This window comes from Oncorhynchus mykiss, chromosome 9, assembly GCF_013265735.2.
Source record: "Oncorhynchus mykiss isolate Arlee chromosome 9, USDA_OmykA_1.1, whole genome shotgun sequence".
NCBI classification, from domain to species: Eukaryota; Metazoa; Chordata; class Actinopteri; order Salmoniformes; family Salmonidae; genus Oncorhynchus; species Oncorhynchus mykiss.
This window is the reverse complement of record NC_048573.1, coordinates 23795536-24061482: the sequence shown is the minus strand read 5'-3', so window position 1 is coordinate 24061482 and position 265947 is coordinate 23795536. Positions and strand designations below refer to the sequence as shown.

The 265947-nt window shown below is 43.1% G+C and overlaps 11 protein-coding genes and 1 long non-coding RNA gene across 26 annotated transcripts; 5 read left to right on the top strand and 7 right to left on the bottom strand.

Moving 5' to 3' along the window:
• The first annotated feature begins 11741 nt into the window (after positions 1-11741).
• Positions 11742-22857, top strand: c9h4orf54 (chromosome 9 C4orf54 homolog). 2 transcript variants are annotated; one of them, XM_021615171.2, is made up of 2 exons: positions 11742-16920; positions 19994-22857. In XM_021615171.2, the coding sequence occupies exon 1, from the start codon at positions 12079-12081 to the stop codon at positions 16894-16896; it is 4818 nt and encodes a 1605-aa protein (XP_021470846.2). In that variant the 5' UTR covers positions 11742-12078; the 3' UTR covers positions 16897-16920; positions 19994-22857. The 2 variants fall into 2 exon arrangements, with proteins under 2 accessions (XP_021470846.2, XP_021470847.2); XM_021615172.2 differs by having other exon boundaries at positions 11743-16920; positions 20038-22857.
• A 14935-nt stretch (positions 22858-37792) lies between these two features.
• Positions 37793-41473, top strand: trmt10a (tRNA methyltransferase 10A). Its single transcript, XM_021615170.2, has 7 exons — positions 37793-38246; positions 38802-38970; positions 39198-39269; positions 39408-39482; positions 40225-40374; positions 40601-40706; positions 40900-41473. The coding sequence occupies exons 1-7, from the start codon at positions 38077-38079 to the stop codon at positions 41169-41171; spliced, it is 1014 nt and encodes a 337-aa protein (XP_021470845.2). The 5' UTR covers positions 37793-38076; the 3' UTR covers positions 41172-41473.
• A 6172-nt stretch (positions 41474-47645) lies between these two features.
• On the bottom strand, positions 47646-66257 carry LOC110531767 (excitatory amino acid transporter 3). Its single transcript, XM_021615169.2, has 12 exons — positions 65847-66257; positions 61025-61165; positions 60622-60714; positions 60297-60411; positions 60096-60138; positions 59759-59869; positions 58714-58898; positions 58194-58301; positions 57502-57624; positions 53564-53758; positions 53105-53239; positions 47646-52727 (listed from the first exon to the last, which is right to left on the bottom strand). Exons 1-12 carry the CDS (start codon positions 65944-65946, stop codon positions 52487-52489), a joined length of 1590 nt encoding a protein of 529 aa, XP_021470844.1. The 5' UTR covers positions 65947-66257; the 3' UTR covers positions 47646-52486.
• A 7884-nt stretch (positions 66258-74141) lies between these two features.
• On the bottom strand, positions 74142-84953 carry LOC110531768. The gene is made up of 3 exons (XR_005053208.1): positions 84795-84953; positions 74581-74625; positions 74142-74196 (listed from the first exon to the last, which is right to left on the bottom strand). It is a non-coding gene; the product is annotated as an uncharacterized LOC110531768 (long non-coding RNA).
• Positions 84954-85928: 975 nt separating this feature from the next.
• On the top strand, positions 85929-144875 carry LOC110532975 (rap1 GTPase-GDP dissociation stimulator 1). 6 transcript variants are annotated; one of them, XM_036987625.1, is made up of 16 exons: positions 85931-86215; positions 86343-86407; positions 90129-90236; positions 92935-93057; positions 109609-109734; positions 113356-113502; positions 120401-120529; positions 120970-121095; positions 129057-129200; positions 137202-137333; positions 138171-138305; positions 138737-138862; positions 139676-139815; positions 142193-142319; positions 142822-142950; positions 143143-144875. In XM_036987625.1, the coding sequence occupies exons 2-16, from the start codon at positions 86404-86406 to the stop codon at positions 143268-143270; spliced, it is 1824 nt and encodes a 607-aa protein (XP_036843520.1). In that variant the 5' UTR covers positions 85931-86215; positions 86343-86403; the 3' UTR covers positions 143271-144875. The 6 variants fall into 6 exon arrangements, with proteins under 6 accessions (XP_036843515.1, XP_036843521.1, XP_036843520.1 ...); XM_036987623.1 differs by having other exon boundaries at positions 90126-90236; XM_036987620.1 differs by having other exon boundaries at positions 85929-86407; positions 90126-90236.
• Positions 144876-146858: 1983 nt separating this feature from the next.
• On the bottom strand, positions 146859-174706 carry tspan5a (tetraspanin 5a). 2 transcript variants are annotated; one of them, XM_036987618.1, is made up of 11 exons: positions 174311-174706; positions 164911-164961; positions 163651-163797; positions 162708-162878; positions 154322-154447; positions 153061-153108; positions 152324-152440; positions 151939-152000; positions 150883-150995; positions 150098-150147; positions 146859-149999 (listed from the first exon to the last, which is right to left on the bottom strand). In XM_036987618.1, the coding sequence occupies exons 1-9, from the start codon at positions 174389-174391 to the stop codon at positions 150920-150922; spliced, it is 879 nt and encodes a 292-aa protein (XP_036843513.1). In that variant the 5' UTR covers positions 174392-174706; the 3' UTR covers positions 146859-149999; positions 150098-150147; positions 150883-150919. The 2 variants fall into 2 exon arrangements, with proteins under 2 accessions (XP_036843513.1, XP_036843514.1); XM_036987619.1 differs by lacking the exon at positions 150883-150995.
• Positions 174707-175222: 516 nt separating this feature from the next.
• Positions 175223-184442, bottom strand: LOC110531766 (bone morphogenetic protein 2-B). Of its 2 annotated transcripts, none has more exons than XM_036987616.1 (6): positions 184238-184442; positions 183759-183820; positions 178497-178700; positions 177533-178190; positions 176686-176772; positions 175223-175563 (listed from the first exon to the last, which is right to left on the bottom strand). In XM_036987616.1, exons 2-6 carry the CDS (start codon positions 183775-183777, stop codon positions 175431-175433), a joined length of 1101 nt encoding a protein of 366 aa, XP_036843511.1. In that variant the 5' UTR covers positions 183778-183820; positions 184238-184442; the 3' UTR covers positions 175223-175430. The 2 variants fall into 2 exon arrangements, with proteins under 2 accessions (XP_036843511.1, XP_036843512.1); XM_036987617.1 differs by having other exon boundaries at positions 177533-178187.
• A 100-nt stretch (positions 184443-184542) lies between these two features.
• frem1a (Fras1 related extracellular matrix 1a) lies at positions 184543-216241 on the top strand. Of its 5 annotated transcripts, none has more exons than XM_036987611.1 (37): positions 184543-184669; positions 195163-195578; positions 197950-198044; positions 198328-198638; positions 198884-199080; positions 199490-199813; positions 200027-200135; positions 200399-200530; positions 200628-200972; positions 201938-202080; positions 202195-202391; positions 202559-202649; positions 202739-202906; positions 203249-203457; positions 203750-203843; positions 203951-204203; positions 204439-204642; positions 204914-205099; positions 205391-205587; positions 206340-206565; positions 206782-206926; positions 207333-207474; positions 209443-209635; positions 209917-210181; positions 210432-210849; positions 211031-211232; positions 211457-211601; positions 211873-212002; positions 212212-212284; positions 212372-212521; positions 212756-212982; positions 213126-213173; positions 213269-213475; positions 213766-213897; positions 214158-214273; positions 214369-214454; positions 214550-216241. In XM_036987611.1, the coding sequence occupies exons 2-37, from the start codon at positions 195339-195341 to the stop codon at positions 214750-214752; spliced, it is 6603 nt and encodes a 2200-aa protein (XP_036843506.1). In that variant the 5' UTR covers positions 184543-184669; positions 195163-195338; the 3' UTR covers positions 214753-216241. The 5 variants fall into 5 exon arrangements, 4 of the variants coding, with proteins under 4 accessions (XP_036843506.1, XP_036843509.1, XP_036843510.1 ...); XM_036987613.1 differs by lacking the exon at positions 184543-184669 and adding an exon at positions 184834-184849; XM_036987614.1 differs by lacking the exons at positions 214369-214454; positions 214550-216241 and having other exon boundaries at positions 214107-214232.
• Positions 216242-216371: 130 nt separating this feature from the next.
• Positions 216372-219005, bottom strand: LOC110532973 (cytoplasmic aconitate hydratase). The gene is made up of 3 exons (XM_021617117.2): positions 218987-219005; positions 217916-218136; positions 216372-217676 (listed from the first exon to the last, which is right to left on the bottom strand). Exons 1-3 carry the CDS (start codon positions 219003-219005, stop codon positions 217566-217568), a joined length of 351 nt encoding a protein of 116 aa, XP_021472792.1. The 3' UTR covers positions 216372-217565.
• Positions 219006-222225: 3220 nt separating this feature from the next.
• On the bottom strand, positions 222226-227412 carry LOC110531763 (U2 small nuclear ribonucleoprotein A'-like). Its single transcript, XM_021615163.2, has 4 exons — positions 227276-227412; positions 225537-225728; positions 223307-223384; positions 222226-222897 (listed from the first exon to the last, which is right to left on the bottom strand). Exons 1-4 carry the CDS (start codon positions 227332-227334, stop codon positions 222753-222755), a joined length of 474 nt encoding a protein of 157 aa, XP_021470838.2. The 5' UTR covers positions 227335-227412; the 3' UTR covers positions 222226-222752.
• Positions 227413-236229: 8817 nt separating this feature from the next.
• On the top strand, positions 236230-244663 carry LOC110533007 (5-hydroxytryptamine receptor 3A-like). 2 transcript variants are annotated; one of them, XM_021617141.2, is made up of 8 exons: positions 236230-236416; positions 237425-237469; positions 239128-239237; positions 240263-240435; positions 240584-240741; positions 240852-241062; positions 243775-243933; positions 244092-244663. In XM_021617141.2, exons 1-8 carry the CDS (start codon positions 236270-236272, stop codon positions 244367-244369), a joined length of 1281 nt encoding a protein of 426 aa, XP_021472816.1. In that variant the 5' UTR covers positions 236230-236269; the 3' UTR covers positions 244370-244663. The 2 variants fall into 2 exon arrangements, with proteins under 2 accessions (XP_021472816.1, XP_036845174.1); XM_036989279.1 differs by having other exon boundaries at positions 244059-244663.
• A 12008-nt stretch (positions 244664-256671) lies between these two features.
• Positions 256672-259332, bottom strand: LOC110531761 (zinc finger protein 239). Of its 2 annotated transcripts, XM_036987610.1 has the most exons (3): positions 258590-259332; positions 258197-258237; positions 257512-257649 (listed from the first exon to the last, which is right to left on the bottom strand). In XM_036987610.1, the coding sequence occupies exons 1-3, from the start codon at positions 258894-258896 to the stop codon at positions 257527-257529; spliced, it is 471 nt and encodes a 156-aa protein (XP_036843505.1). In that variant the 5' UTR covers positions 258897-259332; the 3' UTR covers positions 257512-257526. The 2 variants fall into 2 exon arrangements, with proteins under 2 accessions (XP_021470835.1, XP_036843505.1); XM_021615160.2 differs by lacking the exon at positions 258197-258237 and having other exon boundaries at positions 256672-257649; positions 258590-259308.
• Between the last annotated feature and the right edge of the window lie 6615 nt (positions 259333-265947).

Here is a 265947-nt window from a genome sequence, read left to right as displayed (position 1 = left end):
TTCCAAACGCCTGAAGGTACCACGTTCATCTGTACAAACAATAGTACGCAAGTATAAACACCATGGGACCACGCAGCCGTCATACCGCTAAGGAAGGAGACACGTTCTGTCTCCTAAACATGAACGTACTTTGGTGCAAAAAGTGCAAATCAATCCCAGAACAACAGCAAAGGACCTTGTGAAGATGCTGAAGGAAACAGGTACAAAAGTATCTATATCCACAGTAAAACTAGTGATATATCGACATAACCTGAAAGGCCACTGTTTCAAAACCACCATAAAAAAATCCAGACTGCGGTTTGCAATTGCACATGGGGACAAAGATCATACTTTTTGGAGAAATGTCCTCTGGTCTGATGAAACAAAAACAGAACCTTTTGGCCATAATGGCCATCGTTATGTTTGGAGGAAAAAGGGAGACGCTTGCAGGACAAAGAACACCATCCCAACCGTGAAGCACGGGGGTGGCAGCATCATGTTGTGGGCGTGCTTTGCTGCAGGAGGGATTGGTGCACTTCACAAAATAGATGGCATCATCGGGGAGGAACATTATGTGGATATATTGAAGCAACATCTCAAGACATCAGCCAGGAAAAAGCTTGGTCGCAAATTGTTCTTCCAAATGGACAATGACCCCGAGCATACTTCCAAAGTTGTGGCAAAATGGCTTAAGGACAACAAAGTCAAGGTATTGGAGTGGCCATCACAAAGCCCTGACCTCAATCCTATAGAACATTTGTGGGCAGAACTGGAAAAGCGTGTGCGAGCAAGGAGGCCTACAAACCTGACTCAGTTACACCAGTTCTGCCAGGAGGAATGTGCCAATATTCACCCAACTTATTGTGGGAAGCTTGTGGAAGGCTACCTGAAAAGTTTGACCCAAGTTAAAACATTTAAAGGCAATGCTACCAAATACTAATTAAGTGTGTATGAACTTATGACCCACTGGGAATGTGATGAAAGAAATAAAAGCTTAAATAAATAATTCTCTCTACTATTATTCTGAGATTTCACATTCTTAAAATACAGTGGTGATCCTAACTGACCTAAGACAGAGACTTTTTACTTGGATTAAATGTCAGGAATTGTGAAAAACTGAGTTTAAATGTATTTGGCTAAGGTGTATGTAAACTTCCGACTTCAACTGTATACATACAAAAGTATCTGGACACCCCTTCAAATTAGTGGATTCAGCTATTTCAGCCACAATCTTTGCTGACAGTTGTATCAAATCGAGCACACAGCCATGCAATCTCCATAGAGAAACATTGCCAGTAGAATGGCCTTACTAAAGATCGCAGTGACATTCAACGTGGCACCATCATCGGACGGACCTTTCCAACAAGTCGGTTAATCAGATTTCTGCCCTGCTCGAGCTGCCTCGGTCAACTATAAGTGCTGTTATTGTCAAGTGGAAACATCTAGGAGCAACAATGGCTCAGCCACGAAGTGGTAGGCCACACAAGCTCACAGAACGGGATCGGCGAGTGCTGAAGCACGTAAAGGGTAAAAATCGTCTGTCCTCGGTTGCAACACTCTCCGCCATTGGACTCTGGAGAAGTGGAAACGTGTTCTCTGGTGTGATCAATCACGCTTCATCGTCTGATGAATCTGGGTTTGACGGATGCCAGGAGGAGAACGCTACCTGCCTGAATGTATTGTGCCAACTGTAAAGTTTGGTGGAGGAGGAATAACGGTCTGGGGCTGTTTTTCATGGTTTGGGCCCCTTAGTTCCAGGGGAGGGAAATCTTTATGCTACAGCATACAATGACATTCTAGACAATTCTGTGCTTCCAACTTTGTGGCAACAGTTTGGGGAAGGCCCTTTCCTGTTTCAGTATGACAATGCCCCTGTGCACTAAGCGAGGTCCTTACAGAAATGGCCTTTGTCGAGATCAGTGTGGCAGAACCTGACTAGCCTGCACAGAGCCCTGACCTCAACCCCATCAAACACTTTTGGGATGAATTGGAACGCTGACTGTGAGCCAGGCATAATCGCCCAACATCATTGCCCAACCTTAGTGCCCGAGTTCTCTTGTGGCTGAATGGAAGCAAGTCCCCTCTGCCATTTTCCAACATCTAGTGGAAAGCCTTCACAGAAGTGGAGGCTGTTATAGCAGCAAAGGGGGGACCAACACCATATTAATTCCTGTGATATTGGAATGATATGTTTGATGAGCAGGTGTTCACATACTCCCATTGTTAAGGGCGGGGACAGGAGCATCTATTCATTATGTACAGATCTGGTTTCAGCCTCTTGCGAATTGGAAAGGAAAGTTGGCAGACGCACAGTGCACCGTTAGGATGCTGGATTGCTCTAAAGTAAATAGATTTTTCAACATAATTATATAATTACTCCTGTCTAAAGGTAATAATTCAAAATATTTTACCAGGGAGCATGACTTAGGCAAAGAGGATCATTAGCTTATTTATTTTTTTAAATAGCTGTGGATTGTTTCAAATCAAAAGTGTGTAGACCTATGCTATGCCTATTTGGGAAGCCCGTGGGTAGTGAGCGTGGCAATAGGTTGAGCTGATTGAGTTGCGGCTGTCAGTGAAAAGCGTCTAACATTGTTGAAGATAATGTGACTCGAGTATAACTTAAAACGCTGCTTCAAGAAGAATGCGAGGCGTGTGTGGCAAAGAGATGGCGCGTCTCTTTCCAGAATACATGCCTATGTAGAAAAGTGCCCATTTTGCAATGTCTGATTTTTGATTGTCTTAATTCATCACGTACACCACTCATCAGCTGAGCTTCTCAGTCATTTTTCGTTAACCTCACGCAAGTCAACGAAGTCTGTCTTTTGAACATCCATTGCGATTGATAGTTCCTCAGTATTTGTTAAATCTTTCCTACATGTTTCCTACACTCCCGGGCTAGATAATCACCGAGTCTCAGTGTGATAGAGCCAAATATCACGATCTGATTATCCCATATATCCAGTGGAAAAGTCTTTAAAAAAAACAGCTGTCTGTCCCGAGCTTACTGGCACAGGAAACTCTGAGGGCACGGAATAGGCTAGTTGATACAATGTTGCAAGTTCGCAAGTGTCAGCTTCTGGCCAGACACAGTGATGATTTGATACCAGCAATAGCCAAGTCAAGACAGATGGAAAGGGAGTTTAATGTTTAATGTTAATTGAATGTTAATTAATGTTATTGAAAGGACCATAATTTTCATTAGGATATTTTATACTGTTTTTATTTTGTCGGGTTTAGGCCTATGTATTTTGGCCTATAGGCTATCTCTGAGTTATATGCTCTAATTTCTTTAGCCTCCAATGGATCATAGTCTATCAATGTGTCCGTATGGCAGAGGCTGATGCTCTCACCATAGTTAAATTTGAACTTTTAGATTGTATCATCTTACTTCAGATTTTTATGATTACCCACGTGACAATGATTTTGAGGAACGAAAATGTAAAAAAAGGACATGCCTGTGCATGTGTCTTTCCCCACAGTCCTGTTAGCGGGATTTCTACCCTTCTCAGCGGTCTATCACAGCCTCCTGGTTTCCACCAATCAGAATGCCCGAATGCACATTTTAACTGTGGCCCCTCCAACTATCTCAGAGTTGCTATCGTTGTCGGCAGATGACACACACATAGAAGATCCTTGATGTCCTTCGTCTGCGTTATGGATTGACCTCATTCATTAAAAAAACACAAGTCCACTCCTATGTATCACAAAGATCACTTCTATGTGTATGTGTGTCCTAATGTGTGGTGGTGACCAAGAGACAATACAACTCTGGATATGGACAAGTCTGCCTTGTTCTTATCGGACAGGCTTTAGCAAGTCAGAATGTTAACAATCAGCAATAAGTACAGTCAGGCAAAAAAGTATTTAGTCAGCCACCAATTGTGCAAGTTCTCCCACTTAAAAAGATGAGAGAGGCCTGTAATTTTCATCATAGGTACACTTCAACTATGACAGACAAAATGAGGGGGGAAAATCCAGAAAATCACATTGTAGGATTTTTAATGAATTTATTTGCAAATTATGGTGGAAAATAAGTATTTGGTCACCTACAAACAAGCAAGATTTCTGTCTCTCACAGACCTGTAACTTCTTCTTTAAGAGGCTCCTCTGTACTCCACTCATTACCTGTATTAATGGCACCTGTTTGAACTTGTTATCAGTATAAAAGACACCTGTCTACAACCTCAAACAGTCACACTCCAAACTCCACTATGACCAAGACCAAAGAGCTGTCAAAAGACACCAGAAACAAAATTGTAGACCTGCACCAGGCTGGGAAGACTGAATCTGCAATAGGTAAGCAGCTTGGTTTGAAGAAATCAACTGTGGGAGCAATTATTAGGAAATGGAATACATACAAGACCACTGATAATCTCCCTCGATCTGGGGCTCCACGCAAGATCTCACCCCGTGGGGTCAAAATGATCACAAGAACGGTGAGCAAAAATCCCAGAACCACACGGAGGGACCTAGTGAATGACCTGCAGAGAGCTGGGACCAAAGTAACAAAGCCTACCATCAGTCACACACTACGCCGCCAGGGACTCAAATCCTGCAGTGCCAGACGTGTCCCCCTGCTTAAGCCAGTACATGTCCAGGCCCGTCTGAAGTTTGCTAGAGAGCATTTGGATGATCCAGAAGAAGATTGGGAGAATGTCATATGGTCAGATGAAACCAAAATATAACTTTTTGGTAAAAACTCAACTCGTCGTGTTTGGAGGACAAAGAATGATGAGTTGGCTCCAAAGAACACCATACCTACTGTGAAGCATGGGGGTGGAAACATCATGCTTTGGGGCTGTTTTTCTGCAAAGGGACCAGGACGACTGATCCGTGTAACGGAAAGAATGAATGGGGCCATGTATCGTGAGATTTTGAGTGAAAACCTCCTTCCATCAGCAAGGGCATTGAAGATGAAACGTGGCTGGGTCTTTCAGCATGACAATGATCCCAAACACACCGCCCGAGCAAACGAAGGAGTGGCTTCATAAGAAGCATTTCAAGTTCCTGGAGTGGCTTAGCCAGTCTCCAGATCTCAACCCCATAGAAAATCTTTGGAGGGAGTTGAAAGTCCGTGTTGCCCAGCAACAGCCCCAAAACATCACTGCTCTAGAGGAGATCTGCTTGGAGGAATGGACCAAAATACCAGCAACAGTGTGTGAAAACCCTCTGACTTCCCTCTCTGTTTTGTGCGTTATTGTTTGTCATGGGGGTTTGTGTTGTTAGTGCTCTGGATTATTGTGTTTTTCCGTGTTGGAACTTTACTTATATTTTGAGTACATTTTGGCCTTTTACTCATATCTGTGTCCTGCGCCTGACTCTGCATTTTCCCATTCACCAACACCTTCACAACCCAAGCCAGCTGGTCGTTCATTTTATCGGTTCGGTTGCCAGAGACGCAACAAAGTCTTTCAGTCTTTTTTTTCTGCATCTATGGACTCGACCCAGTTGTTTGTTCTAAACGTAAATATCCCTTGCTTTGCTAGCTAGCCAACTATGGCTAACTTACAGCCATGTCAAAAAGTGAAGCCAGAAAAACAGCAAAGTAGCCGCATTTGCATTTCTTTTAGCTGTTTTCTAGTTACATTTGTTTGGATACATCCATAACAATGAGCTAATGAGGCGCGATTTTGCATGGCATAGAAAATGTGGTTACTGTTGTTCAGAGGAGCTAGCCAACAACACAGCTAAAACAATCACTTCAAACTGAAGCTGAAAAGACTGCAAATTAGCTAAACTTCATTTCGTTTGACCTTTTTTCAATTAACAATTATTTGTATATATTCATAAAAATTATGCCAGTGTGAGGATCGACGCTGGAGACGAGAAGCAAGTACAAGGAGTGAACATTTAATAAACTATGAAAACAGGAACCGTGTCTGGACAGGGGAAAAATAACGACATCAATGCTGATACAGGGAACAAACTGAGGAGCAGACAGATATAGAGGGGGTAGTCATCAAAGTAATGGAGTCCAGGTGAGTCCAATATTGCGCAACTGCGCGTAATGATGGTGGCAGGTGTGCGTAATGAAGGGCAGCCTGGTGCCCTCGAGCGCCATAGAGTGGGAGCGAGAGCAGACGTGACAGCCAGCTGGTTCAGACTTTTTTATAGTGAAGATCAAGTTTATAAGTTGACGAGCTAGGCTGATGAGGTGGCAGGTAGCCAAGTGGTTAGAGTGTTGGGCTAGTAACCGAAAGGTTGCTAGATCGAATCACCGAGCCGACAAGGTAAAAATCAGTTGTTCTGCCCCTGAACCTAGGCTGTCATTGTAAATAAGAATTTGTTCTTAACTGACTTGCCTAGTTCAATAAAGGATAACATTTTTTAAAATTAGATAGTGGATTTCACAGTTAAGATGGAACAGAGTAAACTGGCATTTTATTGTCATAGATTTAGCTGGTGGTTACATCTGTTTTACAACGAGATGTTATAAAGTTCTTAATGGCTAGTCTATACCATGGCCTGTGTGTACAGCCAGGAGCCCTGTCCGTATTTGCCCTGTGAACAGCTGCTCAGCGACTGCCTATAGTTCATGCCTAGAGCCCTATAGACCAAGTGGGGGCAAAGTACGGCGGGCACTTCAATCCGGCCCGCGAGACATAAAAAAAATACATAGATTTAAAAAATCAAATACATTTTTTTTTTTGTAACCTTTTATCTCCCCAATTTCGTGGTATCCAATTGGAAGTTACAGTCTTGTCTCATCACTGCGACTCCCGTATGGACTCGGGAGAGGCAAAGGTCGAGAGCCGTGCGTCCTCCGAAACACGACCCTGCCAAGCCGCACTGCTTCTTGACACACTGTTCACTTAACCTGGAAGCCAGCCGCACTAATGTGTCGGAGGAAACACTGTACACCTGGCGACCGTGTCAGGGTGCATGCGCCTGGCCCGCCACAGGAGTCGCAAGAGCGCGATGGGAAAAGGAAATCTCGGCCTAACCCGGACGACACTGGGCCAATTATGTGCCGCCTCATGGGTCTCCCAGTCACGGCCAGCTGTGACACAGCCTGGGATCGAACCCGGGTCTGTAGTGACGCATCAAGCACTGCGATGCAGTGCCTTAGACCACTGCGCCCCTTGGGAGGCCGCTGTAAATTGATTTTAACAAACAATTGGTCCCCCAAAAAATGTGGCTGTCTGTTCAATTTCAAAATCCTGATGTGGCCCTCGAGCCAAAAAGTTTGCCCACCCCTGTTATAGACCATCACGTTGTAGATATCACCATTACCAATCACGTTATCACCCAGAGAAATGGCATCTTTAGGGATATAGAAGTATCATTGATAACACTTGAGTTAATCCTTAAGAATGCCTGCATAATACTGTCATAACCTATGTCATAAACAGCTGATGTCAACTTATGGTGACTTGCATATGACTGTCAGACATAAATAACAATGTTCAGTGCCTTCGGAAAGTTTTCAGACGCCATGACTTTTTCAACATTTTGTTACGTTACAGCCTTATTCTAAAATTGATTAAATAAATAAAAAAATAATCATCAGTCTACACACAATACCCCATAATGTCAAAGTGAAAACAGGTTTTTAGATATTTTTGCAAAAACAGAAATACCATATTTACATAAGTATCCAGACCCTTTTCTATGGGACTCGATAATTGAGCTCAGGTGTATCCTGTTTCCATTGATTATTCTTGAGATGTTTCTACAACTTGATTGGAGTCCACCTGTGGTAAATTCAATTGATTAGACATGTTTTGGAAAGACACACACCTGTTTATATAAGGTCCCAATAGTGGACAGTACGTCAGAGCAAAAACCAAGCCATGATGTTGAAGGAATTGGCCATAGAGCTCCGAGACAGGATTATACAGTGCCTTGCGAAAGTATTCGGCCCCCTTGAACTTTGCGACCTTTTGCCACATTTCAGGCTTCAAACATAAAGATATAAAACTGTATTTTTTTGTGAAGAATCAACAACAAGTGGGACACAATCATGAAGTGGAACGACATTTATTGGATATTTCAAACTTTTTTAACAAATCAAAAACTGAAAAATTGGGCGTGCAAAATTATTCAGCCCCCTTAAGTTTATACTTTGTAGCGCCACCTTTTGCTGCGATTACAGCTGTAAGTCGCTTGGGGTAAGTCTCTATCAGTTTTGCACATCGAGAGACTGAAATTTTTTCCCATTCCTCCTTGCAAAACAGCTCGAGCTCAGTGAGGTTGGATGGAGAGCATTTGTGAACAGCAGTTTTCAGTTCTTTCCACAGATTCTCGATTGGATTCAGGTCTGGACTTTGACTTGGCCATTCTAACACCTGGATATGTTTATTTTTGAACCATTCCATTGTAGATTTTGCTTTATGTTTTGGATCATTGTCTTGTTGGAAGACAAATCTCCGTCCCAGTCTCAGGTCTTTTGCAGACTCCATCAGGTTTTCTTCCAGAATGGTCCTGTATTTGGCTCCATCCATCTTCCCATCAATTTTAACCATCTTCCCTGTCCCTGCTGAAGAAAAGCAGGCCCAAACCATGATGCTGCCACCACCATGTTTGACAGTGGGGATGGTGTGTTCAGCTGTGTTGCTTTTACGCCAAACATAACGTTTTGTATTGTTGCCAAAAAGTTCAATTTTGGTTTCATCTGACCAGAGCACCTTCTTCCACATGTTTGGTGTGTCTCCCAGGTGGCTTGTGGCAAACTTTAAACAACACTTTTTATGGATATCTTTAAGAAATGGCTTTCTTCTTGCCACTCTTCCATAAAGGCCAGATTTGTGCAATATACAACTGATTGTTGTCCTATGGACAGAGTCTCCCACCTCAGCTGTAGATCTCTGCAGTTCATCCAGAGTGATCATGGGCCTCTTGGCTGCATCTCTGATCAGTCTTCTCCTTGTATGAGCTGAAAGTTTAGAGGGACGGCCAGGTCTTGGTAGATTTGCAGTGGTCTGATACTCCTTCCATTTCAATATTATCGCTTGCACAGTGCTCCTTGGGATGTTTAAAGCTTGGGAAATCTTTTTGTATCCAAATCCGGCTTTAAACTTCTTCACAACAGTATCTCGGACCTGCCTGGTGTGTTCCTTGTTCTTCATGATGCTCTCTGCGCTTGTAACGGACCTCTGAGACTATCACAGTGCAGGTGCATTTATACGGAGACTTGATTACACACAGGTGGATTGTATTTATCATCATTAGTCATTTAGGTCAACATTGGATCATTCAGAGATCCTCACTGAACTTCTGGAGAGAGTTTGCTGCACTGAAAGTAAAGGGGCTGAATAATTTTGCACGCCCAATTTTTCAGTTTTTGATTTGTTAAAGAAGTTTGAAATATCCAATAAATGTCGTTCCACTTCATGATTGTGTCCCACTTGTTGTTGATTCTTCACAAAAAAATACAGTTTTATATCTTTATGTTTGAAGCCTGAAATGTGGCAAAAGGTCGCAAAGTTCAAGGGGGCCGAATACTTTCGCAAGGCACTGTATGTCGGTAGTCGAACAGTAAAGTCTTTGTCATCAAAACAGTTGCTACTATCTTTATTTCACTTGCTGAAAAAAACTCTTGCAAACCAGGAACATTCCCAGGACATTGGCTAACATTCGCAATAAGTTATAGTTGTGGTTTTATCTAACATAAGGATGATAACATCCCAAACATTCAAAGAATGTTTTTGACAACAAAATGTGTTTATTTTTTGGGAAAATATTTGAAATATCCTTGGAATGTTCTCCTAATGTTCAATTAAATGTGTTCACAGCATCAGTAACAATCACCCCAGAACATTCCCCAAATGCTCTCTTTATGTTTCCAGGTAATGTAATAACACAATGTACTAGTAATGTTTTTAAATCTCATTGCTGCAATAAAATGTGACAGCAATTATATATGATACTACAAAAAATATATTATAATAATATAAATTATATGAGAGCAAAATAGTCCCATAACATCAAAGATCCACCATGGGCCTACAGAGTGGCGCAGTGGTCTAAGGCACTGCATCGCAGCTAGAGATTCCAGGCTCTGTCGCAGCCGGCCGCGAGCGGGAGACCCCACGGGGCTCGCACACAATTGGCCCAGCGTCGTCCGGGCCAGGGGAGGGTTTGGCCGGCAGCGATGTCCTTGTCCCATCATGCACTAGGGACTCCTGTGGTGGGGCGGGCGCAGTGCACGCTGACATGGTCGCCAGGTGTACGGTGTTTCCTCTGACACATTGGTGCGGCTGGCTTCTGGGTTAAGTGGGCATTGCGTCAAGAAGCAGTGTGGCTTGGTTGGGTTGTGTTTTGGAGGACGGACGGCTCTCGACCTTCGCCACTCCCGAATGGATACCACAAAATTGGGGAGAAAATAGGGTAAAAAAATAAAAAATAAACAGATCCACCATATTTTACAGTAGGTATATGGTACTTTTCTGCATATTCCTCACTTTTTGACACCAAACCCACCACTGGTGTGCGTGGCCAGAGAACTGTATTTTCATGTCATCTGATCATAGCACCAGTTCAAATCCAAGTGCCAATGCTGTTTAGCAAACTCCAGGCAGTGCTATAGTCAGATGACATGGAAATAGAGCTCTTTGTCTATTTTGCTTCCACTGGTCCTGGGGCCCTTGTTAAGGTCAACGGCATCATGAAATGTACCAAGTACCAGGTTGCTAGACTTTTGAAAACAGAGCTGCCAATAATATTGACACCTATATTTGTTGTATTTATTTGTATTACTTGTTAAACTAAATCAATTTCTCTGAGCAATTGTGCTAGTATAAAATAAAATAATTTCCCTTTTTTTGCATACAATATAGCTCAGTATTTGAATTATTTATTTTATACAGTCTTTTTTGCTCATCTTTATGAAGGGTGCCAATATGTTTGCAGGTGACTGTATGCTTAGCAAATTGAATTTACGGAGGCGGTCCTCAGGAGCTGTCCGGCGCTGAAATGGTTCTGAATCGGCCACTTTTGAGCAGAACACAGCAAAAAAAATGTGTTATACTGAAAATCACTATCTTAAAATCTAGTCTTAGTTTGATACATATTACATGTCAAGAGACATTTGTGTACAAAATAAAAAAAAATACGATATTGAGTGTTAATTTCATGATTTAATATATGGTCTGTAATGACTGTCATTAGCCTAAGCAATGTAATTATTTTTCAACACAAATAACTATTCATTGATACTGGAAGTAGAGAATAAAACAATTGAGTAGGTTCATTGAGATGCAACCGTGCATATTCACCATTGCCTGTGCGTATCAGCAAAACATTACTGTCCTATTGGCACATGCCTTCAAGCAACGCTTACAACGTGACTATCCTATTCCCACCCAGTGACACGCATCTCCCTTTTAGTCTTAAAATAATTATCATGTGGCTTAAAATGCCGTGCATAAAAGTGTGATAATACACTTAGGCGTTTACAAGCATTTACATTAAGTTCTAAATCCCTCCCAGTCATTCCCACTGGGCACACACTGGTTGAATCAACGTTGTTTCCACGTAATTTCAATTACGTTGAACCAAGATGGAATAGACGTTGAATTGACGCCTGTGCCCAGTGGGTTGTTTGCACTTGGGTGGTATGTCTGTGAGACAGCCTTGTCTCCGGTGTGAAACAAAACACGCTGCACATAACCGAGGTTAAAAATAGCCGTTTTAACATCTCGTCAATATTTCTATATTTGTGTATTGTTACGACTATTTGCAACGGGTCCGTCCCATCACACAATGCCTATTCTGTTCATCTCCAAGTTCAGACTTGGAGTTGGAGCAACTAAAAATATCCATTATACAGTAGGCCTATAGCTTAATGTGTTAATTTTGTTCACGCCTGTGGAAGCGCGCACCGGTTCAGAAATAGCTAATCATTTTAGATGCTTTATGCTTCCAGTATGGAATGTCTGTAGTGCCGGCGTGTCCAATGGCATCCGAAGTGACAGTCCGGAGTGCCACTGTTGGCCAGAGGCGCCGCGCACAGCAATACCTCCACTAGGATCCTGTGGTTGATTCTCTGGATATCAGGGAGTGAAGTAGGGAATCCTGGGGACCTCTACCTCTATTGTTTCTTTTCTATCTTATGCCAAATGTAAAATAGACAGCATAAAAGGCGTGCATAATGCAATGGAAACAATGGACGCGTCCGACAAAAATCGAACTTACCCAAAGTCCACCGTCGTGTTAAAAAAGTGCATGCCAGATATCACGGATACCACTGGGACGCAAGACGAATCGAAGTGCGTCGAATTGAATGATTTACTTGACATAGATACAGACGACACCAACACTGTCACCGGTGAGGGGAGCCAAATGGCGATTGACGAGGGCAACGGTGGCTCGAGAGCAGAAGAGAAAACTTCTGGAGACGGAGACCTGATGAGTAATGTGACTGGTCATATCAACGGCGACAAATTAAAGGAGGATATTAACACAAAGGAGTGTGCCAAGGGCTATCTATCAGGGTTTCTTGGAACTGTCTGCTTCTCCGAGGTTCCTAACCTGAATGAAATCATGATGGACTCTCCCGAATCCCCTAGATACGTTGGTAATAGGGAGGTCACCGCGGAGTGGACACCGGAAAAGGACGCGTTTGAGGATGCAGAAAATATGCCAATTGACAATGAAGATTTACAATACACTGACATGTTAAGCGGGCAAAGTGAATCGGATGATGATGTGAGCTTGGTGCTGACCGGTGATTGTGAAGATTGCGTGCCTTGCAGTACCGTGGAGGATGAGCCTCATTACATAACCACGCACGAGATCCAGCTCTCCGAGCTTTCAGATCACGATGTCGATAATGATATCGGACAGGAGTGGGATGATAACCAGATCTACTCTTTCGTAGATTATGCTGCTTTTGACGGCGATGGAACGATGGCAGGAAGAGAGAAGAGGGTGAAAAGCAATCAGGGTCAGGCTAATAGCGGTGCGGCAGTCAGCACTAAGCTGGAAAGTGATCTCGGGGACAGGGACAAGTGCGCCATCTCAGATGAAAGTCTGTCAAAGAACCAAAATAATGTTATAGGACAGATCCACCTGTCAATCAAAACGACTTCTCGAGCTATAAATGAGCCTAGCAACGTCCAAGAAAATGAAAATATTACTTATCATGCCAAGCACGCCGGAGACATGAGTCGCTACGTTTTTAGAGGAGCTGGTGATGCAAATACGGAGAATGTCTGTGATAGCGCTAAGTGTTTCATAGCCGCCCCCGGACGCTTGCACTTTGGCAAGAATTTAAAAGGCAAAGATGTTAACGACTATTCCAGCGGTGCGTCCAGCGCCGTCAGTGAACTTGACGATGCGGATAAGGAAGTGCGCAATTTGACTGCCAGAGCGTTCAAGAGTTTAGCATACCCATATTTTGATGCCATCAATTTCAGTACCTCCAGCGAGTCCTCCGCCTCCGAGCTGGGGTTGAACAGGTGGTCAACTTTTGTTGACCTTAAATATGGCAACATGAACATGTCTCAGGGACGCGAACCAAACACAGGGTCTCATAAAAGTTCCACGTCATCCTCTGAAATTGCTAAGAATAAAGACAATAAAGGATATAAGGGTTTGGCATTGGCTAGTACAAAACCGCCCCCGAACAAGCTCTTTGCATTGAATGGTGCTCTTTCTGGTCCCTATAACGCATCTTCTGCAGCAAAGAAACTTGAGCTTATGGGAAAATTTGGGACGGGGCACGGTGGAGTTATCACGCTCACAGAAACATTAAATATTCGTTGTAATGTCAAATCAGGACTGCCTGGGAGTGAAAGGCGCTCGAAATTTGCACAAAACGTAACAGGATCACGTTCCACAGATGAAGTTACCAGCACCTTGCCAAGCGGCCAGGGGAATGAGGCCAGCAAGCAACCCTGTAATGCAGGGGAAACCATGGAAGGCACACACAAGAAAGCAATATTCGCCTCGAGCCTTCTTAAAAATGTAATTTCTAAGAAAATGCAGTTTGAGCAGGAGCGCAAAATGGAGAGGGGGGAGATACGCGAGTCCTATCACGCTCCATCTCACTGCCTTCTCCAACAAGAGCCTGAAATTGCGCACATGGAGAGGGAGAGGGCTACACCGAAAGAGTCCAAGGATTTCCAAAGGCAAAGCCCGAAATACTCAGAGGCGAGTTCTGACTTAACTATTGTTTGTGTCGATGAACTAGGGGACTTAGTGGACACTAGCTCGTGCGATGCCAAGGACGAATGTCGGAGACAAGACACTTTAACTCTTGCACCAGAAACGAATTTAGCGTCGACAAATGAAGTAGGATTCGATACTAAAAAAGGAGCATTCGAAGTGGCCAACAACACACTGCTACGCAGCCAAAATAGCGCATTCAGATCCTGGAGGGACGGTGAGCTAGAGTTTCAAAAGGAACATATAAACGATAAAACTCCGGAGGGGAAACCGTCTTCGTCCAACGACAACCAGGGGGAAACGGACTTGTACACCGATTCAGGCAACAGTGAGCTAACCAAAATGTTACATTTGTTTGTGCCAAGTATCCAACAACTGTCCAATGAGAGAGAAGTTTCAAAGCAGCTGCCGACTATGAATTATTCGACCCGCGCTGCCGCGGATCAAGGAGAGGGAGGAGGTATGAAATTACGCGCCAACAACACCCAATACGTCGCTGGTCCGAGGAGTGTGGTAACATCCAAATCACCCGAAATTAAAATCAGTTTACGGAGTGTAAAAGAAAACAAAAGCGACCCGTTCAACGTTGCAAAGCTGGTGCCTTCCAATATAGGCTGCAACTCAGTCAACCTGAAAAAGGCAGGCGACGAGACCAGATGTCAGGCGCTCGCCGCAGCGTTGAAGGGTGAGTCCTCCGAAAAAGTACCACACTTCACGGTCAGAGACATACGAGACCACAGGGGCAAGCTGCAAACACCTATACACCAAGTTAGAGACGTGCGTAAATTGGTTAAAAGTTCTTATCACTTTGTGTCGTTGGATAATAACGCCACCGCCGGCGACCTTAACTCAGATCAAAAGCTTTTCAAACAGGGGTCTTATCGAAACCCTGCGTCGCTTTCCCCCATAGTAATAAAGTGTCAGTCTGTGAATACCAATACCAATGGGAATGGGAAGCAATCTGGAAATCTAATTGGGTATTCTAAACCTAGACTCAACGAGGATTTATTTGAAGTTGACAGGTCATCACCCCAGCAAGAGGGCACCAAAAGCGACTTCCACCAACCGACATGGAGAGCGCCATTATACAATACAAAACAACTGAAAGGTGATTCTTCTGAAGGCCCCATTGGACTTGTAATTGAAACCAGATCAGCTTCTAGAAGACAGGATAAAACACCTGACATCGGTGACAAGACAAAACCCGAGTGTAAAATGTCCAACGTGGGTGCCTTCGAGAAATTACAGGCTGCAGTCAAAACCATGGAGCAGTTGTATGTTTTTGATAGAAATGAGTGGAAGAGGAAATCAGAGCCACACTCCATATTATCAGACAGTCATCTGCTCTCTCTCATATCCAGCGAGGAGCATGGGCCAGAGGAGGAGGGAGTGAATGTGGCCAATGCCATGACCGTGCCAACATTTAACATGGACAAGCTCATCCGGAGAGACTCATACCTTAACTCTGACAAATCCCTGCCTGCTATGACCGCTTTGCCCGTTTGCGAAAAGACACCACCCAAACGAGAGGAGAAAGAACCCCTGAAGACTTTTTACATTCCCATCAGCCAGGATGTGCCCAAATCCCTGGCTCAGCTAGGTGGAACACCAATGGGTACCAATAATGTGTTTAATGTCAGCTCCATGGCTTCAGGAAAACCCCCCACAAATAACAATAACAAGGCATCATCACAGCCACATGCTGTATCACAATCACCTTACTGCAAAGGCTTCAGCCCAGTGTCTCCTAAACTTCCGGTGTCAGTGAAAATCTCCCAGCAGCTCAGAAAGGCAGAGGAGAGACAGAGAGAGAGACAGAGGGAGACGGCCAACAGTATGAAGGCAGACATGCCCTTCCAGTTCAGCAGAGCTTCAGTCGAGCAAGAAAACTATCTCACCATCCCCGGCAAGTCTCATGCCACCAGCGCCAAGCAAACCGCTGTTTCCGCTGGCGGTGGATGCGAGAAGACAGCAATTTACACCTTCCCCGCCACTGGCGCCAAGACCCAGATGGCCAGCCCACCCGGTTATTGCGGCACCAGGAGGCAGGAAGAGACCCGACTTTCCCCACAGAAACGCTCCACCATCGTCATGGAGACGAGAGCCCAGGACACGCCAACTGCCACCATCTACCACATGCCCATGGCTCAGAGCATGGCGTCCACCCAACCACAGATGTACTGCTTTTCCCCAACCATGTCCCCACAAGCCATCCCCCAGATCGACCACTACCAGCGCACCCAGAGAAAGATGCTCTTTGACCCCAGTACAGGGAACTACTACCTGGTGGACACCCCCGTCCAGCAGGCCACCCGCCGCCTCTTCGACCCCGAGACGGGCCAGTATGTGGACGTGCCCATGTCCCAGCAGCCCATGTCTCCCATGTCCATGTCCATGCCCCAAATGCCGCCCATGCCCATGCCCATGCCCATCTCACCTTTAGCCCTGAGTCCCGGCTCCTATGGCCCCACCTACATGATCTACCCAGGCTTCATACCCGCCATGCCCAGCACGCCTACCCTGATCCCCACTAGAATGCAGTCGCAGCTCTCCATGCCGTTGGAGCAGGAAGACTCCGGAAACAAAGGCAGTTCCTCCCAGCCAGACTACATGGACATGGAGAGTCCTTACTACATGGCCACAGGGTCTGGGAAGTCTCCCTTGGCTGGAGGCTCCAGTATGGGCCACGTCCAGCAGCAGGGCAGGCCGGGGGTCCAGGGCTTCACCTCCCAGCAGGGACCACGCATCATCGCCCCGCCCTCTTTCGATGGGACCACCATGAGCTTTGTGGTGGAGCACAGGTAAACGGCAGGACCTGTCACATGATACGTAAGTGATTTTTTTGAGTTCTCTATCATATAGTATGGTTGCATTAAGACAGGCAGCCCTTGTTATATTTCTTTATTCTCACTAATCAGCGTAATTTACATCCTAATTATGACAGTATAATTGACAATCTTAATCACTTGCACACCAATGTATCTTTCCCTACACTATAATGGAGTAAAACATCTATGGATATTGTTCCAGGTGATTGTTGGTGTCAAGTCTTAGGCTATTTTAAGGGAGGATTGATGGGTGACATTTCAGTCCCAAAAAACATAATAATGCTGTTTCAAATGAATAAGTCAGGATCATAGAATAGAAGAACATCTTAACTACAAAAATACTCCATCTTCTTAACTACAAAAATACTCCATCTTCTTAACTACAAAAATACTCCATCTTCTTAACTACAAAAATACTCCATCTTCTTAACTACAAAAATATGTGTCTAGGCCGAGACGTCTTGTACGAACCATGGCATTCTGCAACAGTTATTTATTCCAGTAAAGGGAATAAAAAGGTGGTAACCCACACCTGAGTAACGCAACTCTAACATGCACAACCTTCTGAACTTTAACCTCTTTCCAGACCTGGTATCAAAACAGCTCAGTTTAAAACAAGTGACATTAACCACCTGCTATTTTGAAGCATGCTGTTTGGGATGAAGGATACAGTTCTATTCGGCTAAGGCAAGCCCATTTCACCTGCAGACATGCCTCTTGCAGTGTTTCTCAACTCCAGTCCTAGGTTGCACACTTGTATGCTAGCCCTGCTCAAGCATGCCTGATTCAACCGCTGAACTCAACACCAGGCCCTTTATATGTTGAATCAGGTGTGCTTGAACTTGGCTGGAACATGTGCAACCTTGGGAGTGGGATGTTCAAGGGACGGAGTTAAGAAACACTGTTTACCCACATCTCAAAGTATACTAGCTGCTTCCAGTAACATAATTATGTGTCATATTAAAGCTATCGAGGATAATATCAGGGATAGGAGACCTGGGCTGGCCCAGAGGGGCATTGGTTGTTGTTTGCTGGGGAAGGGGAAGAGGCGTGGCCAGGCCAGCATAGCTAGGGGGCCGGGGGAGGGAGGGAAAGGTCAGTGCGATGCAAGGCACTTGTTGTGCTGATACAGGGGTAGGCCAGCTGCTGCTGGAAATCAAGGCTCTTGGCTGTGGCAACGCAGGGCTGCAACGGCGTCAACCTTTTTATAGGACACAGTCACGCAGAAGGGAAAAAGTGAGAAGTGGACCATCATCTCCGGCACTCAGCCATTACATAAACAAATCATGGGCACATACAGTACCAGCAGGGACGCAAGCACAGCAGACAATTAGATTGGGACTTCCCCTACCCAACTAAAAAGTTTTATACCAAGTACACTACATGGCCAAAGGTGTGTGGACACCCTTTCATATTAGGGGATTCGGCTATTTCAGCCACACCCATTGCTGACAGGTGTATAAAATCGAGCACACCGCCATGCAATCTCCATAGACAAACATTGGCAGTAGACTGGCCGTACTGAAAAGCTCAGTGATTTTTAACGTGGCACCGTCATAGGATGCCACCGTTCCAACAAGTCAGTTCATCAAATTTCTGCCCTGCTAGAGCTGGCCCAATCAACTGTAAGTGCTGTTTGTAAAGTGAAGTGGAAACTTATTGGAGCAACAACGGCACAGACGCGAAGTGGTAGGCCACACAAGCTCACAGAATGGGACTGCCGAATGCTGAAGCAGGTAAAAATCGTCTGTCCTTGGTTGCAACACTCACTACCGAGTTTCAAACTGCCTCTGGAAGCAACGCCAGCACAATAACTGTTCTTCGGGAGCTTCATGAAATGGGTTTCCATGGCCGAGCAGCCGCACACAAGCCTAAGATCACCATGCGCAATGACAAGTGTCGACGGACGTGGTGTACAGCTCGCCGCCATTGGACTCTGGAGAAGTGGAAAAGCCTTCTCTGGAGTGATGAACCACTCTTCATCATCTGGCAGTCCGACTGACGAATCTGGGTTTGGCGGATGCCAGGAAAACGCTACCTGTCCCAATGCATAGTGCTAAATGTAAAGTTTTGTGGAGGAGGAAAAATGGTCTGGGGCTGTTTTTCATGGTTCGGGCCCCTTAGTTCCAATGAAGGGAAATCTTAACGCTACAGCATACAATGACATTCTAGGCGATTCTGTGATTCCAACTTTGTGGCAACAGTTTGTGGAAGGCCCTTTCCTGTTTTAGCATGAAATGCCCCCGTGCACAAAGTGAGGTCCATACAGAAATTGTCGAGATCGGTGTGGAACAACTTGACTGGCCTGCACAGAGCCATGACCTCAACACCACCGAACACCTTTGCGATGAATTGGAAAGCTGACTGCGAGCCAGGTCTAATCACCCAACATCAGTGCCCGACCTCACTAATTATCTTGTAACTGAATGGAAGCAAGTTCCCACAGCAATGTTCCAACATCTAGTGGAAAGCCTTCCCAGCAGAGAGGAGGCTGTTATAGCAGCGAAGGAGGGACCATCTCCATATTAATGCCCATGATTTTGGAATTAGATGTTCGACGAGCAGGTGTCCACATACCCCTTGGTTATGGTTATAATACAAGGACTATTAATGTTAATTGCAGAAAAATGTTATGTTGTAATTCCTGCAGTTCATTGTTTTTTGGGGGGAGAATACTTTATTTGAAGGATATTTATTTCCATACATGCCACATTAATTTGTAGCAGTAAATAAGCATGATTCTTTAGGTACACTCTTAAAAAAGGGTTCCAAAAGGGTTCTTCGACTGTCCCCATAGGAGAACTCTTTTTAGTTCCAGGTAAAACCCTTTTGGGTTCCATGTAGAACCCACTGTGGAAAGAGTTTTACATGGAACCCAAAATGATTCTACCTGGAACCAAAAAGGGTTCTTCAAAGGGTTATCCTATGGGGACAGCTGAAGAACCCTTTTATAGGTTCTAGATAGTAGCTTTTTTTCTTCAACTAAAGTGTTAACATTTTATGTAGGAACCATGACAAGTTTCCAGTTTCCTAATCCTAATCTCCAATTATCTTGTGTTCTGTTTCCCACACAGGAGTGCATTTTGACATGCCCTGACGTGTTCTGTTTCCCACATAGGAGTGACTTTTGACGTGTCCTGATGTGTTCTGGGCCCCCAGTGCCCCTAACCCTACTGTCTGGACTATTTGGTTCATGGTCATCAATGCCGGTCGTCATGGTCATCACGGTTCTTGGTCATCTCAACCGACAGGATTGTTATTGCCTCACCTTTCTGAAGTAGGCTACCACTCTATCCCCCTTTCTTTTCTTAACTCTGTGTTACATTTGGGAGTTTGGCAGAAATGTTTACTAGTTAATGTAGTTTTTTACCATGTGCTGTATATTTTATTTACATGTTTGATTTTGGGTCATTTTGATTTGGTATTGCAATACTCATGCAATGCAATATAACCTCATGCAATCGTTCTCACAGGCATTGTCATGATAATCATTTTAATCTGTACATTGAATTAATAATAGTAATCATGATTGTCAAACCCACCCTCCATTGGTTATTAATAAGATTAGGCTCCAAATCCATTCATGTGGGACCCCCAGCACTGCCCCTTTGTTCTAGCCCAGCATTAACACACCTGTGCCAACAAATCAAGGGTTGAGGAGTTAAATTAGGTGTGCAAGTGCTGGGCTAAAAATAAGTGCTCACTGAGAGGTTCCTAGGAATGGATTGGGAAGCATGTTGTACACATTTTCTTTGTCACATTCTCCACGCTAGAGGTCTATGTTCTAAAATGCACAACTTCCGGAAGGGTGCAGGTTGTCCCATTTATTTCTTTAGCAAGTACATGAGGCTTGACAGCACACTTGAACTAAGTCCTCAGGAGAATGGAAGAGGGCTTATATCTCTCTTTGTATCTTTATTGACCTTGATCTGAACCTGTACTTGGCTTCCTCCCTTCTCTCTGTTACGGTGCCACCTGCTGTTTGCTTTCTCCCTGTTGGTGAGTTCAGTTCAGTACAGTATAATCTTGAATTGTTTTAATTGGTTAAAAAAAACGATATGTTGCCAACAATATTAGCACTAAAAACAATTATGGTGGACATTCTATTTCCTTTCTGAACCTTGTTATTATTTTACTATTGAAAATGAATGAGCGCTTGTCTTGAATACACATTATGCAATATGTGGTTTGGTTTGATATACTTCTGCTGAAATTGGTATGTTGTTGCCTGTTTATCTTGGGTATTGTTATTACTGCAATGTCATTAAGTGTTGACAATTTTGCCCTGTCACATTTAGGTGCTCTTAATGCAGGTAGCAAGCACTGTGAGTAAGAGGTGGATGTTTAGACATTTCATAAGGTTTCATAAAAACACAACTGAAGATTTGCGGTGTGGAAAGTATTCTTGATGTTTTTATAGTAACATGGATACAGTAATCTCACATTTATGAGTTGAAGTCTGTTTTGGACAAGTTGATGGGGCTTTCGCTGTATTTAAAAAATATGTTTTCTTTCCAGACCCCCTATACAATATGTGCAAACATATTTGTTTTATATTGATGTGTACAGCAAACCACATGCTTTCGGAACTGCTGGCCAGTCCATCCATCTCCCTTCATAAGTATGTTTTGGGATTGCTGTTTGATATTTTTAAAGGTCCAAAAATAAACAAAAATAGCTGCTTAGCAAAGAGCAATTTCTTAATAAATAATTTTGCTAGGACTGTCTGGGAGTGGTCTGAGTGGGGAGGGGAAAATTGAAAACGAGCTGTTATTGGCAGAGAGGTTTGGAACTCTCTTTTTTATTTGTCTATTATTAACAGATTTACAGCCTGGTGACATCACCAGGCAGGCCAAAACTCCATCCCACCAAAACAGGCTGACATTTCAGCCGGTCTTTTCAAACATCTCTTACACTAAAAGAGCACGATCATCATTTTCACAATTTCACAGTATTATTCAAAACCTAGTGTGGAAATATAGAAAATCACAGGCCTTTAAAGGAACTGTCTAGTGAAAATCAAATTGAATGACTATGTTTTGTTGTTGACTTATCCAATACTCGTATTTGTGGCCAAAGCTGCAATTGGAGAAAAAAACACTATAAACTTGTATCTCAAACAGACCTTTTAAAGAGGAGGATGATGTCACCTTCCTGGGGAGGATGAGCTGGCCAATCTGCCGTCTACTCGCATTAATATTTTTAATGAGCGGTATATGACCACACCATTCTGTTGTTGGGGTACGCCCACACCAACACAGAAAACATACTTAATTACCATTTATTTTATGGAAAACTATTTAACTCGTATTGTAATTAATTATTGGTCATATTTCATCAAAATCTGGAAACACTGGACAGTTACTTTAATGCAGGATAATACACTTACACTATTTACTTCCATAATTTCACCTGTTTTCATCAATCATACAGATCTTCATGAAAAAAAATATATTTGCAGCAGTGGATTGTTTCAGGGTTGGCTAGGGATGGAATTTTTGTAATCCACTACATTTGATGAGTATTGCTGCAGAAAAAAAGGTTTAATCTTTGAGGCGTCATTGTGAAAGGTGTATACTAAATATTGGACAGAAGGACTAAAGAATGTTGTGAGGGTATGAGCAAGTCTAAAAATAATGGTTGAAGGGAGGAAGAGAAAGCGAGTGAAAAAAAAAAATCACGTGTCTTTTAGATATTGAGGTCTCTCCTTACCTCTGACAATATGGATGAACCTAACGGAAAAGAAAATCTAGATTTTTTGTGAAACAGAAAAGAAATTGAATATGCCTCTACTGGCCACAGGAAGTGTAGAAAACTAGCAGTTGAAGGAAACAGACTTCTTTATGGTGTAAAAAATATTGCTACTGCGAATGAATGTGTTTTTGCAAACAAATGTACATTGAGACTTGTTTAATAAATTTGAAATACTTTTCCAGAACTTGGTCTCCTTTTCTTATTTATTCCAGTGGTGGAAAAGGTACCCAATTCTCAGAATTGATGTCACGCTGATATAAAGGATTTAGAGACAGGCGCAGGAATACATCATCTGGGTTTTTAATACACCCAAAAAACAAACATGTATACAAAACACTGGGATGTACCCAAACAAAAGAGCGAGGGTAAACCTCCTAGAATGACACCGGAGGAGACCCGTAATACACAACGCACCAAACACGTAGCACCGGCTGAGACGACTCATAGGTACTCACACGACCAACGGACATGGGAACAATAATGGACACCCGAATGGGGCATCAAAGGGCACATAAATACAATTACTAATCAAGGAAATGGGCAACAGGTGTGCGCAATGACACAGTTTCGGAGGGATCCGTGACACTTGATTAAAAGTTAAGATACCTTAATAGAAAATGACTCACGTGAGTCAAGAAAGTCTCCCCAAGTATTTGGTTTTAAATATGCTTAAGTATCAAAAGTAAAGTAAAAATCTTTTCAAATTCCTTATATTAAGCAAACCAATTTTCTTGTTTTTGTAATTTACGGATAGCCAGGGCACACTCCAACATTCAGACATCATATACAAACTACGCATTTGTGTTTAGTGAGTCCGCCAAATGAGAGGCAGTAGGGATGACCAGGGATGTTCTCTTGATACGTATGTGAATTGGACCATTTGTCAGGGAAAATGTATGGCCGTAAAAGTACATTATTTTCTTTCTTTCTTTAAGAATGTAGTGAAGAAAAAGTAAAAGTTGTCAAAAATAGTTTAAGTAAAGTACAGATGCCCAACAAAAACAGCTTAAATAGAACTTTGAAGTATTTTTTTACTTACTTTACACCATTGGTTGATACTGTATGTTATTTAACATTTCTTCTTCGTATGAAGTGAACAGAACACAGGTGTGGTAGTGAGTTAAAAAAAAAAGTGAATATTGATTACAATTTTAAATTGAAGAAATGGTATTCTCTTTATCACCCAAACAAACGAAGCTGCTGCTTCCATAGATGCACCCTTTGAAGTTTTAAGAGAAGGTGAAGTTTTATACTTAGACCTCAGTAAATGGTATGTGTTCCTGTTATTCAGTATGTGTTTATGTGTTCTGGAAAGCCATTCACGAGAGAGTGAGTCAAGATCCAATAATGGGTGACTGATGAGGTGGACCTTGAACTTTAAGTGAAAGAGCTATGCCATCATCATGTTAATCTGTGTATCTAGGTGTTAATTTAGAAAGATGATACTCTTTCTGGATTCATTTCAAAAGGCCACTAAAGCTAACAAGTTCACACTAGTGGTCCTATGTGGCTCATTTGGTACGAATGTGGCACTAGCAATGCTAGGGTTGAGGGTTTGATTCCCGTATTCCCGGGCCCATATGAAAATCTGCTTGTTGCATGGGTTGTGAGGTTGAGGGGGCCCAATAAAACCTCACTTGGCACCCCCGAACAGATAGAGCCAGACTAAAATGTATGCACTCAAGTCCCAAAACATCTGCTATATGACATATATTATTGGGACTGGAAAACCCCCCCACAGAGTTTTGCACTTATTCAAAGTGCACTTATCAGGAGTCGACTGTATATCATTACTTCACACAAAATTAAAACATGAATGAGCAGTGCTCAAACACAATGAATGAGAAATACTTTTGGACAAATGGAAGGAGAGTATTTTCTGGAAGGTATATTTTTAAAGTATCAACAACATAAGTCAGACCCTTCTCTCATTACCCTGAGAGACGTTACAAAACAAACCAGGACTTCCTGTGTCTAAAACTGTGAACACAACATACTTTGAACAGCAGACCTGTGAGTTTCCGACAATAATCTGCACCGTTTAATCATTACATCATCATTAAATCAAATCAAACTTTATTGACATAGAATGTTTTACAAACGGAAATGCATTACACATATTCATCTAAAATCCACTGCAAGAATGATTCAGAGTTGCCTTGCTTTCCTAACAGTGTTGTCTACATCCCATCCCTCCTTTTAATTCCCAATCCTCTGACAGAAGATCACCGTGGCTCCATTTTCTTAATTTTTTCCCTTTGTGGACGTTTATCCACATGCTTCAGCAGAAGTGCCTTCTGTTTGAATCCGGTACCACAGACCGATCAGCCATACTCTCCTGTGTAGGTCCCAATATGTTCAGCTAGGTGTCCCTTCTCATAGATGCTATTCCCGCAGTCATCACAGCTCAACGGTTTCTCTCTTGTGTGAGTCAGTTCGTGCGTGGTTAGGTTCGACTTCACGTTGAAGCTTTTCCCGCAGTCCCCCACACCTAATTGGTTCTCTCCAGTGTGATCCTTCATGTGCTTGGTCAGATGTCTTTTGAGTTTAAAAGTCTTGCCGGAAGAGTTTCTCCACACGAGAGAGTCTGACATGGGTCTTCAGTTGACAGGTTGGAGTTGTAGCGTTTTTTTTGCAGAAGAGGCATATGCTGGGTCTGTTCTTGACTAGAGTCAAATGCTTTTGTAGGTCAGTTTTCAGAGCAAATGTTCCTCCACAGACACAGCAGTAGTGAGTTTAAAAAAAATGTGTTGCTGGTGTTTCTCCATTGGTGGGTTGGGATCCAATGGTAGGCTGCTGGTAAGTCCTACTTGGTCATTGCTTACAGCTGAGCTGTGGCTGGAAGCATTATTTTGATTACCTGGAGGGTTACATGACAAGTACATTAGAGTGTCTAGGTTGAGAAACAGACACCTCACAAGTCTGGCAGCAATAGTACCCACAAAACACATCTCAACGTCAACAGTGAAGAGGTGACTCCGGGACGCTGGCCTTCTAGGCAGAGTTGCAGAGAAAAAGCCATATCTCAGACTGGCCAATAAAAAGAAAAGATTAAGATGGGCAAAAGAACACAGACACTGGACAGAGGAACTCTGCCTAGAAGGCCAGCATCTTCACTGTTGACGTTGTGACTGGTGATTTGCGGGAACTATTTAATGAAGCTGACAGTTGAGGACTTATCCATTGTTGCTAAACTGTGTTCAGTCAAATTTAGAGTCCAACTCTGTTACCAGAAACTATTATAAAAAAGTAACTATTCTGCTATTAGAATTACAATAAAAAAATATTGCTCTTCAGTGAAGTGCTGCCAATTGTATTGTTGGAAACCATTATCCAGGAAACTTAGTTCAAAACTTTATGTAAATTGTAACATGTTTCTTGAACACCAGTGATTCTAATGACAAGAATAACTGCGTTACCTGGACATGACAAATCAATGAACTAATTCAACACTGTTATTGGCTAATATGCCTCTCAATTTCCAGTCGACCATGGCAAGGAAAAAGTTCATATGCAGTGTAGATCTACCGACGGCTAGCAACTTTGACAATATTGAGTCAGGAAACAGCTTTACTGTTTCAGAAAAGATGGTGTCACAGTGCTGGAGGGTCAGAGTAGGCAGGTGGGCTTCCTATCACACACACACACACACACACACACACACACACACACACACACACACACACACACACACACACACACACACACACACACACACACACACAGTCACATAAAATATTTGAATGTGTTCGACCGGAATGATTGCAGTAGGTTATGTCCATCTACTCATCCCTTAAAATGTTGACAAATACAACTTGACACTTGCCATATATGCATAGCCATTGATGTGTTCAGAGAAGGTTGTAAATGGCTTCGGTTCTCTTTCGCTTTTGTAACGGGTTGCCAAACGTCCTATGGGAACTCCTTCACGCAATGTGATTGAGATGCTTAATATGAAAGATGTTTACAGTCATGCCACACCCATACTGTACCCACGTGACCTGTCCCTATAAAAGGCAGTGTGGTGTGACATACTGTCTTTTCTTCAAGCTCACATGTATGTGTTTTACATTACGAGATTGCTATTAATCCCCCATGTCAGCAGTGTGAAAAACAACTCCTAGCCTCAGATGAGCACACACTTTGCGTTTTTTGCTCGGGAGCTGAACATGCTCAAGCAGCTGCACAGGGTAGCAGCTCTTGCACTCACAAACCAAGAGCATTGAAATCTCGACATGCGTGCTTTGGGAGCTGAGCCTCTGGATTCTCATCAGATGAGTTTATCACGCAGATCAATGATCAATAAACTGCATCACTCTTCCTTGCCTGGGCACAAATCTCAACACTGAGATGTGCAAAGAGATTAAGTCACTCGAGCACATCCTGGCCAGGTTTCCCTTGCAGGTACCAAATCCAACCCCTACAGTTCACGGTTCAGTTGAGATGGTTTTGGCCCATATGGACAAATCATTTGCTTCTGCCTGCTTCTCTCTGTCACAGTTCAGACCAAGACCTGCCTAACAAACGATGCAGGCATCTGATCGCTTCCTATTTTTTATTAATTTAAAATATACAGTGGGGAGAACAAGTATTTGATACACTTCCGATTTTGCAGGTTTTCCTACTTACAAAGTATGTAGAGGTCTGTAATTTTTATCATAGGTAAACTTCAACTGTGAGAGACAGAATCTAAAACAAAAATCCAGAAAATCACATTGCATGATTTAACTTAGAACTTAATATTTGGTACAGAAATAGCAGCAGGGATTTTGGCCCACTCCACCATACAGACCTTCTCCAGATCCTTCAGGTTTCGGGGCTGTTGCTGGGCAATACGGACTTTCAGCTCCCTCCAAAGATTTTCTATTGGGTTCAGGTCTGGAGACTGGCTAGGCCACTCCAGGACCTTGAGATGCTTCTTACGGAGCCACTCCTTAGTTGCCCTGGCTGTGTGTTTCGGGTCGTTGTCATGCTGGAAGACCCAGCCACAACCCATCTTCAATGCTCTTACTGAGGGAAGGAGGTTGTTGTCCAAGATCTCGCGATACATGGCCCCATCCATCCTCCCCTCAATACGGTGCAGTCGTCCTGTCCCCTTTGCAGAAAAGCATCCCCAAAGAATGATGTTTCCACCTCCATGCTTCACGGTTGGCATGGTGTTCTTGGTGTTGTACTCATCCTTCTTCTTCCTCCAAACACGGCGAGTGGAGTTTAGAACAAAAGGCTCTATTTTTGTCTCATCAGACCACATGACCTTCTCCCATTCCTCCTCTGGATCATCCAGATGGTCATTGGCAAACTTCAGACGGGCCTGGACATGCGCTGGCTTGAGCAGGGGGACCTTGCATACGCTGCAGGATTTTAATCCATGACGGTGTAGTGTGCAACTAATGGTTTTCTTTGAGACTGTGGTCCCAGCTCTCTTCAGGTCATTGACCAGGTCCTGCAGTGTAGTTCTGGGCTGATCCATCACCTTCCTCATGATCATTGATGCCACACGATGTGAGATCTTGCATGGAGCCCCAGACCGAGGGTGATTGACCGTCATCTTGAACTTCTTCCATTTTCCAATAATTGCGCCAACAGTTGTTGCCTTCTCACCAAGCTGCTTGCCTATTGTCCTGTAGCCCATCTCAGCCTTGTGCAGGTCTACAATTTTTATCCCTGTAGTCCTTACACAGCTCTCTGGTCTTGGCCATTGTGGAGAGGTTGGAGTCTGTTTGATTGAGTGTGTGGACAGGTGTCTTTTGTAAAGGTAATGAGTTCAAACAGTTGCCGTTAATACAGGTAATGAGTGGAGAACAGGAAGGCTTCTTAAAGAAAAACTAACAGGTCTGTGAGAGCCAGAATTCTTACTGGTTTGTAGGTGACCAAATACTTATGTCATGCAATAAAATGCAAATTATTTCTTAAAAATCATACAATGTGATTTTCTGGATTTTTGTTTTAGATTCCGTCTCTCACAGTTGAAGTGTACCTATGATAAAAATTACAGACCTACTTGTTCTCCCCACTGTATATATTTCACCTTTATTTAACCAGGTAGGCCAGTTGAGTTGAGAAGTTCTCATTTACAACTGCAACCATGCAGCACACATGACAGCACTGCTTCAGCCAATAGGCTTTGTTAGCAATTCAATCATAAGGAGCTGCAGGAATACCTCTCTGCAAACTATGATGCTGAGCCCATGAAATAATTGTCTACAGTTACAGACCTGCTCATCCAATGCCTTCATGGTTAGCTGATGGTTAGCGCAGTCCAACCTCCCTGACGAAGAGAAGGAACCACTACTAGGTGTGCCCATATCACCTGACCAGTAATCTTGATGGTTGTACAGTCATCTCAAATAAAACTGTGAAGGACCTTGGCGTTACTCTGGACCCTGATCTCTCTTGTGATGAACATATCAAGACTGTTTCAAGGACAGCTTTTTTCCATCTATGTAACATTGCAAAAATCAGAAACTTTCTGTCCAAAAATGATGCAGAAAAATGTATCCATGCTTTTGTCACTTCTAGGTTAGACTACTGCAATGCTCTACTTTCTGGCTACTCAGATAAAGCACTAAATACACTTCAGTTGGTGGTAAACACGGCTGCTAGAATCTAGACTAGAACCAAATTTTTTTATCATATTACTCCAGTGCTAGCCTCTCTACACTGGCTTCCTGTTAAGGCAAGGGCTGATTTCAACGTCCCTTACTGTCCCCATAATTTCCAAGCAAACAGCTGGAGGCAGGACTTTCTCCTATAGAACTCAATTTTTATGGAATGGTCTGCCTATCCATTTCATAAAAAGACGCAGACTCGGTCTCAACCTTTAAGTCTTTATTGAAGACTCATCTCTTCAGTAAGTCCTATGACTGAGTGTAGTCTGGCCCAGGAGTGTGAAGGTGAATTGAAAAGCACTGGAGCAACGAACTGCCCTTGCTGTCTCTGCCTGGCCGGTTCCCCTCTCTCCACTGGGATTCTCTGCCTCAAACCCTATTACGGGGGCTGAGTCACTGGCTTACTGGTGCTCTTCCATGCTGTCCCTAGGAGGGGTGCATCACTTGAGTGGGTTGAGTCACTGATGTGATCTTCCTGTCCGGGTTGGCACAGCCCCTTTGGTTCGTGCCGTCGGGGAGATATTCGTAGGCTATACTCGGCCTTGTCTCAGGATAGTAAGTTGGTGGTTGAAGATATCCCTCTAGTGGTGTGGGGGCTGTGCTTTGGCACAGTGGTTGGGGTTATATTCTACCTGTTTGGCCCTGTCCGGGGGTATCGTCGGACAGGACCACTGTGTCTCCCGACCCCTCCTGTCTCAGCCTCCAGTATTTATGCTGCAATAGTATATGTGTCAGGGGGCTAGGGTCAGTCTGTGTGAATTTAAGTATGCAGGGGGCTAGGGTCAGTCTGTGTGAATTTAAGTATGCTCTCTCTCTCTCTCTCTCTCTCATCTGTCTCTCTTTCTCTCAGAGGACCGGAGCCCTAGGACCATGCCTCAGGACTACCTGGCCTGATGACTCCTTGCTGTCCACAGTCCACCTGGTTGTGCTGCTGCTCCAGTTTCAACTGTTCTGCCCGCGGCTATAGAATGCTGACCTGTTCACGTGCTACCTTGTTCCAGACCTGCTGTTTTAAACTCTCTAGAGACAGCAGGTGCCAACTGACATTTACTCCTGAGGTGCTGACCTGTTGCAGCCTCTATAACCACTGTGATTATTATTGTCTGACCCTGCTGGTCATCTATGAACATTTGAACATCTTGGCCATGTACTGTTATAATCTCCACCCAGCACAGATGAGGACTGGCCACCCCTCATAGCCTGGTTCCTCTCTAGGTTTAGGTTCCGGCCTTTCTAGGGAGTTTTTCCTAGCCACCGTGCTTCTACACCTGCATTGCTTGCTGTTTGGGGTTTTAGGCTGGGTGTCTGTACGGCACTTTGTGACATCAGCTGATGTAAGAAGGGCTTTATAAATACATCTGATTGATTGATCCGCCTGGATAATCTCCTGCATGCCTGTCATCGCCCATCCCGGGGGTTCGGGTCTCTCCCAGGAACCTCCAGCAAGACTGATTCCATGGAGGTGGGCACGACGCACCTTCCCCCAGAGGAACATCAACGCAGCTGTCAACAGGGTCTCTGCTCCTACTGCTGGGAGTCGGACAACCCCTGGAACACCTGTCCCAGAAGGAGAACCAGGCGAGGAAGCGACAGGCCCGAGGAGCGCCCCTGTACCTTCCCAGGTAGGAGTGGACGTGCCTTGCTCCTCTCTGTCCACCCAGCCCGTTCTTCTGCCGGTCACCTTCCCGGACTATCCTGGCCCCCCACTGAGTCCTGCCCTAGTGGACTCAGGTTCTGCAGGCAATTTTCTAAACCGGTCAGTGGCCTTATCATTACGCATTCCTCTAGGCCCTTTACAACCCCCTATCCCAGTCCATGCCCCAGACAACCGTTCCCTAGGAACAGGACTAGTGTGCCAGACCATGATTCCCATTTCCCTCACAGTTGCTCACAACCACCATGAACGCACTCTCCTCATCTTAGACTCTCCTGCACACCCCGTAGTTTTAGGTTCCCCCTGGTTACAGTTGCACAACCCCAGGATATCGTGGCCAGAGAGGTGGATGTTGGGTTGGTTGCAAGCATAGCAGGGGAGGTGTCTCTCTGTGTCTATCTGTGCCACCTCCGTGGAAAGTCCGGATCAGGCCACCAACGTCCCTATTCCGGTGGAATACCGGGACCTACAGGTGGCTTTTTTGAAGACTTGTGCCCTCATCGCCCATGGGACTTTACTATCGACATACTGCCTGGTTCTACCCTCCTGCGGGGGGACATCTACGCTCTCTCACAGCCAAAGCCATGGAGGTCTACGTCCAGGAGGCGCTGGCCCAAGGATTCCTCCGTTTGTCCACCTCTCCTGCTGCCTCCAGCTTCTTTTTCATGAATAAGAAAGACGGAGGTCCCCAGCCCTGTATCGATTACCGGACACTGAATAAGGCAACTGTTAAATTAATTTATCCCCTGCCTCTCATACTCACTGTGATCGAACAGATGCACGGTGCTCAGTACTTTACCAAATTGGATTTACACAGTGCCTACAACCTGGTGCGCATCAGAAAGGGGGATGAATGGAAGACCGCCTTCAGCACCAGCACCGGGCACTACGAATACAGGGTAATGCCCTACGGCCTGATAAATGCATCCTCTGTGTTTCAATCCCTCATTAACGAGGTATTTCAAGACATGTTGGGTCGCTGTGTAGTGGTGTAAATAGACGACATCTTGGTGTACTCCACTACATGCGAGCAGCATGACTCATGTCAGGTCTATGTTGAAGTGAAGGTGGAAGCCTCCGAGGTTGGAGTAGGGGCTGTTCTCTCCCAACACACTGGATCGCCGCCTAAACTCCATCCATGCGCCTTTTACTCACGGAAGCTGTCTCTCGAGGAGTGGAATTATGACGTGGGGGATCATGAGTTGCTGGCCGTCAAGAAGGCGCTGAAAACATGGCGGCACTGGCTGAAGGGTGCTCAACACCCATTCCTTATTTGGACGGCCCACCTGAACCTAGAGTACATTCGAGCAGCGAAGAGGCTGAACACGTCAGTCCAGGTGGGCCCTATTTTTCACCAGGTTTGACTTTACCCTCTCCTACCGACTGGGATCTAACAACGTCAAGGCCGATGCGTTGTTTCGGGTGCATGACACAAGGATTGGAGGGAGAAAGTGACACCCATTATTCCCCTGTCCTGCATTGTGGCTCTTGTTGTGTGGAATGTGGACATGGACATCTGTTGAGCCCTGTGACAGGAGCTCTCACCTGCCCACTGTCTCAAGGGGCGTACCTCTTATGTTCGGGACCATCTCCTCGCCTGGACACACACAGCACCTGCGTCGGGGCACCCGGTATAGCCCTTTCTATCGACTGTCTCTCCGTCAAGTAGTGGTGGCCCACCTTGGCCCAGGACGTCCGGGTTTACGTCTCTTCCTGCTCCACCTGCGCATAGAGCAAGACACTGAGACACCTCCCCTATGGAAAACTCCACCTGCTGCCGGTTCCACAATGACCCTGGTCCCACCCCCCTGTGGACTTTGTCACAGACCTTCCCCCCTCGGAGGGGCACACCCCCATCCTGGTCATTGTGGACCAGTTTTCCAAAGCCTGTTGTTTGATTCCTCTGTCTGGTCTCCCTAAGGCCATGCAGACCGCAGAGGCATTACGGATCCCGGAGGGCATCGTGTCTGACCGTGGTCCTCAGTTCACCTCCCGTGTCTGTAAGGCCTTCATGGAACGACTGGAGGTCACATTCAGCCTCACCTCCTGGTACCATCCCCAATCAAAAAGGCAGGTGGAAAGGGTAAATCAGGAACTGGGTAGGTACCTTCGTAGTTACTGTCAGGACCTGCCGGGGGAGTGCCTTGGGCAGAATACGGACAAAACTCCCTCCGCCACTCCTTCACTAACCTCAAACCCTTTCAGTGTGTTCTAAGCTCTCAGCCGGCCCTGGCACCAGAGTCAGATCGAGGCTCCTGTGGTGGACGATTGGTTCTGGCACCCCGAGGAGGTATGGAACATAGTGCACACCTGTCTCCAGCGTGTCGTCCTCCGGCAGAAGGTGCAGGCTGATCGTCACTGCAGTGTGGCCCCTGTCTTTCACCCCGGTGGCAGGGTCTGGCTTTCTACGAAGGACCTGTCCCTCCATCTGCCCTGCCGGAAGCTGAGCCCACGGTTTGTGGGGCCATTCAAAGTCCTGCGAAGAGTCAATGAGGTGACGTACAGATTACAGCTGCTGGACCCCACGATGCACCTCCACCTCCCTTGGATGTCAAGGGGGCCCCGGCCTACTCTGTCCACAGCCTGTTGGACTCACGGCATCGTGGGGGGTCTCTCCAGGGCCTTGTCGACTGGGAGGTGTACGGTCCCGAAGAGCGGTGCTGGGTTCCGGCGCGGGACGTCCTGGACCGTTCTCTCAGTCGGGACTTCCCCTGGCGTTTTCCCGACTGACCCGCACTGTGTCTCCGGGTGTCACGATCGTCGTCAAGGAAATGACCGGACCAAGGTGCAGCGTGGTAAGCGTACATTCTTTTATTTTACATGTCGCCAACAAAACAATAAACAACAAAACAAACGTGAAGCTCTGTAAGGCTATACATGCCACTAACAAAGACAACAACCCAGAAATGAGAAAAGGAAAAAGGCTGCCTAAGTATGATTCCCAATCAGAGACAACGATAGACAGCTATCCCTGATTGAGAATCATACCCGGCCAAAAACAAAGAACCAGAAAGCATAGACTTTCCCACCCGAGTCACACCCTGACCAAACAAACATAGAGAATAAAAGGATCTCTATGGTCAGGGAATGACACCGGGGTTGTGCCCAAGGTTGACGGCACCCCGCTGCTGAAGCAAACGCCCACTCATCAACCCCGGACTTGTCTCGTCATCATTACACACACCTGGTTCCAATACCCACTCTATCACTGCATATATACTCCCTCTGTCATTTGTCTTTGTCGGTCATTGTAAATGTTGCTTGTTTTCCTGAGAGGAATCTCTCCTACTATTTCCTGAGTACTTTATTATTTTGCACTTTGGGTTTCGTCCCGCTTTTATATAGTGCTTTAAAAACTCAGTAGTTCTATACCTCCGACTGCCTCCTGCCTACTCCTCTCTCCACTTGTGACAGCATTCAAACCAGATCTAACTTTATTTACATAGAATGTTTCAATTATTTATTTTTCTGCTTCATCACACATCCATTCCATTCTGAAACCCACAGCTTGAATGATCCAGAGTTGCTTTGCTTTCCTAAGAGCATTGTACATCTAGAGTTGAAGCATTGCCTTCACCAGGCATGCATCCAGGCAAAAATGACACAAATACTGCACCACCTGTTGTGGTCCTGACTCCTGTAATTTATCTACTGTCCTTTTATTGATGGAGCTTTAACATCAAACGTTTACAGTCCACCTGTCCACACTGGTCAAAATGCAGTCAACAGTGGGCACAAGCCCAGCACAGAATGCCACATACTATATAAGCCCTATAAAGAAAATAAATAAACAAGGTATGACAGCCACTCTGGATATGGAATGCCTGTCATCTAACGACAATGACTGTTTATGAAGCGGAACATTCCAGCTTTCACTAAGGAAGTAAGATTGTAAGATCAAAGAAACAGGTGATACCAAACCGGCCTCTTTTATGACTATTTCTAGACAGACATATTCAGAGAGAGTATAACACACTGTAATGGTCAAGACAAGTCGTGTAAGGGTATTGAGACTTGTCTATGAAATAATTGTCTATGAAAGCTATAGATGGCCGTTGAAGTGTGTTCAATTAGACCATGTTATGGTAGGTTAATAGCAGTGACTTTTGTCATCTCATTTTATGCCCGACAGACCTGATCCAGCAGCATTTGTGTATCGTGGCTAATCCCAGGCGGAGGAAGGTCACAGACAGGGTTGTGGCCAGACTTCGGAAGGATCAAATTGATGTGGAAGAGACCCTTTAATCCCAGTTGGCCAGCAACACATTCCAGACATACTGACAGAGGACATTTCCCTTTCTCCCGAGGTCCCTCCCTCCAGTCTCCCTGTTTGGAAATGATAATATGACTTTATGGATTTTACTTATATTGCTACAATCTATAGTCTACATCAGACTATATAGGCTATACATGTATGTCTTCCAGATTAACAAAGACAGAAGCAAGTATAGCATAACCGTTTAAACAATGCACAATCCAGAAGCACTACAGACATTTTAAATAAAAGCAATTATTTATTAAAAAAATAAAAAACATAGTACCACACACATTGTTTCCTCTGGAGAAATGTCTGGCCTTTCCGCCCCAAAGCTTTCCCTGGTTGCCACTACTCAACTAAAAATGTCATCACAATTTTTTAAGTCACTCCCAAAAAACGTATTTTGAGGTAGGGTTACGTTTTACCCCAAGTTACCCTACAATTGATCCGTGTTGGATATAGCTCCAATCTTCCCTATGCACTAACAGCAAATTGCAGAGCAGTAACATGCTTAACCATGAAGCTGCTAAAAACTCTGGGTTTAAAATGGTACAGGCCACACATATGTAGGAGTTATAATAATGCTCTTGTGGATGTACAGACCTGGCAAGGAGACACTCTACAGGAATACATTGCGCACTCTGACTCCTCGGGGGAGGGCCGCAGCCTGACAAAGGCTGACAGAGAGTAGGTACCATCGTTGTTTTTATGGTGACTGTAGTAAGTGATATTCTCCAGCTACTCAGGCCGTTGACCACTACTGGTCTCCTTGAATAGGTGGTCAAGAATACACGGGGAGGCTCTGAGGGTGAAACACGAAAGACGGGCAATATTATGAAGAGGTTAGTGAGGTATCATTTAATAGTGTCTGTCGTGTGATTATGTGAAGTTGTGAACCTTTACGTATACTTCCGCAAGTAAAGTATTGTACTCTTCCTGATTTGACTGAGTTGAAAACTGAATTCACCCCAACACGGTGAGCTACACCCCTCACACCCCCAGAGGTCCCACCCATGACAAGTAGGGCAATGTCCAGGCTACCACTGAGTAGGGGTACACGGATGGAACACACCTACGTCCCCTCACTGCTCACACTGGTAACGGGCACAGTCAGGGAGGCGTCACCCCTGGCAATGCCCTTTACTGCCACCCCGCTGCCCTCTGTCTGCCCTGAGCTGCTGGAGTAGCTGAACAGATTGGTTCGGTACGCGCCGTGCCGCTGTAGATGCCACTCCACTGTGAGGTGAGAGGCCTTGTGGTCCACGTCAAACTGACAGTGCAGGATCGGCTCCTTCTGCAGGCCCAGCAACACAGACGGAGAGCGGTTCATAAGCACCATAACAGCTACACAGAGACAGGGGCTACAGGGAGAGTGTGGGGAAGGTATTAGGCAAATTATTAGAATTTTAGCAACCAGGAAATGCCAGAGCGATTTCTGCATATTGCACCTTTAACTTGTGGATATTTTTTGTTTGAAAACCCAGAGCCATATAAATCATACTAACGGCTATGGGTAAATTCATGAAAAGAAAACTGGGTAAACTGAGTTTACCCTCCATTACTAAACTATGACTCCTGAGTTGCCAAACTGCACCACAGCATCTCTGTAGATGCCTTTAGTTTCAATGTGTCCCTCAGCATTTGTCCATACATTCTCATCCATCAGTTGACAGGGCAGCCATTGCACCTGTAGGGATCCCAGCACGTCTGGGCATAAGGGTGTGAAAACAGACAGGGATGAAAGTTAGCATTAATGGCGAAAAAAATAAATAATAATAACAATAACAGAAAATACTTAAATAATTTACCTGCACCTGGAGTTAAACAGAGGAGAACAGGGAAGAGTTTCATGTTTCAGAAATGTCAGATATTACTTATATCTCATTTCAACTGAAACAAGTTCAACTTGTTTTATAAGTTGAAGAAGAACTTTCACTTTAATTTCTATGATCCCAATTTTGTGATTGTGTAGATTGGCTGTAAAAAGTTGTGTGTGTCAACTGTAGGGGTGCCCATGTTGCTGGGGATCGGAAGTGTCTGGTGCGAGAGAGGCAGGTTAGGTGACCAGAGTCAGAGTCAAGCAGAAGGTGTCATATGCTGAGGTAGTGAGGAAAGTAGAGGAGGATGGGTCAAGGGTGAGGGATCCTGAGAGGATCCCTGTGAGAAGTAGATCTGTTACAGCACAGAGGGATAGGCCAATGAGTGATATATGCATCAGTAAGGTTGGCTTCTTAGCGTTCCAAGAAATGGAACTGCAGAAATGGAACTCAAATCACAGAAAATAGATGTTGTGGTGGCAGCTGCAGAGAAGTACTTGGGTGTATGAGATTTGACTTCAAAAGAGTTCCTGGCTGTGTTGAGTGGTGGTGTCTCATCTCCCCAGGTGGTTGGCATGGTGCAGGAGCAGATATTGTCAAAGTAGTGGAACGAGGTAGTGTGTTTCTGATGAGTGTAGGGTTAGCTGGAAGGGTGTTTTTATTTATTTCCACTTTTCCGATTTTGTATCACAAAGTATAATGGCTTTATACTATAGTCCAGTTGGGGGCGGTAATGCAACAAATCGGATGCCAACCTCCATTAAACCCCACCTAAGAAGAATAAGGTGTTTGCTGATGACGACACACTGTGCGACAACGAAAAAGCTACATGTGGAATGGCCAGACTGACAGGGAATATTTTTCCAATTTGTTCGGTTCTTAGATGGTACTTTTCGATTAAAAAGTGAATGTGTGTGTGAATTATTAAATGCATGAGGTTGGTAAGCTTTACTTTTCCGTAGTACGTGCGTATATTTGAACACAAGCTAGCTAGTAGTTACAACCAGGCAGCTTGGTCGAAGACACTCAGCATTCAGTTTACAACAGAATAAAAAATACTCGTCAAATGTCCAGCGACACTGTCAAAGATTTGACGCCGTCCCGGGAGAACAATGTTGCCACTGAGAATAAGGATGCACATATCGGTAATAACGGGGGAACAGAGATTCTCTCAAAAAACCAGAGGAAGAAGCTTTTGAGGCATCAGAAATGGGAGGAGGAAAGGAACCTTCGCAAGTCAGTAACGTTATATCCTGTGGATATATTGTCTCACATTCCTACGGTCAAAAGGACCAATAGTTGTAACAATTGATATAGTATGCTTTAAATTTCATTTAATTCAACATACTGGCTTGTAGAGGTTGAGAGTGGCAACTTTATTGATCCTAACACTCATTTGTGCCAACGTAGAATTAAATGCAATTCAACATGGGGTTTCCAGGCAAGTAGCTAGATAACTAGCTAGGTATACTGTGTTTCACAGAAGTGATGTTTTACATTTAAACTGCCCCCTGTATTCACTTAGGCTACCTCTTAGTGATTATGGGCATACTGGGCAATAATTAACTCAACAGTATGACATCATCATACTGCTTACAAACAACAACAACATCATTCAAATCTACCAAGATTGCCACTATTGATTTATGGCAAGTTGTACCTTGAAGAATGCCCACATGACAAATTGTAATGTTGTTGATATCCGAAAGCAGAAAGCACCATTTTGTGTATGATCATCATGTCGTGTATTGTCTTAACTTTTAAAGTTCTGTTTGACTGTGTGCTTCACAGGCAGAAGCGGAAGGAGAAGAGGCAGAAGAGGAGCCTTGAGAGGAAGACCCAGGGGGAGGAGGGAGGGGAGTTTGTGGCTGGCCGGAAGCGTTTGAGGAAAGAGGTGAAGCCCAGCAGCCCCCTGAGACTGGTGATAGACTGCAGCTTCGACAACCTCATGATGCTTAAGGTAGCAAGACTGTCAGGGCCCCCGTGGTCAGTAGGGCACAACGTTGTGGAATGTTCAGATATAAATATACTGTGTAGAACAAACATTAATCTCAGACATGTAGAGTAACGAATCACGGCAGTTCTATTCATGGCATTCCTATCTGACTGCAACGTTTCGTGTACATAGAAGATGGCACAGTATTGAGCCCTGTGTTCGGTGCTTTATGTATTGTTTCCCCTGTGAAGGATGTTAGGAAGCTCCATAAGCAAATCCAGAGATGCTATGCGGTGAACAGACGAGTGGTGCACCCTGTTCAGGTGAGTCTACCTGCCCCACAGGACCCCCTGCATCATCATCATCATCGGTTGCAGAATCATCCATCAACCACCACTGAACTCACGTGATTCAAGACTCATTCATCTTAGTGCTGTATTTTCTCTCTCTTCATCTCCCAGTTTTATCTAACCAGCCTTGGTGGACAGCTGAAGCAAAACATGGATAAGACCGATGAAGGATGGGTTAACTGGAAGGTGAGTGTACCCTGTTTGTTAGTTTGGATACGCACTGCCAATGCATGTTGAAATGACTAATGGAAATAGTTAGGGGGGGGGTGTTTTTCAGAGAGGCACTGCGGGTGTTACACTTTGTTTGAGAAGATAGGAAATGACTTGAGGGGTATGCATACATATGGGGAGTAATGTCTCGTGGGGGTTTCCATATTTAAAGCTCTGGTGAAAGGTAGGCAAGACTCTTGTCTGGTGGAACAAGAGTGATGCAACGGTCTACGCTACTGCATCTCAGTGCTAGATGCGTCACTACAGACCCTGGTTCGATTCCAGGTTGTATCACAACTGGCCATGATTGGGAGTCCCATAGGGTGGCACACAATTGGCCCAGCGTCGTTAGGGTTTGGCCCGGGTTAGGCCGTCATTGTAAATAAGAATTTGTTCTTAACTGACTTGCCAGGTTAAATAAAGGATAAATAAAATAAAAAATAGATGTTTTGAGCTGGGTGCAAATAGATACATTAACAAGTCAACACCTCTCCCAAACACTTGCCAACACTTTCCATCAGATGCCAACCATATTACCCATTAAATATCCCACTACTTAGGGATGCAATCTGAGTGGTTCAAGACGGCAGCAAGTGAAGAAGGAAGAGTAATATGTCATTAGGCTGTGGGTGTTGTGTAGGTTAGGAGGTGGCAACTTACATTAACACCTGGTACCTTTTTGTTTGTATGTATGTGTGTGTGTCCCCGTCCTGGGCAGGATATAACGGTGAAAGCAGAGGCGTACCACGAGGTGGTGGCCAAAGAGCAGCTGGTTTACCTGACCTCTGACTCTCCCAACGTTCTGACGGAGCTGGACGATACCAAGGCCTACGTCATCGGAGGCCTGGTGGATCACAACCACCACAAGGTCAGGACTACAGAATGACCTAGAATATTAATTTATGGTCTATTGAGTATTGTTCTCAACATGTTGGGTATGTTAAGCAGCAAGTCAAGACAACCAATTCCAAATCGACCCCCTACCCCTAGACACTTCACCTCGATCTGAGCCATTGAAATAAGAGCCCTCGTCAGGTCCCATTTATGTCAGCCGTTGGTGAGCATTATGTTTGACCTTTTACCTTGTCCTGTAGGGTATCACCTTTGAGCGGGCTCAGGAGCTGGGGATCGACCACGCACAGCTCCCGCTGAACAGCTTCGTCAAGATGAACAGCCGCAAAGTGCTGGCGGTCAACCACGGTGAGGAACTATCCTAATGATTTACACCTCAAGATAGGAAACCACCTCCATTTACCGTAGCCTGTTCATGTAGTGTGTAGCATTGACAGACTTATGAAATTTAAATAAAAACATGAGTGGCATGTGATAAGGGTTTTTAATATTCAATTCTTAATGTATAACTGTATTTGTGTGTGCATTTTCCCTGCCACAGTGTTTGAGATCATGCTGGTGTACTTGGAGAAGAGGGATTGGCAGGAGGCCTTCTTCACCGTCCTGCCTCTAAGGAAAGGGGCCATTCCCCTGGGCCAAGAGGGAACAGCGACGGAAGAGAAGGAGGAAGAGGAGGATTCTGACAGAGACTCAGACACAGCAGAGACAGTCATACAGAACACCCCGAACACACTGGACCAACAGGAGAAAGGACAGGGAGGACAGGACACACTGCAGTTGAAAGAGGCTCCCAAAGAGCAGACTGCAGCATAGCCCCAAATGCTACCATGTTCTTCTGGGTCTTAATATAAATTGTTATCTGTTGCAAAATGGTTGATTTAGTGAATTGCGAGTTTGAGTTATTTTTGATTGCAGAATTATAGTAATTTTTAGTCCGTGTTTTGTTATCAGATTTCTGTTGATTTATGCTTTTTTAATGGAAGATATTTGACATGGAGTGCCTATATTAAGTGAACAAGTCACACACTTGCAGATATGTTATACCTTTTGACCTGTTATTGGTGCTCTGTAGCAAGTCTAATGCTTTTCATTAAATTAAAACAGTTTGACTTACACAGACTGATATTACCGGTATAACATTGGGTCTCTGTAGGAAAAATAACCTACATACACCTATGTGCAATTAAAGTTGCCTGGTAATTCATCCAAGCACTGGAGCACTGTAAATGTAATGGGTAATTCTGCAGGAGAATCACTGCAATCACTGCCCTCTTGTGGCCAAGGAAAGATCATACACCTAAAATTATCTGGTTGAAAGTTTCAGACGCCATGGAAACACATGACGCTGACCTGTGCTTGCTTCTGTTTGCTAAATATACATGGCCTGATAAACTACATTAGCAGCTAGCTAACATCAAATGAATAGAAAAGCAATGAAAGTGGTAGTTTAATTACAGCTCAGGGCGGTAAGAACGTTTTGTTAATTCAACTAGCTAGCTAACGTACCTGCTTCACAGTAGTTTACTTTTGTGAGGAGCGTCGTTTACAGTGTTGTATTTAACGTTATCTATCTGGAAACTAGCCCATTCAACTAACACGTCCATGTAGCACTAATGCCTTGGGTTCTCTCGAGCAACCAGGAAAATAAACTCAACTGTCTCTGTTCCAACACATGCATATCTAGCAATTTTGTACGTTTTCATGCAGGATATGCATAACAATAATGACATTGGTTATCTTGTGGGATCCATCCACAGTGTTTGATTTTACCGGACTTCATCATTTTTATTTGCAGTAATTGTGTATCCTTGAGTGTACTGTACTGGCACTACTGCCGCTGCCATGAGGCCGGGGCTTTTATGGCACAGATGGTCATCATCATTGGAGAGTTGTGGTATAAGCCCCAATTTGGTTGGATCTTCCTTTTCAATTGCTACATTATCAACGGGGAACTTACATCCTAACTGTTTGCAAACCCGATGTCATGACACCATAACCAGTTGTTAAATATAATGATGCATTTCAGGCATCATGCCCTAGTGGGCATTTGCCAGCCAAGGATGACATCTACCTCAGTGGGTGCTTCATGGGCCAATACCACAAGTTGGAGTGTCTCCCCCATCTTCCCACTCCTGTTTCAAGAGAAGATGAGATTTGAGAAGGTGGATCAATGTGACACATCTCCTGATTATTCTAAACCAAGGGTGGCCAACCAACTCTTCTGGAGAGCTGTCAGGTGTGCATGCTTTTGTTCCAGCCCAGCTCTTGCACAGTAGATACCAACTACACAGCTGTTCATCAGCAGGCTTGATTTGCTGACTCCGGTGGATTTGAGCAGGGCTGGAACAAAAGCCTGTACACCTTATAGCTCTCTTGGATGCCAGGAGGTATGGCACCATGCAGTTGTCCCATACACTGGTAACAGAGAAATCGTAGAATGTGTATGAACAAGATTTTCTAATGAGATTTGTTCCGTTTCTCTTCCTATTCAGGTGTTCCACTATGCTGTTGGCCCAGGAGATGTTGCATAGAGGCTGGAGAGTAAAGTTCTATTTTATATACCTGTGCCTGTAGACAAGCCTATTTGATACATTTTAATACTACAATGTTAAATATTGTATGCTCATATTCAACTACTATTTGTTTACTTATTTTTCTCTAGGTGAAACCGTCAAAGTTGAATTGGTACAGTTGATTCCTCCAGGTGCTGTAATTTGTCTTCTAAATGTTAAGAAGGGACTTTGGTCCAACAATTGGCTAAGTGTTTAACACGACAGCCTAATAGACAATAAGCAAGTTGATCATGTGCCATTTACAAGCAACTTACTGTGAGTGCATACATTTTAGTATACTGAATTGAACCCATGGCCCTTTCATTGTGAGCACCAAGTTCCTACTGACTGAGCCACACAGGAGCACAATGATTGACCACTGGATGCTTTGCTGCAGTGGGGAAGGCCTTGGCCTGCTTTGAGGAGGACACCAGAAGCTTCCTATTCTCAGAACCCAAACTGCTTCCTTCTCTAGATTGGTCAGAAATGTTCTCATGACACGATCCATTAGCTTCCCTGTAATTAGGAGCTTTTTACATCACAGAGCTTACACCATCACTGTGGAGATGAAGGCTATAGTCCTGCTACAGTGAGATGTGTGAGACAAAGATGTTTCACTGGACACTAATTGATAGGTCACAGTAGGAAAATACAGAGACAGCGTACATGTACTGAGAGGACACAGTTTATGTTGACGCATTAAGCTGCTCTTCCAACTAGTGGATCAGGCCACTCAAGTCGTCCACTCTGTCATCTTCCCTAGGGCATTGCTCCAAGGTTAGAGTTCTCCACCAGAACAACATCAGTGAGTGCTCTGCGAACGCCACGGTCAACAACACCCATCTCAGTTCTCCAATGGTAATGTTTTCACTACATCATCAGCACTTCTATCGCTCTCCGTAGACTTTATTGTCCCCTACCTTAGCACGAGGTGTCTCTGGTCCAAGGTAGGAGCTGTATGCCTATGGGCAGAATATAATTTCAACCACTTATTCCCATTGGACCAAGGACCAAGATTGGTGGGATGAGCTGTAGGAGGACAGGGTCATTGTAATGGCTGGAATAAATGGAATGCAGTCAAACATGTTGCTTCCATAATAGTTTGCTCTTTTCTTGTCTTCGTTCATTTGTTCACAGAGGACGGTGGTGCCAAAGGAACACACTACAAGGTCCCGTAATGGGTTTTGAGGAGGAGATTGGGACAGTGCCCGATGGGCACCAGCAATGCCCAGGTTGTGCTCCCTCTCCCCCGTACAAAGCCGGCCAGATGGACGGTTGTCATGGAAACGTGGGTTGACTGGCACAGCTCAGTTTGGGTTCAAGCTGGGATATGGATGAGGAGTTTTGACCTTGCCATGTTAGTATATTTAACTTCTAGTGGTATGAGTTGTCATGGTGACAAATGAAAGTATGACTTTATACCAGCGAGCCAGCGACAAGTCAGTGGGCTCATGTGATATTTGTATTGATGTGTGTTCATGTTATTTTATCTGGTTTGTGTGTGCTTGTGGGTGGGTGTGCGCACATGCATTTATGTGTTTGTGTGTGCGTGTGGCATTACAGCCAGCAGATGGCAGAGAATAGCTCACTGTTATTTGTAGTGATGAGGAATATTCCCAGATGTGTTTTTATCCACGGCCCTGGTCTGTCATGTAGCAATGATTTCCTGTACTGGGCATAACACGCTTTTATTGAGATTATGACATTGTTGATAAAGGAAATAGGACATTGAACTCAACTAATAAGGTAAGATTAGATAGTACTTTATCCATCCCCTAAAGATGATTTTTTTGATTGCACAAGCTAATACATACTACAACAACAATAATTAGACAATAACAACAAAGGATATGGAGACAGCAAAAGCAGCACATCATTAATTCATGTAAAAGACGAGTGTCTACCTTTGGACACCAGTTCCAAATCAAACAAAACTCTTCATTCCGTTTGGCAAATGATAGGGTTATTTCAGGCTTTGGACTCCCAACTCAATCACTTGGGTTCGTGCCTGTCATTTTATGTATACCCCTTCAAATGACGTGTTACCTCACTTTATTGTATTCGACTATATTGTGTTTTTGCTGTGTTCTCCTCCTGTCCCTAGAAGAGGGACCCTTGGCGTGGTACTGGCAACTCCCTCACCTCATCTCTTCCCTGTCATGGCCAGACACACCCTCTCCTTGTCTCCCACGGTCCCCGGCCTCTGACACAGACAATCTCCTGGACTACTCCCAGGTCCAAGCCAGCAATGTTTCCTGGCTAACAAAGGGGGGTCTCCCACCCCTACACCCACACCCATCCCTTCCATGCTTTGGCACGCCTACATGGAAAGCTTGAGCCATATAGGTATGTCTAGCCTATTTGACTTAACTTGACGTAAACCCTTGACTCCGATAAGGAGCGTATGCCATTGACAAAGGTCCTCCATGTCACTTGGTGCGGGGCAAGTTTTTACCAGAAGGCCCCAGTTGAGGCCTGGCCTGACCCTGTCCTGATTCTTATTTCAATTTCTATGGACAGGTTACGCCCAAGTTCCCAGGGCAGGTGGGAGGAGGTCCATCACCGCGTCCGAGGACTCCCTATCACCCCAAGAGCAGTGCACAGACTCTCCCATGTGAGTAACACACACACCACTATCATCTGCAGTGGGTGGATAGGAATCCATAACAGTAATCACAACAGCAATTGACCCCAAATGTACCTTGAAAAGATTGTAACTTCAATTGACCCAGTTACATTCTCAACAGCTGAAACCTTTCGAGGCTACTTTTTTTTCTGTCAGCTTCATTGAGCTTGCCTGGCGCAATGGAACCAATAGCATAGTTGTAAACCGGCAAACCCCGCCCATCTGGCACGCCGGGCAGGCTAGAACAAACGCTAAACGTATAGCCTAGTATTTGAACCCAGGTCTGCAGTCATTCATGCCTGATCCCTACACTTTGTTTGAAAGCCAATGTTTTGACAATGTCATAATGTCTGATCACATCACACTCATTTTATTAAAAGTATTAGCAATTAGCCACCGTGGAGTTTGGTATGGACAGGAGGATACACCAGATAGAAATGCAGAATTGATGATGGGTGGACCTTGAACTCCAGCAGAAAGACAGAAATCCCCCCTCACCCTTTCCTCTTCTCTCCTCTTTCCCTTTATCTGTCTCTGTCTCTTCTTTCTCTCTGGCTGCTGTGTGATGTCATAGAGCAGATCTGTTTTTGTACAAAGATTGACAATGACATAGGTGTTGGCAAGATTGACAATGACATAGGTGTTGGCAAGATTGACAATGACATAGGTGTTGGCAAGATTGACAATGACATAGGTGTTGGCAAGATTGACAATGACAAAGGTGTTAGCAAGATTGACAATGACATAGGTGTTGGCAAGATTGACAATGACAAAGGTGTTAGCAAGATTGACAATGACATAGGTGTTGGCAAGATTGACAATGACAAAGGTGTTAGCAAGATTGACAATGACATAGGTGTTGGCAAGATTGACAATGACATAGGTGTTGGCAAGATTGACAATGACATAGGTGTTGGCATGATTGATAATGACAAGTGTTGGCAAGATTGACAATGACAAGTGTTGGCAAGATAGCACAAACAGATATGGGATTGAGCTAGCGATGTGAACTCAGTGCTGATGTGTTGGTGACCACTGCCGATCGACCGGGTTGGTGACCAATGCGTTATGATATATGTAATGTATTGTCATAAACAGTAACATTTTAATGATACCATTCTCCTACAGCAGGAACTCACTTGGTGAAGTCCACAGGACTGAGCATGAACAAATTCAGCAACCATGTCTCTGTCACTAACAAATACAGTCATGGGTGGAACTCTGCTTCCAATTCTGAAGTCTTTATAAACGCTTACATAAGTGCATGTGGCAATAAAGACTTATTGTAATGTCCTTAACCCAACACTGAGTGACCTTGTCAAGAGATGCGGATGTCTTGGTGTAATGGTTAAATAAATGAGGCGCTATTGCGTAACACCATTGGTGCAAACTACATACACTTCCTAGTGTTAGAAATACTATATGAGGTGTTATTGCATAACACTGAAAGTGTTCATTCCCTAACACTTACAAAGTGTAACAGCGTCTGCACTAAGCACCATGTTAATTTAACACTCAAAAGTGTGGACCTGTATAGACACTGGCCCAGTGTCAAATTGAACACTGTCAGTGTTGATTTAACACTGGATAATTTGCTGTGTAGGGTAGGCTTTTATGATAATTGAATGATTTTGAGTGCCCAAATTATGGCACATGTAAGATTGTTGCTGGCCCTGCCATCAACTGATTTCTGCCTACGCAACTGCAGCTAAGGTCACTTTTTGTGAATGTTGAAGCATTTTGTAGAATAAAACAAAAAAAGCACATACAAAGCTTCATAATTCATAAAGGTCATGTTAACTGACTGATATTATCGCATAGAACAAAACGTATGAGATCTCCTAAGCCTGTGTTAACTTATGTTCTGCATTCATCCCAAAACCTTACTCTTACATTGGGATCTAGCTCTATTCCATCACCGTACCTTTGTAGTGGGGTATTATTACTTGATATATGTATGTTATATTTACATCACATGCGACTCTGAATAAGACGAAGCAATTAGCCCATTAAATGAATTGTCTGACTCCAGAAGATAAATAGCAATATGTGAGAACACTATAGCTGAGTTACGGTAATAGGCAATCAAGAAATGTCTCAGAAATGGAATTCTAAATACAAGTGTATTTAATTTCTTTGTTAAATTAATGGATTCACATACAAGGCATAAAGATGAAGTTATAAAGCATTAACAAGCATTACAAGGCATTATTCCAAGCATATAGATCCGAAGGTTAACTTACAAGGCATGAACAAAGAAATGCCTACTAGGCATACAACCTTCCTCCATGGACGGGATACAGGATAAGAGAGAGAACAAAGGCATTTCATTCCATTTATAACATTTGAAGGTGTAACCTAGCCTATAATCTTTGAGAATTTACAATCAACTAAAGAAAAGCTAGATTAGGCTCCCGTTCATTTTGCTATAACGTCTGAGCATAAGAACCTGGGTTGGGGAGTAACTGATTACAAAAAACATTTACTGTTGTCAGTTACGTTACAGCAATAATATTGTAATCAGATTAGAGATACTTTTGAAAAACTACATGATTACTTTTAAATTCAGAAAGGATGTTTGCCAAACAGCCATTATGACATCTTTCTACTTTCTCAATGACATTCAATTCAGCATTGAAAAAAGGTGCAAGTTTAAGTTTGTTCCACCTGAGCGAGTCTGAACACAAGCCAAAGACCACTTTGATGGCACCCCAAATGTGTTTGATGGATGTTTGTCTTCTAATGCCTCTTAAGGAGAATGTAATCTAAAAGTACTTGAAAGTAATCCGATTATGTTACTGAGTTTGGGTAATCCAAAAGTTACGTTACTAATTACAATTTTGGACAGGCAACTATTAACTTTCACGGATTACATTTAGAAAGTAACATTCTCAACCCTGAACACATAATTAGCCATGTCAAAATGCGTAGAATAGCTTAAAAACTGCTAAATGTACTCTCAGTTCCATAACAAAATGTATAGAATTGCAGGATATTGGTTTTAAAGGTAGACTCAGCGATATGACGTAGATGCTGAAAGTTAACAGCATAGTGGGTCAATTTCTGCAACAACTAATAGTGTTCAAGCGCAAGGCTCAACTTCTCTGCTGTTTTGGTCCCCTGGCTGCCACGCTATGAACAGCGTGAAGCGAACCCGTGCACATGCGCATACTGTGTGTGAGTGACTGTTTGAGAGCGAAGTCTTGCATCTCACTCATCTCAATATCTGTGGTGCTGCTCGTGGCGAAGTCATTCGCCGTCGACCTTGAAAACTGCTAAATGTTCTGTCTCCTGCCAAGATGATATTTTTAAATTATTCTTTGGTCTGTGTATGTTCGGATACGAAGCAAGAAAGTTTGGTAAATCCTGGCATTCTCATAGACGGTGCTTGACTTGGACTGAAATAGGTGCCGGTACTGTTTATATTTGGGTGCAGGAGTTTCACAATACTTTTGAGATAATATTCTATAAGAGGAACAGGAGCTCAAGCTGTTGAAAATGTGAGGTGATCTCCTGCCCAAGCCAAGCACTGCTCATAGATCATTTAAAAAAACGGTGTACAGTAACCCTTCTCAGTAGAAAAAGGAAAAATATGCACATTCAATAATCAGATGCCGGACACAAAAAAAACAAGTAAATGAAAGAAGTAATGTCCACAACTCTGGAATAATACATTCTCAGCCATTTTTGAAACCCCTCCAAAAGAGAAACGCCCAAGTTATATTTGTCTTTATTAGCTTGCAGTTAGATACATCTAGCACATGTGGATTCATATACTGAGGTGATTTGTGAATGGTACACAATATAGCCATTTATTGATTTGTTGTTAATATCATCATGTGCTTTTGAAATGTACAGAAGAACCTGATTCACAAGCTTTTTTTTAGTCACATCTGATTAACCAAATGTTACAAATTGCCCTCAATTTGCTTTCCAGTACCCAATATCTTGCCAGCTTCAGAAATGTTATATATTAAAGTTGTCTACTATCTCAAATTAGGCCCTTATGCCACTGTGGTAGAACAAAAACAAGTCACAGAGGGTGGATTGCAATGAGCTGTAACATTGAGTGGCAATTTCAATAATCCCATGCCTCAAGGGATGAAAAATGGAAATAAATTGGAGATTATTATATAAAAAAAAAAAAATGTAAACATCTTGATTGCAACTGACGTGAAGGCTCAGAATGGGTCATATCGCTAAAGTAAGGCTACATAAAATAATTCATTTGTCGGACCACACAAAGTGATTACGTACATAATGCCTTTTTATGAGCTGTTTGGAGCTCATAATTCTGAGGTTTTCTAAAATCTCATTTAACTAAGGTTCCATGGTTAAAGTTGGAATTGCACCAACTGCATTCCTGGATTCTACTGCCGGGTCTTCTGAAACATTGCTTCAGAGGCCCCACCATTTTCTATTGCTTCTCTGACAAACTATCATGAAGCTTTTATAGTTAGCGTTCGCTATCAGAAAGCCTTTGTCGCTAAGACCATCCTTAAGTCATCCATATAGCCCCCCTTAACGAGGGTTAAGCGTTAACTCTTTAGCAATTCATTATGAAAATATTTCCAAATATTTAACAGTATTCAATTAAGTCTTACCTCCAAAACCTCGTTATTGTGCCATCAACTCTATTGTCTTACTAAAGGCCATTTGTCACTTTAAAAATACATACTGTATAGCAAGTCTATGTTCATTACAAGTTTCACTGTATTTCTTTGCCATATTGCTTCATGCAATGAAAAAATTTACATGGAATGATACAAAGTGAATGAATGAATGAATATGATGTTTGGCACATATTGTACAGTTGGACACAGGAAGCTTAATAACATTAACAATACACACACAATTGTCAAGAATTTTGACAAAAATGAAAAGACATTTGTAAAGAGTAGTTATCTTCTGGAGGGCAAACAAAGCGGAACACTGTAGTTTATGAAAGTCTGTTTGAATCTTTGCAATACACAGTATATTGAACGTCTGGAATATAGTTGTATTTCTTCTTCCATGCTCTTTTTTGCAATACATTTACACAGCTCAGCCCGGCGATATATTATTTACGTTTTCTCAGACACAAATACAAACAGACAAACGACCACCAGAACACATACCTGCACACCCACGGTGGAGGTATGAATTTCAACAGCTCTTGACTCCTCTTGTAGTCCCCATATCCTAGTTCCCTTTATGTAAAAACAATAACAAAAGTATTGATTTGTTCAAAAGTGACTGTGTTCATTATGTCAACATAACGATGGAAGCGCTTTTAGTAAAGGAGAGCATGGGACTGTCTGAAAGGGCACATTATTCCCTACATAGTGCACTACTTTTGACCAGGGCTTATTTAGGGAATAGGGTGCCATATTCAGACACTTTCCAGCTCATTTGAAGGATTTCCGCTCGTGGTTAAAAAGCAGGATGACAGCTCTTAGAGAAAACACATGGTGGCTAATGTTGCAAACGTTCGAGCTTGAAAGTGTCTCATGTCATGTTTTTTTCCTCCCTTTTACAAGCGCTGGTTTTATGAATAGCTTCGAACCCCCCTCACATTTCTACCAAGTCTGGTCGTATACTGTATGTGCTATAGCCAGGGATGAAAGCAAGACGGTACGGTCCAGTATGGCGTCCCAGCAAAATAAATAGTGGGGTTATGCCGTACTGGTAAAACATGAGCCTGTCACAATATTTCAAGAAAAAAATGTCAAGAACCATTTCACCATTATTTATCAATAGGCTACCTACCGCATGTCAGAGGCATGAAAAATGAGCAAATGGACTTGAACGGGTGGGATAGCCTACGCTCCAAAAATGCGATGTGGCTCGACAAGAACACTGACATTTTCCCAAGGCAGAGATGAATGGCCGACACCAAGACGCTAACGAACAGCAGTGGGCGCATAAATTCTGGCCTAATGACATTTGTCAAAATGTCATTACACTTTGTGGTGTTTTGTGTCTCTTTCCATTCACCACTGTTTGGAGGCTGGAAATATATTTTGAGTGGATGATTGTGCACGAGTAAACTAATAGGCTAAAGGAGCCCTTTTGAAGTGATTGTTGGACAATCAGATTAAAACATAATGATTAGTTGTGTTTATGCCACAATAAAAGGTAATACATTTAAAATTTTTAATGACAAATCTTTTTCTGGTGATATCCAATTGGTAGTTACAGTCCCGTACAGACTTGGGAGAGGCGAAGGTCGAGAGCCGCGCGTCTTCCGAAACATGACCCCGCACTGCTTCTTGACACACTGTTCGCGTAACCCTGAAGCCAGCCGCACCAATGTGTCGGAGGAAACACCGTCCAACTGGCGACCGTGTCAGCGTGCATGCGCCCGGCCCGCCACAGGAGTCGCTAGAGTGTGACGGGCTAACCGTCCCCTAGCCTGGACGACACTGGGCCAATTGTGCGTCGCCTCACGGGTCTCCCGGCCGCAGCCGGCTGGGACACAGCCTGGGATTGAACCCAGATCTGTAGTGACATCTCAAGCACCGCAGTGCCTTAGACCGCTGCGCCACACGGGAGGCCTTAATTATAAATCTTTACGACTAAGCCCACAGAGATCATTATGAATGAATAGGGATTCTATATGCAATTCTATGATGAAGTGCGTACACACATAGGCGGTCCCGTACTGGGAAGAAATTAAATTGACTTTCACCCCTGGCTATAGCCAACTCTTCTATCCTTGTCAAGCCGTACTACACTGTATACATGGCAATGAACGAACATAGACAGGAGTTGGCTAAATCACAAACAGACTAGCCTGGTACCAGGTATGTTTGTGTTGTCTCGCCAATACCAATAGTCGTTGTCACGCCAATGACCATAGGAGTTGGCAAGACAGCACAAACAGATCTAGAAACATGCTTACAAACAGGATGGGACCACCAGGCTAACATCTAGCAGCAATGGCACTTCTTGGCTCCCCGCCCTCCTTCCTAAAACTGTGAAGTCTCGGTGAAGGAGATGGCATCGGTCTTGTCGATGGTGAAGCCACCGTTGACATAAGACTTTTTCTCACACTCTTCATCGTCCAGCGTGGTCTCCAGGACGAAGGGGTTGGTCACGTCCACGTCCGAGGTGATGTCCATCCTCTCCAGCTCCCGCCTGGACAGCTTCTGGACAATGCCAGCTCCGTAGGCATCCCCCAGCACGTTGATCATGGTGCGGAAGCGGTCTCTAAAACAGCCGGAGGGGGTATGGTGAGTGACTATTGTCTGTTGATTACGAGTTAGTTAAAGATACTGTTGACTTTGCAATATCACATCAGCATACGTTGCTGGGCAACTCCCTGCTTACAGACATCAACAACAACAACAAAATGTATTCTGCCAAGACTGGCCCTCTTGGGCATTGCTCAAGGGATGGCACAAATCGGGAAGAGAAAGTAGTGGCAGTCTTAACAAATTGAAAGTCTGTTTTCTCTTAAGAAGTCGCACCACTGCGTATGGTGATGTTATATTGCTGAGTCTACCTTTAACACCTCGCACTGTTGTATTCATCACTAAAATAATAATTTATCTTGACAATATTATGCTCAACAAGGTATTACTCACAGTAGCCAATCCACAGCAACAATTAAAGTGACATCATTTGCAGGTAGTCCAACGGCAGTCAGCACAATCACCATGGTGACAAGTCCAGCGTTAGGTACACCGGCAGCTCCGATGCTGGCTACTGTTGCTGTTATACTGAAATTGGAGTAAGTTAACATCTTTACAAATCCTTTACCCTGACATATTATTAGGTCAGATGCTTGATACCAACATAATGACACGACAGATGGTATAAATGGATGTGACAGCCGATTTCACCGGAGTTTTTTCAGTTTTGTCAAGCTCAAATATGGTTTTTTTCATACATCACTGAGTGGCATACTCATTCAGAGCAGCTAAAGTCCAATGCCACCAAAGGCTATGGGTTCTGATCACAAGTATACGAAGACACTTTAACTTGCTCAAATGATGTACAAAGAATATCAAATCTAATTTCGACGTAGGCTGTTGGTGATTTACCTGATGGTGACAATCTGACCCACATCCAGAGAGTAGTCGTTGAGCTGGGCAATGAAGATGGCAGCAACCGCCTCGTAGAGAGCCGTGCCATCCATGTTGATAGTGGCGCCCACAGGCAACACGAAGCGGGTGATCCTCTTGTCGATCCGGAGGTTCTCTTCGGCACAGCGGAAGGTGACCGGCAGGGTGGCAGAGCTAGAGGTCGTATTTAAGTTGAATGCAGGATGGATGCACGGATAGATGGATGGGTGGATTGTATAGATAGATGGATGGATACATAGATAAGTCAGCCATTACATCTATGCTTTGCTATAGACAACAGATTGTACAGTCGTGGCCAAAAGTTTTGAGAATGACACAAATATACATTTTCACAAAGTTTGCTGCTTCAGTGTCTTTAGATATTACTATGGAATACTGAAGTATACAGTGCCTTGCGAAAGTATTCGGCCCCCTTGAACTTTGCAACCTTTTGCCACATTTCAGGCTTCAAACATAAAGATATAAAACTGTATTTTTTTGTGAAGAATCAACAACAAGTGGGACACAATCATGAAGTGGAACGACATTTATTGGATATTTCAAACCTTTTTAACAAATCAAAAACTGAAAAATTGGGCGTGCAAAATTATTCAGCCCCCTTAAGTTAATACTTTGTAGCGCCACCTTTTGCTGTGATTACAGCTGTAAGTCGCTTGGGGTATGTCTCTATCAGTTTTGCACATTGAGAGACTGAAAATTTTTCCCATTCCTCCTTGCAAAATAGCTCGAGCTCAGTGAGGTTGGATGGAGAGCATTTGTGAACAGCAGTTTTCAGTTCTTTCCACAGATTCTCGATTGGATTCAGGTCTGGACTTTGACTTGGCCATTCTAAAACCTGGATATGTTTATTTTTGAACCATTCCATTGTAGATTTTGCTTTATGTTTTGGATCACTGTCTTGTTGGAAGACAAATCTCCGTCCCAGTCTCAGGTCTTTTGCAGACTCCATCAGGTTCTTCCAGAATGGTCCTGTATTTGGCTCCATCCATCTTCCCATCAATTTTAACCATCTTCCCTGTCCCTGCTGAAGAAAAGCAGGCCCAAACCATGATGCTGCCACCACCATGTTTGACAGTGTGTTCAGGGTGATGAGCTGTGTTGCTTTTACGCCAAACATAACGTTTTGCATTGTTGCCAAAAAGTTCAATTTTGGTTTCATCTGACCAGAGCACCTTCTTCCACATGTTTGGTGTGTCTCCCAGGTGGCTTGTGGCAAACTTTAAACGACACTTTTTATGGATATCTTTAAGAAATGGCTTTCTTCTTGCCACTCTTCCATAAAGGCCAGATTTGTGCAATATACGACTGATTGTTGTCCTATGGACAGAGTCTCCCACCTCAGCTGTAGATCTCTGCAGTTCATCCGGAGTGATCATGGGCCTCTTGGCTGCATCTCTGATCAGTCTTCTCCTTGTATGAGCTGAAAGTTTAGAGGGACGGCCAGGTCTTGGTAGATTTGCAGTGGTCTGATACTCCTTCCATTTCAATATTATCGCTTGCACAGTGCTCCTTGGGATGTTTAAAGCTTGGGAAATATTTTTGTATCCAAATCCGGCTTTAAACTTCTTCACAACAGTATCTCAGACCTGCCTGGTGTGTTCCTTGTTCTTCATGATGCTCTCTGCGCTTTTAACGGACCTCTGAGACTATCACAGTGCAGGTGCATTTATACGGAGACTTGATTACACACAGGTGGATTGTATTTATCATCATTAGTCATTTAGGTCAACATTGGATCATTCAGAGATCCTCACTGAACTTCTGGAGAGAGTTTGCTGCACTGAAAGTAAAGGGGCTGAATAATTTTGCACGCCCAATTTTTCAGTTTTTGATTTGTTAAAAAAGTTTGAAATATCCAATAAATGTCGTTCCACTTCATGATTGTGTCCAACTTGTTGTTGATTCTTCACAAAAAAATACAGTTTTATATCTTTATGTTTGAAGCCTGAAATGTGGCAAAAGGTCTCAAAGTTCAAGGGGGGCGAATACTTTCGCAAGGCACTGTAATTACAAGCATTTCATAAGTGTCAAAGACTTTTATTGACAATTACATGAAGTTGATGCAAAGAGTCAATATTTTCAGTGTTGACGCTTTTTCAAGACCTCTGCAATCCGCCCTGGCATGCTGTCAATTAACTTCTGGGCCACATCCTGACTGATGGCAGCCCATTCTTGCATAATCAATGCTTGGAGTTTGTCAGAATGTGTGGGTTTTTGTTTGTCCACCCGCCTCTTGAGGATTGACCACGGGTTCTCAATGAGATTAAGGTCTGGGGAGTTTCCTGGCCATGGAACCAAAATATCGATGTTTTGTTCCCCGAGCCACTTAGTTATCACTTTTGCTTTATGGCAAGGTACTCCATCATGCTGGAAAAAGCATTGATCGTCACCAAACTGTTCCTGGATGGTTGGGAGAAGTTGCTCACGGAGAATGTGTTGGTACCATTCTTTATTCATGGCTGTGTTCGTAGGCAAAATTTTGAGTGAGCCCATTCCCTTGGCTGAGAAGCAACCCCACACATGAATGGTCTCAGGATGCTTTACTGTTGGCATCACCTTGTCTTCTCCGGACAAGCTTTTTTACGGATGCCCCAAACAATCGGAAAGGGGATTCATCAGAGAAAATGACTTTACCCCAGTCCTCAGCAGTCCAATCCCTGTGCCTTTTGCAGAATATCAGTCTGTCCCTGATGTTTTTCCTGGAGAGAAGTGGCTTCTTTGCTGTCCTTCTTGACACCAGGCCATCCTCCAACAGTCTTCGCCTCACTGTGTGTGCAGATGCACTCACACCTGCCTGCTGCCATTCTTGAGCAAGCTCTGTACTGGTGGTGCTCCGATCCCGCAGCTGAATCAACTTTAGGAGACGGTCCTGGCGCTTGCTGGACTTTCTTTTGTGCCCTGAAGCCTTCTTCACAACAATTGAACCGCTCTCCTTGAAGTTCTTGATGATCCGATAAATGGTTGATTTAGGTGCAATCTTACTGGCAGCAATATCCTTTCCTGTTAAGCCCTTTTTGTGCAAAGCAACGGCATGCGTTTCCTTGCAGGTAACCATGATTGACAGAGGAAGCACCACCTTTCTTTTGAAGCTTCCAGTCTGTTATTCGAACTCAATCAGCATGACAGAGTGATCTCCAGCCTTGTCCTCGTCAACAATCACACCTGTGTTAACGAGAGAATCACTGACATGATGTCAGCTGGTCCTTTTGTGGCAGGGCTGAAATGCAGTGGAAATGTATTTTTGGGATTCAGTTCATTTGCATGGAAAAGAGGGACTTTGCAATTCATTGCAGTTCATCTGATCACTTTTTTTTTTACCCCTTTTTTCTCCCCAATTTCATGGTATCCAATTGTTGTAGTAGCTACTATCTTGTCTCATTGCTACAACTCCCGTACGGGCTCGGGAGAGACGAAGGCTGAATGTCATGCGTCCTCCGATACACAACCCAACCAGCCGTACTGCTTCTTAACACAGCGCGCATCCAACCCGGAATCCAGCCAATGTGTCGGAGGCTACACCGTGCACCTGGCAACCTTGGCTAGCGCGCACTGCGCGATGAGACAAGGAGATCCCTACCGACCAATCCCTCCCTAACCCGGACGACGCTAGGCCAATTGTGCATCGCCCCACGGACGTCCCGGTCGCGGCCGGTTACGACAGAGCCTGGGCGCGAACCCAGGGACTCTGATGGCACAGCTGGCGCTGCAGTACAGCGCCCTTAACCACTGCGCCACCCGGGAGGCCCTCATCTGATCACTCTTCATAACATTCTGGAGTATATGCAAATTGCCATTATACAAACTGAGGCAGCAGACTTTGTGAAAATTAAATATTTGTGTCATTCTCAAAACTTTTGGCCACGACTGTATGATCCTGAATAGTGACGGAGGCTTACCTGGAAGAGATCATGAGAGCAGTGACCAGTGCCTGGGCCATCCCTAAGGTAAAGGTATACGGGTTCTTCCTCACAATGGCAAAGTAGATCAGCGGCAGACAAATGGTGGAGTGGATAGCTAGGCTAAGGAGAGAAATAAAACATTACATTGCCATGAAAAAGAAAGTGTCTGATTAAAAAATTGTGATGATCAAACAAGTTTTGACTCGTTGTAAGAAATAGCTGACTAACCCCTGGCGTTAACTGGGGACTAAAACTCTCCTCCTCCAGCTTATAATAACACAATGACCAGGGTGGCGTCCCAAATGGCATCCTTTTCCTTTTATAGTCTGCTACTTTATGACCAGGGCCCATAGGTCTCTGGTCAAAAGTAGTGCACTATATAGCCATTTGGGACACACATGACTGCGTTCCCCCTCACTAAACTCAGTTTCCTTTTGCTGGTCACCCAGAAGCATCATTCTGTCCGGTAAATTTACGGGTTGGACAGGCGTTCGCCAAAGGCCTCATTACCGCAACTGCAGGTTGAGCAGTTTTAAATGTCCTTGGTTCTTATCTGTGCCGGGACAGAGCTGGGCTTTTACAGTATCTTTGCAGGAAACCTGGACCCTAATGCCAGCTATAAATCTAGCATTGTTGTGGCGAAGTATCAGAAAGAGAAAGAGGGACTAAGATGGCTGGCTCAGACTCACCCACTCAGCACTGTCACCATGTACAGGCCCATCTTTCTGAAGATCTCCCAGTCTTCTACCTCGATGATCTTGGCAGCTATGAGGAAGAGTATCCCCACTGGCATGTAGCTGTAATTGCAACAATACACTCTTAGAAAAAAGTTTCTGAAAGGGTTCTTTGACTGTCCCCATAGGAAAACCCGTTTTAGTTCCAGGTAGAACCATTTTGGGTTCCAGGTAGAACCCTCTGTGGAAAGGGTTCTATACGGAACCCAACATGGTTCTACCTGGAACCAAAAAGGGTTCTCCTATGGGGACAGCCGAAGAACCCTTTTAGGTTCTAGATGACCACTTTTTTTCTGAGTGTAGTGTTGTTAATGCCATTGTTATGATCATCATCATCACTATCATCATCACCACCACAGAAATGTTAGCATTACATCTACAATAGCATAGAAAACAGCTACCGGATGAATTCACCTAAACAGCTGTTGTGTACTGTAAGTGAGCGATGTATGTCGTCTAACAGGCTGTATCGTACCACATGATAATCTGGACTAGCCTCATGGTGGCCTCGTTTAAAGCATCAAAGAATTCCAGCAGAATGCGTCCCCTTTCGCCCATCTTGCCGATGACAAGGCCGAACGCCACACAGAACACGATGAGGCCCAGCACGTTGATCCCATCAGAATATGACCCGACTATCTTATAGTCCTTGGTGATGTTCTGCAGAGGGGAAAAATAAGGAAGAAAGTAGTTTAAGTTCAAAATAGATTTTGGTCAAAAGATCCACTTGTGGGGCCTCCCAAGTGGTGCAGCAGTCTAAGGCACTGCATCTCAGTGCTAGAGGCATCACTACAAAGCCAGCTGCGACCGAGAGACCCATGAGGCGGCGCACAATTGGCCCAGCATTGTCCGGGTTAGAGGAGGGTTTGGCCGGCCGGGATGTCCGCAGGAGTCACGCTCTATAGCGACTCCTGTGCATTCTAAAACGGTCGCCAGTTGGACAGTGATTCCTCCAACACATTGGTGCGGCTGGCTTCCGGGTTTAGCGAGCAGTGTGTCAAGAAGCAGTTGCGGCTTGGCAGGGTCGTGTTTGGGAGGACGCATGGCTCTCAAACTTTGACTCTCCCGAGTTCGTACGGGAGTTACAGCGATGGGACAAGAATGTAACTACCAATTGGCTATCACAAAATTGAGGAGAAAAATGGGTTAAAAATTGTGTTACAGTGGGCTGACATCCATGTCTTGAGCTTTTTCCTCAGATCACAACATAGTGACCCATCTACACAGTGGCGTCATAATGTAAGTTGATTCATGGTCATATCCATCACATTAGATGTGGGTGGTCAGGTGTAGATTCACAAAGGCTAAGTTGAAGACCCACATTTTCAACCCACAAAGACAAAAGATTGTGATTGGACAGATAGTCATCTGATTAACTTTAACCACATCTGATTAACTAATCAGGTTTAAAAAGTAAACCACATCTGATTAAAAGTAAACCAGGCTTAGCAGCTTTGATCCTATCAAATCACAGCTTTTGACACACAGGTGGATAAACACATGGAAACAGTGACACCTACCTCTGGGGGGAAAATGGTTGTCATGACAGCGGTAGAGAGAGGAGGGAACATTGTAATTGTAGTGTTCCCCTTCACTTTAGGTGGTTCCAGCTCTTTGCGCTTTGTCTTGTACTGGAATGATTGAATAGGTTGAATTGAAATAGTTACATTTGACATGGTTACATTTTAATGTAGGATCATGTTTTCTCTTCAAAGTGCAGTGATTGTATAGCCTGGCCCCAAATCTGTTTGTGCTGTCTTGTCAACTCTTATGAGAATTGGCAAGACAGCGCAAACACACCTGGTACCAGGCTAGTAACTGAAAGCTTTAATGTACAAATCAGACAATGACAGTTACCTGTTGGAAACAAGCCTGCAGTAGGTTTTCAGGAAACATGTTTCTGTGGATGGAACAAGACATGTTGAGATGGCAACAATGTGAGACAAATGTGGAAATGTTATACACACTGCACCTCCGACTGATGGAGAACAGACCTTTTGTAGAAATTCTACAAAACTATTCGTCTATATGATGGTATAGACGAATAGTAGCTGTCACCTGACAAGATCCAGTAGAGTGTCGACAGTGGTGACGTTTGGTGTGGTCCCTGTCCTGTCGATATGTTCGGCCTCCTGAGAGACACCAGGTCTGATGGTCATCACCAATACAATACCTGGAACACATGTTATAACCATCAGTCAATATTCAGCTTTCAATGTTGATGTGTAAATAACAACATGTTACATAGTCAGTCTGTCACTCACTTAATCTGAAGCATGAGGCACTGAAACATTCCACATTTTGTTCAGTGTCGTCATGCTTCATAACAGACGGGGAGCAGCTGAAAGAGAATGAGACCAAGCCAGTCATCCTGTTAACTCACCCAGAATAACTGCGATGATGGTGGTGGAGAAGTAATACACCACAGCCCTCAAACCTATCTTTCCAGAAACTTCCGAATCCAGGGCGGCGACTCCTGTGACCACAAACAAGACAGAAAGACAATTGACCTGTTGTTCACCCAAAGGAGACATGTCTGTCAACAAGTCTCAATGACAATCACTATTTCATTTGTCCTTAATATCTAAGATATCTGGCGCAACAATGACCTGTCGCAGGTGTCTTGACGCAGAACTCAAGAAGATCCGCTTGCCATGGCCCGAGGCAAAGAAAGCTGCCCAAGTTCTTCTAAGAGGATTAATACTTAAGATATCTTAACCTTCTCTGATGGCCCTCTTCTTTAAACATAGTGCTGAGTGACTGAGATGCAATTCATCCCAAGTTACCTGTTATCATGCTGGAGATGATGAGGGGCAGGATGACCAGCTTGAGCATCCGCATCAGGATCTCTCCCGGGAAGCCAAAATACTGCTTATGAAGGTGGGAGAGGGAGGCATATTCCCTGACCACCACCCCAAGACCTATCCCTGAGGGAGAGAGGGAAGGAAGGAGAGAGGAGGAGGGAGAGTGAGAGAGAGAAAGAGATAAATAAGACAGCCAATTCAAGAGGTTGGTTCACACAGGTTAGTTCAATGCGTGGCTAGTTCGATACATCACACTGTATTATTGCAGACTGTGTCCCACGCTAGCCGCACACTGAGTATGAGGCATTTTCACAGTGGAAATTTAAAGTGGGAGAACAGAGAGAGGGCGAGATAATGATGACAAAAAGGAACAATATTGATGTTTGACCTGCCTGCCATGTCAAATTAAAACGGAAACATCATTATCATTTCAGAGCTGCCCTGTAAGCTACCACAATATTATGCCCATGTCATTTTCTTGTTTTTAGTTTTACGGGCCAAGGTTGCTCTGTGTTTCATGACGCTGGCTCAAGGTTGTGACATTGAGGAAAACACTTCCTTTAGCCATAAGCTGCTAGAGTAGCATTGCTATTGCTGACCTGCGCAGCAACAACGACCTTGGAGAGCATTAGTTTATTGGCCAAGCGGGCTGCCTGTCTTGGCGTTTTTATAAGGCTCATTGCGCATCGCTGTGGGGGGTTTTCGCCCATAAATGCCACATACAGTGAGTTTCTCAAATCCCCCCCCCCCACCACCCTGAGTGTGTTATCAACCATTACAGGCCACCATAAAATAACCTTGTGCAAGGTGATGACACAGCGAATCGTAACTGAACAAGTTACATCATTCCTAATGAAAAATAAAATCTCTCATAATGAATACACTGTATAGTAGTGGTTTAGTGTTAATGGTGGGGATAAGGTTAGAAACTGTTGTGGGGGCTACTGGATGGGTCATGTTGACATGCTGAGAACCAAATACACCCAAATAGACATTGCACATGCCTAGACGAATACTACTGAAACAAACAAGTGAATCACAAGTTATGTTGTAATTAGCATTTTGCCATGCAATTTCTATGTAAATATCAGGCAATTTCTGTAAAATAATGTGCTTCCAAAAATGACGAATCGCACTCTCCATGCCGTTTTCTGATCAGTTTTCATGGTTTAATTAAAAAGATGAGTCGGCACATCTCTTGAGATCTGGGTCGGTATTCAGAAAGCATCTTAAGAGTATGTGTGCTAGGATCAGTTTTGTCTTTTAGATGCTAATAAATATGATTATATGGAGAAGGGGGCCCTGATCCTAGATCAGCACTCCTACTCTGAGAATACAGGCCATGTGGAGATGGAAATCTTGCAGCATTTGCATTTTAGTCATTTAGCAGACACTCTTATCCAGAGCGACTTACAGTAAGTAGTGAGTGCATGCATTTTCGTACTGCCACAACAGGACAGTTATTGGCAAAGCTAAATTACTTACTTATGAATGAAACATACATGATGACGGCCAACAATACCGCCCATGTAATTACTTAAGTACAGAACTGGCATGAAAGGGGCTGCCTTGCCATTAAAGAGTAGTGGTCAGCAACAGAGGCCACATGGTGGAGTAGTGAATTTTTGTCATCCAATGGCAGAACTCATTTTCTGTTTAAGGTGTTCCATGGCATCCAACCAAATTACAGACTGACAAGAGTGCTCATCTCAGCATGTAATTCAAACGAGGTCCTGACTTCTCTGTTGTCACTCAAGATTCCATGTCACTTAATTAGGGGTGTTAATTAAAGGCGTATTCTGCCATTTCGCCAATGAAATTCACGAAAAATTAAGGCTCAATCAGAACACTCAAACTTAGGCCATAATTCAAATGGCCACCTAAAAGTCCACGGCTTCCTTATTTATATATATGTTTTTTTATTTACCCCTTTTTTCTCCCCAATTTCGTTGTATCCAATTGGTAGTAGTTACAGTCTTGTCTCATCGCCGTAACTCCCGTACGGACTCGGGAGAGGTGAAGGTCGAGAGCCATGCGTCCTCCGAAACACAACCTTGCCACACAGCACATCCAACCCGGAAGCCAGCCGCACCAATGTGTCGGAGGAAACACTGTTCAACTGGCGGCCTGGTCAGTGTGCACTGCGCCCGGCCCGCCACAGGAGTCGCTAGTACGCAATGAGACAAGGATTTCTCTGCCGGCCAAACCCTCCCTAACCCGGACGACACTGGGCCAATTGTGTGTCGCCCCATGGGCCTCCCGGTCGCGGCCGGCTGTGACAGAGCCTGGGCTTTAACCCAGAATCTCTGGTGGCACCACTGCGCCACCCGGGAGGCCTCACTATTTATATTTTTTAAAGATTTTATTGCATTTTTTTTTTTTAACTATACAAAACATATTTTACAAACATCCACAACATCACCCCTGCCCAGACCCACCTGCTTCCACCCTCATCTCCAGCGCCCGCGTCACTCCGCCATATGGCCTCAAACTGCACCATTTTCTTTCTCTCAGTCGCCCACGCACTTTCAACATTCAGATAATAAAGCATTTGACCTTTCCATTGTTTTAACGATGGAGGATTTGGTTGATTTCCAGTTAAGGATATGTTTTTCCCCCCAAGATGATTGATGAGAAAAGTATCGTCCAACCCATCAGGTATCTCACTGCACCCTCATATGCCATGTCCCCGGGTTCCAATTGGCTCTTTTAACCCCCACTCCTCTTCACTGCAGCTCTTAAAATGTAAGAAAGATCAATAAAAATAGGAATGGATTATCAATTTTGCCATGTGCATTTGGACCAACACAGGTTTATGTTGACATTCTAAAACTCTGCTTAAGCAGAGATGGTGTAATCCTTGTGGAGGACACTTCAAAGTCAGCATTTATCATTTAATTGGTCGAAAGCCTTTAAAACACATTAGACACAATACTGCCACTGAGCCAAAGTCCATTTAGTTCATAAAATTATAAATGTCCAACCATTAAGAAGCCAAGCAAGCACCAAAAATTGTTGAAGGGTAGGACAATTCGGTGACAGGGGCCATACAAATTGGTGTGTAATTCTTTCTAAAAACAAGGGGTCGCAGGCAGCTTCAGAGGGGGGTTGTGAATAAATCTAAATAAATAATAGCCTTCTCTGCATAATAAAGTGATACGTTCCATAATTAACAATGCATTTTTTGATTAATTGTCCACCACCACCATTAGCCTTTCGCTGTGAGCTCATCGTTGCATTTTAGCACTTTGAATGACAACAAAGGAGCATATTATAGTTTATACCACGGCTAGACTGTGTCGCAGGTTATTTCCACAGGACTCCACAGCCCCCGGTTGATTATCCCTTATGTATTTTATATCTATTAAATAAATGTCATAAGCCAGAAATGCTGTGGTGGGCTGGGCCATATATGGCCCCTGAATCACACTATTTGCGAATCACATTGACAGGACCTTGCATGCAGAACAGCTGTACCGACTGACTGGACTGAAGGAGCCAGTGGAGTGTGCCGCTTCAGTCTAGTCACGTTCGACTGGGGTTGCGAGACAGGCTCTGGGAGGCAGCAAAGCTCAGCACAGGGAACCCTGTCTCTGTCGGAGACTGGGCAATGAATGGCGTAGCAGCAGCAGAAACTGCGAACGCATAATGATCAGTCACACACGTGCACAATTATGAACAGTCACACACTGTAATGATAAGTCACACACACAAACACACACAGATACACTCATTATGAACAGCCACAGTCACACACTGTTTGCATCCATCTTCGAACATCCTCACAGCATAAGCACACACACAGATGCATGCACAGCCTGGTCTCATACACTAGATGTAACATAGTAAACGTAAGTCCAGAACACCCAAATTAGTATGTTACGTTTGGTTTGCTTACATAAGACAGATGGTTACTTAAGGCAAAAACGAAAGTAGGGTGATTGGTCGTAAAACGCAAACGTCTAGCAACCCAAAGGTTGTGAGTTCAAATCTCATCATGGACAACATTTTAGCTCATTTGCACCTTTTCAACTACTTACTACTTTGCAACTACTTAGCATGTTAGCTAACCTTTCCCCTAATTATTTTATCCAACTCTTGCCCTAACCTTAACCCAACTCCTAACCGTAACCCCTAGCCTAGCTAATGTTAGCCACCTAGACAGAATTCGTAACATATCATACATTTTGAAAAATGTGTAACATATTGTACGTTTTGGAAATTTGTAACATATAACACAAATTGTAATTCGGAATATATCATACGAAATTGGTGATGGACATCCACAAATGGGGTTTGGGGTTTTAGGCTGGGTTTCTGTACAGCACTTTGAGATATCAGCTGATGTACGAAGGGCTATATAAATAAATTTGATTTGAAATGAATACATACAAAACGCAACATATACTAAAGGTAGTGTCTCGGATTTACGTACAGAATCATACGAAAGGCTCTGAGACCAGGTTGGTATGCAGCATGCACAAGCCGACATTATGGACACAGCACACACATGCGTGCACATTGCTATTCTAATCAACCAGCCCCCAGCCCTACGCATCCTTATATGACCAAGAGAGGCTGCTGGATGACTCCAAGCCTGGACTGCAGCAGGGGAATACATCAGGAGAGAAAGCAATGACAAAAAAAAGGACAGAGGGAAGGGGAAATGGGTAGGATGCACCACCACTGACAGAGCAAGGAGAGAGTGGAGACAGACGGGCAGCCTCGCGGAAGGGTGACATCAACCAAGGCTTCTTCACGTTAAGCAGAGCGCAGACATTATGGGGGCTTCGCTTTCACTTACCTAACAGCACCGACACAATGGTTGCAATAAGCAGCCAGTTCCTCTTCAGCAAGCCTTTGAAGTCCCAGCCCCTGCGTTCTTTCTTCCCCATCATGTCCATTGGTGTGGCTGTTGGTTGTTTCCTTTAGCCCCCGCAATAGAGAGCACAAATGGGAGTCGGGACTCTCGGGAGACACAAAAGGCTCCACGTATCAGGCGGCCAGCTGACAGATGCAGCAGACAGTAGAGGCGGCTAGTAGCGGTCTGCGCTGCTGCTATAGCTACCAGAGGATGCAGCTAGCCTGCCTGGCTGTCAGTTGTTTCTGATGGAGAGGGACTGGAGAGAACCGCCTCCTGTGTGTGTCTCTGTGTTTGTGTGAGGCAGAAAGTGTGTGTGTGTGTGACGGAGAGAATGAGAGGGGGAGATACATCACCAGGTTTTTATCCATAGGGTCACCTCCAACCCCCCCCCCCCCATTACACGCACGCACACACCCACCCACCTACACACCCCGCGAGCTGCTCAGTCTGGGGTCTTTCTCCTTCATTACATCTAGGAGATTAAAAATATATTCTCCAGAGACAGTCACTGAATGCAATAGCCTACTTTGCATGGGTAGTAAGTATCCTAACAGAGTTGGTATAATATGGAGAAATGGCACAATATTGCTTGGCTGGCTGCTGACTGCTGGATCATATGCGTACAGACAGTTAACCATTTCTGGGAGGGATTGGAAAGATTTGGCAGTGATGTGCAAGTGATGTTACAGACGGCCTATGAAAAACCCTTTTCAAAGGGCGTCCTTGGTTTCACAACTGTAAAACATGCATGGATCATTAAAAGCATAAAGAAACATGTATGGATAATTCTGGGTATTTTCTGACATGTACTATCAAATGATTAACTCAATGTTCATAGGAGTCGTATGATTCATGGGAATGCCTTTCCATTCATTCATTTTTTATTTTTTTTTGTGCATCAATTGTTCAAATGTCAAATGTTTGGATGAATGTAATTAACTGTTTTGTTTTGGACTCCAAACTGTTAGCCCTCCAAGACAGGATTGTGTGGAGGCACCAAATCTTATCTGAGATTTTAGTGTATCGCCTATTTGGCCGGTCAACAACAGCCCCGCACAGAGTCCATTCCTTAACTATACTGCCACCTACTGTGCCTTAGACACCTGCACCTAATCTTTACACTATCTAAACACACAAAATGCATTGTATAAGAATACATAACACAAGATCCTTTAATAAAAATGCCAATTGATAGAAATACCATTCTAATTAAACATTGAGAAGATCTCATTTCTAAACATTCATTCTGCTGTCCTTTTTTCTTCATAACATTGTTCAGTATGCAGCGCATTCAGACCCCTTGACTTTTTCCACATTTTGTTACATTACAGCCTTATTCCTTATCAATCTACACACAATACCCCATAATGACAAAGCGAAAACAGGTTGTACATTTTTGCACATTTATTAAAAATAAACCTTATTTAGATAAGTATTCAGACATTTTGCTCTGAGACTCAAAATTGAGCTCATGTGCATCCTGTTTCCATTGATCAACCTTGAGATGTTTCAATAACTTGGAGTCCACCTGTGGTACATTCCATTGATTGGACACGATTTAAAAAAGGCACACACCTGCCTATATAAGGTCCCACAGTTGACAGTCCGTGTCAGAGCAAAAACCAAGCCATGAGGCCGAGGGAATTGTCTGTGGAGCTCCAAGACAGGATTGTGCGGAGGCACCAAAATATGTCCGCAGCATTGAAGGTCCCCAAGAACAAAATGGCCTCCATCATTATTACATGGAAGAAGTTTGGAACCACAAAGACTCTTCCTAGAGCTGTCCGCCCGGCCAAACTGAGCAATCAGGGGAGAAGGGCCTTGGTCAGGGAGGTGATCAAGAACCCGGTGGTCACACTGACAGAGCTCCAGAGTTACTCTGTGGAGATGGGAGAACCTTCCAGAAGGACAACCATCTCTGCAGCACTCCACCAATCAGGCATTTATGGTAGAGTGGCGAGGCGGAAGCCACTCTGACCGCTTGCTTGCACATGACCGCTTGCTTGGAGTTTGCCAAAACCCACCTACAGACTCTCAGACCATAAGAAACAAGATTGAACTATTTGGCCTGAATGCCAAGCGTCACGTCTAGAGGAAACCTTGCACCATCCCTACGGTGAAGCATGGTGGTGGCAGCATTATGCTGTGGTGACGTTTTTCAGCGGCAGGGACTGGGAGGCTAGTCAGGATAGAGGGATAGATGAATGGAGCAAAGTATAGAGAGATCCTTGATGAAAACTGACTGGGGCAAAGGTTCACCTTCCAACAGGACAACAACCCTAAGCACACAGCCAAGAAAACACAGGAGTGGCAAGTCTCTGAATGTCCTTGGGTGGCCCAGCCAGAGCCTGGACTTGAACTTGATCTAGCATGACTTGAGAGACCTGAAAATAGCTGTGCAGCAACGCTCCCCCATCCAACCTGACAGAGCATGAGAGGATCTGCAAAGAATAATGGGAAAAACTCCCCAATTACAGGTGTGCCAAGCTTGTAGCGTCATACCCAAGAAGACTCTAGGCTGTAATCACTGCCAAAGGTGCTTCAACAAAGTACCGAGTAAAGGGTCTGAATACTTATGTAAATGTAATATTTCCATTTTTTTATTATGAATACATTTGCAAAAAATTCTAAAAACCTGTTTCTGCTTTGTCATTATGGGGTATTGTGTGTAGATTGATAAGGGGGGGAAAAAACTATGTAATCTATTTTAGAATAAGTCTGTAACGTAACAAAATGTGGAAAAAGTCAAGGGGTCTGAATACTTGTTAGATTCAGAATGTTTATTATCGTCGTAAAACAATCAACTGAATAATTGTAAAGAATCGGTACTTGGAGTCATAGAATCGTAATATCGTCCAGGATAGGCAGTGTGATAAGCTGTTAAATCTGTACACAAAACAGATTTGAAAAAATACGGCATATGCATATATTAATAATATCCCGCCACTAACGAAGTGTTCCAACAGGGCTACGTAGCCTGTGGCTCAGTTGGTAGAGCCAACTGGCTTGCAACGCTGGAGTTGTGGGTTCTAATTCCCACGGGGGAGAATGTATGCACTCACTCTGGATAAAAGCGTCTGCTAAAATGCTTAAACCTGGGTGTCAGACAGTGTGGCTATTGTGGAGTCTATTGTGTTCGCTCCCTGTGGTGCTATGGGAGGATCCGATGCCTTCAGAAGAGTGACTTTCTGAGGAGGCGTTAGGCGACTGGGGGTGAACTCAGATATCTTTTTTTTTTGTGGTAGGAGAATCAGAATTAGCTAAGACGTCTCATCTGCAGAATATGCTTACATGATTGAACTTTTGAACTCTTGTTATTAGAATGTTTCCCTTCGGACTCTGGTGTTGGCAGCTGCACTTCCTCATATGGCCTCAGTCACCTAGGGCCCAGAGAGGGGAGAAGTCAGGCTTGTCTATCACCTGTCCCTGTTGCTGTGCAGAATATCAGAAAGAGAAAGGGCAAAGGAGGTCAGAAGGGAACATTGTTTCCATATGTGAATGTGTCTTTACCTATTGCAAACCATGTGAAGGGATGGCGTGAGTAATGGGGAACCCATCGCCAATCACAATGTCTGTACGTCAGTCACCCCCTCCTTGCACCTTGGGGGAGATTATTCTCTCCCCCAGTTCCCTTTTTAGCAAGGTGGAGACTAAGTAATAACAAATGTCCTTTTAAGTTCTTAGAACTGAACAAAACTATCTTTATATTTGGGGCCAAGGTCTGGCACAGGATGTGTGGGGTTGGTGTCTGGAACTATTGTATGTCATCGCTGATGTTGCACCTATATAGTAAATAACCAGAGGCTCACTCCACTCAATGGGCTCTCACTCTTTTCACTTTGTGGGTGGTGTGACCAGCTCTCTTATCAATACATTTTTAATAAAGTGAATATCCTGATTGGTGATTGTCCTTGTCTCTCCTCATTACTGGTAATTGAAAATATCCACTACATTATTAGTCCGAATTTGCAGAATTAGGATGTCTAGTTCTCAGATAATATAACTAGCTCCAACTTATTTTATTTTTATTTCACCTTTATTTAAACAGGTAGGCTAGTTGAGAACAAGTTCATATTTACAACTGCGACCTGACCAAGATAAAGCAAAGCAGTGCGACACAAACAACAGAGTTACACATGGAATAAACAAACATACAGTCAATTACACAATAGAGAAAAATCCTACATACAGTGTGTGCAACTGACATAAGATAAGGGAGGTAGGCAATAAATAGGCCATAGTGGCAAAATAATTACAATTTAGCAATTAAACACTGGAGTGATAGATGTGCAAAAGATGAATGTGCAAGTAGAGATACTGGGGAAGGAGCAAAAAAAAAAAGAAAAATAATAAATAACAGTATGGAGATGAGGTAGTTGTATGGGCAATTTACAGATGGGCTATGTTCAGGTACAGCGATATGTGAGCTGCTCTGACAGCTGGTGCTTAAAGTTAGTGAGGGAGATATGAGTCTCCAGCTTCAGTGATTTTTGCAATGCACTCTAGTCATTGGCTACAGAGAACTGGAAGGAAAGGCAGACAAAGGAGGAATTGGCTTTGGGGGTGACCAGTGAAATATACCTGCTGGAGCGAGTGCTACGGGTGGGTGCTGCAATGAGATAAGGTGGGGCTTTAACTAGCAAAGACTTATAGATGACCTGGAGCCAGTATGTTTGGCGACGATTGTGAAGCGAGGGCCAGCAGGTCGCAGTGGTGGGTTGTATATGGGGCATTGGTGACAAAACAGATGGCACTGTGATAGACTGCATCCAATTTGCTGAGTAGAGTTTTGGAGAGTGTTGGCTATTTTGTAAATGATATCGCCGAAGTCCAGGATAGTCAGTTTTACGAGGGTATGTTTTGCAGCATGAGTGAAAGATGCTTTGTTGTGAAATAGGAAGCCGATTCTAGATTTAATTTTGGATTGGAGATGCTTAATGTGAGTTTGGAAGGAGAGTTTGCAGTCTAACCAGACACCTAGGTATTTGTAGTTGTCCACATATTGTCCAGAGTAGTGATGCTGGACGGGCGGGCAGGTGCGGGCAGCGATCGGTTGAAGAGCATGCAAGTAGTTTTACTGGCTTTTAAGAGCAGTTGGAGGCCCCAGAAGGAGTGTTGTATGGCATTGAAGCTCGTCTGGAGGTTAGTTAACACAGTGTCCAAAGAAGGGCCAGAAGATTGGTGTCGTCTGCGTAGAGGTGGATCAGAGAATTACCAGCAGCAAGACTGACATCATTGGTGTATACAGAGAAAAGAGTCGGCCCGAGAATTGAACCCTGTGGCACCCACAGAGACTGCCAGAGGTCCGGACAACAGGCCCTCCGAATTGAGACACTGAACTCTATCTGAGAAGTAGTTGGTGAACCAGTCGAGGCAGTCATTTGAGAAACCAAGCCTGTTGAGTCTGCAGATAAGAATGTGGTGATTGACAGAGTCAATCTCTTTGCACGCAAATACTGTTTTGAAGACAATGTCACCCCAGGTTTGTATTCAATAGGGCATGCAAAAAAATTAAATATCAATTATTTCTTATGTCCAGGTAGTCAATCAACATTTCAATGTTTTCTTCCATTTGGAACCTAATGAATCCATGCCTAATGAACTACATCACTTTGAGGGCTCTGACTACAGTGGTCACATCTCAGAGTCTTCCCCCGTCGCCAACTGAGCCATCCTCTGCAGTTCCTTCTTAGAGAGCATTGGCGTGGGGATAGCTTCTGTACTATCTCCCATGATGTTGATGGTCATGTCGCAACAATCCAGCAAGAGGCAAACATACAGTAGAAAGCAGGGCATTTGTAAAATGTCGTTAATGGAAATATTAGCAGAGATATTTTAGGGGGAAAACACCATAACAAAAAGGCTTGTGATAGAACTGCGGAGAGCTTCAAATTCACACCATATTTTCTTGAAGCTTTGGAAAACCGTATGGATATTGGTTAACAGAGTGGATGACGACACAAGCCCTTGAAAACAGATTGGCGGGAAAAGCTGGTAAAGAAACTGTTAAAGTGCACCATTTGATTCAAGGGCACAATCTCAGTGTAACCCGACTCCTTAAATGTATGGTGAATGCACGCTGCTAATCGTATGCTCCATTTCTCCACAAAACTAAACGCTGGATAATATAGGGACGCACAGTCGTATGAAAACGTTTGGGCACCCCTCTGAGGCTGCATAATAATTTACTCTGTCGTCACAGAAAATGATCACAGTGGCATGCCATTCATTTTCTAATAAAAGCTGAGTACTGGGGTATTTGTCCAGACAAAGATTTTTAATGTAGCAATATTAAGTTGTATGAAATTAAATCAGATGTGAAAAATAGTCTATGCAAAAATGTGGGCACCCTTGTCATTCTGTTGATTTGAATACCTGTAACTACTTAGCACTGATTAATTGGAACACACAATTGGTTTGGTGAGCTCATTAAGCCTTGAACTTCATAGACAAGTGCATCCAATCATGAGAAAAGGGTATTTAAGGTGGCCAATTGCAAGTTGTTGTTCTCTTTGACTCTCCTCTGAAGAGTGGTAACATGGGGGCCTCAAAACAACTCTCAAATGACCTGAAAACAAAGATGTTTTCAAAAAAGATGTTCAACATTATGGTTTAGAGGAAGGCTACAAAAAGCTATCGCAGAGATTTAAGTTGTCAGTGTCCACTGTGAGGAACATAGTGAGGAAATGGAAGACCACAGGCACAGTTCTTGTTAAGGCCAGAAGTGGCAGGCCAAGTAAAATATCGGAGGCAAAGGCGAAGAATGGTGAGAACGGTCAAAAACAGCCCACAGACCACCTCCAAAGACCTACAACATCATCTTGCTGCAGATGGTGTCACTGTGCATTGTTCAACAATTCAGCGCACTTTGCATAAGGAGAAGCTGTATGGGAGAGTGATGCGGAAGAAGCCTTTTCTGCACACACACACCACAAACAGAGTCGCTTGAGGTATGCAAACGCACGCTTCATTTTGGAATAAGGTGCTGTGGACTGATGAAACAAAGATTGAGTTATTTGGTCATAACAAGGGACGTTATGCATGGCGGCAAAAGAACACAGCGTTCCAAGAAAAACACTTGCTACCCACAGTAAAATTTGGTCCATCATGCTGTGGGGCTCTGTGGCCAGTGCCGGTACTGGGAATCTTGTTAAAGTTGAGGGTTGCATGGATTCCACTCAATATCAGCAGATTCTTGGGAATAATGTTGAAGAATCAGTCACAAAGTTTAAGTTACGCCGGGGCTGGATATTTCAACAAGACAACAACCCAAAACACTGCTCAAAATCTACCCAGGCATTTAATGCAGAGGAACAAGTACAATGTTCTGGAATGGCCATACCAGTCCCCAGACCTGAATATCATTGAGAATCGGTGGGATGATTTGAAGCGGGCTGTCCATGCTCGGCAAACATCAAACCTAATTGAACTGGAGATGTTTTGTAATGAGGAATGGTCCAAAATACCTTCATCCAGAATCCAGACACTCATTAGAGGCTATGGGAAGCTTCTAGAGGCTGTTATTTTAGCAAAAGGAGGCTCTACTAAATATTGATGTGATTTTTCTATTGAGGTGCCCAAATTTATGCACCTGTCTAATTTTGTTTTTATGCATATTGCACATTTTCTGTTAATCCAATAAACCTAATTTCACAACTGAAATATTACTGTGTCCATCAGTTATTTGATAGATCAAAATGAAATTGCTGATCCAAACACCCAATTATTTATAAATGGAAATCATGGAAATTGTCAGGGGTGCACAAACTTTTTCAAACGACTGTATGTACGAAGACTTGTCTTTCTTGCAATAACACTCGCACAAATATTATAATGGCGCGAGAGGGGATGGCTGCTGTTTTACGGGTTCCTAACCAACTGTGGTATTTATTTTTTGTTGTCATTTGGCATCGTTTGTAACTCATTTTGTATATAATGTTGCTGCTACCATCTCTTATGACCGAAAATTGCTTCTGGACATCAAAACAGCGATTACTCACTTTGAACTGGACAAAATGCTCATCCAGAAGCGGCGCTCCAAGTGGCCGGGGACATTAATGCAGGCAAACTTAAATCCGTTTAACCTCATTTCTACCAGCACGTCACATGTGCAACCAGAGGGAAAAACAACTCTAGACAAACTTTACTTATAACGATACAGGGCGAGACCCAGATGCAGACATGGGAGGCAGATGGTTCGAGTCACTGATATTTATTATAAAACAAGGGGCATAAACCAGGTCAGAGTCCAGGAGGACAGAGTGGCAGGCAGGCTCGAGGTCAGGGCAGGCTGAATGGTCAGGCAGGCAGGTTCAGTGTCAGGGCAGGCAAAGGTCAGAACCGGGAGGACGAGAAAAACAGAGACTTGGAAAAAGCAGGAGAACGGAAAAACACGCTGGTTGACTTGACAAGACAAACTGGCAACAGATAGAACACAGGAATAAATACCCTGGGAATAATGAGGAAAACGGGTGACACTTGGAGGTGGGTGGAGACAATCACAAAGGCAGGTGAAACAGATCAGGGTGTGACAGTACCTCCCCCCTCTAGAGGCGCCACCTGGCGTCCTACCTTTAGCTGGAACCCAGCACCTCTCCCCCGGGCCATAACCCTCCCAGTCAATCACATACTGGAAACCCCTGCCCCATGGTCAAACCCTCAGAAAGCGTCTCACCGTGTATGCTGGCTGGCCATCGATGACACAGGGGGAGGGATGGGCCTGGAAACAGAAGACAAATGGCTGTGAGACAAGGGCTTAATCCTGGACACATGAAAAGTAGGGTGTATACGGAGGGTACGAGGTAACAGCAGGCGAACAGCAGTGGAACTAAGGACTCGAGATGGGGAAAGGACCAATGAACCAATGAAAAGGGGGGAAGGTTTGCGGGATTCCACCAAAAGGGGAAGATCCCGTGTAGACAACCATACCCTCTGCCCGAGACGATCGCGGAGCGCTGGAGTCTGGTGGCGCCCCACTTGTTGACGATACCTGGAGGTGATCTTGAGAAGAGACGACCGAGCCCTTTTCCAGGTACACCGACAGGGGTGTACGAACATCTGGGCTAAGGGTATGTTGACCTCTACTTCTTGCTCCGGGAAGAGCGGGGGCTGACACCCCACGGAGCACTCGAAGCGGGAAGAGTCCAGTGGCTGAGCAGGGTAGAGTGTTCCTAGAATACTCCACCAAGACTGGTTGCTGGCTCCAGGTTACTAGAGAAGAGATGCCGAAGTGTCGTTTCCATGTCTTGATTGGCTTGCTCCGACTGGCCGTTGGATTGGGGATGAAACTTGGGCGACAGACTGGCCGACGACTCGATAAGGGTGCAGAACGCCTTCCAGAATCGGGACGAGAACTGAGGATGCCAATCAGAGACAATGTCGACCGGGAGTCCATGGATTCGGAAGACGTGCTGCACCATGAGCTGAGCCGTTTCTTTGGCTGACAGTAACTTGGGGAGAGGTATGAAATGGGCGGCTTTGGAGAACCTATCCACCACCATCAGGATAGTGGGGTTGCCATCTGACAGGGGAAGCCCAGTGACAAAATCCAGGGAAATATGGGACCAAGGGCGATGAGGAACAGGGAGTGGCTGAAGGAGGCCAGACAGAGCTTGCCGCGGAGTCTTATTTTGAAGCATTGTTCCCTTTATTTTTTTGAGCAGTGTGTGTGTATATATATATATACAGTGCCTTGCGAAAGTATTCGGCCCCCTTGAACTTTGCGACCTTTTGCCACATTTCAGGCTTCAAACATAAAGATATAAAACTGTATTTTTTTGTGAAGAATCAACAACAAGTGGGACACAATCATGAAGTGGAACGACATTTATTGGATATTTCAAACTTTTTTAACAAATCAAAAACTGAAAAATTGGGCGTGCAAAATTATTCAGCCCCTTTACTTTCAGTGCAGCAAACTCTCTCCAGAAGTTCAGTGAGGATCTCTGAATGATCCAATGTTGACCTAAATGACTAATGATGATAAATACAATCCACCTGTGTGTAATCAAGTCTCCGTATAAATGCACCTGCACTGTGATAGTCTCAGAGGTCCGTTAAAAGCGCAGAGAGCATCATGAAGAACAAGGAACACACCAGGCAGGTCCGAGATACTATTGTGAAGAAGTTTAACCTGTTAGAGCTCTAGGGGCGCTATTTCATTTTTGGATAAAAAACGTTCCCGTTTTAAGCGCGATATTTTGTCACGAAAAGATGCTCGACTATGCATATTCACATCCCGGATCCGGGTTCGTGAATACAGACTCAAGCTCATTACCATAACGCAACGTTAACTATTCATGAAAATCGCAAATCAAATGAAATAAATATGCTAGCTCTCAAGCTTAGCCTTTTGTTAACAACACTGTCATCTCAGATTTTCAAAATATGCTTCTCAACCATTGCAAAACAAGCATTTGTGTAACAGTATTGATGGCTAACGTAGCATTTAGCATTAGCATTCAGCTGGCAACATTTACACAAAAAAACAGAAAAGCATTCAAAAAAATCATTTACCTTTGAAGAACTTCAGATGTTTTCAATGAGGAGACTCTCAGATAGCAAATGTTCAGTTTTTCCTGAAAGATTATTTGTTTAGGACAAATCGCTCCGTTTTCTGCGTCACGTTTAGCTATGAAAAAACCCCTGTATCCAGGATTGTGTAAATCTATCAGCAAGCTCATTAGCATAACACAACGTTAACTATTTATGAAAATCGCAAATGAAATGAAATAAATATGCCATCTCTCAAGCTTAGCCTTTTGTAAACAACACTGTCATCTCAGATTTTCAAAATATGCTTCTCAACCATAGGAAAACAATAATTTGTGTAAAAGTAGCTAGCTAGAGTTAGCATTTCGCGTTAGCATTTAGCGTTAGCATTAGCGTTAGCATCCAGCACGCAACATTAACAAAAACATAAAAGCCTTCAAATAAAATAATTTACCTTTGAAGAACTTCTGATGTTTTCAATGAGGATACTCTCAGTTAGATAGCAGATGCTCAGTTTTTCCAAAAAGATTCCTTGTGTATTAGAAATAGCTCCGTTTTATACATCACATTTGGCTACCAAAAAAAATCCATAAATTCAGTCCTCAAAACGCAAACTTTTTTCCAAATTAACTCCATAATATCGACTGAAAACATGGCAAACGTCAATCATCAAGGTGTTTTTCACATATCTCTTCATTGATACATCGTTCTTGGACACATGCTTTCTCCCCTGAATCAAATGGTAAAGTAGAAGCAGCTGGCAATTGCGCACCGAATTCGACGCAGGACACCAGGCGGACACTTGGAAAATGTAGTCTCTTATGGTCAATCTTCCAATGATATGCCTACAAATACGTCACAATGCTGCTAAGACCTTGGGCGAACGACAGAAAGTGTAGGCTCATTCGTTGCGCAATCACAGCCATATAAGGAGAGAATGGAAAACAGAGCTTCAGAAATTCTGCTAATTCCTGGGTGATGCATCATCTTGGTTTCGCCTGTAGAATGAGTTCTGGGGCACTTACAGACAAAATCTTCAGAGTGTTTTCTTTCCAAAACTGTCAAGAATATGCATAGTCGAGCATCTTTTCGTGACAAAATATCGCGCTTAAAACGGGAACGTTTTTTATCCAAAAATGAAATAGCGCCCCTAGAGCTCTAACAGGTTAAAAAAGTTTTAAATATCCAATAAATGTAGTTCCACTTCATGATTGTGTCCCACTTGTTGTTGATTCTTCACAAAAAAATACAGTTTTATATCTTCATGTTTGAAGCCTGAAATGTGGCAAAAGGTCGCAAAGGCCGAATACTTTCGCAAGGCACTGTACACACACACTGCTCAAAAAAATAAAGGGAACACTTAAACAACACAATGTAACTCCAAGTCAATCACACTTCTGTGAAATCAAACTGTTCACTTAGGAAGCAACACTGATTGACAATAAATTGCACATGCTGTTGTGCAAATGGAATAGACAACAGGTGGAAATTATAGGCAATTAGCAAGAGACCTCCAATAAAGGAGTGGTTCTGCAGGTGGTAACCACAGACCACTTCTCAGTTCCTATGCTTCACATGCTGTTGTGCAAATGGAATAGACAACAGGTGGAAATTATAGGCATTTAGCAAGACACCCCCAATAAAGGAGTGGTTCTGCAGGTGGGGACCACAGACCACTTCTCAGTTCCTATGCTTCCTGGCTGATGTTTTGGTCACTTTTGAATGCTGGCGGTGCTTTCACTCTTGTGGTAGCATGAGACGGAGTCTACAACCCACACAAGTGGCTCAGGTAGTGCAGCTCATCCAGGATGGCACATCAATGCGAGCTGTGGCAAGAAGGTTTGCTGTGTCTGTCAGCGTAGTGTCCAGAGCATGGAGGCGCTACCAGGGGACAGGCCAGTACATCAGGAGACGTGGAGGAGGCCGTAGGAGGGCAACAACCCAGCAGCAGGACTGCTACCTCTGCCTTTGTGCAAGGAGAAGCGATGCCAGAGCTCTGCAAGATAACCTCCAGCAGGCCACAAATGTGCATGTGTCTGCTCAAACGGTCAGAAACAGACTCCATGAGGGTGGTATGAGGGCCCGACGTCCACAGGTGGGGGTTGTGCTTACAGCCCAACACCGTGCAGGACGTTTGGCATTTGCCAGAGAACACCAAGATTGGCAAATTCGCTACTGGCGCCCTGTGCTCTTCACAGATGAAAGCAGGTTCACACTGACAGACGTGACAGTCTAGAGACGCCGTGGAGAACGTTCTGCTGCATGCAACATCCTCCAGCGTGACCGGTTTGGCGGTGGGTCAGTCATGGTGTGGGGTGGCATTTCTTTGGGTGGCGCACAGCCCTCCATGTGCTCGCCAGAGGTAGCTTGACTGCCATTAGGTACCGAGATGAGATCCTCAGATCCCTTGTGAGACCATATGCTGGTGCGGTTGGCCCTGGGTTCCTCCTAATGCAAAACAATGCTAGACCTCATGTGGCTGGAGTGTGTCAGCAGTTCCTGCAAGAGAAAGGCATTGATGCTATGGACTGGCCCGCCCGTTCCCCAGACCTGAATCCAATTGAGCACATCTGGGACATCATGTCTCGCTCCATCCACCAACGCCACGTTGCACCACAGACTGTCCAGGAGTTGGCGGATGCTTTAGTCCAGATCTGGGAGGAGATCCCTCAGGAGACCATCCGCCACCTCATCAGGAGCATGCCCAGGCATCGTAGGGAGGTCATACAGGCACGTGGAGGCCACACACACTACTGAGCCTCATTTTGACTTGTTTTAAGGACATTACATCAAAGTTGGATCAGCCTGTAGTGTGGTTTTCCACTTTAATTTTGAGTGTGACTATAAATCCAGACCTCCATGGGTTGATAAATTTGATTTCCATTGATAATTTTTGTGTGGTTTTGTTGTCAGCACATTCAACTATGTAAAGAAAAAAGTATTTAATACGAATATTTTATTCATTCAGATCTAGGATGTTATTTTAGTGTTCCCTTTATTTTTTTGAGCAGTGTATATATATATATATATATATATCTGATAAGAGAATTTCCAATCCCAATGATAATAACAATCAATCAATAGCAATGACCAATCCCCGAGGTTTGTAAGACCATGGGTATTATAATAATAATAATAATAATAATAATAATAATAATAAGTCAAAGACTCAGCTTATACAAAAGGTTAGTACAGTTTATTCAGAGAACGTTCTAAAGTCAAGAATACAAAACAATTCATTTTATACTGACTTCTCACGCCCACACATTCACACAGCCATATGCACACACACACACAAACAGACGCACATACAACCATACCCAGAACAACATGCACACAAACAGACGCACACACATGTCCTGCTATCCAGCCGCCAGAGCTTTGTGACCTTGTTCTTGACGAGTACTCCCTGTTCTCTCCCAATCTCTAGTCAGGTCGGCACCAAGCTCAGCCAGTCTGTTTATAATACCATAAAGACATATTGTCTTTACCCTAACTCTGACTACATTCTAATCACTTCCATACAAATGATACGTTTCAGGGCAGAATATTCTAATCATTCAATTAACCGATAATTCTAACCTAACAATATCCATCCCCAAAAAATATATGGGGGTTTAGAAATGATGCAGACAATTACATTGATGGAAGCGACAATCTATCCGCAATATTAAAACTGATCCAACTCTAGACAAAAAAAATAATACAAAATAAATTTAAAAAACTACAATATCAACTCTGTCAGAAGGCTGAAGGCCCATGCAAAAAACTTGGAATTGACATTGTTGGTCTGTTTGAAACTGCCCCAGCAGATTGTAGTTACGCGATCACCCTAGTGGATTACTACAGTAAATGGCCCGAGGTTGCGTTTACCAGTAATGTAACTATCCAGACTGTCATTCAATTCTTAACAGATATGTTCAGTCGCAATGGAAATTGCTACGAAAGTGTAAGCGATAATGGTGCTTAATTCACTTAGAAGGAATGGACTTCGTTCCTCTATGACAGAGACATTAAACACTCCAAAGTGTGTACTACCCACGAGCAAATGGCGCGGTGGAATGACGGTCTCCAAACCGCGATCCGAGAAGGAAACAATTCCTTATGCACTACAGGACGACAGCTCATGCCACTAAAGGAGCTGCACCCTATGTGCTGTTGAACAACAGAATGCTGCGCACAAAACTGGACATTCTCCCGCTACACAGTCCCTCCGTGTCCGACGATGTCGTGTGTGCCACACAAGAAAAAGTTCAATCCTACACGGACGCCAAACGGAGGGTGAAACGATCAAGCATCAGAGGGAGATCATGTGTGGGTAAATCTTCCCTTTCATGTCAAAAAAGGTGCACCAAATTACAGTGCGCCATGCAAGGTTATCCAAAAGAAAAGACCAAACACGTATGTCCTTGACAACGGAAAGACGTGTCCTGAGCAGGCCACACTATTAAAACAGTGCTGCTCACCCACCCCCAAGTTCCCTTGCAATCACAACAGACTATTCAAACAGAGATTCAGAGTCAGGCGAGAGTCAGAAGATGCCCGGTTTGGCTTAAATTATTATTATATTATTATATTCAGTAAAATCGGAAAAATTGTGAGTACTGTGATTGACTGCTAAAGTGTCAATGTGATATTCTGATGTTACTGTCGTTATGGTTACTATGTTGTGCTTTTTAACTGTTATTATTCTGTGCTTTGTATAAGAATAACTCTTCAATTCAAGAATTGTGGAATGCTTGAGTTGGGTTATGCTTAGAGTTTTACTTTCACAAGAGGTTAATGTTGTGTTCTGCTGCACTACTCAAGTTTACCACTAGAGACATACAGGTATTTTATTCTACATATTCTGACACAGAACGGAAGTACATGGAGAACAGGATGTTTAGATGAGAAGAACTCCTCAATGGCAATGAGGAGTATATCACCTCAGTCGCCTTTTTCATCAATAAGTGCATCGACGACGTTGTCCCCACAGTGACTATACGTATATTTCCCAACCACAACCATTACAGGCAACATCCGTACCGAGCCAAAAGGCTAGAGCTTCCGCTTTCAAGAAGGGGGACACTAATCTGGACACTTATAAGAAATCCCGCTATGCCCTTAGACAAACCATCAAACAGGCAAAGCGTCAATACAGGACTAAGATTGAATCCTACTACACAGGCTCTGACGCTCGTTGGATGTGGCAAGACGAGAGCACCAGCTGTTCCTGGTGACTGTGTGATCACGCTCTCCGTAGCCGATGTGAGCAAGACCTTTGAACGTTAAACGTTCACAAATCCACAGGGCCAGACGGATTACCAGGACGTGTACTCAAAGCATGAGCGGACCTGACCGAGTCTTTAATACCAACATGTTTCAAACAGACCACCATAGTCCCTGTGCCCAAGATAGCGAAGATAACCTGCCTAAATGATTACTGCCCCGTAGCACTCACGTCGGTAGCCATGAAGTGCTTTGAAAGGCTGGTCATGGCGCCATTTAACACCATCATGCCAGAAACCTTAAGACCCACTCCAATTCGCATACCGCCCCAACAGATCCATAGATGACGCAATCTCAATAGCACTGCACACTGCCCTTTCCCACCTGGACAAATGGAACACCTGTGAGAATGCTGTTCATTGACTACAGCTCAGCGTTCAACACCCTAGTGCCCACAAAGCTCATCAGTAAGCTAAGGACCCTGGGACTAAACACCTCCATCTGCAGATTAACTCACATTTAACTCCATTTAGGCTACTTTGAAAGAAATGACTGAGCCGTGAGTTGAGGACCAATGAAATCAGATTCCCTTCTTGCAAATATTGCTTCATCATCCCCTTCATGTGAGGAAGATGTCTGATATTGTATTAAACAAATGTTTTTTTTGTGTTAAAAAAGTAATTTTGGCCGGCCCGAGTGGTGCAGCGGTCTGAGGCACTGCATCGTAGTGCTAGTGTAACAGTATAGCTTCAGTCCCTCTCCTCGCCCCTACCTGGGGTCGTACCAGAGACCCTCTGTACACATCGACAACAGCCACCCTCGAAGCATCGTTGCCCATCGCTCCACAAAAGCCGCGGCCCTTGCAGAGACTACTTCAAGGTCTCAGAGCGCGTGACATCACCGATTGAAACGCTATTAGCGCGCACACCGCTAACTAGCTAGCCATTTCACATCGGTTACATTGCTGTGTCACTACAGATCCGTCTGGGTTAGGGGAGGGTTTGGCCGGTCGTGATGTCCTTGTCCCATCGCGCTCTTGCAACTCCTGTGGCGGTCCAGGCACATACACGCTGACACGGTCACCAGGTGTATGGTGCTTCATCCGACACATTGGTGCGGCTGGCTTCTGGGTTAAGCGGGCATTGTGTCAAGAAGCAGTGTGGCTTGGCGGGGTTGTGTTTTGAGGGACGCACGGCTCTCGACCGTCTCCTCTCCCGAGTCCGTACGGGAGTTGCAGCGATGGGACAAGACTAACTACCAATTGGATACCACAAAATTGGGGTAACAAATAAAAATGGTAATGTTCAAATATGGCACAATACATTTAGCAATGACAGAATGTGTTTTGGGCTGAACTTCACGCAATAACACTTTTGTATGAATCAATAAAAATATATACACTACATGACCAAAAGTATATGGACACCTGCTCCGCAAACATCTCATTCCAAAATCATGGCCATTAACATGTAGTTGGTCCCCCTTTGATGCTATAAACGGCCTCCACTCTCCTGGGAATGCTTTCCACTAGATGTTGGAACATTGCTGTGGGGACTAGCTTCCATTCAGCCACAAGAGCATTAGTGAGGTCAAGCAGTTATGTTGGGCGATGAGACCTTGTCATGCTGAAACAGGAAAGGGCCTTCCCCAAACTGATGCCACAAAGTTGGAAGCACAGAATCGTCCAGAATGTCATTGTATGCTGTAGCGTTAAGATTTCACTTCACTGGAACTAAGAGGTCTAGCCCGATCCATGAAAAACAGCCCCAGACCATTATTCCTCATCCACCAAACTTTACAGTTGGCACTATGAATTCAAGAAGGTAGCGTTCTCCTGACGTCCGCCAAACCCAGATTAGTCCGTCGGACTGCCAGATGGTGAAGCGCGATTCATCACTCCAGAGAACGCGTTTCAACTGCTCCAGAGTCCAATGGCGGCGAGCTTTATACCACTCCAGCCAACACTTAGCATTGGGCGTTGGTGATTTTAGGCTTGTGTGCGGCTGCTCGGCCTTGGAAACCCAATTCATTTTTTTCCCACCTTTATTTAACCAGGTAGGCAAGTTGAGAACAAGTTCTCATTTACAGTTGCGACCTGGCCAAGATAAAGCAAAGCAGTTCGACACATACAACGACACAGAGTTACACATGGAGTAAAACAAACATACAGTCAATAATACAGTAGAAACAAGTCTATATACGATGTGAGCAAATGAGGTGAGATAAGGGAGGTAAAGGCAAAAAAAGGCCATGGTGTCAAAGTAAATACAATATAGCAAGTAAAACACTGGAATGGTAGATTTGCAGTGGAATAATGTGCAAAGTAGAAATAAAAATAAATGGGGTGCAAAGGAGCAAAATAAATAAATAAAAATAAATACAGTAGGGAAAGAGGTAGTCATGAAGCTCCGGACGAACAGTTCTTGTGCTGAGTGTTGCAACCGAGGACAGACGATTTTTACATGCTACACACTTCAGCACTTGGCGGTCCCGTTCTGTGAGCTTGTGTGGCCATCCACTTTGCGGCTGATGCTTCACAATAACAGCAATTACAGTTGACCGGGGCAGCTCTAGCAGGGCAGAAATTTGACAAACCGACCTGCTGTATTATGCTCGATTTTATACACCTGTTAGCAATGGGTGTGGCTGAAATAACCAAATCCACTAATTTGAAGGGGTGTCCACATACTTTTGTATATATAGTGTATATCGATAGGAGTGATGTTTGTGCATTGAGAAGCACCGCAATGTGTAACCGTGTTGCTTCCGTTCCTCTCCTCGAACCCTCTGCACACATTAAAGTTAAGTAATACAATAAAGACGGTACTTCTGAAAGCCTATTTCACACCGTAGCCTGCTGAATTTGCAAGACAACTTTTATTTTACGCACAAATGAAAATGTTGCACTGAGTTTCTCGTGGATTGATGTTTCAGCATTGTCTCAACACGTACGAAAAAAATGTATGCTGCAAATACTGCGTCCAAAATAACACAGTTTTTCTTTGCAGTTGAACTGAAATTAAAATGCAGTACACTGCAGTTATTCTGCAATTATTGCGACCAAAATGCCACAGTCGACTGCAGTTACAGCATTTTTAAGGCAAATTCAAAACTGCTATATTTTTTGGTAAAGGGAATGAAAAGTTGTGAGTTCGACTATCCATATACAACATGCACTCGCCGTACCTGCTAGAGTTCGACAGCTGGACGAGCAATATCCACCGTCATAGTACGGATGAAGACTGAGCTGGAATGTGACGCTAACAAGCTGTTTAGCTTTAGAAGTAGATGTTGCTTGCTCCCTAGGATACCCCTCTGCGGTTAGCCAGGCTACACTGAACCTGCCTAGATGGAAAACATTGGTCTGCGTGTTAATAAACACACCGCTAGATGGCAGTAACACATAGGGTAGTTTACATCAGGGGTGCATTCAGTTCACTTCAACGTTTGCTACGTTGCGTGACGGTTTTTACTGAACTGCACGTTTTCACCAAAACGTTGCGCACCGTTATATTATAATAGGCCCCATGGGACACCATAATCACAACGTGTTTCAATTGGTCATTCAGTACCGTACCGTTTCTGTTGATTCCAACGTTGCACACCGTTCTGTTGTACTGAACGTTACGCAACCCATCTCCCATGTGTGGGTGGGAAGTTGGAAACTGGTATCGTCTGTGTGAGCAGGGAATTACATGTATAATGTAGTATTTCTGTGAATGTACATTTTCAAATCTGCAAAACAGTAATTTTATAATTATTAGATTTACTGTATAAATACAGTAGTAAGGGATGGGCCAGGTTGGCTATTTTAGCCAGAACAACACGCTCAAACGACATGCTCAAAACTTTAATTACATTTATTTACATAGGGGGAAATGTTGAAAGTACCAATCTACAGCTGTAAAAATACATATGGATACAAAACCTCTGCCCAGTAAAATTACATATGGATACATCTCTGCCCTTCTCAGGAGAATTGATTTTCAGACAGTTCCCGGTCATGGATTGTGGTAATCCAAAAAACAGCAGCACATTCTAATTTCTATCAATTCTATGTCTATGGTCCAATCCCTCCTAACCCAGATAGTCCAATGAAAAGAGTGCCTTAGTTTTCCAGTGAAGTAGCAACCAGACCAAACTTTGTAGCTACAATTCTGTTTGTGTGACTTAATTGCTATGGATTGTGGATGTCCCTTGAAAGGTGGGCATTTTTAACACTTTTAGGGCGTGGCACGAGCCAACGACACAGACTTTGGCCAATAATCGTGGAAAACGAGATCTTATGTACAGGCCAATAACCAATCAACTGCAAGCAATAGGCTGCTATTCCCTGTGCATGGATTCTGTGCCGCAACTGCAAGCAAGCGAGTATAGGAAGTGCGTTTCTTGTAGCGTTGGAGCAAAACTCTTGTGGTTGAAGTAGCGAATTTTGTCGTCGATGTGGATCAATATTACCAGCGGATAAATTACAGAACCATACCATCGTAGTTGTGAGTTCGGGGTCGTACGATAGGCTACGCTGCAAGCATCCCCGGCGCCATCTGGGAGGGTGAGGTTGTGGCTTGCTAGTATTGCCGGGTACGACACGGCGTGGGTTAGCTAAGGTGGGCCTTGATATCTGATTGACCAGCCAGCTAGCAATCTAGCGACTTCAAATAATATAAAATCAAGTGTTGACCAACACATAACTTATAATTTTTGTTGTTGTTGCTGTGAATACCCATTTGACAGCCTTCTGGGCGCATCCTAATTCGAAACTGATTGGGACTATCACGCGCACTACAGTAGCCAAATGGGTGAGTAGCAACACTTTCTGAATCATACGTCATCCAGTTGTCAATTATTGTAAAGATTACACAGACCCGACGTGGACATAGTAGCCCACACATGTAAGGGTAGGTGGGTGCGTATCGTAATTAGCCAAGCTAACTCACTAAATATGTCTGTCCCATGTTTGCAGCCAACTAGAAGACCGCACTCTGTGTCTTGAGTTCTTGATTCATTCGAGTAGGTGGGGTGGATGGAGGAAACGGGAAGCTGTCTGTTCGCTTGCCCATGCAATGGCATTATGTAACACGAGCATTGCTAGACAGAACCTGCATTCTTGACAGCCATACTGCCAGCGTTGTATTTTTTTGGTTTCAGCTCGAGACTCGTATGGAATTTGTTGCATTGAATCCTCAACTACGGATTATTCAGTTAAACACAAATTCTAGCTACTACCACATTACCACATGCGTACATGTTGACAGCCGTACTACTTGTTTACTATCATCAGGGTACTGCACTGTGGTCAGCGCAGACATGTATGCCATCAATATCACACTGTTATGCAATAGTCCTACACTCACACACTGACAAATCGAGCTGTTCATGTCGCCTTTTATAGTAATTGTGTGCCTGACACTTAGTAAGAGAAATGCATTGACTGAGGATGCTCTCTTTTGGGAGTAATGTAGCTACTCTCATTTTAACTCGAATCATTTATTCCCAGTGACTTGCATTGGATTGTTGAGTAGGATGTACTCTTGTCTCATCAGGGTTTTTGATTCTTCCAGAATCCTGGGGTATATTTTGTATATCCATACAATGTGCAGGCACACGGTACTAGCCTCCAGAATTTTCCATTATGTGATTCTGCAGAAAGGAGGTCAGATGAACCCATCCATCCACAGACACATATCTTTATAGGACAGGGTTGGGCATCTTACCCTGAAGGTAAGTGTGGGTGCAGGCTTTTGCTCCAGCCAAGCAGTAACACACTACATTAATTGCATTTATCAATGCTTTGATTGAAGACTGGTGGGTAGAATCATCAATAGGCACAGCAAACTGGACTTATGAGTTATGGATAATTGACTGGCGTAGTCTTTATGCAAACATGGCCTGTTATGTTTCTAACATTTTCATGACATGACATGTCTTGTGTTACGCTAATGCGTCACTCAGGCCTCATTAGCCATAGGGAGGGACCCTGCCTGACTGATACCATAATCTGAATGGCAAGAAAAATCCATTATATAATGGAGGCCAGGCTGGAAAAGGAAAAAAAACAACTCGTTTGACTGGTTTTAAAATTGTCACACTGTTTAATCCAAATCCTCATTGCACACATTAGAGACCATCTGTGGGAGGGGGAATGTCAGGGTCTTTACTCACTCACTCACTCACTCACTCATCCACCCTCTCTGTGAGTGTGTGGCTGTCACCTCAGCTCCTCTTCCCCTGGGGCAGCCCATTAGCTGAGCTCTGTAACAGCTCTGGATGTCAAAATCTCTAAATAATTATTAGAGTTGGCCCAGCATACCAGGCGCACTGCTTAGACGAAGAATGTCCATTATGATAAGGACCCATCAAAGTACTGCCTGTGACTGAGGCAGTTCCCATCAGGACTTGAACTCATATCCAATACAGTATTATTGCGTTGACATGCTCCTGTTTACCCAATGTTTTGTTGATGCAGTCCTAATGGTCTGATGCCCACTGCCACATGTCAGCTCTGCCTACGGTTGTAGAGCTCCTCAGGGATGAGCTCTACAACTGCTCATGTCCTGATTTTTACCGGGGACCACTGCTGTATGACCAATCTGTCACAGTGTTGTCTAGAGCCACCATCTGAGAAGGAGAATGGAGGGAGATGGAACATTGGAAGTGGCGGTGCGGCACACAGCTGTGTGCATCCTTATGCAGGAGGAGTCAGAAGGGCTTTGGTTTTAAGTCAGCTTGTCTGTCTGTCGACCTTTCAGTCTCTGATTGTGTAATAACGCTACAGAAGTGTTTTTCGGCCTCTTGTTTTGAGACACATTTCTATTCAAATCAAATTCTATTGGTGGCGTACACATATTTGCAGATATCGCAGGTGCAGCAAAATGCTTGTTTTTTAGCTCCAACAGTGCAGTAATAATACATAGCAGTACAAAACAATACACACATAATCCAAAAAGTTAAAATTAAGAAATATCAGAATGAGCAATGTCAGTGTCCGGAATGGTGCGTATAGACAGTATATGAATATTGAAGGTGTACAACAGTAGTTGTATAGGATTAGCCATGACGTGAGTACAGTGCATTCTAAAATTATTCATACCCCTTTCCTTTTTCCCCATTTTGTTATATTACAGCCTTATTCTAACATAGATTAAAACAATTTCTCTCAAATCTACACACAATACCCCATAATGACGAAACGAAAACAGGTTTTTAGAAATGTTTGCAAATTTATTAAAATAATAAACAGAAATATCTTATTTACATAAGTATTCAGACCCTTTGCGATGAGACTGGGAATTGAGCTCAGGTACAGCCTGTTTCCATTGATCATCCTTGAGATATTTCTGATTAGACATGATTTGGGAAGGCACACACACCTGGTATATAAGGTCACACAGTTGACAGTGCATGTCAGAGCAAAAACCAAGCCATGAGGTCGAAGGAATTGTCCGTAGCGCTCCGAGACAGGACTTTGTCGAGGCACAGATCTGTGGAAGGGTACCAAAACATTTCTGCAGCATTGAAGGTCCCCAAGAACACCGTGGCCTCCCATCATTCTTAAATGGAAGAAGTTTGGAACTACCAAGACTCTTCCTAGAGCTGGCCGCCCGGACAAACTGAGCAATCGGGGGAGAAGGGCCTTGGTCCGAGAGGTGACCAAGAACCTGAAAGTCTCTCTGACAGAGCTCCAGAGTTCCTCTGTGGAGATGGTTGTCCTTCTGGAAGCTTCTCCCATCTCTGCAGCATTCCACCAATCTGGCCTTTATGTTAGGGTGGCCAGACGGAAGCCACTCCTAAGTAAAAGGCACATGACAGTGCCTAAACGACTCTCAGACCATGAGAAACAAGATTCTCTGGTCTGATGAAACCAAGATTGAACTCTTTAGCCTGAATGCCAAGCATCACGTCTAGAGGAAACCTGGCAACATCGCTGAATACTTACGTAAATGTGATACACTTTCAAAAAATTCTAAACCTGTTGTTGCTTTCTTCGTTATGGGGTATTGTGTTTAGATTGATGAGCGAAAAACCCCCAAATGTAATCCATTCTCGAATAAGGCTGTAACAAAACTGGAAAAAGTCAAGGGGTCTGAATACTTTCCGAATGCCCTGTACATATAAAGTGGGTGAAACAGTATGTAAAGATTATTAAAGTGACCAGTGTTCAATGGCTTGATGTACAGAGGGCAAAGCATTCTCTAAGGTGCAGGGTAGAGTACCAGGTGATAGCCAGCTAGTAACAGTGACTAAGGTTCGGGGCAGGATACTTGGCAGAGGACGGCGAATGGTGACTGTTCAACAGTCAGATTCAGACATTGACAAAATTATGGATGGTGAATTTAGTGTAGCCTATACGTCTTCTCATATGCCTTTTAAACTGTGTGATATTACTTGTGGGTTGCTCTATACTGTATGGCTCAAGGTAGCAGCTGTGGTCAAATTTGCCATCCAGCCCTTGATAAAAACAGTGTAGGCTACCTAAGACCTCTGCCCATGATCTTTTCACTTTTCCCCCTCTCCCAGCAGATAACCTGAGTGATGCGTTGAAGAAGCTGAAGCTAGCCTCAGCTGACAGCACCACAGACAGTGTGGAGAGCTGCCTGGACTGCCTGCTCAAAGCACTGGCCCACAACAGTAAGTTTAACCCACACTCCTCAGACTGTGACATTGCTGGAGGGTACCCTTCAGGACCTTATGCACAGTACAGGATGGATGCAAGTTTATGGTGCTTTCAAGACCACTGGGAACTGATTAAAACAAGGTCAAATCACTGAAGTCAGAATTCTGACATTTCCAGTAGATTAACTCCACGCTCAAAACATCATTGACACATTTGCCCTCTAATGGGTTATATTTAGTGTATCCTTCTAGATTATGTACCAGTTCTGATAGCTAAGGGGCTTAGAGGTTAGAGGTCGACCGATTTATGATTTTTCAACGCCAATACCGATTTATTGGAGGACCCCCAAAAAAACGATACCGATTAATCGGCCGATTTTCAATAGTTTATTTTTATTTTTTATTTGTAAATGACAATTACAACAATACTGAATGAACACTTATTTTAACTTAATATAGTACATCCAATAAAATCAATTTAGCCTCAAATAAATAATGAAATATGTTCAATTTGGTTTAAATAATGCAAAAACAACGTTTTGGAGAAGAAAGTAAAAGTGCAATATGTGCCATGTAAGAAAGCTAACGTTTAAGTTCCTTGCTCAGAACATGAGAACATGTGAAAGCTGGTGGTTCCTTTTAACATGAGTCTTCAATATTCCCAGGTAAGAAGTTTTAAGTTATTATAGAAATTCTAGGACTATTTCTCTCTATAACCGTTTGTATTTCATATACCTTTGACTATTGGATTTTCTTATAGGCACTTATAGTATTGCCAGTGTAACAGTATAGCTTCCATCCCTCTCCTCGCCCCTACCTGGGCTCGAACCAGGAACACATCAACAACAGCCACCTTCGAAGCATCGTTACCCATCGCTCCACAAAAGCCGCGGCCCTTGCAGAGCAAGGGGAACTACCTCTCCAAGTCTCAGAGTGAGTGACATTTGAAACGCAATTAGCGCGCACCCGCTAACTAGCTAGCCATTTCACATCAGTTACACCAGCCTAATCTCGGGAGTTGATAGGCTTGTCATAAACCGCTCAATGCTTGAAGCATTGCGAAGAGCTGCTGGCAAAAACGCACGAAAGTGCTGTTTGAATGAATGCCTACGAGCCTGCTGCTGCCTACCATCGCTCAGTCAGAATTTTTCGCGAATACGCACCGCATCGATTATATGCAACACAGGACACGCTAGATAAACTAGTAATATCATCAATCATGTGTAGTTAATTAGTGATTATGATTGATTGATTCTTTTTTATAAGATATGTTTAATGCTAGCTAGCAACTTACCTTGACTTCTTACTGCATTCGCGTAACAGGCAGGCTCCTCGTGGAGTGCAATGTAAAGCAGGTGGTTAGAGCGTTGGACTAGTTAACCATAAGGTTGCAAGATTGAATCCCCAAGCTGAGGAGGTAAAAAATCTGTCGTTCTGCCCCTGAACAAGGCAGTTAACCCACCGTTACTAGTCCGTCAGTGGTATTAAGAATGTGTTCTTAACTGACTTGCCTAGTTAAATAAAGGTTAAATAAAGGTGTAAAAAAAAAAAAAAAAAACATTGGCCAAATCGGTGTCCAAAAATACAGATTTCCAATTGTTATGAAAACTTGAAATCGGCCCTAATTAATCGGCCATTCCGATGAATCGGTCGACCTCTTGTGTGACTATCAAAACCATAGAAAATATCCAAAGAAAATGATGGAGAACATATAGTATCTAACTTTCTAGTCACCAGGCTCACATTTGTTTTCGTGCAAGGCCCATCTCAGCCAGCCTTATTCACATCTGTCCGTCCTCCTTAGTTTGGGTAACACAACCATCTGCCTGTTTTGGCTCGGCCTATCCAGTATCTTGTTGTTTGAGCATTTTATTGGTCTTATGTGTTTTTGTAAGTTAATTGAGTTGCTGGCTATCTGCATCCTCAGCTATCTTTTAGCTTTGTGTTTACTGTTGTAGCTTTAATGTTTTACTGCACTTGGCAGCACAACCCACCCACTTCCTGTGTCTTGGCATTGGCAAGTGATTGTTCTGTTTGGGTGAGGTGCTGACCAAGAAAAAAATAAATAAAATGCCTGCACACTTTTTCTGATACCACCTGGAGCCTAATAATAAAAAATGTATTTGGTTACAATAATAATTTAATGGCTGCGCTATTTTCGAACTGCTAGTCATTTCATTCATGGAGCCTGGCTTGGGATGATCATAAATAGCCCAACAAGTTGAACGACCTGGATGGAATGGAAGAGGATCATCCGCTTCCCCTTGCCCAGCTCACCCATACGTCCTCTCCACTTGCCTCGTTTTCAAAAAGCTTTGGAGAAGGACAGAGGGCAGGGTCTTGGATCTTCTCCTTCGAAAGGGAAAGGCAAATCCTAGTCAGTTGTACAACTGAATGCATCCAACCGAAATGTGTATTCCGCATTTAACCCAACCCCTCTGAATCAGACCGGTGTGGACAGCTGCCTTAATCAGCGTCTGCATCATTTGTGCCTGGGGAGCAGTTGCTGTTTGGGGTTAACTTGCCCTTGCTCAAGGGCAGAACGGTACATTTTTCCACCTTGACGGGTCAACGCTTCTAACCGCTAGGCTACCTGCTGACTCGGATGGGGGCAAGGGGACAGAATTGCAAGGATTCATCGAAAGGCAAATTGAGAAAGCCCTTTTTTTCCAACTGTTCACCTCCTCTCTCCCCTTCTCCTTTCCCCTCCTAGATGCTGACGCCAGTGAGAAGATCCAGGAGATGGGCGTTCTCCCCCTGCTTCCCACCCTGCTGGCCCCACAGTCCTCCTGCACCCCCAAAGTAGCCAACATCATAGCCGAGGTGGCCAAAAATGGTGAGGCACCCTTCGCTTGGTTTCTGCACACCTCATCTCATCCTCCCCAGGAAGCATCATTCTTCTCACTTTTGGTTCCGCCATCTTGTCAGTATCCAATTTTTACACTCTGTTTATTCTCAGGCGATTTAGCCTACATTTGTATGTATGTATTTCTCATTTAGTTGATGTTAAGCCTTTAGTCCCCAATAGAATTACTAAGATGCTGCTGTAGCTTACTGAGAATTTAAGATAAAGCAAAATTTTCTCACACATTTCAAACACACAGACATGGCTCAAAAACAAAGAACAAATGTCAATTACAAGTTAACTTAGTTTTAAAGAGCTCTTTAATGACACATTCATGTCAGTAGGAATAACACAAATGTTGTCTTCCATTGTGTATAGACACTATCAAAAAATATTTGCACTTAACAACAAACCCTAGAGTATTTCAATTGTAGTACATTTTACTAAATGAGTCACTCAAAATGTACCAAGTATAATATATTATACTTAGAAATATTATTTACATAATGTACAAAATGTATCCAAAATGTGACCATAGGACAATATTCAGAAAGTATTTCACAACCCACACAAAGTAGGCTTTGAATTGGACAACTATTCTTATTCTTGTAAAAATGCAAACAACTGTTCAGAGACTATTTCAACATGTAGATAACCTCTCTCAATAAGGTTTAGTACAGACCAGGCCTGACACAAAATGTAGAAATAATAGCCTACTTTGACAACTCAGTAACTGCAACCAGCATTAGAGAGAGAAGACACAGTAAAAGATCTGTAGGACAAATTCATATGTCACACCGTCACGTTAGTGTTTGCATTTAGCCTACAACATGTCATGGAACTGCTGGAAGCACGGCCTCATCATGCAGAGCATTTAGCCTACAACATGTCATGGAACTGCTGGAAGCACGGCCTCATCATGCAGAGCATTTAGCCTACAACATGTCATGGAACTGCTGGAAGCACGGCCTCATCATGCAGGGCATTTAGCCTACAACATGTCATGGAACTGCTGGCAGCACGGCCTCATCATGCAGGGCATTTAGCCTACAACATGTCATGGAACTGCTGGCAGCACGGCCTCATCATGCAGGGCATTTAGCCTACAACATGTCATGGAACTGCTGGCAGCACGGCCTCATCATGCAGGGCATTTAGCCTACAACATGTCATGGAACTGCTGGCAGCACGGCCTCATCATGCAGAGCATTTAGCCTACAACATGTCATGGAACTGCTGGAAGCACGGCCTCATCATGCAGGGCATTTAGCCTACAACATGTCATGGAACTGCTGGAAGCACGGCCTCATCATGCAGAGCATTTAGCCTACAACATGTCATGGAACTGCTGGAAGCACGGCCTCATCATGCAAGGTGTTGCCAAATACGTAGAGCACCCAAAGGAGGTTTCTACACATCTCCCACTCTTTGCCTTGAATCTACTCAGGATGCACACCACACACCCTCTCTCGCGCCCTTCAAACTTCACCTGCTTTCAAATTATGAGTTAAAACTCAGTCTACACTCCCTGGTGTCACACTCTTGGTTCTCCTCTTCCTGGCACTGTAGCCATATCACAAAGTCGATGCACAAGCTGCGTTTTGAATGCCTTCTGGGACCAGCGCCTGCGGTTTCTGTGATGTGGCTTTTGCAGGGTCCCCCCACACAATGTACATATCTATGATGGCAATGTTGAGCATCCCCCAAAACACATACAGTACTTCCACCATTTTCTGCCTGTGCGTCCAACATTGAAATAGCTCCTCAGTTGGTCAAGATGGTCAACCCCTCCCATTTTATTGTTGTGAAACATTACAAGCTCTGGAACAGATACATTCCTACCACCTTTATAAACAACTCCAAAACCCCTGCCACTGTCACTTTAGCCCCAGGCTGTGTGGCACAAGGGTGAATAGTGGGACTTTGTGCTCTTCTTCGTTCTCCCTTGTGTTCCTCTACCTCCTCTTCTACTCTCTTCCTCTCTCCCTCCCACTCTCCAGTCATCTCTAACTCCTCTTCCTCCCTGCCTTTTGCTGCTGAGCCCTGACTCTCCACGTCAATTCATTCTCTTTCACTGACCTACAAGAACAGAGTGAGAGGAGCAACAAATAGGATACAATTGTAGTCAGGAACATAATGTCACACTCTCTCTCCCGTCCTCTTTCTTTTTTTCAACATACACATACTCTCTTACTAATAAGGGGTTTCTATAATGGGTGATACAGTTACACGCCTCCCGTTCCACCCACACACACACACTATCTCTTTCCTCCAATCAACTCTTGCTTTCTTGCCTGACAGACTAACTGCAGAGTTTGCCGATGTTAGCTGATTTAGTTATGAAGCTCGGACAGTTTCCAAATTAATTGCATCGGTAGAAACAGTACAAAACAAGCAACTTGTTAGCTGGCTATGAAGAAAAAAATCCAACTCATCAAATGAGCTCCACTGCGCTGGCATCTCCCACCCTAACACGACAGGATACGAGGCATTGTATAGCCTATGAATATCTGCCCCAAGCAAACATGACAAACCATAACCTAAGCCCAACAGATAAAACACAGCATCAAACATCCACAACACAAAACATATATATGCTGTTTCCTCATTTCACTCACCTCGACATCATCTCTTTTTTTTTTAAGTGCAAGGAACTGTGCGAATCCGTATCGCCAACCAACATAGATAAAGCCTCTTTCACAGTGAAAAGTTGTCTGCTTTGGAGCTGTCATTTTGAGTAATGAATTGGAAAAAAAAAAAGTTTGTCAAATGACGGCATACCCTGCTTCTGGTTGATGACAACATCCACGCGAATACGACAGCGGGTCGTTAGCAAGATAACATTGCGAGGTTGACACCGGTATTGTTATAAAAACAAGCCCGTTCGCAGCCGCTGTAGTAATTTAAATGGCCACTTTGGGTTCAAAAGGGTTTATTGAATGGGATGGTGATTTATCTATTTGTGGGCTGATGCTCAAGACTATGGATGAAAATGTTGCGTGTTTTCAATCTTCGATAGTCACGTATGGGTGAAAGTCTATATATTTTTGCTGTGTAGCCTAGATTGTGGACTTGTCGTTGTTTGTACACCCCACTCACCATTGGAAATTCTGCATTTTCCCGTTCGAACGGCAACAGATGGCTTCAGACTCCTAACAGCAGGCACCATAGGAGACCTGTTTGTTGGTGTTGCCATCTATCTTGCTTTCCTAGACAGTAGAAATTTTCACACATCGGCACAGTGATTCATTTATTTACTCCATGCCATACTGTGGCTTGATCAAAGGAACATGCACAGCAGTGAGTGGCTGGTTGTTGAGATTCACAAACTGTTTGTTAGAGACCATAAGATAAAAGGTGAGATTAGGGGATAGATTTATTCATTCTATCAACATAAGGCATTAATAACTCTTATTATCCATGACATAACAGCTAAATAGTGCTTTACGATAGCACGGATGAGATTGGTCATTTAAAATAAGTTGACAGCTCCTTGACTTCTCCAATTGTAAAGAAGTCACATTTTCTTGGCCACATATTGGACTCGAGTAGTCTTCCATTTGCCACGTGACAAATTATAATATGCATGGCCCCTCAACCCAGATGCTGCAGTGTCAGAAGATGCTTGTAGGGTAATTATGAGTGGGTTTCAGAGAGGCAGGCACCGAGTTGAACGGAAGTGACCGAGTTGGGGGAGGAAACGGTTGAGATAATTAATGTACTTTTAGCAGCATCTAATGATCGCTGCCTGCTGATGTGCCAGCCTGGTCATTTACACCATCCCGCTGGCATTTTATCTGTCAGTGGCCCTGGAAATATCTATGCCCAGTTCACTGTTGCAGGCTCACTGTGTCAAACCTACTGGACTAAAATAACCTTTTTTTTTTGTTCTTTTTATTTTGCATTCCTGAGTAAAATGTATTTCTGTAGTTTCGACTATGCGCCTGTTTGTGTCTCTTCACAGTCCGTTTCATAAGGCGTAGTTTTAAGTAAAGTTTGATTTTACTGCTTGCTTGAGTTACTTGATGTGGAATAGAGTTCCATGTAGTACTGTGCGTTTCCCAGAGTCAGTTCTGGTCTTGGGGACTGTGAAGAGACCCCTGGTGCCATGTTTTGCCGGGTGTGCATGCGTGTCTGAGCAGGGTGCTAGTTGTTTGAACAGGCAGCTCTGTGCTTTCAACATGTCTCACAAGACATGTAGTGATGCAGTCACTCTCCTCTATTGAGCCAGGAGAGATTGACATGTTATTGATGTTAGCGCTCCGTGTACATTTAAGGGCCAGTCGTGCTGCTCTGGGCCAACTGTAATGTCCCTCTTTTTGGCACTTGACTATATGACTGGACAGTAGTACAGGTGCGACAAAACTAGGGCCTGTAGGACTTGTTTTGTTGATAGTGATGTCAAGAAAGCAGAGTAGCTCTTCATTACGGACAGACCTCTCCCCATCTTAGCTACCGTTGCATAAATATGTTTTGAGCATGATAGTTTACAATCCAGGGTTACATCAAGCAACTTGCTCAAATTCCACATTATTCATTTCAAGATTTAGTGAATGATTTGTCCCAAATGCAATGTTTTGTGTTTTATAAATATTTAGGACGATCTTATTACTTGTCACCAATTCTTAAACTGACTGTGGCTCTTTGTTAAGTGTTGCAGTGATTTCCCTTGCTGTGGTAGCTGATGTTGAGTCATCAGCATACATAGACACACAGGCGTAACTCAGTGCCATTGGCAGGTCATTAGTAAACATTTTTAATAGTAAGAGGCCTAGACAGCTTCCCTGGGGTATGCCCACTTTATTTTATTTAACCTTTATTTAACCAGGAAAAGCCCATTGAGACCGAGTCTCTCTTTCAAGGGAGACTTTGCCAAGAAGGCCGCAACAATCAATACATTACAGAACTAAAACATACAACAATACAATTCAACAACATGATCCAGCCTAAAAAAAAGCATTTACACTCCTCTGTAACAGTCTTCCATCAAAATATTTAATTAATTCAATGGCACAAACATATCTAGATACAGCATGGGTTGTAGACTTTTCCATGCCTCTGGTGCACAAGAAGAGAAGGCAGTCTTGCCTAATACTGTACATGTCCTGGGGACTTTAAGTAGCAACCACCTAGCAGATGGTGTATGGTAACTGCTAGTGGTGAAGGAGACCACCAGCAGTTACTTTGTAGATGAAACACCTACAAATGTAACTTTCTGCACATATAAAGTGAGTTCCAACCTACCATTTGGTGCTATGGTGGGTGAGTAACATGGCATTTGTAATAAAGCCCAAGGATGCATGATAAACAAAGTCCAGCCTCTATAAGACAGAGGCTGCATGCATATACAACAAGTGTATATAATCAATTAGATAGAAAACAAGCTTCTTTCTAGCCATAAGTGGGAAGCAAGCCTTATTAAGAAAAATAAAACCCCAATTTCAATTTAAGCTTCCTCACAAAATTATCCAAATTTACTTTAAAGGACAACTTGTCATCCAACCATATGTCTAGGTATATGTAGGATTACACTTTTTCAATGGATAAGCCACCATATGTGACAATGCTAACCTTCTCTGGCCTGAGTGTGAGCTCTGGTAAAGGTCATGTTTTTTTTTTACATTCATGAGTTTGAGACCATGCCGTGACTGAAAAGCAGTCTGGAGCTCTTCAACAGCATGAACCAGAGAAGGAGCACATGAATATATGACTGTATCATCTGCAACTTTGCTGGTTGCTTCCCATTTCCCAAATCATTAATACAATTGAGGACAACACAGGAGCTAAAATGGAGCCCTGGGGCACACCTCTATTAATCTCAAGAAAGCTAGACTTGTGATTGTCAGCATATACACATAGTGTTCTGTCAGAACGATAGTTCCTAAACCAGTTTACTGCCCCTTCACTGAGACCAATGTTACTGAGTCTAGCGAGCAACAATTCATTGTCAACTGAATCAAATGCCTTTGATAAATCAACAAACAGAGCAGCACAATGTTGCTTTTTATCAAGTGCATGATGTAATTTGCCACTGCCATAATAGCTGCAGTTGTGGTGCTGTGCCCGATCTAAAGCCAGACTGAACCCTGCATGTTCTTTTCAATGGGGAAGTTTTTTTTAACTGAGTTCACTCAGGATTCATAGACTTTGGCCAGGATAGGGAGTTTGGAGATAGATGCTAATAACTACCGTCCTGAGGGATCTCCACCATTTAGTAGTAGGAGGACATAAGCTGATTTCCAATTTTTTATTTAACTAGGAAAGTCGGTTAAGAACAAATTCTTATTTACAATGATGACCTACACCGGCCAAACTCGGAATACGCTGGGCCAATTGTGTGCCGCCCTATGGGACTTCCAATCACGGCCGGTTGGGATACAGCCTGGAATCGGTTGTTTGTAGTGACGCCTCTAGCACTGAGATGCAGTGTCTTTGACCACCGCGCCACTTGGGAGCCCCAATGGAATTGGTCAAGGGACTAAAGTTGAAAATGTGAGCCACAGGTTCAGTAATATCATCATCTGCTATCTTCAAAAGGTAGGGATCCAAGTTGTCTGGACCTGCAGACCTTTTAGTGTCTATTGCCTTTAATGCTTTATAGACCTCAGCATAAGAAATAGGCTCAAAGTTAAAATGGTTCACATGAGAGCCTACATCATAGTTTACTGTAACAGAGCTTATGTTAGAGACATGGGCCCCACCATTATATAAAAAAAACCTGAACCAGCAGATATGAAGTGCTTGTTAAAAACCCCTGCAATATCAGCTTATCCTTCACTTCATTAGAATCCATCATTAAATGGTCAGGAAGGCCAGAGGATCCATTAGAACCTGACACTGATTTGATTATCTTCCAGAACTTGGTAGGGTTGTTTCGGTTCTCTGTGAATGCATTTAGATACAGTACCAGTCAAAAGTTTGGACACACCTACTACTCATTCAAGGGTTTTTCTTTATTTGGACCATTTTCTACATTGTAGAATAATAGTAAAGATGTCAAAACTATGAAATAACACATGGAATCATGTAGTAACCAAAACAAGTTTAAAATGTATTTCTTGAAATAATATGGACTTGGTCTTTTACCAAATAGGGCTATCTTCTGTATACCACCCCTACCTTGTCACAACACATTGATTGTCTCAAACACATTAAGAAGGTAAGAAATTCCACAAATTAACTTTTAACAAGGCACACCTGTTAATTGAAATGCATTCCAGGTAACTACCTCATGAAGCTGGTTGAGAGAATGCCAAGTGTGCAAAGCTGTCATCAAGGCAAAGGGGGGCTACTTTGAAGAATGTCAAATATATTTTGATTTGTTTAACAGCTATTTGGTTACTACATATGTGTTATTTAGTAGTTTGTCTTCACTATTATTCTGGAATGAGTAGGTGTCCAAACTTTTGACTGGTACTGTAGAAATCTGATTTGGACTTCTTGATCAATCCTGTAATTTTGTTTCTTTGCGCTCTGAAGGAGGCCCAGTCAACAGGAGCATTTGTATGTCTAGCTTGAGCCCAAGATACATTTCTCTTTCTAATTAATCCTGCCAAGTTATCTGAAAACCAGGGATTGTCCCTTCCACTGATTCTAAATGTCTTCCAAGTCTAGGTCCAAAAGGCTTCTACCCCCAAGCCACAAGGCTCCTGAACAGCTAATCAAATGGCTACCCAGACTATTTGTATCACTCCCCTCCTTTAGCTGCTGCTACTCTCTGTTTATTATCTATGCATAGTCACTTTAACTCTACCTACATGTACATATTACCTCGACTAACCGGTGCCCTGCACATTGACTCTGTACAGGTACCCCTGTACACACCCTCGCAATTGTTATTTACTGCTGCTCTTTAATTATTTGTTACCTTTTTTTTTTTTTTTTACTTAACACATTTTTCTAAACTACATTGTTGGTTAAGGGCTTGTAAGTAAGCATTTCACTGCAATACCTGTTGTATTCCGTGCATGTGACAAAACATTTGATTTGAATTTCAACCCCTCCTTTACTCATCTGATGAGTTCTAATAACCGTGTACCCATCAATAGAGATTTGAAACGGATTTCTTTAGCCAGGTTCTGATGATAACCATTGTCGTATTGGCCCATATTCTAATCATGTCTATTTTTCGAAATAGACTGACATTAACATGCAAGAGGCCAAAACCTGCTGTTTTTTTTGTAATCATAGGGAGTCGGTAGATTGCATGGTATCTAACCGGCCCAGGGTTTGGTCGCACATTATCAGAGAGCAACAATAAAAACGTAAACAATACATCTCAGTTGCCAAATGCGTGAGGACTTGGCAGAGCCAGCACACATTGTCAATGAAACGAGCTGAGTCTTTCGACACAAGGAAAAAAAGTCATTCAAGAGTTTGCGATTTTGGAAGTGTGCTATCATGTGTGGCCCCACTTGCGTTTGAGAGTGGTACAAATGCAGTTACAGAGCGAGACCAAGTTCCTGGTGGTATTAACATGGTCTCGTCGGAGTGTTTGCAAATTGTAGGGCATAAGGTGACGATAACTAACTCACCCCATTGATCACTCAGTCTATTTAATCCAGGAAGGCATTGAGTAAAGGGTCTAGAGGTCTTTCAGCACAGGTGACGACCAGTAGACGTTGTGCACAACGACGGAGATTTTCCACACGGTGCATCGGGTTTTCCAATCTGTCAACCGCTTCTCCGCTCCTAGCCTTCAGTGCGCACCTGCGCTCGGGTAGCAGGCCTTGCGCTCGGGTAGCAGGCCTTGCGCTCAGACAGACTCTCCCGACTCTGTTCGCTCCAACTCCAAAAAGGTGTAGGCTACAGATACGAGCAGCTCGAGTAAGTGGAAAAAAACGCTTTCTCAATCAGACATATTTGTACAAACACATTTTGTAAAATAGAGACAGATCTAAAAATAGTTATATGCAGCATCCACCTTCACATCAAGTGTTTACTTCTGTAGATATGATCGGGTCATTAAAACAACTCGGATCTCAAGGATCAGACATACAAACGGAAAGACTGATTGGCAGCCATCTTGGATTATGTTGGAGAGACTTCTATTAAAGAACACCCTATGTGTTCTGTTAGACAAGTAACTCTTGATCCATGATATGGCAGAGGATGTAAGCCATAACACATTTGGTTTTTTTCAGCAGTAGAAAATATTTTGTTTTTGATAATATCAAAAGCTGTATTGAAGTCAAACAAAACAGCTCCCCCAATCTTCTTAGCAATTTCTTTCAGCCAATTATTGCTTTTGTGTAAGTGCCATACATGTTGAGTCCCCTTCCTTATAAGCATGCTGAAATTCAGTAGTTAATCTGTTTAATGTGAAATAGCATTGTATCTGGTCAAACACAGTTTTGTTCAAAAGTTTACTAAGGCATGGTAGCTGGCTGATTGGTCAGCTGTTTGAACCAATGAAGTGTGCTTTGCTGTTCTTCGGTAGCATAATTAATTTAGCTTCCTTCCAGGCCTGAGAGCACACACTTTCCTGTAGGTTTAGATTGAAACAATGGTAAATAGGAGTGGTTAACTTTCAACAAGAAGTTACATTTCAAATGATCAATTGATTCAACAGGTGCAGCAACCTCAAGTAGATTTGGAAAATATCAGGGAGTCGGTTTGCAGGAACAAATTTGTTTTAAACACCCAAGAAAACCAAAGTTAAGTTGGTCTGATCCACCAGGAAAAGGCCAACACAGCATGGGATACAATGAAGTATGGGAGGGGTACAAATTGAGCACGTGGCAGAAACCAAACTACTCGGAGTGCAGCCAGACACCTGCTTATCATGGTAATCTCTAATAACTAATTATGTGTGTGTGTGTGTGTATATATATATATATATATATATATATGTATGTATGTATGTATGTATGTATGTATGTATGTATGTATGTATGTATGTATGTATGTATGTATGTATGTATGTATGTATGTATGTATGTATGTATGTATGTATGTATGTATGTATGTATGTATGTATATATATATATATATATGTATATGTATGTATGTATGTATGTATATGTATATGTATATGTATATATGTATGTATGAAAAAAGATGTAACTGCATGCATGATCAGAAAGATGGCTAAATATTCACCAGGAAAGATTAAGAAAATAACCATTAATTGAGAGTCAGGTGAACTACTGTTCTGTGTTCTGGGGAAATGCATCAGCAAGTGAAATTAGGAGGCTGCAGATTGCACAGAACAAAGCAGCAAGGATTGTTAAAGTGGAGATATGATTTATTTTTGTTGTAGTCATGCTCAATGCTCTTGGTTTGTTATCAATCAACAAGATAATAAAAAAAATACATGCTCATTTTATGTCATAAAATACACCATTTGAAACGGCCAAACTCTATTCGCAACGGTATTCAGTTGGTAAGAAACATTCAGTAAATAATAGGAATAGATTGTCCAGCATCTGTGTTATCCAGACAGAAAAGAGAAATAGGCTAAATAACATTTTGATTTAGAGCAGTTAAGAAATGTAATAATTTATCTGAGCAAACCAGAAACCTTTTCAATATATAAATTCAAACAATACATAGGAAAGTTGTGCTGGAGTATTTATCTGGTCAATATGTCTGTTTGTAACAGTGTGTTATGTGAAAATGTATTATAAATGGTATTTTAATGTTTATGGACTCTTGGAAGATTAGTCCAAATGGGTACTAAAAGAGATCCTAATAAAATCAAATCAATCATCAGGTGAGTGGAACTGTTTATTTTTGATTGCAGTTTACTTGCTGTTAGCGATATCTCTGAAAATGATCCGTTATGCATTTAAACTTTAGATCACCAGTTACTTTGTGTGCTAAAAATGATCAAGATGTTTGCAATGGGAAGTAATAGTTGTACATTTCGATTGGGAAATGCATAGCCTGTTTAAAAAAATGTAAAAAAATATTCTTATGATTAGGGCTAATGTCAGAGTGCAGGAAATTAAAGACACGGTCTTCTCCTGCACAGGTCTCAGTGTATTGTACAGTTCAATGTCTTCTAGCTGGACTGACTCAAGACACGGGCTGCTGTACAACTGTCGTGCTGTTGGACTATGGTCCTGAAAAGAAGCATCATGCTAATAACACTTTTGATGATCTAGAAATTCAACTCTGGACCTTGAAGCCATTTCCACTGCTTTTTTTCATTGTTCCCCTCTAATCAGACTGATTTGGACCTGGAAGACCAGGTGCGTGCCATTTAAGGATCAGGTAGAACAGAAAACCAGCGGGTGTAAGGGGGGGCGTTACTGGCGGCAGAGAAGTCAGACGCAGGAGAGCAAAAACTGTGTTTCCAAACGGCGCAGTTTAATAACAAAAAAACCCACTGGAAAACAGAACAATCAAATAATGGGTACATAACCCGACACACACCAGGACAGATGTGCACAAACACGATAAACAATCACCGTCAAGGACATGAGGGGGTGGAGAGGGACCAACATCGGAGGAAATCGTGACAGCGGGCTCCGAATCTCGTAGTGTAAGAGTTGAATACCAGTGAACTAGAACATCCTTACCTCACGTGTTGAATCATGACATCATCTCATTATGATAATTAATTCTAAAAGAGCTAGTACATTGGTTGCCACAATGATTAATTCATTTAGCTATGCTTCTACTCCTTTTATCTATAAATACACATTTTAGACTTTCTGAAAATAAGAACTCTCTCTCTGTACCTTTTACAATGAGAATGCAGAGATGGAAACTCGAGTCTGAGACTCGGAATCGAGTCGCACTTAAGTCGCAAAGAATGCTGTGTTTTGATCAAACAATCTGTGCTTTTTATTTTGGTGATTGTTTTCAAATACAAAGATGGACCTATCTTGTTTAAGTTCACATTGAAAGCGATTTTCAATCCTGAAAATGTATCAAAGTCCCCCAAGAAAATCCCTGGATAGTGTGATCATGTTAGGTTACCATGCTGTGTAAGCAGTGTTGGTAGCGTTATGATATAATGGATGGTCAGTCATTGGATTCATAGCTCTATGAATTTGAGAGTGGTTACATTTCTGACGCCCCTTCCCTCAGCCTATCTACTGAAACAAGGGCATGGAAATGCTTTGTTTAAACTTCTGATTACAGCTTTAAATTGTTGCTTCAAAGGTTTTGTATAATTTCAGTCAGTAGTTTTGAAAGTAGTGCTCACAAGCCAAAACGAGTCCCTGGAGTTTTTTACATTTCTTTTTTGACTGTTTGTGTGTACAATATTTAAGTACTTAGGATCCCGGACTGCATCTTTAATCGAGACCGCACGGCACCACCTTTCTCTATGGTTCATTCAGAGTGGTATGAGGGGGAAGTTTCACCGAGACACTGCTCATGGGTGATTTGGGGATTTTGGCCATGAGGCCCTTTATCGACTCCCCCAGGGTTAGATGAACTCATGGATACCACTTGTCTGTGTCCAGAATGTAATGAAGTTGGAGGCAGTTGCACAAGCCAATGCTAATTAGCATTAGGGTGATGACTGGAAGTCTATTGTATCGGCTAGCACGCAGAAGATCGCTCAATGACTGGAAGTCACTGGGTAACGCTAGTTAGTGTCCCGAACCGGCTCGTAGCCCGTAAAACATTTTTTTTTAAACGGGAGACGACGTGTAGATCAAGGAATAGCAAATATATTTATTAACTAAACTATAAACAAGTAACAATGGTGTAAGTGAGTGGTTGTGTACATTGATGTGATGTTGAGGGGCCAAAGCAAGCAAACAAAAACAGCTACAAAATGCCACAACCGAAATCCAACAGTGTGTCTGTGTGGAGACTCATCATTGAATGGGGGAAAGGTGCATTTATCCCCAGGACACACCCAGGCCCAGTTGTGTCCCATTTCACTGACAACCCTCCCGGCTCCGCCCACCGACATCCTAATAAGGAAAACGAGCGAGAATTCGGCAGAACGAGTGAGAGGGTCGACACACACACACCCATAAAACCGGGGACCACCAATGACCCTGGAACACCACACCAACCAAACAAACAAAATACTGCTCCAGCCAACCTCGTCCTCCCTAGACCTCAGCAACCTTTGCACAAAGCAACCTTTACGAGGAAAGAAGATAACGAGAACAGAAGGGAACAGACAGGAGTGACAGAACAGGACAGCAAATTAAACAGTGGCCACGTCACTCTTCTAATGTGGGGTCAGCCCGTGGCTCCTTGATTAGATCAGGGCACAGAAACCAGAATAACAAGGAAAGTATTGACAGATTTCTTTGTAACATCGTCATTAGCCGGTGCAGCGACCAGGTCACCACAGCTCATGGAATGCATCACCGCACAGAACACCTCTGGGAAACTGTGCACTCATTGGGAATCCCTACAAGTGACGGTTTAGAGGAAACCACTAGAGATGAACATGACAGGCCATACACGCTCACCAGCCAAGTTATTCACAAGGATAACATCGATACTCTCAATAGGCAACGAAGGACGCATCCCTACAACATCCTTGCCTTTCACCAATTCAGAATTCAATGGAACTGACAGTGTTCAAAACGATTCCTCTAATTAAGACACTATCCAGAATCAGTCTCAGCAGAGAAGGGTAACAGACTCGGACACAGACTCAGAGGCACCTGTTTCACTCAGGATCTTCACTGGCACGTTACTTCTTAACAGAGACACAAAACCCTCTGTAACGAAAGGTAAACAATCTGAGTCCGTTGGGACTTTCACAGGCCCCTGGACATGAAACAGAGCGACAGGACTGAACAGATGTGGGACAGGCACTGCTAACGCCGTAGGTTTAGGTTTAACGTTAGCGTGATTACTGAATTTACCCTTAGCCCTGAGAACAGGACATTCGTTTTTCCAATGACCTGAACCATGACAGTAGTTACACTCTTGACAAAAGTCAGCTTTACCACGGGAGCCAGGCTAAACCTTAGATGAAACTCTGCCCGTAAACCAGTGGGCGAGGACCAAATCTTGCCAAACGTCCCCACTCACTCCGAATACGGGGCTCTGCAAAGACACTTTTCTAAGTCAAAACATACTCCGCCGCCAAAAACCGCAGCTTCAGAGACAGTCTTCACTTTTCGTTCATGTACGTGGCTATACGATCAGGGATTGTACCCTTAAATTGCTCTAGCATAATCAGATCACACAGCTCATGGAAAGTCATAACCGCAGTAGCGGTACACCAGCAATTAAACTTAAGATAAGACCCATGTTGAGTTTGCGTGAGTTATCAGCCTTTTTTAAAAGTTCTAAATCGTTGGCGGTAAGCATCAGGAACCAATTCGTAAATCTGTAACAGCCATTTGAACCTTAGCAGAGAGCTGACACTGTCAGCTACACTAAGAGTTGAATATGCTTCCTGCGCTTTACCATTCAACACTAACATTAAAGTGCTATCAGAATCAGGCCAACTCCTAGCGTCAGCAACACGCTCAAGCAATGAAAAGAACGTCTCAGGGTCCTTCTCATTACATTTTGGCAACAGTGTCTGGGACTTGATCGAGAGAGGAGCGACCCCTACAGTAGGAAAATCGGGGTCACTTTCCCAGAGCAAACTCCAGAGCGCTTTCCTTCCCTAACCAACTCTAGCCACCCTTGTTGCAGCTTGATATTTCCACTCTCCAAATTCTGTTTAAATTCAAATGTCTTTCCATACTTAACGCGATCATGCTCGAGTTTAGCTTGTTCTAACACCCACTCCCGAACCCACTCATGCTCTAGTTTAGCTTGCTCATGCGCTAGTTGTAACAGAAGCAGTTCTTTCTGTTGTTCAAAAAACGGATTACTAGGGATAACTGACAGAGCGGCCATTAGCCCTAGTATGATCCTAGCGGCCATTAACTTCTAGTATACCACACTCCATCAGATTGGCATTCAAATCAACCTAACATAATTTAAGATGTTTATCACTAATTTCAACCTGGTCGTGATCAGCGATCTTCAACACCTGTTCTTTAGTACATTATTCTAACAGTTCCTCTGATGGAACACGTATGAACTAGTGTGTACATTAGACATCAGTCACTACTAAAAATATTCTCACTCTTCCCCTCTGCTGAACACACCAGACCACAACAAGAGAAGCACCAATCACACTGGGCACCACAGGAGAGAGATCAGATATTTTAGGAACTTCCCCCAAATCCTACAATAACTCCACTCTAGTCTTTGTGCAGATTCGCAGTGGGTAATTATGCACTGTAGCCCGTTGGCATGGAAAATCCCACTGGCATGGAAAAACACCCCAGCTCACTGGCAGATTACCCTCAAGCCAAGGATGTGCCCGCGAGACCACTGCTCAGTCCACAGACAAAAATAACAAACAAAACAACCATGCCCAACGTATTCCAAAGTGGAACACGTCGCTAAGCCTAACAGGGGAAAGACAGGCTATAGCTCCGGGTAGCAAATGGCACTACCCTACCCAAATCTCCCACTGAGGTACACAGCAGATTATTTCTCACCTCAGACCGCTGTCCCAACAGCAAGTAGAGAAAGGGTTTCCAATCTGGTCAGGGACCTGAAAACTAACCAATGTTACTCTATCCAACGCAGTACACAACCATCTATCCACCGCAGTGGTAAGTTTACCAAAAAAACAAAAAGGCAACCAACACTGGGCCTACCAAACAGCGCAAAAAACCGAACAAATAAAAAGCTGTCACAAAATATAAACAAAGTCCTCAAACACTAATTCCATATTTTCTCCCAAACAAAGTACTCATACCAGTCAGCTTAACACTAGTATTGGGCCTACTGGCATACTTTTCCATGGAACACGTTTGATGAGGTCACCGGACAACCAAAAACACTGATACGTCTAAGGCACTATACCGCACACCTATAAGACTATGCAGTGAATACCAACCAAAGCGCATCCCGAATAGCATTACCCCATCATAATGCAGCAAAATAATATCCACCAAAATGTCTAGGAACCAACTTTATAATCTCAGATGAGCCCCCACTTGTCACAAACAGCCTCCTAAAAAAAGGAGACAACGTGGAGCTCAAGGAATAACAAAATATATTTATTAACTAAAGTAACCTATAAACAAGTAACAATGGTGTGAGTGGTTGCATACGTTGATGTGATAATGAGAGGCCAAAACAGACACAAAATGCCACAGCCAAAATCCAACAGTGTGTCTGCATGGCGAGAGCCTCCTCAATGAATGGGAAGGTGTATTTATCCCCAGGACATACCCGAACCCAGGTGTGTCCAATTTTGCTGACGACCCTCCCAGCTCCGCCCACCGATATCCTAATAAGGAAAACAAGGGCAAAGAGAAAGAATTCGGCAGACAGAGTGGGAGGGTCGTCACATTAGCAATTGCACTAGCGCTAGTTAGCAGCTTCCTTCAAACTGCACACAGAGCCATAAAAATGCTATCCACAAGTTCATCTGACTCTGGGAAAGTAGATAAACGGTCTCATTGCCAAAATCCTGAAGTATCCCTTTAAGATTAGGATTGTGGGGAAGGGAAGCAGATCCTAGATCTGTACCTAGGGGAAACTTCACTCTCAAGCTTAACTGCTATTCCTGCCTGTGCTTCGTCTCCCCTCCAGAGTTCATGCGTAGCCCCTGTGTGGAGGCGGGCCTCATCCCCCCCCTGGTGCAGCTGCTCCACTCCAAGGACCATGAGGTGCTGCTGCAGACAGGCCGTGCCCTAGGCAACATCTGCTACGACAGCCGTAAGTACACCCTGTCATAGGTTTCCCTGACACGTTTCTCACCGGGTGGAAAAGGACCCGGGATCGGTGTCAATGGGTCCACCATCAACATTTTCAAATAGATTAAAAAAAATATATTCAAAAAATGTTATATGGGGAAGTCACTTTATTAGGAGGGGGGGCGGGGGCATCTTGCCTTAGGTGTAATTGGAGAGGAAGTATTGAAGTGCCTTTATTTGACAACTGTCCCCCCTCTGCTCTCCCTGAAGAGGTGCCTTACATCTTGGGGAATACTGGTGTCAGCAGAATCCGAACCGGCTTTTAGCAATATCTGCTCTTTTGTATGGCATTGATATGTTGAAAATCGGTTTAGTCTTAGGTCATCGTAATGGGACATAGACTAGCCTGTTTCACAAGTGGGAAATACTCTGGGTATAATTTGGAATACTCTGGCAATAAAGGGACAAAAAAAAGTATCTGAAAATACAGGCTCTCTACTGTAGGATGACTATGATATTCCATGGTTCAACCCGAAAGTCAATGTGAAATCCATAATTTTTCATCTGAGTAGCAAAAGCTTCGCTAAGCAGCTCTAATATAACACTATTCAGGAATTCTGTTCTGTCCATTTTAATAGGCGCCATGGTGACTGCCAATCCCCTGTCCGTCTGGGGAACTAGTCAGCCCTGAGTTCCTGCTGAGAGCAGCACTTCTTTCCCCAGACGGACACCCTCACCTTCAAAGTCTGTCACACAAAGATAAAACTGCTTACAATCACTTCCCCCAATGCCTCTAGAACGGGTGTCAACCATACAGATCCGGCCCGTAAGGGTCTTGTTCAGTCTGGTTTGAGTAAAACACATTTTTGGGTTACGGGAAGTGTAGAAATTAGACGACCTACATTCATATAGTTTTTTGACTGTGTCCAGCTCGTTAAATAATCACCAAAATGAAAGCTTTACAGTCAGGGAGCATCGAAAATTCAAACAACTATGGATAGAGGATTTTTTTTTTATCTTGACGGCGAGAAAATATAACCACATTTCAGTTGGACCCTCCAGACCTCGTTGGAGACCAAATGCGGCCCCCGCTTCAAAAAAGTAACTAGACTAAAGATTTAGGGGAATTAATCAAGAGTTGTCGTGAATACATTTAAGGGGAAAATGTGTTGCATAGAGGCCTTAATGGCAGCTATTGTTTCTGGTGAATTGTTCTTCCCATCACTGAAAGGTGAGACGTCTATGGTTTGATAGGGTCATAGAGAGTGTAAGAGCATAGTGGCAGAAACGTGTGTTTCAGTCGGAGCTGCAGCTGTTTTCAACTCTTAACGGGGGCACCACTGAAGAAATCAGCTTAGAAGGAGTCTGTAGTTGTTCGGTACTGGCCCTTTTTCAAAATGTAATTACCACAAGACAAACTGACCACTTCAACTGCCAATCGTTGTGCATTCAAACAACTTTCAGACCGAGCAGCAGAAAAACAGTACCATCATTTTGTCCATCAATGGCAACCAGATTCCATGCAATTTGTTTAGTCTCTCTCCCTTGCTTTCTCTGCTTTGTTTCTCCTACAACTCTCTCTCTCCCCCTCCCTGCCCATCTCTCTTTTGCTCTCTCACCTCTTTTCTTTTCCTGACTCATCATCTACCACTTCCTCTGCAAGCTATGCAGCTGCGCGTTCCAGACATTCTTATTTTGTCCGCCATCATTAAGCACAGACTGTATAATGTGTCAATATGTTCCTGTGTTAAAACAACTAATGAAGACAATAATATACTGACAAGACCCATACTGTAACACTTCCTCTGCTAGCTACGTCCCAGACATCCCCATTTCGTCTGCCATCATCAAGCACACACTTTATTATGTGTCTATGTTCCCGTGTCGGCTAACACAATTCAGACATACTTTTTATTTTTATTTTTTATTTTATTTTAGCTTTTTATGTCTAACATTAGCGTACTGTCACATGATGGTGCTACCATGAGAGCACATGGCCTCCCTACGTCTTGCTACATTATATCTTGGCACATCAAGCAATCCTGGTCTACAGTACATGTGGTGTCTGCAGGTAAAGGTGATGTCCTTAAAGTTTAACCCCTAACCTCGGGCGCACCAACTAATCCACTTTTTAAAATGTATATTTTTTACCTATCTAACATTGTTGACAACATTTTTAACCCTTTAGTGAGGTTCATTTGATGTTCTATAAATATGACATAGGCTAATTGTGTCCAAAATCATGTAAAAAAAATAATACTATACTAAACAAAAATCCAAACCCAACATGTAAAGTGTTGGTCCCATGTTTCATTTTAGAGAATTTGACAGTACGTCTAACAGGCCTCACAACCGCAGACCACGTGAAACCACACCAGCCCAAGACCTCCACTTCCAGTATCTTCACCTGCGGGATCGTCTGAGGGGGAATGGGGGGGCAGTGCTAAGGAGTATTTCTGTCTGTAATAAAACCCTTTTGTAGGGAAAACTAATTCTGATTGGGTAGGCCAGGCGGCCAAGTAGGTAGGTATATGCCCTCCCAAGCCTACCCAAGGCTGCACCCCTGCCCAGTCATGTAAAATCCATAGATTAGGGCCTAATGAATTTATTTCAATTGACTCAGTCATGTAAAATCCATAGATTAGGGCCTAATGAGTCTATTTCAATTGACTGATTTCCTTATATGAACTGTAACTCAGTAAAATCTTTGAAATTGTTGCATTTTTGTTTAGCATATATTTTCATGGCAGTAGTAGATTGCTATGTTGAGCAGAGCAGTGTCCTAAAAGGGTACTGTAGTAATACGGTGCTAATTAAGGCCACTCAATGAGGCGTCTGCTAAAAATGATTTCATAAAAACAGACTGGAGTCACTGAGTGTGACAACTTCAATTCCCATGGTCCCTAGGCTGTCTGGTCTTCAGTTCCCAAGATGCAGGATTTTTTTTATTGCACAAAGCGAACAGATTTATTCTCTATTCAATCCAGCTGGGACTCAGTCACTCTACCACCATACATTTGCTGTTCACAGTCATGCTCATATACATAACCTGTCTCCATTACTTCTGTAGTACGGTTGTCTCTTCCACTCATATCCACACTGTATTAGAATTTGACCATGATTCTGAAATCTGGAAGAATCTACCTGTGGTGATAAATCAATTAGCATTCAGTCATTTGGATTTATTTTTAACAAATTGGCTTCATCAGCACTGTCACTAAATTTGTGTTTTCTTCAGACTGATCGCCACAAGCGCACCAATACATTTTGAGGTTTGGGGTGGGGATGACCAAAACAAACGGCAAAACGCACAATATGTAATTTCATGTCTCTGAGCTATGTGCAACAGGTATTAGCTTGGGTTATGTGTGATTTAATTTCTAGTTAGCTGCCTCAAGTCATTTTTTGTTTTGCCTTTTCCATTTTCACGTTATGATTCATTATTATAATTATTATTTATGGCCGTATTTCTATAGCATGTGTTATTTACTTATGTGATTTTGTGTATTTTCTTTATTTTATTTTTACTGCTTGCTTAACTTTCTCTCCCTTTTTTTATATATATTTTTTTCTCCCCAGGTTGGTTGTTGTGATTGTGATTTTTCTTCTTTTTTGATTTCCCCCTGACCTCTTTGTTTTGCAGATGAGGGCAGGAGTGCAGTTGACCTGGCGGGAGGTGCTCAGATAGTTGCTGGACACATAAAGTCACTGTCCCAAAATACTGACCCGGACAATGGGAAGCTCTTGACTGTCTTTTGTGGCATGCTGATGAACTATAGCAATGATAATGGTAATGACCAACTCCCCCCGGGTAAACTACATTAACAAAACTAAACAGAGTAAACCTTTTTTAAGAATGAATCTACTTTGGCAGTTTCGGTGTTCTAGATGTTATGTTGAGAGCTTTTATCCAGTCTTAAAGTGATAGTTCACTTTAATATGAACGTTTGTGTGATTTTTTTACTTTAAAAATTCAGACATTTATGTAGTCTATTGGTGAGATGAGTCCACGTCCCAGGCCATCTGTTGGATTGATTCAGCAATATGCCTCAAATCCAAATCAGTTGGTAACATGGCCACAGTCTAATTTCAAACTATTAGACTGTGCCTATATTTTCATTTAACTGGATCTTCTCATTAGATGGGATGGATTCATATCGACTGCTATTGAGGTCTGAAAATTTCTGATGAATTTTGATTTTGAAGTGAACTGTCTTTCAAAGTCAGTTCTTAAAGGTCCAGTCAAAAATGATATTTTGCTGTGTTTTTAAATACATTTCCACACTATGAGGTTGGAATAGTACGGGCAAATAGGGGAAATTATGCTAATGCCCTTTTAGTGTAACAGCTGTTTTGGTGGGTTGGAGTTTTGGCCTGCCTGGTGACATTACCAGGCGGTAAATTAGTTAATAGGTCATTATCAATAAAACATTACAATATGGTGCAGAGCGTTCGATTTGGCTGCCGAGGGGCAAGGATACTCCCAGCTCCACTAAAACCATTGACAACTATGTGCCGTTTTGTGAAATCAATGTTAACTATTTGTTATTATTTTCCTCTTGAAGAGCATAGTCAGAACTACAAATTTCAGATTATTTCATGCTAAACAATTGTGCACATTTTTTGCTATATCATCAGAGATATACAGCAAGTAACTGCATGCTTTTTATGATCAGTAAACATCAGTTGATCATATATTTTCTAATTATGTGAGCGTAATCTAGCCATTTGGCATGTAGCTAGCTAGCTAAGCAAACAATGTGTCATTTCAATAGCCTCATCAGAGATTAGGCTTTTGGAAAGCGCTTGACATCGGCCAGTCCTCGAACTGGTAAAGTTATTAGTCGGACTACTGTCATCACCACTATAGATGGCAAGCAAATCAAACCATTTGGATATAGTAATCTAGTTTATCCACTGAAAGTTAGCTCGTTAACTAGCCATATTGACATGATCTGTTATTAGCTAGCTAGCCAATTTGACGTGGTCCATCAATCAATGTATCCTATCGTGTCTGTCAGCAGCAATCGTGATTAAACACTCTTAAAAACAATGTTGAAAAGGGGATCGTGTTAACTAACTTCGCTAGGTAGGCCAACGTTGGGTGTAGAAAAAAGTACATTAGGTCTAGTTAACACTGTTTAGCCAACTGTAGTAAGTTTCTACCGGTAGCTTGCAAAATTAACATTGTTAGATGACAGTAAATCGTCAAATGCGCCCCTCTTCTCTTTGACTGACAGACAGCCCACAAAGCATGGGAAATGAACCTAAACCACTCATACTTGTCACGTCTAGTTTTATTTTATATCACTGAAACATCCAATTAATGGTGGCCAATATTTAGAGTTATTGTGGCGGCAGTAGCCTAGTGGTTTTGGGCCAGTAACAGAAAGGTTGCTAGATCGAAACCCTGAGCTGACAAGGTAAAAATCTGACGTTCTGCCCCTGAATAAGACCGTTAACTGTTTTGCATGGAATAATCGGACATGTGTAGTTCTGACTATGTTCTTCAATAGGTGATGATATTAGAACCAAATAGTTAACATTTATTTAACATCGCTTTAAACTGCACACAGTTGTCAATGGTTTTCGTGGAGCTGAGGATCTTCTTACCCCCCCCATCATGCAAATTGAACCATTCTGCACCTTGTTGTGAAGTCTTATTGATATAGACCAACAAGAAAGAGTTTCAAACCTCTCTGCTAATAACAGCTAGTTTTCAGTTTTCCCCTCCCCACTCAGACCACTCCCAGTCTTAGCAAAATTCTTGCTTGAGAAATTTCTCATTGTTAAAACTTCTTTGGGATAGGGAGCAGCATTTTCACTTTTGGATGAATAGCGTGCCCAGAGTAAACTGCCTCCTACTCAGTCCCAGATGCTAATAAATGCATATTAGTATTAGTATTGGATAGAAAACACTCTGAAGTTTCTAAAACTGTTTGAATGATGTCTGTGAGTATAACAGAACTCCTATGGCAGGAAAAAACCTGAGAAAAAATCCAAACAGGAAGTGGGTAATCTGAGGTTTGTAGTTTTTGAACTCAGCCCCTATAGAATTCACAGTGGGATATGGGTTATGTTGCACTTCCTACGGCTTCCACTAGATGTCAACCGTCTTTAGAACGTTGTTTCAGGCTTCTCCTGTGAAGGGGTGCCGGATGGGAGCTGTTTGACTAAGGGGTCTGCCAGCAGCCTTGTTCTGTCGCACGCATTTCACATGAGAGGTATCTCTCGTTCCATTGCTTTTCTACAGACAATGGAATTCTCCGGTTGGAACATTATTGAACATTTATGATAAAAACATCCTAAAGGTTGATTCTATACTTAGTTTGACAAGTTTCTTCGACCTGTAATATAACTTTTTGAACTTTTCGTCCGACTGGACCTGAACGCGCTTTTGGATTTGTTTACCAAACGCCCTAACAAAAGAAGCTATTTGGACATAACTGGACATAAATGATGGACATTATCGAACAAAACAAGCATTTATTGTGGAACTGCGATTCCTGGGAGTGCATTCTGATGAAGGTCATCAAAGGTAAGTGAATATTTATAATGCTATTTATGACTAATGTTGACTGCGCAACATGGCGGATATTTATTTTGGCTGGTTTGGGCTCTGAATGCCGTACTTTGATGATGCTTTTTCCGTAAAGTTTTTTTGAAATCTTACAGTGTTTGCATTAAGGATAAGTTTATCTATATGTCCATGTATAACACATGTATTTTCATCAACATTTATAATGAGTATTTCTGTGAATTCATGTGGCTCTCTGCAATATCACTGCATGTTTTGGAACTGCATGTTTTACTGAACATAACATACCAATGTAAAATAAGATTTTTGGATATAAATATGAACTTTACCGAACAAAACATACATGTATTGTGTAACATGAAGTCATATGAGTGTTATCTGATGAAGATCATCAAAGGTTAGTGATTAATTTTATCTCTATTTATGCTTTTTGTGACTCCTCTTTTTGGCTTGAAAAATGGCTGGGTTTTTCTGTGAGTTGGTGGTGACCTAACATAATCATTTGTGGAGCTTTCGCTGTAAAGCATTTTTTAAATCAGACACTGTGGCTGGATTAACAAATGTTATCTTTAAAATGGTGCCTAATACTTGTATGTTTGAGAAACGTGATTTATGATATTTCTGTTGATTTGTATTTGGCGCACTGCAATTTCATTGGCTGTTGGCAGCGGAACCCCAGTCCTAGACAGGTTTTGAACATTTAATTGAAAATAATCACAGTAAGGTATTTAATGGTCAGTCACCCAGAAGTGATTTGATATTGAGATACAAACAGTTGCATTGGACCTTTAAGTCATTGTCACTCTAGCCTATTTGTTAGCCAGTGTTCAAGTTTATGCTACTCAGACTTTACTCACTATGGTGACAGGAGGTCGTGGTGCAAGAGCATATGTGTCCCTTGGAGAGTGGTCTGTCCATTGCTTTCTGTTGTGTCCTGCTTGAGCTCTTAGTCATTTTCCTCTTAAAGTAGTGACGGCTTGTCTTGTAGTTGGGGGTGTCCCTCCTTAGCTTATGCTGTAGCCATTTCTCTGTCCCCCTTACATGTCACTCTCTGGTTTGTAATTAGATTGCCTTTTCTCCCACAACCTTCCTTGCAGAGCCTTTATAGTCTATCCAGGTGCGAGGTCCCGAGTAATCAATAATGTTCACTTCTGCTGTCAACCTTAAAACCTTTTTCTAGTTTAATTAGCCTTCTTCCCAAATTGCACCCTGTTTTGTGCACTTCTTTTCACCAGAGAATAGGGCGCGATTTGGGATCAAATCAAATTGTATAAGTCACATGCGCCGAATACAACAGGTGAATACAATGAAATGCTTACTTACGAGCCCCTAACCAACAATGCAGTTTCAAAAACATACAGATAAGAATAAGAGATAAAGGTAACAAGTAATTAAAGAGCAGCAGTAAAATAACAATAGCGAGACTATATACAGGGAGGGTACCGATACTGTGTGGGGGCACCGGTTAGTTGAGGTAGTATGTATATGTAGGTAGAGTTATTAAAGTAACTATGCATAGATCTATTCACATGAACACATGGTTTAGCACCCTTTAACTGTGGTAGCTAAGTAACTAGTCTTGTCATAATGATGTAACATTTTCTTTTGCAAGTTACTGTACACGTACAACCCTAACATCTTTTAAAGTTAGTAGAAAATGTAACTGGAACCCAGGGCAGAAAGTTGAGTTGTAGTCTTGGTTGGACTGTTGGTTCACCAGGAGTGTATTCACTAGGAAGCAAATGGGCAGAAACCGAGCGAGATCTCTCTGAATTTGTCCAATTAGAAACTCGTTTTCATTGCAAAACACTCTCTGTTGCAAAATGTTTTGCTAAGGTTTGCATTAATGAATCTACCCAAGGCTGGTTTGTGGTTTAGAGAGAGGGATGCTCACGGGTGTTTACACCCCTGAGGTTCCACGATGTACTGCTGCTCTCTGAATCTTGTAAATAATTAATGAATGGCCCAAGTTTTTTTTTTTTTTTCTCTCTCCTCCGTCGGCAAGATGCGGAACAGTAATTACTTTTCGATCTATCGCCTCTCCCGTATGATCCCCGACCAGTCCAAGGTCACTCACCAAAATAGACTGAGGAAAAATAAATGCGTACGAAAACGTGGCGTTCAGGGGAGGCACATGCGACAGCTCAAAATTTACCCCTCAGGCTCTCAATGTCAAATGTTTCTTTCCCACAATTAAACATGGAGCTAAGTGGATTTTCTCTCCATAACCCAATGATCTGCGATCCAATCATCAGACATTAAACAGTGCTGTGATTACTCAGTAGAAATATATTTATTAGAATGGACATCCCCATTCAAGTCAATGTTCCATGATGGGTAGAATTCTATTTATATGTTGATTACACTGTCCTCTGCTTTATAGCGGTGCTACTTCCGGTGCCACCAACGTTTAGCCCCAGTCGCCACGCACCACTATCAGGGCACTAAATGAAACCACTTCACGGGCTTCAGCAAAGCCTCAAGTCAAATCCCATTTTAAAATATCTCACACAGACATGTTCTCTCAATTATGGTTATTTATGGACTAATCTGTTTAGCTTTGAATTAAGGCCATTTTTCGCTGCTCCATGGGAAGGATGCTTGAGAAAACAGGACGGAAACACTTCATATAGCCTCTAGACCGGGTGTAGGCAAACTATGGCTTTGCCCATGAGCCCATTCAATCCAGCCCATTGGATGGGGGAATTATTGTTTTGGTTAAAAAAAAACAACACTCCAGTCCAAACTTGAACATTGTGAATGTTCTGTTTGACATATGTGAGTTATAATCAAATGCACTTGAACATCTTAAACTAGATAGAAAGTATGATAATTGCCCTATATATTTTCAAAGAACTGACCTTTTTCTGTCCCGCGACTTGATTTTGACAAAGAAATCGGTAAAGCAAAAAAATAGTACTGATCGGCTAGTTGATAATAGTGTGTACAATTAACACATGCGCTACACGTCCTTGGAACTGTAAAGAGAGGAGAGCGACCACGGTCTTGTCCTCTACCCTGGGCTACGGAATCTAACACGTCAGAGTAATGGAGTTGATCCACTCTGCACATCGCGGGCCGGAGCATTTTGCAATTACACCATGCAAATTAGTTTCTGTGGCCGCCAGCGGTCCGCTCCCTTCAGCTGGCTGTTTGTAAACTGTCACCACAGCTAATGTAACCTTCACTAATATTTATAGGAGGATCCGCACATCCAATGGTTTTTACAGCGGCTGTGCAAATTGACAATTACTTCTACAAGGCCTTGTTTGACATTCCCTAACACATAGAAATCGAGATTTTGTAAATGTTATTTATTTTTTGGAGATTTTGGGTCATGATAACTTTGTGACCCAAGTTGGTTTATGTTTCTGGAGTTCGCTCGCCTCCCGTAAGGCCTGTGGTTGTGTCGAGGCATAATGTGGATTATGGTTAATGTTTTGAAAGAATAACAAACCTCACTTGTATTTCAGCGAGGACCCTCGTTAATTCACCAAGATAACTTTTTATCAATTGGTTACTTCCTTCCTTTCTCCCTCACTCACTCGCTTCCCCTCCCTTTCTCCTTATACCCTTTTAATCTCTATCTTTTTGTCTTTAAAATGTGCTTATTCATTCATTTTAGTCCCTTCTTTTTACTTCTCTCCCCCCCCCCTCCCTCCACCCCTTCCTCTCTCTTCATCCATCCTTCCTTTGTCATCTGTTTGTTTGTCAGTGTCGGTCATCTTTTAAAATTAACTTTAAACTTTCTCCTATCTCCCCACTATAGGCGCGAGCTGGTTTTGCAGAGCTTACTATACCCAGGGAAATACATCTGCTCTCTGACGTACTGTATATGACATGGACCTTAAGGACAATATATAGCTCGTCTACATTATGCAAATAGAAAACAACTGTGCAGATTTCTTTCTTTGTTTGCAGCAACTCCTTTCCCTTTTGTTTAGAAATGGCCTTTTACAATCCTCTTGAGACTTTTATTTTAAGACTTTGGAATTATTTCTTGACACCTCCCTTTTGGCTTGATTACACTTTTAAACACACACACAGACACACAGACCCCCCCCCCCCCCCCCCCCCCCATTTCAACTCCCAAACTCTAGATGGCAGTGCTCATACCTCCCCTTTGTTATTCCCCCTGTGTCCTCTCCAGACTCCTTGCAGGCCCAGCTGATCAACATGGGAGTGATCCCCACCCTGGTGAAGTTGCTGGGGCTCCACTCTGACAACACAGCCCTCACAGAGATGTGTCTCATTGCCTTCGGAAACCTTGCCGAGCTCGGTGAGTATGCCTGCCATAGATGTAGAGTTCTAATTCTGTGGGTATACACATCAGAACACTGTTGATCTGCCATTCTGGTTGCGGTTCAGTTTTTCTACAATACTGTCTGGGATTTTGAGCATAAACCTACCATCGATATGTAATCCAAGATACCATACCATATCGGCATAGATAACAAAAGCGTACCATATATTTTTATCTTGCCGTATAATTCAAAACTGTCAACCCTAGTAGGAAGTTGAACGGTGACTCGCTTCACATTTTTTGTCATATATAAACCAGGGACAGAACCGATTCCTGTGTCTGTCTTCGCTAGCTAGCCTGGTGCTAACTCTGCGATCGTTGCGATGATGAATAAACACAGGGAAGATTCCGCTGAATCCCAAACAGACTGGACCAGTCATGTCGTCTTGATTTAACTTTTCCTTCCCTCTCTGCAGAGTCGAGCAAGGAGCAGTTTGCCTCCACGAACATCGCCGAGGAGCTGGTGCGTCTGTTCCAGAGGCAAGCGGAGCACGAGAAGAAGGAGATGATCTTTGAGGTCCTGGCTCCACTCGCTGAGAACGGTAATTCCATACAACTTTATTTATCCCTACAGAGGTGATTAAGACGGGCAAGTCGGGTTACAATTATCAAATGTCAACGTATAATACAGTAGGCGGGAGTTATTTTCCGATCCACATACTGTTGTCAGGGGAATGTGATGTCATACTGTGTAAGTACAGTGGGGTCTGAAATGATTGACACCCTTAAGCAATAATAACTGTGTAAAATCAAAAATGTAAATACTGAGCTATGCTATATGCCCCAAAAAATCTGGGGAAATTCTATTATTTTATACTAATACAATTTCTCAGAGAAATAAATTTTGTTTAACAATTTACATTTTACCTAACATGCTAAACAAAATCTTTCTCAAAATGATGGACACCCATAAAGATTATTATAAATAAACTAACACGCAGTGATTACATCAAGCTTGTGGACTCATTTTGGTTTCAGTTCATTTTGGTTCTGTTTCAGATTACTTTGTGACCAATTGAAATGAATAGTAAATTATTTATTGTCTTGTTGGAGCCACTTATTGTAATTAAGAGTAGAATATGTTTCTAAACACTTCTACATTCATGTGGAGGCTACCATGATTGTGGATAATCCTGAATGAATTGCGAATGATGACTGAGAAAATGCTGAGTGTTATTGGTAATGGTGAGAGGTTCGCATGTCTGCGGTGCATGATCTTTGACTTTCTCACTCCTCATTATTCACAATTCATTCAGGACTATCCGTAATGAATGTATTAACGTAGATATGATTTTCAATACCGTAAAAAAAAAAACACGTCTGTATTTCAAAATACCCCAGTATACGGTATTCCGCCCAAACCTAGTTGGGGTACAGGAATATAGTACTGAATTATTGAGCCAGTGTTTTGATGTTGTAGAATTAGCATTGCAAATGATTGCATCCATATGGCCATTTTCATTAGCCATGATTACACTTCAAATAAGCATACAGAAACAGTGGTCTGTGTGGGGCGTGCATGCACATTAGAAATGATCTAGTTCAGATTTTTTAAACTCCCCTTTGTCAGAAGTGAATAATGAATTAGTTGAAGTCACAGTTTGGCGAGGAAACTACCTTTGTTGAAGTCACACTGCACATTGGAACAGCAAAATAAATATAGCCACCACTGCAATATTTGGGTCCGTGCCTAAAACCAAGTAAAGACATATCCTGGCTTCAATGCGTACGCAGAGTGATTTTATTGAATTATATGAGGATCATTTAAAGGGAGAATTACGGTTACCAGTTGAATGTATTTCACACTGCGTATTTTCCTCTGAATTCTCACTCACGGCACTCGGGACTACATTATGTGGAGTCACCTGTGGCCTTGGTAACTGATCATTGGAGTGAAGCGGCACGCGCATCCTTAGCTGTCAGCTGCACGGCTGAGGCTGCTGTATGAAAATGTGTCAGCTGTTTTTAGCACAAAAAAAGAGCATGCTTGGAATAGTGTGTGGGTGGGGGAGAAGGATAGTGTGTGTGTGTGTGTGTGTGTGTGTGTGTGTGTGTGTGAGAGAGTCACTGACTGTTATCATTCTGGGCAGCACAGTGGATTCTGCCAGTCTCCTAGACAACATCCTACTTAACTCTACTCCAGAGAAAAGTATCTCTCTCTTTCGGTCTCTCTCTATCCCTCTCTCTGTCGCATGCACACACACACACAATACAATCCTAGACTCAAGCATATTTTAATCTCTTTCTCCCTTCATACAAATCAAATCCAATTTTATTTGTCACGTGCCAAATACAACTGGTGTAGACTTTATCTTGAAATGCTTGCTTACAAGCCCTTCTCAACGATGCAGAGTTTAAAAATAAAATAGAAACGCAAGGAATAAAATAAAATACACAAGAGTGGAGCTATACAGTACCGGATCAATGTGCAGAGGTACAAGATATTTGAGGTAGATACAGTTGAAGTCGGAAGTTCACATGCACTTAGGTTGGAGTCATTAAAACTAGTTTTTCAACCACTCCACAAATTTCTTGTTAACAAACTATAGTTTTGGCAAGTCGGTTAGGACATCTACTTTTGTGCATGACACAAGTAATTCTTCCAAGAATTGTTTACAGAAAGATTATTTTACTTATAATTCACTTTATCACACACAATGTTTATTCCAGTGGGTCAGAAGTTTGCATACACTAAGTTGACTGTGCCTTTAAACAGCTTGGAAAATTCCAGAACATGATGTCATGGCTTTAGAAGCTTCTGATAAGGCTAATTGACATCATTTGAGTCAATTGGAGGTGTACCTGTGGATGTATTTCAAGGCCTACTTTCAAACTCAGTGCCTCTTTGCTTGACATTATGGAAAAATCTAAAGAAATCAGCCAAGACTTCAGAAACAAAATTGTAGACCTCCACAAGTCTGGTTCATCCTTGAGAGCAATTTCCAAACGACAGAAGGTACCACGTTCATCTGTACAAACAATTGTACGCAAGTATAAACAGCATGGGACCACGCAGCCATCATACCGCTCAGGAAGGAAACGCGTTCTGTCTCCTAGAGATGAACGTATTTTGATGCAAAATGTGAAAATCAATCCCAGAACAACAGCAAAAGACCTTGTGAAGATGCTGGAGGAAACGGGTACAAAAGTATCTATATCCACAGTAAAACGAGTTCTATATCGACATAACCTGAAAGGTCACTCAGCACGGAAGAAGCCACCGCTTCAAAACCGCCATAAAAAGACAGACTACGGTTTGCAACTGCACATGGGAACGAAGATTGGACTTTTTGGAGAAATTACTTCTGGTCTGATGAAACAAAAATAGAACTGTTTGGCCGTAATGCCCGTCGTTATGTTTGGAGGAAAAAGGGGGAGGCTTGCAAGCTGAAGAACACCATCCCAACCGTGATGCACGGGGGTGGCAGCATCATGTTGTGGGCGTGCTTTGCTGCAGGAGGGCCTGATGCACTTCACAAAATAGATGTCATCATGAGGGAGGAAAATTGTGGATATATTGAAGCAACATCTCAAGACATCAGTCAGGAAGTTAAAGCTTGGTCGCAAATGGGTCTTCCAAATGGACAATGACCCCAAGCATACTTCCAAAGTTGTTGCAAAATGGCTTAAGGACAACAAAGTCAAGGTATTGGAGTGACCATCACAAAGCCCTGACCTCAATTGTATAGAAAATTTGAGGGCAGAACTGAAAAAGCGTGTGCGAGCAAGGAGGTCTACAAACCTGACTCAGTTACACCAGCTCTGTCAGGAGGTTGTGGTCCAAAGTTCACCCAACTTATTGTGGGAAGCTTGTGGAAGGCTACCCGAAATGTTTGACCCAAGTTAAACAATTTAAAGCAATGCTACCAAATACTATGAGTGTATGTAAACTTCTGACCCACTGGGATTGCGATGAAAGAAACAAAAGCTGAAATAAATCATTCTCTCTACTATTATTCTGACATTTCACATTCTTAAAATAAAGTGGTGATCCTAACTGACCTAAGACAGGGAATTTTTACTTGGACTAAATGTCAGGAATTGTGGAAAGCTGAGTTTAAATGTATTTGACTAAGGTTTATGTAAACATCTGACTTCAACTGTACATGAAGGCAGGGTAAAGTGACTAGACATCAGGATAGATAATAAGAGTAAAATATACAACAGTGTAGAAGCAGCAAATGATGAGTGTAAACGTGTGTAATATGTGTGTTTTTTATGTCAGTATGTATGTGTATTTATAATGTCTTGTGAGTTTGCGTAGGGTCAGTGCAGATAGTTGGCGTACCATTCATTGACTATTTACTTCAACAGTCTGGCTATTGAGCAGTCTTATGGATTGGGGATAGAATCTGTCTCGGAGCCTATTGGCCCGAGAGCCGATGCTCCGGTACCGCTTGCCAGACAGTAGCAGAGTGAACAGTCTATGGCTTGGGTGGCTGGAGTCTTTGTCCATTTTTTTCGGGCTTCCTTTGACACCGCCTGATTTAAACCCTGTATGAACCCTGTATCCTTCTCTCCTATCTTTGACAATACTGCTGTATGAGGAATAGGCTCCGTTATAAGTTAACCCTTGTTTTGTGGGTGACAACGGAACCAAGTCATTTGTGTGACATAAGTACTTCATTTCTGTGTCGTCGTGGGGTGGGGCCAGAGACTGTAGATTGCTCCAAGACTGTTGCTAATTAATTTATATAAATATTGAACAATGTTATGATATAGGCCTTTAATATACATGGGTCAATGTAAATAAGTATATAAGTATTATAAACTGCTAATTAAGGGTACATTCTGTACCGTTTTTATTTCAATATCCTCAAGTGTCTTCTTTGGGCTTTACAAACACATTAGTCCCAAGAAAGAAAACAAACAGTTGCATTCACCAAGGCCTCCCCCCACAAGTGAAGCATTTAGCATTATTTAGCCTATACATGTTTCAGATCGGACAATCTGCGGAGTTGGTACAATAAAACTATGTATATTGATTTGTAACCTACACTAGAAGTTTTCACCGATCCACCTGAATACCCAACAGACGATCCGGGTTCCGTGTGTGTGTGTGTGTGTGTGTGTGTGTGTGTGTGTGTGTGTGTGTGTGTGTGTGTGTGTGTGAGATTCTGTTCTTGCTTTTCACGAGAGTGGCACATGTAGCTTGTTGTTGTTGGTATCTCCCTGCTCACCATGTCACTTGCTTACACTCACAGTAGCCTACAGACACCTCATCACCTCTCGCTACTTTCCCTCCCTCAGACCTTATCAGCTCTGGTTAATAAAGTAGCTTAAAGGTTGAACCTACCGGATCTATACGGAATGGGTCTAGTTGTCCTCTGGTCTGTTCAGAACGGGTCTTATATATAGCTCTTTTTCTCTCTTTCTCTCTCTTTTTCTCTCTCGCTCTTTTTCTCTCTTTCTCTCTTTTTCTCAAAAGTCCCAGGTCCATTACAGGACGGGTCAGTTTATTTTGGACCCGTGAAGGCCTCTACCCCACACCTCAACAGGATGAACAAAACAACAGAAAAATAAACACACAGTGAAGCGTTTCAGGAAATTCAAGTAACAGCTTGCTATTTTATATGACCTTGACAACCGCAATTTCAGTTTAATTGGCATATATGGATAGGGCTAAATTGTACATTTTCTTACAGAATAATTATGGAAAGCATATGCATAACCACGATAGCAGTATTCAAAGCTGTATTTATTATCCTCAACGTCTCATCTTTCAAAATACATCAAGTCCTCGTAATTTACAGCAATTCCCTCGCTCCGACAACAAAACGTTTGCAAAGGTTACCCAATTAGCGGGAGGGACGGGGCAACTTTGCGCGTGGTGCTCAAGTTCAGAATGGCCGTCAGTCAAAACCCATGCAGAGCTGTGAAATGAAGACCCAGAGCTCGGACATCATGTATAGCATGTTACTTGTACAGCCACTGCGTTCCAATTTAGGTTAGAAGTAGGTCATTCAAAACACTTTCCCCCAGATGTTTATTGAAAATGATCACCACAAGCGGGATTCCTTGCGTGAGCCAGGACTTCCACTTCATATCCATGTTCTTGAGTTGACTGCATGCAACCGGTATTTGAACAAGTTAAATGGATGTTGTTTTAATGAAGTTCACCCTGCTACCATGCATGTCTTGATGAACCAACTGTTGTCTATACCACCCTCCTGTTTCTCACTTTGACTTCCTGCCAGGAAAGACTGACTTTCAGTCTGCACAGCACAATAGGCCAGTGCATCAATCACCATTTTTATCTAGGTTTGAATCATGTGTGAGTACATATATATGTACTCACACATCTTCATTATCTAAGACATATTTATGTTACAGTTGATGTCTACTGCCTTATAAGGAACGCCAAGGGTGCTGCTACCAGTCTCATGACTCACTCGCACTTTTGAAAAACAAAACGAAGACAAACATGATGTTTCATAATGATTACCCCAGTGCAGAGTAGACTAGAGACATGCACCTATGTCTGGACCCTTTGACACTCGAGCAGGGGAAGTGGAATTAGGTCTGAAAAAGTAATAATCGCAAAGTAAACATCACAAGTAAGGTATGCATCCTAAAAAAGAAAAGACTGCCGGCACACTGGGATTTTGTGTCTGAGAATTTTGGATGAAGCCAATGGGAGTCATCCGTTGCCGGATGAATGGCAACTATGGAAGATTAGCCAACAAGAAATGCACAAAGCTTCTGAAATAGTTGTATAAACAAACCTGGCGTGTGTCTGTGGGAGAGATGCTGTGTGTGTGTCACAAGTTGTTGATAAACTGCTGACTTGACATCTTTTCACAGCGTGCATGACCAGGCAGTGCTCGTTCTCACCATAGGATTAACTACACTACTCAAAAAAATAAAGGGAACACTTAAACAACACAATGTAACTCCCAAGTCAATCACACTTCTGTGAAATCAAACTGTCCACTTAGGAAGCAACACTGATTGACAATACATTTCACATGCTGTAGTGCAAATGGAATAGACAACAGGTGGAGATTATAGGCAATTAGCAAGACACCCCCAATAAAGGAGTGGTTCTGCAGGTGGGGACCACAGACCACTTCTCAGTTCCTATGCTTCCTGGCTGATGTTTTGGTCACGTTTGAATGCTGGCGGTGCTTTCACTCTAGTGGTAGCATGAGACGGAGTCTACAACCCACACAAGTGGCTCAGGTAGTGCAGCTCATCCAGGATGGCACATCAATGCGAGATGTGGCAAGAAGGTTTGCTGTGTCTGTCAGCATAGTGTCCAGAGAATGGAGGCGCTACCAGGAGACAGGCCAGTACATCAGGAGACGTGGAGGAGGCCGTAGGAGGGCAACAACCCAGCAGCAGGACCGCTACCTCCGCCTTTGTGCAAGGAGAAGCAGGAGGAGCACTGCCAGAGCCCTGCAAAATGACCTCCAGCAGGCCACAAATGTGCATGTGTCTGCTAAAACGTTCAGAAACAGACTCCATGAGGGTGGTATGAGGGCCCGACGTCCACAGGTGGGGGTTGTGCTTACAACCCAACACCGTGCAGGTCGTTTGGCATTTGCCAGAGAACACCAAGATTGGCAAATTCGCCACTCGCGCCCTGTGCTCTTCACAGATGAAAGCAGGTTCACACTGAGCGCATGTGACAGACGTGACAGTCTGGAGACGCCGTGGAGAACGTTCGGCTGCCTGCAACATCCTCCAGCATGACCGGTTTGGCGGTGGGTCAGTCATGGTGTGGGGTGGCATTTCTTTGGGGGGGCCGCACAGCCCTCCATGTGCTCGCCAGAGGTAGCCTGACTGCCATTAGGTACCGAGATGAGATCCTCAGACCCCTTGTGAGACCATATGCTAGTGTGGTTGGCCCTGGGTTCCTCCTAATGCAAGACAATGCTAGACCTCATGTGGCTGGAGTGTGTCAGCAGTTCCTGCAAGAGGAAGGTATTGATGCTATAGACTGGCCCGCCTGTTCCCCAGACCTGAATCCAATTGAGCACATCTGGGACATCATGTCTCGCTCCATCCACCAACGCCACGTTGCACCACAGACTGTCCAGGAGTTGGCGGATGCTTTAGTCCAGGTCTGGGAGGAGATTCCTCAGGAGACCATCCGCCACCTCATCAGGAGCATGCCCAGGCGTTGTAGGGAGGTCATACAGGCACGTGGAGACCACACACACTACTGAGCCTCATTCTGACTTGTTTTAAGGACATTACATCAAAGTTGGATCAGCCTGTAGTGTAGTTTTCCACTTTAATTTTGAGTGTGACTCCAAATCCAGACCTCCATGGGTTGATCAATTTGATTTCCATTGATAATTTTTGTGTGATTTTGTTGTCAGCACATTCAACTATGTAAAGAATAAAGTATTTAATAAGAATATTTCATTCATTCAGATCTAGGATGTGTTATTTTAGTGTTCCCTTTATTTTTTTGAGCAGTGTATGTCATTGTTAATTCTATGTAACTGAATTTCTGTCTGTCTCTCTCTCTCTCTCTCGTTTTTCTGTCTCTCAGATGTGATCAAGCTGCAGTTGGTGGAGGCCGGCCTGGTGGAGTGTCTGTTAGATGTGGTAGTTCACACAGTGGATGGAGTGCGGGAGGAGGATGTGGCGCAGCTCAAAACAGCCTCCGACCTCATGGTGCTGCTGCTGCTGGGAGGTACTACATACACACATACAGTTGGGAATTTTTACTAGGATTAAATGTCAGGAATTGTGAAAAACTGAGTTTAAATGTATTTAAACTCAGTTGTATGTAAACTTCTGACTTCATACATACATACATACATACATACATACATACAGTTGAAGTCAGAGTTTTTTACATTCACCTTAGCCAAATACATTTAAACTCAGTTTTTCACAATTCCTGACATTTGATCCTAGTAAAAATTCCCTGTCTTATGTCAGTTAGGATCACCACTTTATTTTAAGAATTTGAAATGTCAGAATAATAGTAGAGAGAATGATTTATTTAAGCTTTTATTTCTTTCATCACATTCCCAGTGGGTGAGAAGTTTACAAACACTCAATAGTATTTGGTAGCATTGTCTTACATTTTTTTTTAACTTGGCTCAAATGTTTCAGGTTGCCTTCTACAAGCTTCCAAAAATAATTTGGGTGAATTTTGGCCCATTCCTCTTGACATGGCTGGTGTAACTGAGTCAGGTTTCTAGGCCTCCTTGCACTTACACACTTTTTTTAAATTTCTGCCCATAAATGTTCTATGGGATTCAGGTCAGGGCTTTGTGATGGTCACTCCAATACCTTGACTTTGTTGTCCTTCAGCCATTTTGCCACAACTTTGGAAGTATGCTTTGGGTCATTGTCCATTTGGAAGACCCATTTGTGACCAAGCTTGAGATGTTGCTTCAGGATATCCACGTAATTTTCTTCCCTGATCAAGCCATCTATTTTGTGAAGTGCACCAGTCCCTCCTGCGGCAAAGCACCCCCACAACATGATGGTGTCACCCCCGTGCTTCACGGTTGGGATGGTGTTCTTTGGCTTGCAAGCCTCCCCCTTTGTCCTCCAAACATAACGATGGGCATTATGGCCAAACAGTTCTATTTTTGTTTCATCAGACCAGAGGACATTTCTCCAAATAGTACGATCTTTGTCCCCATGTGCAGTTGCAAACCATAGTCTGGCTTTTTTATGGTGGTTTTGGAGCAGTGGCTTCTTCCTTGCTGAGAGTTCTTTCAAGTTATGTCGATATAGGACTCGTTTTACTGTGGATATAGATACTTTATACCTGTTTCCTCCAGCATCTTCACAAGGTCCTTTGCTGTTGTTCTGGGATTGATTTGCACTTTTTGCACCAAAGTACGTTCATCTCTAGGAGACAGAATGCATCTCCTTTCTGAGCGGTATGTCAGCTGCGTGGTCCCATGGTGTTTATACTTGCGTAATATTGTTTGCACAAATGAACGTGGTACCTTCAGGCGTTTGGAAATTGCTCCCAAGGATGATCAAGACTTGTGGAGGTTTACAATTTTGTTTCTGAAATCTTGGCTGATTTCTTTTGATTTTCCCATGATGCCATGCAAAGAGGCACTGAGTTGGAAGGTAGGCCTTGAAATACATCCACAGGTAAACCTCCAATTGACTCAAATTATGTCAATTAGCCTAACAGAAGCTTATAACGCCATGACATCATTTTCTGGGATTTTCCAAGCTGTTTAAAGGCACAGTCAACAAAGTGTATGTCATCTTCTGACCAACTGGAATTGTGACACAGTGAAATAATCTGTCTGTAAACAATTGTTGTAAAAATTACTTGTGTAAAGCACAAAGCAGATGTCCTAACCGACTTGCCAAAACTATAGTTGGTTAACAAGAAATTTGTGGAGTGGTTGAAAAACAAGTTTTAATGACTCCAACCTAAATGTATGTGAACTTCCACCTTCAACTGTACACACACACACACACACACAGAGAGAGAGAGACTCATGGATGTGCGAACACTTAAACTAAGGCCAAATTAAGGCTCTGAACCAAATAAAAATGTATTGGTCACATGCACCGAATACAACAGGTGTAGATTTGACCATGAAATGCTTACTTACGAACCCATTCCCAACAATGCAGAGTTAAAAAGCAGTAAAATATACACTACCACATTTTGGTCCATTAAAATAACATCAAATTGATCAGAAATACAGTGTAGACATTGTTAATGTTGTAAATGACTATTGTAGCTGGAAGTGGCTGATTTCTTTTAATGGAATGTCTACATAGGCGTACAGAGGCCCATTATCAGAAACCATTCCTCCTGTTCCAATGGCACGTTGTGTTAGCTAATCCAAGTTTATAATTTTAAAAGGCCAATTGATTATTAGAAAACCATTGTGCAATTATGTTAGCACAGCTGAAAATGGTTGTCCTGATTAAAGAAGCAATAAAACTGGCCTTTAGACTAGTTGAGTATCTGGAGTATCAGCATTTGTGGGTTCGATTACAATTAATTACAAAACACCAGTCTCAACGTCAACAGTGAAGAGGCGACTCCAGGATGCTGGCCTTCTAGGCAGAGTTCCTCTGTCCAGTGTCTGTTCTTTTGCCCATCTTAATCTTTTCTTTTTATTGGCCAGTCTGAGATATGGCTTTTTCTTTGCAACTCTGCCTAGAAGGCCAGCATCCCGGAGTCACCTCTTCCTTCACTGTTGATGTTGTGACTGGTGTTTTGCGAGTACTATTTAATTAAGCTGCCTGTTGAGGACTTGTGAGGCGTCTGTTTCTCAAACTAGACACTCTAATGTACTTGTCCGTTGTGCACCGGGGCCTCTCACTCCTCTTTCTATTCTGGTTACGAGACAGTTTGCGCTGTTCTGTGAAGTGAGTAGGGTCGCAACGTTGTACGAGATCTTCAGTTTCTTGGCCATTTCTCGCCAGGAATAGCCTTAATATCTCAGAACAAGAATAGACTGACGAGTTTCAGAAGAAAGTTATTTGTTTCTGGACATTTTGAGCCTGTAATCGAACCTACAAATGCTGATGCTCCAGATACTCAACTAGTCTAAAGAAGGCCAGTTTTATTGCTTCTTTAATCAGGCCAGTTTTCAGCTGTGCTAACATAATTGCAAAAGGGTTTCTTAATGATCAAGTAGCCTTATAAAATGATAAACTTGGATTAGCTAAGACAAGGTGCCATTGGAACACAGGTGTGATGGTTGCTGATAATGGGCCTCTGTACACCTATGTTGATATTCCATAAAATATCAGCTGTTTCCAGCTACAATAGTCATTTACAACATTAACAATGTCTCCACTGTTTTTCTGATCAATTTGATGTTATTTTAATGGACAAAAATGTGCTTTTCTTTCAAAAACAAGGACATTTCTGTGTGACCCCAAGCTTTTGAACGGTCGTGTGTGTGTAGGAAATAGTAACACAATAATATAACTAATGAGGCTATATACAAGGAGTACCAGTACCGAGTCAATGTGCAGGGGTACAAGGTAGTATCTACATGTAGGTAGGTATTGGTTAAAGTGACTAGGCAATCAGGAGAGAGAATGTAAATAAATACAAATACAGTGGGTCAATGTAAATAGTCCGGGTAGCCATTTTGATTAACTGTTCAGCAGTCTTGTGGCTTAGGGGTAGAAGTTGTTCAGAAGTCTTTTGGTCCCAGACTTGGCACTCGGCGAACAGTCTGACTTGGGTGGCTTTCATCTGATACAGCCTTGTTTCGAGGTCCTGAATGGCAAGGAGTCCGGCCCTAGTGATGTACTAGGCCGTACGCACTACCCTTTGTAGTGCCTTGCGGTTGGATGCCAAGTGGATGCCGAGCAGCTGGTCAAGATGCTCTCAATGGTGCAGCTGTAGAATGATCTGAGGGACCCATGCTAAATCTTTTCACTCTCCTGAGGGGGAAGAGGCGTTTTGCTCTTTTCAAGACTCTTGTGATGTGGACACCGAGGAACTTGAAGCTCTCGTCCCACTCCACTATAGCCCCGTCAATGTGAATGGGCCCATGTTCGGTCCTCCGTTTCTTGTAGTCCAAGATAAACTGCCAGGTCTCTGACCTCCCTATAGGCTGTCTCGTCGTGGGTCATCAGGCCTACCACCGCCGTGTCGTCGGCAAACTTAATGATGGTGTTGGAGTCGTGCATGGCCATGCAGTTGTGGGTGAACAGGGAGTACAGGAGGGGACTAAGCGCACGTGCCCCCGCGTTGAGGGTCAGCGTGGCGTTGCCTACCCTCACAACCTGGGGATGGCCCGTCAGGAAGTCCAGAGCCCGTAACTTAGTGATGAGCTTGGAGGGCACTATGGTCATGAACGCTGGCTGAGCAGTAGTCAATGAACAGCATTCTCACATAGGTGTTCCTTTTGTCCAAGTGGAAAAGGGAAGTGTGGAGTACAATAGAGATTGGGTCATCTGTGGATCTCTTGGGGCGGTAAACGAATTGGAGTGGGTCCAGGGTTTCTGGGATGCTTGTGTTAATGTGAGCCATGACTAACCTTTCAAAGCATTTTATGGATACAGATGTGAGTGCTATGGGGCAGTAGTCATTTAGACGGATTACCTTTGCATTCTTGGGCACAGGGACTATGGTGGTTTGCTTGAAACATGTAGGTATTACAGACTGGGTCAGGGAGGGGTTGAAAATGTCATACTAGCCAGCTGGTCAGCGCATGCTCGGAGTACATATCCTGGTAATCTGTCTGAATGTTAACCTGTTAAAAGCTCTTACTCATTTCGGCGATGGAGAGCATGATCACAGTCATCCAGAACAGCTGGTGCTCTCACGAATGGTTCAGTGTTGCTTGCCTTGAAGTGAGTATTGACGGCAATTAGCTTATCTGGTAGGCTCGCATCACTGGGCAGCTCTCGGCTTGGTTTCCCTTTGTAATCCGTGATAGTTTGCAAGCCCTGCCACATCTGACTAGTGTCAGAGACGGTTTAGTAGGATTTGATCTTAGTCCTGTAATGGCGTTTTGCCTGTGATGGTTCGTCGGAGGTCGTAGCGGGATTTCTTATAAGAGTCTGGATTTGTGTCCCACTCCTCGAAAGCAGCAGCTCTAGCCTTTAGCTCAGTGTAGATGTAATCCATGGCTTCTGGTTGGGATATATAGTGCATTCAGAAAGTATTCAGATCCCTTGACTTATTCCACGTTGCGTTACAGCCTTATTCTAAAATTGATTGCAAATGTTTCCCCCCCTCATCAATCTACACACAATACCCCATAATGACAAAGCAAAAACATACGTTTTTACACATTTTTGTAAATTCATAAAAAAATATCACATTTACACAAGTATTCAGACCATTTACTCCGTTGAAGCACCTTTGGCAGTGATTACAGCCTTGAGTCTCCTTGGGACTGACGCTACAAGCTTGGCACACCTGTATTTGGGGAGTTTCTTCCATTCTTCTCTGCAGATCCTCTCAAGCTCTGTCAGGTTGGATGGGGAGCATGCTGCACAGCTATTTTCAGGTCTTTCCAGAGATGTTCGGTGGGGTTCAAGTCCAGGCTCTGGCTGGGTCACTCAAGGACATGCAGAGACTTGTCCCGAAGCCACTTCTGCGTTTTCTTGGCTGTGTGCTTAGGGTCGTTGTCCTGTTGGAAGGTGAGCCTTCGCCCCAGTCTGAGGTCCTGAGTGATTTGGAGCAGGTTTTCATCAAGGATCTCTTTGTACTTTGCTCCATTCATGTTTCCCTTGATCCTGACTAGTCTCCCAGGCCCTGCCGCTGACAAACATCCCCACAGCATGATGCGGCCACCACCATGCTTCACCGTAGGGATGGTGCCAGGTTTCCTCTAGACGTGACGCTTGGCATTCAGGCCAATAGTTAAATCTTGGTTTCAGAAACTTGTTTCTCATGGTCTTTGTTTTTTGGCAAACTCCAAGCGGGCTGTCGTGACCCTTTTACTGAGGAGTGGCTTCCGTCTGGCCATTCTACCATAAAGGCCTGATTGGTGGAGTGCTGCAGAGATGGATGTGCTTCTGGAAGGTTCTCCCATCTCCACAAAGGATCTCTGTCAGGGTGACCATCGGGTTCTTGGTCACTTCTCAGACCATGGCCCTTCTCTCCCCCCATTGCTCAGTTTGGTCGGGCGGCCAGCTCTAAGAAGTGTATTGGTGGTTCCAAACTTCTAACATTTAAGACTGATGGAGTTTCCTGTGTTCTTGGGGACCTTCAATGCTGCAGACATGTTTTGGTACCCTTCCCAGATCTGTGCCTCGACACAATCCTGTCTCGGAGCTCTACGGACAATTTCTTCGACCTCGGTTTGTGGTGGTTTTTGCTCTGACATGCACTGTCAACTGTGGAACCTTTTATAGACAGGTATGTGCCTTTCCAAATCATGTCCAATCAATTGAATTTACCACAGGCGGACTCCCAAGTTGTATAAATAATTTTTGTCTAATAGCAAAAGGTCTGAATACTTATGTAAATAAGGTATTTCTGTTTCATATTTTGATTTGCAAACATCAAAAATCCTGTTTTCGCTTTGTCACTATGGGGTATTGTTGAGGAAAAATATTTATTCAATACATTTTAAAATAAGGCTGTAACGTAACTAAATGTGGAAAAGGGGAAGGGGTCTGAATACTTTCCTAATGCATTGTATACGTACGGTCACTGTGGGGATGACGTCGTCGACGCACTTATTAATGAATCCGTTGACTGATGTGGTAAACTCTTCAATGCCATTGGATGAATCCCGGTACATATTCCAGTCTGTGCTAGCAAAACAGTCCTGTTGCTTAGCATCAACTTCATCTGACCACTTCCGTATTGAGCGTGTCACTCGTACTTACTGTTTGAATTTTTGCTTGTAAGCAGGAATCAATTGTTAACCTTTTTTTAACTAGACAAGTTGGTAAAGAACAAATACCTCTTTACAATGACGGCTTACACCGGGCAAGCCCCGACGACGCTGAGCCAATTGTGCACCACCCTATAGGACTTCCAATCACGGCCGGTTGTAGTTGTAGTGACGCCTCTAGCACTGAGATGCAGTGCTTTAGACCACTGCGCCACTTGGGATAGAGTTATGGTCAGATTTGCCAGATGATGGGCGAGGGAGAGCTTGTATACGTCTCTGTGTGGAGTAAAGGTGATCTAGAGTTTTTTTTCCCCCCTCTAGTTGCACAGGTGACATGATGTTAGAAATGAACTAAAACGGATTTTGGCTTTCCTGTATTAAAATCACCGGCCACTAGGAGCGCAGCTTCTGGATGAGCATTTTCTTGTTTGCTTATAGCTCGTTGAGTGCGGTCTTAGTGCCAGCGTCGGTTTGTGGTGGTAAATAGACAGCTACGAAAAATATAGATGGAAACTCTCTTGGTAAATAGTATGGTCTGCATGTTGTCATTAGGTACTCCAACTCAGGCGAGCGGAACCTTGAGATTTCCTTAATATTAGAGATCGTCCGCCAGCTGTTGTTAACAAAGACACACACACCCAACCCCCTGGTCTTACTGGATGCAGCCGCTCTGTCCTGCCGACGCAATAAAATGCTTCCGTCGCATCTCGACTGCAACATCAACATGTCTTCGATAAGGATGATTCCGTGCCTATGATTCAAACCTAGATAAAAAAACCCATAGATCTATGTATTGACCCTTTGTGCTGTGGTTGCTTTGACTGGGTTTCAAGCGCGTGCATGGAAACCGTTCCCCTCAGGCCAAATGATAGACAGGAGGAAATGAGAGTCTGCGAGTGAAATAAGAATAGGGTAGGAAGAAAGAGCAGGTTGGGAAAATAAAGATATGAAGGGGAGTAAGATGGTTGTGTGATGAGTAAATCTTCAGAGGGACTCTCAGCCTTACTTAGAGCAGAGTGCTGGAGAATACATTGTGAATCCATTTGTGAATATTTTATGACAACCGAATGTGAGGGAGAATGTGGTTGTAGATCTAGGTGCGTTAGAGGCCTCGATATCATCATCTGGTTTCCATAGCATTCTCCTAGACTCCTTATTCTTCCTATCCACTTTCATTTATACTGACGCTAAGGAGGACAATTATCCTGTAACCTTTTCTGACCAAAACATACATGCCTGTTTGTGTCTCTGTGTGTTGGTGCACACGCGTGTGGTCTTTTTTATGCTTTTCTGTTCAATAAATAACTGCTTTGTCATTTTACTGCTGCAGTAGGTGGGTGTTTGTGTTGACAGCCTCTCCCCACCTCTCTCCTCAGATGAGTCCATGCAGAAGCTGTTTGAGGGGGGCAAGGGCAGTGTGTTCCAGAGGGTCCTGTCCTGGGTGCCATCCCACAACCACCAGCTGCAGCTGGCAGGGGCACTGGCCATCGCTAACTTCGCCCGCAACGGTGAGGAGGCTATAGAAATACAGTTAATAGAAGGGACAAAGCCCTTTAGACCATTCTATTTCTATGAAGGAGGGTACACATTGCCTATGGTAACAGATTGAACCAAAAAAGGGTTTTATTCAGGATAAAACTCCCCTCGGATGGCATTAATATTGACCACAATCTGGGTCACGTTACGTGGGGTGTGACTTCACAGAACGTTCCGATACTGTAGAAATGTATAGAACAGAGTGTGTAGAACAGACACACTTTTCTGTGTATTAGAATAGGGAATCAGCACAACACTCAGGTTGTAGAAATGCTTCTCTGTCATGTAGAACAGTTAATCAGCATTCGGCACATCGCTCCACATTCTCCCAGATGTCTTCTAGATCAGTTTTCCCCCTAATAAAACCTGCTGCCTCAGTGTGCTGAATATAGATCACAGGCCCGGCCATTAGTCATTCCATATCATTACTCATCTAAACCACAGCGTTTCGTCCCGTGTCAGCGAATCCTGCATCCAGGCTGACTTCAAACATTCACCCTGATAAATAAAAGTCCTTATTATTATAGCCAAATGATTTATTCCGTACATGGATGTGAAGAGAATAATATGTAACCTGTTTTCCTCTTTTCTATCAAACGATGAAGGTAAAATTACGGTCAGAAGGAAATGGCATTGGAACATTCTCCTAACACCTATCCAGTCCTTTTTTAGATCTGGGGATAGGGGTTCTCACAGAACTTTGATTTGTGGAAACAGACATGTTAGAGCATGGTGGGAGCAAATGCCTGCACAGCCCATAGCTTTTACTGAGCAGTGGGTTAAGTTATGACATTCTGTTTCTTCCCCAGATGGTAACTGCATCCACATGGTGGAATCAGGCATCGTTCAGAAGCTACTGGAGCTGCTGGATCGCCACGTGGACGAGGGCAACGTCACCGTGCAGCACGCGGCGCTCAGCGCCCTGCGCAACCTGGCCATTCCTGGTGAGACTCCCAAGGCATTCCAAGCCTGATTGAGTATACTGTCAATGTTGTGTATTAACATTCAATTCCTGTTCCATGTGCTTCCCCTGCACTCATTTGTTATCTGTGGGTAGGGGGGGGGGTAGGTCTTGGCAAATGTAACTGCAAACAAGTACAGGAGCAGCACTTTGACTAGAAGTTGTTCTTTCTTTGAGCCTTAATTGGTTAATACTGGTTGAATACAATAGTAACAAAGTTAGTATTTTGTTTATTTTCATGGTGTACTGCATTGGCAGCTTAGAGCTGAATTGCATTGTATAGTCCATACCTAAATAAGTAAAATAATTCATTGCTACATGTCTTAAGGGAGAATAGTTTGTATGTATTTATTTATGTATTGATTTATTTCACATGTTTCATCGTTGTTTATTCTTCTTCTCCTGTCCCTTCAGTGGTGAACAAGGCTAAGATGCTGTCGGCGGGTGTGTCAGATACGGTGTTGAAGTTCCTCCCGTCAGAGATGCCTCCTGTCCAGTTCAAACTGCTGGGCACGTTACGCATGCTCATCGACACACAAGGTAGAACACATTTTATAGCACATTTATAACCTCTATAACGCACTGTAGAACACCTTCCTAATGATGCCATAAACCATCGGACTGTGCCTCGCCCTCCGTCTTCAGTGCCTCGCTCTCCGTCTTCAAATTGACCAGTATCAGTGACAGGTGTAAATGTTTCCACCCATAAAGATATATAGCAACATTTTCCAAAATAGAGGCTAGAATTCCTTCCTTATGATGCGCTAACCTTGAAGCGTTCTGTACCTCACTTTTTATCCTTAAATTGACCAGTATGTATTTTTTTATTCAGCAGAAAGTTGGATAGGAAAGTACTCCAACAAAAGAGCCTCGGAATACGATACGTTTCTGTCAAATGTTGTTGAATCTTCATGAAGAAGGGGTTGGGTTGGGGAGGACCGGGCAAGGCCAAGTGCAAACCAGTTAGATCCAGAGTGACATGGATATCGATGGCATCCATCTTTGATTGAATTGCTATGGAACGGAGTGTGACAGTGAGATGTTGACAGGGTGTTAGAATAGCAGTCTACTCAAGGTGATAGAACTAACGCGTGCACTTTTTCTGACCATGTCATTATGAGAGGTTTTTTTCTACCTCTTCCTCCCTGGAGTTCAGAGATTCATTGTACCAAATACTAGAAAGTGCCAATTGTTACCAAGAAGTTACCCATTTTTTTTTGTATTTTCAAGTTACCAAGTATAATAATAATTAGGAACCAAGTAATTATAGTTTATATACCAGAAAGCTACCAATGGTAATAGAGCTGTGAAATAAAGCATTACCTTATGTTGTTCCCCCCCCCAATCCCCCAGCGGATGCGGCAGACCAGCTGGGGACCAATGGGAAGCTGGTGGAGCGTCTGGTAGAGTGGTGTGAGGCAAAGGACCACGCAGGGGTCATGGGAGAGTCCAATAGGCTGCTCTCAGCCCTCATCCGCCACAGCAAGTCAAAGGTTAGGGCCGGCTGCCATGAAAACACACCATCTGTGGCTGGCTGGCTGGCTGCCACCACAGATTACATCCTGACCCATATCTGGACTGCATACACACACACAGAATGTATATGTTATCAGCTATATTTTAATCAAAGGCAGTATCAACTAGCTTGTCTTTACTAATCTAACTCTCAGCTCAAAATCCAATCCATGCTTTATGTTGCCTTATTCATCAAGGGAACAGAACAACTGAGGTGGGAGTCATGTTCTAACTCTTCCTGATATACGGTGTTCCTTGTTGACTCACGCCCAGAGACAGCGTTGTCAGTTCTGCTACATTTCCTACCCGGTCCTACCCATCTGAGGAGAATGACTCGGGGGCACCTCAGACTCTGGTTGTCTCATTCTTAGACTGTAGATTTATGAGCTCCAGGCTCTAAACATTTCTGTCCTATTTGCAGATCGCTAGATAGAATAGAACCCCGTGGAAGCACCAGAGAGGTACAGTTGAGGTCGGAAGTTTACATACACTTAGGTTGGAGTCATTCAAACTTGTTTTTCAACCACTCCACAAACTTCTTGTTAACAAACTATAGTTTTGGCAAGTCGGTTAGGGCATCTACTTTGTGCATGACACAAGTCATTTTTCCAACAATTGTTTACAGACAGATTATTTCACTGTGTCACGATTCCAGTGGGTCAGAAGTTTGCATACACTAAGTTGACTGTGCCTTTAAACAGCTTGGAAAATCCCAGAAAATTATGTCATGGCTTTAGAAGCTTCTGTTAGGCTAATTGACATCATTTGAGTCAATTGGAGGTTTACCTGTGGATGTATTTCAAGGCCTACCATCAAACTCACTGCCTCTTTGCTTGACACCATGGGACAATCAACAGAAATCAGCCAAGACCTCAGGAAAAAAATTGTAGACCTCAACAAGTCTGGTTCATCCTTGGGAGCAATTTCCAAAAGCCTGAAGGTACCACGTTCATCAAACAATAGTATGCAAGTATAAACACCATGGGACCACGCAGCCGTCACACCGCTCAGGAAGGAGACGCGTTCTGTCTCCTAGAGATGAATGTACTTTGGTGCGAAAAGTGCAAATCAATCCCAGAACAACAGCAAAGGACCTTGTGAAGATGCTGGAGGAAACCGGTACAAAGTATCTATATTCACAGTAAAACGAGTCCTGTATCGACATAACCTTAAAGGCCGCTCAGCAAGGAAGAAGCCACTGCTCCAAAACCGCCATAAAAAAGCCAGACTACGGTTTGCAACTGCACATGTGGCCAAAGATTGTACTATTTGGAGAAATGTCCTCCATGAAACAAATAATTGTTTGGCCATAATGACCGTCGTTATGTTTGGAGGAAAAAGGGGGAGGCTTGCAAGCCGAAGTACACCATCCCAACCGTGAAGCATGGGGGTGGCAGCATCATGTTGCTTTGCTTTGCTGCAGGAGGGACTGGTGCACTTCACAAAATAGATGGCTTCATGAGGAAGGAAAATATGTAGATATATTGAAGCAACATCTCAAGACCTCAGTCAGGAAGTTAAAGCTTGGTCGCAAATGGGTCTTCCAAATAGACAATGACCCCCAAACATACTTCCAAAGTTGTGGCAAATGGCTTAAGGACCACAAAGTCAAGGTATTGGAGTGGCCATCCCAAAGCCCTGTAGAACATTTGTGGGCAGAACTGAAAAAATGTGTGCGAGCAAGGAGGCCTACAAACCTGACTCGGTTACACCAGCTCAGTCAGGGGGGATGGGCCAAAATTCACCCAACTTATTGTGGGAAGCTTGTGGAAGGCTACCCGAAATGTTTGACCCAAGTTAAACAATTTAAAGGCAATGCTACCAAATACTAATTGAGTGTATGTAAACTTCTGACCCACTGGGAATGTAATGAAAGAAATAAAAGCTGAAATAAATAATTCACTAGTATTATTCTGACATTAAAATAAAGTGGTGATCCTAACTGACCTAAGACAGGGAATTTTTACTAGGATTAAATGTCAGGAATTGTGAAAAACTGAGTTGAAATGTATTTGGCTAAGGTGTATGTAAACATCTGACTTCAACTGTAGGTCCTACAAGTGCACTGTACAGAAGAGTCCTATATTATTTAGAGTTGAGGTGGACTGACTTTAGTGGCCTACCCTCTTGGAAAGTTACTGGGTGTGCAGGTTTTTGTTCCTATCGTGCTCTAACACCTGATTTCAGCTCCTGATGAGCAGCGGGATTAGTGAAGGCAGGAGTGTCGGTGCATGACTGGAGCACAACCCTGCACACCCAGAATCTACATCCAGTATGAGGGTTGGCTTCCCCTGATTTAGAGTTGTGCCCCCATTTTTTAAATGTATTTGTTTCTTAATTTGTTTCTGTTTTCAGGACGTCGTAAAAACAGTCATCCAGGGGGCAGGAGTGAAGCATTTAGTAGTCATGGCGACGAGTGAACACATGATCATGCAGAACGAGGCGCTGGTGGCTCTGGGCCTCATCGCCGGGTTGGACCTGGGTAAGAGTCAGGGTCATGATGTCACGGTGCAGCCAAATTCTAACTACTGTGTTAGCCACATGGTATAGTAAGGGCCAGATTGGTAGCACTTTCTTTAACAGTGCCTGGGTTGTGTTTAGTAGGGCACACTGTACTAAAATGTTTTAAAACAAGAAAAGACAACTGTTTCCGGACAAGATCAGGTAGCACTTCCCTGTCTTACTCTGTTTCAAAATATTTTCTATCCCCGTGCTTACTGAACATGACCCGATGTATTGCATCGCTAGAATAAAATGAAAGTAGTTTGAGGATGTACAGGGCGGGTTAGAAGAACACACAATGCAAAGCAATTTAGGACCTAGTGAAAGTGTTGTATAAATATAATTCACTGTTGAAGCTTTTGTTAGTGTGCTCAATACACACCCTTTTCTTAGAGGCAAAACATTGACTCTGATGGTGCATTGGAATGCATTTAAACAACTGTACAAAATAATTGGTCACAGTGTGTTTGTCATGGTTTCAGTGGGGGCCGAAAAGGACTTTGTTGGGGCTGGCCTGGTACAGGTGCTCCACAAGCTGCTGTCAGACGAGATGAGTGCGCCGGAGGTCAAATACAACTCTATGGTCATCATCTGTGCAGTCATGGGTTCAGGTAAAAGGCCAGACATTTTGAATCAGCCACTTGGAAGAACTAAGCTGCAGCTTTTGCGCCAATATCCAAACTAGGGCATTGCACAGAGTAGTATACTAGTATGGACATAGCGGTATTGAATTAGGGTTTAGATTTGTGCTTCCTTTAAAGACTCTTCTGCTTTGGACCTGTTCTTCTCTCACCCTCCTCCAGAGCCTCTCCATAAAGAAGTGCAGGGGCTGGCCTTCATCGACGTGGTCTCCAAGCTGCGGTCGCACGAGAACAAAACGGTGTCCCACCAGGCGTCGCTCACAGAGCAGAGGCTAACGGCACAGAGCTAAATGACTCTTAACTCCCACAGCCCCCCGACCCCCAATGCCTGCCTCATAGCAAATCCCTGCCCCCCCATTCCTTTCTACAGAACCTTCCTCCCTCTGTGTGTTTCCCATCGTCACGTGCCAAGGTATCCTGTCCCTCTCCCCTGTCAACAGCCAGCTGTTCCAGCTAACTACCCCCCCCCCTCCACCACCCCCCGTGCATTCATCCTCCGTTCCAAGCAGCAGCTCCATCCATATTAAAAAAACAAGGCGCCAGTAGACAGCCTTTTCGTTTCGCAATAGATAGACATACAAAGAGAGAACACTTTTTATGATGACCATAGCTGTGAAACCCATTCACTTCAATAACTCGCCGATAACGTAAAAAAAATATTTAAAAAATAACACAAAAAAAAAACGATTTAAGTTCGGTGGTTTGAAAACAAATTTAGCAGCCAATGCATCCTTGCTGTGTTCTTTACTTCCGTGTCCCATGTTAGCTTGAGTACCAGCCCGAATTGAAGTCGACATGCATGTTTTAGTCCAGTTGATGGTGTATCCGTGTTCATTTTGAACCTGTCACGTACACGAAACCACAGCCCTGTGGCAAATCTTACAGAGAATAGTGTTCAATCATGTTTGTACTTAAACTGCCGTTTGAAAGGAGTTTGCTTGATAATGCCACTCAATCCTCTCTCTTCCCTTTCACTTTCATACAAACCCAAACTAAACCTGACTTATTGTCCCAAACAACCTTACTGTTATATCAGGGGAATGTTTAGAATGGTGAATCGTTACAGAATATATATAATAAATATATCATGTAGAACAGAAATGTCAAGTAGAATAGGGTATGTTGTTGACTCCTGTTACATTTCTATCTGCAATGTTGTGAACGTTTCACCCCCAACTGAACATACCCCAGGCTTGAGCTCCACTAGCACATACAAGTGCCCACCTGAGCATCCTCAGACATGGAGGAGATAATGCATAGGTTAGAAGTTAGAACCTCCAGAAGAACCCAGTCACTCACTCCCTGGTCTCTGAGAGTGTACAGTGAAGCAGTCAGCCATACCAGGTATATACTGTCTGGATTTGTTGCTTTTATCATGAGTCGGGGACCAATGGGGTAGCGCTGCACATTTCAGAAGATTCCTATATCATATTAAGTGGTTCCTAAGTTATTTAACACTATCCCCCCCCATAAGCCTATCAGAATGGGCCAGTCTGGGGACACCCTCCCCTGTCGACTTGTGGTACTGCTCTATGGTTTCTCCCTGCCAGTTCTTGGTTTGCATGTGTGATGGTTTCTCCCACTCGAAGTATCGATAACATGCACATTCCAGCATGTTGGATACTGCGTTAGGCACCGTCTGGTGACATAGGCGTTTTTTTATTATAAATTATTTGTTTATTAATCGGCACTTTGTTCTTTATTGTCAGGTATGAATGGTAATTTATCCGATTTGTAACCTCACAAAGACACAATCCAATCAAGATGTAACCACAAAGTAACTGCATTACGATATTATAAACATAAATGTTTGTTGTAAATGTCATTGATGAGTTGTACATTTGGAAGATTGTAACTCGAACAGATAATTAAAGATGATTGCTGGCGATAATGTATTTGTTGTTCCTAGAGTTTGTACTGCCTATTGATATATTAAGAAGAGGGGGGGGGGGGGGGAGTCTTTTTCGTATCATTCATAAGCCACTTTATTCATGTTTCATTCATTGTGTGCCAAACAGGGTTTTCTGAGCTATGGTGTCACCTAGGCTGCATTCCATTCCAGAAGGTTGCCCCCTCCCTTCTATCCTAGTTCACTCCTCTTCATGGATCTGGGACAACTAGGTAGGGGTGAGCAAGGAGCCCCATCTAGAATGGAATCTAGCCTCACATGCCAGGCTTTAAGGCCCTTTGATAATTCTGGCATACATTGGTAGTTTTAACAGTGGTGATGGAATGTCCATTGATCAGATTAACACCTACAGTTGAAGTCGGAAGTTTACATACACTTAGGTTGGAGTCATTAAAACTCGTTTTTCAACCACTCCACAAACTTCTTGTTAACAAGCTATAGTTTTGGCAAGTCGGTTAGAACATCTACTTTTGTGCATGACACAATACATTTTTTCAACAATTGTTTTACGGACAGATTATTTCACTTATAATTCACTGTATCACAATTCCAGGGGGTCAGATGTTGACATACACTAAGTTGACTGTGCCTTTAAACAGCTTGGAAAATTCCAGTAAATTATGTCATGGCTTTAGAAGCTTCTGCTAGGCTAATTGACATCATTTGAGTCAATTGGAGATGTACCTGTGGATGTATTTCAAGGCCTACCTTTAAACTGAGTGCCTCATTGCTTGACATCATGGAAAAATCTAAAGAAATCAGCCAAGACCTCAGAATACAAATTGTAGACCTCCACAAGCCTGGTTCATCCTTGGGAGCAATTTCCAAACGCCTGAAGGTACCACGTTCATCTGTACAAACAATAGTACGCAAGTATAAATACCATGGGACCACGCAGGAAGGAGACGCGTTCTGTCTCCTAGAGATGATCGTACTTTGGTGCAAAAAGTGCAAATCAATCCCAGAACAGCAAAGGACCTTGTGAAGATGCTGGAGGAAACGGGTACAAAAGTATCTATATCCACAGTAAGGTGAGTCTTATATCGACATAACCTGAAAGGCCGCTCAGCAAGGAAGAAGCCACCGCTCCAAAACCGCCATAGAAAAAACACTTTTTGGAGAAATGTCCTCTGGTCTGATGAAACAAAAATAGAACTGTTTGGCCATAATGACCATCGTTATGTTTGGAGGAAAAAGGGGGAGGCTTGCAAGCCGAAGAAGCACGGGGGGTGGCAGCATCATGTTGTGGGGGTGCTTTGCTGCAGGAGGGACTGGTGCACGGTGCACAAAATAGGTGCATCATGAGGAAGGAAAATTATGTGGATATATTGAAGCAACATCTCAAAACAGCAGTCAGGAAGTTAAAGCTTGGTCGCAAATGGTTCTTCCAAATGGACAATGACCCCAAGCATACGTCCAAAGTTGTGGCAAAATGGCTTAAGGACAACAAAGTCAAGGTATTGGAGTGGCCATCACAAAGCCCTGACCTCAATCCTATAGAAAATTTGTGGGCAGAACTGAAAAAGTGTGTGTGCGAGCAAGGAGGCCTACAAACCAGACTCAGTTACACCAGCTCTGTCAGGAGGAATGGGCCAAAATTCACCCAACTTATTGTGGGAAGCTTGTTGGAAGGCTACCCAAAAAGTTTGACCCAAGTTTAACAATTTTGTAATCTTCTGACCCACTGGTAATGTGATGAAAGAAATAAAAGCTGAATAATCACTATTATTATTAATGCAAATAGTCTGGGTAGCCATTTGATTAGATGTTCAGGAGTCTTATGGCTTGGGGGTAGAAGCTGTTTAGAAGCCTCTTGGTACCGCTTGCTGTGCTCAGTCCTCCTTTTCCTGTAGTCCACAATCAATTAGAAATCGTTCCTTCAGACTCGAGCCATCCAACTGAGTTACAAAGCACCGTTGACAAAGAAATGAATGTGTCATGGAGTCCGGCAGAGAAAGAGGAAGCCAAATCACTTTGTCATGTCCCTTCTTTATTAACAATTAACACTATTAACAAAGTCATCAGGTCAACAAAGAAAATGATTTATTTCATGGAAATGAAAGAAAAACGGGAACTTGTTCTGAGGGCAGAAAAGAGTGAGATTGTTCAAGTTCATAAAAGTCACGTTAAAGGCCATACTGGGAATCAAGTGAAGAAACCACTGAATGGCAACCCTTGTGTTATGCCCTCTGCCACCCAGGACACCACCCACCAGCCTAACGTTTTGGTCTTTTCACTCTAAACAGTCAAAATAAATGTTAAAGGTCAACTTTAGAAAGGTTCAAACCGGGGACTTTGTGTCTCACAACCCATGTTTAATGCCCTCCTACCTCCCTAACAGGATTTATTTGATTGAACTCTCACCTGTCACTGGTCCTGGCTGTGATTGGTTAACTTGGTTAAAAGTCCATCCACCTCGGTCATGGCTATAAGCGTTTGTTAAATTAAGTCAGTTAATTTTTGGGGCATTTTATCTAACCCTTATCCTAATTCTTCTAACCTGCTATGTAAATTCTCCTAACCTGCTAAGAAAAGTCAAATCTGACAAAAGTGGTATCCCATCTTGTCAAAACCAATCAAACCTCCCACTTGGCCTTATCTTTAGCTAGAAAACTGAAACCACACAGGGATTTGAAACAGGGACATTCAGCATGGCAACCCAAGTGCTACACAATCCACCACCTACAAATATGACAGCAACTGAGTTTTCTTTTCACTCTGGCCGTTGTAATGTCCCACCAATGGTTGTTTCGCTTTCATCCAACCAATCACATTCAGCCCTCAGAACAAAATTGAATAAGGAGTAGCAGGGATTCCTAAAGATTGACACTATTCACTTTGAGGTATTGAAAACAGAAGACCACCATAGTGGACATGAACTGAAAGTGTGTTTTAACCATTAAAAACCTGTATGTAGAGTGTGCAGAGATCAGACAAAATACATTGATACTTAAAACACCCAGTGCAGTCAAAAATGTGATTTTCCTATCTTTTAAGTATATTTTATACTGTGAACATGATAATGTTATTTTAGTGTCAGAGCTGTTTGAAAATACCACCTGAAATGTCATCCTGTTTTGGTGGATGTAGTTTTACCCTTCACTGTTGACACCACCATGCTGTAAATTAGTAAATAGACAAAAAAAAATGTTTTTATTACTTTACTAGGCAAGTCAGTTAAGAACAAATTCTTATTTTCAATGACGGCCTAGGAGCAGTGGGTTAACTGCCTTGTTCAGAACAACAGATTTTTACCTCATCAGCTCAGGGATTCGACCCAGCAACCTTTTGGTTACAAGTCCAACGCTCTAACCACTAGGCTACCTGCCACCCAATAAGAAAGAGTTCCAAACTTCTCTGCCAATATCAGCTAATTTTCAGTTTTCCCCCTCCTAACTCAGACCACTCACAGTCCTAGAGAAATTGCTCTTTGCTAAGAAGAGATTGAAACAATTATTATAATTTTTTTATCCCTTTTTTCTGCCCAATTTCGTGGGATCCAATTGGTAGTTAGTCTTGTCTCATCACTGCAACTCCCATAGGGAGTCGGGAGAGGCGAAGGTTCGAGAGCCGTGCGTCCTCCGAAACACAACCCAACCAAGCCTCACTGCTTCTTGACACAATGCCCGCTTAACCCGGAAGCCAGCCACACCAATGTGTCAGAGCAAACACCGTACTACACCTGCCGACCGTGTCAGCGTGCATGTGCCCAACCCGCCACAGGAGTCGCTAGAGCGCGATGCTGGATCAATTGTGCGCTGCCCCATGGGTCTCCCGGTCGTAGGAGACCCTTAGACCACAGCGCCACTCGGGAGGCCAAGAATATATTTTGGTTTATTTTCAACCATTTGAATTGAAAACAATCACAGTAAGGTACTTAATTGTAATCCAACAAGTATGTGATATTGAGATAAAAACGGCTGCATTGGACCTTTAAGTGTGCTTGGTTTAGTTTGCCTGTTAAAATGGAACCAAGAGACTAGTCCCAAAAGTGCAAACATGCTAAATCAAGCACACCTCAAGTATTTGAAAGTATCTGAAATACCTGTATGTATTTCACCAGGTGGTAGAGATGGCATGGGATATAACGAATGCTCATTTGTGCGACAAAAAACGCTTGAACCGACAACGCTTCAGCAGTTCAAAGGAAACGTGACTTAAAGGCTATGACTACTACTGTACATTTGCCCTCTAGCACCATTACTCTCTTTCCTAAGCTCACAGTGTCACCACAAATACAGCTACTATTTTACTGTTAAAAATACTTGTGTCAATAAGAGAACTTTTGCACATTCTAATGAAACAAAACCAGAATCCATGCTACCGTGACCAGTATGTTGACCACATGTCCCGGATCGTGTGACAGTCCCACATTTTTCCCCCTTTGTACCGCGTCCTGCAACGAAACACTCATGTCCCGCATTTTATCAACAAATTCAAGCACCACTAATATGCGCTTATGAAAAATATATATCATTAGGATGTGGTAGTCTAAGAATACTGGTGATGTTAAACACTTCTCCAATCGTTGTTGAGATCTGATATTTTGCCCAGCGCCAGACGAGACGTAGGCAATGTCATATCATCAACCAATCACATTTGTAAAAATCCTTTCAGTTCAGTCTAAATTCCAGTGGGGGGGGGGGGGGGGGGGCTGCCAAATGTTTTTATTCATGTAGGCTACACTGTCCCGCAATATCATCCTGTAGTCTTGCATTTGGGTGTTTTAAATGTGGCCACCCTATGTGGGACAGGCATGCAGTGCATTTACAAACAACTTTCCCCCAAGTTTTTTGGGGTCATTATTTTCTGTACATTTCTACACAAAGTGTTTGTCACATGGATGGAATCCCATGGAACAATGGAGATGCAAAACAGGGTCATTTTCCCAAAATTCCCAGGTTTTCCAGAAAACTGCCAACTGGGATTTCTGGAAAACCTGGGAATTTTTGGAAAGTTACTGGAAATTTGCAACCCTAAAGCCATCTTTAAAAAGGATCAGAATGTGCAGGTCACCATGGTGCAGGTGCTCTCAGGAATCTTTCCCAGTGGTAGCAGGCTTTGAGCATTGTCTGATGCGCCGAGAATGGCGTAGCCATGCTGAAGAGACCTTGGGAGAAACAGACATCAAGGAAATGTCAACAACAGAGTTGTATTTGTGACATAAGGGCACTATAAAGCACAGCTAGCTAACTTGGTAATCCTTACCTGTGCATTCCTGGGTGAAGACAGGTAAACCGTGACATCAGGTAAACAAACTACACAGCAAGAGAAAGAAAAAAAGCTAAAGCATGTTCTTTCTGGTACACAAGAGCAAAGCCAGGGAGTGTATTCAAAATGCGTAAAGTTTTTAAATGTTATCAAGTGTTTTTCAGTAGTGTTCACAATACTCTGGAACCAAATGTTAAATTCAAGTCCATGTGTAGTTCCATTTGCGTTTGAGTGTGCGGTAAACATGTAATGCATCCTGAATACACCCCTGGTGGATAGGTTGGGGTGGGCATGGTCAGGGGGGCACAGAGGGACGGTTTGGCACAGTGACAGAGTGGAGGAGGGATCTGAGGGAGGTGGAGGAATCCTTTCTCAATAGTCTGAAAGCGTTTCCATTCTTCATGACAACAGGATGTGGAGAGAACTGACGGGTCCTTCTATAGGCAGACATTTTGGCTATTCGTTGGCTTTGGGAAAAGGGCAATGTGTCTTTGGAAATGTACAGAACCCACTACACCCCTGGCAGACAGTGTATACAGGGCAGGCTAGTTAAACCTGCATTTAAGTCTGTCATTTCAGCCTGTGTTTACCCACAGACGTTTTAGCTTAAAGAGTCTAACATTATACTGTAAGCCAGCAAAGCATTAGATTTATGTTATATATTATATCATATTCCTCAACTCATTGGGTCGAATTGCAGGGATCTTGCAGGGTCTGGGCTGTGGTATATCATTGACTACGGTGGCTAGTACTGATTCACAGAGGACAACAACAACACCCACCGGCTAAAGTACATACACACGCTCGCGAGCATGTTCCTCACGCGTAGTACGCAGACCCTTTCTTTCCAGAGTGAGGCGGGGGTCGGCGCATGGAGAGAGAGGGCGGGGGCACCCTGACGAAGCATGGGGGAGGAAGAATGAAGCGTGAGGTGAGTTGGCATGACGATGGTGTGGCAGAGTAGGCGTGTGTAACAGCTAATCCCCCAGTCACCCTGCCAGGGTTGGGGGTGGGCATGAGTGAGTGGGGGGTGCTGTGCTCCTGTCTCCTAGTTGAGTGGCCAGCTGGGGTGGCAGGTAACCTAGCGGATAAGAGTGTTGGGCCAGTAACCGAAAGGTGGCTGGTTCGAGTCCCCGAGCTGACTAGGTGAAAAATCTGTCGACGTGCCCTTGAGCCAGGCACTTAACCCTAATTACTCCTACACGTCACTCTGGATAACGGTGTCTGACAAATGTAAAAATGAGAGGGGCAGAACCTATGTGAAATAACTCTGTCAAACTAGGAGGTGACGTGAGTAACCAGAGCAAAGCCAAAGAAACTACAACTAAAAGTTTTACTGGACAGCCTACTCTGGATCGATGTGTATCCAACTACATCAGAAAAACGAAGAATCTGGTAAAAGGCTGATGTAGTGGTTACACACATCAATGCTGTAACTTCTTTCTTCATTCTGACAGTAGGAGTACATTTTCACTGGTTTCATCCATTTATTAAACCACTGTTTAATTTTCAGCAGCTTGATACATATGGCCCAAGATCTTCCGACTCTTATTCTGTGCCAAATGAGGGAGGCACTTTTTCTAAAATGCTAATCTGGTTTTGAAATGTGATTCCATGGTCAAAGGATTTCCATGTCGCCGTGCTGCAACTTTAGCCCACATGGTGGCCCACTTTCAAAATTAAACAATTGTAGAACTTTGAAATCTCTGATTTTCAATGCCGCTAATGCTTATGCTAAGGAGTATGGAAATCAATAATGAATCCAGATAATAATGAAAGATGTAGGGAAATGCATAAGACGTTACAGAATGAAATTGAGAGATGTATTTTCTTCTCACCAGCTTGCTCTCACAGCTTCAATGTCACTCACTAAGTTTTGTGCCAGACATATTCCAAATATCTGTAAAAGAAAGAAAATAAATTATGAATGTGATGTGATGTCTACTTAAATGTTTTCATTAACTGAGTCACATGCAAGCTGCTCATGCTCTAAATTTCTGCTCTTCGACAATACTTATAACGTCCCGGATTCATTTGGGATTGGCAGTTGTAATGCAATGTGTTTCATCTCCACAAGATACTAATATGATGGACACCAGCCATATCAGTCATGTGTGGTGTGTCTAAACATCACTATATGCTGCTGAGACAAGTTAATGTCCTGAATCAGAGTGGCTTGCTCTCTTTCTAAGCTGAAAGTAGTCAACAAAATGTTTATCTTACCTGTAACAGTGCAACTCCTATGAAGATCCCAGCCACTACTGTCAGGTTGTCCTGTAGCCACTTCTCAAACTGTGGCACACAGCCTTTCACATGGATGTAGGTCTTCTGCTCTGCGTCCTACGACAATGACACGTTTATTACAGGGAGGCTTCTTTTTGTGCCCCTTTTTGTGGTATCAATTTGGTAGTTACAGTCTTGTCTCAATTCTGCAACTCCCGTACGGACTCGTGAGTGGCGAAGGTCAAGAGCCGTGCGTACTCCGAAACACGACCCAACAAAGCCGCACTGCTTCTTGACACAATGCCCACTTAACCCGGCATCCAGCCGCACCAACATGTCGGAGGAAACACTGTACACCTGGCGACCGTGTCGGCGTGCACTGCGCCCGGCCCGCCACAGGAGTCGCTAGTGCGCGATGGGACAAGGACATCCCTGCCAGCCAAGCCCTCCCCTAACCCGGACGACGCTGGGCCAATTGTGCGCTGCCCTATGGGTCTCCCGTACAGGGAGCTTCTTAGCCTCCAAATGGCATGAAAACCAAGCAAATGCCTTCATTATACAACCATCGTATTACATAGCCCTTCATTATATTATATAACTTTATATATTCTCAGTAATGTCTCTTAAATCATAATAATAGAGGCTACTACATCAGGGAAACGAGAGGACAAATATAAGGGAAGGAAATAGGAAGGTGGTAGAGGTGGGAAAGAGGAGAGAAATGGAACGGCACTCACCGTTTTGGCTCGTACGTCATAGCCACACTGCGTGTTTATCACATCCTCCTAATGAAGAGAAATACAAGTGTTATCAAAAAGAGAAGTCAGCTGCCAATACCCGCCAATCTCCATTGCTAATACTACTGACACCCATGACCATTTCCTGTTCGTGTGTCAATTCATGTTTGAGTTTCTGACCAATAATATGAGCATGTTAGCATCAATGCCAGTCTGAGAAATGGGTTTTGCTATCTCATAGATACTGCCATTTTGAAAATTTAACTAGGCAAGTCGGGTTGAGAAGAAATTCTTGTTTACAATGATGGACTACCACGGCCAAACCAAGACAACGCTGGGCCAATTGTGCGCCGCCCTATGGGACTCCCAAACACGGCCGGTTGTGATACAGCCTGGAATCGAACCAGGGTCTGTAGTGACACATCTAGCACTGAGATGCAGTGCCTTAGACCGCTGCGCCACTCGGGAGCCACTTGGGACTAACCAGAAGCAAAATCATTTTCAGTGAACTACCCCTTTAACTGTAAAAGTGTGACACATTCATCAGAGTAAGGGAACACAATTTCCACTTCATCTTGTAGGATTCATTGTTCAAAAGTGCCCCAATGATGAAAGACGTTACTGTATTAGTCCTGATCTCCCCCATACCATTATGAAAATAATGTATCCCTTGATGCTCTTGTCACAGGCAGTCCCATGTAACTGATGTTTTCTGCATGTGTGGAGGCCATTGTTAGTGTTCTCTCCCTCCCTTTGTTGCCAGGACTTTTGTTCCCTCCCTCTTTTCTCTTCTGTGACGTTCTACCTCTCCTATGTCCTTGTGTCACAGTATCTATTCTTCAGTCAAACCCTTTTGTTGCTCACTTTTCTTGTCATTCTCTCTGACTCAATATTTCTTACTACCTCCCTCTACTCCAATTGAGGCACTCTTATGAAAGCAGCTTAGGGCTGTGTTCCAAATAGGAGACTCACTTTCCTCCGTCCTTGACAACTCCCCCTCACATATTTGAGGAGACTGGCTCAGTGTACTAAATACCGCTAAAAGAAGAGCCAGTATACAGTATATCTAGGTATAAGTCTGGCTAAAAGGAGTTTCCACCATATTGTTTTTTACCCATCCAGTCTTTTCAGATCTGCAACAGCAAGCCAAGGACGAAGGGGAAGAGAGTTGTTTTTCAGTTTGGAATCCAGGCTTGATTACCGAACTCCATGACCCCACGTCTCTGACCAACCCTACCTAGCCCCTGTGAGACTTTCTTACCGCAGGATCCTTGGTGCAGCAGGAGAAGGGGACGCCACATTTCTCCCGACTGGGGTTGGTGTCCGTGCAGTTGAAGTAAATGTTGAGGTTCCAGTCGTCCGCTCCGAATGCGCCGCAACACTCCCACTGACAAGAAGCAACAGAGAAGAGAACGTCAACAGCACATCCACGTTTCTTCCTTTAACTTAAAACGTTTTTCACTTTAAATACCCAGGAAGTTCCAGGAAGTTCCAGGAAGTTCCACTACCTCACAATGCACGGGTTGACTCATAACCCACAGTCCACGAGATTATATAATAAAGTCCTGGATATTGCTCTGGATAGGAGCGTCTGATCGATGACTAAATATGTCCAAAAAATATCTAACCACTGACTAAGTTTATGACCTCTCACATAGCCTAATATAATATTAACTCCTGCAGAAGGAAGTATCTCTTGCAGTAAAATGATACACCAAAATGTACATTGACTCAGGAACAGGAGTGTTTCAGCATCTGAGAATGAATGTGCGGTTAGGGATCATCTGTAAAGGTGGTGAGGCTATCTTTATCAGCATCATAAAAGCTGATAGTATTTCAACCACATAAAATATGCATCCAAAGCGAACTGAAATCTTATTGTGTTTTAACAGCTTTTAAAATGTGTTAAAATCAACCAAACTGTTTTTTTAGGGGGGGTTATTGCATTTTCTACCCGGTCCCTAAACATCTTTGCTGCATGAGAGAAGCATAGCTGAAAGAGAGAACCAACTTTACCGATGTCAACTAGATTGTAGTTTTCATTCTATCAATTTATGACATTCTGGTGAGCAAGGGTTAATTTAGTCTTCTAGTGCAACAAGTAATGACAGAAGCTGCATGTATTTAATTATAGACAAGTTACCTAACAATTAGCCTACCAAAATTTTGGAAATTTTAAAGCACAAATGTAGGCCTATCTAGGAAGGCCTGTCAAAAAATCTTTCTGCCATCTCTTAAGGTACAGCGCATTTTCTATATTTGTGGGTTAGGGTTGGGCCTCAGATTTTCACATATAGTCAGGCAGTTGCAGATGGGTTGTTAGCAATTGCGTGCGGGTGAACAAAGAGCTGACAACACACACACAACACACACAACACACACACACACACACACACACACACACACACACACACACACACACACACACACACACACACACACACACACACACACACACACACACACACACACACACACACACACACACACACACACACACTACTGCAGCATAGCAGTGCTATCATATATGGTGAAAACAAAGAGTCCAATGTTTAGAGGGAATGACTGTAGTGAATTCCTCTCTCATCTCACACCATCAGTGTGGGTGGTGTGTGACTGACAGAGATTGTGGAAGGCTGAAAACAGGGCACATATTTACAGCGTCTCAGAGCAGGATGCGGATCTAGGATCAGTTTTTCCTTTCAGATCCTAATGAATAAGAAGGGGGGGGGGTGAACTGATCCTAGATCAGCACTCCTACTATACGACGCTTTGTGAATAGAGGCCCAGATGGAATACGCTGGCTACACGAACAAAGGCCTGCCACTGAATAGAGAAACTGAGACGAAGACCAATCCAGAGAGGAGATTCTACACAAGGCCCTTGTGAATTCAATACATTTGTTGGCTAAAGCATATCAATTCATTTCTGATAACAATATAAGGAGCCCGAGTGAGGATTTTAAAACACATTATTGAGTGAAGCAAAACGAATGAATCATATATTATATCATATTTAATGTTTAATTACCGAACCACTGTATTGCATTGAAAGTAATTCAGCATAACTCATTTTAATATGGTAATTGCTTTAGCACCTCATCATTGTATGATATGATTAGCAGTCCAATAAGTGAAAGTGGTTGAACGAGTGCTGAGGTAAATTGCATTGAACACGTTCATTAGCTATCAACTGCTTTGCTCCCTTCCACCGTTCTCTCGGTCTCATTTTAATGTTAGTCTTTATAAAAGCAACTCCATAGTTGGTCCCTACAAATGTAGGGACCAACTATGATACATATGTACAACATTAGTAATCTTACACAAAACTAAGTACAGCAATGGTACAGTAGTAACTGCAGTTTCACAGCAATAGTTAATTAATTAAATTCAAGGGAGAGGCAAATACCAGTAGACACCGGGGCCCTCAAGAACCTGGGTAAGTCAGCCCCAGTGAAAATCCTCACATGACCTCTCCCACAATATCTGCTCCAAGTAGCTCATCTGTGATTCCTCCCCCATCTATCTCCAGTGTATTACAAAAGAGTTGCAGTCCTCTTTTATCCAGTAAGAGCACTGATCCACTGGCTTGTCACATCTCCAACCAGTAACAGTTCACTGTAAGCCCTTGGGCTCCCTAAAGTACTCTGATCGCCTCCTGTGTCAGCAGTCTGATCCACCTTTAATATCTTGAGGTGGCTTCAGTGTCCCTTGAGGGCATCTGTACTGATGTATGACATGCGCAGATTGAGTTAAGTAAACATGTTGAATCTGATCACCGGTGTTGTGACTCCTAATTTTAAAATAATACTAGTGTCTATCTTTCACCGTGAAGCCCTTTATGATGAGACCTTTGTCCAAAAGCGTTTACACCGAGAGATGTTACAAGTACAGCCGTCTCTGGCGAATCTGGCCAAAAGAACCTGCAGGAACATAATTGATGGAAATCAGTACTGTCTGCAGATTTTCACAGTTTAGCACGAGGCTTGCCAAACTTGATGCAGTCTCCTCCACCAGAGTACCCACTACGACTGCTTCACAAAAAAGGTATTGAGCAGCCATGCCACTTGCTTAACCAAATAGATCATTCATGACCACATTGAAATGAGTGAGACTCCAGAAGAGCAGACCAAAGATGTATCACTTCATGTGGGGGACCAGAATTCATCTTTTTTTTAATTACAATTGGGAGATTTCCGTGACGAGCACAGTATTTCAAATCCTCCATTCAGCAAGTCAAGCACCTTTACACACTTATGTAAGGCATGCTGCAGTATTTTTTTACCTCTTTGCAATTGAGACTAAGGCTCTTAATTTGTGTACAATTGTCAAAGCAATATTATAACGGCCATGAGAATTCTTTGTGGAAGCTACCAGCCTTTATACTTACATGATTTTGAATCACGTCTACAACAAACATTTTATCATGCTGCTCATAGAGACATTTGAACAGAAATCCAATATGATAGACTAAGCGTTGGCAACCATCTTTTAACCAGTTTAGTAACTGTGAATCAGCTGGCAAGGCCAGGTTTAACTCCTCCTTCGGGAAGCACCTTGTTTTTCTGTTGAACAGGCCAGAGAGAAAAGGCAAAACAGTCTCTTTTAAAGAGCTAGAAGAAAAACCTAGCTTCATTTGGTCAGCTGTGCATAGAATCTGAGAGGGATAAGAGGTGAGATACTACTTCCCAATAGCAATCCTTCTCTTTGGCTCTTGTCATGACTGTCCACGAGAATCCAAAATAGGTCAGATAAGGTTTGCAATGAAACTTCAATCAGACCCACTCTCACCCATAGAGGGGGAAGAACAGAACTAGTGGGGATTAACAACTCACGCCATGTTGTAAAATCAAGGGAGAAGATTCAGGCCTGCGCTCTCAGGATTCAAAGGAATGTTCTTTGTCTCAACAGACTTTTGCCCGCTGAAACTCTGACAAGTTCAAAAGCGAATACTGGAACAATATTTCTAACGTAGAACGGGGGAATATCAGAGGCAATCTATAGAACACTAATGTCATTTTGTTTGTTATTTTATGATGTCATTAAAAATGTTAAAGGAAATACTGTAACTTGGAAAGTATACACACTACATATATGAAGTTTCCATACTATGCGTGGTGCATGTAATATGAAAAATGATGAAGGGGATTTTGTTAAGAGAGGGATGTGATTTGAGAAGCTATAAGAGATAATTGTTTTCCATTAACTTTGCACACTCAGTAGTCATCGCCCCGGAGTGAGGTCAGAGAACGTGCCTGCCGGAACCGCCCCTTTCGAGCAAAATGTATAAATGATTAGACCAGAAAAGCGTGAAGCTGCAGCTGCACGTTTAAAATGGTTTGAACTTTGAATCTCAACACGAGGTGGAGAAGATAAACTCACCTCCTGGACAATCACTGGTATGGCTGATTAGCTGTCCTAAGTAAAGTATCTTCAAAAGCGAAATAAGAACCATCCTGTTCCTCTCCTCAAACCATTGTGTTATGCGACTCTCATCACCCCACTGAAGAACCATCGATACGGCTGGCTAGCCTATCAAGAGCGAATGGAAGAAAAATAAACTCTGTAGTTCTGTTCAGGACTACATGACAAGTCACCGGATACCGGACAACTAGGAAGAAGGACAACAGTAGAAGAGTTGTTGGAACCATTTTGGAAAATCAGAGCGTTACAAGGGTGCCCTGTTCACCGAGAGACCCCCGGCAAACCCAGGCCTATCACGTAAATACATTCAGGATTTCTTACTCACATTGGGCGGCATTTCTTGTGCAAAGTATATGGTTACTGCGGCGAGAGTAGTTTCTGAATGTACCAATGTTAAGTATCCCTCTCCATCTCTTCTTTAACAAGCAGCCAGGTTGTTGTCATTCCGCTAGGGACATGTTTTTGGCATATTAAGTCTCCAGTCAATAACCGGTACAGAGTGTGTATGTTTATCCTGTGTTCCATGTAATTAGCTAGTAAATAAATAATTAAACCAATTTGTGTAGTACTGAATCATAAGTAAGGCTAATGCAAGGAGGTTACGACTGTTCAGAATATGATATGAGGTTATGATTAATATGTTTATAGATGTGATGGGTAAACCTTTTAGAGTTTAATTCAGGAGATGGTAACTTAATTTAAAAATTGGGTCTTCAGATTAATGTTAAAGTCAAGTCACGACACTCTTCTTCATCACAGAGAACATACACTGACTGTACAAAACATTAGGAACCCCTGCTCTTTCCATGACAGACTGACCAGGTGAAAGCTATAATCCCTTATTGATGTCCCCTGTTAAATTCACTTCAATCAGTGTAGATGAAGGGCAGGAGAGGTTAAAGAATCATTTTTAAGCCTTGAGACAATTGAGACATGGATTGTGGATGTGTGCCATTCAGAGGGTGAATTGGCAAATGTTTTAAGTGCCTTTGAAAGGGGTATGGTAGTAGGTGCCAGACGCACCGGTTTGAGTGTGTCAAGAACTGCAACGTGCTGGGTTTTTCACACACAACAGTTTCTCATGTGTATCAAGAACGATCCACCCCACAAAAGACATCCAGGTAACTTGACACAACTGTGGGAAGCATTGGAGTCAACATGGGCCAGCAGCATCCCTGTGGAAGGCTTGACACCTTGTAGAGTCCATGCACCGACAAATTGAGGCTGCTCAGAGGGCAAAAGGGGGTGCAACTCAATATTAGGAAGGTGTTCCTAATGTTTTGTACGCTCAGTGTATAATATTGCTGCGAATAACTCTTGGAGTATGTGGTGATCGAAGCTGTAAACTGTTTGGCAGTGGGTTGTCTTCTTCAATAAGACCTTGTTCAAAAACAGTGATGGCACTTGGGAGATCACAGAAAACTCTTGAATCACATCTTGTTCTTTAAACAGAACTTGTTTTTCTGTATTCCTCTTCTTGCTAAATTGCCAAGACATTGAAGGAGGTTTCGGGCAGGAGCACCTGATTCTTGACCATGATGTATGAGTAAAATGTGTCCAAAGTATGATGTACTGTAGATCTGTGCCTTTCTCAGAACGTTCTCTCAAAACAGTGGAAACAAACCAGCACATAACTGGACTGAAACATGTTGTGAACACATTTTTTATTTCCTTTCACATACATCACAGTTTATGTTTTTTGCTAGTCATTGTCAAAGAAATTCTGAACGTATTCCTCAACTCCCTCCTGTGAACATCCAAGAATCTCTACATAGCATGGATCTTCAAGGAGTGTTTTCAGAATGTCTAAAGCTCCTGGTCTGCTAGCGATGAGTAGAAATGATCTGGGTAAGATGTTTTTACTCAAAAGGTCCCCAGGATTATCTTCCAGGGATCTTTTCTGGTTGGGGTCATTGCTGGAAATTGCTGCAACGCAGAAAGAAACCTTCAACTCATCAAAACCTTCCAGGCTGAAGATGATCTTCTCTGGATGGGAGTGAATGTGTGGAATAACTGGCTTCAAGTCTGGATTGCAGTTCCGTATAACATCAGCGAGACTCACGTCCCGATGAAGGAGATTTACCTGCTAGCACATTCAGAGAAAGACATTCAAAAACGGTCTGAAAAAAGTCATCTGGACGCCCAATCCAACATGATTTTCTGAGTGCTTGGCCTTGTAATAGAACAGTTCTTCCCTCTTCTCCATATTGATCAGGTTCAAACAGTCTCTCTATGCTGGTGTTCTGACTGTCCATGGTCCTCAGAACATTCTGCAAGGCAGCCCTGCGCAAGCTTATCTCCTGCCCTCTCTCCCACTCGTTTCTGTGTTTCTTGACCATTGAGTGCTTTGTGTATCGTTTCTCCAGTAGCAACGTCTCTCAAATGTGGAAGAGATATTCTTGCACTGTAGAAATTCTCAGATTTCATCTGTTCCAGGTAATCATCCCTGACCGGTTCTGGGTTTTTCTCCATGATAAGCCAAGGATATTTCTCCTTTCGAAATCCCGTGGAAAGCCTCCTTCTGGGTTGGAGTGGACAGGACAGAGTACAGCTCCCTCATTTGATCCTGGCTGGTTTTGGCCTTCTGGATCTTAGGGTAGACCTAATGGGTCCAATTCTGTGAGACTAGGGAATCTGCTATGAGGTCTGCCCTGTGCTTTTCTACAAACGGGACTTCACTAGTGTTGGACCTTTTGATCTGGCCTTCTAAATCATAGTCTTTATGTGAGTGGTCATCCAAGAGTATATCTAGTCATAATCAGCAACAAGTACACTGCCAACAAACAAACGTTGTGTCCATAGAGAATATTGTTTCAGCTCTTACTCTAAAATGTCATTATGTGAATTTTCACAATATTATTCCAAACTCATAGTGTGGAGATGTACAGTGCCTTCAGAAAGTATTCTCACCTCTTGACTTTTCCACATTTTGTTGTGTTACAGCCTGAATTGAAAATGGATTAAATGAAGATTTTGTGTCACTGGCCTACACACAATACCCTATAATGTCAAAGTGGAATAATGTTTTTAGACATCTTTACAAATTCATAAAAAATGAAAAGCTGAAATGTCTTGAGTCAATACTTATTCGACACCTTTGTTATGGCAAGCCTAAATAAGTTCAGGAGTAAACATTTGCTTAACGAGTCATATTATAAGTTGCATGGACTCATAAGTGCAATAATAACAGTGTTTAACATGATTTTTTATGACTTCCTCATCTCTGTACCCCACACATACAATTATCTGTAAGGTCCTTCAGTCGAGTAGTGAATTTCAAACACAGATTCAACAACAAAGACCAGGGAAGTTCTTCCAATGCCTCGCAAAGAAGGGCACCTATTGGTAGATGGGTAAAAAAAAGAGCAGACATTGAATATCCCTTTGAGCATGGTGAAGTTATTAATTACACTTTGGATGGTGTATCAATACACCCAGTCTCTACGAAGATACAGGCGTCCTTCCGAACTCAAATTGCCGGAGAGGAAGGAAACCGCTCAGGGATTTCACCATGAGGCCAATGGTGACTTTAAAACAGTTATAGAGTTTAATAGCTGTAATAGGAGAAAACTGAGGATGGATCAACAACATTGTAGTTACTCCACAATACTAACCTAAATTACATAGTGTAAAGAAGGAAGCCTGTAGAGACTATTTTTTTAAATGTTCAAATTTCTCTTCCACTTTACATTACATTACAGAGTATTTTACATTACAGAGTATTTTACATTACAGTGTAGATCATTGACAGAAAAAGGACAATTAATCCCACCTTGAATACATTCTGAAGGAACTGTATATAAAACACTGTAAAAATCACATTTTTGACTGCAAACATGTTGTGCTGGGTGGTATGTACTCCACAGCAGATTTCAAATTTACCTGATTCCTGGATTGGGAGGAATATTGAAGATACTATGGGAGATTCTCATGCCATGGATAAAAATATCCTTTTCACAAAAATTCTTAAGAGCGCTACACATCCGACGAGAATCGTAGGCCACCCTTCCTCCCCTAGTTGCTATAGAAACATGGTATACGTTGCCAAGGCATCGGGAAATGTGAGTGGGGCAACCAGGTTCTATCGCTTTCTCACACGCCAACACACACATGCTCCTACCCCCGCATCTTACAAGACCATCTCTTCACCTTACTCAAACCAGCGCTTCTCCTCTGTAATAACTGCATTTTCTCATACACACACACTGATCTTCAAACACTTACATATTCCTGTGTGAAGTCTATGAGGTTCTGGAGGTCGATGTCGTCACGGTACGCCCGGATGTTATTGTTGATGAAGAAGTTGAGCTGGTCCTTGATCCAGTCCTTAAAGACAAAGGCCAACACTCCAGCCGTCAGCTCCAGGAAGAAGATGATCCCCAGGAATACAGAGAACTGGAACACAGGAACAGGGGGATAAAGAGAGTCATAAAGAGAGGGGGAAAGAGAGGGATAAAGAGAGGGGGAAAGAGGGATAACGAGAGGGGAAAAGAGAGGGATAAAGAGAGGGATAGCGAGAGGGGGAAAGAGGGATAACGAGAGGGGGAAAGAGAGGGATAAAGAGAGGGATAAAGAGAGGGGAAAGAGGGATAACGAGAGGGGGAAAGAGAGGGATAAAGAGAGGGTGAAAGAGGGATAACGAGAGGGGGAAAGAGGGATAACGAGAGGGGGAAAGAGAGGGATAAAGAGAGGGTGAAAGAGGGATAATGAGAGGGTGAAAGAGGGATAACGAGAGGGGGAAAGACAGGGATAAAGAGAGGGTGAAAGAGGGAACGAGAGGGATAAAGGGTAACAAGCATACACAAAGCTAGCATTTAGCACTGAAGATTTGGTCCTGTGTTTCTCCTTCCATTCCTGGGGAATCAACCTCCAGGCAGTGCACATATTTGTTTTAGCCCAGCACTAACACACATGACAGAAGTGTTCTGTAATAACTGATGTGTGAGACGGGACATGGTTTCCCAGCCCCAGAAAAAGGCTACACATCATGGACTAAACATGTGGGACAGAGCCGCGGGAAGTACAGGCGCTAAGTCTGGGGAAGGTGTGGGAGTTCAAGAGGGAGCCAATCATCTATATAACATACATAAATGATGTATATACACACACACATAGAAATGTGTATGTCTATGGGAGCCAACTGGGAGTGAGAGAGTTGTGGACGTACAAACTTGAGCAGTAAGGTGTTTTCCCTCAGCGCTCCGATGCAGCCGGCGAAGCCCAGGATAAACATGACCCCTCCCGTCACCAGGAAGAGCCAGACAGGGTCAAAGCCCCCCAGGTCTGTGATGGACGAGATGTTGGAGAGAACACCCTGGAGAGAAACAAACAAACAAACAAATGAAAGAGAGAGAGAAAGAGAGAGAGAGAGAGAGAGAGAGAGAGAAAGAGAGAGAGAGAGAGAGAGAGAGAGAGAGAGAGAGAGAGAGAGAGAGAGAGAAAAGTGTTGGTTAAAAAGGAAGCTATAAAACCATGCGAGGGAATAGAATGCATAAAAGGCAAGATGAATAGGACATGTAAGGGGTCAAGTGTTAAAAAAAACTCAGAGACTTCTAATTTAGAGTTCCTCTATTCCACTACGACCCAAACTTGTGTAAGGAATTCATAAAAAGTCCTTGATCAAACAGAGGTTCTGTTTTGGCCTGGGATACCTCAGTACCAGGCACCACTATCATTCTATGGTTAACTCCCTATTATACATACGTCAAGCTGTCAGCCTTGGTATTCTTCTCCCAGCTCCTCCCTAGTAGATTTTTGTATTTAACTAGGCAAGTCAGTTAAGAACAAATTCTTATTTACAATGATGGCCTATCAGGGAACAGTGGGTTAACTGCCTTGTTCAGGCGCAGAACAACATATTTTTACCTTGTCAGCTCGGGGATTCGATCCAGCAACCTTTTGGTTACTGGCCTAACGCTCTAACCACTAGGCTAACTGCCACCCCGGATTCTATCATTCTAATAAAAACAACTATGTTTGTATTCAACTAAAACAACTCATGCACTTCCTCCTTACTGGTTTTGAGCTTCTTTACTGGTTAGACCCAAGACCCAAGATAGACAAACTATAGACAACACAACAAGCACATAAGTAAGACAAAATGGCTCCTACAAGGCCTGTATGTCAGAGCAAGGCAAAAGGGTAGACAGTTGCTTCTGGTGTTGTTTCCATAATTTTCACAAATTACTCCAAATACTCCCAAGTTTGAGAACTTGGGCTGTCTTATATCAAAGATAATGCTTGGAAGCCTGGTGCTGGTCAGCAGGTGGCTTCCTTCTCTTCCAGACACAAGGGGGGTAAATGACAATGGGTGGGAAAAGACTGATTGTATGTATGTTCACTTAAGTGAACATTTCTTTGTTAAATGAGACCTTATTTGATGGTCTTACTGGGTCCTTATGTTACCCAGTCTCCTTATGTTACTCACCTTCTCATTCCATGCCCATAGTCCGATTCCAAGGAAGGCCACACCCAGCAACTGAAAGAGACGACAGAAAGACAATATGTCACATTAATCACGTGCATCGTATACTGTCACAAATCTCAGAGACAAAAAAAGAGGGTGAAACCTCTCCTTCCTGCACTCAAGTGCACCTTTGTCGAAATGTATTATCTTTCAATTTCACCCTTGACACTTAAAAAGGTTTCCTCCACATCATGGGTGTCAGCGATGCTCGTCAGTTACAGAAACACACAACTCACATTACTTCACTTTCCACTAATAAATTGCATGTTTGGACATCTTCACTTGCATATTCTAAACAGGAGTCAAGGATTAAAAAAAGCCAGAATGTACAATTCTCCCAAGGAATTCCTCACTCAACTGAAAACATATGCCCAGTCAGAATATTAGCGATTTGATTTCTGGGACAATTTTGTGAAACCCTTATTCTGAAAAGCCAGGTTTGACCAATGAAATAGATTGACGATGGACGTTTGACAGAACTAACTAACTAACTTGGTGATAACATCTTCAGCTGCTATCTCAGTTGAAAGGGAGAGACAAGTCTGGAGGTGCCTCCCTCCCTATCTGACCGTCTGTCCGTATGTTTGTCTATTCTGTTTCTCTGCCTGCCTGTCCGTACATCCGTCTGTCTGTCTGAGAGGAAGCTGTAGGGTGGGGCCAGGCGTCTGGAATCTGTCTGAATGCAGCGGACCATTTCCAAATGACAACAACAGGAAGTGAACGAGGCAGGCCCAAGCTGTCCAACCTTCCAGCTCGGATTGAACAGGCCCTATCAGCCAGCGCTGTGCAACTTTGCTATATGTCACGGAATGATATGAACAAACGGCTGCATTTATACGCCAGCTACAGGGGACATTGGGACACTGGCAGAGTGGCCATTGCATCCCATCTGGCTGCAGTCTGGCATCGTTTGCAAACTATTACTCTATCCTGAACAACACTGTTCTCCTGTTAGTGTACCATGGCCACTTCATGTGGTTGTAATACAGAGCTGTTGGCTAAGGGCTGGTCTGAGATCTGAGGCATAGGGGCAAGTATAAAGAGGGTGCCACAACCAACAGAGACGTGTTGCTAGAGCTATAAAGAAGAGCAGCACACCCCTAAACTTCGATCTGACATCGTTCTATGATCAATGATACAAGTTCATTGTCACTCTGGAGAAGAATGACTGCAACATGTAGGGTGATGGCGCAGTTTGGTCAGTGCTCTGCATATTTACTGTATGTGAGAGGAAGGGCCAGAAGGAGCCGTCCTGTGTGTTCTGATGGCTGGGATACCCAAACGGCTTGGATCAATAGGCTACACTAACATGAGAGACAAGAACCAAGCCTCGACAGCTGGGTGATGGACATAGTCAATGCACTCATACACCCACACTCATGCACACCCATATACACAACCACATACACACCCATATACACACCCATACACACACACACACACACACACACACACACACACACACACACACACACACACACACACAAATCACAAATGGAGTGATACACGTGCATGTATACACACAGTAATGTAGTAGCTTGATGTTCTCATAAAAACACAGATACCCCAGCTGTGGCTAAAACAACACGTCAGAGGGATGGATAGTCCCAGTTAAAGCAACCCTCCTCCATCTTGGTTTCTGCCTACAGTGAGGCCCTAATGGTTGTTTGGGTGGGTGTTGGCAAATGTAACGGCTCTGAGTTGTTTGAATTCTACCTAAAGACAATGAGGGTGGTTTTGGGTAGCCCAGAGCTGTTTGTGCTCCTGCCAACGCTATTGCTGTCAGTCAAGCCAAACAGGACCATGAGTGACAGGGAGCTGGCATGATAGCACAAACAAACTGGCTAGGTTTTGGGGGGGGGGCGATTATATCAATATCCTGAAAAAAAATGCTTGGTGATTCGTAGAACAGCCTAACTACTAAGTTCCTTCCCCTTGACAACGATGCCTAAAGGCATCTGTTGTCGTGACAACAGAGAGCACTTCGACTTGTCATTCATCTCAGCAAGGCTCACGGTCACATACCATGTCTTCAGAAAGTACTCATGCCCCTTGACTTATTCCACATTTTCTCATGTTACAGCCTAAATTCAAATTCAAAAAATAGATTTTTGTCTCACCCATCTACACACAACACCCCATAATGACAAAGTTAAAACATGTTATTGAAAATAAAATACAGAAATGTCTTATTTACATAAGTATTCACACCTGTGAGTCAATACTTTGTAGAAGCATCTTTGGCAGTGATTACAGCTGTGAGTCTTTCTGGGTAAGTTTCTAAGAGCTTTCTACGCCTGGATTGTGCAACATTTGCCCACTATTATTTTCAAAATTCATTGCTAGACAACCATTTTCAGGTCTTGCCATAGGTTTTCAAGTAGATTTAAGTCCGAACTGTAACTCTTGAACATTCACTGTCTTCTTGGTAAGCAATTCAAGTGTAGATTTGGACTTTGGAAAGGTGAATTCATCTCTCAGTGTCTGCTGAAAAGCAGACAACAAGGTTTTCCCTTAGGATTTTGCCTGTGCTTAGCTCCATTCAGTTTATTTTTTATCCAGAAAAACTCCCCGGTCCTAAACGATTACAAGCATACCCATAACATGATGCAGCCACCACTATGCTTGAAAATATGGAGAGTGGTACTCAGTAATGTGTTGTAATGGCCCCAAACATTTTGTATTCAGGACAAAAAGTGAATGGCTTTGCCACATTTCTTTGCAGTATTACTTTAGTGCCTTGTTGCAAACAGAATGTATGTTTTGGAATGTTTGCATTCTGTACAGACTTTATTCTTTGCCCTCGGTCAATTAGGTTAGCATTGCGCAATAACTGCAATGTTGTTGATCCAGCCACAGTTTTCTCTTAGCACAGCCATTCAACTCTGTAACTATTTTAAAGTCCCCATTAGTCACATGGTGAAATCCTTGAGCGGATTCCTTCCTCTTCAGCACTTTTATTGGCTACCAGTTCAGCAACAATGGAGTCAAATGCGAGAAAGTAAGCTGTATTACCATACAGGGATATTGTCATACAGTGTGTGAACCAGAATTGGGATGAGAATAATAGTGTCAGGCTAAATCTCAGGTTGTTAAATGCTGTGTCAGGGGCAATTTATGGCCGACACACACTGTGAGTCATGTAGCCTAGATATGGTTGGTTCACTGTGCGTTTTGAAGCACAATCTGCATATTTAGGGAAAAGAGAAAATGTGTCTGGTCCTCTGGGGCCCGTTTCGAATGTGTCCTCGTCGAAGGAAGAGCCATGATGAATAAAGTCACCCTAAATAAAATAACCCTTGGGAGTAGGATTGAACTGCATACATGTCAGGTTAGAGTTGGTTTTCTGTAAATCGTTGAAAGATCGATTATTGGTTACTTAGTACACAAACCTATTAGCTATTTGTTTATGAACAGTATCACTATAATAAATGATCCCTTCAGCCATTGAAAGCAAGACGGCTGAAACGTTTGTAGGAAAATGCAAACTGTACCTACGCCACTTCTGTAATTCCCCGAGATTACACTGAATATCAAAATGGCTGGAAAGACCTGGTAGCTTTCCAAAAACCAAATAAACATTCAAATGTAGGTAACTCGACCACAAAGTAGGTCACTATGTAGGAACTATGGTGCCATTTGGGATGCAGAATACATTAGGTAACATACACAGATTCACACTCCTCAGTTGGACTGAGTGTATCACTTCAGAGATGATTCACCACGAGACTAATCCATATACTTAAACAAATCGAATTGTATTCGTCACATGCGCCGAATACAACAAGTGTAGAATTTACAGGGAAATTCTTACTTAGGAGCCCTTTCCCAAAGATGCAGTTTACAAGTAGGAATATTAACAAATAGATCAAAAGAAAATAGTAATACAACAAAATAACAATAACGAGGCTATATACAAGGAGTACCACCGGTACTGAGTCAGTGTACTGGGGTATGAGGTAGTTGGAGTGACTGACTGAGGTTATATGTACATGTAGGTTTGGTTAGGTGATTGATTGAAGTACATGTAGGTAGGGGGTGAAAACAGAAAGTCTGGGTAGCTGTTTAATTAACTGTTCAGCAGTCATGGCTTTGGGGTAGAAGTTGTTCAGGAGCCTTTTAGTCCCAGACTGCTACCGCTTGCCGTGCGGTAATAGACTGACTTGGGTGGCCGGAGCCTTGGACAAGGAGCTCGGCCCCAGTGACGCGCTGGGCCGTACGCACTACCCTCTGTAGCGCCGTGCGGTTGGATGCCGAGCAGTTTCCGTACCAGGCGGTGATGCAGCCAGTCAAGATGCTCTCGATGGTGCAGCTGTAGAACTTTTTGAGGATACGAGGGCCCATGACAAATCTTTCAAATCAACACAGTCAGATACGGGAGAAGAGCTGACTAAAAATGTAATATCTCCACGGGCCAGAGGACAATCTGAACTCTAAACTCACAACTGTAGTGATAGGGTAAAGAGAGTCGGAGGATTCTAGTTGTGTATAAAGCTGTAGTCATAATTCACACTCACTCCTCTTTGGCACAGTTGACGTGACGTGACAATGACAAATCACAACGCAAACCCTTTGGTTTCCATGGTCCCTGTTTTGTAAAGACTCCAGTTGTGTAATATGTGATCTCGAACTTCACCAGACACTGTGAGGTACTCCAGACGATGGTCCCAGATGGACCCCCCAGAGAGAAAACTATTACAAAAATACCACAAGCAATGTTTATCCTGGCTGCCATTCTGTTGCTGTAGCTGTGTCCAAAGCCTTTATTCATCCACCGGACTTTAATTCATTACAGCCCGATGAGAACTCGTTGTAATGTTGATACAATGTTGATACGATGTTGATACAAATGTGCGAAAGCCTGCAAATATTACATTCCAATGTCAGATAAAATGACAATTCTTTGGGTTATTAATGATAGTTTTAAAATGTGGTTGATAGGGATTTCAGTGAGTCAGGCCTATTGTTGGCCATGGCATGGATGTGTGGCTTCAATGACAAACAGAAAGCTTGGATTTAAAAGAATACGCAGTGACAGAAAGTTTAACGCTGATACTGCACTCATGATCCCATTAGAAATTCGGCAATAAATTATTGACGCAACCTCTCTTCAGTGGCACCAGCTCCATTTATAAATCTGTTATCATGAGCACTTCGGTATTACACAACGCAATACCCTCCAAAGACATTTAGGATAGAGTTGTGTAGTTTATCAAAGCCCTCTCACATGGATCTTGGATATATATATATTGTCACATGTTGACGACAACGGGCAACCGTAAAGGGCTTCTCACATGCAAACCATCTCTATGGTCCTAGCTTGCTTTATCTCAGAATCAGAGACGTTACTGGCATTAGGCATTACCCAGAAATTCCTTAACTCTTCACCAGCATTCCCATTAATCTCAACATCTGTACCAGCTTTACCACAAATAGATGATCAAAAGTACATTATAGTACAGAATGCATAGCCATGCCAGCGACATGGCTAGAACCATCATGGCAGGTGAAATCAGGCTCTTGCAGCCGCATCACTTAAGACCACAATAATGCTCAAACCATTAGCAGACCACTGGCTCTCACGACCATGGACATGGTCAATGGCACTGAAAGCAGACAATGCCGAATGGGACGGACTTTAGGAGGAAGGTCAGAGGGAGGCGTTGAGGGGAACAAAGGCGATGGAGGGCGTTGAATGGGATTACATTAGCATTGAATTAACCAGGCGACCATTTCTGCCAAACTCCTGCGAGCCAGCATAAGACCTTAGAGAGTCACATGACCTGTACGTAATCCTAATGGGAAAAGCTCTCCTTGGTCAGCTATTCCCAGTCCAAAAACCTTACAGAGGCAACAGAAGAAGAAAAGCATCATGGGAAGACTTTGCCTTTTTTTGAATCTTCAAGGAAAGACATTGAAGAGACAAATGTGTTTTTCAGAGATAGGCTTATTATATAAAAATGTCCTTGTTATGGTCTTTGTCCCTCTGGACATGACCCTTAAACTCTGGCTCATGCATTTCTCTAACAGGGCAGTTAAAACTAAAGGGGAATAAGAAACACAGACGTGAGTCCAAAACATGTTTTCCCAACAATAGTGAGGTTTTATTTAGTAAATTAACCTATTTTTCCAGCTACTTGGTATCATATAATGAGCTCTCCCTGTCTGAGACGAAGTCACTGAAATAATGATGGGATCTTTAGAAGCTATCCTCCTTTTTCATTGTTGTCAGTCCTACAATCAATGGTATACTGTAGGTTCGCAGTAGATCTGAGACAATTCACTAATAGGCCTAGTCACAATTAGATTAGGTGTGGAGGCTAAGTGTTAGGTAAACAATAAGCTGTCTTGGAATGGACATTCATTAGGCCAGGCCTACTTTTCACAAGGAAAAACTGAGTGGGAATTGAGTAGACATAACCCACTACGCATGGATCGAGGCCAACGTCTTTTACAAGTCTTTTTGTGGACTTGTCCGGACCAACTTTTTTTTTTTTTACTCTTCTTTGGTGCGATCTGGACCGGCCTTGATTTCAACGTCCATGGACATAGATTTGTCGGGAAAAGATTGTGCTGTGCTCTACTGTACTGTGCTTTCCTTTCCAAACTTGTGAAACATACAGTTGAAGTCGGAAGTTTACATACACTTAGGTTGGAGTCATTAAAAATTGTTTTTCAACCACTCCACAAATTTCTTGTTAACAAACTATAGTTTTGGCAAGTCGGTTAGGACATCTACTTTGTGCATGACACAAGTCATTTTTCCAACAATTGTTTACCGACAGATCATTTCACTTATAATTCATTGTGTCACAATTCCAGTTGGTCAGAAGTTGACATACACTTTGTTGACTGTGCCTTTAAACAGCTTGGAAAATCCCAGAAAATGAAGTCATGGCTTTAGAAGCTTCTGTTAGGCTAATTGACATAATTTGAGTCAATTGGAGGTTTACCTGTGGATGTATTTCAAGGCCTACCATCAAACTCACTGCCTCTTTGCTTGACATCATGGGAAAATCAACAGAAATCAACCAAGACCTCAGAAAAATAATGTAGACCTCAACAAGTCTGGTTCATCCTTGGGAGCAATTTCCAAATGCCTGAAGATATCACGTTCATCTGTTCAAACAATAGTATGCAAGTATAAACACCATGGGACCACGCAGCGTCACACCGCTCAGGAAGGAGACGTGTTCTTTCTCCTAGAGATGAACGTACTTTGGTGCGAAAAGCGTAAATCAATCCCAGAACAACAGCAGGAGGACCTTGTGAAGATGGTGGAGGAAACAGGTACAAAAGTATCTATGCCCACAGTAAAACGAGTCCTATATCGACATAACCTGAAAGGCCGCTAAGCAAGGAAGAAGCCACTGCTCCAAAACTGCCATAAAACTGCCAAGTAGATGTCCTAACCGACTTGCCAAAACTATAGTTTGTTAACAAGAAATGTGTGGAGTGGTTGAAAAACAAGTTTAAATGACTCCAACTTAAGTGTATGTAAACTTCCGACTTCAACTGTATATTGAAGCAACATCTCAAGACATCAGTCAGGAAGTTAAAGCTTGGTCCCAAGTGGGTCTTCCAAATGGACAATGACCCCAAGCATACTTCCAAAGTTGTGGCAAAATGGCTTAATAACAAAGTCAATTTATTGGAGTGGCCATCACGATGCCCTGACCTCAATCCTATAGAACATTTGTGGGCAGAACTGAAAAAGCGTGTGCAAGCAAGGAGGCATACAAACCTGACTCAGTTACATTTTTTACTAGTATTAAATGTCAGGAATTGTGAAAAACTTAGTTTAAATGTATTTGGCTAAGGTGTATGTAAACTTCCGACTTCAACTTAGCTTTCTATGATTGGTTCAGATTTGGTCTGGTCCGGACTTGACCACATCTGAACCAATCATTTGATAGGTCCGGATCAGACCAAATCTGAACCAATCATAGACACCTGTGTTTCACAAGTTTAGACAGCAAAGCACAGTACAGTAGAGTACAGTACAGTAAAGAAAAGTAGAGTGTAGTACAATACAGTAGAGCACAGTAGAGTACAGTATAATGTACTGTATTGTACCCTACTTTACTCTGATGTACTCTACTGTACTGTTCCCTACTAAATTAAACTATACAATACTCTACGGAATACAAATCTTCTGTACTGTATCGTATTGTACCGTACTGTACTCTACTGTGCTCTACTGTACCGAGCTGTGCCATACTCTATAGTGCTGTTCAAACTAATGAAATATAGACTAGACGTCTATGATTCCTTCAGACTAGTCTAGACTGACCAAATGTGTACATGTTTGGGGGCGGAGCTCATTAGAACAGTATGCTTTGCATGTGTTTAATTTTTACATTTACATTTTGGTGATTCAGCAGATGCTGTTAATCAGAGCGACGTACAATCAATGCATTCAATTAGGGTAGATAAACAACAACAGGTCAATTACTGAGACTGTTATTGTAGTTGAAGTGGACTGTTGGTTTATTTAGTAGGACTACTTTGAACATTATCACTGACAATTTTAAGCTTTTGTAAAAGCTAACATAAGTGCATGTGACATATGGCAGCAATAATAAATATTATATATTGCAATCTTTTCTATATTATATGGATTACTTGAGCATGTACAGTATGTGCATTTGAAATTTGTCCATAGAATCAACGACAAAAAAATACGTATAAATTACATATTTTCCACTTTCATTCAGTCCCGAAAAACGCCTGTAATATATTTATTTTCAATCTCCAGAAAAGATGCCACTTCAACGTTCGGATTTTAAACGTTTTTTCAACAGAATTTTGCTTACTGGGAATGTAGTCCCGATGATGATAATAAATAGTGCATATTCATGTTTATGCAACCATTCGCATGTGAGGAAAAACTTTTCACAATGATGTTCGTTGGTCCCGACAAACGAGGACAGAAAGCGGATTACCGGGAACGGAGGAGACTGAAAATTAAAAAGTGCTCTGAGTAGCAGTCTATGTGAAGGCTATTGTGCATATTCACAAACCAATATAAGCAAGTTAAAAAAATAGCTTGCAATGCATGGCAACACAACCAAAGTGGTTTGCTGCTATACACACATCGAAAGATCACATGTTCTCATTTATTATAGTTTTAACAGACGATAATTTAATACATCAATAGACCAACAGCTTGTGTAGCATCTTTGGTCGTAAAATCCTCATAGGAATATTATTCACAATAATTAGGCTATTATAATATCACTTAAGCCATTTCCTCTAGCTGGGCCTACAGTTGAATTTTACAACATCAGATTGCAGCTTCAAAATTGCCCAAATGAAAGACAATAAGAGTGGCAAATAGAAAGAAGAGAAACACACTTACCCAAAATATTATGTTAAATCCAAAAATAAAATATTTGATGCAGCAACTGACTTCATGGCCTTTAAAATGTTTTCCTGACATACTTGAATTTCATACAGTAGGCTTCATAGACTGATAAATATACCGGATCATAGGCTCGCAGGCGGCAGGTTCAGCTCCTCGGCGATCCAATTCTTGGAACTTGCTGTCTGCTCGGTTCATCCAAATAAAATAAACATACTGTAGCCTATCCCTCGACACAGATGTCACCCTGATAATAAAAGTAGAATAATGCACAATCTAACACTGTAAATAGCAAACAAACGTCAACCTATCCACTCTGCGTTTACAACTAACGGGACCTCTCGGTTGTCACCGATCAAATCGGATAATCGTTCCCCCACAGTTATGGCTGCGTTTTTAAAGAACTACAGCTACAACCAATCAGATGTTTGACTGTTAAGTAGTGGGTTGTTCTTCCTCTTCCTGCTCTTCCTGCCCAATTTTAGCTCGAACCCCTAGTTACCCTAGTGGTTAATAGTGTTTGGCGGTTAATAGTGTTTGGCCAATAACCGAAAGGTTGCTGGTTCGAATCCCTAAACCAGCAAGGTGAAGAAAGAAGACATTCTGCTCTTAAGCAAGACATTGACCCCTAGGCTGCGATATCTTTTAATGCCTGGTTTAGACTTGACATTTGATAGCTGGAATTTTGTCCACATAAATCTGTGGTTCACTGTCCCTATGGGAGGAAAGGCTAAATTCCGAATCAAACCCAACCCGCGCCAAGCCCCGAACCCTACAAGCACCATTGTAGATCTGAAAGGATCAGATAGGTACAATATCTAAATTAGCCTATAATATAGTATACAGTTGTAAAAAACTGTTTTGCTGCACTTCCAAACGACAAGTCTTATAACAAAATACCCGTTTGTGTAACATTTTTCAAGTGTATTTTTTATTCACCCACCACACCAGAACATACCAACCCTCGTTCATAGATTTCTCAAAACATAACATGACCCTAATCCTTTTCTCCCAGGTCTACTAGCCGGTCTTCTAGCAGGCATCCTACTTCAGATTCAATAAGCAATTTCGCCCTCCAGTGGCTAGGATAGGTAAATACTGTATGTGGGAGCTGGTTTCAAGGCTTAGCCTGTGGCTGGCATGTGCAGCTCTCTGCCCTTGCGTCTCTAAACTTCTGGATTATGACGTCATCCGTTTCACTCCTATACATCACGGTGAGAGATGACAGCTCCAGTGGAACACAGTTGGAGCTGAAATTGAAGGAAACGAAATATTACAACTACAGTAATGTTGTAGGGTCGCAAAATTCCCGCAACAGAAATCCTGGTTGGAAGACTCCCAGAATCAGGAGAGAATAGGCAGGAAATCAGGGATCCTCCATCTGGGATTTTCTAGAAAGCCAGAATTTTGCAACCCTAATTACAACAATCCTGCAGAATAATATTGTCCTAGTGGATATGAAACTATACAAAGTGGATGTCTATTCTGCTCGACAAAGGCCAAACGCAGTAATTACGCAGTGATTACAGTGATAACAGTGAAACAGAAAAATTGCTTTAAAGTTTTTTTGCTAGCCAGCCAATTATGTTGTAAATGACTTCACAATAAGATGATAGATACATCAGTGCATAAGTGATCATGCACCGATGTATCATCTTATTGTGAAGTCATTTTTATGCACATCAACCATGACCACTGATTTGACCTGAAACAACTATATGGGTCATGCAAAGGCAAAGTGCAATATCTACAAGGACTATTTCATCACACAGAACATTTATATTTAAAAATACATATATCTACAATCTAAATGTGTTTATCCAATTTTCTTATTGTCTTCCTGTTTGACTTGGTATGGTCATTTATTTCATTTATGGGTCATAGGTCATGGTTGATATGCATAAAAATGACTTCCTGATAAGATGACACATCAGTGCATTATCACTTATCGACCTACGACATATTGTATTTGTCTGGACAGCAAATACATTTTCAGCCAAAAAAAATCAGTTTCACTGTTTACGTATTTACTGCTCTTTGTCTTTGCATGGCAGAGCGGGTACCTGCAGTCAAAACATGGTGAAACAAAGTAAAAGTGCAGTAACTTCAGTTACCGTTGTTTTCCGTGGGTTTTCCTTCGATTTTGTAGTTACTGCAAATTTCAAACTACATTTTCTTTGAAACAGAACATAATGGAACCAGGGCACAAGATAAAACAGATACTACAAAGCCTAATTTCAGTCTTAACAACATTTTGACAAAGTGTAGTTACTGCGTTTTGCCTTTTTAGGGCAGTATTGTCTACAAATAGCTACACAAAGGCTACTACAGTATCTGTAGTGAATACTGGATATCGAGTTCTCAACACATACCTATTCACTGATCTCTCCTCAGGTGATATTTTCCTTGGTCTAAATCCTTCTATGGACACTTCTGAATTCCCAATGTGGCAGGTACCTCTGAAATGGGATAACGCTCTGATTATAAACACATCCAAGGTTATGTATTGGATGATCACTTCACGACCCAGTCAGCGGGCAAAACTGACTGCAATGACATCATCACTTGGGTAGTTAAGTCATCATTTACAGTGAGCTCCAAAAGTATTGGGACAGTGACACATTTTGTTATTATTTTGGCTCCAGGACTTTGGATTTAAAATGATGCAATGACTATGAGGTTAAAGTGCAGACTGTCCAATTTAATTTGAGGGTATTTTCATCCATATTGGTTGAACCGTTTAGAAACTACAGCACTTTTTGTACATAGTCCCCCCATTTTAGGGGACCAAAAGTATTGGGGCAAATTCACGTACGTGTATTAAAGTAGTACAAAGTTAAGTATGATATTTGTGCTTCTGTCATTTTCTCACTCATCATTATTCACGATTCATTCAGAATTATCTGTAATCATGGTAGCATCCACATGAATGTGTTAAGAAGCATATTCTGTTTTTATTTACAATAAAAGGGACTCCAAAATGACACAATACATTATTTACCATTCATTTCTATTGGGCACAAAATAATCTGAAACACAACCAGAACAAACAGCAATGAATCCAACAAATGTGTAGAGTCACAGGCTAGAGTCACAGGTAGTCACTGTGTACCAGGAATAGGGAACCAAATATTTAACCTTTTATTACTTTAATAAACATATAAGTGAATTTGTCCCTATACTTTTGGAGCTCAATGTATGTTTGTGTGACGTTCCCACCTGCAGAAGGTAGCATTGAACCCTGACGGCTGTAGGATCCAGTTTGCCAGATCGCCCTTGTTGAAGTCAACATAGCGGTGATAGAGCCGACACTGAGGGTCAGAGCTGGCATCAAAGCGGCGGCGCTTGTAGCCATTTCGTTTGGCCAGGAAGAGGCTCCTCCTCTCGTGGCTCCTCGTGCGGCAGTGCTGGCGCTGTCTCCGCTCAGGCCGGAACCCATTGGTGGCAGCCGTCGTCTGGGGGCGAAGCGGCCTAGCCCGGTACACCACCAGCAGGGGCTCGCTGAGGGAACCACCTCCCAGGCAGTAGAGGCTCTGGGTCAGGGCCTCATGAAGCACCAGGCTCCCACTCTCGTCCGTGTAGCGCAGCTGGAAGCCCACCACGTCCAGAGGCATGGAGGAGAACATGAAGGGGGACACGTCGAACACGTCATAGCCAGACAGGGGTAGCTGATCCAGGGTCAGGATCCTCTCCTCGAGGGGAGGGCTCACGCTCAGGCCACTCGCACCCCGGGTCAGGCTGTGCAGGGACACTGTGACACTGAGGGGGTCGGGGTGGAGGGTCTTGCGGAGCAGGACAAGCTCAGCCACGGCCATAGAAGGCTTCAGGTGGGAGACGTTGAACCAGATCCATCCTGCGGGGGCATGCGGTGGGTCTGCTTGGTCCAAGGAACATAAAGAGAGACCATGTTAATCAATCTAGTTGATTGCATCCAAAGTTGGCTCACAGCACAGAACAAAAAAAATACAGGCATCAATTAATAACATCACACACACAACCTTGAACAACTATGGTATAATAAAGCTGATGTTAGCTAACTGCAAGCTAGAATTGTTTTCAGGACTAACAGGAATTTCACTAGCTAATAAGACATTAAACATATTGTTCAAATTCCATATGAGGACCAATCAATGTCAGGAAAATATCTTATTTACGGTATAACGGTTTCAAGTTAGGCTCCTACCCAGAACACTCCGGAAACTCTGCACCAGTGTTCCATCAGAGCTTCCCAAGTCTCGGGCCTCTTGTGTGTCCAGAAGCTGATAGACCTGTCTCATGTAGGGGTGTGGTTTGGCCACATGGGGTGCAGACAGCTTATTGATGTGCAGCATCTCCAGAATGGCTTTGCCCAGCTCCTTATTCTCCTCGATGGCACCTTCCAGGTCATCTGTGAGCAATAAGCCCCAGGCACAATTCAACAGGAGAAGGAACAGCATGGCATGTAAGCACCTCAAACAGGCAGCTCAACAATCAAACCTTGGATTCAGCGGTAGGCTAATCCACCTAAAAGGCTAATTTGAACCTTCGATAAAAAACAAATCCAACTTCACAAACAGACTTTGGGGATGAGCCGATGTCTTATCGTCCTCTTGTCTGATCAAAGAATGGTGAGAAACGGTCAAGCCTCAATCTCATGCCCCAGAAGGACAGAAAGGACCGAAAGGCGGGTCACTCACTAATTGGGTTGTTAGAACTCCAGGAACCGTCAGAACTTTGTGAAAGCAATTAGGGATCACACAGAGAACCTCTGGAATGTCACACTCCATTTGACAAGCATCATTATAGTGACTGTTTCTGCAATGGGGGCTGAGTACAACATTGTTCCCCTGTTTGGTTTTGGAATTAAAAAGCACTGCGATTTTCAGTTGCTGCTGCTAAAAGTATGATCAAATATTGGATACCGTATCATTTTATTCTAGAGCCCAAAGTATTTTTTTGCAGCACAATGGGTTGCATAAATTGTCAGATATCCTAACCAGAATATAGTTTTAGTCCACCCTAAAAACTGTGGGAACGTTCCACAGAAAAGACAAGGCATTATTGTAAGGGTCAACAAGCACTTTACATGCGATGCCTCAATTGATGTTTTAAATGTTTAGACTTTTCCCTCGCTCCACAAAAGATAACAACCGTGAGAACAAAACCTGTTTGAAGAAGATGCATGTTTTTTTTTATTAAACATTAGAAAATACTTTACAGTTGGACAGGCAGTCAAGGCCCTCGTTTGTGCCCTTAAGGAGTCTAACCAAATCACATTTCTACGAACAGAATACCCAATCAGTCAGTTCATAAGTAACACAATACACTCATTACTTATTTTACCTTACGTTTGTCATTAAATAAAAGTGTCAATAGAGGGGGCTAATTCACTGGACTCAGCCTGACAGAAGCAGATCATCAAGGTTCCCTGAACCTTCATTTAATTCAAAGATGCAGCTGTGCTCCATAGCTGTAGGGATGCTCTAAACTTACAGACAGACAAACATGTTCTACGTAATGATTCCACCCTTACGACTACCATAAAAAATGTTTTTCTAAACACCCTAAATCTGTGGTAGAAACAGATTGTTTTTTTTTTTTTTTGGGGGGGGGGGGGCTACTACAACTTCCTAAAGAAGTGAATAAAAAGCTTTAGTACCAGCTTGCTAACAAATCACTAATCTGTTTTATATTAACTGGCTGATGAAGGATTAATTTGGTGCCTCAGTGCTCTGGAGGTGGGTGTTGCCAGGCAGGGCGGAAAGGCTATCAATTACTACCCTGTGTGTGTGTATGTGCATGCACGTGTGAGTGAGTGCGTGCGTGTGCACTCATCTATGTATATATGTCAGCATCAGGAGATAACGCTGGTTCCACTTATGTACATCTTACACAAACTGCACGCCCTAAAGGGACTGAGAGAGCAACACACACTTTCTCAGGGACTGAGCTAGCTAAATAACTGTTTTGGCGCATACCCCCTTTTAGATTTGTCTTCTATTTTATTCAGTTCTAAACTTCCGGATACACGTAACAGATTATCTGTTACAGTTTCTATGAGGAATTTTAGAAAAGTTAGAGCTCATGTTATATGGAATAATACATTCTTAGAAAAAAAGGTTCCAAAAGGGTTCTTCGGCTGTCCACACAGGAGAACCATTTTTGGTTCTTTCCCTTTGTGGAAAGGGTTCTACATGGAACCCAAAATAGTTCTACCTGGAACCAAAAAATTGTTCTTCAAAGAGTTATCCTATGGGGACAGCCGAAGAACCCTTTTTAGGTTCTAGATAGCACCTTCTTTTTATATAAGAGTATAAAAGTATTTAGTCAGCCACCAATTGTGCAAGTTCTCCCACTTAAAAAGATGAGAGAGGCCTGTAATTTTCATCATAGGTACACTTCAACTATGACAGACAAAATTAGAAGAAAAAATCCAGAAAATCACATTGTATGATTTTTTATGAATTTATTTGCAAATTATGGTGGAAAATAAGTATTTGGTCACCTACAAACAAGCAAGATTTCTGTCTCTCACAGACCTGTAACTTCTTCTTTAAGAGGCTCCTCTGTACTCCACTCGTTACATGTATTAATGGCACCTGTTTGAACTTGTTTTCAGTATTAAAGACACCTGTCCGCAACCTCAAACAGTCACACTCCAAACTCCACTATGGCCAAGACCAAAGAGCTGTCAAAGGACACCAGAAACAAAATTGTAGACCTGCACCAGGCTGGGAAGACTGAATCTGCAATAGATAAGCAGCTTGGTTTGAAGAAATCAACTGTGGGAGCAATTATTAGGAAATGGAAGACATACAAGACCACTGAAAATCTCCCTCGATCTGGCGCTCCACACAAGATCTCACCCCGTGGGGTCAAAATGATCACAAGAAAGGTGAGCAAAAATCCCAGAACCACACGGGGGGACCTAGTGAATGATCTGCAGAGAGCTGGGACCAAAGTAACAAAGCCTACCATCAGTAACACACTACGCCGCCAGGGACTCAAATCCTGCAGTGCCAGACGTGTCCCCCTGCTTAAGCCAGTACATGTCCAGGCCCGTCTGAAGTTTGCTAGAGAGCATTTGGATGATCCAGAAGAAGATTGGGAGAATGTCATATGGTCAGATGAAACCAAAATATAAATTTTTGGTAAAAACTCAACTCGTCGTGTTTGGAGGACAAAGAATGCTGAGTTGCATCCAAAGAACACCATACCTACTGTTAAGCATGGGGGTGGAAACATCATGCTTTGGGGCTGTTTTTCTGCAAAGGGACCAGGACGACTGATCCGTGTAAAGGAAAGAATGAATGGGGCCATGTATCGTGAGATTTTGAGTGAAAACCTCCTTCCATCAGCAAGGGCATTGAAGATGAAACGTGGCTGGGTCTTTCAGCATGACAATGATCCCAAACACCCCGCCCGGGCAACGAAGGAGTGGCTTCGTAAGAAGCATTTCAAGGTCCTGGAGTGGCCTAGCCAGGATTTTTCTTTCTCATTTTCTCTGTCATAGTTGAAGTGTACCTATGATGAAAATTACAGGCCTCTCTCATCTTTTTAAGTGGGAGAACTGGCACAATTGTGGCTAACTAAATACTTTTTTGCACCACTGTAAGAGTCAGGGTCAGATATAGAAAAAGTGTGACTGGGACTCCAGAGTGGCGCAGCGGTCTATGGCACTGCATCGCAGTGCTAGGGGCGTTACTACAGGCCTGGGTTCATTCCCGGGCTGTGCCACAATTTGCACAGCGTCATCCGGGTTAGGGGAGGGTTTGGCCGGTGGGGCTTTTACTTGCTCTAGTGACTCCTTGTGGTGGGCTGAGTGCCTGCTGAACGACCCCGGTTGCCAGATGAACGGCACTACACATTGATGCGGCTGGCATCAAGGAGCACGGTTAGGCGGGTCATGTTTCGGAGGATGCATGACTCCACCTTCGCCTCGCCTAGCCCGTTGCAGTGATGAGACAAGATTGAAAATTGGGGTAAAAGAAAAAGTGCGATTGAATATAGGATGTAAAGCGTACTAAATATTTAATATCCTTTGTCAATTATATTTCTATATGGGTTAAATCATGGTGAGGGTCAGAGTGGGGGATATGGTGAACAGTAGATTACACAGTGTTTGGATAATATCTGACACACAGGTCAAAGGTTATTCCAAACCAGGCTTTGGTGAAGTTGGGTGTCACTGTGACGAAGTGCATTGATGGATGCTTAGCTTGGCGTGAGGGTTGTGGCTAGAAGGGTTACAGCTCACGTCAAAGTGATTTCAAACTCCCGAGATAGTTGGGACTAGGGAGAGTGTTCAGAAACCTTCAATTTTGATCAAAGCATTTTATTTTTTCACAAAAATGTAGACGTTAATGCCGTAGTTGTAAATTTTCGGTGAAAATCATTACAATCCCCGCACTTTAGCGCTCACCCTGATATTGGCTTATCCACTGGTCACAGATGTCATTTCAATGTACAGTACCAGTCAAAAGTTCAGACACACCTACTCATTCAAGGGTTTTTCTTTATTTTGACTATTTTCTACATTGTAGAAACCAAAAAAGTATTAAACAAATCAAAATATATTTTAGATTTGACATTCTTCAAAGTAGCCACCCTTTGCCTTGATGACAGCTTTGCACACTCTTGGCATTCTCTCAACCAGCTTCATGAGGTAGTCAACTGGAATGCATTTAATTTAACAGGTGTGCCTTGCTAAAAGTTCATTTGTGGATTTTTTTCCCCTTCTTAATGCATTTGAGCCAATCAGTTGTGTTGTGACAAGGTAGGGTTGATATATAGAAGATAGCACTATTTGGTAGAAGACCAAATCCATATTTTGGCAAGAACAACTCAAATAAGCAAAATGAATCGACAGTCCATCATTACTTTAAGACATGAAGGTCATTCAATACGGAACATTTCAAGAACTTTGAAAGTTTCTTCCAATACCGTCGCAAAAACCATCAAGCACTATGATGAAACTGGCTCTCATGAGAACTGCCACAGGCAAGGACGACCCAGAGTTACCTTTGCTGCAGAGGATAACTTCATTAGAGTTAACTGCACCTCAGATTGCTGCCCAAATAAGTTCAAGTAACAGACACTTCTCAACATTAACTGTTCAGAGGAGACTGTGTGAATCAGGCCTTCATGGTTGCAGTTTTGAAACTGCATTAACTGCAGTCCCCTGTGGTATTTTGTACTGCAGTTGAACTGCAGTTATACTGCACTCTAACTGCAATATTTTTTCATAAAGGTTTGGATTTAGGCTAAAAGTTGGGTGACAAAAATACCACATTCCCTTATGTTGATTCAACATCATCACATTTGTTGTTGTTGTTGTTTAGTACGGAGAAATCATTTTGAAACATTTTGAATTGGGGAGCTACAACCTGAACTTGTCCATTAAGAATGCACATTTTTGTATTTGGTTGAAAATCATTTTTACTATTGTAAGGACAATTGAACTCACCTGGTCTCAAGTCATACATAATTACTGCAGTGCGGAAGAACTGTAGTTGTTTGCTCGTCTATCTGTATGGGCGAACAAGACAGTGGTTCAGAAAAAGCTTTCCAAACAGCCCAAGTGTTTTCCCTGCATGGAACACATTCTCAGGCGGCATCTGTGCATAGGTTAGGAGTAGGTTAGCCGACCTGCAAAGCAAGCTTTTAAAAGATGTGTTGTTTCATATTTCCAGATGTTATCACTGTTCTATAATTACAGAAGGTCACAAAAATAAACTTACGGGGGTAGTGAAAGAGGAAACGGGAGCAACACAAACACAGATAAACTAGAAAAACATACTCAGAAGATGTTTTTCCAGCTTGTTTTTTGTGTGTGGTCATAATCAGATCTGAAATATTAGTCCACCTCAGCCTCACTCCCAGTATATAATGACACAGTTCTTAGTAGATAAACTACAAAATATGCTCAGAATATGTTTTTCTTACCTGTTTTTTTTGTGTGTGTGGCCATAATCAGATGTGAAATATCATTCTCTTTCAGCCCACTCCTAGTATATAATGACAAAGGTCTTGGTCCAAGCACACAGCACTAGGAGTACTTAAAGGAACCCTTTGATCTGAGCTCTCAGTGTTTGTCTTTGGTTCTTTCCGCTCTGTTTAGTCTCTTCCCTTTTTGGTCAGCCTTCTTCTCAACCCCCCCCCCCCCCCCCCGAACACACGCACACGCACAGGCTTGTTTTCCCTCCCTCCTTCCTCTCTCCTTTTTCTCTCTCTCTCTTCGTGGGGTGTGGATTGACATTTAGGAGTGAGCAAGGTTCTCTGTCAATTAGACAGTTGCTGTGGGAAGCGGAGAGGAGTGCATGAACAGAGGGAGCTCCTGGTGGGAAAGAGAGGGAGAAGGAGCTATGAACTAATAAGGTAAGGGCATGTCAGTCAGTCTGTCTTGCTGTTGGCTTTACTGGTTGGCAGTCAATTCAGCTTTATTTTTATTTGTCCCCTTAGGGCAATCAGTATGTGGAGGAGTTCCGAAAAGTTGATGAGATGTGAGTTCCCTTAGGGCAATCAGTATGTGGAGGAGTTCCGAAAAGTTGATGAGATGTGAGTTCCCTTAGGGCAATCAGTATGTGGAGGAATTCCGAAAAGTTGATGAGATGTGAGTTTTCTTACTAAAAGACAAAGTTGTGATCTGTAGTGGTCTGGCTTGTCATTTAACGTTTTTATAGTAGGGAAACATTTCAGGAAAAGAAAGGGAAGGGCGAGTTGTATAAAACAAACAAGGTTGGTCCACTGGATTTGTTATCAATCTCTGATCGGTTGTGTAAAGGAAGAATGGTCTGTATGATGGTACTTCAAGCTACCAGGAGATCAGGAATGAGACCCCCCCCCCCCCCCCCCCCCCCCGCACACACACTTCTAAAAAGCACACTCAAACCTTTCTAAAAAGAATGTGTCGTTTTCATGAGAAAGCTGCCTCTTAAAGCAACAACAAATATCACAATAAAGTGGTTGTGCAAACCTGAAGTCAGTACATGAGTCTGGGCTAGGGCATTAGTTGTTGGACTCTAGTCTTTCATGCGGTTCTCTTACTGCATGGTCTTCTTCAGACATGTTATTGTGTGCCCTAGTTAAGACAGAGAGGCGGCTGTGAGTCTTCAGCAGTAGTACACTGTATGACCTTCACGTTCTTCACAATAGAGTGAGCTTGAAATTTGACTGTTAAGTTTGTTTTGCGTGTCACTTTTCCAGGAGTTCGTCACGGACCACTTACGCGAGTCACCTTGACTGAGCTCAGTAGTTATACTGCAAATGTTCAAAGACACTCAAAAAATGTCCTGAAGCATTTTAATGAAACGTGTTGGCAGTTTGTTTCCGTTCTGTTTATGAAGTCAAATATATGAAGACACATCACTCCTACATTTCCTCCCTTTGTATCAATCTCATGGACTAGGATTTAGTAAACTCCTCTCTCTTGTCATAAGAAGTCTGGGACACATCACAACTTGGCTGTTGGACGAATATGCTGGCTGGCTGGCTGCCAAATACAGGACTCCTTTTCTCTCTCTCTCACTCTCACTATCTCTTTTCTCTCTCTCTCACTCTCACTCTCTCTATCTCTCTCTCTCTATCTATTCTCTCTCTCTCTCTCTCTCTCTCTCTCTCTTTTGCTCACTCTCTTGCTCTCTCTCTCTCTCTCTCTCTGACTCCTCTTTCTTTGGAAATTGCTGGCTGCTCAGGAGCCTGTCATTACGGAGATGAGACACAGTGCAGTGGCGCTTGGCTGTTGAGCGGAGGCAGCTGATCACCAGGCATTCCCAGCTGTGGAGAAGACCCGCTTGTCAAAGGGAAGCGCTACATTCCCATCTCTGCAAGACCCAAATTATACACTCAGTTGAACACTGAGAACTGGCCACGGAAGTGATAGTTTGTGTCAACTTGTCTTTGAAGAGGTACAGTGGTGATGACTTTGATCTTGGCCAGATGGATTCTCCGGAGTTCGGACGCTTGATTCTAAAGATTTAGTAAATACAGCTTGGGCTTATACTAAACCAGTAAGGGATCTATTTGATAGTATGATTCCGTTTGACATCACGAGATCCCTCTAGATTGAAATAAACATACTGTATCTACAGACATTCCACCACGTTTGCCTCACAACCCATATCATGCAGCCCCTCTCCTCAATACGAATCCTGATTTTACAGTCAGGCCTGGTATGCTGTCCTGTGTCCTCCCAATCTGACCCCCCACCAATCAGGTACCGGAACTGTGTTGCGTCAGTGAGCATTCAGGAGGGCACAGGCCACCCACCTAGCATGCTCTGGGATATGTCAGTCGTAGGATCACATGACCAGTCCAGTATCACATGACACAATTCAACTCACACAATCATGTAAACACAGACACATGCACGCACACAAGCACAAATACGAGTAAAACAGTCTCCTCTCCAATGTACAAATAAAAAAGCATGGGACAATTCTCATCATGCCTGGCCTTACAGACCTCATTTCACAAATCAATGTCCATTCCCAGGTCTAATGACTTCTAACTGACCTGGTTGGGAATAACCGTGTCCCATATCCAGCCTCCTGCAAAACATTACTGGATAAAATCACAGTTTATTCCAGAATGAATACCAGTTTCATTGATGAAAGCAGACACACATGAACCGATGCCAGGTCGTACTTCAGTTTCAGTTGGAAAAAAAGTCCATCTAATTTTGAGACCTTACGTTGGACTGACACAGAGCAGATGTCTGGGCTGTGCTATGACGGGCATAGAGAGCTGTGAGCTTGAGGTGATGACAGAGGGATTGCATCACACTCCTGGGGGACAGCAAAGTTCAACTCTCGGGGCCCAGGGTCCAGGGCCATCCTGGAGCTGATGCTTTGCAGACACACACCTGTATGTCTTAAACAGACCCCTGGACATGTGTTTTCATTCTGGTTGGTATAGGATAACATTTTTATCCAAAACACTGGCTATTTTTCTGTCCCAACAATGAAACGGTTTAACTGTCTTCAACCGTAATTGACTGACTTTTATTAGGCCTCCGATATCTCACAGTTGTGCGACTGCTTTTGAGATAACTTCCCACTGTAAAAACACACCCGATTCCAACTGAACTGCAAGTGAAGCTTCCACCATAGCTGTCAAGCTCCTTCCTCAAACTATAATCACAAACAAAGAACGGGGGGGGGGGGGGGGGGGGGGGAGCTGCATGCTTCAGTTGGTTAAGAGGGTCACAGACCCAGTTGGAGTTTTACTGCAGTTAGAAGTTTGACAAATGAATTTCTGTGTGACTGACGTCAACAAGAACCGTCCACCCCATTATTATGGGTTTTTCTTAGCCCACACAGGCTCCTTTCAACACTGGTGCACTGAACATGCTCCAAACCTCCCTGTGAATGCCTCCAACCGAGGTTAACCTTATAATCAGAGTCAGGGTTGGTTAAAAACGTGTCGCGTCTTGCTCTCAGTACAATGCCAGTGGTTTACGCTGCTGGTAAGATCATGTTCAAGGAGTTTTGAGGGGTAAACAGTGTCAGAAATTTGTGAGAAGCTTACTTCAGATTGGTGTCTCCTAGGTTTTTTTGTAAAGTCTCAATCCACTGGGCGCAGACGTCAGTTCAACGTCTAGTTTCGATTTTGGTTGTGTTGAGTTGTGAATTCAACATGAAATCAAGCAAAAATGTCACCCCGTTATTGGATTTAGGTTCAAAGTTGGGTGGAAAAAAAGACGGAATCCTCTTACATTGATGACTTTTTGTAAATCCAATCAGTTTTCCACGTTGAGTCTATGTCATCACATAGATCTTTTTACGTTGAGTCAATGTCATCACATAGATCTTTTTACGTTGAGTCAATGTCATCACATAGATCTTTTTACGTTGAGTCAATGTCATCACATAGATCTTTTTACGTTGAGTCAATGTCATCACATAGATCTTTTTACGTTGAGTCAATGTCATCACATAGATCGTTTTACGTTGAGTCAATGTCATCACATAGATCTTTTTAGTTGAAATTGCCCAGTGGGGGAAAGCACTTGAACACACAATACTATATTTATCCCTTTATTATCCATGGAATCCCTTTGAGTTGGTCTGTTGTTTAGGAAATACCATTGGCATTGTTGGTCTGTTAGGTTTGGTGTCACATAGATTTGGGTTCACTGGACGGACTTACAGTAGTGAAAGTCAGGTGAATAAGCTCTTCTTTGGCTTTAACCTACAGAAATATCAGTGAGTGCTGCTTCACTGACCCAGTGAGCAGAGACAAGATAGCGAAGTGAGCAAGATTGTCTTAACTGCACATTCCAGCTGGTGATTTGTGTGTTAATATGTAAGTGAGGGGGATGCCAGGTCTCGACATAAAGATGTTGGCTATGTGAATGTTGAGAGAAGACCAAAGTCCAGAGTAAAGAGCGTAGATCAAACTGTCTCAGAGAGATAGCAGCTAATCCACCACTGTCTCTCTCCCATCAGCATGTAAACACACAAGCACTATTCTCAGTACATAACAGGTTTATATTTCACACCATTATCAGTGCAGTGAAAATAAGTCCTCCCTGATCTCACATTGCTCTGATTCTCAGAGCTTTACCAGAGCTGTGTTCATTAGGTCACACAACGGAAAACATTTAAAAATGTTTTTAAACATTTTGCAATGGAAAATGGAAATTAGCATAGTAGTTCCTCCCTGTTTGGCGCTTTTCTTCCGTTTAGTGCCGAATGAACAAAACCCAGGCCCAAGGAGTGATGTTTACCCTGCCGGGAGCCTCTCTTTGTGGGGATGCAGGATATAGGGGCCGGGCAGATGGTTGGAGTGGGCGGTTAGTGATGGGAAAGGTCCCTGGTGTTAAGCTGTGCCTTTAATTTGTCCCTTTCCCCCTTACAAATAGAGCCTAATCCTTTCCCTGTTAGGATTCTCCTTGGACAACTGGGTTGTATTCATTAGGCACCAAATAGAAAATGGTCTAAAAAACAGTGATGGGTTGTCCAATAAGAAGCGCTCATTTCCGTTTTACATTACAAAATGTTTTTCAATGTTTTCTGTTGCATGCCCTAATGAATACCACCCAGTATTGGAGAGGCTCCTCTTACAGGACACAGGAAATGGCCCTTAGGGAACATCTGAGGATTCTGACTTCTTGGTCCGACCGTTTCGAGTTGAGGCCCTTTTTTTACGAAGCAAACTGGGTCTTTTAATTGCTAATAGATTGAGCTCTGACCAAAGCCAATGCACGCTGGGAAAGTGCACGCCTCCAGGAAACTGAGTTTCTCACAGTTTCAAAGACGTTACCCTAAAATGTGATGTATAGTTCCTTAGCCTTGGTGCCAGCTTGAAAAATTTGTTTGGGTCCCAAATCTGTTTGTGCTATAGTATCTTGCCAACTCCTACTGCACAAACATATCTGGGACCAGACCAAGACAGATCCATCCCCATCAGCACAGTAAAAAGCCCTTTGAATTGGCCCTGGCACTAATTCTTTTTAGCTCTGGCACCAAGACGGCTGCAGACTGGAGGGCAAGCCGTGGCTGGGTTGGGTTGGGCTGGGAGGTGCACCAATGTGCTGTAGCCCCAGGCAGCAGAACACTTTGCCCATGTGCTAACAGCTAACGCACCAAGGAGCATCTGGAAATAAGCAGGTTGCATCAGGAAATACTGTCATTACCACCAACTGGCACTTGCCTTCAGGCTAAGGCCAAGTTCCAAGGTCTCCAGAAGGGGAGAGCAGGGAAAAGGAAAGAACACAGTCACCGGGGTTAGAATTAAAATGGCGGGTGTTAACTACAAAAACACAGCTGCCTTTAAATTGTCAATTGAATGGCTGCAACACTTACACATGTCAGTCATGCTTTGAATGGCGTATTGCGAAGGTATTGTACTGTGCTTGGAAGTGGTTGGTAACGTAAGGGCAGTCTTAGATCTGAACATTTCAAAGTGCAGAGCTAAAACTGTCCTAGGTCATGTTAAGTAGGGAGAAAATGTTTTGAAACATTTTGAATTGGGGAAGTACAACTTGAATTTGTCCATTAAGGATGCACATTTTATCTTTCGGTTGGAAATCAATTTTGCTAAGGTATGACCTACTGAACTCCCCTGGTCTCAAGTTATACATTATTACTGTAGTAAGGAAGGACTGCAGTTGCACCTTCAAGGAAATCATTCAGAGCAGAGGAACCCAATTGATTCATGATGTGGTGACTGTGAGCACCAGGGCAGCGCCCTGAATAGCACCCTATTCCCCATATAGTACACAACTTTTGACCCATAGAGCTCTGGTCAAAAGTAGTGCGTTATGTAAGGAATCCATTCATGATGTGGTGACTGTGAGCACCAGGGCAGCGCCCTGAATAGCACCCTATTCCCCATATAGTACACAACTTTTGACCCATAGAGCTCTGGTCAAAAGTAGTGCGTTATGTAAGGAATAGGAGTCAGGTGTTGACGAGTGTAAAGCTTGATACCATTAGCCCAAAATTCAGACATATTAAACCATTTATATTAAAATTATACTGGACATTTTTCACCCATATCCCCCTCAAACTATTATGTTTCTAGGTATCATGCATGTTTTCAGAAACAGTTACGTGAATGGCCAATATTTCAACTCTCTCAATTGTCCATGGAGGCCGAGTGATTTTCCATTGTCACAAACACACCCAAATGATGTTCAACTAGCAGTATTTAGTATGCCGTTGGGCATCCCTACTCAGGTAACGGTCTAAATCACTCCTAACCGAATATGGTTAAAATAGACTAATGTTTCATGCTCTGAGATTAAGTTCTATGATGGGAAAGCAACAAAGTTAAAACTAGACCGTCAGAAATCTGCTTAAGGGGGCTTCAGATGTCTCCCCACAAGCCTAGGCCTCAGTCCATCTCATACCGTCCCATAGTGCTTTGCACATAGTCTTAAAGGCCCCTCATCAGATCAGCCATTTGTATTTGGCAGTGTGTTGTGAGTGTGTATGTGTGGTTTAGGTCAGTGAGATAGGGGTTAGAGTGTTCGAGAACCTCAGGTCAGTCATCATCAACATGCCCTGGAGAGACAGCCAAGTCAGTCATGTGCCAGTTGCAAATGGGTGGCAAAAGGGCTTCTTCCACACGGCTCCTGATAGTCACACTAAATTGTCTTGAAAAACCATATGCGTAATGTTGGTTGTCAAATTTCTCTGCTATCACCTGTCTTTCAGGGTCACGTTCTATTTTGAGCCATAGACCGATAAGTCGTCTGGTCTTAGCAAGTGTGTTTATGGCTGCAGAGGATAGACCTCATTTGAAAGCAGAACTTTTGGAGGTGCATGGTACTGGATTGCATATACAGTGCATTCGGGAAGTATTCAGACCCCTTGACATTTTCCACATTTTGTTACGTCACAGCCTTACTCTAAAATGTATTCAATATTTTTTTCCCTCATCAATCTACGCACAATACCCCATAATGACAAAGCAAGAACAGGTTTTTGAAATATCATATTTGCATACACCACCGTTCAAAAGTTTGGAGTCACTTAGAAATGTCCTTGTTTTTGAAAGAAAAGCATATTTGTTGTCCATTAAAATAACATCAAATTGATCAGAAATACAGTGTAGACATTCTTAATGTTGTAAATGACTATTGTAGCTGGAAATGACAGATTTTTTTATGGAATATCTAGATAGGCGTACAGAGGCCCATTATCAGCAACCATCACTCCTGTGTTCCAATTGCACGTTGCGTTAGCTAATCCAAGTTTATCATTATAAAAGGCTAATTGATCATTAGAAAACCCTTTTGCAATTATATTAGCACAGTTGAAAACTGTTGTCTGATTAAAGAAGCAATAAAACTGGTCTTCTTTAGACTAGTTGAGTATCTGGAGTTTCAGCATTTGTGGGTTAAATTACAGGCTCAAAATGACTAGAAACAAAGCACTTTCTTCTGAAACTCGTCAGTCTGTTCTTGTTCTGAGAAATGAAGGCATTTCCTTGCGAGAAATTGCCAAGCAACTGAAGATCTCGTAGAACGCTGTGTACTATTCCCTTCACAGAACAGCGCAAACTGGCTCTAACCAGAATAGAAAGAGGAGTGAGAGGCCCCAGTGCACAACTGAGCAAGAGGACAAATATATTAGAGTTTCTAGTTTGAGAAACAGACGCCTCACAAGTTCTCAACTGGCAGCTTTATTAAATAGTACTCGCAAAGCACCAGTCTCATCGTCAACAGTGAAGGGACGACTCCGGGATGCTGGCCTTCTAGGCAGAGTTCCTCTAGTGTAGTCTAGTGTCTGTGTTCTTTTGCCCATCTTCATATTTTCTTTTTATTGGCCAGTCTGAGATATGGCTTTTTCTTTGCAACTCTGCCTAGAAGGCCAGCATCCCGGAGTCGCCTCTTTACTGTTGAATATTTTTGCGATTTTTCAAACTTGTTCTGTTTTTTATTTTTAATAAATGTGAGGGAAAAAAAATCTAAAAACGTGTTTTCGCTTTGTAATTATGGGGTATTGTGTGTAGATTGATGAGGGGAATACAATTATTATTATTTTTAAATAATGCTTAAAGTAACAAAATGTGGAAAAAGGGAAGGGGTCTGAATACTTTCCAAATGCACTGTATGAAGGAAGGGAAGGAGGGAAGGGGGGAGGGAGGGAGGGAAGGAGTCATCCTACATGAGGAGGGAGTAAAAATGACTGAAAAGGAATGAGCAAACAAAGGCATGTCTGTGACTGCGGGACCGCTTCCAAACTCAGGAAGAGAGACAGGAGAAATCCGACTCCTGGCTCATTATGATGATTGGATTTACTGTTCACTACCCCAGGGCTTTTTACTACTTCCTCTTTGTTTTCTTAATAAAGATGATTTACTAAGGGGAAATCCGGTTTGCTTTGATATTGAGTTTGATAAGTCATTATTTATAAATTAAGACTTTCAACTGTACGCCAGTTGTAGCTTAGCTTAATCCCTAGACCCAGAGCTAAACTCTTTTTAAAGCCACCTTCGTCAGAGCAGACAATGAGAGGCCGCATAAGAGGTCAAAGTGAGTCAGGGCAATCAGTGCAATATGACACCTGTGTTAAATCAACATCACTCGCAAAAATGACTCTTCAATTGCAGCACACCGGTATTCAAATTAATCATTTGTGGCTTTGCACATTTGCTCAGTTCATTATACTGCTAGTCAGGGAAATTAACCTTGTTTAGCCATGTGTTCAATGATGACAGATGAGACAGGTCTCTCTACGCCAGACCCTAGTTCAAAGCTTGTGAAGTTCCTAGGCTCAGAGAGGGCATATTTCTAGTTATCACCTCATCTTCAGATGGACGTGCTGAGACACTAGCCTGGTTAAACCAGACTGAACACTCACCCTTCTGACGCTACCAGGCTACAAGAGCCACCCTTAGAACTAGTCCTTGGCAGGGATTCCTGTGGTCAGTCCACAACAATTGGTTATCCGAAGGGAAGATGGGAAAATATGTCTCTCAATCATAGATGCATTATTAGCATCATTATAATTTACTCCATGCAGGGTTGTTAGTCCATGTCTATAAGGAGAAATAAAGCAGTTCTGAAAGTATCCGGCCCCTCAACCTATGAATCAAAGAAATGCAGTCAGGTTGTGGCCTAAAGTTCTCAATGCCAGAGCTTGTTGGGTAATTGTGTTGAAGACACTATCCAGATGTTTTGAGGTCAGGGAGAGGTCAAGGCTTATCCAGCTCATTCTTTTAATTCTTCTAATCCATGAGTGTATTACAGGGACACTATCAGCTTATATGATCTTACCAACAAGGCGCTTGTTGCCAAGTTGATTCCACAAAGTGGTACTACTTGTACGAGGACCTTATCCTTACATTTCATTGTCATTATTTGGCTCTGTTCAAACTCTAAACAGAGAAGAAACGGTAGACGTTATCCTGAGTACCACAGGTACAGAAAGCTCTTTCTCAGGAAGTGTGTTGGCTTTCTTGGAGGACTCGCTGACAATATTCCAGTTGGAGAATCTATGACAATATTCCAGCTGGAGAATCGCTGACAATATTCCAGCTGGAGAATCTCTGACAATATTCCAGCTGGAGAATCTCTGACAATATTCCAGCTGGAGAATCTCTGACAATATTCCAGCTGGAGAATCTCTGACAATATTCCAGCTGGAGAATCGCTGACAATATTCCAGCTGGAGAATCTCTGACAATATTCCAGCTGGAGAATCTCTGACAATATTCCAGCTGGAGAATCTGACAATTTTCCAGCTGGAGAATCTCTGACAATATCCAGCTGGAGAATCTCTGACATTATTCCAGCTGGAGAATCGCTGACAATATTCCAGCTGGAGAATCTCTGACAATATTCCAGCTGGAGAATCTCTGACAATATCCAGCTGGAGAATCTCTGACAATATTCCAGCTGGAGAATCTCTGACAATATCCAGCTGGAGAATCTCTGACACAGGAAACCACTCTAACTCCTCCTAAGCTCGTTGCTAAGCAGAAGGAGACAGGCAAGATGCCAAATACAAGCTTTTGTCAAAGACCTGTGACCCATTAGACATTGTGAGCAGCGGTCTCAAATGAAGGACACCATTGTTCCTCACATGAGAAAACAGCTAAGGTATACTGCTGATTAACTCAGAAACAGCAAACTATGCCTTCCTGGAACTAAATGGATGACATCATTTTGAACTGATGATGGACACGGTGGACACTGGACAACTGTGTAATTTTTCTTACTAAACGGCCTCGCAAATAGCATTATGTAATGTGTTATATGTAAACATCTTTATACACCATTTGCAATAGTGATCTCCTTGACAAATTGTCTAGTAATCTGATACACTGTGTTTTTAGATGTTCTGAAAGCTTATTTTCCATTACCATTGCACATTAGTTCAGGAGTTACTGAGTAACAAAACGTTTGTATTTTTCAGCCCGTCCACTACAAGTGAAGCAGCCACTACCATAGAGGAGGATAACCACAACACATCTGCACAGCGGTCAACAGAACAACCTACTCGCAATTTATAACTCAAACTGTCTCCACTTTGCTTTGGTACCCATTCCATGAAGAAGCAGGAGACAGGCTTCCATTGAGTCAGGGACAGTGATGGGTTTACAGAGAGGGGCACTGCGATGGGCACTTCCCTGGCTGCTGCTGGTCGTGGCTGGAGGGTCACACAGCTCCCTGGTGAAGACTAACCTAGGGTTGAGGGTGAAGAGGGGCCAGCCGGCCTACCTGCAGGAGGGGGACCTGCAGTTCCACATCCCCCCGGTGAAGGATGCCTGCAAGGTGGAGGTGGTGCTCAACGAGCCAATTACGCAGAGGGTGGGGACGCTGACACCCCAGGTAATGTAACTGGCTTCTTTGTGGCAGGTCAACAGGTGGTAACCATTGCTTTTCCAGTTGTAAGTTGAATAGTCATCTAAGAGGGGATGATAGGAGACAAGCACACATTGAAGACCCTGCCCATGGCAGAAACACTCGGCACATCGGACACAGGACCCTAAGTAAGATGTATTTTTACCTGCCTGTTTACCACTTAGTGGTGGTGGACCTCTGAAAATGTCCTACCTGTTACAACTGGAACAGAAGTCTGAACAACCATTTACTATCCAGGAAAAGGGTTTGTGACAGACAACTGCCCTGGGGTAAACCTGGCAGTAAAACGCTAATAACAGTATGTCACTGGCATGTTTCTCCCCCATAATGAGAATCCCTGACAACGCTTAACACACTGTCCTAATTGCTGATCATAAAAACAGACCATAAAGCTGTTATATTAGGAGGTTTAGGTACAAGGGGGATTGTGATACAGTATGTACCATGGTATGTTCCTTAAGCAGTTCTTCAATAGGCTCTAGGCCAGGGCCGGCTCTAGCTTTTTTGAGGCCCTAAGCAATATTTGGTTGGGGAGCCCCCCTTACGAGTGGGCAAAATGTTTTAGTGCCCCCCCCCCTTCATGACAGAGAGATACATTTACTTTTTAAAGTCAATTTCCTGTAATTCTACAAATGTTGCCATCGGTCATAGAGAACATGTACCAATTTTAAAGCAATTTTTCTGCAGTTCTACACATTTTACCATGGGGAAGAAAGAAAATAATGACATTTTATAATGCATTTCATGCAATTCTACTCATTCTGCCATGGGGCAGAAATATATTTTGCCGTTTTAAAGCAAGTTGTCTGCAGTTCTACACATTTTGCCATGGGACAGAGAGAAGTCATGTAATTCTACTCATTTTGCCATGGGACAGAGAGAAGTCATGTAATTCTACACATTTTGCCATGGGACAGAGAGAAGTCATGTAATTCTACACATTTTGCCATGGGACAGAGAGAAGTCATGTAATTCTACTCATTTTGCCATTGAGCAGGGAGAAAATTTTGATTTTTTTTAATACATTTCAAGCAATTCTACTCCTTTTGCCATTGGGCAGAGATACTGTTTTTTGTTTTAAATGATTACTTCAAGTTTAGATAACTGGCTAGACTGACTATCCAATCTAAAAATTGTTAGATGACATGGCTAACTGAGTGACTGTCAGTGCTGCTGCACAAACACATTTTTGACTTGCACCGTGTGTATTTTACTATTCAAACACTCCAGGGGCCCTAAGCGACCACTTATGTCCTGCTCTAGACCCGAGGGGCTCATTTCCTGGACAAAACAATCCTGGACTAAAAAGCACTTTAAATGGAGATTCTCTATTGAGGATGCTTTTTAGTCCTAGGCATAATATGTGTATTGGAAACCGGCCCTTAATGATTTGGGCTTGAAAGTAGTTTTTTTTTGGTTTGAAAATTCGTGGAAAATGCTAATATTAGCAATTGGTGGCAGTGGCTATACAAACTCAACCAACGTGAGTATTGCAGTGGATGTCATTAGTCATTGGAACCCCTTGAAACTGATATGTCTGATCCTCAGAAGAGGAAAAGGAAGGTAGATCTGAGCATTTTATGTCTGACCCTGGACACTAATTGAGCTGTTGTCTGCAGGGAGAGACAGGCAGCCTCCAGGCCTAATGAAGGTCTGTTGACAGACTCCGGGCTTTTCCCTGTGCCCTCCCTAGTAGCCTACATGTCTGAGATGACTTGAGATACCCCTACGCAGCCGGAAATGTTGCCACCCACTCTCGTGTGTTGTTTGGTTACTGTGTAGCACTTTTTAAGGCCGCTATTACTTGTTGTTCACGATGAACAACATCAAGTAGTTACTTTAAATGGTGCTAGTTATGTGGCGGTGACTGTAGAGAGTATTTATCCTAAATAAGCAACAATGGTAACGTTATATTACTACCAGATGACAGGACGAAACCTCTGGTTTAGGTGCAGCTTGGGTTGCTCTGTTTTGTTTTTCTTCTGAATGTTACTTGAATAATGGGTAAACAAGACAGTGTTTTTCTGTTCGCTGTTTTGAGAGGAAAAACAACTTTTGATTTTATTAGCATTTTTGCTCTCTCTCTCCTATTTAGCTGGTGTTTTTTGAGGACTCTTTTTATGCCCCTTGTAAGATTTACTGCAATAAACTAAGCCTCAAGCTACATACATGGGAACCTTATTTGACCAGTTTTGTTGCAAGAGTATAATAATCCTGCAGCGGGAAGATTGTTAATTTATTAAGTGGTCATTTGGAAATGGTTTTTTTCTGAAAGGCTACAGTAGCCCACGGCTGCATTTCGGATATATCTGATTTTATTTTCACATCAAAATTGTAGGTGTTTGACTGCCACTACCTGGCTGATGACATAAAGTATGTCCACAATGGCTGCCCGATACTAAAAGAAGATACTGTCAAGCTTCGACTCTACAGGTACCTGCATCTTTCCAAATTCTATTCAGAGGTTCTATGATTACATGTATTGTATTTATAATTGTAAAAAAAAATATACCCATTTTGAATTAACTAAAAAAATGACACTGAAGGAGACTGAAGACATCACTTCCTGCAAAACAGAGTAGATGGCAACAGGAATTCTTTATTGTACTAAGTATTGTACTCACTTATCACCTCCCTGTAAAGTTGGCCCCACTTGTAAAAGGAAGTTCTGACCACTGGTACTGTTTTCAGTGTGACTAGATGGTCTTCTCCCCAGGTTCACAGAGACAGAGACCTTTACAGAGGTCTTCTTCCTGCGTGTGGAGATCATGGAACCTGACTGCAACATCATCAAACTAGGGCCCAAGTCCCTGGTGGTGCCAGAGTTCTACGGCCTGTCCGACACGCTGGACGGCAACGTGGTGTCCTTCCACTATGAGAGGATGACCAGTCTTGAGTGTAGCATCCGTGTGAACACCCACGAGACACACCTCCCGGGTCATGGTCAGTTGGTCATTGGGGAGCCAGACCAGCTGGAGGCCAGAGGGGACGAGCCGGAGAGCTTCATTCCTCTCCGGCAGCAGCTAGGTATGGATGTATAATAGTATTACTGTTGTAAAATATTGGTAGTAATGGTAACAAGAGTAGTGATACAGTCAATTGGTAGATAATTGGCAAACTCAGAATGTTGGATGTATTAAAAGTAGTGTTCAACATGAACTGAATTCATTTGAATGCATGAGAAATCAGTGTAATGCATGAATTCCAACCAAAATCATTTACTTGTCCTTGAACACATCCCCCTAACCTCACTTCCTCTTCTAATCGTACAGATAACAAGGCCAGGGCCATGTGTAAGACTGAGGACTGCCTGAACGGCCTGAAGCTGGCAAAGGTTATCAAAGTGCCCTGTGATGAGTTCCTGGTGATGGGCCTTAGGTACCAGCACATAGACCCACCGTCTCCAGACGTGGACTACATCGCCCTCCGACTGGACCTCACCGACACCAGGAGCGGGAGCATATACCAGGTACTTTACGCTATTTCTCATCAGAAACATTTTCTAGAAGTTACCAAAATGTTGAAGGATTGAAATCTTGAGGTCAGTGAAAGTACTTCATATGCTGCGAAAGTTCAACTAAGAAATTCAGCCTCCTTGTTAGCACAACCTCACGGTAGGAATGCTTTGTTTGTCTGTATTTTTGTAACTAGGCAAGTCAGTTAAGAACAAATTCTTATTTTCAATGACAGTGGCTTAACTGCCTTGTTCAGTGGGAACATGACAGATTTTTTACTTGTCAGCTCAGGGATTTGAGCTTGCAACCTTTTGGTTACTAGTCCAATGCTCTAACCACTAGACTACCCTGCCGCCCAGGGTACCCTAGTGATTTAACCATGTGTCTATGTGCTTGTGCTTGTGCTTGCGTTTGTATGTGCAGTCGGAGCGGGCCTGGATACCTGTCCACATCCCTGGCGCTGTTCCCAACCAGCCGCCCAAGCCAGCCTTCATGTCCATGTTTATCCTGGAAGTGGACCAATTCATCCTCACGCCCCTCTCCACTGCCACCCTGGACGCAGAGGACGGAGAGACCCCCAAACAGCTGCTGGTGTTCAACATCACCAAGCCCCCCCTAGAGGGCTTCATCACCCACCTGTCAGACCACACGCGACCCATCTTCTCCTTCACCTGGGTGGACCTCAACGACATGCTTATCGGCTACCAGCCACCCAACTCATCCCACACCCAGCGTAGGAACTATGAGGTGCCCATTACTGTTTCCTTTGTTTGGCCCATCACATTCACAGTGTTTAAATTCAATTTCCATTGTATTTAAGGAGGTGGTGGAACAGGTCCAAAAGTGTGGCAACATTTTGTTTGGCATAACAACAGAGTTGGCTATACATTCCAAACAGATCTGAGACCAGGCTAGAATGGCATCTTTCTCAGGCCATCAGATGTAGTTTCTCTTCAACAGGTGGAGTTTGAGGTACATGACTTCTTCTTTGAGAAGAGCGCCCCGATCATGGTCCACATGTCAGTTAGAACAGCAGACACCAATGCACCCAGGGTGTCCTGGAACATGGGTAGGTGTCAATGGCAGTAGAGGCCGGTGGGAGGAGCCATAGGAGGACGGGCTCACTGTAATGGCTGGAATGGACTCATGGAACGGAGTCAAACATGGTTTCCATATGTTTGATACGTTCTATGTATTCCATTCCAGTCATTACAATGAGCCCGTCCTCCTGTAGCTCCCCAAACCGGTCAATGGGTGTATTCCAGATACACAACTTCTGCACAGATCTTGTACAGATTATAAAATGGTTATGTCACAATGTGATCTTTCTAGGTCTTAGTCTTCTTGAAGGTCAGTCTCGTCCAATCACTTGGGATCAGCTCCAGATTGTGGACAACGACAACTTCAAGGCTGTACGCATCATCACTGTCGACGGCCTCCAGCATGGCAGGCTAACACTGAGAGGTATAGAACTCCTTCAATAGCATCATTTGATTGTTATTCTATTTTAATTACTTCTAGGATGTCGGCAACATCCCCACTATGTGTCCATAATCTGCAGGTGGCAAGGGTTTCATGTTCACCGTTGCCGACATCCTCGCGGGCGCTGTGCGCTACCATCACGACGACAGCGACACCACCAAGGACTTCATCATCTTCCGCATCACCGATGGGCGCCACCAGACCCGGCACAAGTTCCCCATCAACATCCTGCCCAAGGATGACAGCCCACCATTCCTCATCACCAACACAGTGCTGGAGCTCTCTGAGGGCCACACGGCCCTGCTGAGAGGATCCATACTGCAGGCCTCAGACATGGACTCAAGCGACGACTACATCCTGTTCAACATCACCCGGCCACCGCAAGCTGGAGAGCTCATGAAGATCCCTGGTCCTGGACTCACTGGTGAGGAGAGGAGCACTCTGAATAGACCACATTGTTTTACAAGGCACAGCTATTGTGCACACTTTGGTTCCCAGCTGAATGCAATTGCAAGGCATAGCAATGGGGAACTTTTGCCGAGCTTTATTATGCAATGACCGACTTGTTGTTTAGTTTGATAATCACATGCCAGTTTTAGAATGATATTCTTCAATATACAGGTAACTGCCAAAATAATGGAAACACTTGAGTAAATAAGGGATGCAAAAGTATATTGAACGCAGGTGCTTCCACACAGGTGTGGTTCTTGAGTCAATTAAGCAGTTAACATCCCATCATGCTTAGGGTCATATATAAAAATGCTGGGCAGGCCATTATTTTGGGGTCAGTGCTATCCTGGCTCCTTGGGACATCCCTACCCTAACCCTTACCATAACCCTAACCTCAACCTTTACCTAACATTAACCTTTTAAAATGTACATTTCAATGGGTTAGGGATGTCCCAAGGACCCTGGATAGCCCAGACCATTACTATGGTTGCCATGGCTATGCTTCCATAGGATGACAATGCCCCCATCCAAAGGGCACGAGTGGTCACTGGACGGTTTGATGAACATGAAAACAATGTAAATCATACGCAATCATACTCAGTCACCAGATCTCAACCCAATTAAAACACTTGTGGGAGAATCTGGAGCGGAGCCTGAGACAGCTTTTTCCACCACCATCAACAAAACACCAAATAATGGAATGTCTCGTGGAAGAATGGTGTCACATCACTCCAATAGAGTCCCAAACACTGGAGTTGTTCTGGCTGGTGGTGGCCCAACGCCCTTTTAAGACCCTGTACATTGATGTTTCCTTTATTTTGGCGGTTACCTGTATGTTTCAGTTAAGTCACACAGCCTCATAAATTATCACTTAGTTTTATCTTAAATCATCTGTTAAAAAGAAAATGACAATGGTGTTCTTTTCCTTGGTTCTCTCAGGTTATCCTGTCAGCCGTTTCCTGCAGAAGGACTTGTTCCACTCTGTGGTCTACTACCGTCATCTAGGGAATGAGGTGTTTGATGACTCCTTCGAAGTGGTGCTCTCGGACTTCCATGACCCACCCAACCTTTCAGAACCTCAGGTGAGTTGTACCATTACCGGATCGTGTACAATTGCAGATTCATAAAGTTGGATTGAATGGAATTCAAACTCCTCAAATGTCATTCAAAGCTAATGTGGTCTCCCACCTTTACAGGTCATAGTGGTGCACATCAACCCTGTGCCTGACCAGCCACCTAAAGAGGTCCCTGGGGTGACTCGCTGCCTGGTGGTCAAAGAGACAGAGGTGGTCCACCTGACCAAGAAGCAGCTTCACTTCATCGACCTGGAGTCCCCTGACAGCGAGCTCACATACACTGTTACCACTCCGCCCTTCTACAGCAGGTCTTATGGGTGAGCATCTCATGTCGAGTTAAGTTTGTTTTTGCCATTTGCAGGGATAGAATGCATACTGTACACTTGGTACCAATAGGGAAGAATGATTACCAATGCTAATACGTTAAGGCATCCCCCTTCAAACTCGACTGTTACGTTCAATGTGCTATTTTCCTGTTGGCCAGGGGCCTTGATGCAGGGAGGCTGTTCCTGGTTGACAGCATTGCCAAATTCACCAAGGATGCTGAAGCCCCAGTGTTAAGGTTATTCACACAGGTAAGCTCAGATATGTTTACCCCCCAGTTATTTTGGCTGGACGGGAGAGAAATGTCAGACTAGGTTTACTAACACCTTTATTGTTCCAGCATGCAGTCAACTACATGAAAGTGGCCTACATGCCTCCCATCCTGGACATTGGGCCTTACCCGCAGCACATCCAGTTGGTGCTCTCCGTCACCAACCAGCAGGGAACCACAGTCGCTGGCATCTGCTTCAACATTACCGTGGTGCCAGTGGACAACCTGGCCCCAGAGGTATAAGGTTGTGTTCAAAGTTATCAAGCTAGATGACACTTCTGTGTCTTCTAACCTCCAACCTGTCACAATCATGCTAGCACGGCTAACTCTACCACAAGCTGTCTAGGAGTAGCTGAAGCAGGTTGAAGACTCTACACCAAGGCGATTGAGGCCCTCGAAGGCCAAAGTACTGCTGGGTTTTATTTTCTACCTGGTAGTTAATTGGTCCATTTATATCATGAATTGAACAGACAATTTAGCCCTTAAATAAAATTTGCCCTTAAATAGAAGAAGGATTGTTTCATCCCTTCAGGCCCTTCATTGGACAACCCTGCTGTATACTTTATGTTCCCTCCCCAGGTGCACATGAAACCTCTGACAGTGGACGAGGGTGGGGAGTGCTGGGTGGGTCCGGACCACCTGCTGCTGGAAGACCATGACTCTACAGAAGAGAGCCTGAGAGTGGAGCTGAAGAGAGAGCCTCAGCACGGAGCTGTTCAGCTGGATGGCTTCTCCATGAAACCGGGCCAGAACTTCACTGTTCGCGACCTGAAAAGCCTAAAAGTTAGGTCAGATATGATTGATGACACTTCATTACTGCACCCTAACACACTGCGATGCTCATGTAAAGTTTGTACATGTTGGCTGCGTTCCAATGGCCACACTATATACCGTTTAGAACGTATACCCAATAGAAGGCTTGATTCTAAGCATAATGCTAGTGTAAATTTTGGAACAGAGCAGTCATTGGCTATCTATATACAGCATTTACACAAACTGATTCGATAACAAGGAGAGTCAAATTGTGTCAACAATCCTATTGTATCGTGGAACCACAATTGTGTTGGTTTGTCCGTGCAGATATCATCACGACAGCTCGGAAACAGTGGGCGATGCCATTGAATTAATCGCTACCGATGGGATTAACGCAATCAACTTTGTTCTGGAAGTTAAGGTACTGTAAACTTAATGTACATGACCATTTCGATGCTAACAGAGCCAAAAATATGTTACTGTGAATGTTTGCTTTATGAGAGTCAAATACCATATCTTTGTCAACAGGTGACACTGATCAATGATGAGGTTCCAGTTCTCATGCCAGGTCTGAAACCTGTTCTGGACTGTGCAGAGGGACAGGAAGTCATCATCACCGCTGAGTACATTTATGCCACAGACGCAGACAGTGACGATAACAGTCTGACCTACATGATTGCCCGTCAGCCATACCATGGCGTGGTGCGCAAAAACGCCATTGTGGTCGATCGCTTCATTCAGGCAGACATTGTCGCAGGGAGAATCACCTACGAACACACAGGTATTATTGTTAAATCTACCTCATCCCTGCACCACCATAAGTGTATTGCTGGTTTATGACCATTCCATTTAAAAAAATATATATTTGTATACATTAACCCTAACATCTTACAACTTTTATGTTGGCCATCATGTGGTTTTCTGTTTTCTAAGTCAAAAAACATGATTATAGACATATTATTTCATCCCCTTCTTTGAAGCCAAAAACTTGCAATCATGTTTCTTATGTCTCTCAGGAGCGGAGATTGGACTAGCCCCTCGACACGACACAATCACGTTTGTGATATCCGACGGCCAGGCGGAGAACGCTCCGTCATGCTGTAATGACCGAGGGGACACATTGAAAAGAGGCAGGACACAAGTCCAGGAGAGCCTGCCTCTGTATGACCTGAAGGTCACCGTGTTCCCTGTGGACAGTCAGATGCCTTCTATTGCAACAGGTCATGAATGCAGTGATGCTGCAGAAATGCCTATGATCATTTTTAAACATTATTAGTACCCTTGAGATTTGTGAAACGGTTCAAGAGCAAACATACACCTATATTAGCAAGTGTAGGCTAGTGGAAGAAAAATACTGAAAGCAACACTCTGGGCACACCAACAGAAATGTAAAATATTGAGCAATACTGTATAGTGCATTCCATTACTATTTTCTCTCACAATTATACCTAAATGGTCAATCAATATGGATGTTCTTCTCCTCCTTTGTAGGAGATGTGTTTGTGGTGGATGAGGGGGGTGTGGCCCCTATAACTGTAGCCCACCTCAGTGCCTCGGATGTGGACACTCCCCTGGAGGAGCTGGTGATCAGCCTGGTCTCTCCTCCCCAGTATGGCTACATTGAGAATATCCTGCCCAGTCCTGGATTTGAGAAAAGCAACACAGGCATCAGCATCGGTGAGTAGCTTTAACCCGTCATATTTGTCTTCATTTAACCCCAATCACATCACAGGCGTTGCACTTTTTCTTAGACTGTAGTGCTGTAACCTCAAGCCATTTGGAATCCCTCATAAGCAGTGAACAATCCACCGATTTCTTTTCCTAAATAAATCACTTGTTACATTAACCTTTTGTATAAACTCAAACTTTGTCCCCTTTTCGTAGTATGTATTACCAGTATGTACGTTATTAACTGTAAAGGTTTCCGGACTTTTCCACCTCAGCATCTCTCCTCCGGTCTCTCCTCAGCCTCCTTCTCTTACAGTGACATCATGAACAGACATGTGAACTATGTCCAGTCCAGACACCAGAGGATCGAGCCAACCGCTGACCAGTTGATGCTCTGCGTCTCTGACGGGAAACACACCTCTGCCCACGTCCACTTCTACATCATCATCAACCCCATCAATGACGAGGTGCCGGAGTTTCTCGCCAGAAATATCACGGTGAGTCACCCGTCGTCAAGCTGTCAATTATCCACAGCCGAGGTCACCACCAACTCTGGTCCTGGAGAGTTACTGGATGTGGAGGGTTTTATTCAAAGCCCATCACTAACACACCTGGTCCAGGCTGAAGACCATGATTAAGTGGAATTAGGTGTGCTAGTGCTGGTCTGAAACAAAACCCTGCACATCTTGTAGCTTTCCTGGGCCGAATTTGGAGGCTTCGTCTACACTATGTAAAGCTATTATAAAGTTCAAATCAAAGACCGTTTTATTGGTCACATACACATGTTTAGCAGATGTTATTGCGGGTGTAGCAAAATGCTTGTGTTTCAGGCTCCAACAGTGCAGTAGTATCTAACAATTTCACAACAATACACACAAATCTAAAAGAATGGAATTAAGAATATATCAATATTTGGACGAGCAATGTCAGTGCGGCATAGACTGAAATACAGTAGAATAGAATACAGTATATACATATGAGATGAGTAATGCAAAATATGTAAAAATTATTAAATTGACTAGTGTTCAATTATTAAAGTGGCCAGTGATTTCAAGTCTATGTATATAAGGCAGCAGCCTCTAAGGTGCGAGTGATGGCCTTTTTCATGCTCTTCACTCTCGGATTTCACATCTACAACAACTGAAACCCACTAACCACCTATTCTATAGTGCAACATGCCTCAATTCACTCTAGGACCACATCCGGACCGATTTAAACGACATCCCCATTGATGTTCCCGTGTAAAAAGGTGCGAGAGGGCCATATGAAGGAGCTGGACCCTGCTGTTATAAACGCGGTGGATCTGGACATCCCTAAGAACAACCTGCTGTTCAGCGTGGTCCAGGCCCCCCAGCATGGCACAATCATGGGCCGAACGTATGGCAACGACGTGCCCGCCAATGGAAGACCCGTCAACAGGCACAGGGACGCAGAGGTGCTGGTCCAGGACTTCACCATGCAGGAGTTGAGGAATGGTACTGTACTGTGACCAACTCCTTGTGACTCAGAGGCTGCCCTCATATGGACACCGTAGTACTGTGCCATTATTGAGACTGGTGATCCTGAAGAGCATGAAAAAGCTGTTGAGATTCAAGTAGAGCAATTTGGTGGGATTTGTGTACTAGTGATCATCAGTCGTGGGGTTATACATACAGGCACATTCAAATAATGAGTTCACCTCCACTGTTCAGGTATGTCTCTGATGTACATGCATGATGACTCTGAGAACATGGTGGACAGCTTCACCATCCAGCTGAACGATGGGAAACACCAGCTCCAGAGGCACGTGATGGTCAACGTACTCCCTGTCAATGACGAGGAGCCTCGAGTCATAAGGTAACAGATGGGACTTGTTACATTTACACACAGAGAAAACAATTAATTGATGTCCACACGTTCTGTAGAATTTACTATGAGTTTACTTCACCAATAATCCAGACATGGAACATACTGCAACCAGTTTACAACAGGTCGTATAAACGTCCTCCCGCCTAATCTAGACTTCCCTTATATCTGTGCTCCCCCTTCTGGCTTTCCTGAGTACAACACCACAATTTCTCCTTCCTGTGTACATTCGGTACACATTTCACACAAATTAATAAACAAACCGTTTGGGTGAAGCTTCCCCTAGGTACCGATCTAGGATTAGTTTCCACTCCCCCAGTCCTAACCTTAATCATTAGTGGGGGAAATGCTAAACTGACCCAAGCAACTTCACCCTACATGGTTGTCTGCCTTATAGGAACAATGGACTGGAGGTGGAGGCAGGCGAGGCTAGGCTGATCTCCAGTGCTATTCTCTTTGCTCAGGACAGCGACACTACCTCTCAGGAGATAGTCTACATGTTGGAGAGCGTTCCCACTCAGGGACTGCTACAGGTTAAGGTCAGTACACTCCTGTATAATCTGATATGAACTGGTACGTGTTATTAACAAATGCCAGCATAGAAAGAATTGTTCCATGCTAGATTAAAGGGACATTTCACTTAAAAAAAAACATGTATATTTCTAGTTGAAGTTGGACATTTACATACACTTCTACTTTGTGCATGACACAAGTAATTTTTCCAACAATTGTTTACAGACAGATTATTTCACTTATAATTCACTGTCTCACAATTCCAGTGAGTCAGAAGTTTACATGTACTAAGTTGACTGTGCCTTTAAACAGCTTGGAAAATTCCAGAAAATGATGTCATGGCTTTAGAAGCTTCTGATAGGCTAACTGACATAATTTGAGTCAATTGGAGGTGTACCTGTGGATGTATTTCAAGGCCTACCTTCAAACTCAGGGGAAAATCAAAAGACGTCAGCCAAGACCTCAGAATAATAATTGTAGACCTCCACAACTCTGGTTCATCCTTGGGAATAATTTCCAAACGCCTGAAGGTACCACATTCATCTGTACAAACAATAGTACGCAAGTATAAACACCATGGGACCACGCAGCCGTCATACCGCTCAGGAAGGAGACGCGTTCTGTCTCCTAGAGATGAACGTACTTTGGTGCGAAAAGTGCAACTCAATCCCAGAACAACAGCAAAGGACCTTGTGAAGATGCTGGAGGAAACATGTACAAAAGTATCTATATCCACAGTAAAACAAGTCCTATATCGTCCTATATATATATATATATATATATATATCCTGTATATATATATAAGTCCTATATAACCTGAAAGGCCGCTCAGCAAGGAAGAAGCCACTGCTCCAAAACCGCCATAAAAAAGCCAGACTATGGTTTGCAACTGCACATGGGGACAAAGATCATCATTTTTGGAGAAATGTCCTCTGGTCTGATGAAACAAAAATGGAACTGTTTGGCCTTAATGACCATCAATATGTTTGGAGGAAAAAGGGGGAGGCTTCCAAGCCCAAGAACACCATCCCAACCGTGAATCACGGGGGTGGCATCATCATGTTGTGGGGGTGCTTTGCTGTGTGAGGGACTCGTGCACTTCACAAAATAGATGGCAAGGGAAATTATGTGGATATATTGAAGCAATCTCTCAAGACATCAGTCAGGAAGTTAAAGCTTGGAGAGCTTCCAAATGGGTCTTCCAAATGGACAATGACCCCAAGCATACTTCTAAAAGTTGTGGCAAAATGGCCCAAGGACAACACAGTCAAGGTATTGGAGTGGCCATCACAAAGCCCTGACCTCAATCCTATAGAACATTTGTGGGCAGAACTGAAAAAGCATGTGCGAGCAAGGAGGCCTACAAACCTGACTCAGTTACACCAGCTCTGTCAGGAGGAATGGGCCAAAATTCACCCAACTTATTGTGGGAAGCTTGTGGAAGGCTACCCAAAACCCGAAAGTTAAAACTGTTAAAGGCAATGCTACCAAATACTAATTGAGTGTATGCAAACTTCTGACCCAATGGGAATGTGATGAAAGAAATAAAAGCTGAAATAAATCACACTCTACACTATTATTCTGACATTTCACATTCTTAAAATAAACTGACTAAGACAGGGAATTTTTTACTAGGATTAAATGTCAGGAATTGTGAAAAACTGAGTTTAAATGTATTTGGCTAAAGTGTAAACGTCCAACTTAAACTGTGTGTCTGTGTGTGTGTATATATATATATATATATATATATATATATATATATATATATATATATATATATATATATATATATATATATATATATATATATATATATATATTCTTCATTATTCAACTTTTGAAACATGCAAAATCATGCATGTCAACCTAACATTTTTCAAAAGATATTACTTTCAGTCCACTAATGATTTCACTGTAAGTAAATCATCAACATTCAGTCATTATGTGCCTTCCATTATGTGTTCTCTCCCTAACTGTCCATGGTCCCTTCTCAGGTAGGCTCTGACTGGGTGACCCAGTCTGCGGGGATGAACTGCACCCAGGAGACAGTGGACATGAACCTGCTGCGCTACCTCCATACCGGGCCACTGGGACACACACAGGATTTCTTTGTGTTCCACCTGCTGGACGGGAAGAACCGCTCCCCCGCGCAGCACTTCCACATCTCCCTCAGGGACATGGAGAAAGGTTTGTGAACAGATGGACAGACCACCAACCTGGGAAGTGCACTATTATGCAGTTTGCTATAACCTACACGTTCATGGTCTGTGTAAAAAAAAAAAAAATGCTAGTAAAGAAGTCTCATCATATCAGCTGGTAGCTACTACTACTGTTGTCTTATGTTATTAGAATAATGTTAAACTCAGCTAAAATAATGAATAAAATAAGCTGGTTTATAAGTCTATGTTGTGTAAACAAATTTGTGCAAACTTTCATTTTAAGACTTCACTTTCTCTATCAATTCCCAGGAGACATTGCCATTTTTGTGAAGCCGGTGAAGACCAGCCGCGGTGAGCGCGTGGTTCTGACCACAGACGTCCTGCTGGCGATGGACGGTACAGACAAACCCGAGGAGCTGTTCTACATCGTTACAGTCCCCCCCGGCAATGGCCACATGGAGTACATCAAACACCCTGGGGTGGCCATAAGCACCTTCAGCCAGATGGACATCGCTGCCAACCTGGTGGGCTACGTCCACGACAACAGAGCCACCGCGTCGTTGGAGACACTACAGTAATGGCGACCCTTTTAAATGTATAAAATGACGCGGCTGATAATCTTAACATTATTCCACATAATAGTGGTTGGAACATGCTGCAAACGATGCTGGTTTGTAGAAAAAAAAAAGACATCTCCAAGACTGTAGCCATCATAACAGATAGCAGATGGCTCACATCTGACCCACATCTATAAGTTTGATACATTGTATGAGATGAAGTACCTTCCCCTAAGAACCTGCCATGCTCCTGTATGTCTTTGTTAGGTTCGTCGTCAGCAATGGCAAGGCCACCCGTAACGGCACCCTGGAGATTTACGTTGAGACCACCGACCACGTGCTGCCATCACTGACCTGTAACAGCGGCTTGAGAGTCCCTCAGGACTCCTCCATGGCGGTGACCCCTGACGCCCTCGCCTTGTCCGACCCCGACACCCCACCCAGTGACCTGCTCTTCTTCCTGGCCCAGCCTCCGCAGTACGGCACACTGCTTCGTGGCGGTGTCCCGCTCGCTACCGGTGGCAACTTCACCCAGTGGGACCTGCAGGAGCTGGAGGTGACTTACAGGCACGGGGGCGGCCCGTCGCAGATCGACCGCTTTGCCTTCACGGCCTCAGACACTACCAACAGGAGTTTCCTGCTGGAGGGGAGGGTGCAGACGGAACCTGTTATCTTTACCATTCAGGTAGGACACACTTATCTGCATACACACCTATGCCCAGATATGTCGATTGAGGTGCCGTTTCAGGTATACAGTAGATCAGCACAGCAACTTATTCAATAGTAGTGGAATCAAAATAATTAGTTGTGCAATGTTTTGATGGACACCTTTGATGGTGCCTAATGAACAAGACCCTGTATTCCAGATTGAGCCTTTGGACAGCTCGGCTCCTGAGGTTGTGCAGCTGCAGTCTCTGTGGAAGGCTGAAGTCCTGTCTGACGGTCGCTATGGGATCTACCTCTCGTACCGGGAGCTGAGAGCGCAGGACGGCAACACCAAGGACGAAGACCTCACCTTCCACATCCACAGGCCACCATACTTTGGCTACCTGGAGAATACGATTAAAGGTGAAGCCTTATATGCAGGGGCGTCAGGCCCCATTTCCTCAGTTTTATCCTTTTATCCACTGAAAATACAGAAATATTATTTATTTTACGCATAATTAATCCAAATGCATTTAATTAGGCCATCAGTGCTCCTTCAAAAAAAGACCATTACGATAGCACATAGACCCCAGGTTAATTGTGTTTGCTCTTCAGTAAACAGTCCATCTTACACTGTGCTCTTGCAGGCAGCTTTATCCAGCAGCGTTTCACTCAGAGGGACCTGAGCAAAAGGACTATCGTGTATATCATAGACCCAGCGACAGAAGCCCTGTCGGACAGCCTGGAGTTCAGAGTGTCCGACCCCCTGGGGAACACTGGGCCCTCCCACACGTGAGCTGCTACTCCGCACAAGACACAAATAGTATTAGTATGCTCTACATACTGTGGTCAGTCAGGGGGAGGAGAGAACCAATGGTTACATACATACTACTGTACACGACGAGGCCAATTTATATGACAGCTTATGAAGATTTGTACTGTGTCCTCGTAATGAAAGAAGGTACCATCACCCTCAATCAACTTGGAAAGGCAACGCAGGGTCTTTGGTAAGTGTGTGAAACTGTTTTCACTGTGCTGTGTTCTTCATGGTTCCATGCTGCAGGCTGGAGCTGAAGTGGTCTCGTGTGGAGCTGGCTGTGTCTGAGTACCAGGCATGTGAGGACCAGGGCCCTGTCTCACTGGACGTCCTACGGAAAGGCAACATGGCCGAGTCCTCGTACATCACCATCAAGGTTTCTGATCGATCCGTTTCAAACAGTATGATTCTTAGAACAATTCCTGTAATCTAGAAATTCTGCTAAATTGCATATATTCATTCTTTACCTTTATTTAACCAGGTTAGTCTCGGTGAGGTAAATCAAGTGATAGATGGCACTGCAAATCCATTTTAGTGCCATGAATGTAATGTCACTTTCGGATTCCCCTTTTGTCAATATCTTAGGTGAGAGAGGTCACAGCGACTGCTGGAAAGGATTTCACTCTGAGCCCGTCCAGCCTAATCCAGTTTGATCCTGGTATGTGTGGCTTTGGAGTGGGATGTTGATATGAGTTACCATCATAGATTAGGAGATAGGTAACTCAAACCTGTGCTCTCTATGAAGGCGTATCCAAAAGGAGCTGGCGTATTGAAATTACCCAAGATCACCTGGAGGAGGCAGAGGAGACATTTGAAGTGACACTGGTGTCCCCTGAGGGAACCGTAGTAGGCAGCACCTCCAAAGCGCTGGTTAAAATCAAGGACTCTGGGAAAGGTGAACACTGGGGAACTAGTGACTAAATCAAATAGAAACATTTTCTATTGTCTTGTGAGTCAATGCCGTTTCTTTATTTTAATCTAAAAAGGTTGTACATTGTCAAGGTACATTTTTCAAGTTATTGAAACTGGAGGGACCGAGGAAGCCAAAGACTGATAGACAATACACCAACCTTCTATGAAGTATTGACGTGGTTTCAAAATCTCTATGTAAGTCTCTGTGCTTTTCCAGGACAGTGTGGATCCAGTCGGGCCCCTATGGGCTCCAGTCTGGGGGGGAAGCAGGTTCAGTCAGGGCCGTACCCCCAACATGGCTCCATTCATTTGGAGACACTACCCCTTGCCAAGGGAGACCAGCAGATGACCTGGACCCGGGGCGATGGTATGCCCCAGTCTGTGCCCGCTGCTGGGCCCGCCACGCCCCATATGAAACTCAGAGCCATGGCCAACAGAAAGACGGTGAGTTTTTAACTCTGTAATCACCGGTGTGACTGTTATTCTGTTGAGGTTTGTCCCAAGTCTTTGTTCCAAGCCTTCACTCTAAACTATGCTAAACCTAAGAGTTATGTAGTACAACTTGATCATGTATTATCTTCTCACAGATTCCACCATCGTCAGTCCATCGTAATGGAACAGAAACTGTGTTCACGGTAAGGCTACGACCTTTTGCACTAATCTAACACAGCGAATCCAACCTAGGGACAGCCATCACTGTCTTTCTCTCACTGCCACTCTGTGGTTGCAGTACCACGGGATCATGTCCGTGCGCCTGGAGGATGACAAGTCTCCGTCTAGGAAGGGAAGGAAGGCTAATATTCAGGTGACCAGCAGAGGGCGGCAGCAACATGCAGCCGCAGCACCACCAGTGGCTCCCAACCTCAACCCTAAACCTGTCCCTAAGACGAAGAGTGACAGCTTGCTCCCACGTACAATGCCTGAGAAGCCCAATAAGGTGAGTCATCGTTACATTGATTCATAACAGGTTCTATATCGCAGCGACTTTAGTACAACACCGACAATCACATCGAGAGGTTTGGATCTCATGGTGTAACAGCTAAGTTAGGACTGAAATCGCCTCAATATAAACAGACACTGAGGGTTATTCAGTCATTGGTGGCAGTGGCTATATAAACAAACCCAAAGCATAGATTACAGTCTCTCTCTCTTGGCCTATAAACTACTTCCAATATGATGAACAAATTTACTAAATGTGTTACTTACTCTAATAATTTTGGCCCTCAGGAGCCTTCACCTAGCTCTAGCCCTAAACCCTGTGTCCCAGAGCTGATGGGGCTCCTACACTTTAACCAGAGCTCAGGCGGGCTCCTCCGCTGCAACGGGGTCTCCTGGAAGCCCTGGGCTCCCACTGATGAGGTAATCAATCTGGGACGGATGGTGCCGGAAACAGAATAATGTACCCTCATCAATTGCCCAATTGTATTATGAATATCATACTTATACTATTTCAGGGTCATAGAGTATGGGCTAACCAAGTCATAGCTCAACATTCTGGGCCACTGTCTTGGACTGAGCTTGATGTGTCTGGGAAACCAGCCCTTAATGTTAGCCATTTCATATTTCAGTAATGAACTCTCAACTCATTGGCCAGCCATTTTCATCCTCCCCCGACACAGATGGTCAGTGCTCAGAATTGTCGTAAGGGCTGGACCTATCACAGCGGCAACTGCTACTTCCTGAGCACCGAGCGCAAGTCGTCGTGGAGCACCGCCATCAGGGCATGCAGGGAGAGGTGAGGAGGGGAACAAGAAACATGTGACCTATTTTGCGAGAATATGCCTTTGTGTTGGAGTAAACTATAATTTCTTATTTCTCCTGTGGTTCCAGTCACCAAGCCAATCTGGTGAGCGTTTTTTCCAAGGCTGACATGGACTGGCTGTGGGACTTCAGTGGAAGGAAGCCATTCTGGATAGGTAAAAAGTACCCTGTCCTATTTCCATTGGACGAAAAGTGGCTCAACGTGTGTGCGTGCGTCTACCTCACTCACTGTCCTCTCTCCATCTCTCAGGTCTAAACGACAGGGAGAGCCGAGGACGCTGGGAGTGGGTGGGTGGAGAACCCATCACCTACACCAACTGGAGGAAGAGCCCGGCCAGAGGCAAGAGGAAGGGGACCAGGAGGTGTGTTCTGGTGTGGAGGAGGGCCAAGTGGCAGATCAGAGACTGTAAGACGGGCAGGGGACATCTCTACATGTGTTACATCAAGACGTGAGCCGAGGGGGGGGATCCCTACGTTGGATTGATGCTATGAATCGGAACTGTTTTCTTTTCACTGCTGTTCCAACAGGAGTGGAGCTGACCCGCAAGACAAGTTGCATTCATACAGGTAACATCAGCCAATCGCCCAAAAGGAGATTTACTACGGTACTACAGAGATAGATGAAGAGGTCAGCTTTAATGAAACGGAAGTACTGCATCAAACACATCAGTCGCAAACATGTCACACATGCACCGCTGAAGCCCACGCTTTTCCCAGCTACTGTAGTTTAACGGGATCGTTCACTCCAATGACACTGGATTCCTTACCATTCTTAATGTTGAGTAGCTTTAACATGTACCGTACTGTTCACGTGTGTAACAGCTATACTTATTACTATCATTATTGTTGAGTGCTGTAACTGCTGCACTGGTCATCTGTGTAATATTTCATATCTGTGTATAACAAATTGTATTGTGAGTAACGCATACCTCTCAACGTGTACATTTCAAGTATTATTTGATTTCACCGTCTCAAGGTTGTATTCAAATGTACGGTCCTTGATGGTAGTAACACTGTCTTGTCTGAAATCAGTCATAACTGGGTTTGTGGACTATAGTATTTCTGTATTAACAAAATTTAATATTTTATGAATAACAACGTAAGATTCAGGTTACTCTCATCACTGACACTACACCCAATGGCCAGTTTATTAGGTATGCCATCCTGTTCACTAAAATGCTTTGCGCCTACAGACAGTGAGTCACGTGGCCGTGGCTTTCTATATAGAGAAGGCAGACAGGCATCGAGGCAGTCGGTCACAGTTAGATTGAAAGTTCGAGTGGGGGGAAACTAGTGACCTAAGCAACTTTGAGCGTGGTATGATGGTCAGTTCCAGTATCTCAGAAAACAGCTTGTTGAAGAGCGGTCGAAGGAGAATGGCAAGAATTGTGCAAGCTAACAGGCGTGCCACAAACTGGCAGATAACGGAAAAACATTGAGTGTAAAAACATTGCCTGTGTCATGCTGATGGCATAGTCAGGATTTTGGCGTCCATGACCCCATCCTGGTGTCAACGGTACAGGCTGGTGGTGGTGGTGTAACGGTGTCAGGAATGTTTTCCTGGCACACGTTACGTCCCTTGACACATATTGAGCAATGTTTCCAGATCCCCAAAGAATTTGGGCCGTTCTGGATGCAAAGGGACGTCCGACCCAGTACAAGATGGGCGCACTTAATAAACTGGCCACTGAGTGTATATGATGCCAACTCTACAGTTCACATTATGCCACAGAAACTCAAATACACAAATACAGAAAGGCATCAGCTGCCTTTGAGACAGCTTCGTATGCAGTTGTGGGATCACTCAGTTGCTTCCTCAAATTACATTTGAGGTCATTTGCAACATTTTACACATTTACTGTACAGAATTTATTTTAATTTCACATTCCATTTAAAATGTAATGATTTGTATGCAATTATTTTATAAACGTATATTATTCCAGAAATCTATCAGGTTAATCTTTATTTTACTGCTTTATTAGTTATTTTTCAAGAATAGGCTAATAATAGTATGCTAATAATGCTACATTATTTTGACACAACAATGCTGCATTTGAGTAAAGTAGAAGTTCAACAATTTGACAAACGTAGTCTACTCTGCCCCTGAGCCATATCATGCAGGTTAGCATTTTTCATCATGAATCTTGATCTGGAGGTAGCTCTGCACTGGTCACTAGCTGGCACAGCCACAAGTCATAACATTTTATTTTAAGCCTAACCACACTGCTAACCCTAATCTTGAAATTAAGAAGGTAATGTTTTTCTTTCATAAATGTTACAATATAGGCAATTTTGACTTTGCAGCTGGCCCATCTAGCGGAAATCGCTCAGTTCTGCCTCAAGGACAAGACTCATCCCAATAAACGCCAACCTGCCCATAACATAACAGTTGATATAAATCATTGTGCAATCACTATCAATACATAATAGGCGAAAGCAATATGGTGGATATGTACCAGGAATTCCCCCTGGCCTCTCCAGTTATGGTAAGGAGAACGGGAAGGGGACAGCACTAAGACTGTTAGGAGGCAGCCACTAGCCCTGATATGGCCTTTTAGCAGACAAAACACACATTTTATCCATATCAGAGCGACGAGGTCACAAACAAGTGCGAATCTCAAAGTAGGCCTTCATTCCAATTTGATAGACAGAAACAATTTGGTCCATAAAACCATTAGTGCTTCAAGAAAATATGAAATGTGGCTTCAGGTCAGAAATCTAATGATGTTTACTTATATTAATTTGATAGATTGATTTGATTAACTCGCCCCCTGTTACACTAGTACTAGGGTAGCCAAACTCACCATTAGGGTTGAAACAATTCTGGTAACTTTCCCAAAATAGGAAAGAAAAAAGGTGCAACATTCGCTCACCATTAACAATGATTCCATTTTTGTTTTAAGCAAGGTTAAAAGACTAAAATTTCGGCCTTCATCAACTTTCCCAAAAAATCCCGGTTGGAGAATTCCTGCATTTCCTGCTCATTCCCTCCTGAATCTACTAACCAGGAAGACCTGGAACAACTGGGAATGAACTGGATCTGGAATTGTGCAACCCTACTCACCAACAGTAATAAGCACTCAGCACTACATAATCAAAGAAGTCCTATGGCTAAACGTCTACGGGTTAATGCACTAAAACCAATGGAGACAACATGATGAACTCAAACCAACAGAGGGCGAGTCAGGGCTTTCTGTCTCTCCGTCCCCATGGAGGATGTGCGTGTTCAGCGCGGCTTGGTCCCGATGGTGCGCTCCTTCTAGTTCTCAGACATTTTTGCGGATCATGTAGTTGAGGATGCCTCCGTTGTGGAAGTACGTCAGCTTCCAGTCTGTGCCGAACCTCATCCTCGCCTGGAATGTTTTGCCCGTGTCGAGCTGTAAGGGAATGACAGAATCATAATGTATTAGAGAGTTCATAGAAATCACAAAGTGTTCTTTTTTTGGACTAGGCATCTACTAGCAACTCAGACCTTCGCATAACTCATTAACTCAGAGAGGTTGGGTTAAATGCGGAAGACACATTTCAGTTGAAGGCATTCAGTTGTACAACTGACTAGGTGTCCAATTTTCCATTTCCACTGAGAATTTCCCAATTCCCACCCTATGTAAAGTACCTTAATGTCAACAATCATCACCAGGGGTGTGAGTGGCTCTAGGATGACTACGGTGTAACGCACTCGGCCCGTCAGGCCCAGGGTGTCTGCCATGTCCCCGGCCAGGTACTCCAGAGGGATGACCCCCATGCCCACCAGGTTACTGCGGTGGATCCTCTCATAGCTCTCTGCCAGCACAGCCTTGATGCCCTGGGAGAGGGGAACAGAGGGATGGGTGACACCTTATCGCCTCTAAATTGTAAATAAAACACTATAAAGAGTTTATATAATGTGTCATTACATACCTATTTGAAGGTTTGTGTCGAATTTGAATCGGGTTTTTAGGGCAGTGCTAAAGTGATCTTAGAAGTAAACCGAGGCTTTGAGAATGATGATCGCATGCAATGATGACGAAAAAAATGACTAGGTATCCCCCCCTTACCCCGTCACTGTCAATTTCTTGTTTTTAAAGGATGAAAGAAGTGCTACCTAGTGGAGAAAGATTGTAAGACAGAAATAGTTGCTTTATGCGTGCTGTACGCTACGACATGGCACGTCAAGATGTAACAGAGGGTCAGTTTTTTCAACTTTTCTCCAATACTATAGAGCCATTACCATGTCGATCAACGCTTGAATAGAAACCTAGTTCACACCCCCGATTTCGACGTCAACACAGTGGCTACAGTCCCATAAGTTTTCTTTGTAGCCTCGTTTGAATGTTGCGGTTGCGCACATTTGTACGGAATGGGGTGAGTGGGGTGAGTTTATATAGTACTTATAGCCTGGCTATCGCGCAAGTTTTGAAGAGCAATCAACGTTACTGGCTAGCTAGTTATGCTGTCACAGCCCTCGACCTCAAATGCAGTAATTTTACTTTAAAAGCATATGGTCAAGATAACAAATAATTGCAACAAAAAAAACAATAGTCACATATACCAATTTTCTTCTCTGTACAGCTGAAGTGGGCAGAAGGGTAGCTAATGATGTTATTATTAAAATGTGATTTTGAACTGCTAACACACTGCTAACCTCATGCCAAAAATGTCATGATTTTTTAACTATAATTTCCACGTGCACGTAAATGCAGAGCACCAAAGATGATGGTGTCCATGCCATAAACCGAAGTAGTGAGGTAGTGAGTGAGATAAGTTAACATTTGTTTTTGTTTTCTTTCTAAATGGTTAACTCATAATATGGATGATAACATATTCTTCAAATAGTGTTGGGCAGGTGTTTTTTCTTGACCAACCACTGCTCAGAATCTCAGAAAAGGGGCCTCCCGGGTGGCGCAGTGGTTAAGGGCTGTGCCATCAGAGTCCCTGGGTTCGCGCCCATGCTCTGTCGTAACCGGGAGGTCCGTGGGGCAACGCACAATTGGCCTAGTGTCGTCGGGGTTAGGGAGGTAGGGATGTCCTTGTCTCATCGCGCACCAGCGACTCAGCGATTAGGCCTGGCTCGAAGTCGACATTCCAATTAATCCCAAAGGATTAATCCCAAAGGTGTCCGATGGGGTTGAGGTCAGGGCTCTGTGCAGGCCAGTCAAGTTCTTCCACACCGTTCTTGACAAACCATTTCTATATATGCCACAAAGTTGGAAGCACAGAATCATCTAAAATGTCGTTGTATTAAGATTTCCCTTCACTGAAACTAAGGGGCCTAGCCCAAACCATGAAAAACAACCCAGATCCTTCTTTCTCCTCCACCAAACATTGCATTTGGCACTATGCGTTCGGGCAGGTAGCGTTCTCCTGGCATCACCCAAACCTAGATTCGTTCATCGGACTGCCAGATGGTGAAGCGTGATTCATAGCAGAGCAGAAATTTGACTAACTGACTTGTTGGAAAGGTGGCTGAGCTCTTCAGTAAGGCCATTCTACTACCAATGTTTGTCTATAGAAATTGCATATCTGTGTGCTAAATTGTATACACCTGTCAGTGACCGGTATAGCTGAAATAGCAGAATCCACTAATTTGTCCACACACTTTTGTATGCAGTGCATTCAGAAAGTATTCAGAACCCCCTTCCCTTTTTCCACATTTTGTTACGTTACAGCCTTATTCTAAAATGTATTAAATTATTTGTTTGTCTCGTCAATCTACACACAATACCCCATAATGACAAAGCGAAAAAAGGTTTTTTTAAACATTTTTACAAATTAAAAAAATAATTTAAAAAAATCTAAACCTATTTACAGAAGAAGACTCAAATTGAGCTCTGGTGCATCTTGTTTCCATTGATCATCCTTGAGATGTTTCTACAACTTGATTGGAGTCCACTTGTGGTAAATTCAATTGATTGGACATGATTTGGAAAGGCACACACCTGTCTATATAAGGTCCCACAGTTGACAGTCGAAGGAATTGTCTGTAGGGTACCAAAACATTTTTGCAGTGTTGAAGGTCACCAAGAACACAGTGGCCTCCATCATTCTTAAATGGATGAAGTTTGGAACCACCAAGACTCTTCCTAGAGCTGGCCACATGGCTAAACTGAGCAATCGGGGGAAGAAGGGCCTTGGTCAGGGAGGTGGTCAAGAACCAGATGCTCACTCTGACAGAGCTCCAGAGTTCCTCTGGATCGGAGAACCTTCCAGAAGGACAACCATTTCTGCAGCACTCCACCAAACAGTTCTTTATGGTAGAGTGGCCAGGCAGAAGCCACTCCTCAGTAAAAGGCACATGACCGTCTGCTTGGAGTTTGCTAAAAGGCACCTAAAGGACTCTCAGACCATGAGAAAGAAGATTCCCTAGTCTGATGAAACCAATATTGAACACTTTGGCCTGAATGCCAAGCATCACATCTGGAGGAAACCTGGCACCATCCCTACGGTGAAGCATGGTGGTGGCAGCATCATGCTGAGGGGTTGTTTTTCAGCGGCAGGGACTGGGATACTAGTCAGGATCGAGGCAAAGATGAACAGAGCAAAGTACAGAGAGATCCCTGATTAAAACTTCTCCAGATCGCTCAGGTCTTCAGACTGGGGCGAAGGTTCACCTTCCGACAGGACAACAACTCTGCAACCAAGACAACGCAGGATTGGCTTTGGGACATCTCTGAATGTCCTTGAGTGGCCCAGCCAGAGCTCGGACTTGAACCCGATCGAACATCTATGGAGAGACCTGAATATAGCTGTGCAGCGACGCTTCCCATCCATCCTGACAGAGCTTGAGAGGATCTGCAGAGAATAATGGTGTGCCAATACAGGTGTGCCAAGCTTGTAGCATCATATCCAAGAAGACTCGAGGCTGTAATCACTGCTTCAACAACAATTTTGTAAATATGTTTTTTTGATTTTTTATTCTTTACATTTGTAAAAAATTCTAAATATCTGTTTTCTTTTTGTCATTATGGGGCATTGTGAGTAGATTGAGGGGGGGGGAACAATGTAATCCATCAAGCGCTATGATTAAACTGGCTCTCATAAGTAGCGCCACAGGAAAGGAAGACCCAGATTTACCTCTGCTGCAGAGGACAAATTCATTAAAGTTACCAGCCTCAACTTGCAGCCCATATAAATGCTTCACAGAGTTCAAGTCACAGACATCTGAACATCAACTGTTCTGAGGAGACTGCGTGATTCAGGCCTTCATGGTCAAATGTCTACAAAGAAACCACTAAAGGACACCAATAAGAAGGAGAGAATTGGGCCCAGAAACACGAGCAATGGACATTAGATCGGTCGAAATTTGTCCTTTGGTCTGGAGTCCAAATTGGGGAGATTTGGTTCCAACCGCCATGTCTTTGTGAGATACAGAGTAAGTGAACAGATGATCTCTGCCAGTGTGGTTCCAAACATGAAGCATGGAGGAGGTGTGATGGTGTGGGGGTGCTTAGCTGGTGACACTGTTTGTGATTTATTTAGAATTCAAGGCACACTTAACCAGCATGGCTACAACAGCATTCTGCAGCGATACACCAAACCATCTGGTTTACGCTTAGTCCCACTATCATTTGTTTTTCAACAGGACAATGACCAAACACACCTCTATGATGTGTAAGGGCTATTTGACCAAGGAGGGGCGTGATGGAGTGCTGTATCAGATGACCTGATCGCCACAATCCCCCAACCTCAACCCAATTGAGATGGTTTGGGATGAATTGGACCGCAAAGTGAAGGAAAAGCAGCAAACAAGTGCTCAGCATATGTTGGAACTCCTTTAAGACTGTTGGAAAATCATTCCAAGTAGAGCTGGTTGAGAGAATGCCAAGAGTGTGCGAAGCTGTCATCATGGCAAAGGGTGGCTACTTTGAAGAATCTAAAATATGTTCCGATTTGTTTAACACTTTCTTTTTGGTAACTACATGATTCCATATGTGTTATTTCATAGTTTTAATGTCTTCACAATTATTCTACAATGTAGAAAATAGTAAAAAATAAAGAAAAACCCTTGAATGAGTAGGTGTGTCCAACCTTTAGACTGATACTGTATATTTCCTGAGCATTCTTATATCTTTTAGAAAAAGGACAGACACTTGTTCCTAATGATTTATTTTCTGACTGTCTTTTTAGCCATTTATGAATGTGTTATTCAATGTATTTCTATGTGCTATAGTAGTAAAGGCCAAATTCAATATTTTAGCAAATACGTGTTGTACCTGAAGGGGTCCTAAAATTCCAAATCAAATAGCTAAATACTCCATAGCATGACCATCTTAAAACAATTCCATATTTCAGCATAGAATCCCCTCAACCATAAAGTCATAAGATAAGTCTCATTTTAATTTTGATAAACATGTTGAAAATATATTTGAAATTGTGCTAACTTGCCTTGAACTAGTTATCTATACAATGATTATTTTTCTCATCTTGATAAATCTTTGAAGTTCAGTTCGATAGGGAGCAGTGTTATGGAGGGTTTAATGTTGAAGTTCCTTCCTCTTTTTGCTGCCTTCCCTGGTCCTCTGCATCCTATAGGTCTTCTTAGCCTGCGCTCTCTCTTTCTCCAAAACCTCAGTGTCATCCAGGATCTTCAGGCTTGGGATCTGACTGATCACATACTGCCTGTGTGGCCAGAGGAGGAATATGTTGGTGGGTGAGACACAAAAAGCATAAACCACATAATTTCATACTGTAGTAATGACAGAACATATTGATGAGGAACAGTAAGTCGTTCCAAAACCAATCCGCAAGGGTTTTTTTGTGTGTAGATTGATGCGGGAAAAAAATAATTGAATCAATTTTCGAACAAGGCTGTAACGTAACAAAATGGAAAAAGTCAATGGGTCTGAATGCTTTCCAAATGCACTGCATATCACACAATTTTAACTCCAATTTATTTTGAGTTATAGAATCATGTCATATTCCTATGACCTGTGAGGTTACACAACACATCCTTCTCATCTGAATCTAAAAAGACACCTGATCAAAAAGGTGCAGCTTTAGTGTATCAGCTGTGTTCACTCAAGCTCACCTGTAGTCTATGTACTGGTCTAGACTCCCTCCATTGAAGTAGCTGGGTGCTGATTCGTTGTTCATCATGCTGAGAATCCTACAGGAAGTAAAAACATCCAGAGGTCAGACAACAACACTTAAATGCCTAGTCACCTTACTCCTTTACATACAGTGAGTGAAAATAGGATTTGAATACTGCTGATTTTGTACGTTTGCCCACTGACAAAGAAATGATCACTCTATAATTTTAATGGTAGGTTTATTTGAACGGTGAGAGACAGAATAACAACAAAAAAATCCTGAAAAACTCACGTCAAAAATGTTATAAATTGATTTGCATTTTAATGAGGGAAATAAATATTTGACCCCCTCTAAATCAGAAAGATTTCTGGCTCCCAGGTGTATTTTATACAGGTAACGAGCTGAGATTAGGAGCACACTCTTAAAGGGAGTGCTCCTAATCTCAGTTTGTTACCTGTATAAAAGACACCTGGGAGCCAGAAGTCTTTCTGATTGAGAGGGGGTCAAATACTCTCCACCAAGGCCAAGACCAAAGAGCTTTCCAAGGATGTCAGGGACAAGATTGTAGACCTACACAAGGCTGGAATGGGCTACAAGACCATCACCAAGCAGCTTGGTGATTATTCGCAAAGGGAAGAAACACAAAAGAACTGTCAATCTGCCTCGGCCTGGGGCTCCATGCAAGATCACACCTCGTGGAGTTGCAATGATCATGAGAACGGTGAGGAATCAGCCCAGAACTACACGGGAGGATCTTGTCAATGATCTCAAGGCAGCTGGGACCATAGCCACCAAGAAAACAATTGGTAACACACTACGCCGTGAAGGACTGAAATCCTGCAGCGCCCGCAAGGTCCCCATGCTCAAGAAAGCACATATACATGCCCGTCTGAAGTTTGCCAATGAACATCTGAATGATTCAGAGGACAACTGGGTGAAAGTGTTGTGGTCAGATGAGACCAAAATGGAGCTCTTTGGCATCAACTCAACTCGCCGTGTTTGGAGGAGGAGGAATGCTGCCTATGACCCCAAGAACACCATCTCCACCGTCAAACATGGAGGTGGAAACATTATGCTTTGGGGGTGTTTTTCTGCTTTGGGGACAGGACAACTTCACCGCGTCAAAGGGACAATGGAAAGGGCCATGTACCGTCAAATCTTGGGTGAGAACCTCCTTCCCTCATGGGTCGTGGATCGTGGATGGGTATAATGGGTCGTGGATGGGTATTCCAGCATGACAATGACCCAAAACACACGGCCAAGGCAACAAAGGAGTGGCTCAAGAAGAAGCACATTAAGGTCCTGGAGTGGCATAGGCAGTCTCTAGACCTTAATCCCATAGAAAATCTGTGGAGGGAACTGAAGGTTCGAGTTACTAAACGTCATCCTTAACCTTAATGACTTGGAGAAGATCTGCAAAGAGGAGTGGGACAAAATCCCTCCTGAGACGTGTGCAAACCTGGTGGCCAACGTCAAGAAATGTCTGACCTCTGTGATTGCCAACAAGGGTTTTGCCACCAAGTACTAAGTCATGTTTTGCAGAGGGGTCAAATAATTATTTCCCTCATTTAAAAAGCAAATCAATTTATAAAATTTTTGACATGCGTTTTTCTGGATTTTTTGGTTATTCTCTCTCATTGTTCAAATAAACCTACCATTAAAATTATAGACTGATCATTTCTTTGTCAGTGGGAAAATGTACAAAATCAGCAGGGGATCAAATACTTTTTTCCCTCACTGTATCTACCTCTATCACTCCAGTACCCCTGCACATTGTAAATATGGTATTGGAACTGACCCTGTATATAGCTTACTTACTTTCTTGTGTTGTTCTTATCTTATTTGTATTTCTTGTTTGTTCTAATTTATTTTGTTTTTAGGATTACATTGATTTATGTATTACTGCATTGTTTATTTTATTTATTTTTATTTTACCTTTATTTAAGGCAGGTCAGTTAAGAACAAATTCTTATTTTCAATGACGGCCTAGGAACAGTGGGTTTGTACTTGTGCATGTGACATTAAAACTTGAAAATGGTGTTTGTGTTCTGGTTTCATGTTTTTTATGTTGTATTAACATGTCTGTTCAATGCTCCACAATGTTGCACCCTACTGAACGCAGTTTGGAATGAAAACAACAAAGATGTTGGCTTCAACAGAAACTGTCACCCAGGCAAAAACACACACGCACACACTGCCCCAATGGCTTCAGTAAAAGCCAGTCTTACTTGATGTTGGGGAACTTGCTTCGGATCTCCTCAACGAAGATGGGCAGGTTGCCGACCTTGTTCTTGTTGATCCACACGGTGGTGACACTAGGCATGTAGGGGAATTTGACGTGGGACGAGTAGCTGTTGCAGTCCAGGATCAGAGTGCTGAGCTTCTCCAGTTCACCCAGGAGAGCTGGGCTCCGTTGGCAGCTGAATGAAGGAGAAACATTGCCAGGTAGACTGTGTGTTAATAGTATAGTACACATGCATAGCATGTCTCTGATTGGTGCATGAAAGAGAGAGATGGAACTAAGATGTGTGTGTGTGTGTGTGTGTGTAGCACGTGTGTATGTAATATGTGTGTATTTGCCTCTGTCTCTACAGGGCTCAGAGCAGAAGGATACTCCTCCAGCAGGTTGTAGCTGAGGTCCAACACTTCCAGGGTGTCTCGCTGGGCTAGTATGACTTCGTAGGGGATCTCTAGCAATCCCTGGTAGGCAAAGGAGAGACTCCGAAGCCCCAGCACCGGGCCTGGCTGACCGGGCTGACCAGGCCCCCCTGTCTCCATGGCCAAGAGGCAGAGCTACAGCCTCCCAACACCTCACTTCTCGGTGTCAACTAGCCAGATTACCAGGGGATTCAGATACATGGCGCCATAACTCCCAATATCCACCCTCAAATCAAAACGACAAGGGCATCATGGTTTAGTTATTGAGAGTACTAATTACCAAAACCTCTTTTCCAGGAGTTAAACATAAACAAGCAGCCAAAATGCTAATCGCTCACCTAAACATCTGCTGAATTGTACATATAATTGACTGACAAGATAGTTAAATCAGCTGATGTCCCAGGGAAACCGGGGTTCAAATACTATTTGTAATCTTTTACGTACTTTAAGCGCTTGCTTCAGCCTGCCTGGGTTGCTATGTGGGTGGGGTTTGCAATAGGGAAGCTCAATGAAGCACAGCTAACGTATTTGAAATGATTTCAAATGGCATTTGGTCCCAGATCTAAATCAGTCAATGATCGGAGGGATTGCATGGAAACCAGCAGCTGCAGTAGAACTTCAGGGCCAAAATTGTATAACCATTCCAAAATGTATAACCATTTTTCACCTTTGAGATGTGTTGGTCCATCTTGAATTTTTGAATGTTGACATGAGTTCATTACAGCACTGTTACACGGGTAGAAAGAATACACTAACAAGCATTTTATGGCTAGAGGAACATAATACAGTAGTTTACCGTCAGTGAGGTGGTTCGGTTATCATTCAGTTCACCCTTCTTTATTTGTAGAATACAGTAGATCAACAGCAGTGCCTGTTGTCATGTGCTACTATTAAGTCCATTCACCATTAGATCGGGGCTGAGAGTATTGGAGTCCAGGAGGCTATGAATGAATGACCCACTCTGTTAAAAAACCAGACGAAATGCCAGTGCATGTCATTCCCTCAGTGAAATGTTTTTCTCCAGGCAGATTAGCCCTCTCATAGTTCTACAAACATCTTTAAATCTTGCCATTTGAAATAATTATATGAAAAAGCTACGGTTGTATGGTCAGCAACTCTTAAAAAACAATCTGGATCGCTCACGAATGACACCACGGGTGCAGCAAAGCTGTCTCAAACTTGTCAGAGATACATAGGAACATTCATAGAAGCAGGTCAGTTCAAATAGGCAAATATGATTTCACAAACAATATATACATCTCATGAACAGATCTATATACAGGTAATCATTCCATTTGATCCAACTCACCGCGATGTGTGGTTTTCAGGCAGCTTTACCGGCTGAGATGCAGTCTGCTCACTGCACATAAAAGGCACTCATTCATGGCTCAGGTCTAGATCACAAGATCCGGATAATCACATTGGCCGTTAACCCCTTCCTGTCCACGGGTTCTCCCAAAGGCCAAGACCCAGCAAAACAAGTGGCGTAACAATATGTTAAGTTTCAGATAGAAATGTAATGAATAGAGCTGACACAATTCCTTATTCCACGTGTCAGAGAGCCATGTTCATTCTACATAATACATTTCTCTCTGAACCTTCCACAATGTACTGGCCCAGTTAATGTACTGGCCCAGTTATCCCCCCAAAAATAATTTATAGTTATTCTTCTAGTCAAGGGATACCGTGACGAGATCCTGAGGCCCATTGTCATGCCTTTCATTCACCGCCATTGCCTCATGTTTCAGCATGATAACGCACAGCCCCATGTTGCAAGGATCTGTACATAATTCATGGAAGCTGAAAATGTCCCAGTTGTTCCATGGCCTGCATACTCACCAGACATGTTATGTGTACAACGGCGTGTTCCAGTCATGTGTACAACAGCGTGTTCCAGTCATGTGTACAATAGCGTGTTCCAGTCATGTGTACAACAGCATGTTCCAGTTCCCGTCAATATCCAGCAACTTCGCACAGCCATTGAAGAGTGGAAAAGCATTCCACAGGCCATAATCAACAGCCTGATCAACTCTATGCGAAGGAGATGTGTTTCGTTGCATGTGGCAAATGGTGGTCACACCAGATACTGATTGAGTTTCTGATCCATGCCAGTACCTTTAAAAAAAAAAGTTCAGTGACTAGCATATCTATACTTCTAGTCATGTGAAATCCATAGATTAGGGCCTAATGATTTTATTTAAATTGACTGATTTCTTTACATGAACTGTAACTCAGTAAAACCTTTGAAATTGTTGCATGTTGCGTTTATTTTTGGTTCAGTGTACTTTAGAATACTAATAGATACTACACATTTCCCCTGAAATAAGCCATATAACACTAAACAGTAATATTACTGGCTAAAATAACACAGCAACTGTAACGGTAACATTATCTATATACATATTATTAAAGGTAGACTCAGCGATATGATGTAGATGCAGAATGTAAACAGCATAGTGGGTTAATTTCCGCAACCACTAAGCGATTTGAAGTGTGAGGCTCAACTTCTCAGCTGTTTTAGTCCCCTGGTAACCACGCTGTGAACAGCAGGGATGCTGATGTTCTCATAGAACAAAACGTATAAGATCTCCAAAGCCCGTATTAACCTCAGACCTTATTTTCTGTGTTTTTTTCCATTCTTTCTCCATACATTTTCCCCAAAGGAATGGCTGAACGACCCAGACTCATTTCCGGGGTTTAGTACTATTGCTATTCTATTAGCTGTCTCCTCCTCGGCCCGGGGAAACGGCCTCTCGCTCTGAAGCACCTCGCTCCTTGGCTCTTATTTGGTTGCCAACTCAGCCATCAATCGGTAAGTCTCCGCTCTCTACTGTATATCTACTGGATTTGTTGTTGTTATGGTCTCTGAGTTCCTGCTTTGGCTAGATTAATTGGTGTTGATTTCTGGCTTATTACTTAGTTATGTCAACCATGGTGGTTGGCTAGTTAGCTGGCTAGGCTAGCATGCATACTAAAATAACTAACTTTATCTGGCTGGCTTGCTTGCCGGCTAAGATAACTGCATATACAGCACCTTCGGAAAGTATTCAGACCCCTTGACTTTTTCCGCATTTTGTTACATTACAGCCTTATTCTAAAATTGATTAAATACAAATAAATCCTCAGCAATCTGCTCACAATACTCCATAGTGAAAACAGGTTTTAATAAATGTTTGCAAATGTATTAAACATTTTAAATGTAATAAACATTTTAAAAGTAATATCACATTTACATAAGTATTCCGACCCTTTGCTATGACACTCGAAATTGAGTTCCGGTGCATCTTGTTTTCACTGATCACCTTTGATGTTTTTACAACTTGATCGGATTCCACCTGTGGTAGATTCAAATGATTGGACATGATTTGGAAAGGCAAACACCTGTATATTTAAGGTCCCACAGTTGATAGTGCATGTCAGAGCAAAAACCAAGCCATGAGGTCAAAATAATTGTCCGTAGTGCTCCGCGACAGGATAGTGTCTGGGGAAGGGTATTAAAAAGATTCTGCAGCATTGAAGTTCCCCAAGAACACAGTGGCCTCCATCATTCTTAAATTGAAGAAGTTTGGAACCACCAAGACTCTTCCTAGAGCTGGCCACACGGCCAAACTGAGCAATCGGTGAAGAAGGGCCTTGGTCAGGGAGGTGACCAAGAACCCAATGCTCAATCTGACAGTGCTTCAGAGTTCCTCTGTGGAGATGGGAGAACCTTCCAGAAGGACAACCATCTCTGCAGGTCTTTATTGTAGAGTGGCCAGGCAGAAGCCACTCCTCAGTAAAAGGCACATGACAGCCCACTTGGAGTTTGCCAAAAGGCACCTAAAGATTCTCTGGTCTGAACCAAAATTAAACTATTTGGTCTGAATGCCAAGTTTCTGGAGGGAATCTGGCACCATCCCTATGGTGAAGCACAATGGTGGCATGGTGGAGAGTAGTCAGGATCGAGGCAAAGATGAACGGCACAAAGTACAGAGAGATCCTTGATGAAAACCTGCTCCAGAGTGTTCAGGACCTCAGACTGGGGCAAAGCTTCCCCTTCCAACAGGACAATGACCCTAAGCACCTTCATGATGTTGCCCTGTTGGGTGAGGTTTATGACTCCACAGAATGGACTCTTGGAAAGCCCTTTGTCACCACAGAGAAAGTATGGTAACATCAAAAGGTTGGGGAATGGAACATTATTTCCCTTTCTCAACCAGTTGAAAGTGTCTGTTGGTACTTAAAGAATATTATGTCAGATCAGTTGTTGTCTGGGACATTATATCTGATGATAGGACGACATAAATTGGATATAGGAAAGTCTACACATTCTAGGTATCAGATTCACATGGAATTGTTGTGCCATTGAAATGTTTAAATATGAAACTATTTGTGAAAATATTAAATGTAATTTTAGCCTCCTAAATAAGATAATTGTTTCATAGTATAACTTAGGCCCAGTCAGTGGCCACACCCAAGTGAACAGACATTGGTTGAGAACTATGAAACACGCCCTTCTCTCCCCAGTGCAAAAGCCTGTTGACGGAAGTCAACCTTAGTTCCTGATGACGTGAGGACTGCTGTCCGTACATTTAAAAGGGCTAATTTCAACTACAACCTAACGAAATTTACGAGACAAGATAACGTGGAGGTGACGATTGCCACGTTAGAATTGTGAATTTCGACTAGACCAGCCAGAATACAGTGCAAACTGATTATGGCAGAATGGTATGAACTTTGAACTATTATTCCCCAAAGAAGAAGTCATTACATCCTAGTCGTCGCGGTTATCAGCTGCAGTTGAGAACTCAGCCTAGGACGAGGACAGACAATCTCCTAAGAAGGGTACTTCATCGTATCCGCTCTAATAAATATAATAAACTCATGTCACACCCTGGCCTAACCAAAATAATAAAGAACACACAAAATACTAAGACCAGGGCGTGACAGAACCCCCCCCAAGGTGCGGACTCCCGGCCGCACACCTAAACCCATAGGGGAGGGTCCGGGTGGACGTCTGTCCACGGTGGCGGCTCCGGCGCGGGACGTGGACCCCACTCCAACAAAGTCTTAGTCCATTTGCATCGCGTCCTTTGATTGGCGACCCTCGCCGCCGACCTTGGCCTAGTAACCCTCACCAAGGACCCCACTGGACTGAGGGGCAGCTCGGGACTGAGGGGCAGCTCGGGACTGAGGGGTAGCTCGGGACTGAGGGGTAGCTCAGTACTGAGGGGAAGCTCAGGACTCAGAGGAAGCTCAGTTCTGAGAGGAAGCTCAGGCAGGTTAATGGAACTGGCAGATCCAGGCTGACTGGTGGTTCTGGCAGATCCTGGCTGACTGGCAGTTCTGGCGGATCCTGGCTGAATGGCGGATCTGGCGGCTTTGGCTGCTCCATGCTGACTGGCGGCTCTGGCTGCTCCATGCAGACTGGCGGCTCTGGCTGCTCCATGCAGACTGGCGGCTCTGGCTGCTCCATGCAGACTGGCGGCTCTGGCTGCTCCATGCAGACTGGCGGCTCTGGCTGCTCCATGCAGACTGGCGGCTCTGGCTGCTCCATGCAGACTGGCGGCTCTGGCTGCTCCATGCAGACTGGCGGCTCTGGCTGCTCCATGCAGACTGGTGGCTCTGGCTGCTCCATGCAGACTGTCGGCTCTGGCTGCTCCATGCAGACTGGTGGCTCTGGCTGCTCCATGCAGACTGGCGGCTCTGGCTGCTCCATGCAGACTGGCAGCTCTGGCTGCTCCATGCAGACTGGCGGCTCTGGCTGCTCCATGATGACTGGCGGCTCTGGCTGCTCCATGCTGACTGGCGGCTCTGGCTGCTCCATGCAGACTGGCAGCACTGGCGGCTCCTTGCAAACTGGCAGCTCCTTGCAGACTGGCAGCTCCTTGCAGACTGGCAGCTCCTTGCAGACTGGCAGCTCCTTGCAGACTGGCAGCTCCTTGCAGACTGGGAGCTCCTTGCAGACTGGCAGCTCCTTGCAGACTGACAGTTCTGGCTGCTCTTTACAGACTGGCAGCTCTGGCAGCGCTGAACAGGTGGGAGACTCCGGCAGCGCTGTAGAGGAGGAAGGCTCTGGCAGAGCTAAACAGGCGGGAGACTCCGGCAGCGCTGGAGAGGAGGAAGGCTCTGACAGCGCTAAACAGGCGGGAGACTCCGGCAGCGCTAGAGAGAAGGAAAGCTCTGGCAGCGCTGGACAGGCGAAGCGCACTGAAGGCCTGGTGCGTGGTGCTGGCACTGGTGGTACTGGGCCGAGAACACGCACAGGAAGCCTGGGGCAGGGAGCTGCCACCGGAGGGCTGGTGTGTGGAGGTGGCACAGGATGGACCGGACCGTGAAGGCGTACTGGAGATCTTGAGAGCAGGGCTGGCACAGGATGTGCAAGGCTAGGGAGGTGCACAGGAGGCCTGGTGCGTGAGGCTGGCACAATCTTCACCAGCCGACTAACACGCACCTCAAGGCGAGTATGGAGCGCTGACCCAGGTGCCATCAACACAGCAACTCCCTCATAACTCTCTCCTCCAATTTCCCCATTAACTCCTTCACAGTCTCTGCTTCGCTCACCTCCAACACCGGCTCTGGTTCTGGTTTCCACGCCGCCGTGTTCGTCTCTCCAACTTCATTCTCCTATAACCTTCCTCGCACTGCTCCAGCGAATCCCAGGTGGGCTCCGGCACTCTCCCTGGGTCGACCGCCCACCTGTCTATTTCCTCCCAAGTCGTATAATCCAGACCTTGTTGCTCCTGCTGCCACTGCCTGTCACCACGCCGCTTGGTCCTTTTGTGGTGGATGATTCTGTTACGGTTTTCTTCTATCTCCTCCTCTGAAGAGGAGGTGTAGCAAGGATCGGACCAAAATACAGCGTGGTAATTTTGATACATGTTTAATAAACGAATAAACACGAACAATACAAAACAAGAAACGTAACGTGAAAACCTAAACAGCCTTATCTGGTGCAAACAAACACAGAGACAGGAACAATCACCCACGAAACACTCAAAGAATATGGCTGCCAAAATATGGTTCCCAATCAGAGACAACAATAAACACCTGCCTCTGATTGAGAACCACTCCAGACAGCCATAGACTATACTAGATAACCCCACTAAGCCACAATCCCAATACCTACAAAAATCCCAAGACAAAACACACCACATAATAAACCCATGTCACACCCTGGCCTAACCAAAATAATAAAGAAAACACAAAGTACTAAGACCAGGGCGTGACAGTTTGTGTATTTTATTTTGTCTTGTCAACTAAAAAATTCCTTGTGTTTGCAATACTTTCTACAAAACCTCCCATTTCATTTCTAGTACCTGAGAGAGATGCTGAGAACAGTCTGGTGAAGGTTGAGGACATTCCAAACAAGAAGGACCTTGAAAGAAACCCCCGCCTGCTGCAGCGGATCCTGGATGTACAGCACGGCAGAAATGGTTCTTTGATAACGTGAGATCAAATCAAAGCTGCATTTATATAGAACATTTCAGACATGAATGCAACGCCCCATACACTACCCACCATTGCGACCTGTATGCTCTCGTTGGTTGGCCCTCGCTTCATAATCGCCGCCAAACCCACTGGCTACAGGTTATCTCCAAATTCTCTGCTCGGTAAAGCCCCGCCTTATCTCAGCTCACTGGTCACCATAGCAGCACCCACTCGTAGCACGCGCTCCAGCAGGTATATCTCACTGGTCACCCCCAAAGCCAATTCCTCCTTTGGTCGTCTTTCCATCCAGTTCTCTGCTGCCCATGACTGGAACGAATTGCAAAAATCTCTGAAGCTGGAGACTCACATCTCCCTCACTAGCTTTAAGCACCAGCTGTCAGAGCAGCTCATAGATCACTGCACCTGTACATAGCCCATCTGTAAACAGCCCATCTATCTACCTACCTCATCCTGGTATTTATTTATTTATTTATTTTGCTCCTTTGCACCCCAGTATCTCTACTTGCACATTAATCTTCTGCCGATCTACCATTCCAGTGTTTAATTGCTATATTGTAATTACTTCGCCACCATGGCCTATTTATTTCCTTAACTTACCTCATTTGCACTCACTGTATATAGGCTTTTTGTTTTCTTTTGTTTTACTGTATTATTGACTGTATGTTTTGTTTATTCCATGTGTAACTCTGTGTTGTTGTATGTGTTGAATTGCTACGCTTTATCTTGCAAATGAGAACTTGTTCTCAACTAGCCTACCTGGTTAAATAAAGGTGAAATAAAAAATAAAATAAAATAAACAAGGAAAAACATAAATATAAATTAATTAATAAAAAAACAGAAATATGAGGATTAAAAAAAACAAAAGAATAACAATAAAAACGTAATGACTGAAAAAGTACCTTAAGGAAAAACAAAGCTAAAAAGATGCGTTTTAAGATCTTAGTTAAAATGTGTGCACAGTTTCAGCCCCCCTCAGGTTCTCTGGCAGGCTATTCCAGAGGCTGGGGGTATAGTAACTACAGGCTGCATCTCCACTAGGCTTTGGGATAGCTAAAAGGCCTGTGCCAGAGGACCTACGTGGGACATAACTCAAAAGCATGTCTTATGTATTGGGGTGCACAATCGTGGATTGATTTACAAACCAATAGAATAATCGTCAAACTAATTCTAAAACTCACAGGCAGACAGTGCAGAGACTTTAAAACCAGTGTAATGTGTGCTCTCCGTCTGGTCTTGGTCAACACCCGTGCTGCGGCATTCTGTATGTTTTACGGTTGACGACTGGCTTTCTTGGGTAGACCAGATAGGAGAGCATTGCAGTAGTCAAGCCTGCTTGTAGTAAAAGCATGGATGAGTCTCTCTGTATCAGCCTGAGAGAGAAATGGCTGCACATTGGCAATGTTCCTCAGGTGGTAAAAAGCTATTTTGGTCTCATTCCCAATGTGTGATTTGAAATTGAGTTCAGAATCTAAAATGACACCTAGGCTTTTTACCTGGTGTTTATCTTTATTGCCCGTGAATTAAAATGTGCTGCCAGGTTCTCTCTCTGTGCTTTGGCTCCAATAATAATGACCTTGTCTTAATTTAGCTGGAGGAAGTTGTGAGCCATCCAAGTATTTAAATCTCTGACTAATATAGTCTAATAATTTATGTGGAGCTAAAATCATCTGGTGACATGGAAATGTAAAGTTGTGAATCTTCTGCATAGCAGTACAAATCAACGCTGTGCTTTCTGATAACGCTGCCAAGGTGTAATATACAGTATATAAACCGGACCCAAAATCAAACCTTGTGGAAAGGCACGTGTGATATCTATTTTCTCTGAGTTAAGTTCAACAAGAGTGACAAAAAAAACTCTTGAACGGTTAAATAGGTCCTAAACCAATTTAGAACTGGACCAGAGAGGCCAACACACCTCTCCAGTCTGTCCAGAAGGACATCTTGGTCAATAGTGTCGAATGCAGCACTTAATAAATCCAAGGACAGAGAGCTGTTTACCATCTGTGTTGGCTCTAAGACCATTTACAACTTTAACTGAGGCTGTCTCTGTGCCGTGGCAGGCACGAAAACCAGATTGGATTTCTTTTTTAACTTAAAAAATTATTTTGCTGTTTGAAAACCAATTTGGCTGAAGAATGTAAGGTTGGAAATTGACCGATGTGACAAGAAGAAGCCTGGGTAATGGGAGAGAGTGGGCAGATGATTTGACCCAAGTAGTGCTTAACATACACTTTTTCCCCTGTGATATAAAGAAAACAACCTTTATTCTACATTTATGACATTTTGTCTGCAATCTATGGGTTAATTAAACTTCTCTGTAATACAATTTTCTAACGCACATATTCTTCTCTCTTATATCAAACCACAAACGCAGTGGTGTTAAACATGAGGTGAGATGAGGCTACTGATCACAAGCTGCTCATCTCAGCTCTAGGTTAGGAGCAGACCCTCACTGAATCCAATCTTTGTCGTTCAGTACTGGAGCTTTACCCTAGGCAATAGGGGGAACTACACATTTTAACCAGAATGGATATTTTTTATTGCTCTGTTCCCCTGACAAAAGTAATGAAAAATGATGGTGTTGACTGAGTCATGCGCACTAGCAATACACTCACACACAAATAAAAAACGCAGCCCTGCCACTTGGACCCCACTCTGTGAGCCTGTACACACAGCAATGATGATCGCTCTGTGGCTTCTGTTTTCACTGGCTCTGATGGGTGAGTTCTCAAGGTGGTTCAATTAGCCATTTTCCGCATGATGAGTAACCTTGCTTGAGACCTGTAGACATTCGTTAGCTGTAGACATTATTATGGTACCGGCATAATGTCTAATATGGGACCTCATCTCCTTAGCAGGTGGCGTCTCAAGTATGAGCAATTGTTCCTATCATCGTCTTCTAGATCACCTGGGTTTGTCACAGAAAAGTGAGAGTTTATCAAATGTGCGGCCGGTGTGGAACTGGACAACACCTACGCCGGTTATGGTGGACACTTATCTATATGGTATTTTGGATGTGGTAAGTGTTTTTAGCTCCCTGCAGTTTACAGATTCAGATCTAACTTTCAATACTGTCTGTTGTTTCATATTCCTTGTGGATTGACCACTGACTGATACGTTCATGCATCCTTTGTCCTGTATGTTAATAAACATCTACCATTTCATTCGCTCTTCCGACTGTCCGTGTGTCACAGCCACTGACAAAGCACATGTCTGCAATCCTTACATCGTAGCGCAGCAGAAGAGAGTGGTTTCATCACTGTACCACATTTGGAGATCAATTTCTAGAACAGACCAATCAGCAAGTCCGTGCTCTAAAACAATGTTAAATGTTAAAACAAAAAAAACCTTTCTGCTTGTCATGGACAATATATGTGAGGTGAAAGGCGAGTTCCTAATGAGTTCAGGAAGCCAAGATAGAGCTCTGTGAGACATTCACAGCGATGGGGGTAAAAGTTTTGATCAAGAGACCTTTCGAAAATATGCACATTTTCTCTAACACTAAAACATAGAAATATGTATTTTACAGTTATAAGGAAGGTGAAATCTTATAGTTAGCCCTTTTATAATTTTATCACACTATATTTAGAAAGCATATGTCATTTTGAGCCTTATTCATACAGTTTTGTTGAATAGGAAATACATCATATAAAATATTTCAAATTTGTATCATATTTGTACTGTGTACTTGAGCTTGTGTCCTCAAAAGTGGCTACACCTCAGCAATGTATAACTATTTTTACCAGAAAGGTGAGATTGTAACCTTTCTTCGAGTATGCAGCATTACTAGTTATTGTTTATAGCTCTCTCATGATAAATAATTACTTTTGGGGATTCCATGGATTACATTTAGTTACATTTAACTGGTATGTTAAAGTGACTAGTACTAAACTGATTTCAGTACTTTGTAATACAGTGCACTGAATGATATCTGTGTAAGTAAATACACAATATGCACTGCATGCACTACCACACACTCCATCCAGTGTTGTCTCTGTGACATCCTTTCATTTCTGATTGTTTGCAGAATGAGAAGTCCCAAACCTTCACCTCCCATGTGATGATCTCAATGGTAAGTACAGTACAGTTCATCATGTTTTCTTTTTTGAACAGGTGTTTGAGTTGTGTGGCTGCAATATTAACAGTCTCTTGTCTCTGCTATATCTTGGCAAGCATCATTCAAGGATCAAGACTAAATTTCAATTGTTTGCAGTGCAATGGACATACAATTCCAAAATGTCTCAGGAAAGACTGTATGGGTTGGCAATACACAGTATAGACAACAGGCTGACCCGCAACCTAGACCCTACAAGCCGTGGACACAAATTTGCACACATAAAAAGGAGGATTTCTGAGAAGAAGAAAAAGTATAAATAGCACCTAAAGACAGTATATACTGTAGCTATTGATAGTATACTGCATAATGAAACAATCTCTAGTAAGCTAGTGTTTTGAGAGTGGACTGACTGTATTATTTGGCATTAATAGACTGTTTTTTTTACAAACAACAACTCTTTATCCAAGCTGGGAGAAAGCGCGAGGACGGCTCATGTAATGCAGGTTCAGTTAGCCTATACAGGACAGCTACCAAATCCATTGGTAGCTGATTGTCAAATTCATTTTTGATGCAAAATAATAATAATCTGCACTGTTTGAATTCCCAACTTTAATTACTCAAAAAGTAAATCCATTATTGCCAGTGGTCTAAATCCATTACAGCCAGCAGTCTAAATCCATTACAGCCAGCGGTCTAAATCCATTACAGCCAGCGGTCTAAATCCATTACAGCCAGCGGTCTAAATCCATTACAGCCAGCGGTCTAAATCCATTACAGCCAGCGGTCTAAAAATGCAGCATTGTGACACCGTGTATAGCTTCTTGAAATGTTAGGCTTAACCTGAGAAAATTGCGACCAAACAGACCTACTAATAAACATTTATCCATAAGCTAAAGCAAAGCCCTGGCACCATAGAAAGCCTATCATCGATTTGATAGGCATGCAGCTGCAATTTCAGCACCATGGACAGCGATCGACTTTGAGTGTCTGTCTGGATGACACATTCGATTATTACACAAGGACTACTTTTAACATAGAGTTGTATGGTTTGTTTAACTTTGCGATCATTGGTTTTTGTTTGGCATAGATTTTAAAGCGAAAGATATGAGCCTCAGCGTAATTCCTTTACCATGGAATTGCCCAGTAACTATAGATTATATTGATATAACGTCAATCCATCTCTAAAAGGCTGTGAATGTCTTCGTCTCATTTGACCTCTTGCTCTCCTCATGTTTGATATTGAATACTAATCAGACACAAGAACCATTCATCATCGATATGAATTTTTTTATATTTTACCTTTATTTAACTAGGCAAGTCAGTTAAGAACAAATTCTTATTTTCAATGACGGCCTAGGAACAGTGGGTTAACTGCAGAACAGGGGCAGAACAACAGATTTGTACCTTGTCAGCTCGGGGGTTTGAACTTGCAACCTTCCGGTTACTAGTCCAACGCTCTAACCACTAGGCTACCCTGCCGCACATATGAATGTAATTGGTTCCTCATGACTCAATTACACTCTTGACCAATAACACCATCCATTCACTGCAGTGTTATCTCATGTTTTAATAAAAACACATAGGTTTAGCTTTTACCTTGGTCTGTAATGACTCAAAAATAGATTGTGGTTTTGTTCACCCATGAGTCTCTTCACTCCCATGTTTTTTTACAGGGCTGGGAGAATGAACTGATATCGTGGGAACCCAATGACTGGTGTGGGATTGAGAGCGTAGCAGTTCCCAGAGACATGCTGTGGATACCAGATGTAATGATCTTAGAGGAGTGAGTACCATTCATCATAGGGATGTTGAAATTATTGACATCATTTGCACACGCTTACAATGCCATGATGTCAAAAGTAATCGAAGTGTAGAGTACTCTAGTGAATGTCAAAAATAGTGCGTGTTTGACAAGAGGTTCAATAACAAATCCGAAACATCCTTGACAATGGGCATGAGCATTGGGTGTGAGAACCCCATTTCTCTGTGTGTGTTTAGCACACTGTTTCAGGGACAAGATATACCATAGATTACAGGTACTTCTATGAAAAGGCTGTTTTCACTCATAGCAATTAGAACGGATGTGTTTCCTACTAGAATCTGCTCTCTTCATAAGCGTCTTAAAAACGGCAAATATGTCTCATTGTCTAGGAGTGCGTAGCTGAGTAAAGTCATTTCAGTCCACACATATCTGGAGTGTCCTGTGACGACATCGAGTCGCTATCAGACGATACTTATAAAAATGTCAATTGTTAAACCCTTACTGTGTACCGATGTTCGTCCTGTGTAACTGTGCTCCTTTCTTTGTTTGCTGAAATCCATAATTTTTCATTCAACTTTAATTGTAGGCTGAGATTTGATTGATTTGCACATGTGCATTTGCACTGAGTCGCCATCTTAGAGCAACAGAAAGGAGAAAGATGATTGTATTTGAGGAGTTATATTAAAAAGTATGGATTTCAGCAAACAAAGAAAGGACCACAGTATCGACTGATAGCAACTCAATGTAGCCGGTGGTACACTCCGCCGACACCCATCGCAACTCAACTCCACAGAGATGTATACTGCATATGGACAGAGTAGAGTTTACTCAGCTAGGGGAGAGCGATGCCTTGTTTGCTTTTAATGAAAAACACAATGGGCCTGACCTGCAGTCTGATATCTAATGGCAAGTGAATTTAAACTAAATATGTTGCTCCATGATGAAATGTTAGCAAAGAAATCATTATTTAATGACAGTATGTCTCTTTAAAATAAGTCAACTCTAACTGAAGCTGAATACTGATACACTGTTGTCTGCACCCTCAGCATTTCTGATACAGGCAGTATCACATTGAGCCCCTACACAGAGGTGGCCCACTCTGGCATGGCCTATGTGACAGAAAGCCGCCGGTTGACCACCACCTGCAAGATGAATCTTTTTAAGTTCCCCTTTGACACCCAGAACTGCAGCATTACCTTTATTTCCTTTATGCTAAAAGGTACACGTACACGTACACGTACACACACACACACACACACACACACACACACACACACACACACACACACACACACACACACACACACGCACACACACACACACACGCAGGAGGTATAATTGATTTTCTTTCATCTTTTTACTGATAGGTATAAAGTTGGGGCCCTTCTCCAACAGCATTATCATGAGCCAATTTTCCGAGAAGGTCATGGTTACATTGGGGGAATGGGACTTCCTGGGCATTAGGTTGTCCATGGAAAAGCTCATCTACGACAACAACATTGTTTGGGACAAGCTGGTCTACAAGGTATGCAAATCAGAGAGAGCAAGAACTTGAACAGGAATGTGTTCTCTCATGGTATTTGATCATTCTCAAAAAACAATGTTAAATCCAGTAAGTTACTATTTTCCTCACAGATCAGCATACGAAGAAGGCCCCTTTTATATGTGATCAACCTCCTACTACCACTCTTGTTTTTCCTCATCCTGGACTTGGCCTCCTTTTTCATTGATGAGGCTAAGGGGGAAAAGCTGGGCTACAAAGTGACCATACTCTTGTCCATCTCTGTCTTACTGCTGATTCTCAATGACATCCTGCCTTCCACAGCAGATGACCTGCCACTCATAGGTAATAATATTAACTACCAATCGTACCATGTCAAATCTCAATCCATCTACCTCTCCAAATCAAAGTTTATTTGTCACATGCGCCGAATACAACAGGTGTAGACGTTACAGGGAAATTATTACTTACAGGCTCTAACCAACAGCGCAAAAAAGGTATTAGGTGAACAATAGGTAAGTAAAGAAATAAAAACCACAGTAAAAAGACAGTGAAAAATAACAGTAGCGAGGCTATATACAATAGCGAGGCTATATACAGTAGCGAGGCTATAACAATAGCGAGGCTACATACAGACGCCGGTTAGTCGGGCTGACTGAGGTAGTATGTACATGTAGATATGGTTAAAGTGACTATGCATATATGATAAACAGAGAGTAGCAGTAGCGTAAAAGAGGGGTTGGTGGGTGGCGGGACACAATGCAGCTAGCTCGGTTAGCCAATGTGCGGAGGCGCTGGTTGGTCCGGCCAATTGAGGTAGTATGTACATGAATTTGCACACAATGCAAATAGTCCGGGTAGCCATTTGATTACCTGTTCAGGAGTCTTATGGCTTGAGGGTAGAAACTGTTGAGAAGCCATTTTGTCCTAGACTTGGCACTCCGGTACCACTTGCCATGCGGTAGTAGAGAGAACAGTCTATGACTGGGGTGGCTGAGGTCTTTGACAATTTTTAGGGTCTTCCTCTGACACCGCCTGGTGTAGAGGTCCTGGATGGCAGGCAGCTTAGCCCCAGTGATGTACTGGGCCGTACGCACTACCCTCTGTAGTGCCTTGCGATCGGAGGCTGAGCAAATGCTGTACCAGGCAGTGATGCAACCAGTCAAGATGATCTTGATGTTGCAGCTGTAGAACCTTTTGAGGATCTGAGGACCAATGCCAAATCTTTTTAGTTTCCTGAGGGGGAATAGGTTTTGTCGTACCCTCTTCACGACTGTCTTGGTGTGGTTGGACCGTTCTAGTTTGTTGGAGATGTGGACACCAAGGAACCTGCTCCACTACAGCCCCGTCGATGAGAATGGGGGCGTGCTCGGTCCTCCTTTTCCTGTAATCCACAATCATCTCCTTAGTCTTGGTTACTTTGAGGATTAGGTTGTTATTCTGGCACCAGCCGGCCAGGTCTCTGACCTCCTCCCTATAGGCTGTCTCGCTGTTGTCGGTGATCACACTGTTGTGTGGTCTGCAAACTTAATGATGGTGTTGGAGTCGTGCCAGGCCATGCAGTCGTGGGTGAACAGGGAGTACAGGAGGGGACTGAGCACGCACCCCTGGGGGGTTCCAGTGTTGAGGATCAGCGCGGCAGATGTGTTGCTACCTACCCTCACCACCTGTGGGTGGACTGTCAGAAAGAACAGGATCCAGTTGCAGAGGGAAGTGTTTAGTCCCAGGATCCTTAGCTTAGTGATGAGCTTTGAGGGTACTATGGTGTTGAACACTGAGTTGTAGTCAATGAATAGCATTCTCACATAGATGTTCCTTTTGTCATGGTGGTAAAGGGCAGTGTGGAGTGAAATAGAGATTGCGTCATCTGTTTGGGCGGTATGCAAATTGGAGTGGGTCTAGGGTTTCTGGGATAATGGTGTTGATGTGAGCCATTACCAGCCTTTCAAAGCACTCCATGGCTACGGACGTGAGTGCTACGGGTCTGTAATCATTTAAGCAGGTTGCCTTCATGTTCTTGGGCACAGGGACTATGGTGGTCTGCTTGAAACATGTTGGTATTACAGACTCAATCAGGGACATGTTGATAATGTCAGTGAAGACTCTTGCCAGTTGGTCAGCACATGCCCGGAGCATACGTCCTGGTAATCCGTCTCGGCCTGCGGCATTGTGAATGATGACCTGTTTAAAGGTCTTACTCACGTGGGCTACGTGATCACACAGTCGTCCAGAACAGCTGATGCTCTCATGCATGCCTCAGTGTTGCTTGCCTCGAAGCGAGCATAGAAGTGATTTAGTTTGTCTGGTAGGCTCATGTCACTGGGCAGCTCACGGCTGTGCTTCCCTTTGTGTCTATAATAGTTTGCAAGCCCTGCCACATAAGACGAGCGTCGGAGCCGGTGTAGTAGGATTCAATCTTAGCCCTGTATTGACGCTTTACTTGTTTTATGGTTCGTCGGAGGGCATAGCAGGATTTCTTATAAGCTTCCGGGTTAGAGTCCTGCACCTTGAAAGCGGCAGCTCTACACGTTAGCTCAGTGCGAATGTTGCCTGTAATCCATGGCTTCTGGTTGGGGTATGTTAGTACAGTCACTGTGGGGACAACGTCCTTGATACACTTATTGATAAAGCCAGTGTGGTGTACTCCATCGGAGGAATCCCGGAACATGTTCCAGTCTGTGATAGCACAACAGTGGACAATGACCAATAGATCCTAGCTAAGCTAAAACTGTTTTGCAAGGCTAATGTTTTCTAATGAACTGTTTGATCATGGCTAAGCTTTTAGCACTTCATGTTATTTTGTACCGTAAATGGTCTGGTCTGGTCATCTGGGGCCACAGTTGACATTTTGTTGATAAAAAGAACATGTCAAGCAGTTACGTGATTATAGGAACACATCTCTATCGGTTTATGATAACATAAGCCTGCTGCGCAGAGTATCATGCAACACTGTTAAACACAAGCCCACAATAAACCTGCAATTGTGTTATTAAGGATAGGAAATGTACAATGTGAAGTCTTCATCTCATCTTCACATAATTTGTCCTCCATCTCCAGCTCTTTACTGCATCGTAATCTTTGCCCTCACGGGCCTCAGTCTCCTGGAGACCATGCTGGTGAGCTTCCTGATTGATATGGACAGCAGGGTTGATCACGACATCCAGACCTCTTCTAAGACCTGTGAGGAGACTCCGGAAGAGACCGACTGCCAAAGAGGTGAAATCTCTCGTTGTTTTGTCATCCTCATAAGAGTGTTCATTCTTGGGTAAACGCCATGTTGATTCTAGGAGGGGAGGAAGGGGATTGTTCATGATGCTCAAGATCTTTCCTTATGTTTCTAGTACTTGCTACAAAACCTCCCATTGTCCTCCTAGAGTCTCAGAGAGATGCTGAGATCAGCCTGGTGAAGGTTGAGGACATTCCAAACAAGGACCTTAATGGAGACTGGCTGAGCAATCCCCGCCTACTGCAGCGGATCCTAGAGGTGCGGAACATACGGCAGAAATGTTTTTTTGCTAGCGTGAGATGTGACAAGAAAAAGCCTGGGTACTGGGAGAGAGTGGGCCGACAAATTGACCAGGCTTACTTTTGCCTTTATCTCATCACCACCATTGGTTTTCTGGTATTCACTTATCATCAGTGGCTTCATTAGTTTTGCACTTTATACGGTGTGTGTAGATCATACGTCTTGGTGCTCGAGGTCCCCCGTCTGCTATCTGCCTATATTCTAGAATATGTATTTAGCATTTAGCCATACTCACATGCCTTGTGTTTGACCTTACATTTTTACGTTACTTGACCCTACATTTTTACGTTACTTGACCCATGTGATCTTCTTCTTCCTTCAAATTGGTTGTACATGGTGTCTGTATCCGTAGAGTTGTCCTTCATGATATTACTTTGTGGTTGAGTTTACAGATAGTAAATAAACTGCTAGTTTGCTTTGCTCATGTGTTCACTGTCTTTCATAACAAAATAAATCCCCCTAAACCAAAGTAGTGCTTAACATACACTTTTTCCCATGATATCAAGAAAACAACCTTTATTCTACATTTAGGACATTTTGTCCACAATCTGTGGGTTACTAAACCTAACTGTAACACAATTTTTTATAGCACATTCTTCTGTTCATGAATAAATATTCAGAACACTATACAAAATATAAAAAATGTTCCTTTTATCCTTTCGTAAAATACACGGTTTATTTAAATATTTGGTAGAATATGTATCTTTACATGCTTTATAATAGATGCAACGTTATTATAATGTGTGTGTGTGTCTCGGTGTGTAAGCATTTGTTTGAGTTCAAACCACAAACTCATCAGGGGTGTTAAAGGAAGTATATATGAAACAAGGGGTCATGGAGAAGGAAACCCTTCACTAGGTACCATAGCACTCTTTTTTCACTCTATTTATGAACATATTATCGCAAAAAAAAAAAAGTAACAATATTAATTTTAAACAAACGGTTTGTGAAGTACTTTTTGAAAGTTCTGGATGTTTGGCTTTCTGAAACAATGGAATTTGACGTCAGTAGGGGAACCAGTCAAGCAACTGCAGCATACAAGCTCTGGAGCAATGTGCTATGGAGAGAGCCTTCTATCAGTGGAGATCAAAGGTGAGACAGATGTCATTTTTTATCATTTACCTTAACATTACACTGAGTGTACAAAACATTAGGAACACCTGCTCTTTCCATGACAGACTGACCAGGTGAAAGCTATGATCCCTTATTGATGTCAATCCCCTTCAATCAGTGTTGATGAAGGGGAGAAGACAGTTTAAAGAAGGATTTTTAAGCCTTGAGACAATTAAGACATGGATTGTGTATGTGTGCCATTCAGAGGGTGAATGGGCAAGATAAAAGATTTAAGGGCCTTTAAAACGGGGTATGGTAGTAGGTGCCAGGCACACCGGTTTGAGTGTGTCAAGAACTGCAACGCTGCTGGGTTTTTTACACTCAACAGTTTCCTGTGTGTTCCAAGAATGGTTCACCACTTAAAGGTTATTCAGCCAACTTGACACTACTGTGGGAAGCATTGGAGTCAACATGGGCCAGTATTCCTGTGGAACGCTTTCGACACATTGTCGAATCCATGACCCTATGAATTGAGGCAGTTCTGGGGGCAAAAGGGGGTGCAACTCAATATTAGGCAGGTGCTCCTAATGTGTACACTCAATGTGTATGTAAGAAATAATGCACAAGGGGGTGTGTTATATGGCCAATTTACCACGGCTAAGGGCTGTTCTTAGGCACGATGCCTTATTGCTATTATAAACTGGTTACTAATGTAATTAGAGCAGTAACAAGAAATGTTTTGTCATACCCATGGTATACGGTCTGATATACCACAGCTGTCAGCCAATCAGCATTCAGGGCCCGAACCACCCAGTGTATATTTAAATCTGTACAGTATATGGAAACACTAACACAATAGAGTGGGATATCCCCTGGAAGAGTGCGTAGAAGGCTTTAATACTGAGGAGGTACGCCATTTACAGATTTTGTTTTGCGTTCGCTGCTGGCATCTGAACTGATCCAGAAACTTGATAACAAAAAGAAGCCCTACCCTGAGAACATGTTGGGGTTACTACGCTTCATACACAACCTCCATGAGCACTAGTAAGACACATGTTCTCCCAGTACTAAAAGTTGTCCCTCTCTTACCATTGAAGGAGGCTTAGTGTTTCTTTCTCCTTCTGCAGTGCTGAGGATACAGGTGTTGACCTGATGATGACCTTCCCTGATCTCTTCCAGACGGGTCTCAGACTAGAGATCACATGGTACTCAAATTAGTATAATATTTTACGACTGGTATGGTTACATAAGATATAAGGTTATTTAAGGCAAAAAATGACAGGAGTGCGATTGGTCAGGGTGGATGGGTAAGTGTATAACGCAAATGTCTAGTAACCCAAAGGTCACGTATTCAAATCTCATCACGGACAACTTTAGCATTTTTTCCACTTTGCAACTACTTAGCATGTTAGCTAACCTTTCCCCTAACCATAACCTTGACTCGTTTAGCTAACCCTTCCCATAACCATAATGCTTTGACATATACACTACCAAGAACACCTACTCATTTTTCTTGATGGTAGAATAGCACATATTGAATAATGTAGTAACCAACAAAGTGTTAAACAAATCAAAATATATTTGAGATTTGAGATTCTTCAAAAAGCCACCCTTTGCCTTGATGAGAGCTTTGCAAACTCTCAACCAGCTTCATGAGGTAGTCACCTGGAATGCATTTCAATTAACAGATGTGCCTTGTTAAAAGTTCATTTGTGGAGTTTGAGCCAATCAGTTGTGTTGTGACAAGGTAGGGGGATATACAGAAGATATCCCTATTAAGTAAAAGACTAAGTCCATATTATGGCAAGAACAGATCAAATAAACAAAGAGAAACGACAGTCCATCATGACTTTAAGACATGAAGGTCAGTCAATACAAAAAATGTCAAGAACTTTGAAAGTTTCTTCAAGTGCAGTTGCAAAAACCATCAAGCGCTAGGATGAAACTGGCTCTCATGAGGACCACCACAGGAAAGGAAGATGCAGAGTTACCTCTGCTGCAGAGGATAAGTTCATTACAGTTACCAGCCTCAGAAAATGCAGCCCAAATAAATGCTTCACAGAGTTCAAGTAACAGACACATCTCAACATCAACTATTCAGAGGAGACTGTGTGAATCAAGCCTTCATGGTCGAATTAATGCAAAAAAAACAGTAAAGAACACCATTAAGAAGAAGAGAATTGCTTGGGCCAAAAAACACGAGCAATGGACATTAGATCAGTGGAAATGTGTCCTTTGGTCTGGAGTCCAAGTTGGAGATTTTTGGGTCTAACTGTTTTTTCATTGTGAGATGTGTTGTGGGTGAGCGGATGATCTCCGCATGTGTATTTCCCACCGTGAGGCATGGAGGAGGAGGTGTTATGGTGTGGGGCTGCTTTGCTAGTGACACTGTCTGTGATTTATTTAGAATTCAAGGCACACTTAACCAGCATGGCTACCACCACATTCTGCAGTGATACGCCATCCCGTCTGGTTTGGGCTTAGTGGGACTATCATTTGTTTTTCAACAGGACAATGACCCAACACACCTCCAGACTGTGTAAGGGCTATTTTACCAAGAAGGAGAGTGATGGAGTGCTGCATCAGATGACCTGGCCTCCACAGTGCCCCGACCTCAACCAAATTTAGATGGTTTGGGGTGAGTCAGACCGCAGAGTGAAGGAAAAGCAGCCAACAAGTGCTCAGCATATGTGTGAACTGATGGACATCCACAAATTAATACAGATCATTTGAAACGTAATATATCACACTAAATGGAGTGTCTCAGATTTACGTACAGAATAATACAAAATGCTTGGAGACTACGTTGTCTTTTCTGATGCGTCTATATGTTTACCAAGAAACAAGGCTGCAATTCAAAGGTCAGATTTTTTACAATTAACTATTGTCGTACTTTTTACTTTTTGTAAGTAGAGCCAGTGATCTGTCTAAAGGACATGTTATGCTATATTTTCACTGATAGAGTTAACATCCATATGATTTTTAGAAATCAAATATCTTACATGGTAAATCCTATCTATCATGGGAGTTCATATAAAATACTGTATGATTTTGTTTTGCATTTGAATGTAATCCTCATGAGGCTACTGTTAATTTGTTTCAGTTTACTTATGATAGCAATGAGTTTGATATGAAAGCGATGACTTTATTGTTCATAGAGTTCATACTCAATCATGAGCTCAATACGGAAGTGGTCTGAAGCAGATGCTAAACTACAGGACTGTTACACTAGCACAGACTGGAATATGTTCAGGGATTCATCCAATGGCATTGACGAGTTTACCACATCAGTCACCGGCTTCATTAATAAGTGAATCGACAACGTCCCCACAGTGACCGTACGTACATATCCAAACCAGAAGCCATGGATTATAGGTAGCATTTCAAGGAGGGGGACACTAATCCGACGATCCATCAAACAGGCAAAGCATCAATAAAGGACCAAGTTCAAATCCTACTACACCGGCTCGGACGCTCGTCAGAAGTGGCAGGGCTTGCAAACTATCATGGATTACAAAGAGAAACCCAGCCGATAGCTGTCGAGTGAGGTGAACCTACCAGACAAGCTAAATGCCTTCTAAGCTCGCTTCGAGGCTAGCAAAACCAGCATGAGAGGACCAGCTGTTCCGGACGACTGTGTGATCACGCTCGACATAGTCGATGTGAGTAAGACCTTTAAACAGGTTAACATTCACAAGGCTGCAGGGCCAGAAGGATTACCAGGATGCGTACTCGGAGCATGCGCTGACTAGCTGGCAAGTGTCTTCACTGACATTTTCAACCTCTCTCTCTGAGCCAGTCTGTAATATCTACATGTTTCAAGCAGACCACCATAGTCCCTCAACTAAAGAACACCAAGGTAACCTATCTAAATGAATATTGCCCTGTATCTGAAGACATGAAATGCTTTGAAAGGCTGGTCATGGCTCACATCAACACCATCACGCAAGACACCCTGGACCCACCCCAATGTGCCCAACAGATCCACAGATGACACAATCTCTACTGCACTCTACACTGCCCTTTCCACCTGGACAAAAGGAACACCTACGTGAGAATGATGTTCAGTGACTACAGCTCAGCGCTCAATCTCAGCTGAGGGAAAGAGCAGCAGACTGAGGGTCCGCCTCTCAACATCACTCTCTCCCTGTCCTCCACTGACACTAACCAAAAAGGAACACCGTCTTCCAGCTGATGGGGAAACTCTCGTGGAACCGCATTATTTCTGCCTCATTCACAAATTCATGTTGTTTCTCCTGTGAACAGAGAAAGTGAAATATTAAAAAAGACCCAAGGCACTAACAATAACAACATAAGTCTATAGATATACTTCCTACTCATTCATTACTTCTGCACAGCTTGTTTGTAGCGCTGAGTGGAAATAGTTGGAACGGCCATTTTATGGTTGATAAAAGTGTTGAATGCAAAGTGTTGACAGTGCTGAGTAAGAACGTAAACATGAACTCATAAAAACAGCAGCTCTTTGCTGTATTCACTGTAAGTCTCTTTCTAGTGATGGTTCTATACTTTTTGAATCTTACAGTATCAATGTTGCTGTAACTTTCTTTAACGCCTGCTAATTTAATGCAGACACGATAATCTGAGCCATCCAATTGGCCGGCGGTATGACCATAGTGCACTTGATCTACTCTCTGGGCCCCGCCGGGAAGGCAGAGTTTGTACCTTCAGAAAGATTAAATGGTTCAAAATGGCAACAATTCGCCAAACCCGGCGCACATGGCAGCTGAATCGGGTGCACCTACTGTCAACAGCCTGAGAAAAATAAAACAAGACAGTGTAATGAAACGGCAGGGAGCAGGTCTTGAACCCTCAACCTTCGAGCCCGAGGTCCGGCGCGCTATTGACTGTGCCGCAAAAGCATGCTCAAGTGGCAGTCGATTTCCGAGCTTATAAACACAGGGTCGTTACAATAGGAACACAAGGCTTTATTGTTTGTTTTTTTACAGAAATGTTTGGCGATCGACGAGGGTACCAGTACTGAGTCAATGTGCAGGGGTTCGAGGTAATTGAGGTAGATATGTACATATAGGTTGGGATAAAGTGGCTAGGTAACAGGATCGATAATGAACAGTAACAGCAGCATATGTGATGAGTCAAGAGTGCATAAAGGGTCAAGGCAGGTTGTTAAATAGTTAACCAATAGCTACCCGGACTAACTATTTATCAGTCTTATGGCTTGGGGGGTAGAAGCTGTTAAGGGTCCTGTTGGTTCCAGACTTGGTGCATCTGTACCGCTTGCTGTGCAGTAGAAGAGAGAACAGTCTATGACTTGGGTGGTTGGGAGTCTGACAATTCTTTCGGCCTTCTTCTGACACCGCTTAGTATAGAGGTCCTGGATGGCATGGAGCTCGGCCCGAGTGATGTACTGGGCCGTACGTACTACCCTCTGTAACGCCTACTGGTCGGATGCCAAGTAGTGGCCTTACCAAGTGGTGATGCAGCCAGTCAAGATTGTCTCAATGGTGCAGCTGTATAAAATGTTTAGGATCTGAGGGCCCATGCCGAATCTTTTCAGCCTCCTGAGGGGGGAGAGGCGTTGTAGTGCCCTCTTCACAACTGTATTGGTATGTGTGGACCATGATAATTGCTTAGTGATGTGGACACTGAGGAACTTGACCTGCCCCATCGATGTCGGGCTGTAGTGGTGACCACTGCTCTAGAAATTTGAGTGAAATTCAATCTTGTGCTTCTCTCTGTGGGCTGATATTTCTGCGTGGCACACAATGATTTTAGAGGGAACATTGGTGCGAGGCATTCCCATGTATACAGCCAACTTATACTCATTGTGCAGGGGGAGACCAGTGATGGTTGTAACACGGGATAGTTGTAACACTTGCAAAGCCTCCAATCAGGAGTGAGGTAGAATCATGTGATTCACTGTGCACATGTTCAGTTTAGTCCTGAACCCTCATGTGAAAAAGCAAGTCCCTGTAATAAACTCTGCAGATTCTATTGACAGATATCTGATTTTGAGGTAAGAAAGTCATTATTTTAACCATATTTGTATTTGTGATGACATCAACTGCATTGTAGTTCCATTCACCAAACTCATATCAGGTTTATAACCAGTTTGTGGAGAGATATTTTATGCAAGTTAGCAAAGCAATTTTTTAAACATTTAGCTCAAATGGAAGCTAGCTAATGGCAGCAAGGGTCAGGGCTAGTTGTAACAATGTGAGAAAATGTTACGACTAACCCTGAGTAAAACTGGATGTTTTTCGTTTTCTTTCAGCATGTCTAGATCATGGACAAGACAGACACAGGGGAGTATCTCTCCACACTTTGAAAAGAGCATCAAATTATGCAGCAGAGTAGGGGGAAGGTAATCAGATCGGTTGCAAAGTTGTATGGCTTATGTCATGTGACTCTACAAAGAGAGAAAGAAGCTACAGGAGAAGGGGTCGAGAGAGCTTCCTCATGTTGGCTACCGTCGTGGAAACAGGGTGTTCCTGGATGAGCAGAAGTTGTCAGAGTATCTCTCGAGAGCAGCTGATCTATATTATGGATTGTCACCTCGTGAGATAAGCATTTGATAGGAATTAGTGAGGAGTAAGTCAGGGCAAAGTTAGCAGTTAACAATGGTGGCAATTAAGATCAAGGGAGGGAGTACTAATGTAAATGATTAATGTCAAGTATTAATTGGGAGAAGTAATTCACATATTTTATTATATTGTTCAGGTCAGAATATGTGCCTACCAACTCGCTGAACAATATGGTTGCAAGCATCCTCAGTCATGGGATGAGAGCTCTATGGTGGGAGCAGACTGATTCTCGTCTTACCTACTCTCGCCATTAGGAGTGCTGAAGCAACTTGTCTGTCACGGGCCACACGTTTCAACAGAACAAATGAAGCAGAGTTTTTCAGCAAACTGGGTGAGGTGGTAAATAAATACAGCTTTAATGGCATTGACATATGGAATGTTGACGAGACAGGAATTAACCACAATACAAACATCTGATAGAAATGGTCGCGAAACGTGCCACCAAACAGGTTGGATCAATCACCTCAGCAGAAAAGGGTACACTAGTGTCAGTGGCATGTGCTATAAATGCAATAGGAAACTAAATCCCCCCCAGCTTTGTTTTCCCATGCAAAAGATACCAGAACCACTTTGTACAGGATGGACCAATTGGATGTGTTGGGAGTGGAAATGGATGTGGCTGGATGCAGGAGGATAACTTCCTAATTTTCCTTGAACACTTCCCCAAACATACCAAGGTCAGCCTGAAAAGGAAGGTGGTCCTTCTCCTTGACAACCACAGCTCACACCGGTCTATCAGGGCCATTGATTTCTGTAGGTGCTCTGGCATAGTCTTGCTTTCTTTCCCCCTACACTTTTCACACAAGCTCCAGTCCCTGGACAGGAGTGTGTACGGGCCATTGAAGAAAATGGTTAACTCTGCCAGTGATGCCTGGATGAGGATGAACCCCGGAAAGACCATGACCATATATGACATTCCAGGCATTGAGAAAACAGCACTTCCAGGTGCCACAACACCCACCAATATACAGGCTGGGTTCAGGTGCACCGGCATTTGGGCATACAACCCTGATATATTTCAGGAATGTGACTTTACACCCTCACTTGTCACTAATTGTCCTGGTCTAGCTGACACACTGGCCATGCCAGCTGCCTTCCAGGTCACCTCTTAGGCCACTGTGCCCACTGCTATCCAGCCCACCTCTCAGGCCACCTCTCCAGCTGCCTCCCAGGCCACCTCTCCAGCCACTTCTTTAATCATGTAATAATTAACTCATTAGCAGTCTTGGGGCACTACGGAAAAAGTTGAATGAGTTACCATTTCCCAAATTAACTCAAGAATATATCATTATCATACCAGTCATCCATTCATTATTATAATTACCTCATAGTCTCATTCTGAACGTTGTTGACTTCAAATCTGCACAAACCCTAGTCTAAATGATGATTCAGCGATACACAAATTGGCTTAATGATTTATTTACTAACATCACACAGAATTACATAAACACACAAACACACACACACACACACAGGATAGATTATACATCAATAACTAACAAAATGCAATGAAAAGTCCCTAATGGACTAACCCGATATGACGGCTTGTTACACAATGAATGGGGTGGGGAAAGAGAGTGGAAGAGACAGAGAGGGGACCCATTGTACATACAGTGGGGCAAAAAAAGTATTTAGTCAGCCACCAATTGAGCAAGTTCTCCCACTTAAAAAGATGAGAGGCCTGTAATTTTCATCATAGGTACACTTCAACTATGACAGACAGAATTAGAATATTTTTGTTTTTTAAATCACATTGTAGGATTTTTAATGAATTTATTTGCAAATTATGGTGGAAAATAAGTATTTGGTCAATAACAAAAGTGTATCTCAATACTTTGTTATATACCCTTTGTTGGCAATGACAGAGGTCAAACGTTTTCTGTAAGTCTTCACAAGGTTTTCACACACTGTTGCTGGTATTTTGGCCCATTCCTCCATGCAGATCTCCTCTAGAGTAGTGATGTTTTGGGGCTCAGGTACCTTCACCATCCCAACCGTGAAGCACGGGGGTGGCAGCATCATGTTGTGGGGGTGCTTTGCTGCAGGAGAGACTGGTGCACTTCACAAAATAGATGGCATCATGAGGAGGGACACTTATATGGATATATTGAAGCAACATCTCAAGACAAAATGGCTTAAGGACAACAAAGTCAAGGTATTGGAGTGGCCATCACAAAGCCCTGACCTCAATCCTATAGAAAACTTGTGGGCAGAACTGAAAAAGCGTGTGCGAGCAAGGAGGCTTACCATCCTATATTAGTGTCTCATTTTCCATTAATAAAAAGTAACACATTTTCTTCCACTTTGACTGATTATTTTGTGTCGATTGTTGACAAATAATGACAACTAAATCCACTTTAATCTCACTTTGTAACAAGAAAATGTGGAAAAAGTCAAAGGGTGCGAATACTTTCTGAAGACACCGTAGATGTTTCTCCCATTTTCTTGAACTCAATGGAGACCATTATTTGAGCTGAAGAAAGAGGAAATATACTCCAACTTTGGAATGAAATGTTGCCTATTCACATCTCATATGTTGCCTGGCTGCAATATTTTATCTTGCTACGTTAATAAATACACGCAGTGTTAATTTTGGCATGGTTACCTGCCTACAATACCCACTGTAGTATGCGTAGGTCCTAAGCCCATAGTAAATCTATAGAGATAACCTGCTAGCTAATACTGTTAGCTAGCCAGATAGCCAAAAATAATTGTTAGCTAGCTACCCACAAAGAATTGACATCTACCTTGATCACATTGGTTTTAGGTCATTTTTGCTTGTTATACTATCTGGTTAGCTATATTACTACGATTCACATATAGCAAGCTGATAGTTATGAAGTAAAACGTTTGCTTTGTGTATATCTTGTTTTGTCTCTTGCCATTGTCCTGCCTAGAAAAAGAAAGGTTCAGTGTAAGTCAATAGGACTAACTGGCTAGCTAGCAAACCATGAAGAATTTACATCTACCTTGCATAACATTCATTTTAGATCATTTTTGCCTGTTTACTAGCTAGATGGATAGTTAGATTACGATTCACATATACAGTGCCTTGCGAAAATATTCGGCCCCCTTGAACTTTGCGACCTTTTGCCACATTTCAGGCTTCAAACATAAAGATATAAAACTGTATTTTTTTTGTGAAGAATCAACAACAAGTGGGACACAATCATGAAGTGGAACGACATTTATTGGATATTTCAAACTTTTTTAACAAATCAAAAACTGAAAAATTGGGCGTGCAAAATTATTCAGCCCCTTTACTTTCAGTGCAGCAAACTCTCTCCAGAAGTTCAGTGAGGATCTCTGAATGATCCAATGTTGACCTAAATGACTAATGATGATAAATACAATCCACCTGTGTGTAATCAAGTCTCCGTATAAATGCACCTGCACTGTGATAGTCTCAGAGGTCCGTTAAAAGCGCAGAGAGCATCATGAAGAACAAGGAACACACCAGGCAGGTCCGAGATACTGTTGTGAAAAAGTTTAAAGCCGGATTTGGATACAAAAAGATTTCCCAAGCTTTAAACATCCCAAGGAGCACTGTGCAAGCGATAATATTGAAATGGAAGGAGTATCAGACCACTGCAAATCTACCAAGACCTGGCCGTCCCTCTAAGCTTTCATCTCATACAAGGAGAAGACTGAGCAGAGATGCAGCCAAGAAGCCCATGATCACTCTGGATGAACTGCAGAGATCTACAGCTGAGGTGGGAGACTCTGTCCATAGGACAACAATCAGTCGTATATTGCACAAATCTGGCCTTTATGGAAGAGTGGCAAGAAGAAAGCCATTTCTTAAAGATATCCATAAAAAGTGTCGGTTAAAGTTTGCCACAAGCCACCTGGGAGACACACCAAACATGTGGAAGAAGGTGCTCTGGTCAGATGAAACCAAAATTGAACTTTTTGGCAACAATGCAAAACGTTATGTTTGGCGTAAAAGCAACACAGCTGAACACCATCCCCACTGTCAAACATGGTGGTGGCAGCATCATGGTTTGGGCCTGCTTTTCTTCAGCAGGGACAGGGAAGATGGTTAAAATTGATGGGAAGATGGATGGAGCCAAATACAGGACCATTCTGGAAGAAAACCTGATGGAGTCTGCAAAAGACCTGAGACTGGGACGGAGATTTGTCTTCCAACAAGACAATGATCCAAAACATAAAGCAAAATCTACAATGGAATGGTTCAAAAATAAACATATCCAGGTGTTAGAATGGCCAAGTCAAAGTCCAGACCTGAATCCAATCGAGAATCTGTGGAAAGAACTGAAAACTGCTGTTCACAAATGCTCTCCATCCAACCTCACTGAGCTCGAGCTGTTTTGCAAGGAGGAATGGGAAAACATTTCAGTCTCTCGATGTGCAAAACTGATAGAGACATACCCCAAGCGACTTACAGCTGTAATCGCAGCAAAAGGTGGCGCTACAAAGTATTAACTTAAGGGGGCTGAATAATTTTGCACGCCCAATTTTTCAGTTTTTGATTTGTTAAAAAAGTTTGAAATATCCAATAAATGTCGTTCCACTTCATGATTGTGTCCCACTTGTTGTTGATTCTTCACAAAAAAATACAGTTTTATATCTTTATGTTTGAAGCCTGAAATGTGGCAAAAGGTCGCAAAGTTCAAGGGGGCCGAATACTTTCGCAAGGCACTGTATCTAGCTGATAATTATGAAGTAAAATATTTGCTTTGTGTCTATCTTGTTTTGTCTCTATTGTTTCCATTGTCCTGGCTGGAAGAAGGTTCAGTGAATGGGGAGATGCAGCGTGATGTAACACAGTACGGGGAGTGCGATTGCTTCTCAAATCAAATGTTTTATGCCTTCTCCACATTCATCCTCACAAGACAGTACTCAAGAGAACGTATGCATATTGAGAACCATCCTGTATGCCTCGAGGTTAAAAATGAAAAACAAATGTAGGCCTATTTTTTTAGCAAGCTTTTGCATTTACAATTTGATTTCATGTGGCATGAACAAAAACACACATTCTCAGTCAAAAACTTAAGTCAGAACACAGCCTCTCTATCCTCTCATGTGTTTTCAGGTCCTCTGATCTGAAAAATTTCTTTCCACAATGAGAGCAATGGTATTTCTTCTCCTCCTCCTCCTCCTGTGGTTTTGTATGTATTCTTTCATGCCCTTTCAGGTTCCCTAACCGGGTAAATCTATTTCCACACTGAGAACATTGGAAAGGCTTTTCTCCTGTGTGTGTCCTCTCATGCTCCTTCAGACTCCCTATCCGGTTAAAACCCTTTCCACACTGGGAACATTGGAAAGGCCTTTCTCCTGTGTGTGTCCTCTCATGTCCCTTCAAGCTCCTTAAACGGGTAAAACTCTTTCCACACTGGGAGCATGGGAAAGGGCTTTCTCCTGTGTGTATTCTCTCATGCTCCTTCAGGCTCCCTAACTGGGTAAAACCCTTTCCACACTGGGAACATGGGAAAGGCTTTTCTCCTGTGTGTGTCCTTTGATGTGATGTCAGGTGTAGTAATCGGGTAAAACGCTTTCCACACTCGGAGCAGTGGTGAGGCTTCTCTCCCGTGTGTATTCTCTTATGGTCCTTTAGGCTTCCTAACCACCTAAAACTCTTTCCACAGTGGATACAGTGGTAAGGTGTATCTCCTGTGTGTATTCTCCTATGCATTTTCAGGCCCCTTAACTGAGTAAAACTCTTTCCACACTGGGAACAGTGGTGTCGTCTCGCTTGTTTGGACGTCTCTGCATCTGGTTCCCCTGAAGGACTCTCCCCGCTGTCAGAGTGAGAGTCTGGTCTCTCTTCTGCCAAAGAAAAACAGAGTATTTAGTTAAACAGAGACCTGAATGAAACCCACACATGATAAAACTGTCTTCCTATGAGGTTTAATCCAGAACTAGGTCCCTCAATCACCTGAAGTCAGTTTTCATAACATTTCATCAATTTTAAAAAACTTGATGGCCATAATAATAATAATAATAATGTAGAACTTCAAATTTAATCTTGCTCTCATGGAGAGTCATGTTTTTAGGTTGCCTAATACATTGTTTGCAGTGCTATGTTGCAGACTGTATAGTGTATACCAAGACCTGGTATTAGTCTGGTTTATTAGGTTCGTTTTTAGGCTGAGTAGAGCACTAAAATAATATATATTGTGGACAACAGTATTTAGCTAAATCAATATCATTGGATGCATTTGATGGGTTGGTATAATTTGTGGAACGTTCCAACGGGAATCTGTTCCCAAAACTTCGTAAATAACAAGGTTGCCAACAAAGCATACAAAGTTGTATAGCGGCAGACTAAGATACCGGGTAAGGAGAGTGGAATTTAATAAAGTTTTTCACTCACCACCATTATTTCCGAAAAATGTCTGTCCTCGCTCTGGGCTCCTATGGACAAACAATAATAAGCTACGTGGTGATTTGATGCTTATTCGGCAGCTAGTTAGCGAGGTGAATGTATCATGCTACTCTGTATGCGTTGTTTGTTGGCATCCTTGTACTTCAGAAGTTTTTGGAACAGATTTCTGTTGGAACGTTCCACCCGCAGTTGATTCATGCATTTTGTTGGTGGCCCACTATTTGACGGCATATACATCTTACAGTGTAGCTTTACCAATACAGTACAGAACAACATATTCAAGTGTAGCCTACAATGTCAGTGGAATGCTGCTATAAAACCCCACATTAGTTCAACAACTTCAGACAGAATTTGTGCCCCTGTTTTTAATATAGTACTTACCGGTGTTATTCAGATCTCCAGTCTCATCCTCCTCTTTCAATGTGACAGTTATCTCCCCCTCCTCCTTCACTCCAAAAACGGTATCCTGTTCCTTTTCTTTCTCCTCTTCGTTCACAGTAACATCCTCCTCCTCTTTCACTCTGAACTCTCCTTCCTCTTCTTTCACAGGAATTTCTTTATTTTCTTTTTTCACTGGAACATCCTCTTCCTCCTCCTCTTTTACGACAATGTCGAGCCCCAGAGCTTCTTTCTCCGTCCAGCAGACCCCCTCTTCTTTAGCAAATGGAGAGTATTTTAGTAAACTCATGCTCAGATAGGTTGGCAAGTTAGTTAGCCTGAGCGACTAGGCTGTTTTAGCTACCCAGCTAGCTATAGCAACGTAAATATGAAATGAAAGGTGGTAACTAGCTAACTTTACGACGACAGAAGTGTTTTTAAAACACAGTGGCTAATATAGAACGAAATTACCTAAAGATACCCAATGCTTCGGCTATGTTGGCTAGCAAGCTACGGTGGTGGCTGACTAGCTGCTGTTGTTGTTGAAGAAGCGTCCGGTTAACTAGATTGTACGTCACACTGGTAGCGTCGGCTGAAAGACGCATATCGCCTTCTGCGGACTGGAGTTGGTACTGCTGACTGAATTAGGTAACGCAGTTGAGGGAAACGTTTTATTTTTCCTTAATTTCATTAAATAATAGATTACCTCAGTATGAGTCATAATGCCCATAGAGCCTAGCGGTCAAACAGGAAAATGGTTCCAATTGAATCGAGGCAAAGGTAAAAATCTTGGGATGAACTAAATAAATGTAGTAATTAATAAATTGCCTACATTTCTTTAAATTGACAATTCTGAACTGTCTTGTGCAGGTTTTAAATTAACACAATACCTGTTAGCAAAGGTGTCTGTTAGAGATGACATGCAGGAGTTTGAAGGTGAACAGAAAGGCACTGGAGCGACGAACCTCCCCTCTCCACTGGAATTCACTGCTATTTGGCCTTGTCCCAGTGTAGTAAGGTGGTGGTTTGAAGATATCCCTCTAGTGTTTGGCAAAGTGGGTGGGGTTATAACCTGCCTGGTTGGCCCAGTCTGGGGGTATCGTCGGACAGGGATAGTGTCTCCCGACCCCTCCCGTCTCAGCCTCCAGTATTTATGCTGCAATAGTTTGTGTCGGGGGCTACGATCAGTCTGTTATATCTGGACTATTTCTTCTGATTTATCCGGTGTCCTGTGTGAATTTAAGTATGCTCCCTCTAACTCTCTCTCTCTCTCTTTCTCTCTTCTCTCAGAGGACCTGAGCCCTAGGACAATGCCTCAGGACTACCTGGCCTGATGACTCCTTGCTGTCCCCAGTCCACCTGGTCGTGCTGCTGCTCCAGTTTCAACTGTTCTGCCTGCGGCTACGGAACCCTGACCTGTTCACCGGAAGTGCTACCTTGTCCCGGACCTGCTGTTGTCGACTCTCTCTCTACCTGTCTCTAACTCTGACTGATCAGCTATGGAAAGCCAACTGACATCTACTCCTGAGGTGCTGACCTGTTGCACCCTCTACAACCACTGCGATTATTATTATTTGACCCTGCTGGTCATCTATGAACGTTTGAACATCTTGGCCATGTACTGTTATAATCTCCACCCGGCACAGCCAGAAGAGGACTGGCCACCCCTCAGAGCCTGGTTCCTCTCTAGGTTTCTTCCAAGGTTCCTTTCTAGGGAGTTTTTCCTAGCCACCGTGCTTCTACATCTGCATTTGCTTGATGTTTGGGGTTTTAGGCTGGGTTTCTGTATAGCACTTTGTGACATCGGCTGATGTAAAAAGGGCTTCATAAATACATTTGATTGATTGATTGTTAGGTAGCATTTCTCCTTTGCCAAGATAATCCATCCATCTGACAGGTGTGGCATATCAAGAAGCAGATTAAACAGAATGATCATTACACAGGTGCACCTTGTGATGGGGATAATAAACGGCCACTCTAAAATGTGCAATATTTCCATCCATCAGACAGGTGTGGCATATCAAGAAGCAGATGATCAGATTAACAGAATGATCATTACACAGGTGCACCTTGTGATGGGGATAATAAACGGCCACTCTAAAATGTGCAATATTTTCACACTCAAAACAATGCCAAAGATGTTTCAAGTTTTGAAGGAGCGTGCAATTGACATGCTGACTGCAGGAATGGCCACAGAGCTGTTGCCAGAGAATTGATGTTAATTTCTCTACCATAAACCGCCTCCAACAATAGCTGCACCCCTGCCCAGTCATGTGAAGTCCATAGATTAGGGCCTCATTTATTTTAATTGACTGATTTCCTTATATGAATTGTAACTCAGTAAAATCATTAACATTTTTGGATGTTGCGTTTATATTTTTGTTCAGTATAAAAACAGTTGAAGTCAGAAGTTTACATACACCTTAGCCAAATACATTTAAACTCAGTTTTTCACAATTCCTAACATTTAATCCTAATAAAAATTTTCTGTCTCAGGTCAGTTAGGATCAACACTTTATTTTAAGAATGTGAAATGTCAGAATAATATTAGAGAGAATGATTTATTTAAACTTTTATTTCTTCCATCACATTCCCAGTGGATCAGAAGTTCACATACACTCAATTAGTATTTGGTAGCATTGCCTTTAAATTATTTAACTTGGGTCAAATGTTTCAGGTAGCCTTCCACAATAAGTTAGGTGAATTTTGGCCCATTCCTCCTGACAGAGTGGAGTCAGGTTTGTAGGCCTCCTTGCTCGCACACACTTTTCAGTTCTGCCCACAAGTTTTCTATAGGATGGAGGTCAGGGCTTTGTGATGGCCACTCCAATACCTGAACCTTGTTGTCCTTAAGCCATTTTGCCACAACTTTGGAAGTATGCTTGGGGTCGTTGTCCATTTGGCAGACCCATTTGCGACCAAGCTTTAACTTCCTGACTGATGTCTTGAGATTTTGCTTCTGTATATCCACATAATTTTCCTCCCTGATGATGCCATCTATTTTGTGAAGTGCACCAGTCCCTCCTGCAGCAAAGCATCCCCACAACATGATGATGCCACACCCGTGATTCAAGTTTGGGATGATGTTCTTCGGCTTGCAAGCCTCCCCTTTTTCCTCCAAACATAACGATGGTCATTATGGCTAAACAGTTCTATTTTGTTTCATCAGACCAGAGGACATTTCTTCAAAATGTACGATCTTTGTCCCCATGTGCAGTTGCAAACCGTAGTCTGGCTTTTTTTTTGGTGGTTTTGGAGCAGTGGCTTCTTCCTTGCTGAGAGGCCTTTCAAGTTATGTCGATATAGGACTCGTTTTACTGTGGATATGGATACTTTTGTACCTGTTTCCTCCAGCATCTTCACAAGGTCCTTTGCTGTTGTTCTGGGATTGATTTGCACTTTTCACACCAAAGTACGTTCATCTCTAGGAGACAGAACGCGTCTCCCTCCTGAGCGGTATGACGGCTGCGTGGTCCCATGGTGTTTATACTTGCGTACTATTGTTTGTACAGATGAACGTGGTACCTTCAGGCGTTTGGAAATCGCCCCCAAGGATTAACCAGACTTGTTGAGGTCTACAATTTTTTTTCTGAGGTCTTGGCTGATTTCTTTGGATTTTCCCATGATGTCAAGCAAAGAGGCACTGAGTTTGAAGGTAGGCCTTGAAATACATCCACGGGTACACCTCCATTTGACTCAAATTATGTCAATTAGCCTATCAGAAGCTTCTAAAGCGATGACATTTTCTGGAATTTTCCAAGCTGTTTAAAGGCATAGGCAGACCAGGGTCAAAACGTTTCCACAGATCAGACACGGACAGAGTAGGATTAGCTCAGTTTCAAAGGTGTTTATTAAAATAATAGTCCAAAAGAAAAGAATAGGTGTCCCCCAAGAGACCCTCTCCGGGATACCGTCTTCTGGGCTCCGGGTCTTGCTGTATCCTGTGGGGATCAAAAACTGGACTCCCTCCTGTTACCTATGGTACCGTCCGTCCCCAACTATACGGGAGTCCTTTCCTGCCCCAGTCTCTGCCCCATGTGCTGCCCTTCTGGCAGCTTTATGGGACTTGTCCAGCTGGTGAGCAATCAGCCCTTGATTTCTCACCAATCAGCCCCAATTAGTCCTGGCCCTAGAGCCCATCAAGACCTGGCACGTCCAGCAGATGGAGCCATCAACTCGGGATGTATACTCCGTCTGTCACCAGGCCTCAACGAGTCTCCCCCTGGTGGCTGACCTGCTGTAAACCTCAGCATGTAAACTTCTGACCCACTGGAATTGTGATACAGTGAATTATAAGTGAAATAATCTGCCTGTAAGCAATTGTTGGAAAAATTACTTGTGTCATGCACAAAGTATATGTCCTAACCGACTTGCCAAAACTATAGTTTCTTAACAAGAAATTTGTGGAGTGGTTGAAAAAAGACTTTTAATGACTCCAACCTAAGTGTATGTAAACTTCTGACTTCAGCTGTATATAAACACACATGCCCTCTGCTGACTGGAGCAGGTAAGGAGCACGTTTTTTACAAAACATTTAGGGTTGTGGGTTCGATTTCCACGGGTGACCTACTGTAAATCGCTCTGGAAAAGAGTGTCTGCTAAATGACTAAAACGTAAATCTAATGTAAATGTTTTTATTTTTTCATTTTTCAATATTAAATGGTGAAGTACAAAGAGAAGCATGTGTTGATTGATTAGTAAGAATTTTAAACAAACTTTACATTAACTACTGCATTTAAGGCAATTTCTTATTCATGATTCAGATAAACATTTATAAATATGCAACTAGGTCTCTAAAGCTCCTACATGTAACACCATTCAAAAGTTTGGACACACCTACTCATTCAAGGGTTTTTCTTTATTTTTACTATTTTCCACATTGTAGAATAATAGTGAAGACATCAAAACTATGAAATAACACATTTGAAATCATGTAGTAACCAAAAAAGTATTAAACTAATTTTAGATTCTTCAAAGTAGCCACCTTGACAGCTTTGCACACTCTTGGCATTCTCTCAACCAGCTTCATGAGGTAGTCACCTGGAATGAATTTCAATGAACAGGTGTACCTTGTTAAAAGTTAATTTGTGGATTTTTTTTTCCCTTCTTAATGTGTTTGAGCCAATCAGTTGTGTTGTGACATGGTAGGAGTGGTATGCAGAAGATAGCTCTATTTGGTAAAAGACCAAGTCTCAAATAAGAACAGCTCAAATAAGCAAAGAGAAACAGTCCATAATTACTTTAAAACATGAAGGTTATTCAATCCATAAAATGTCAAGAAGTTTGAATGTTTCTTCAAGTGCCGTCGCAAAAACCATCAAGCGCTATGATGAAACTGGCTCACATGTGGACCACCACAGGAAAGGAAGACCCAGAGTTACCTCTGCTGCAGAGGATAAGTTCATTAGAGTTACCAGCCTCAGAAATTGCAGCCCAAATAAATGCTTCACAGAGTTCAAGTAACAGACACATCTCAACATTAACTGTTCAGAGGAGACTGAGTAAATCAGGCCTTCATGGTCGAATTGCTGCAAAGAAACCAGTACTAAAGGACGGACACCAATAAGAAGAGACATGCGTTGGCCAAAAAACACGAGCAATGGATATTAGACCGGTGGAAATCTGTCTTTGGGTCTGATGAGTCCAAATTTGAGATACAATGTAGAAAATAGTACAAATAAAGAAAAACTCTTGAATGAGTAGGTGCGTCCAATCAAATTAATTTAGCTATGTCCAAATCATATATCAAATCACATTCAAGACATTTCATGGTTGGAATCAAGAAATGCTCAATTATATTCCTCTACAGTGCCCTCAGAAAGTATTCATAGCCCTTGATTTATTTCACATTTGGTTGTGTTACAGCCTGAATTCAAAATGGTTGAAATAAAAGAAAATCTCACCCATCTACACACAATACCCCATAATAATAAAGTGTATTAAAAATGAAATACAGAATATCTCCTTTACATAAGTATTCACACCTGAGCCAATACTGCGTAGAAGAACCTTTGGCAGTGATTACAGCTGTGTCTTTCTGGGTACGTTTTTAAGAGCTTTCCACACCTTGAATTGTGCAACATTTGCCCATTATTCTTTTCACAATTCTTCAAGCTCTGTCAAATTGGTAGTTGATCATTGCTAGACAACCATTTTCAGGTCTTGCCATAGATGTTCAAGCAGATTCAACACTGTTACTCAGCCATTCAGAAACATTCACTGCATTCTTGGTAAGCAACTCCAGATTTGGCCCTGTGTTTTAGGTTATTGTCTTGCTGAAAGGCGAATTCATCTCTCAGTGTCGGGTGAAAAGCAGATTGAACCAGATTTTTCTATAGGATTTTTTCTGTGCTTAGCTCCATTCCATTTCTTTTTTATCCACAAAACTCCCCAGTCTTTAACAGTTACAATCATTCCCATAACATGATGCAGCCACTACCATGCTTGAAAATATGGAGAGTGGTACTCACTAATGTGTTTTATTGGACTTGCCCCAAAGATAACACTTTGTATTCAGGACAAAAAGTAAATTGATTTGCACAATTTTTTGCAGTGTTATTTTAGTGCCTTGATACAAACAGGATGCATGTTTTGGAATATTTGTCTTCTTCCTTTTCACTCTTTCATTTAGATTAGTATTGTGGACTAACTACAACATTGTTGATCCATCCTCAGTTTTCTCCTATTACAGCCATTAAACTCTGTAACTGTTTTAAAGTCACCATTGGCCCAATCCCTGAGCGGTTTCCTTTCTCTCCGGCAACTGAGTTAGGAAGGACGCCTGTATCTTCGTAGAGACTGGGTGTATTGATACACCATCCAAAGTGTAATTAATAACTTCACCATGCTCAAAACGGTATTCAATGTCTGCTGTCTTTTTTTTTACCCATCTACCAATAATCAGGGACCTTACAGATAATTGTAATTGTACGTATGGGGTAGAGAGATGAGGAAGTCATTCAAAAATCATGTTAAACATTATTTTACACAGAGAGAGTCTATGGAAAAGCTGATCTTATTTAGGCTTGCCATAACAAAAGGGGTTGAATATTAATTGACGAGACATTTCAGCTTTTCATTTGTAAATAAGTTCAAAAATTCTAAAAACATAAATCCGCTTTGACATTATGGGGTATTGTGTGTATGCCAGTGACACAAAATCTAAATTTAATCAATCAATTTCTAATTCAGGCTGTAACACAATAAAATTTGGAAAATTTCAAGAGGCGTGAATAATTTCTGAAGGCACTATATTGTTAGGTTCTAATTATTAGAGTAAGAACTCAGACACTATGAAAGCTTAAACCAAGTGTATTCATCCCAAAGGGTCAAACAGCTGTGCAGACGATATATTCACACAA

Excerpts from the sequence above, each read along its gene's own strand:
- c9h4orf54 (XM_021615171.2), top strand. The coding sequence starts at position 12,079 with ATGGAAACAATGGACGCGTCCGACAAAAATCGAACTTACCCAAAGTCC.
- trmt10a (XM_021615170.2), top strand. The coding sequence starts at position 38,077 with ATGTCCAGCGACACTGTCAAAGATTTGACGCCGTCCCGGGAGAACAAT. Across the intron at positions 39,270-39,407 it reads GAGTGGTGCACCCTGTTCAG|TTTTATCTAACCAGCCTTGG; the intron begins GTGAGTCTACCT and ends TTCATCTCCCAG. Across the intron at positions 40,375-40,600 it reads TGGATCACAACCACCACAAG|GGTATCACCTTTGAGCGGGC; the intron begins GTCAGGACTACA and ends CTTGTCCTGTAG.
- LOC110531767 (XM_021615169.2), bottom strand. The coding sequence starts at position 65,946 with ATGGACATGATGGGGAAGAAAGAACGCAGGGGCTGGGACTTCAAAGGC. Across the intron at positions 61,166-65,846 it reads CATTGTGTCGGTGCTGTTAG|GGATAGGTCTTGGGGTGGTG; the intron begins GTAAGTGAAAGC and ends TCTCTCCCTCAG. Across the intron at positions 52,728-53,104 it reads GTTGCTGTGGATTGGCTACT|AGACCGCTTCCGCACCATGA; the intron begins GTGAGTAATACC and ends CGGCTGTTTTAG.
- LOC110532975 (XM_036987620.1), top strand. Across the intron at positions 113,503-120,400 it reads GAACTATAGCAATGATAATG|ACTCCTTGCAGGCCCAGCTG; the intron begins GTAATGACCAAC and ends TGTCCTCTCCAG. Across the intron at positions 120,530-120,969 it reads CGGAAACCTTGCCGAGCTCG|AGTCGAGCAAGGAGCAGTTT; the intron begins GTGAGTATGCCT and ends CCCTCTCTGCAG.
- tspan5a (XM_036987618.1), bottom strand. The coding sequence starts at position 174,391 with ATGTCAGGAAAACATTTTAAAGGCCATGAAGTCAGTTGCTGCATCAAA. Across the intron at positions 154,448-162,707 it reads TAGACTTCACACAGGAATAT|TGGGAGTGTTGCGGCGCATT; the intron begins GTAAGTGTTTGA and ends GCTTCTTGTCAG. Across the intron at positions 152,001-152,323 it reads TAGGAGTTGCACTGTTACAG|ATATTTGGAATATGTCTGGC; the intron begins GTAAGATAAACA and ends TTTCTTTTACAG.
- LOC110531766 (XM_036987616.1), bottom strand. Across the intron at positions 178,191-178,496 it reads GAGTTTCCGGAGTGTTCTGG|CAGACCCACCGCATGCCCCC; the intron begins GTAGGAGCCTAA and ends CCTTGGACCAAG. Across the intron at positions 175,564-176,685 it reads GAGGAGAGATCAGTGAATAG|CTCCAACTGTGTTCCACTGG; the intron begins GTATGTGTTGAG and ends CTTCAATTTCAG.
- frem1a (XM_036987611.1), top strand. The coding sequence starts at position 195,339 with ATGGGTTTACAGAGAGGGGCACTGCGATGGGCACTTCCCTGGCTGCTG. Across the intron at positions 202,907-203,248 it reads TGGACAACCTGGCCCCAGAG|GTGCACATGAAACCTCTGAC; the intron begins GTATAAGGTTGT and ends TTCCCTCCCCAG. Across the intron at positions 214,274-214,368 it reads ATCAGGGCATGCAGGGAGAG|TCACCAAGCCAATCTGGTGA; the intron begins GTGAGGAGGGGA and ends CTGTGGTTCCAG.
- LOC110532973 (XM_021617117.2), bottom strand. Across the intron at positions 217,677-217,915 it reads TGATGATTGTTGACATTAAG|CTCGACACGGGCAAAACATT; the intron begins GTACTTTACATA and ends ATTCCCTTACAG.
- LOC110531763 (XM_021615163.2), bottom strand. The coding sequence starts at position 227,334 with ATGTGCAGTGAGCAGACTGCATCTCAGCCGGTAAAGCTGCCTGAAAAC. Across the intron at positions 225,729-227,275 it reads CCTGAAAACCACACATCGCG|CTGCCAACGGAGCCCAGCTC; the intron begins GTGAGTTGGATC and ends TCCTTCATTCAG. Across the intron at positions 222,898-223,306 it reads GACCAGTACATAGACTACAG|GCAGTATGTGATCAGTCAGA; the intron begins GTGAGCTTGAGT and ends CTGGCCACACAG.
- LOC110533007 (XM_036989279.1), top strand. The coding sequence starts at position 236,270 with ATGAGCAATTGTTCCTATCATCGTCTTCTAGATCACCTGGGTTTGTCA. Across the intron at positions 237,470-239,127 it reads CCCATGTGATGATCTCAATG|GGCTGGGAGAATGAACTGAT; the intron begins GTAAGTACAGTA and ends GTTTTTTTACAG. Across the intron at positions 241,063-243,774 it reads AGATGACCTGCCACTCATAG|CTCTTTACTGCATCGTAATC; the intron begins GTAATAATATTA and ends CTCCATCTCCAG.
- LOC110531761 (XM_021615160.2), bottom strand. The coding sequence starts at position 258,896 with ATGAGTTTACTAAAATACTCTCCATTTGCTAAAGAAGAGGGGGTCTGC. Across the intron at positions 257,650-258,589 it reads TGGAGATCTGAATAACACCG|AAGAGAGACCAGACTCTCAC; the intron begins GTAAGTACTATA and ends TTTCTTTGGCAG.